The sequence below is a fragment of the Pseudopodoces humilis genome, chromosome 20 (assembly GCF_049639895.1).
Source record: "Pseudopodoces humilis isolate 2021_Gansu_Grassland_sample_001 chromosome 20, ASM4963989v1, whole genome shotgun sequence".
Taxonomy (NCBI): Eukaryota; Metazoa; Chordata; class Aves; order Passeriformes; family Paridae; genus Pseudopodoces; species Pseudopodoces humilis.
The window spans coordinates 4,365,305-4,643,874 of NC_142219.1; the positions used below are offsets into that span (position 1 = coordinate 4,365,305).

At 51.5% G+C, this 278,570-nt stretch overlaps 6 protein-coding genes across 20 annotated transcripts; all 6 read left to right on the plus strand.

Annotated features, from left to right (window-relative positions):
• Nucleotides 1-9,900: 9,900 nt before the first annotated feature.
• On the plus strand, nucleotides 9,901-74,376 carry KIAA1671 (KIAA1671 ortholog). Of its 8 annotated transcripts, XR_001331540.2 has the most exons (15): nucleotides 9,901-10,046; nucleotides 30,321-30,447; nucleotides 30,726-32,352; nucleotides 32,868-32,961; nucleotides 34,340-37,543; nucleotides 38,285-38,407; nucleotides 64,893-65,011; nucleotides 68,801-69,053; nucleotides 70,503-70,677; nucleotides 70,870-70,997; nucleotides 71,206-71,339; nucleotides 71,497-71,579; nucleotides 72,072-72,397; nucleotides 72,524-72,555; nucleotides 73,079-74,376. XR_001331540.2 is itself a non-coding variant. In XM_088065163.1 (14 exons), exons 4-13 carry the CDS (start codon nucleotides 30,779-30,781, stop codon nucleotides 71,573-71,575), a joined length of 5,883 nt encoding a protein of 1,960 aa, XP_087921289.1. In that variant the 5' UTR covers nucleotides 9,901-10,046; nucleotides 22,754-22,885; nucleotides 30,321-30,447; nucleotides 30,726-30,778; the 3' UTR covers nucleotides 71,576-71,579; nucleotides 72,072-74,376. The 8 variants fall into 8 exon arrangements, 5 of the variants coding, with proteins under 5 accessions (XP_087921289.1, XP_014109151.2, XP_014109152.1 ...); XR_001331539.2 differs by having other exon boundaries at nucleotides 72,072-72,555; XR_001331538.2 differs by having other exon boundaries at nucleotides 72,524-74,376.
• A 300-nt stretch (nucleotides 74,377-74,676) lies between these two features.
• Nucleotides 74,677-80,980, plus strand: CRYBB3 (crystallin beta B3). Of its 3 annotated transcripts, XM_088065166.1 has the most exons (7): nucleotides 74,691-75,545; nucleotides 77,367-77,686; nucleotides 78,390-78,469; nucleotides 79,683-79,801; nucleotides 79,880-80,012; nucleotides 80,080-80,222; nucleotides 80,713-80,980. In XM_088065166.1, the coding sequence occupies exons 2-7, from the start codon at nucleotides 77,551-77,553 to the stop codon at nucleotides 80,876-80,878; spliced, it is 777 nt and encodes a 258-aa protein (XP_087921292.1). In that variant the 5' UTR covers nucleotides 74,691-75,545; nucleotides 77,367-77,550; the 3' UTR covers nucleotides 80,879-80,980. The 3 variants fall into 3 exon arrangements, with proteins under 3 accessions (XP_014109159.1, XP_087921292.1, XP_087921293.1); XM_014253684.2 differs by lacking the exon at nucleotides 77,367-77,686 and having other exon boundaries at nucleotides 74,677-74,798; XM_088065167.1 differs by lacking the exon at nucleotides 77,367-77,686.
• A 2,238-nt stretch (nucleotides 80,981-83,218) lies between these two features.
• On the plus strand, nucleotides 83,219-86,765 carry CRYBB2 (crystallin beta B2). 2 transcript variants are annotated; one of them, XM_005524327.2, is made up of 6 exons: nucleotides 83,219-83,288; nucleotides 84,020-84,095; nucleotides 84,781-84,899; nucleotides 85,639-85,813; nucleotides 86,194-86,336; nucleotides 86,450-86,765. In XM_005524327.2, the coding sequence occupies exons 2-6, from the start codon at nucleotides 84,039-84,041 to the stop codon at nucleotides 86,616-86,618; spliced, it is 663 nt and encodes a 220-aa protein (XP_005524384.1). In that variant the 5' UTR covers nucleotides 83,219-83,288; nucleotides 84,020-84,038; the 3' UTR covers nucleotides 86,619-86,765. The 2 variants fall into 2 exon arrangements, with proteins under 2 accessions (XP_005524384.1, XP_005524385.3); XM_005524328.3 differs by having other exon boundaries at nucleotides 85,639-85,771.
• A 12,679-nt stretch (nucleotides 86,766-99,444) lies between these two features.
• GRK3 (G protein-coupled receptor kinase 3) lies at nucleotides 99,445-158,821 on the plus strand. 2 transcript variants are annotated; one of them, XM_088064909.1, is made up of 22 exons: nucleotides 99,445-99,608; nucleotides 112,990-113,066; nucleotides 127,093-127,166; nucleotides 129,625-129,726; nucleotides 130,530-130,604; nucleotides 131,537-131,598; nucleotides 132,657-132,708; nucleotides 133,330-133,421; nucleotides 135,980-136,079; nucleotides 141,483-141,561; nucleotides 141,974-142,104; nucleotides 142,843-142,937; nucleotides 143,753-143,860; nucleotides 145,850-145,916; nucleotides 146,091-146,191; nucleotides 147,443-147,509; nucleotides 147,941-148,036; nucleotides 150,137-150,299; nucleotides 151,023-151,159; nucleotides 151,422-151,457; nucleotides 152,105-152,218; nucleotides 152,727-158,821. In XM_088064909.1, the coding sequence occupies exons 1-22, from the start codon at nucleotides 99,496-99,498 to the stop codon at nucleotides 152,886-152,888; spliced, it is 2,103 nt and encodes a 700-aa protein (XP_087921035.1). In that variant the 5' UTR covers nucleotides 99,445-99,495; the 3' UTR covers nucleotides 152,889-158,821. The 2 variants fall into 2 exon arrangements, with proteins under 2 accessions (XP_087921035.1, XP_005524386.1); XM_005524329.3 differs by lacking the exon at nucleotides 151,422-151,457.
• Nucleotides 158,822-159,868: 1,047 nt separating this feature from the next.
• MYO18B (myosin XVIIIB) lies at nucleotides 159,869-214,371 on the plus strand. 3 transcript variants are annotated; one of them, XM_088064885.1, is made up of 44 exons: nucleotides 159,869-159,978; nucleotides 161,016-161,075; nucleotides 161,689-161,846; nucleotides 161,940-163,115; nucleotides 163,350-163,416; nucleotides 163,574-163,686; nucleotides 163,830-164,006; nucleotides 164,713-164,911; nucleotides 165,737-165,879; nucleotides 166,770-166,870; nucleotides 167,283-167,346; nucleotides 168,590-168,734; nucleotides 172,250-172,414; nucleotides 173,255-173,345; nucleotides 173,573-173,765; nucleotides 174,404-174,484; nucleotides 174,830-174,977; nucleotides 175,111-175,264; nucleotides 175,930-176,113; nucleotides 178,171-178,363; nucleotides 178,842-178,951; nucleotides 180,560-180,625; nucleotides 182,400-182,528; nucleotides 182,784-182,927; nucleotides 184,077-184,166; nucleotides 185,363-185,482; nucleotides 185,594-185,702; nucleotides 186,365-186,489; nucleotides 187,474-187,628; nucleotides 187,937-188,060; nucleotides 188,646-188,840; nucleotides 188,943-189,053; nucleotides 189,744-189,848; nucleotides 191,834-191,980; nucleotides 195,132-195,245; nucleotides 195,642-195,758; nucleotides 196,460-196,543; nucleotides 197,368-197,505; nucleotides 197,684-197,869; nucleotides 204,706-204,839; nucleotides 205,471-205,512; nucleotides 206,257-206,418; nucleotides 211,682-212,946; nucleotides 213,681-214,371. In XM_088064885.1, the coding sequence occupies exons 2-43, from the start codon at nucleotides 161,039-161,041 to the stop codon at nucleotides 212,943-212,945; spliced, it is 7,560 nt and encodes a 2,519-aa protein (XP_087921011.1). In that variant the 5' UTR covers nucleotides 159,869-159,978; nucleotides 161,016-161,038; the 3' UTR covers nucleotide 212,946; nucleotides 213,681-214,371. The 3 variants fall into 3 exon arrangements, with proteins under 3 accessions (XP_087921011.1, XP_087921012.1, XP_087921013.1); XM_088064886.1 differs by having other exon boundaries at nucleotides 213,720-214,371; XM_088064887.1 differs by lacking the exon at nucleotides 213,681-214,371 and having other exon boundaries at nucleotides 211,682-212,947.
• Nucleotides 214,372-239,287: 24,916 nt separating this feature from the next.
• SEZ6L (seizure related 6 homolog like) lies at nucleotides 239,288-275,264 on the plus strand. 2 transcript variants are annotated; one of them, XM_088064901.1, is made up of 17 exons: nucleotides 239,288-239,429; nucleotides 260,398-261,132; nucleotides 261,764-261,897; nucleotides 265,152-265,344; nucleotides 265,804-265,989; nucleotides 266,354-266,519; nucleotides 267,131-267,297; nucleotides 268,095-268,289; nucleotides 268,375-268,513; nucleotides 270,117-270,313; nucleotides 271,406-271,600; nucleotides 271,939-272,130; nucleotides 272,368-272,562; nucleotides 272,886-272,918; nucleotides 273,043-273,154; nucleotides 273,350-273,452; nucleotides 273,735-275,264. In XM_088064901.1, the coding sequence occupies exons 1-17, from the start codon at nucleotides 239,360-239,362 to the stop codon at nucleotides 273,762-273,764; spliced, it is 3,042 nt and encodes a 1,013-aa protein (XP_087921027.1). In that variant the 5' UTR covers nucleotides 239,288-239,359; the 3' UTR covers nucleotides 273,765-275,264. The 2 variants fall into 2 exon arrangements, with proteins under 2 accessions (XP_087921027.1, XP_005524639.2); XM_005524582.2 differs by having other exon boundaries at nucleotides 273,040-273,154; nucleotides 273,735-275,263.
• The last annotated feature ends 3,306 nt before the right edge of the window (nucleotides 275,265-278,570 follow it).

Genomic DNA, 278,570 nt, shown 5'->3' on the forward strand with positions numbered 1-278,570 from the left:
GTTGGTCCCCTGCACTGGGAGCCACTGGAGCCAATCTGACCAGGGACAGAACCAGTTTTTGGGATTCTCATCCCCGAAGTTTGCATTTGAAATTTCTTACAATATCTAAATCACTTTTCTCTAGAGATGCAGTGGGAGCCTCTCAGCCTTTGATTAGCAGGACCAAAATGATGGTCATGTCATCAAAACTTCTTATTTCTCATTCCATTTGGGAATTTCTCTGAGTACTGAGCAGTTCTGGGCTTGTCTTCAGCATTTTACTATCGTGTGAGCACAAATTGATAGAGCACAATGTAAAGATGGAATTCCAGCCCTTCCTAGCACTATGGAAAGGTTGGAACTCACCAGAACCTGTGCCAGAAATTCCTATAAAAGCTTTTTCAGACACTCTGAAAGTAGATCAAATGCCACTGACTGTTCCTGCTTTTCCACTCAAGGTCAGCATCCTCATTGCCCTGAATAAGCAATATTTCACTGATTAAGGCATCTGAACAATTGTGGTCCTCAGTGAAGTCACATTTCTGTCCTCTGGTGGCCACGTGGGCCATGGCTGAGGCCATTTGGTGCCGTAGCCACACGTTCACACAGCTCAGTGTGTGGATTCCTTCCCAACTCTGCCCGAACCCTGAACTTCCCGGAGAACGTACGCGATTGAAATAGCCGTGGAAGTCTTATAGTGTGTCTAATCTAATTTCTGATCTAATTTTAGATTGGTGATAAGCATATTCCACCTTAAATTCCTGTTCAGTAGTTTAATAGCTTCCTTTTATAGGTGGGTTTTGCACATGGAGGCTGAGCAGAGCCCATGGATGGTGCTGCAGGGGGCAGTCCCCTCTCCACGGTGGCTCCTGAGCCATCGGCAGTGGGACATGACCAGGAGCAAGAACACTTTGCAGCACTGCTTTGATGGGGGGGGGGGGAAAGCACCATTTATCCTTTTTTTTAACTTTTTTTTTTTTTTTTAACTAATTAATGCTAAAGATTAAACTATGCACAAGATCTTAAATACGTGGAAGTTTTAGGAATGAGTATGGCTTTGCTGCTAAGGATGATAAAAAATTGAAAATCCATATCCTGGATACTGAGAAACTAAAAATGTCATTGTTATGACTATGTAGGATTGACTTAAATTCTCAGAAATTCATTCTCTCTGGAAAGTAATTCCCAGAAGCCAGGGAAGAAATTGTTTCCCCAAACAGAATTAATGAAAAGCTTTGAAAATGCAACGTGGATGTAACCTCAGACCCATGATTGTCACTTCCCTTGTTCACAGAGTGTTCTGGAGAGCCAGGCAGGGTGACAGGGTGTGACAGCCATCGTGGGGGCTCTGTGGGACAGGGAATTACCCCTCAGCACAGGGATTTGAATGTATCTGGTGTCCTGGCATTATACTTTTCTGTTGCCCTACACAGAATTGCTGCTTTTCTCTGTTGGATGCCATTTTGGTCTCTGGGAGTTGCTCGATCTGAGCTTAATGAGCACTTACAGCTTTTAATCTATTTGTAGAAGTGCTGCTAATGTTCTTAGATTATCTGAATTCCACACTGTGGTATAATAATCTGTTTTATATTATTTTATTCATGCTTTTGTTGTTTTTTTTTAAATGTAAACTGTTCCTTATTGTTGTTGAGAAAGAAAAATTAAAGCTCTATTCTCTATGGTTAATGTATTTTCAAATCAATCAGATCCTGGTGGTTCTTTCCGGCTGCGCGGTCCCCGGGGAGGCAGTGAACGGGGATACCCTGAGCAGGGAGTGCCCAAAATGCTCTGTATTTCCACACTTCTCCCAGATTCCAGAGCCCCCTTTGCTCGTGGCGAGTGTCCCCTGTGCTGGGGGCCCTGCTGTCACCTGGGCTTCTTTTTGCACCCCACTTGCCCTCATGGTCCTCGCTTTCCCCTATTCCCATCCCTTGGCCAGCTCAGTCCAGCTTTGCTGACCCTGTCCCTTGGGGCAGATGTGTGGCAGTGACACCTCCTTGGCTCTGCTGGCACTGTCACCCGTGTCCTTCCTCTTGCTGTACCCCCCTATAATGTGGAGAATTTAAAATGATGGCGAAACAGAGCAACTGAAGAGGAGGAAAAGCACTGGGCCAGGTCCTTGGTGCTGCTGCCCCAGACAGAGCAGATGGGGAGGTGGCAGAGGTGCCAGCCCAGAGCTGGGGGCTGGTGGTGATGGTTTATACCTGTGTGTGATCCTGTGCTGCCAGGTGAGCTGTGCAGGAGGTCAGGGAGTGCATTCTGCAACGGTGCCCAAAACGACCTTGGACTTGATCTCATTCCCTCGCCTCAGTATTTCCTGGATCAGTCTCCAGACCTTTAAACTGGCAGTGATAGGATGGGCTGCAGTGCCTTTCTTGCAGGGCACAGGAGGGACAAGTTTTTCATCAAAAATGTGAGGAGGACAAGCTGCCTGTGGTCCCTGTCCCTGCTCAGGGCTGAAACTTGTCACCCCTCTGGACTCCACAAGATCCTTGGGTGCTTGTGCATCTTCCAGCTGTTCCAGGGGGGGGATGCCATGTGTGGGAAGAGGGAAGAGGTGTCCCCAACCTCCTTTCTCCACCTGCACTCCTGTTGGAGGCAGGAGGGGTCCACATCACCCCAGTGTTGTGTTTTAAGCAGCACAGAATTTAACTGCATTTCTAAAAATGGGAATGCAAGGAAGGCTGGATGCTCTCTCCAGATTTCTACCTCTACCTACTTATGAGAAGAGGCTTAATTAAATAAATCCTGGTATTTAATTAATCCTTAATATGTTTGCTTCTTGAGGCATGTTTGCTCTAATGGCCCAGCCCCAGTTTCCAGTGCAGGCTGAGGTTTGCAGGGAGCTCACAGCTCCGAACTTCAAAAGCCGATGAAGCACTCCCCAAAGACGCAGAGTTTGCGAAATGCCAGGGTGGGATTCAACCAGCACTTGCAAATTTGTTAATTACCTGATATTAATTGGCAACCTAACCACCAGAGGCCACATTCCCAAGGTGCCAAAGCAGGAATGCTCTGTGTTTCGGTGCGGAGAGGCTGGCAAAAATCCTGCCATTCGGATGGAGGAGAGTAAATGATCCTAAAAGTGAATTTCATTAATTTTTAACTCGGGATAGTTTCTCACAAAAGCAGCTATCCTGAGGTTGTGCTTTGAAGTGCATGGAAATTTCCATCAGTTGCCATCTCCATGCAGTGCAGGAGACAGCAGCTGGTGGAGCAGCTCCAGAGAGGCCACAGCTCTGTCCTGTGCAGCACGAGAAACCATTCCAATGTCTTGCCAGCAAAAGCTCCTCAGGAGATGTTCACCATCAGCTGGGGTTGGATTATAGGAGCTCCTCCGAGGTCTCTTGGCTAAAAAAACGTGCCCAGGGCTGGGTGTGATGGGGAGCACTGGGGGCTGTGCTGGTGAGCCCAGCTGTGAGGGCTCGTCCTCACACACCCTCCTGCCAGGCTCGGGCACGTGGTGAGAGCCAGGAAGGACCCAGAGTATTTATAGCCCTTGTTAGGATGCATGAATGGACATGCTGAGTCCTGGCACAAACATCTGCCTGGGTGGGTGCTGTCCTGGCAACACCCTGCACTCCCTCTGCTACCTTAAAGTGCTCCAGAACCTATTTCAGAGAGGCCTTTTCCAAAGGAAAATGAAGCTGGAAATGTAAAGACTGATCCACAGTTGTAGCAATCCCTGGGAAAATCCTACAGAGAGGCCCAGTTTGTACAGGTACCTCCACCTGACTGACACAGGGTAGCCTTGGGTCCCTACCCAGCCCAGCAACACTGGGGGCTGGAGGACTCTACAACAGGGATTTTGCTAGCCTGGGATTGGGAGTCTCAGGGCAACACAGAGTGGTTTGGGATGGAAGGGACCTTTAAGTCCATCTCATTCACAGGGACACCTTCCACTATCCCAGGTTGCTCCAAGCCCTGGACACTTCCAGGGATGAGGCAGCCACAGCTTCTCTGGGCTCCCTGTGCCAGGGCCTCAGCACCTTCACAGGGTTTTCTTCCTAAACTCCAATCTAAACCTCCCCTTTGTCAGTTTTAAGTTCTCCTTTTGCTTGCTTTGAGTGCAATGACTCAGGTGAAGCAATCCATGCTCTGGCATTTCCAATGAGCTGTGGATGTACCTCACAGCCATGAAAAACGAGCTCAGATCCAGGAGACAACAGCACAGGGATGTGTTAAGCCAGTCCTTAAGCACAGGGAAGTACGGTGCTTTTTCCTGGAGCATTTCTCAGGAAGGGAAAGCATTTCTGCAAGGCTTTGGCAGCCGTGTTGGAATGACATGTGAGTGCTTAGGAGTTATCAGGGAGCTCTGTGATAGTGCAGCACCAAGATTATCTGTGCTGGTTCAGTGGATTTTCTGAGTAGTTTCCAGGAGTTCAGAGAGTTTGTTGGGGAGGAAGATGCTGCCATCACTGCACACAGCTTGGGGTTCAGTCTCTGGTTTAGTGACTGACCTGGCCCTTGGGTGGATGAGTTTGAGCTTTTTTTAGTTCAGCAAATGGAACACAGATCCTCGGCTTTATCGCCGTGACTAAGGACGTGTTGTTGTTGGCTGAGTTACAGGAGTGCGCTGAAATCTGAGTCACTCTTCTGCTTGGGAAAACAAAAGCAGGCTCCCAGGAAATCTGTATCCCTTTGTTCTCCCCACAGCCCCCCAAGTCCGGCCATGTGCTGCTGGATGATAGCACAGGGATCAGGATGGGGCCATGTGCTCGCTCAAACCAGTGCAGACAAAATCCACCAGGGATTATATAACTGGCAACAATCCCACACCCACTGGTTCTTCCCTCTCTTGCACTGAAACCTCCGTGATGGTGCAATCTAACAGCTCCTTCCTACTGGAGAGGATTATACATACAAATTTGACGCTCAATTATCCTTGTTTTTCAGTCAAGGATTTCTTGGCTACGGTTGCTTTCAGCAGGTGAGGTTTGACAGTCTCTGCCTTCCCAAACTTCTCCTTTCTGGAGGGAGAAATAATGTGTGGACACAGTGTAATCCCACAGGGCACGTGCTCCCTTGGAGGGGAGATGCCCTTTCCAGGGCCTGGCAGAGCTCAGCCTTCACAAGGACATTGGACTGTGTTTTTAACAGACTATTCCATTTAAAACAGGACTCTCTCTCCTGCTTTCCTTCTCCCAGCCCTATTCCTGAGTCAAATTTGAGGATGGGAGAGGCAGCAACGGGGCCCCATGGCCAGTGGAGTTTTTTATTGGGAAGGCAGTGCCAGGGCTGTGCTCTCCCTGTGCTCTGAGCCAGGCATTTGCTCTCTGTGTAGCTCTGCACTTATTTCCATGGTGGATGAGCATGAAGAGGTGGGAAAGGAGCTTTTAAGGACAGCTGCTGTGGTGGTGATGGGGAGTGGGAGGATTTCCTGCTTTCCTTTATGCAGATTATATGTAGTGGGCAGTGGAGCACCTTCCTGCAGTGCTCAGTGCCTGAGGTGTGTGAGGAGGTCCTGCCTGTTTCCTCCTGGGGTTCATCCTGAGCTGTCACCAACAGTTCTGGCTTTTGTGGGAGCAGTTACCTGGTGGAAGGTTGCAAGGCAGGACTCTGAAGTGCTTCCCTGCTGAGGGCCAGAGCATTTCAACACCACGTGGGGCTGGGAAGGCTAGCAGGGGAATACTGGAAGATCGGTGTTCCCCTGACCCAGACAGACTGCTTTTGCATACACCTCCACCTCTTCACATAACAGGAGCAACTGGCTCAGCAGGAAGGGACAGAGACTGTTCCTGGCTGGAACAGAGGAGGGCATCCTGTCGCACGCACCGAAGTCAGGCAGGGGTGAGACAGCAGTGAGACACAGCAGGGGCTGGGGGGTCTGCCTGGGTCCCCTCTGGTGTTTGTCCCTGCCCTCAGGTGTGCAGGTGTGTCATGGGCAGTGTCCATGTGCCATTTGCAATTAACCCATTTCTCCACTGCAGGGCACTGATAGACTGTGTGAGAGGAGCTAAATCACCCGAGCAGCCCCACTGGTGCACGGAACATTCAGTGATATTCCCTGGTTTATGCCATTCTTAGCTCAGTTCTGAAGAGATCCCAGCCTGGAAGTTAATTGTATGGTGGAGAGGAAAAACAGTGGCATTACTCATCTGAGGAGTGGAACCTTTTGTTTGAAAACTCCATCTGAAGAATGGAAACGTCACGGATAAGGAACCTGTCATTCTTTTTTGAGTGCAAGCACTCCTTCACTGTATATTGCTGCTTGTCATCCCACTGACAGCTCCAGGGAAGTCATAAAACAGAGGGTCAAAGCTCAGATGTCTGTGAGATGGGTCTGGCAGTGTCTGTTCACTATTGCCATCCACACCTCAGGGTGGAATTACAGCCCTAATTCATATACATGGGGTGAGAGGCCAGGGCTCTGCATTTAACTCTGCCCCTATTGGGGTCACCTCTGCTCTGCTGAGTGCTGATAAACGCAGTGTGAGAAAGATTCACGCAGGGTCTCAGGTGGGGACAGAGCACAGGGGAAGAACCTTTCCAGGAGCCAGGGCTGTGCCACATGCCAGGTCCTGTCCTTGCCCTCTGCTCACTGCTGGGCACACACTGGAGTGTTGGAGGGTGTCCAGAGAATGGAAAAAAGCTGGGAAAGGGGCTGGAGCACCAGGAGCAGCTGAGGGAGCTGGGAAAGGGGCTCCAGTCTGGAGAAAAGGAGGCACAAGGAGGAGCCTTCTGGCTCTGCACAACTCCCTGACAGGAGGGGACAGCCAGGTGGGGGAACAAGGGACAAAACCAGAGGAAATGGCTTCAGGCTGTGCCAGGGGAGGTTTAGATTGGATACTGTGGAAATTTATTCATAGAAAGGATTGTCAGGCATTGGAACAAACTGCCCAGGGAGGTGGTGGAGTTCCATCCCTGAAGGGATTTAATGGATGTGTCAGTGTGGAGCCTGGGGACATGGGTGGCCTGGGCAGTGCTGGGGTTGGATTCGATGGTTTTAGAGGGCTTTTACAACCCAAATAATGCTATGATTCTAAGGGAGCAGCAGCAGTGGGGTGGCAGTAGGGTGGCAATTCTCCTGCCTGGTGCCAGAGCTGGGGTGCAAGGGCTGGCTGTGATGGCCGGGGGGTTCCCATCTCCTCAGTGTAGCACTGCCAGTCCCACAGGTCCCCGCTCTGTGCTGGCCCCGCACTGCAGCCATTCCCTTCCCCGCAGGTTCAGGGTGTCCCCAGCACAAGAAGGGCTGGGTGAGGGTGAGGATTTGGCCTCTGTGGCCCCATACCCGTCGGGCCCAGGCCTGCTCCGTGCCTGGCACTGCCATCCTGCCGCAGCGGCTCCTGCCCCGGGCCTGCCGCAGCTTGAACCAGCCCCAGTTTCTGTGGCCACTTTGAAGCTCCCAGGTCTCATCTCCCCAGGCATTCTCAAATGCACCCGCTGAGGCTCCTCCTCACACAGTGGGAAACAAGACAGCAGCTCCTTGGGAACACGGCTGCTCTCTTGAAGTGTCCATTTGAATGCAGCTCCCAGGGCTATGGAGCCTCCGGAGCCCGGCGTGCCCAGTTCTCCGGCTCTGTCGCTGTGTGGGTGTTTTTATGGAGGGAGCTGCCATTAAGCGGCTCCTGAATAACTGATCAGTCGCTTTCCTCGTTCCCTATGACTTGCTGAGAGCCCCGTGTGCTGGAGCAGGGGTTCCCAGCCATGGGTGGAACAAGAACCGCTTCAAAGAGGTGCAAGAGGCAGGAAAACCCTCCTTGCAGAGGCACTGATCCAAGCCATGGATCGCCCTCATCTGCGCCGGAGCTGCAGGGTGGTGCTGGCGGGGAAAGGTGGCTGAGGGGATGGGTTATGGCTTGGCTTCTGGAAAAGCAAAGAGGCAAATGAGTCATGGAATTGGGATCCCTTTGTGTGGTGAAGATAAAAGGGTTGCTAAGGTGGGGAAAACACCTATATTATCCTGATTTGGGGGGGAAGCTGTGGGAAAGCGATCTTAATTTAAATGGGATGTGGGTGGGAACAGAGGAGGCGAGGCAAGCTCCATATTCCTGCTGCTGTTACAGGGCTGGATGTTTTTGCTGCTGAAACTTTTCCTCTTTCCCATCCATGCACCTGCTAAGGGGCAGCTACAGTGAATCTGAATGGATCACGGAGAGATCCAGTGGCTCCACTGGGTCAGGACCCCTGTGCCTGCAACAGAGGGAGATTTGGGCTGGTTAAAGACAGATGAATGAGTTCCCCATGGAGGGCAGGGACACAGGATTCTCCTGTGCTGCCTGGTCTTTCCCTGTCCTGCCAAGAGCTGGGATGAGGACATGGAGATGCATTTTCCTTGTGCCATGGCATCACCCTGGTCCGTGGCCAGCCCATCATCCACACTCTCCTTCCTCCTGCTGTGAGTCATGGCCTCGCCTCGGAGCCGACTTTGGACTCCTCAGCAGGGAACCACACCTTTGGTAAGGACAAAAAGCAGCATTTGGAACTTTTGAACTGTGGCAGCTGCGGCATGGTGAGGATGCCAGTGAGAAGATCCCATGACTCTGGTGCCATTCCTGAGGAGGGGACTGAGGAGGAACACTCCCTGGTCTGAGGAGAAATGTTCCTTTTCTGATTCTCTGCTCTGAGGCAATGTCCCTGGACTGGGCTCCACAGCTCTGCTGCCCTGAGGGTGACAGAAGGACACTGGTGGCCAAGGAGCTGCCACCAGTGGCCACAAAATTGAATTTTTTACCTGGTGTGTGACAAGCCAATAATGACACACTTGAGAGAGACATTGATTATTAATTTCAGGGTTGTGCAGCTTGGGTGCTCAGTGTATTCCACAAATCCAGCACACCCCACCAGACTTTCCTGCTATTATTTATACACAGAAAATCAGAGTTAGTAGCTTTCCAAGCACAATCTTTTATTAGGATTTGTCAGTAATTTCCATACAAATTGCTTCTCCAGGGAAGGGTCTTCATCTGAGCAGAATATGTAGGCGTGATTTTTATTATTATAACAAACATAGTTCAGCTATAGAATATACCAGCTTTGAAAGTTACCAATGTTCACACAAACATACATCAACATCTTAATTGAGAATTAATTGAAAATTAATTGAAAATTGTTAGTTTTAGGGTGTCTTTGACTAAGGGATGCAGCTGTTGCCTGTTCCACTGTTTAGAATCATAGAATCCCCAAGCAGTTGTGGTGGGAAGGGTGCTCTGGAGATCATCCAGTCCAACCCCTTGGCCAAGGCAGGGTCACCTGGAGCAGGTGACACCGGATTGCCTCCAGGTGGGTTTGGAAAGTGTCCAGACAGGGAGACTCCACGCCCTCCCTGGGAAGCTTTCCCAGTGCTCGGCCACCTCCATGGAAAGAGCTTCTTCATAATATTGAGGTGGAACTTGTTGTGTTTACTGCTCCTTGTCACTGGGCACCAGGGAACAGAGCCTGGCACCATCCTCTTGGCACACGATTTGAGATGTTTGTATGGTTTGATGAGATTCCCTCCAGCCTTCCTTTCTCCAGGCTGACCAGGCCCAGCTCCTGCAATCTCTCCTGACCACAAAGATGCTCCAGATCCCTCATTATCCTTGTGGCTTCTGCTCTCCTCTCCAGTAGCTCCGTTTTTTATTTGTACTTGTCCAGAACTGAAAACAATAAAATAATCTTGACCCATCCCACATTTTCCAACAGTCCCCAGCCCCTGTCCCGCGGGACGGGCGGGGCCGGGACTCGAACCCGTGTCCCGCGCGGAGCAGGTGGAGCGGGGCGGAGCCAATCGCGGCCGCGCTGCTCGGGGGGGAGCCCCGCCCACGGCCCGCACCGCGCGGTCACTATGGCAACAGCGGCGCTTCCCGCGGGGCCCCGCGGCCGCCGGGGCGAAGGGGCCGGACCGGCACCGGGGCGGGACATTCCCGCCCCCCGCCGCCCTCCCGCCGCCTCCCCGCAGCCCCTCGCTCCGGGGGAGCGCCGAGGGACGGCCCCCTGCCCGCCCCGCCCCCGGCCGTGCCCGGCCGCCGCTCGCCGCCGCCGCGGGGGAAAGGCCGCTGCGCGCTCAACTTCGGTTCAAGCAACTTCCCCGGTGCGGCGGAGCCGGAGCTCGGTTTTGCCGAGAGAGCAGCCGGTGTTTTGGCTGGGTGAGTGCTGCTGGCGGTGAGGGGCGAGGCGGCGGTGGGACAATAGGCGGGCAGTGCTCGCTCACCCTTAGGGCCCGCACGGGAACCCTTTCCCCGCTTCCCCGGGGGTGCTTCGCCCTCCTGGGCGGCTCCGGAGGAGCGGGGGTCCCGTGCCGGGGGGTGCGCCCGCCGCTCCCGCATGGCCCCTGCTGCCGGACCTCCTCTCTGCTTCTTTCTCGCTGCGTCAGAGCCAAGGGCTCGTGTCCTCGTGTGTTGAAAAGAGGGGGAAAGCCCCCCCCTCCAAAAATCCCCGTTCTGTGGTTCTCATCCAGCTGCTGGAGGTGGGCAGGGGTTGTAGGTGGTTTTTTGGTGGATGGCGTTGTTGCTGGTGGTTCTGAGGATTAGAGCGTAATTTTGTAATCCACGAGGGTTTCAATTATCTGTTCCTCGCTGGATTAGGGATGATAATGTGCTTGGAGGTCTTAAATGGACAAATAAAGATGCTCCCCCTTTCTCCCCCCTGGTTTACAGACGGCTCTTTGGGCAGAGCAGGAGGGATTCAGGCATTCCCGAGAGTGGTATTTGACTCCTTAATGCCGTGATTTCGGGAAATAGATTATCTGCTCGTTACAATTACTTTGAAATGCCAGTTTAAAGTCGTCGTGCTGCTTCTTTTTAATTGAAGATGCACATAGCTTTCTTTGCTTGTTGGCATCGTGTGTACGCAGAATCTCAGCATAGCTTGGGTTGGAAAGGATCTTAAAGCTCATCTCATTCCTGCCTCCCTGGCTAGGGGCATATATTTTTGTTTTGGAAGCACTTAGGTGGACAGATTTGTGTTGTTCTGGTGATATGCAGCTCATTTGTTAATTTTTCCTCCAAACTCCAAATCCAAGCGGTTTAAATGTGCACGAAGAGATGTGGAGTTCTGCTTCTGGGTGGAAATAGCTGGTCCAAAAGATCACGTGGAGGTCAGTTCCCTGAATTTGCACGGAGTTCTGCACTCGGATTTGGGAGGGAGCAGCTCTGGGATTCTGGAAGGGTGAAGCTAATCAGTGAAATCCCAGAATTTCCTGTGTGGTGCTGCACGGAGCCGGGTGGAAAGCTTTGCCTTCCTGAGCCTGCCTGCAGCATTGTTGCTGTTCTTGCCTTTCTCCCGTCTGGAGGTGGGAGATTAATCCCGTGGATTCAGGTATTGACTTGACTTCTATTTCTGGGCCGTAATCCGGGTGATTCTGATTTGTGTGTGGGGAATGGGATTAGGGGAAATCACACTTGGCAGATGGCGGAGCTCTTCTGTGCCATTAGGAGATATTGTAACCTTTGATTATACCCGCAGGTCTGGTAATAGAGCTCTTTGGGGTTTGGTAATAGAATCCCATTCCAGATCAAATATTGCTCATGATAAATTACTGGGATCACATTAAAGTAGCTGCAGCAAACAGAAATTGATGTTTTGTCCAAACTGGTGCTTTACTCCAGAATGGTAATTGCAGGCAATTTTCCCTGTCTGCTGAGGGGTAAACTCTGTTTCCAGGGTAACTGGGAAGTTGTTTAGCTGCTTCTGAGGTACTTTTTTGCCAGAGCTGAAGGTTCTTGGCATTTTCTTTTCCTTGTCTCTCTCCTCCACAAACCAGAAGGATTTGCATCTTTCTAACGACCACATGAAAATGGGAGTTTTCTGTGTTTTCCTGTGACGTTGGCAGGGTGTGGTAGGGAAGCAGACAGTTGTGTGGCAGAAATGCTAATAAAGTTGCCTGGCAGCTTAATCCAGGTAAAGACTTTCTCAAAAAAGAAAAAATCTTTCATGAATGTATAAACTTTTCCCCCTCTTTTGTTTTTATGGGGTTTTTTTTGTTTTTTTTTTGGTTAGGATTTTCTTCACAGTATGCTCTGCCTTTTACTGTAGAAATTATCAAGTATATTTATTTGCAAGTAAATCTATAAAGCTTTTGTGCTTCAGAGTAGTTAAGGAGGTTGGAATCCTATTTAAATAGATGTCGTAGCCTGTAATTCCCTTTTGATAGGTGTAGAGTTTATTGAAAATGGGTGTGTAAACTTTTCCTCTGTTTCAGACAATGCCCTGAGCTAATTCTAAGCTAAATGTTGCCTTCCCAATGTATAGAAGACACAGAACCGAGTCACTCTGGAGTGTCACAGTATGGAAAGTCCCTAAAAGGAGGCAAATTCTAGGACTGCTTCCAACTCGAATACTTTGGTTTGTCATTTTTTTGCTGTCTCATTTTATATGTGGCAGTAAAGGACCTGCACAGCCCCAGCCCCAGGGTTGTGCTCACACTGCAGTTCTGGAGCTGCTGCTCTTATGGCAGGAGAAAGGGCACAGTACCCATCTGTGCTCCTCCTCACGCGGCTCTGGCCTGACGAGATAACCAGGGATTCGGAAAATTTCCCTGCCTGATGATGAAGCAGTTTTTCCTTCTGCCATACTGAGGCTTTGTGTAGCTGCAGGATTTTTTTTTTTTTGCTTGGTTTTTTTTTTTTTAATTTTGTTTTCAGCAGCACCATCACCTTGGGTGTTAATTGATCTCCTTGTGTGTGCAGACCCCTCTGGCAGTGGCAATAGGCTTCCCAAATGCTTGATTTCTACCAAAGGGGAAAAAACCCAGTTAAAACTTGAAAATAGGCTTTACTGAAAGCAGGAATTTCAGACTTTGTGTTTCATAAGTTTACCAGCCCTTCCTGCCCCATGTGCTCAAGGTGACATTCAGACCACACGTGAAAGAAGCAAGTCCTGACCAGCAGGTCCCAGGTGGATGGAGAGCTCAGGTATTCCCGCTCCTGGGATTCTTTGCACAGCTCTGTGATTTCCCTTGGGTGTTGCCCTGGACTCTGCTCCACTCAGCACTCATGTTTCTTTGGCTATTAGATAATTTTGAAACCAGTCCTGTCACCTGCCCTCTCTTTTGCACATGTTTGGTTACTGCAGAGTGAAAAAGCAGCTCAGGCTCTGTGGTGAGGAATGTGTTGCTCTTCACTCCCTGGTCCTTTGCCCTGGAGTTACTCCGTGTTTGATTGTTGCTCATGGAGCTTCCTCCCTTCTGGCAGGTTTTCCAAGTAACATGAGAATCAAATTGGTATGATTGTCTGTCCTTGAGTTTGTAAACAGAGATAAGAAAACTTCTCATAATCTTGAAAATTCTGTTGTAGTGTTGCATGTAGGAGTGCTGTGCAGATCAGGGACAGGACTTGGGATCATGTCGGAGAGGATTTCCCTGAATGTGTCACTTGGGGACACCTTACAATTGTGACTTCCTCTCCTGGCTGCTTGTGTGTCTAAAAACAGTGCTGGTTTCTTATTGGGGAGTTTCATAGATCGAGGTATTTCTCTAAGTCATGGTGTGTTTTCTCAAATTGATACTCCACTGAAGTTGGTAATTTGGCACTATTCCCTATCCAGGGGAAGTGCCCTTTGGATGTATTGGTCATGCTGACTTGTGTGCTGGGTAGTTAGTGAAAAATTTGACTAGTAAAAGGGTGTGTCTAAATGCAGACTGGAGTGTTCTGCATCCATTTATGTGTAATGTCGCTGTTCTTTCCTTATTTTCAAGCTGTTTCTTTTATTGAGTTGTTTTCTTGCATGAGGTTTGAAGTCTTTCACTTCCCGAGCTGGGTGAATGTCCACGATGCTGTTGCTCACCTGGAGGTGTGCAGTGCTGCAGCCTTTCTGCTCATTGATTTTGTAATTTTATTTCTTAGGGTAGGTGTAGCTTCTTCAATTCTCAAGTAGCAGGCAGCATTTGGGGAAGAAAGGACCATTCCAGTGAATCCTTTATGGAGCAGGAGATCCTGCTGTGTGCTGTTGGCTGCCTGGCAAAGTGAGACTGAAATAAATGCTCAGTCCTGCAAGCCCAGGCATGAGGCTTGTGGTGATGCTGTGAGCCCAGTCTGTATCACTGGTTTGTGTTTGGTGCACAGAGGTGACTGGAACCTGAGAATGTTGCAATGTTTTTAGGTGTGTTTTTAGTTTTGTGTGTCGGAATTGCCCAAAGGCATCGTAGGGCAAAAGCCACAGATTTTTTGCTTTTGCTTCAGAAATTTCTTTACATGAAGAGTCCCTGGTTGTGGTAGTAGGCTTTGCAGTGTAAACCACTGCGTGGTTGTCTTGAGCTCACAGCCAAAGAGACTGGAATAATAGCATCGGGAGAGCTGTGGAATTCTCTCCACAGCAGCCAGTCTTGAATCCTAATCACAGCCCTTGGAGTGACCACAGGCTTAGTAGGTTTAACAGCTTAACTGGAAGACTTCATGCTTGATAAACTCAAGATGCACCTGTCCTTGGCAACTGAACATGCAGATTTTTCCTAAAAATGTCCAAGAACTGTCTGTTGGGTTGCCTGGATGTGTGCTTCCAGTGAGATGTGGCTGCTGATTCCGAGGAGATGTTCTTCTTGCTGGGTTAGAAGAGGTGAAGTTGGTTCTCTGTTCTCTTGTCCTTCATTGACTCTCAGTGAGATTGAAGGACATACATGAACTTCTGAACTCTCAGACCATTCTTTTTGGGCTGTGTTCCAGGAATAATTAAAAAATTAACAACAAAGCCAGAGCAAGTCAAATCCTTATTGCTTGAGAGGGTTTCTGTTGGTGAAGAAAACTTTCCATGTCTTGGGTTCTGTTAACTGGCAGGAAGACCAAATTCTTCTCAAAACCTGGATATTAAGTGTTGCCAAAACATACTAAATTTAGTGTGGTGACTGTTTTATCTCTTTGCAGCTATTGCTTAAAAAAGACCCTAATGTTTCCCTTTTGTTCTTGTGATTGGTATGACCTGAACATCTGATCACAAAAGGATATTTAAGTCTACTGGGTGATGATTTTCCTCAGGCCTAGGCTTAAAGAATTCACACTCTTAAACTGAAACTGTTTGTGGGAGCATACTTTATCTTTAGATTCTTTTCTCAAATCGAGGAGATTTATTTTCTTCGTTCCTACTGTCTTTGGTTTGTTCTGGAAATATGTCATGCTGGAACTTCTGCAAACAAAGCTTTCAAACAGCTTGGGGATATTTTTCAGTGCATCTGTATAAATAGGAGATCATTAATACATATTTTTGCAGTTCCTGAATGCCTTACATTGAGACAGTGGGAGTTGAATTTTCTTTTTATGCTCTTCATCTCTACAAAACACGCTTGAGGAGAGGAAATGAATGTTTTCTGAAGGTTGTGTGATTGTGGTGATGCAGTTTGAGCAGTCCAGGGCACAGAGGGTTATTATCCAAAACACTGCTTGTTTGTGGTTGAGTCATGTCCAATGAGCACACATTAAACGCTGGGGGTGGGGGGTTCTGGGCTCCTCTAAAGCCACTTACAGAGCTTTTCATTAAAAGTTCTTATCAGAATTAAGTGCCAAAACTTCCAGTTTGGGCTAGAGTAAAACTTCTGCTTGCCTGAAATGAGATAGTGTTGGTCTTGCACCAGTGTGAGAACTGAAAGCTTCTTACTGTTGTAGTAATTACGAGTCAGGATGGTCATTAGGCTGGTGTAACGAGCAGGAAAAGATAACAATTCAGTAGCTGGAGGTTTGGTATCTCCCCAGTTTTCACTTGGAGGGAAGAAGCGTGTGCGTTCCAGCAGCTCCTCCAAAGAGCGATGCCGCAGCATGGGCAGCTTTGGAGTAAGGCTTGTCTTACTGTACACAGATGGGCTTTAATGTGGGGAGGGAGGAGATCTGAGCCTTGTTTCCAGGTCAAAACACCCTTTTCATTTGGTTGGGGGCTGGGAATTGCCAGGAGCCGAGTGGGCTGTTAACTCCAGCTCTGGGCTTGACCCAGTTCCTGTGCCGAGCTCCGGGAAGCGCCTGTGCTCCAAACGGGCAATTCCAGCTCTGCTGCAGGGACAGCGCTTGGGTGCTGAGGAGATGGATGGCAAAGACAGAAGAAAAAGAAGTTATCTGCAATCTGTTGTTTGAATCTAAACTATGTTCTTTCAGTACTTTGGGGAGGAGGTGAAGAAGTGAAGATGCTCGGCCTGTACTTTGTTAGTTTTTCTTTGATTCTGGTAGTTCTGTTTTACCCTTTGTAGTTTCCAGGGGTAAAAGCTGTCAGTGTTTTAGTGAAATGCATGAAAATAGGAGGATTTGTGTGTGCTTTTACTGCTGCAATACTGTTGCCATACACAGCAGCCTCTTCTGTTTATATTTTCATAGTGACTGTTTTTGTAATCACAGTATTGGTTAAATATGTGCTTTCAGTGCCTTTCAACAAGTGATGTTAATAAACGTCAAGTTCTAAAACTGATTATTCCCGCGGTCATAAAATCAGGACTGTCATTATTTTACAGTGTTGGTGAGACTTTGAAAGGCACGAACAGGAGCGGAATTTTAAGTTTGTCTTTATTTTGCTCTTTTAATGAGCTCAGCCTTCAGCCTGAAGTCTCAGTGCAGCCATAGCACCGGTGGCTCCTCGCAGGGAGGGAGTTGTGCCAACATTTAGGAGGGATGTTTATCTGCTGGGAGTATGTTCAACCATACAAGGCTTTCGATGGACAAAGCTGCCTCATCCATAACAAGCCCAGCAAAGCCAGGATGTGTTTTAAACAAAGTTGGAATTTCTGGCCACCATAACTGTTTGATATTTTATGAGAACACTGGGAATTCTTCATTGACCCAAACGAGCACAACAGGCCTTTCTGCTGAAGCTGAGCAGCACGGCTGGCTCGCTCCCTAACTGAGGGACCTTACAGAAATGTCACTGTTGTTATTGTTGTCAAACAGTGTCTTACTGTATTGGCACTATTGAATGTCAAATATTAGTGTAATCTGTCACTAGAATGTTTTCAGCAGCGTGATGGCTGCAGAGTTATCTAAATACCATCCCTGTTCCTGCTGTAAACATGATGCAGTGTGGGTTTTTTTGCATGTTTGAGCAGCAGGAACAGTTATGTCCAAGAGAAGCTGTGGCTGCCCCATCCTTGGAAGGTGTTCAAGTTCAAGGTTGGACAGGAGTTGCAGCAACCTGGTTTGTGGAAGGTGTCCCTGCCCATGGCAGGGGATGGAATGAGATGAGCTTTAAGGTCCCTTCTGACACTTCTGTTCTTCTATAATAGATATATTCATTTATCCAAGTAGTATTTCCAAGTATGTATGAATTTATGTATCATAATTCTTACAAGTCATCATAATGTTCAGTTAATGTTCTTCACAAAATGAATATTTTAAAAAATAATTAAATCACTGCAGCTCTGTGGCTACTGTCTGCGAAGGAGAGATTAAATGAATCACTCTGATTACAGCAGAGTTTCCAGTACAACTTCAGGTCTGTGTTACTCTCCTAAGTACAGTTTTAGTCTCTATTCCTGTGTGAGGCTGCTGGAGAGGATTCCACGTGTCTGACCTGCTCTCACTTGACAGGACAGTGATGTTTCCTTGCCTCCTTCTTCAAGTGGGTGAATCACAGCGCCCATTGGAAACGCTCATCAATAGTTACAGGTCACCATTTCAAGAAGGTCAGGGAGGCTGCTTTCTGCCTCGTGAGCATTATGCTAATTCAGTCGTTAAACATATTGGAATTGTGCTTCCTTTTGCTTCTGCAGTGCTTGCAGACTCCTTTTCCCTGCGCTTGGAGCACAGAGGGTTAGTTTTGGGCAGGGAGAGGCTTTCTTGTAGCCTGTGTTGTAGTCACACCCAGGAAATGTGTCTCTAGATCTCAGTGTGAATCTGTTCTTCATGTGAAATACTTGAATAGTGTCACTGTCATGTTGGTGCTCATGCATGAGGAAATTGAAGGATATGATGGAGGAGCTGAAGCCTTAAGATGAAATACATATTTTCTTCTCCCAAAGACACTTTACTGAAGCACCCGTGTAACTTAGGCCCCAGTACTGACAGTTCTGATGGACAATACTGAGCCCTTCCTCTCTTACTTGTTCTTAAATTCTGGGAATGTATTTTAGTATTGCTTTCAAACCAACACGTGTAGAATCTTCAAATTTGTGCTGTGTGTGATATATGTGTAAAGTAATGAGCGCACAGAGCATTGTCTTTGTTGATATTGGACTGTTGCACACAATGTAGAAGGCAACTAATCTGGAAGCCAGGTTTTTTGTACTGTAGATTTATGGCTGGCTAAGAGTGTTTTCACAAACTTGGCTCTGTAGGGAGCAGGGTAGTATATTTTTCAGATCGCCTCCAAAAGTCTTATTTCAATTCCATTAAGTTAATTTTCTTTTTAATTTAACAGCTTTTCTGCCAGATTTGCACTTCAAAAATGCTGAAAATAGTTACTTTAAGGTTAAAGCTTTTTCCATCTTTGCTCACCTTGTCTATAGAAGTGATTGTACTCTCTTCTCTGGCATGTCTTGTCTAATAGTCCTGGAAAGCTGGACTTGAGCTGAGCTCCCAGAGCCTGGGGTTGGAGCTGCTCACAGATCTAATGGCTCTGCTCCTGCTCACATCTGGAATGAAGGCTGGAGTCAAAAACTTGTTAAGGCAGGAGTGTATATTTTAAAATACATAATTATCAGAAGGTTGTTTATAACTGTTTGGCCAATGTTTACAACTGTTTAACAAAAGACAGTGTTTGTAGTAGGTTGGACTGGCTTTTATTAGACTTCAGAATCGGTGGCATTTATCACTTTGCTAAAGAGCAAACAGGCCACAGACTGCCTGAGCACTGGGCAGGTTTGGTCAGGGAGAGCTCTTCCATTCTGTCTGCCTGCTTTTTGTTAATCCTGATTTTTGAACAGTTTGGCTCTCAGACCTGATGACTTTGGGGAGGAGAGCTCATCAGGCTGACTGGGGCAGTTCCTGGGCAGTGTTTGTGTCCAGTAGTTCACATGGACCTTTTGTCTGTGGTTTGCAGGATTCATATGTGGTGAAACAAGATGAAAAAGTTGCCCAATCCTCTTCACTAAGCAGGTGTCTCCTGTTGACTCATCAAGTCTCAAAGCTGCAGATTACTAGAAAATAAAATTAGATTTTGTGCCTAAGTCACTTCTGAAGCATCCTGCTGCTGTCTCATGGAAGATGTTGGGACGTGTGGATCTTTAATTTCCTTTCCAACTTTGTCACTTCACATTCAGTTTCTTGGATTGGCATGGCTCCTGTTCTGTAACTGATTTGGCTCAGGTGGGATTCCTCCTGCAGAAATTCTGGATGCAGTGCCAGTTTTCTGTTTTTATGACAACTTTCTGCCAGCCTTTGAACTTACAGAACTGTAACAAAAAGGTCAGTAAGGGAGTTGGCTCAGCAGATTTCTCAGTAGCTGCAGGACTTGCTGTGCCTCTTGAGGCTGGTGAATGTCTCATGCCTTCCAGAGGCATCCAGTGATGTTAACAGAGATCACAGTGGGATCAGTGGGTCTTGCTTCCCTGTGGGGCTCTGTGGGGACAGGCATGAACAGAGGTGGGGATCCTAGTTTTGAGTCAGAGTTCAATCTGAGGATCCTTCTTTGTAATAACTTCAGAAAGGTGTTTCTAAATTCACAGTGAGATCATTCTCAGGTTACTAAATCCCTTCCTTGGATATGCCCTGAGATACTGGGATCAGGTGCCAGGGCTGCTGTAGTTGTGGTGTGAGTGTGGCTGGGTGGGGATGATTTGAAGGAAGCTTTTTGGTCTGGCTGTTCATGGGCAAGTGAGTGCTCGTGCTGAGGTGCTCAGGTCTGGATGAACTGGTGAGGACAAACCTGTGATCTTTCATTCCTCCTAATTTTTGTGAGCTGCACAATAGGCCTGTGTCAGCTATTTATTATTACCCTGCCTTAAAATGTAGATGATCTCTATATTGGACCATGAGTTTCAAATCCTTTTGTGACTCTTCTGTCTTCATTTTGATGTTTTAAAGTGCCTCTCTTGTGCTTAGAACTTCCCAGAAAGTTAAAAAGCCCCCAGGGTTCACTTGTGGTTAAGAAAGCCCTTCTCTGCCAAAGCTGGGAGTGTGGATTGAGCAGTCCCTGGGGTCCCTGGGCCTTCCTGTCCTTTTGCTGGATGTGGGGATGTTCCACACGAGTGCTTGTACACATCCAGGTACTCCCAGCTTCCCAGTGCCACCGTTTGGATTTCAGAGCTGGTTTTTCTCATTTCAGCTGTTTATTTTTCTTTCACACATCTCCCCTCCCCAATAAATATGTTAATGTTTTTAGTGGCTGAACTGTTGTCTTTCAATTAATAGGCATTTTTTCCCTTTCTGTGCTTTCTCAAGCATGTAGGGAGGTGGAGAGGATTGTTTAGTACTCATAAAGCTTCCAGATAGTGTACGTGTTATCAATAATTCATTACAAGCCTTGATTTTGCTGAATAATGTTGTGTTTCTGAAGAACAAGGTAGTGTACAATACATGTGCAGGCTTGTTGCTGTCAGAGTTCTTGGCTTAAACATCCTTTTGTTCAGGAACAGGGAGAAGTGCAGTGTCACTGCTCTGGTTCCTCACAGTCACACAGGACCCTCTGTGCTCTGTTCCATTCGTGGGGCTTTGGGGGAAGAGGAAGCTGTTTTGTGGATTGCTGGTAACAATGCCCTGCTCACAGGCAACCAAAGGAACGCTTGTACAAGCTGGCAACACCCAGCCAGTGGTTCTGAGGTGGGCATTTGCATTCAGGTGCAGGGAAAAAAACCTATTTCCTGCATATGTGAAAAGCCAGATGTGCCCACTGAAGGAAAAAGAGGAGCCTTATCATCAAGGCAGCAGCAGTAACTCCTCTGGCACAGCGTCAGACATTGTTGACAGAGCAGGTTTGTTCTGGGTGTGCAGCTCAGGGCAGTTTATTGATGGCTGGCAGGAGGCAGCACCGAATCCTACCTGACTTAATGCCAGGTTCAGTACACAAGGAAAAGATCAAAGAGCTGTTGGAACCCTGGGAATCAACCTAAAAGGCAAAAAGATTTGTGTTTCAGTATGTCAGTGTGTTGTAGAGCAGAGGGTGACATAAGGGATTTTGGCTCAGGGAATGATAAATGTCACCAAGTATTTGGCTTTTATAACATTATTTTATTTGACTCAGAATAATCCACTCATCTCCCCTTAGTCCAATGCTTTTTTCACTTATTTATGAGATGGGATTGGAAATAGTAAATCTGAGGGTCATGTCCATTTGATCTGAATGAGTTTTAATGGCCCCATTGGTATCCTGAAAGGCATAACTGGAGTAAAATTAATCCACTTCAATACTGTTAATAATTTCCCTGGTCAAAGTTGGGTCATCTTTTCTGTGAAGCACTTGAAATGCTGCTGTAGAGCTGGGGATGGAAGTGCTGCTGGGGAGATGGGTTTGTGTTGTTTATTAATACCAGCTCTGCCAGTCTTTTGTCACAGTGCTTGTCTCTTGCAGCAGTACCAGGGAGATCTCCTTATCTCCAGCTCAGTACCGCCGTGCTGTGGCTTTGCAGGCTTCATCTTCAGGGCAGAGGTTGCTACAGCTCAGGAGCAGGCTTTGAAATTGTTCATCTGTTCACAGAACAGAATAATCTGTTCCTGGGAACCACCTTGTCCAACCCCTTGTTTATCAGTGTCTTTCTCCCATGAAGCTGCAGTTCATTTCTAGAGCAGTGCCTGGTACGAGTATTTTGGGCTTGAGTGTATTTGCTTGTAGATTGAACTCGACTACATGCTTATGCTGTGACTAATCAAATATCTGAAAGGTGGAATGATGGGCTGGATGGAGAAATTGCTGTGACACAGTATTGCCTCTGTTTTGACAGAAAGTGTGTCATTAGCAGCCAAACTGAAAGCTGTTGAACACAGAGCTTTTTGCCTATGATTTTTAAAGATCACAAGTGGCAAACCAGCCATCAGAGAAGACATCAGATGGCAGAGCTGTGAGAGCTGAAGTGGTACATAAATATTCGTATCAAGAATGTGCAGTGACAGTTTCCCCCAGATCACCCAGAAAGGTTGTGGAGTCTCCCTCAGTGGAGTTATTCCAGAACTGTGCCATGTGCTCTGGGATGACCCAGCTTGAGCAGGAAGATGGGAGCAGATGACCCTCTGTGGTCCCAGCCTGAGCCAGTCTGTGTTTGTGCAATTTCCTTTTGTCCAGGTGAAAGCTTAGGAGCAGCATAATCTGTTGCAGCATCTCTGCTCTGAGAGTTTTATCAGTAGCTGCCACGTGCTCTTTGTGAATGACTCTTTGCTGGCGACTGCAGCTTCCAAATGTGTCAGTCAGGAAAAGTACAGGTATAAAAATAATGCACTGTAAACCTGCTTTCTTGTTTTTGCAGAAGCAAAGGAATGTTAATTCTTAGCCCTCGGATACACGTTAGTCACCATAGCTATTTATACACATACATAGTTTTTAATGTCATGATTTTGGTCTTCTATCCCATCTCTCTGTTTCCTTTGTCCTCCAGTTTTATGGGTTCAGGTTTTCTCCAGATGGTCAAACTGTTGAAGTGATCTCTCATTGTGTTCAAGGTCATGCTTCAAGGCCAGTAGCCTCAAGTTTTCTGAAAATGTGGATGAAACCACTTTTTTCCTCTCCATATGGCAATACCTTAATTAATTTTTCAGCACTCAGATGAATGTATAAAGGCTCAGTATTTATAAATTTGTCCTGGTGACCCCACGTCAATCACAGGACAGCTTGAGCTGGTTGTACTTTCTGAAGGTGGTTTACTGTGCCAGGCCACAAATGCGTTTTCCAGTGCTGAAAATCCTGTTAGAATTTGAGGAGGCAGATCAGAAGCTTAGGGGCTTTGTCCTTCTGACACAAAAGCACCTGCTGTGCATGAAGGCAAGCAGGAAACGTCTTCTCACCTCATACTATTTCTGTGTTACAGTGACCTTCGGAGGCTGGGTTTGTGTGAAAAGATCCATCCCCTGATTCCTGCCCGGGGGCACAGAGCCATGGGTCAGCTTTATTTCTGAAGGCTTCAAAGCGCTGTGGAGGCACTTGCCTATTTTTGTAACAAGTAGGTGGCTTTTTTCAATAAACCAAAGCCTACAGATCTGCTTCACTCGATCCTTTGACTTGAATTCCTCAGCAGGTCAGCCAAGCCTTGTCTGCCATGGGGGGCTGCACCTCCTGTGATTCCCATGAGCTTTGGTGTCCCCACACTGGTTGCCAGGCTTAGCAAGGTGCTGTGCTGCAGGGCTGTTTTAACTGCGCCTTTGCTCATCAAGGAGTTCCAATGTCAGTGTCCAAGTAGCTGTTTCGAGGGGAAACCATCCCAATTATATCATTGCTGCTTTTAAAGCATTTGCAGCAGGCAGTGGCTCTGAAGGCAGTGAATAAAACAAAATCCAGTGGTGATATCCATGTCCTGTCAGCTCTGAGATCAGACAATTATCCTTTGTCTTCTCTTGTTGCCAAGAGGATGAGAAATATGCACAGTTACAGTAAATATTTCCAGGTGTGGGTGGTCTCTAAGCTCCTTTTACTGCTGAAATATGGTACCGAGCATGGTATTGTGTAGGGGAGTATCAAATGGAAGAATGCCAAAGTTGTTTTTCAATCCCATATTTCTGTCTGTGCTGCAGCTGGCTGATCCATCTCCTTGCACTCCTTCAGCTGTGTCCATGGTGTACCTGCCAAATGAGAGCATTCCCAGCCAAAGCTGGAGCCTCTGGAGAATCACAGCCCTGCCTCAGTTCTGGGGGCTTTGGAAAGCGCTGCCTGCTCGAGGTCAGAGGGATCAGCAGCTGTTTGATGTATTTCTGAAACTATAATGAGCCAAATTTCACCTTTTTAAAGCAAGGTCATGGAGATGATACACTCAAAGGACACATAAATAAATTAGCTTTTGATTAATTCCATCATATTCAGGATGTGTAGCATAAGATATGAAAAAGAGAGTCAGGGATTTAATCTATTCTTTCAGAATCTGTGCAGAAAAACTTAACTCTTGCCAAAATTTGTTTTAAATACAGTTAAAAGTGAAGTTAAACTTCCTTCAGCAAGAAGACCATGTTGCAATTAACCAGCAGGAAGCTTCATGATGATTCTGAAAAGGTTTGAGGAGAAATTTGCCAAGTTGCAAATTCAAGTACCCACCCTCTGCTGTGTCCAGGACGTGACTTTGGGAGCTGCAGATAAAATAAAGTCCTCCCTGAAACAACCAAACATCTTCCTGGAAGAGCCTTAATTTGACTTCTTTTTCGTTTTTTGAGTTCCATAGTCAGTATTTCTTGCTTGAAGCCAAACCTGATCGTTAATATTTTATCTGGCACGCAATGCAGTTGTTTCTGGAATGTCTTTTTTTCCTGCTGAACTGCATGAGGAGGTTATTTGCAGGTCTTGTTTGTGGTTTAAAAGCATTTGCAAGGATGAAACCTAAAAGAACATTAGCAGGAGTTGAAGCTGACCACAAAAGCAAGGGTTTGATGAGAGAAACAAACAGTACAGCACTCTGAGGCCTGCTGGGAGTATTCATCTTCTGCAAAAACACACTTTTAGCCTCACTTCAGCCTTATCCCATAATTCATGTTGTTCTGCAGAATGTCATCCTCAGCTGGCAGAAATCAGGATTTTGCTTTTATTCCCTATTTCAACTGCCAGAAGAATTGGACTTTGTGAAAATACCCACCCACTAATGAACTGGGTGGAATCTCTTGTGTGGAATGCTGGAAGTAAAAGATGATTCACACAGGAGGGTGAGGATATGCAGTTTCTGGTACCAAAAAATGGTGATTCACCAATATTTAATGTAATTTTCCTGTGGTTGGGATTTTTCCTACCTGAGATTCAAGGGACTTTCAAAACAAATCAGGCCTTCTGTGAAACTGGGAAGAGAATTTCCTCTGAAACTGTCAATGGGAGGGTTGGGGAGAAGGAAATTGTGGAAAATTGGGGTGTAATGAGGCAGTTGTGCAGGTCAGAGGAAATGCCGAGCGTGCTCTGTCAGTCCCTGTGCTCTTGAGGGATCTCTTGAGTAGAACATGATGCACAAAGAGGAAAATGTCCAATCAGGACCTGGCTTGGACAAAATTATTCTTGATGGAGAAGGAGTTGGCCTGAATTATTTGTAGAACAGTGGTCATTGTCCCCAAAACCCAAGGCAGAAGTTTTTGGAGCTTAATACTCAAAAAATGGGTACTTAATAATAAATCTGTGGTCGCAAACTGTCTAAAGGGTGATAGTCTGAAGCTGTTTTGTAGAAATAGCTGGAGCAATCTGCCCCTTTTGTACATGAATCCTGTTGGGTTATGTTTTATATATGACACACAGACATTGTTATGAAAATAGCAATGGACTGACAGCTGTGGAAGCAGATTATTCCATATAATTTTTTACCCAAATCATTCTCTCCAGACACATCTGTCTCATAAATTCAAGGAAATTTGGAGGATGACTCCCTGTGCCCCCCAGCCATCATGGTTCATTCTTCCCTGGTTACACACAGTAAAATTTTTCTGTTGAATCCTATTCTACCATAAATTAATCACAGAATCCCAAACTGGTGTGTGTTGGGAGGGACCTTAAAGCTCATCCAGTGCCACCCTTGCTGTGGACAGGGACACGTTCCACTAGCCCAGGTTGCTCCAAGCCCTGTCCAGCCTGGCCTTGGACACTTTCATGGATCCAGGGGCAGTCACAGCTGCTCTGGGCACCCTGTGCCAGGGCCTCCCCACCCTCATGGTGTTTTCCTGAATCCCTGTCCCAGGTGATTGTCCTGCTCCATCAGGAATGTGGTTTTAAATTCATGTTGACCATGCCAGTGTATTTAACATCAGTATTTTGCTTTAATAAATAAATGTTACAGCCTCTGTGGGGCCAGCTTGAATTACTGAAACTGCTGCTCTATAACTTTTTACCATTTTACCTGTCCGATCTTCACAGCGTGGAGATCAAAATACAAGGTGTAAAGTTCTCACCATGGTGCTGAGATGGCAGCACTTAATGGAAAGGATGGTTGAGTGCAGCTGCATGGGGGTGAAGCTCTGGCAGGTGATGATTGTTATGCAATTGTACTGGCAGGAGCAATTAGAGATTTACAAGTGCTTGTAAATGCTGCTATTTATAGGATGGACACTTTATTTAACAAAATGCTAATCTTTTCTGCAGTGGGAGGAAATGTCAGAGTGGAGTCTTTCATCCTTGGGCTGGGACTGGACTGTAATGTCCAAAAGAACAGCACTTAGTTCTTTTTGTAAAAGAAAAGAGCTAGAGATTTTCAAGTGACTTGGACATGAAAAATGGATGAGGGATATTTTGAATTTTGCAATACTTTGGAATTTTAATATTAATGATCTGTGGGGCTTTGCAGATCTGTCTGGCTTGTGAGATTTGTAATATGTAGTTTTCCTTCTCAGCCTTCTAGTTTTCATTATTGAGAAGCAGAACTGAGTTTCTCACTGTGAATCTGGGAAAAGATAATTTAAATGCATTTCATTAGCTGTTTTTACTTAGTGATTAAACTTGTCCTGGCAAATTAAAAATTAGAGCTGTTATGAAAGTATTTTTTATAATCTTTCCCTTTAAGAGACCCTGAATGTCCTCTTAAATACAACTGATGGATCCCACTGCAATGAATAATGATGTGAATCAGGCTTAAACCCAAAAATAGAAAAAGCCTGCTTTTTACTGAATTAGTTTCATGATCTACTAGATTATGAAAGTATCAGAATAGGGTTTTTTTTCTATCTTTGTGTTATTTTTGTTGCGCTGTAGTAAGTCATGTTCTTGTCAGCACTCGCACTCGTACGTGCACAGTAAGTGATAGGAACTGCTTTGTTAATTCTGATTTAATCCAATCAGCACCTCTCCAAGTGCAGGAAGCAGCAGCAGGAGGATTTCTGGGGAGAACCGACAGAGATTGCTGCAGAATGACCCCAGTGTTCGGTCAGTGAGGACAGGAAGGAGAAAGAAGAGAAGAAAAACGTTTGTAAATACTGAATTACTTTAGACAGTGGAGCAACCTTTTGTAGGAGGGATGAAGTAAATCTTGGTTTATGGTCATCTGCACCCAGTAGCTCCTGTGGCTTGTTGGGCCAGGGAAGAGCTGTAGGCCAGGGGAATGTACAGAATTATGGAATCCCAGACTGCTTTGGGTTGGAAGAGTCCTTAGAGATCATCCAGTCCCAACCTCCCAACCAGTCATGGACAAAGCCATGTTTTCAGGAACTGCTAATATATGTTGTTATACAAACTTCTTCCTGTATCTATAGAATATATATACAATAAGGGAGTAATTTTTTTTATACTGGAAGCAGATTTGCTGATAAAGTTGTATATAAAGAAGAAAAACTACATGTTCATGAGGTGATTTTCTATGGAAAATCTATTTTCAGTGGGTATTTGCTGCTGGAGCCAGCTTTCTGCTGGCTTTTCTTTCTGCTTGATCTCTGTGTCATAAATGTGTTTGGTTTTGTTTTTTCTTTGTTTGAGTTTTTTTAATAGCAGAAAGATTTTCTTTGTGGAATTTTTATGCTTTCCACCCTTAGAGAAGACAGATGGACTTGTTTATCTGCTGCGAGGTTCAGGGCCAGATTATAGATGGTTTTGCTTTGTGTCATTTAAAACATTCTTGTTTCTGAGCAAGGAAGTTGGCAATAGTCACGTGATTCACGGTGGAAAAATTATCTGCAGGCTGTTGCTGTTGCCTTAATAGGCTTAAAGGAATTAGCAGTGATGTAAATAATAGTTGTGTGTGTGGTGGGTGGGCAAGTGCCAAAGCAAGGGCGTGTTTGGGGTGAAGTCCTTCCCGAATGATTTTCTGCAAAAATAACCCTGTGAAGTGAAGAATCCATTCTGATTTCTTAGGAGCAACGGGTGGCAATCTTTGTAATGATAGATCTTTAATTAAAAATGCAGGCAACACCTGAGGGCATTAAGATTTGAAGGGGCCTGGAACGGTGTTTGTGCATCTCTGTGACGCCCTGTGGTGGCTCAGCTTGGCCCAGGGAAAAAAAGTCGCAGGTGTTTGGAAGCTGAGGAGGAGGAGCAGCAGGGAAGAGCCAGGCCTTCATGTGCCAGCCTTTTCTGATGAAAACAGGAGGGATTTCAAGAGACACTTCAGTGCCATTTATAATTTCATTTGTTTGCAGAATGTGCCTGCCACAGCTGAGGGGAGTGTGGGCACTGCTTGGGAGGCATGGAGAGAAACAGTGGCCAGAAATGGGGACTGGGTGGCCAGAAATGGGGACTGGGTGGCCAGAAATGGGGACTGGGTGGCCAGAAATGGGGACTGGGTGGCTTTGAGGCTCTCTGCCACATGGGATGGGGACATGCAGGGGCAGCACAGGCAGCTCGGCTGACTGTCCCTGGGCAGAGGAGGTCAGGGAAGGAATAACATGATGTAGCTGATGGTGAGGGATTTACAACTGTAGTAGTACGATTACAGTAGTATTACTAAATATTAATAGCATCTGAAATTCTCCTGCAGTTCAATTTACAGTTGATTTTTATAAATTGCCCCAAATTTTGGATGTTGCCAACTGGACTGAAGATATTTTGTTAAGAAACAGGTTTATCTAAACCAAGATATGTGTTTCAAAACTGAGACACAGTGTCTAGTGTATATTACACTTGGCATTGATAACAAGATTTCTCTTCATCAAGAATACTTGTATCAAGGAGCTGTATCATTTTCAAAGTTGGGTGATTATTTTTTCTCCTAAATATTTTGTTCTTTTTCAAATACTTGTCTGTTTGGGGCCACTTATCTGTTGTAGAGCAGCTGAATTTAGAACACAAAAACTGACTTGGTAGTTTTTGTAGGGTGAAAACGGGGTCCTGTAAAGCTGGAGTGTAATGAAAGTAAGGAAGGTGTAAATTTAGTGTTAGGAATATTGGCTGGAGAAGCAAATTGTGTTCTGTTACCAGGGATTAGGTCCCACATTGTGAATTCACTGCCCTGCGTTCCGTTGAGGATCAAGTTTTAGTCCATTTAAAAAGCTCTGTGCCCCCTTCTTCTCTTCCAGAGAAACAGCAGCTACAGAATGATAGGAGAGAATTTATTCTCAGCTACTGCAAGACCGATGCTGTTTTCACAGCTGAATTTTTCCCTTTGCAAAAGGGAAGTTGCCTGTGAGCATCAGCCTCATTCCAGCAAGTTTCCTTTTAGAGCACCTCCCAAACCTTTGCATCCTTGGAATGTGAGAGCATTTTAATCGGATTTTGATGGTGTGTTTTAGAGGAGGAGTGGGAGAGGGAGGAAGATTTCATGGAGATCTGTGTGATGATGGTGGAAGGGGCAGATTGATGTGGATAAGCTGATTGGGTTAGTGGCTATTTTGGAAAGAGGAGGTCACGGACTTGGGAGGGGGGGAGTGGCATCAGGGATAAGTGGTTGAGACAGAACTCCAAGTGGATTGGAAGATGAAAGGGAACAGACAAGGTGAGTGGAGTTCATTCTCCTGCCTGAGAGAGGGAGCACAAGCGGGGACAAAAATAAATCCCTGCAATTTCGGTGCCAGTGTGGGCTAAGTCTGGTCAAGGGAAGCTGAAGGTGAAATAACCACTTCTCCAGACTGCAGACTCAGGAAGGCAAGATCCTCGTTGTTTTTTTTTTAATAATCACAAGTAGGAAGCTCCATATTCCACAGAATCTACAAATAAGTTTATTTGCGTGGTAAATTCACACCAATATAGGGTCCAGTGAGAGGAGTCCAAAACTGCCCCTTCAAAGGCTGCCCAAAAGAGAATAGAGGGTGGTAACAGAAATTTGGGCCCCTGGTTATGAAGTATAGTGTGAGTTTTCTAAAAGTGAAGAGCTTTTAGAATGACAGCTTTTGGAGGAAAAAATAATCTAACCTTACATAGCTGCCTGCATCTGCTACGAGTTTAAATATACTTCTGTTAGGAAAAATTCAGGTTACTTCTTGTAGCTGAAATTCTAATTACTTCTGGTTTTCCCACTTCTCTGCAGTAAGAATATAATTAAAGCCAAAGCTCTTCTCCTACCTTTGCTAGCAGATACAAAACTGCTTTGTCATGGTAAAAGTCCCATTTTGATGGAAAATCAGCCATTACAGGTCAGCTGCTCAGGTAGCACTTCACAGACTGCTGCCCCAGAAAAGAGCTTTACAATAGAAAGTAAATTACAGTAATTGAGTTACAGTAATGCAGAGCTCTGTGTTTAACCAGTGATTGGCAGCACTTGAATATGCAAACAGTCTTACCTAAATGTGGTTTTAACTGTTCAGATTTGGTGTGTCTGTTGTGCAGTCCAGGTTATTCACCCTTCACCTTTCAGTTACACCTTGAAGTGGTAATTTCTTGTTGATTCTTTAATGGCTGTTTGAAAAATAAACATTCTTCTGCTTTTTACAGTTACATGAGGTCACTTTTGCTTGGAAACCAGCTTTTTCTCCTTAGAATGCTCTGAATTTTTTTCTCACATGGCATTGCCTGTGTAGGTCTGTGTATGTGCCACACCTGAGTCAGAATATTTTGTTTATTTGCAGGTGAGGTCTGGGCAGTGTCTCTATAGTGATCACATTCCCTGTCCTTAAATGTGCCCTTGGTGACCAAGCTCTTGTCGCTATGAGGAAGGATTCAGGCCCTATGGATTGGTTGCAACAGCAAATTATGGTAAGTGGGAGCATGGAAATTTGTAGGATATGTTTATTTCCATTGTATTTAGTTATTGGACCAAGTCAGTAAATAATGGTGTTTCTTGTTGTTTTAGAGAGGGAACACTATGTCTTTCATAGTGCTATAAACTCTGGGATCAGCATATCTGAAAGGCACCTTAATCTGAGTTTGCTTCCTTGTGAATTTATGTGAGAATGATGTTATTTGATGTTCATGCTGACTCTACCTCAATACTTGCATTTTTATCTTTTTTTTTTTTTTTTTTTTTTTTTCAGATTCGTTTTCCTTGCTGGAGTTTTTCAGTTCTGTTGAATGTGTAATTCCAGCTATGGCAACAAGAGTAGAAATTAATTCTACTTTGGCGTCTTTGACGGCTGTCCCTGACCTAGCTGAGCTCAGGGCTGAGGAGAAGGCACAGCGTGTGTATGTCAGTGTGCTTTCAGATGCCAGCAACAAGGCAAAGGAAGCCTCAGCATCACTGACTCTTGAAGAGAACAAGAAATTTGGGAATTCCTTGAGATCTGCAACGATGCCCTCGCTGGGATCAAGGCCGAGACTTTTCCCGAAGCCTTTTTGTAAAGAGAAATCCTCGGATACTTTTGCAAACGTCAAGCCGCCCGTCCCAGCATTCAGATCCAGCAGCATGGTGAGAAAGTCCACTGAGGAAACATCCTCTGTGAAGGTGTTGGGTGGGAATGTCCCTCCCTTAGTGGATCAGAAAGCCATTGACACTGAAAATCAGGCTGACAGCGACATGGTGACAAACGTGACTTTCTACACAGGGCCCAGTGCCAACACGGTCATTCTGTTTGAGCCAGCGGGCCCCGAGCAGGCCAAGGTCAGCCTGGGCCAGGAGCGCAGGGGATTTACTGCTCTGCAAACCAAGGACCTCCAGGGCTCTGTAAAACCAGCAGAGACACCCAGGAATCCTGACGGGTCTCTCCATAGGCAGATGTCGTTTTCCTCCAGTCTCAGACCGGACTCCTGGAACTCCCTCAAAACCGCTGAAAAGAAAGATGCTCGTGAAGTTCATCCAGGGGAGAAAAACAGTAATGATGTAAATAATCTCAGCAATAAAGTTGATTTCTCTGTTGATGTCCAGCAAAGGGCAAAGCATAGACCAGTGTCTGCTATTTTTCTGGAGTCATTACGAGATCAAAAGCATCACGCTGTGGAGGCTTCTGAGGAAAAATCTCCTACAGAGAAATCTGGGGTGAGAAAACCAAGGCCTTTGTCCATGGACCTGACAGCTAAGTTTGAACATAAAGATCTTTCTTCTTGCAAGAAGGCTGGTTCATCCCACGAAAGCAAGGAGAATGTATCCACAATTGCTTTTACTGATGTGGGTAGTCATGATCAGTCTGAAACGGGGCCAAAACATGAAGAAAATGAATTTAATAAAAGCAGTTCTTCTAAAACAAACCTGAAATGCAGTAGTCAGGACATTGGCATCTTAAATAATGGGAAATACACCTGGGAAACGAAACTTAAATCTAAAAGTGAACAAATTGAGGCAAAACCAGAAATAATTATTAACTTGCATGGTCCTGAAAGAAGCCCTGAAACAACCAGTGAAAGCAGAACTAATAAAGGAGGGAAAAGACCAGATCAGAAGGAAACGTACATGTTCCTGGGCAGTGAAAATCCTGCAGCCTCCTCAGAAAAAGAGAATAATATCTTAAGAGGTAGTGTTAAAAAACACATTAGCTTGTTTACTTCAGAAAATCCCAGTGCCACAGCGGATACAGAGCTTCTTCACCCAGCAGCTGCTGAGAAGGAAAGCAGGTGTGTGACCATCCAGCAGAGGATCAAGGAGCTGACAACAGAAAATCCTGACGTTAAGGGAGGAAATCTGCGCCGGTCACTGCAGTCGCGGCCACTCTCTGCAGACTTAACCAAGATGTAGGTTACAGAGAAATTCTGTGTAATCCTCTTGGCTTCATGTTGTTCAGCAGATCTTGCTCTCAGTCCAGTAAAAAAAGCTTGATCATTTTGCTTCCACTTAATGTGATTTTTTATTTTTTTTTTTACTATTATTCTTAAGCACCTTTCCTGCCTTTTTTTGATCCAAAAAGGAGAAAACTAAATATATTCTGACAACAGCTGAAAAAAATAATAAAGCTGTCAATATTGTGACCTTTGCATGTAAATGTAACTGTCAGTGAGAGATATTATAGCTTGTTATGCACCTCTAAATTTTCTATTATCAAATAAGATGCATAATTAACAATTTTTTTTGAAATTTGGAAACCTAGATACAATTTAACCCCAAATACAGCCATTTACTATGAAATAGTGATGTTTCTCCTTCAGGAAATGTAATTTGATGGGTAATTCTGCCAGCCTGCTTTGGTAGGAAGTGACCCTGCTCACTGACCAGCTGGACTAAAGAAGTAACACCAGTCCTTTCATTTTAGGTTTTCAAGTCCAACATCAGGTGGTGAAGCAAAGCCTGAGAAACCTGGGGAGGCTGGAGCTGACTCGATCCATGACCTGCAGGAAAATCCAAAAGTAAGGAAGTGGTGGGCTCCAGCTGGCTCTGCAAGGAGAAGGTCCTGTTGTGTGTAGCTTTATCAATCAGTGACATTTAAATGGGTATGGAGAGTATTAGGGCTGCCACAATCCCTGTGGATTTGCTGGTGTGAGTTTGTCTTTAGGATGTGCAGAGAAAAGTTCAGGAGTGTTGTGTCTGCTGAGTTTGTCAAGCTCGGTGTGCACGCTGTTCAGGGTAGGAGTGGTTGAGAGGGAAGAATGTTTTGTGTACAGTTTTTAAGGGATTTCTGATGCATGAAACCCCAGTGAATTGCCTGTGGCTGTGGTGGGTTTGTGCAGTGATTATTCTTTATTTTCTCCAAGCAGAGAATTAGGATTGTGCTTTCCTGCATCCATGTCCCAGCTCCTGATAAATCCCAGCCTGGACCTTTGTCAGTCTCCTCAGCAACATTTACCTGGGCAGTTTAGACAACTAAGTGTTCCAGGGAAAATGATGATTTGCTGTGGAAGCTTTAGGCTCTCTCTGTTTCTAAGCAACACTTCAGTGTTGCAAAACAGAACTTCTCTGGTGACAGTTCTTAGTAGAGGAGATTTAATGTAGTTTAAGGGTGTTTGTAGTGAGTTCTCATGGCTTTTTTCCTGTCCAAGATAGGAATATGTGGTAAGGAAAAGCTACAGGTGCAAAGTTTCTGTAGTTCAGTGTTATTTTCAAGGAGAGAAATTTGTTGAAAAAAACAAACACCTTTCATTAATGGAAGTGCTGTTTTCAGAATCTGACAGTGAAGTAGGATTAAAGAAATTCCTTGGAGAATAAAGCTCAGACTTACAAATGTTTATTTATAAATACCTGTAGTGTTAATTTTCTGATGTTCTTTAGCTTTTTTTAAAGACAATCTTAAGTCAACTCTGAGTTTTAAATTTTAAAACTTGAATAAAAGATTGGATTCCAGTAAGACCTCTAGTATTCTTTGATTCCCTTTATTATTTGCATGTTGTGCTTGTTCACCAAGTGCTATTAAAAATACCATATTTTAGAATGCTGCTTGTATTTTGTGTGAGTAGATAATAGTGAAGCATTAGTAATAAATATAAATTTCCATCTTTCCTTTTTTCCTTTGGCTCAGCTTAACATTTGTCATAGCTGAGCAGCTCCAGCTGTGATATTTACTCAGTTCATGTTCCTTGCAGTTTGATCATGTAACTGGTTATTAGGGAGATATTTCTATTAAAATCAAGATTCAGGAGCTGGAACTACACATTCCCTTAGGGTTACCTTGGTCTCAGTGGAGTTTGTGTACAGGATCTGTTGTATAAAGTAGGTGCAAATAAGTTTTAAATAAACTTTATTACACATTTTTTTAAATAAACTCAGATAACTTGGATTTTGTTGTTTCAGAGCAAGGAGCTGAAGCTCTCCCATGGCACAGATTTCAATGAGGCATTTGCTCCTGGGAAGTCTTGGAAATCCCGGCAGGTTTTAAAGATAACCAATAAACCTGATCAGCTGGAGAGGAAAGGAAGCTTCCTGGGAGATGGTCAGCATTTCTCACAGCAGAGTGAGAGTTCTGTCTCATTCACAAGCAACTTTGAAAAGAAATTAAACCCAGCACTTCTGGAAAAGCCCTTCATTAAAACTGTCCGGGCCACCCTGTTTGAGCACAATGTCCAGAAGCACAGTGTCGTTGCTGAACATTCTGGGGCTGATCCTGCACCAAAAAGGAACCAGGAGCCTGAGGCAAAGCAGGACCTGGTGGTTTTGGGGCACAGCAGACGCACATGGATGGGAGAAGGGGAGGAAACCACTACTGCAAAGGAGCATCGCAAGCAGCCTGATCCATCAAAACATCCAGCACATGTAGAGAAAAGTCCAAAACCAGCTTGTTCAAGTGAAGACAAGAAAATGAATGTGGGAATTGTCTTAGAAAAATCTTTGGTTGAGAAAAGTGAAAAACCCGCTCCCAAAAATGCAGAAAATTCTCAAACTTACCAAAGAATAGAGCCCAGGTATGAAATCTTTCAGACATGTGGGGAAAGGGCTCTTAGTGAAGCTATCACAATGGCTCCTGAGAAAAAGGCCATGACACTCAGAGCTAGAAAATCATCTGTGAAAGAGAATAAAACTGATGAGGATGTTGTACCCACAGGGCAGCCGGTTAAGGCAAGTAGTCACACTCTTTACTTGAAAGAAGATAATGTTGTTACTTCAGAAGCCAGAGAGACAAAAGTTCTCACAAGCAAGGCTGTGTTGAGAGAACCTGCTGGTTTTGTCTCCAGTGAATGCACTTTACCTGAACAGAAAAGAGACTCTGATAAAACTGATCCTGAGCCACAGTTCATAGCTGAGAAAACACCTTATTCCACAAACAAAAGTAAAGGTTTGGGAACGGGTGAAAAAGTCAACAAGCTCCATGATGAAATTAAGGGTGAAAAAGGTGAAGTCTCTTCTGTAGATAAATCAGAGAGGATTAATGTTGTGAAATGCTCTTCAGAGAAAAGGAGTTTCAGGGCAGGTGGGACAGACATCCATGAATTCCGGACCAACTTGGATCGTGAAGTGATTTCCACAAGTGTCAATAAACACGGGACTCAGGCTTCGGTGCTTGCAAGTGGGCAATATTTTAAATCTTCTAGTAGCCACCCACCTGATACAAAAGGACTGAATGTTACTAAAGAGGAATCTGGGGTCTTTGGGTTGAGGAAAAGTCTGGACTTAAATTGTAAAGAGCGAGACTTCAGCTTGGCTTGTACAGCTCCTGAAAACAGTGAGAAACTCCGAGGAGCAGATCCAGAAGAGAAAGTCAGGAGAAGCAAAAGCAGTGTTTCTGACTTGAAGATTTCTGAAAGGTGGAGGAGAAGGACCTTGCCTCAGGAGTCACTCAAGGTGGAAGAAGTTGTGTGGCTCACTCCCGAAAATATCAAGAAGCTGAGCCGGACCGATTCATTGCAATTGAATGAAAATTCACTTAAAAAGAGAAGCAAAAAAATTAAAGATGGGGTAGAAGGGAGTGAGGCAAACCAAGCTGTTCTTGGCAGTCCTGATGATTACATGAAACATCAGAGTTCTGTCTTTGAGCCAAAAGCAACTTATTTTGCAGTGACTTATCAGGTTCCTGGTATCAAAAAAGAGAAAAGCTTTGTTGGTGCTCCCAGTGCAAGTGAAATTAATACGATTTCTGGTTCAAGCGAGGGAGCAGCAATTAATCTGGACCCTGTTTTTCCTGGAAGGTCCAAACCTTTATTGCAGCAACCAAATAAAAATGTGACAAGTTCAACTTGTAGAGAAGACTCGTGGGAAGCGCATGTTAGCAAGGATTGGGTCAAAGAAGATGAAAAAGATGCCGTTTTCTCCAAAAGTGTTGCATTTGGTAATTTTCCTCTGTCTAAGAAAGATAACCAACAGCATCACGAAAAAGGTCTAGATCACTGTAAAGAGAAAATTATAGATGTTGATGCTTTCCTGTTAAAACATGATCTGGAAAATACAGCTCAAGCTGATCTCAAGAGTGGCAGAAAGAAAGTCTCCTCTTACCATGAACCCCGGTCCCCACCGCGTTCCGCGCAGGTGCGTAAGGACAGCGAGCTGGGCCCCCAGAAAAAGAGTGACAATAATTCTGATTTGCCTGGAAGGAAGGCTGAGGATGGGTACAGGTCCCAAATTCTCGATATTGATGCGCTTATGGCAGAATATAAAGAAGAATCAGCAAAGGCCAGTAAAGTTCAAGAGAAATTCTGTGAAGATCTTGGCTCACTGAGTAGGGAGAAATCAAAGAACAGAAGAAATGTGTCGGATAGAATGAGTCTTACCTACAGCTGGAATGAGTGGAAGAGTGGATCAGACCACTATTCAGTTAATAACAAGCCCAGTGAACGTGCAGAAGAGCAGCCCAGGCCTGAGAAGCTAATCCTAAATGAAAAGAGCAAAGACAAACTGGAATTACGGAGCCCTGAATTTGATAAGCAGAAGTCCAAAGACAGAAAGGTCAGCCCTCCTTACTGGGGAAACCCCAGCAGCATTTTTCCAGAGAAGTTTGTAAATTCACCTGTGGAATTTGCTAGGAAGAAAACTTTCATTGTTGATGAGGATGAGGAAGTGAACTTGACCTCCAGAAATCAGGGTGCAAAATTTGTAATTGAAAAGGTACAGCCCATCAGTGTAGTGAGTACAGAGCAGAGGCTGGAAGTCAATCAGGCCTCCAGGTTGTCCCTAAGGGCTGATGGTGGGCCCTTGCAGAAGAAGTTGGTGACAAAAGAACAGTTCCTGGAGGTGTCTCCAGAGGGTGACTGGAGCAAAAACATAGTGAGGAGCTCCACACTGAGAAGCAAAGACAGCGCAAATAAAATGTGGGAGGGCGACTCTTTCAGAAGTAAGACTGATTGGAAGAGTTACATGTCTGGGTTTGGGACTGTCCCCGCGGATCTCAGGCGATCCTACTCGGAAAAATGCCGCCAAGGAAGGGACAGCCTGCCCCTCATGCAGGAGGTGAGGGCAAGGAAGGACCTGCATCGATCTAGGCCAAGCTTCCCCTTGGAAAGTGTGGATAACTCGTGGAAACACAAGGTGTCAGCTCAGTCAGAACCATTCTTCCATGAAGATAAAAAGGTATTTTCAAATGGTAGCCAAGTGTATCATGTAACTGTATTGAACTTTTTTTGTTAAGGGTTTTATTGTGTCCTTGTGGCACTTTTCAGCACTCCACAGCAAGGCAGCAGATCCATACTTTTCACTGGAGTTCATTTCATTTTGGGTTCTCTTGAGCAATGGCTGTTGCACTAGATGATCTCATTTTTGCTTCAAGTCTAGAAATACTTATTGATGTTTCTGTGGAGAGCTTGAAGAAGCTTTAAAAAGTGTGCTTATTATTTTTGTAATGCTGTGAACCTGGGAAGTTAAATTGTTAACTCTGCAATTTTATATTTACTTGGAAAGAAGTAATTAGGGTTTATTTTACAAGGTGTCAGCACTGATCTTTCTGGACCTCTCTTGTTTTTTGTCTGAAGGAAGCAAAGGGTTCTTTTTATTTTTACTAGGTGAATGGCCTTCATTTGTCTGTGAAACTTCACTGCTTTCCTGACTTTGGTGAGAGGCAAGAGATTCCCTTCACACAGTGACATGTGAATGAAATCCAGAGATTGGATTTGATTGGAAAAGACCTTAATGGTGCTATAATTCTGTGATTAAAGTGTAGGATGTTCATGGCTATCATGTGTTTTTCCATTTTGTGTTTTCAGCTTTGAGTTTCCTCTGGTGTTTTTTTTTTCCAGAAGGCATTTATATATATATAAAATATGTATATATGCATGTGCATGTATATTTAATTACATTCATAACTGTATTTTACAGGCTCCCAGGAAAGAGTGGAGCAAGCAGAGCTCGGACAAAACAGAGGGAACAGACTTTTCCTCAGTGTCTACACAGAGGAGCCACCACAGTTTCTACAAGGAGAGAAGAGCAGATTTTGGGATGGTACGTGACCCTGGAGGAGGGGTTTGGGGTGGGATCAGGGAGCTGCAGCTCTGTTTTCCTCTTTGCAAAGGGCTGTGGTAGAAGGATGTGTCTGCCAAGCAGAAAAGCGTTTGCTGGGGGGTTGAACTGGCGAGGTTGCCCCTCCCTGGGATCCCACCCCACTGTTCCCTGCCAAAGCTTCCAACACGAAGCCTCAGCCTTGCAGCTTGTTCAGTTTGCTTTCTGAGTGAAGAATTTTCATCCTGAACTCAAGATGGCTCTAGAGCATTATGGTGTTTGTTGTTTTCTCCGCTTGTGCAGACAAATAGAGCTGTCCCAGCCTGAGAAATGATGGGTTTAATTTTCTTTCTGTCGGCAACACACAGAGAAGTGTTTCTCTGTGAGGGATCACAGCTGACATTTTGGGTGGTTTGATTTGTCTCTAACATACAAACTGTTGGGGTGAATTCCTGCTTGAAGTTGTTGGGTGGTGTTCTCCTCAGTTGCAGAAGGATGACCTGACTTTAGCCCTCTGAGAAATTTCATGTTGTGAAATAGCATCCAGCTGTTGTACTGAAATAGGAAACAAAGGTCTGGGTGTTCCAAAAGATGTACAATAAATGAAATAATCGTTTTCTGAGGAAAGTAAGGGATTTGGAAGGGCTAATGGCCCTTTTTCTTTCCCATTCTTAGCATGGTTCATCTTAGGGGATTTGGATTATTGACAGAATAGGCATTTATCCAACCCCTAAAAGTAATGTACCATCAGCTTATGGTGCAAATATATAAAGGTGGTGCTGGCCAGGTAGGAAATGTGGACAGAAGGGCTGTTGGAAATAGTGCTGGGATAACTGAACTGTTCAGGTGCTGTGCTCAGGTAAATACAGCTGTTGTTCTCCAACTTCCTTGTTGATTGGGAGGTTACTCAGAAGAATCCTTCAGCTTCACCAAGTGTAGCCTGAGACAGGAAGGGAAGGTGGGGAAGGGAGACTCAGCTCTTTGAAAAGAGAAAACTCAGCTGTGTGGAATTCAGTAGGATTCGAGTGCTTTGCTCCTTTGTGTTGCTTTGGATGGGAACACCTCGGGGTGTGTTTGTTGTGCAGTGCCGTGGGAGCCCAAGGGCAGCCTGGTCCTCCTGGGTGTAAAGTGTGAGTGCACAGAAGGGGCTTTGACTTGCATTTGGGAGGGGGAAAACTCACCACATTGATGTTTTCCAAAGCCCCACGGAGGTACTGCAGAGGATGATGTAAAACCAAACCATTTCTTGTGCGCCAAGGTTGTGCCTTTGTTTTCTTTGGAGAAAAGACAGATTTTGGGTGCGGAGTCGCAGTTCTGTCAGCGCGTTCCAACACTCCCCTCTGCTGGAGACACATCCGAGCTGTGTGAGGTGGACAGACACGAGGGGTCAGGAAAGAGCCACGGGAGTCACAGTTAATTCCCTGTTTCTCTGGAATCTGAACACAGCCTGTATTTCCCTTGGTGCATCTGTAAAGGGGGATTAGTGTAACATAGTGTAAAGATGGAAGTGTAACATTGTGCTGCTGTTTGCTTTGAGCTGTTTCTGGTCTGTTTTTGGGAAGTTACTTATTTTTCCTTGTGGCTTAGTTACAAAACACATCTTCCAGTCCATATTGCTGGTCAGTGAGGGTATTGGTATGGTTCTAGTGAGACTGAGTGCTCAAAGTGACAAGTCTTGCTGTAGAATAAACAATTCCTTTTGATTCACATTCACCAGTGAAGAACTGATATTGTTACCCTTTGTATTGCCAAACAAGTTCACAAGAATATCCATTTGTTGCATTATTCCACATCTGTCTGTAATAATAAACAACTGCTTGAATGCTTTACCAGGACAGCTGATGAGCTAGGTTCTTATGGATAAATACCAATTCCAAATGGAAGCAAGGTGCTTCCAAAGTGGTATAATTTTACCTCTGGAGAAGTAATTTCTTTGTGATTATATTCTTGAGAATCTGCTTGTAATCAGGCTTTTAGAACATTACATAGGATGACTTTGAAATCAACCGTTGCAAAATATAAGTGGCAATATGGGATTGGTGTTTGAAATTGCAAAGGATGATACTTTGGAGATTTAACTCATCAAGATCATATTGTTCAGCTATTTTGAATTTGTATTGATTAAAAAACAAGGCTTTTATAAAATTCCAGCATCACTGCTGGACTGTCATCATCTATGGTTTAACTGTGGCTGGTACTTCCCTCTCTTTTAGCCCTGCTGCAGGACAGAGTAGGTATAAAAATGAAGTTTTGTGCTTTGGACAGCGAGGAGTTTCTCTTACTGCCTCAACTGCAAAGCTCTGCAGTCTGCAGCAGGCTCGGGGCCTTGGGTTCTTGTAGGGATCTTTTCTTCAGACCTGGAATTCAGGTGGAGGGACAGGTGTGGGCCCTGAGCAATCAAACCCTCTCTGGGCTGGTACCTGTGGTTGGATGTGGGGCTGTTCCCACTCACTGCTGTGCCTGCAAATCCAGGGGCAACCACGGAGCTCAGGAGGTGTTTCCATAAATTGTGTGATGCCATCAGAGCTGACGTTGGGTCACAAGCCCGGATTCCTGATTGAGTCATCCAGACTGATAAGAGTTTTGGGAATTAAAACCTGAGGAATGAGTGCTGGGACTCAGCCTCCAAATAAAGGTGCTGTGGGTGTGCTGTGGGGCTGGAGGACTTGCACCTTCAGCTGGAAATGGAGCAGCTTTAGTGCAGCTCTGGGTTCTAACCCAAACTGCTGCTTTGGGGAGTTAGAGCACTGCTACTAGAACTGATGTAGGCAGGAATTATTTTGAAACCTCTCAACATATTATTTATTTATTTTATTTTAAACTCTGGGGGTTTTTTGTCATTTAGGGAGGAAAATCTCTCAAATGGTCTCAATAGAAAGATGCGTTTATATGAGACTGTGATGTGTGGGTGGAGAAGGGTTTGTTGAAGAAAATCATAAGTTGACTCTTAAAATATCTTGGAAATGAAGTGCAAGGGAGAGAAGATAAATATTTTATAAACATGTGCAGATGAATTTATGGTTTGGCTTGTCACAGTTCACCAGTTGTTTTCAGTTCTGCCCATGACAGGTCTGTCTCCTGCCCACTGAAAACCACACCTTCTCTTTTTCTGGACCGTGTAAAGCCTCTGATACTGGAGCTTTGTTCCTTCTGAAACCCATCTTGAGTGGTTCTGTTACCCCAAAAATTGACTCAACCTGGAATAAAATTAAAATACTTTGTCAACTCTACAGGAATTCATAGGTGATGATTAGAGTAGTGAGGGGTAGTTTCCTTGCAGTACCAAAATTTCAAGGAGAGGAGGCTGCTGCATCCTGGAAGCTGATTTTTGTCACCTCAACCTTGTCCCTCCCTGCGAAGGGTGAGAGCTGGAGCAGTGCTGGGAGAGGACAGGCTGTAGGAGCCCTCCCTGGACAGGCTCCTGTCACTTATCTTTCCTTTTCCTATCAAAAAAAGGACGTAAGTAAAAAAAGCAGCGTTACAATTCCCATTTTTGCTCTTCACAAACCACCCACTGCTGATGTCCAGCAACTCCACCACTCTCTATTTTAGACCCAGCCCGAGGAGGACGACCCGGGGGTGGGTAAAGCTCTGCCTGGGCTTTTTTCCTTTTTTGGCAGTTTTCATTCCCTGGGAACATTCCAGGGTTGTATAAAAAGTCACTTGGTTGTATCTATTTCTCCTCGTTCACAGAAGACATTTTTATATTCAAAGAACACAAAAACAGCAGTTCCTCTTGTTACATGTGTGGGTTTTTGTCTTTCCTGTACATCACCCAAAACAAGGTCAGCGAGCGACCCCGCCAGTGTTCACAGCATTTCATAACTGAGGGAGTTTAGAGCTTTCCTTTCCTTCTGGAGGGCCTTGACTACAAAACCCAGAGTCCTGTCAGTAATTCCAGCCTTGACCCACTCCAGATTAGAGTTGGGAGCAGTGGGTTCTCAGGAACAAGTGGTTTGGTCACGTGCTGCCGGTAGCTCAGCGGCTGCTCCTGAGGAGCCCCAGCTCTGACGTGGGGCCAGACACACTCGGTACATTATTCATGGTGCTTTTAATTGCTCCACTCTGCTTTTAACTGGTGCTGGAGGCGGGGAGAGCCAGGAGCTGCCTGGAACAGGGATGGGTTGGCGTTAACTCGGAGCTGTGGAAAATGGAGTATTATTACTGTCCACGTCTGCTGAAGTTCCTGCAGTATCTGTGGGTAAGTGTGTGCTGGAATGTCAGTGTGCTCCCAGAGCTCGCTGTTTCTGCTCTTTCCAGAAATCCTGAGAGTGTTCATATGTGCTGAAGGTTTTCCTCAGCAGTTCCTTTCTGAGTAGTAATGTGAAACTTGGGATTTATTTTGGGTGAGAAAGGCTGTTTTATCTCTAATACTTAAAACTGTAGACTACCCGAATGTGCCTTGGAAAACCCTTTTAGGAGTCAACACTTCTTCCTTGTTTATGAAGAACCATGGGAGTTGTGGTTTGGTTTAGTGTGTGTTAGGAATATTCTTCTCTCTTTGTGTAAAAGCTTTCCCTGGCTCTGGAGCCACTGCTCTGCTGCTGGTACAGCCACTGCCTGCTATTCCAGGAAAACAGCTGTGCTCCTGCCTTTAGGAGTGCGTCATTTTACAGTTCCTTACTTGTTTTTAATTTGACTCTTTATGGGTTTTGATGTCTCGGTGAGCACTTCCTCTTCCAACACTCCTCAGGGCTGTCTGTCATGAAAGGCTCTTTTTAGCAGGCTCTGTGCTGCCCTGCCAGCTTTGCTCGGGGACTGCTGTGTGTCTGAAACTTTCACATTTATAAAACATGCATTTGAGCTGAAAAGCCTTTCTGAATAAATACTGTATTGCTTTGAACTAATTACTTAATGTTCTAATTTCTCCTGGACTCATCAAAGATCAGTTGTCATTTGCTTGTTGTAGTTTGCATTGATCTTCATTTTTTCAGCTGTCAGTTCAGAGTATAATCAGCACCCACACCAAACCTCTCCATGTTGGTTGTTATCTACTGTGTTTTAAAACTGCAGCAGAGTTTCCTCTCCTCATTTTCAGTTTAATTTTGCAATCTTTGCCTGTATGTCCTTTGATCAGTTGTGAGGTGAGATTGCCCACTGTGCATTTCTTGCTGCTGGGAGAGAAAATTGTGCTTGAAAAACGGGATTTTATTAAAACCTTTTCCTGCTGGAGACTGTAGTAGTGTAAAACGTGGACATGCTGGTCATTAATTATTTTTTTTATTTGACCAGCTTTATTTTTAAGAGAAGCTTCCTTTAAATTGCAAACTAAAAAAATTAGTCATTAGTGTGATGAGGGGGTGGAAGTTCTTTGTGGTTTGTCAGTGTGAGAAGTGTGAAAGAGCTCTCTCCCTACTCTTGCTTTGAGATGGGATTTTCCATAAGGCCAGGGGAGAAATCCCAAACCAACCCAAACTTTGGATCAGTCCAGAAGGTGCCTGGGATGGTGGGCTCCAGTATTGTGCACTTCTAGGCTGTAACAGAACAGAGTGTTACATTTTCTGGGTGCAGATTCTCTTTTAGAGACCTTGGAGCATTTCCTAGGCACTTTCATTCATGCACACTTCCTGATTCACTGCAAGAAAATATTAGGATGACAGTACTGATATTCATGATGTTAAAGAAAAGAAATTTAAGAGACATGCACAATTGTGCCTTCTGTCACTTTCTGTGCTGCTGTTGCTGCTGGAGGCTACTAAGGAGATACTTATCTGTTCTCTCTACTTACAGTCAGGAGTAACCAGAGATGTTTGGGTTGGTTGTCAAGTGTTATTTAATCTGTCTTGGGGAGCTAAGATACTTTATTTATTAGGCAGATGTACCTGAAGAAGTTACAACTCTGAATTAAAAAATATTATAAGGAAAATCTGGTTTTACATCTACTCTATGGAGTTACTGTTGGGTTGCATCTCCCCTGCTGTGTATTTGATTTACTCCTAGAGTGGCAGAGTTGTGGGACATCACTGGACCCACTCAGTGCCAGCTCTCTGCTAATTCCTTGCTGATTGCTGTCCTGATCTTTGGGCAGGATGTGTCTGACTGTGACAAACAGCGTTTTCTGAGCACAGCAGGGTTTGTGTGCAGTGGTGTGACCACCACACGTCCTGTGGGAGGGTGACAGCTCTGGGCTTCTGAGCAGTGTCTTTGTGTCCAGTGAAATGCTTTTTCCCACAGCTTGTATATATTTGAGTATTTTCCAGTGTGCATGGGATAATAATACATTATTATATATATGTAATCCATCACCCCTTTTCCATCTGGTGAGGAGCTCTGCTGCAGTTGGGACAAGACATCTTTAGGTCTGGCTAGCACAGGAAGTCCTGTAGGTGCAGCTCCATCAATCCCAGGGTCAGACTGGTTGTGCCAGGTGTGCAGCCACAGCACTGGGCTTTCCTGTTCCAATGCCCTTTGTCCAAGAACCAGTTTTCTTTGGCTTCCTGGTGGACACAGCCTCCACTGGTGGTTCTGTTCCTGCCCTTGGCCTTCTCAGTTGTCAGCAATTCTAGCTCTGGTTCACTGCTCAGTTTTTGCTTTCAAGAATGGATGTGGTGGTGGGTTTCCTGCCCATGCTGGTACCAGTGCAGAGGAGTTATTTTTTTCCCAGTCTGGCACTTGTAATTTTTCAAACAGCAAAGAAATGCTACATCCTGAAAGCACTCAGAGCAAATGGCTTGTTTTGAGTAAAACGTTCCTCTGCAGCACTGCGATGGTTTAAAAACACCTTGTTCTTTATTGATAGTCATGAATTGAACAATTACAAAATCAAAAGAAAATTGGGGTGTTTAAGGAAGAAGATTTAGAGTTTGTTTTGACAAGATTTTGGTTGTTTAAAAGAGTAGTTTGGATTCTTTTGTCTGGTGACTCTAAAGGAAGCGGCAGCTGGTTAATAACCACTGTCCTGACATGTCACTGTGAGAGGAGGTGGGTTGGTGATGGGAGGAAACTGAAATCATTGGTCTGGAGCCACAGGTGATGGTCATCCTGTTCTGAGGGGGGTCATCCTGCTCTGAAGGGGGTTATCCCTGCTCTGAGGGAGGGAGGGGGCTCTGTGCAGCTGTGCTGTGCCTTCCCTCTCCCTGTACTTCTGGAAAGTTCCTGTGGACTGTGCTGCTTTTCCCTTGCAGGATTTGCTTTTGGTGATGGAGGTTTTTCTTCCAAAGAGTTAAAACCCCCTCCCACCCAGCTGTCTGCTCTCCTGGTGTCAGCAGGACCACATAAGCTGGGTTACCTCTTGGATAACCTGGGTAGATGATGCCCTTGCACAGGAAAATCTGGAAAAGCCTTTCCCTAGTTCCCAGCTGTGCTGTAGAAGAGGAATTGTGGTGTCTGTGGCATTGCTGAGGGCAGGCAGACGGGTCAGCCTGGCTGAGAAGCCCCATTCCCAGCGGGAACACGAGGGAGTGCTGTTCCACCACGCAGCGCTGCTGGCCTGCGGCCACATCCCCGCTCCCAGCCCAAGGACACGTGCTCAGTGCAAGGCAGTTTGTTCTAATGAGGTGTGGTATTAAGTTTAATTTACCATAAAATGCTCACATGGAATAGCACATTCTAGGTTAACTTGTCGCAATAAGGGTTTTATTGAGTAAGATGTGATCATTTATAAACCTGGTCATTTTTTTGTAATGACTGTGTCGTTCCAGGCTCAGAGCAGCTGCAAGTGGGGCTGACTGGGCCCGTCCTCCCTCCCCTTCTTTTAAGTCTGGAATTGTGAATATGCTTCTGAAAAAGTTCTTCCCTGTGAGTGGGGTGAGGCCCTGGCACAGGCTGCCCAGAGCAGCTGTGGCTGCCCCATCCCTGGAAGTGTCCCAGGCTAGGTTGGACAGGGCTTGGAGCAGCCTGGGATCATGGAAGGTGTCCCTGCTCATGGCAGGGTTGGAACTGCAAGATCTTTAAGGGTCCTTTCCAACACAAAACATTCTGTGACACGAGGCTAAGGAGGATTGCTAAACCTCATATATACACACAAAGCAGAGGTGACTTCACTGCCTCCCTCCTAATATTTTGATCTAAAGTTGTTTTGACTCAGTTCCTGCTTTCCCAAGCTGTTGTCAGTGTTGCTGATGCTGGGAGACAGCCAAGTTCCCACTATTGTTCCTGTCCTTTCAGCAGTGGTGAGTTGTTCATGCAGCCAGTGTGTGCTTACTGTGCTGAAAGGAAACGGAGTTTTTAGGGAGCTACTTGAGCACAGGGAAAGTTGCTCTTTGTAGAGGGCTTTCCTCAGGATACCACAGTACTTGTACTGCAGGACACAGGTGCTCTTAACATGTAGCTTCAGGTAAATCTGGAGCCTGAATGAAGCTTGGAAAAATGTAGTATTTGGTGTAGTGATTCATGGTAGAGATTAATAAATCCCTGGCACCTAAGGGGTGGCAGGATGGATTGTGTGCTGTCCATGTCCTGGGGAATGTGGGAGCACTGGGCTGTTGTCCTGTGTATGGGAGGAGGAGGCAGTAAGAGTAGAGAGACCTGGAAGTCAAGGAAGGTGTGTGCACTCAGGGTTATACAGCCATCACAAATAAATCCTCTGCTCTCATCATCAAATGGGTTAAAACGGGTGAAGGAATTATTGTAGTAACTTACAAGTGGTGTTTGGTTCATTTACTGCCATCAAGCAGTGCCTGATGTGTGTGGAAGACACGTGGAATGGTGTTTTGTAGGAGAAGATGGAAGAGCAGTGTTCAGGCAGGCCTTGGGCAGTGTGTGATCACACTGGGAACAGCTGGAATGGGTTCAGAAGCAGCTCCTTGTTATTGATCTTTGAAGAAAGAAATCCCTTGCAGGAAAAAAAGCTCTTCCTTCAGAGTGTTCTCTGAATTTTGTGAGTCAGATCTGAGCCCTCAGTAACTGGAGATTTCCTGAGCACCCTTTGTGAGAACAAATGCTCTGACATCTCCTCAGGCACGTGGTGTGGAGCAGGAGCATGTTTCCTGCTTGTTTCTGTGCCCTCCACTCACCCTGCGTGCCCTGGGAGAAAAGTTCAGCAGGTGAAGGTGTTTTAGGCCACGTTCTGTACTCGAAAATTCTGTTTCAAAGGTGTTTTGTGGTTATCTGTGCTTAACATGTCCATTGGGTCAAGTGATGGAGCAGCAGCTGTTGGACTTCCCAGGAGAGCCCTGCCTATGGCATTACTTTGTTTTCCCTCCCTGGTGCAGGGAGATCCATTGCAGACATCTTCATCCTGAATTTTTGTTTGTACAAATTAAAAACAACCTCTAACCATCTATCTTTTGCTTGGTTTGATCCCTTGCACATAAACAAATGTAAAGAAAATTATTTTAGTCCTTTCCAGTGTATTTGTGCTGTAGGAATTTCCTGTTTCTGTTTTTTCAGTTTTTCCTCTTCCATTGAGCTGGAAGGGAAGTGCTGCAGGATTATGGACATGGGCTTGCAAACAACCTCGTATATTTTTAGCTGGTTTCCTCAGCTTTAACATTGATAGCTTTGTTTTAGACTGAAACAATTCAAGGCACAAAAGCTGTGTATGTTCAGGATGTTTAACTGGGCATTGCTTAGGTTCAGGAGAAACGTAATTTGGGGGACAAAAGAACTGGCATTTTCTGAAATACTATTGTGCTTTAGTTGTTGCAGTTATTATTGGTAGTTTTATTTCAATTAAGAACTTAGAGTAAAAATTATATTTCACAGTTACCATTATTTACTGATTTTTGTTAATCTTGATTTAATGACATGCTACTGCAAAAGTGCCCCGAGCAGAGAAAGGATGGCTGACTTTTTGATTACAAATAAAATGGCAAAGTGAAGTTTTTCACTGATCCCATCAAGGATCACCATGGCAGTAGAATGGAAAAATTACTCTGGCAGGTATAAACAAGTATGTGGAGTGTTCATTTAGTCATGAAAATTATTAATGTGCTTTCTTTATCACAAGGGTGCTTCTGTAAGGGAAATGAGAAATGCAGATTTATATATATATGTTTTTGACTTTCTCACCAGCTCAGTTTAAAATAAAGATTTCTAAAGTAGCCATGTAGTCATAGATGGGATCTTTTCTGAAATGCTTTTGCACCTTTCTTTAAGAGCCTCTCCTATCGGTGTGCTTGTGTAAACCTTACCAGTATTGATGCAGAGCCTGTTGCCTCTGCAGCCTCTCCTTTTTCACTGATTTATGAGGCCTCTGGGGGCTTTCAGAATTATCTAATAGAAGAAAAAGGTTTGGAAAATGGAATTTCAGCCTCTTGTAGATGGTGTGTGCAAGGGAGAAACCTTTAATGCCAAGGTCTCTCTGCAAGTTGTCCAAGATTATGAATAACCATTAATTAGAGCTGTAGCCATGAATGTAACTTGCTTATTTTCAGCAAAATGAAAGTAGAAATCAAAACCAAATATTTGGTGTAAATATTGATATACTGGGGCTTCAGGTTACAAAAGAGATTTCTCTTTATGGACAGTGTCCAAAGTCCTTGTGTTAATACACTCCATCCATTACACTCTTTTTCCTCTCTTTTTTCCCCTTTTGACTGTACAGTGCCTGTCTACAGGTGAGGCTGTTTGAGCTTCTCAGTAAATTGCATTATTGTATCACCATGAAAATTCAGAAACCCCCACAAAACAGAACAGACAAAACCACCAAGGCCTTTTGTCTTTAGCTGTGTTAAGCATCATGAGAATTCCTGGATTGGAATGGTGGGCAAGCTGGCTATCTGCCATGGAGCAGATCCTCTGCTCCAGCTGTTGAGCTTTGGTCTCTCTCTGCCAGAGGTGTAGCCATGCATTTCTTTTTTACTTTAAATGAGAATTTGAAGGTGACACAGTAAAATCTTCATGATGGGGTGTGGCATGTGAGAGATTCAGGCTGTAGTTAGGAATGCTACTCCTTCTTGGAATTGTGTTGTGACAATTCAGTTGGCACAACACAGAATACAGAGGCAAAAATAAGGAGCCTATAAAATCATGTTGTTTGTCGTGTCTGAGGAGCCCAAGAATAATTGAGTCTGGAGCCGTGCAACCGAGCCCAGCCCTGCATCTTTAAATAGTCCATCATGTCAAACACAAGAGGTTAAATTAAGTTCTCTTACTAATGAAGCAGAAGGAGAGTTGGTGTGGAATGCAGGGCTGGGACAGCCTTACAAGGGCAGGCTCTGCTGCCGGGGATGTCACAAGGTGGGACTGGAGCTGCCCGTGGTCCTCACAAGTGCTGGGTCCTGCTGTTTGTAGGTTGGATGATAGCTCACAGAAAACCCTTTGGAAATGCCTGAATCAATTCTAATTGGAGTGGAGCGATAGGAGGAACCCATCACAGAGGGAGTTCCTGACTGAGGTTCACACAAGGACTGTTGTCACAGTTAGTCCAGGCTAAGGTTGCCCATCCTTCTGTCCCATCTGCTTTGCTGGCAAAGGATCCTTCAGGGCACCCAGTGAAAACTTATCCCAGGTGTCTTGGTGGGTCCTCAACTGGATTTCCTTCCCAGTTCCATGGTGCTGGGATGGAGCTGGTGGCAAGGGAACCCCATGGGCTGGAAGAGCTCACACCCACAGAGAGGCTGCAAGTCCCACCTGCCCCTCCTGGGCTGTGTGGTCTGTGCTCTGCTGCTTGCAGGCCTTCTTTAAATTGACCTTGCAGTCCCACAGAGTAATTAACATAATTACATGTATTTGAGAGCAGGTGAAGCTGGGAATGAGCTGTAAGAGCCTTTTGGAAAATATAATGTGACCATGGAATTTTGTTTTGTGCTGAAGGAGGGGAGAAACAAGGGTTGTTAGGTCTTTGTGCAGGGTTGTGTTTTTGAGCTGTAGGTGGAATAGAAGTTAATAATGGAAGTATCCAGCAATGTTTGAATAACGAGGTCCCGTTTATACTGAGGTAATTAGTCATGCAGTTTGGGTAGCTGTGTGTGTGTGCTCTGTTTTCTGGGGCTGCAGATCCCTGACAGACCCAGGGTGAGATAATCGCTCGGATTTGTCAAGGGCAGAAGATCATCTTGTGCTGTTCTTGTTCAGGAACAAACCCTTGTTCTGCCAGGACTGCTGGGCTGGGGGCCAGTTAGAGAATTCTTCTTTATGAGGGAGGTGAGGCCCTGGCACAGATTGCCCAGAGAAGCTGTGGCTGCCGCTGGATCCCTGGAAGTGTCCAAAGCTGGGTTGGATGAGGCATGGAACTGGTCTAGTGGAAAGTGCCCGTGGCCTTCAAGGGAAGGGAATTCAAAGTCCATCTTGTTCCACTCCCCTGCAAGTTCAGATGAAGTGCTGGAAAAATCTCCAGCTGTTTGAATTCAATGGTGAAGGTGCATCTGGATTGTTCTCTAAAGTGTTTTGCCCTGATGTTGAGATGTAAATCTAAGCAGTAATTTAGATGCTTCAATACCCAGCAGTGTGTTCACGTGGTACCAGAAGATCCTAAATTTAGTATTGCAGAAAGACTCAAATCAGCACTTTTCCAATCTTCTGAGGACAAAAATGGTATATTTGGTATAACTTTTCTTTTTCAGGGGAGGTATAATAATTCTGTAGAGCATTTTCACATCCTTCAAGTTCCATGCACATGTGAGGAGTCCTTGAAGTGAGCTGTAGGAGCACCTTGCTCTGTGCATCCAGGGTGAAATCTGGCTGTGCCTCTCCCCCTGCTTGCCCCAGGTGATATTCCAGAAGGGGAGTTAAATTTGGATTCTGCTCTGCCCGTCCTGGTGAGGTGAAGGAAGTGCTGACTAACTCACATGGCAGCTCCAGGCAGAGCTCTTGGGCTGCTATTTCAAGGGCTCCCGCATCAGATGGAGCCTGAAACCCTCTGGAATGGCAGAGTGCCCCGTGCAGAATCCCCGCACTGCAGCAGGCACAGAGCTGCACTTGCAAAGGCTCAGATGTTTGAAATATCACACTTAAATTTAACAGCATAAAAATGTGCAGTACGTCTTAAATTCCAGCCTTGGGTGAAGGATCTCCATCGTTCATGGAGCACTATCCATAACTCTGGTAGATAAATTAATTATTTTTCTCGGTTTTTTACAAATCTAAGAAACACCCTGCTCTTGGGGAATCTGGTCAAAACTATCTCTTTCCATTTCCATACAAAAATAACTCTGCAGCTCTTCAAGAGAAGAGCTGGGAGTGGGGGGAGAATTTTCTCTGTTGGCTGGATTGTCTTTAATTACTGAGGGGTTTTATAAGGCTGCAAATTTGTGAATGTTCAAAACAAATACATTCAGAAATGAGACTCAGTTAGGGAATGCTACATAGTTTCCTGGAGATAAGTTACAGGTTGGTGGAGCTGAGCTGCTAAAAACAGAGATTAAAAGGGAAGGCACCCCTGTTTCCTCAGGGCATCTTGGGTTCATGCGTGTCTGCAAGGCACATTTCTGATACAATAAAGCTTGCGCAAGAACCATTGCATCAAACGTTATCTAGAAATTTTTTGTTCCATTGAATCTCTTCCTGGATAGTTCAGAGGAGCAGAGGGTGATGCAAGTTCATGGTACTTTGTATGGCAAATTAAGCAACAGCCACAAACCCCCTTGAACAAACAAGAGAGCGAGCAGCTTCCAACGTGCCTGTCTTGCATCTTTCCCCTTGGTTCTGAACTAGTCACAGCTTGACTTTGGACTTTTAAGTCCAAACTTACATCATGAGCTTAGATTTATTGATTTAAACCCATAGCTTTTATTCTTTCTGTCCTCCCAAGTGGGCTGTTCCCAGGAATTCCATGGTGACACTTGGGGTCCTCATGTTACCCTCAATTATTTTGGGTTTGTGGTACCAAAGGGGAGAACCTTGTTCTCCCAGCAGCTGGGGAGGGAGCAGAGCTGGGGAAGGACACAGAGCCCTTGCTCGCAGCAGGGAACAGTGTAGAAAAGTGGAAAAAAACTTCAAATGGTCAGACCTGTTCAGCTTTGGTTTGGGCTTCTGGCTTAATCATTATCCTGTGCTGATACCACAGTCACTGACTGGGACGTGTTCTCTTTGAGGCCATGAGTGGCACAGTGGGACGTGTTCTCTTTGAGGCCATGAGTGGCACAGTGAAGCAGGTACAGGTGTTGGCACTGCCCAGGTGCCCGCTGAGCAGCAGGAGCAGGGTGTAGGTGTGGCCCCATCCCGGTGGGAATCTTCTGGTGTGGGTGTGAGACATTCCCTGGCAGAGCTGTGTTCCCCAGGAAGGGTTAAAACCACTAAATCCACGTGACATATGCAAACTATGAATCATTCCAATAGATCTGTGCAACTCCTGCCTGCTCCGGAGCCAGCAGATGCTGTTCCCTGCGTTGCCATGGTAACCCTGCCTGTACTATAATAAAGCCCAGCCCAGATCCTTCCTTGGGCAGACCTCTGCGGCTGGTCACCTCCTCATTGTTTCCTCCCCGGAGCACAGGCAAGGCAGGGACGGAGAGGAGGCATCGGCATTCCAGAGGCAGCAGCGTTCTCCTGCTTGTATCCCGGTGTGCCTTAGCCCGGAGCGCTGGGAGCAGGAGCGGCTCCGGACAGCTGTGCATCCCGAGCTGCTCCGGGCCCTGCGAGGAGAGCAGGCGTGGGGACAGTCGCTGCGTTTGTCCCTGGGCTGGGAGCCCCCCTGGAAGCAGAGGAGCTGATGTCATCCAGCAGCACTTTTGGCAGGCTCTGAGCAGGCAGCGAGTCCCGCGGGGAAAGGCTGGACGCGCTTCCCCTCCAGCCTCCCCGGCTTCGCTCCGCAGTTCTGCCGGGAGAGAGCTCCAGGATGGTTCCAAAGGCAGCGAGGATGGTGAGGAGAGGATTCTGCTGCTGACACCCTTCTGCAGAGTTTTTTGAGAAGAATCTGGATTTATTGTTCAGAAGATCTAATTGATTTGCTTGCTAAATGGATTGTATAGGAGCACCAGAACTTTGGTCAATGTACTCTCACCTGACGAGTGGCCGAGCCAGGAGAATAAGATTTGTTTTATCCTTCTGATATTTACAGCAAACCAAAACTTGGCTTAAAAAGGGAGTTGCTTTTCCTGCTCTGAAATGAGAGAGTAAGAGCCTAATTCTCTGCTTGCAAATGGACTCATTTCAAGTGACTGTGTCAGGATTTAAACATTGATTTATCTCTTTAACATGGCTGAATTAAGCATGTTTTGATGGAACTCTGCAAAGCCGATTGTAAGTAGGAAAAGTCTTTTATTTTTTCCTGCTTGACAAATACCAATCTCCCACCTCACATCTTTGGTTGTTTTAATTTTAGGAATATGCTGAGGGTGATAGTGCAATACTGTTAACCTTAGCTGGAAATATTTTATACACGGAATCACTTTTCGCAAAATAAATCAGGGTTTTTAAGGAGAATATATTTTAATTGCTACCGAATATTGATATTTCATCTCAGCTGGAAAAAAAAAAAATGGATTACCTTGGAGACAAACTGACAGTGGCACAAACTCACATGACCCAGTGGATGGGCACAGTGCGGAGATCCTTGCAGGAAGCACTAAATTTAGTCACTACTGCGGTGGCTCATGAGCGGAGTGGAGGGGAAGGTGGCACCAGGACTCCCTTCAAGAGAACCTCTTCCTTCAGGCACTTTGCATCCCGGAGCAGAGAGTCCTTCCGAAGGTTTTCAGTGCGGAGTCAGCAGAGGTTTTCCTCTTTGAGGAAGAGGCAGCCCAGCTCAGAGCCACCCGAGCTTGTAAGCGATGCACCTTTTTGAGACCCTCAAGGGAGACAATTCAATGCAAACCCTTGGGTTTGCTGCAGCATTTTATCTCATAACAAAACCTCCCTCCTGTCTGCTTTTCCACCTAAAAACAGCTCCCAAAACACCTCCAGATAGTGCTGTCTGTCTGTCTACTCCCAGCTGCTTTCTTCCTGCAGCGCAGGTGGATGTTTTCATTTGCCAGGCAGTCAAGGTTTGGGGAATGGGAAAAATGTGGTTGATTTTGAAGCAGGACAGTAAGGTAGGGCACGTATTGGTCTGAAATGAGAAAGTTAAATTGAAACTGGGCTGGTGTTGGTTGTTTCCCCAGCACAGGCCAGCATGGCGTTGAGTGTGCTTCAGTATTTGTGATTTTTCCAGTAAAAAATGCCTGAAGCTAAATTTGTAAGATCAGTGAAGTGCTGTCACTGTGCAAGCAATGTAAATGATCATTATTTCCTTCTTTTATTGAAAAATAGGTGTTTTTCTCTCAGAATGCTTCCTACTTTGTCATGCCATAGAAGCAGTAGGGTCAATGTGACTTGTGAAGGCTGTGGTGTGGCAGAGACAGGGTGCAATTCCTGGGAGCAAAGGAAAGGTGGAGAGCTCTTGGTTCTCCACCACTCTGTGCCAGACAGAGCCCTTTCCCCTCCCTTTTCCATTAGTCTCCAGGAGGAACTGTCTGTATTCCATGGCATGGCAAAGAGGTGGAGGAGAGGCTGATTTCCTGGGAGCTGAGGATGCCGTGATCCTCCTGGCCATTATTGACACCCCCAATTCTAGTTCTGGCACATCCTGCAAAGCAGCAAAGATTTGGGGTGATGGGGAGTTAAAGGGAAGCAAATCTGGTTTATTCTGTTTTATTTCGTGGAGAGGAGCTGAAACCAGTGGTTTTGAGCTGTACCTGAAACTGGTGATTTAAGCCTAGTGTTTGACCAGCGACTGTAGTTGAGTTGTGTGGAGAGGGGCCCCAAGCCTTGGTGCCAACATGTGGATAAATCCAAACTCTCTGAAGTGGCTAAAATGTTTCTGGTTTCTTTTTTTTTATTATTAAACAAAACAGTTACTCATTGTGAAGTGTAAACACAGGCAGCTCTGCCGTGGCCTGGCGGGGTTTGCTCCGGGAATGAGCGCAGGTGACGCTGCATTCCTTGGGCAGGTGTGGTGTTTGAATACAGCTCTTTCCAGTGCTCTCTATCAGCACTGGGTAGAGCATTTCTGTCCCAGCTTGCTATCCATGTCCTGTTTGGACAGACTGGGAAAGAAAATAGTGTCAAGTAAGCACAAAAGAATGAAGAAGAAAATATTTGGTAACCACTGTTACAGTGTTAGCATGGTAAAGTTCTCTTGGCTTTTTTAAGCTGGTGTTTGAGATTTATTGGAATCGTCTGAATGAGCAACTTGTGTAAAAGAAGGCTGAAAAATGGGAATGTGAAACCTGCAGAGGACAAGTGTTCTGCTGTCCTACACAGCACTGCTTACGGAGCAGAAATCAGGAGACACGGGGTGACCTTTTCACTTAAGTCACTGGTGACAGTGCTGGATCTGCTGTTCCTCTGTTTCAGCAGGAATTCTGCTTGTGCTTGGCTTCATGTGTGAATTTGGTTTCACTTGGGCTCAAACTGAGCCCTCCAAGAAGTTTGTTCTTGGTGCCATCGTGTCTGTGGCAAATGACTGGTGAATACAGCTGGTACTTTTTTTACCTGATTGCAACAGGGTCCTGTCTTAGTCCTTGGAACTACTGACATTGTGCTGTAAAAAACTGTGGAATGAGGAAAAAGTGTAATTCATGTAAACTGGCTTCTGCACTGCTTTAGGGCTGTAGTGTAGAGCAGTTACTCGAGGCTGCTGAGTTTTTAAACAAGGAGCAGCCGTGCCCATGAACTCCTGGCTGATAAAGCCACGGGCTTCCAGCTCCCTTCCCTGCTGCCACTGGTGGCTACTGGAGGACTTTGCATCATACCAAGCACAGAAAGCTGTCCTAATTCAGCTCAGGCAGCACAATTTAAGTCAGTATGAGTAAACTTCTCCACCTTCACATGCAAATCCATAGCTGCAGAAGTTTTTACTTTGCAGTGAGACTCCTTTAATAGAAGCTGACTTTTCTTTCAGGTATTTTGATGGAGTTAATTGTCCATTTTCATCTCATGTCATCAGCTTGGTGTCTTTGTAAGAGGAGCAGAGATACATGCATTAAACATGGCCTCTGATTTAATCAGGGTCTGTCGGTCATGGTTCTATTATAGGTGTGAGATCTGGTTTCACAGCCAGCACTGTTCTAGGTCTCGAGGTTTGTTGCCTTACAATAAAACCAGGGCAAGCTGTTTGATTCCCTTGGCTCCACTTACACTGCTAAAAAAAAGTCATGGAAAACCTCAGAGGTGTTTCACACAGAACAGGGAAGATGAATTCTGGGGCTGAGAGCGGTCGATGTGTTTTACCTAAATTGCTCCAATACTTGCTAAAAATAACACCAAAGTGCATTTAATAGTGGTTTGCTTTTGGTGTACCAGGCAGTCAAACAAAATGGTGTTTTCATTCAAAATTCATCTGGCAGCGTCACCGTTTGGATTCAGTTTTTAATTCCAAAATAAAGATGGAAGTGGAGCGATTTGTTTGATGCACGTGTCCCAGGTGTGCTGGGAGGGCAGTTAGTGCTTTTTGAGGGTTTTTTGTTGTATCCTACAGCCCTTTCCCTGCTAGAGGCTGAAATTCCCATCCTAGTTTTTATTAATCTTCCCAGATGTTTCATTCTAAGCTCATACAGCTGATGCTGGGGAAAGCTGGTGGATTCTGCCTTTTCCCATCAAACAAGATCTCTTTCTGGAGCAGGTGAGGGTCCTGGTTTGAGTTCCACACCTACATTCACCTGGGACTGTCTCTGCTTATAAAAGAGCTTTGATCTGCAGTGCCTGTTATGTTGTACCCAAGTCTGTCTGCAAAAAGTTTGTCCTTTGTGGTGAACATCCTTCAACAAATGATTGGTAAAGAGAAATTACTACAAGTTGGCACTTTGATTCTGAACTTGGAATAGGTACAGGCCCTACAGTGAATAGTTGCTGGATTGTTCTGCCCTAATATTCACTGAGAGCATGAGTTACACTCAAAAATAATATTTTGGTATTATCAGTAAATGGAATTTTAATCTTTAAGTTTTATCTTTAAATTCCCAGGGAGCTGTTAGGGTTGGGGGAAGCAAGTTTGCAGCAGGCAGGCTTTAAAAATGAGTTGTTTGTCTTGTTTGGAGCTGGGGGGAGGAGTGAAGCTGTTCAGTTTAATTAATGAAGATACAAGGGCCAGTGCTGAAACAGTTCCTGCTTTTTCATTCTTAATAACTTCTCTTTGGTTTAACAGGCCATGAACGTAGCTGGCAGATAAATCTGGGCCAGAAACTCATAGTGATGGGCATTTGGTAGCTGCCTTGTTGTTCTCCCATTATTTTGACAGGAATAATTATTTAAACTACTTTACTCAGTGATTTCACTTAGACTGACTGCAAGGAGTTGATTTTTACCGTGCTCTTAAACAAGAAGAAAATAGCGTAAATAAATTTAGAGCTGATATTTTGTGCTCATCCACCTTGCTGCCTTTTTGCTTGTTTGTTTGTTTAAAAGCTCTCAATGATAGCTTTCAGGGGAAATAAATTGCATTATACACAAACTTCTCTGAACACAAGCCTTAGAATCATAGAATCCCAGAAGAATTTGGGTTGAAAGGGGGCTTAAAATTATCCAGTCCCACCCTCTGCTGTGGGCTGGGACACCTTGCAGTATCCCAGGCTGTTCCAACCTGGCCTTGGACACTTCCAGGGATGGGGCAGCCTGTGCCAGGGCCTCCCCACTCTCACATCCTCCCTATCCTGGCAATCCATTTTTATTGAAATTGGTAATGTTGTGAAAGTTTTGGGAAGCTCTCCTGGTGTTCACTGGGGGGGTGACTGTGTGTGTGTTTTGACTGCTGTCTCCTAAAACATCTGAGCTGTTCGAGCTGTGTGTTGAAACGAGCATGTTTGTTATTCACTTGTTGTCAGGAAATCCTATCACTTTCTGTACATCTTTATTTCCAGGCTTTAAGTTAACGAGCACTTTTTTCCCAGGAATATTTGTTTGAAGTTTAACTTGTGTCTCATGTGGAGAGACATGAACTGTGCAGAAGAGCTGTGAAATGCAGCATTTCGAGTAGGAGGTGTTGATTTCAACCATGCAGCTTTTCAAAAAAAGCAAATCTATTCCCTCCTTGGCACCCCAGTATGAAATTGCCTTGTTCTGGCTTGTGCCTCCTGCAGTGTTGAAGTCGAGGGATCCTGTTCCACACTCACTGCCAGGTTTTATTAACACTGATGGGAGTTACACGTGCCCTGGGGAGAGCCTGGATTCCCTGGCGCTGCTCAGGATCTTCCTGATGGAACCTCTGGCTCCTTCCTGCTGCCTTGGCTTTCTTAGGGGTTCATTCCTTATCAGCTTGGCTGCCTGAGGCTGAAAAGGAAATTTAATCCAGTGATATAGGAGGGGTTTTAAAGATGTTCCCAGCTAGTTCCTCTGCTGTGCTGTGGTGTTGTGCGTTCCCACCTCTCAGAGGAAGTGCTGGTGTGGCTCCCTCAGCCCAAGCAGGGCTTATATTTAGAATTAGATCCTCATCTGCTTTTTGCACTTGGAGTCAACCTCTGCTTCATCTTCAGCCTTGCCCTGAACCACCTGAGGTGTTTGTGCTGAGTGTTCACAGCGGGGCAGAGCAGCTCGATTTGCAGGGTAGAAAAAACTACAAACTCTCAAATGTCTTCGAAATCCTCTGTGGAACGATGAGGGTAACAGCACCAGGAGTCACTGCAGGAGCAGGGAGCTGATGTCACTGCATGATTGTAACCAGATCCCTGGCAAAACCAACTTCATCTGCATTAATTTGACCACATTCTCTGATGTGGCCAGAATCGATGCAGGGTAGACTTTGGGTCTCTCTTTGGTGCTGCAGCCTGTGCCAGGGCTTCAACCACCCTCACAGGCAAGAATTTCTTCCTAATATCTGATCTAAACCTGCCCTGTGCCAGCTCAAATCCATTCCCCTCCATGTCCTCGTCCAAAGTCCCTCCCTCTCCACTCTCTTGGAGCTCCTTTAGTACATCTGCTGTGCTGAAGTTTTTCCTGTGACTTTCCAGGGGAGAAAGGGTTGGGATTCAGTCCTGTGCAACAATGTGGAAGCAATGGAAAGGTGGAGAATTAGACCAGTCACCCTCTAAAAACAACTCCTGTTTCGTAAGGGAAACGCTGTCAGGCTTTAGCATCAGGAATGTAATTGGTGGTTGGGTATCGTATCCCTGTGGAAGAGGCAGGGAAAACTCATATGGAGAGGCAGCCCAGGGTTGCATAGCAACAGGGAGGCTGTCGGGGCTGATGGCACTTATGAGATGCTTGGTACCGTGGGACTGGAACGTACTCCACTGCCCATGGGAGAGGGAAACATCCATTATTTAAGGGATTTTTGAGCAGAGCAGTGGAGCTCCTTAGGATCTAAGAGAGCTAAATGTGTTGTGAGAGTGCTCACAGTCACATGGGGCACACGTGTGTTTCTCCAGGCGTTGCTTGTGCATTCAGCAGCAGCAGCAGCTCCAGTTCTTCACATAAAACCAGCTTGTCCTGCCCAGCCCAGGATGCGCTGGGGCCAGCAGCATGATGGAATGCTCTGGGTTGGGAGGGACCTTAAAGCTCATCCCATTCCAGCCTCTGCCACAGGCAGGGACACTTTCCACAATCCCAGGTTGCTCCAAGCCCTGTCCAGCCTGGCCTGGGACACTTCCAGGGATGGGGCAGCCACAGCTGCTCTGGGCAGCCTGTGCCAGGGCCTCATCACCATCACAGGGAAGAACTTTTTCAGAAGCATGTTCACAATTCCAGACTTAAAAGAAGGGGAGGGAGGACGGGCCCAGTCAGCCCCACTTGCAGCTGCTCTGAGCCTGGAACGACACAGTCATTACAAAAAAATGACCAGGTTTATAAATGATCACATCTTACTCAATAAAACCCTCCCCAGCTCTCTGGAGCCCCTTTAGACACCAAAAGGCCATAGTAAGGTTTCCCTGGAGCCTTCTCTTCTCCAGGCTGAACAACCCCAGCTTTCCTTATGGGAGAGCTGCTCCATCCCTCTAATCACCTTCCTGGCCTCCTCTGGACTCACACCAACGTCTCCATGTGCTCCCTGTGCTCACAGCCCACAGAGGGATGCTCCACTTGAGCAGACCCCATGGCCACTCACTGCCATCTCCTTACCTGCTGACCACCCTGCAGGTGGCTGTGTCGGGGTGTAGAGCCCTGGAGGTTCTGAGGTGGATTAATTCCATTAATTCTGTCCCTACTCTTGGGGCTGGTCTCCAGGGATTGGGGCAGTGCTGTGCTCTTTGGGGCTGTTGTGCTGGCCAGGGTGTTGGGGAGGGCTGTAACTCATCCCTGAGCTCAGCTGGGCAGTTCCTGGAACTCTTTATCTGGGGCTGCAGCAGGGAGGGTGGGGGCAGAAGGAACGTTCCGCTAGGCACTGACTCCATTCAGCAATTAATTAAAGCACGGAGTTGGCTGATCTCACCAGTCTGAATCCCACCTGATTGCTGGGAATTAAGAGGAGCTGGGGCCATGACTTACTCCTTATGGGCAGCATTCATTGGATGGATAGTAAGTATAGATGGAAATCCTGGGATCCTCTTCCCGCTTGCTGTCTTGGCATTTGGGTACTTCCAAATTAAAGTGGAATTTGTGGTGGGGTTTTCAGTGTTGGTTGGTTTCAATCTGATTTTATGTTCTGATAATTCTGTTAGTGCTTCAAAATGTATAGTTCACCTCTTAGTCCTTAGAATCCTTGGAATAATTGTAGAATAATTGAGGTTATAAAGGACCTCTGGAGCTCATCAAGCCCAGCATCCCATTCCAAGCAGAATCAACTACAAAATAATATCATAAAATATGAATAGGTGGAGGTCTATGTCTGTCTTCATGGCATGCTGCAGGGGAACAGCTGGAACTCTTTTGGGGATTTATAAGGACTTGTGAGCTCTGCTAAAATGGGGTGTCACACTTTAGGGATAATTTGACCACATTTTTTGCTTCTTTAATTAAAGTAAGGAGAGAGGAAAATGAAAAAAAAAAAAAAAAGAAAAAGCAGCCCTCTTCAAGACATCAGCACCATTTTTTCTCGGAGTTGTATATTAACAAGGCAGATGGTCAAAACTTCCTTCCATTGTGCAATTCCTCTTCATACCCAATCCATGCCAATGGAATTTAGCTCTGAACATTCACACTCAAGCTGTGGGCTGTCACTTTGGCTGGCTGATGTCTCGGGCTCCTTGGCAAACAAAGATATTTTTGAAACTGTCTGTGCAGCTTCTGACTCAGGAGATCTCTCGGAGCTGCTGTTCCTCTTTGCCAGGTCTTCATTTCCCATCAGTGCAGGAGGGTTTTGCACATTTGTGTCTGCATTGACCCAGAGTTTGGGGTAATTTTGGGGCTGCTGGGAGACCAAGGTTGTGTATGCATCATTTTCAGGAACGGGAAATTGCAGGAGTAATCAGCCCTGGACTGTAGCCAAGCCCAGCTTAATTCCATGGGAGGACTGAAAGAGGCATAATCATAATGGATCATTTTAGAAGAAGAGCCAGAGGAAAAGCAGGACACAGCTCAGCTGCTTTATTTTATAGAAAAATTAAGTAGATTTTTTTCCTGGCTCCTGGTGTAAGAATTGGGAAGTTAAAGATCAAAGCTTGGAGAATTACAGCATTTGAAACCTGTATCGGGTGTAGGTTTTATTTGATTTAGGGGATTTCTGTGTCATCATAAATTAGAAATGTTCTAATTTGGGTTTATTTTGTGTGCTAAAATGATGCCAGACCCCTCTTTACCTGCTTATTCCTTTGGAATGATTGGTTTTCCAGTTTTCTGAATATTCTGTTTATGGAGGAAATGTCTGTACCTCGCCTGGCTTCATGTATTGAGTGCCTTTGAGTCTTTCAGGAGTGTGATGACAATGATAGAAAAGAGATCTTCAAAAGGAAAGCTAAAACTCTTCATTCTTGCTAATAATCATCTTCTGGCAAGGAGAATCTTCCTGGTTTGTTGTGACTTCCTTCCTCAGCACCCCCTCTCCTCCGAGCTGCTGCACAGGCTATAAATTGCTTTTCTGCACCACCCTCAGTACCCCCAGCCAACACCTCCTCCACCAGCCAAGGAGAGGATCAGCTCCTCTTCCCACTCCTTATTTTTGTGCTTGGTACCTAGAGAACATTTATTTTTTTCCAATTAATCATTTGGCACCTTAAAATGTTGAAAGGGCCTGTCGTGGAAGGACACAATTGTCTTGAAACAAGCGGCTTCCTCCAGAGGCAAAATGAAATAATGATTCTGAGTATAACAAAGTCTTTAGAACATAGAGAACTTTAGATTTCCTAGAATTTGGAGTGTTTTATTCCTGACATTTCAACTTCTTTTGTCATATTGAACTTATCTTCACAATGTCTTCAGAAGCAGTAATTTTATTTCTTTTTCAAGCCTGTTTTGGGTTTAGCACAGAGAAGTAGCTCTGCTGATGGTGTCATTCTGTCCAGCAGTGTAAAACATTGTTAGGTATTACTGAACCTTCACAGGAGTGGTGTCTTTGCATCTAAACTTGACCCCTGTGGCTGCTGAGCCCTTCTTATCTGGGCTGTCCACACCCCTCCTGTACAGCCCCCAGGGCCCCGATAACCCAGCGCTGTGTAAACAAGGGCTCCCCACTGCAACACCACAAAAGCTGCTCCTTTTCCTGCTCCTAAGCTTTCCAGTCTAATTTCTAGTAAATTCTGGTGGTTGCAAATAAAATGGTGCCACATGTAGAGGTAATGGGCTTTAGTCGTAATCAGTGGAAAATACTGTACGGATTGAAGAGTGGGGTAGCTCATGATGTGGGATTGGCATTGAAAAAAATTCATAATAAGCATCAAGATGGAAAAAAAAAAAGGCCTGAATGAGCATGGACAGTTGGGAGGGAAGTGAGACGAGCCATTGGTATTTGTTAGTGCCTTTCCTAGAAGGGCAGCCACCGGCCAAAGGTGCTGTGGCCACTGGGTGAGAGCTGAGCCCAGGAGTTCCTGCAGCAAATTACGGGATTGGGAAGCTGCAGAGGGAATTTGTGGAAGGTAAAACATACAGCCAAGCAGAGCAGGAGGAAATGCCCTGTGGTTTCTAGGAAATACCAGACTATCTCCTGTGTTGGAAGCAGCGTGTGCCTGGCTCGCGTCTGAAATCTTGTACCTGGCATGGGAAATGTAAGAGCTTAACTCGCCTCCAGGCACTCATGTACATTTCCCTATTTAGATATCTATGTAGGATAGGTTGGGCTCCATCTTTCTGAGGTTTTTTTCACAACCTTGAAGATCCTATGATTGTATAAAGTGTAAGAACCAGGGAATTCTGGGCCTGCAGGAACATCTGCAGTATGAAAGGCAGGAAACGTCTGTTCTGTGTAACTCACAAACTGAGCCCTTTTTACTTGAGTGCTGCAAACAGAATTTAACTTGGTCTTTAACTTTGAGGTGCTTGGTGATAGTTGGAGTAAATGGTGGAGCCTTTTGTATTTTTTTTGCATTAAAACACACTTTGTCAGCAGCAATGAGCACAACAGGACTGGAGAGAGGCTGTGGCCACTGGGAAATAAGAACTGGTTATGAGAATACTGGAAGTATTGTGGGACTTCTTCAGTTGCCAGGTGTCAGCACTGCTGAATTATCCTTAATGATTTTATAGTCTTAAGGCAGCATTCTTTAGGTGTACAAAATTAAGGAAATAAATAAACATGCAATTTCTCCTTTTCCCCCCAATAATATGAAGGAATTCTACATATTAAATATGGGATTTCTTTATTATTGTTACTTTGTGTGTGCTGCCTGAAGAGAAGAAGATGTGTTCTAATCCCAGCACCGTGTTCTTTTCAGTGGGTTGGAGGCAGTGGGTACCTACAAAGAGAGAAAAATCCTTGGATTTTTCCAAGGGCAGGTGGAAAACCATGTAATTTGCTATCAGATAAAATCTTGATAAGCAAAACTGATCTGGAGCTGAAAGCCGTGTTTGTATTTGTTCAGGGTAATAAAGGTGAAAGGGACCAACAGTTAATTATCTGCTCCCAATGTGGGATTTCAGGAGCTCTTGAAGCTCCCTGAATAACTCAGCACAACTGCAGGGCTGGGTTGACAGTGCTGCAAAATCTGGGCTGCCAGCACTGACCCACTTCTCTCCCTGGAAAGGGATCCGCTCATTCTTTCTTAGGAAAGCAGCGGATCCATGGAATAAAAATCAGGAGAGGAGAGGTGAGAGTAAAACAAAGCAAACCCACTGTGGTCTGTCCTGCACTGGGCTTGGATGTTACATCAGTTTGTAGGAAGCTTTTTGTGTCTGGCTCTGTGCTTATTTATTTATTTATGCATTTTATTTTGAATGTCTTCCAAAGAATGCTTGGAAAAAAAGAGAAAAAAAAAAAAAGGCTGATTTTATTAAACCCAGGAAAATAGCAGTGGAGTTGATGTTTGCCTGCTGAGCTTGAGGAGATGGAATGTCTTTCCCAGCAGAATTCCTTGTGCTTGCTTAGGTGCTTTGAGAAGTTCTGTGCAACCTGAGATAAGAGCAGTATTAAAGCAGCATGGAGTTCCTGAAACCAGGGAGTCAGCTCCAACCTCTGGAATCCATTATTTGCCCGGGAAAACAATTACTGTAATTATTGTACAGAGAATTATTGTACAGAGAATTGTCGCTCCCAGTTCGCAGCAGCTCTTCGTGTTTAGGTTCATTCCCAGTCAGCCAAGTTTAATTGTCAGATTCCAGGCCACAAGTGCCAATAAAAGCTGTTAATCCCTCAGCCAGGGGCTGCCACTGACTGCAGGTTTTGTTGCAGGACCAGCTGAGGCAATGCTTCTCCAGGCAGCCGCCGGGGGCGAAGGACACGGACACGCTGGTGCAGGAGCCCGACAGCCAGTACGGCACCTGGAACGAGCAGCGGCACAGCAGCGACAGGTGAGGGCTTTCCTCAGCTCAGGGATGAGGGGAAATGCTGGAATCCCACAATCCCAGGATGGTTTCGTGCTGGAAGGGCTTTAAAGATCATCTCATTCCAACCCTCGGCCGTGGGATACCTTCTGCTAGAGGAGGTGGCTCCCAGGTCTGTTCTTGGACATTTCTATTTGTTTTCTTTGTTTTTAAATCTGATTTTCTGGCATTGCAATTCCTTTAGCAATACTACCAGGTGGGCTGAATGGCAAAATCCCTACAGAATACTCTACAGAAACTCTACAGAATAGCAGAGTGGCAAAATCCTTCTGGAGCAGGGACTCTGGGCCTCAGGTGGGGTGACACAGGGTGCATCTTTCCATGCCCACATCTCAGACTCTCAAGTGTTTTATTGGTGGTGAAGTGGAGGATGAAATGGAATATCATTCGAGTGAAACTGATATTGAGTATTGCTGATGCTTTTCTGTTCTTAGAATGATTTAGTGAAATAAACCTAGAGCAGCAAAGTGTGAGGTTTTTTATAGTTCACACCTGTTGTGTAAATTACAGCTTGATCTACCCTGAACTCATGTCCTGTCTGCTCAGTGTGGTATGAAAATAGCATTTTATCTGGTTTTTAATGCTGTACTTGTTGGGATCTTACAGCAGACATTAATGTCAATTACGTTTGGTTTGTTCTGCACTTGAGAACTGTGTGTTATAAATATTTTATTGCTTATGAAATCAGGGTAACAACCAGCTCTAGGTTCAGCAGCCGAGTGAGTGCCAACAGTGACAGCCAGGCTGCTGTAAAATTAACTTGGATTCCAGGATGGTACAGACATTTCTGAGATCAGTTTCTTAACAAAGGTGCTTGTCTCAGCTTCAGAGCAGACAGCACTGGAGTTATTTCAATCCATCCATCCTGATTAGAACAGCTCCACCTAAACATTCCAGTTCACTGAAGGATTGAACTCAATCCTGTGTGCTGGAATTTTGTTTGCACTGCAAGAAATATTTAGGTTTCGCCTTTTCACAGTATAATGGTGACAGTGTGGAGACTGTTCAGCATTTTGCCACCCCATTGCTCTGCTTTATTTTGACTTACAGCTCATTGCAGGGGAATTACTGCTGTATTAATTCAGGCACTTGAAGAGAAATGAGATTAATGTACTTTTAAATAATGTGAGTCTTCCTGGAATATATTGAACGTGCATTTTGTCTGCAGTTTATTTTGGATGCAGTCCCTGCCAGGAGCAGTGCAGACGTTCTCCTCATGTTGCTGAGGGTGCTCTGAGCAGGGCTCTGCCTTTGGTGCCTCCTCCTCGCCCCAGCTGGAGGCAGGAACTCACAGGAGATGTTGATGGTTGAGTTTTCCTGTTTGGCCTGGCTGGCTTCCCTTGGAGCATTTCCACTGCCAGCCCCACGGTGTCACATCCTGTGGGGACCAAACAGTGTCCCAGGCTCCTGCTGTGCTGGGGGAACCTCCAGTCTGGGGCATTTCCCAGTATTGGAGCCATGGAGGGATTATTTTAGGAGTGTTCCATTAGTGCTGCTGTGAATGACCTCATCTTCATGGAATCACAGAATCCTGAAGGTTGGAAAAGCCCTCCAAGATCACCGAGTCCAACCTTCACCTGAATCCCACTGTGGCCATTAAACCAAGCAGTGCCACCTCTGCTTGGCATTTGAACACTTCAGGGATGGGGAGTCCTGGAATTTGAGCCCTTCCTGGATGGTGACTCGCTCCTCTGGGAGAGAAAGGGAATTTTGAAGTGAAAAGCCATAACTTCATGGCAACAGGATGAACACAGTCCTTTTCCTAGATGAGCTTTTGGAAGGTGAAGGAAGGAGTATTTTCCTCTAGAACTGATTCACTGCTGGAATTAGTGTAAGGAGCTGTTCTGGACTGGTTCCAGTGGGCTTTGACCAGTAACTCCTTGGGATGGACAGAGATGAAACCATCTTCTCCATTTTGGAGGCATTAATTGGATTTTTCTTAGTTTATCTAAAAGATTTTATTCTAATTTTTCTCAAGTGCTTTAACAAGCTTTTCCAAGTTGGCACTTTTAAAACTCTTTAAGGTTATAACAGTCTTCATAAGGAAGATTACTGTTTTTTACAGGAAAGGAGTTGGTTCTAAGTGATGTTTCCGTACAGCTCTGACTCCTCATTTCACAGGCTGAAGCAACACCTTCTTTATGGCCTTTATACACTGTCTTGCTAAAACTAATTAAATTTAATTGCAGTTGAAAGTGAGGATTGCTGTCAGTTTATTGCCTATTGTGCTAACCATCCTGCTGGGTTTGTGTGCACCACATGAGGGATGATGTCTCAGAGAAGTGTCTATAAATGCACCTGTGGAACATCAGGGGCATCTCATGGATGTGCTCACAAACCCTGAAATCTTAATGAAGTAATAGAAAGAGGTACATGATGTATCTCAGTAATGAGAACTGAAAATACATTTTCAATTTCATTTTTCTGAGGGGAATTTTCCCCCTAATTTGCTGTTCACTGGAAAGAATCCACTGCATGTAACAAGGTTTGGACTCCAGGCATCCTTCCCATGTTCAGGGACGAGCTGTGCCACAGGGGTTGAGGTATGGGGCTTTAATTTGTGCAGGAACTCCAAAGGAAGATCCATTGGGAAGGTTTGGGAATGAGGAACCACCAACCAATGCTAATTCAGCTGGATTTCTGTCACATCTTGCTCTCAAATATTTCAGTTTTAAAAACCTCAGTGAATTGTATCAGCTGTAGGGAAGGGACTTTTTGGAGACGTGCAAATCCAACAGGATCCTTTCAACTTTAATTTCCATGAAAGGTCCTGCAGATTGTCCCTCTTCCATATGGCAGTGGCTCTAAAGCCTAATGCTGCAGATACAAAATGTCATTTGAAGCAAAAATCCTAGACAAAAACTTTCCCCCAGAGCTCATTAGTGCCATTCTTAATTATCCTGGGGCCCACTGGTGATGGAGGGAAGCAGCATTCCCTCTGCTCGTGTGCTGGAAACCCTCTGGGCAGTGTCTGCTCTGCCAGACTGGACATTGTACCGTGAGCTGCTTCTGCTGGAATGCTGTTATCCAGCAGTAAACTCCTGAGTGTTCTTCTCCTGGGACTGCTGTACCAAATACTAATGTTTATTGCTTAAAAGATGTGCATATATTGATAAATAAATTGGATTTTTAGGTTTAGAACAGTTTTCCTAGATATGTGCTCAAGAAATGATGCTTAGTGACAAAAGTCTTCTCTCAGGTGGAGAAAAAAAATCAGAGCTAAATGGCTTTGGTTTTTTAAAATTGGGAATTAGAAGCAAGACAGCCCAGTTTTTACTGACAGTGGAGTCTTCCTATTTCAAGGAACACTCCAGCCTTTGTGACAAAGGCAGACACAACTGTGTCCAGCTTTCAGTCCTCGCCCTGCAGCTCATTCCTGTCAGTCTAGGCCACGGGAGGAATTTTAGGAATACACTAGGAGCATCCCAGCACTTGGGAGCAGGTGCTGCTGCCCTCCTTCCCGAGGCACAAGGAGCTCTGCCCATGGAGCCCTGCCTTAGGGTGCCACCTGGTGCCCAGCTCTCTTCAGCTCAGCATTCCTGAAGGAAAAAAACCCTCTGGCTGGCTGGAATACACCCCAATCCCCAACACACTGTGAATCCAAGGGGTGAGGGCTGTGATCCACACCCTGCTGCTGGTGCTCAGACTTTCTGTTCCACTTTTATTTAACTCCTGCTGACCACGTGTGATCCAGCCTGGCCTTGCAGGTCTTTGTTTGCCCCGAAGTCTCACAGATTGCATTTGCTCCGTTTGCAGCTTTGTGGGAGAATCCCCTTCCCTGGACAATGAGGTCGTGTCGGGGCGGAAGCAGCCCCCGGGCAGCCACCCGTCCTCGCTGTCCTCGCAGACAGAGCCGCCCTCCCTGCCTGAGCACCATGACTTCTCCAAAGACCAAAGGAGCACCAGCCTGGACCGTTCCAGCACGGACATGGACTCCACTGATGGGGCTGATCTGCCTCCTACAGGGGACACGCTCCCTGAGGACAAGAGTTATTTCTCCTTCATCGATGTAAGTTGCCATCGTGTGTGCCCTCAGTTAATCCCTGCATAGCAGTTCCTTCTGGAAACTTTGCAGCCACTTTTGCCCTGCCTTTCCCACACTGAATTTTCCCAGCTGCTTTCCTGACTGAGAAGTTTGGGATCAAAACTGCAGAGTTCTTCTAAGTCTCTGTGGTGTTTAGGTTCTGAGAGGTTCCATAAAGCTGCTGGCGTTGGATAATCAATCACGGAATCCCAGACTAGAAGGGATCTTAAAGCTCATTCAGTTCCACACTTCCCACTAGACCAGATTTCCCCAAGCCCCATCCAGCCTGGCCTTAGACACTTCCAGGTGTGAATATTGGAAGCATAATTAAGTTACACAAACAGCCAGTGACTGCTGTGCTGTCAGCCATGCAGATTTAAGGCTGTAAAGACCTTCACTAATATTTTTTTTTTATTCACCGTTGGTTTCTTTCCATAGTAGCTCACAGTTGCATTTTAAAGGATTTTTCTATAGTGAAGAATCTTGCAGTTGGTGTTTAAGACCAGGAGTTTCTGGCCATACACAGTTAATGATGTCTAGTGCTGCAAGAACTTGGTTTAGTTTGGAAAAGTCCTGTAAGATCATTGAGTCCAACTGTTCCCCCAGCAATTCCAAGGCCACCATTAACATGTCCCCAAATGCCACATCCACAAGGTGTTTGAGCACTTCCAGAAGGTTCTGTTTTGTCCTGGGCCACTTAAGATATCTCTGTAAAAACATTTTTAGCTCCAAGTGCAGCTGGGAAATGCTGTGTGATGAGTAGTTTATTCCTGACCTGAAATCTTTTGAAAAAAGGAGTAAACCCACATCTGGAGAAGGAGAGACTCAGGGATATTTGGTGGTTACAGGCAAATCTGTAACAGCAAATTGCTTAAAGCAAGTAAATAAATGACAGCTCCTTGCTTTGCTCTGTAAATATGTTACTGCTTATTGGATGTGTTGGAAATGACTGATCACAGAAGTTTTCTGAATGCTGTGACACTAAACTTGGTGTGTCCTTGTTGCTGGTGAGTGGCTTTGAGTGTTTGTGGCTGGCAGGGAAGCTGCAGCTCTGCACTCCAAGAGAATTTTGTGTAGTTGCTCTTTTTAGATCCCAGTGTTGGGATTTGCCCTCAGCTGCTACTGGCTAGCAAGACCTGTATTCATAAAACACTCTAGGAACCAAACTCCTGATTACTGCAGTTATTTTTTATATTAATTTGGTGCAAATTATTCATGCAACTCAGGCATCCACAGCCTAGAGAGATCCAAGGATTACACCCAGTTAGCCACGATGTCCATGTCCTCATCATGCACTCCCTTTAGTATGATTGTAAGTGACTACAATAATAATCATCAGGCAAATGTTTATTTTAATTGATGAATGCAATCAAGTGGGTTGGGATTTAACTGTGGAGGAGGTGGGGCTCATTCCCAGGTCTGTTTTTTCTCCAGCACACGGCTGTCCTGGACTCCAGTGCTCTCAAGACTCGGGTGCAGCTCAGCAAGAAGCGCCGGTGCCGGGCGCCCGCGTCCCACTCGCTGCGCAGGAGCAGAGGGCTGGACCTGGAGAACAGGTTTTCCTTGACAGAAGAACCAGATAATGGCTGGATGTTCAAAGATTCCACAGGTAACCCCTCAGCTACCTGGAATAATTGGTTGTGATGTACCTGGGTGCAAGGGCAGGAGTTTGTAAAAGGCGTTTTTTAAATACTGCCCTTCGTTCCTGTTTGAGTGCGGGAAGAGATCTCAAACAAGAGATGAAAAGCTGGCTCATGGTTTCCCCCTCTGCTTTTCTTTTTTTTTTTAAACAATTAATTAGAAGAGAAGAAAACTATGCAACAGGAAGATTCTGAGGAGGAAGAGAAGATCCAGCACACTCCAAGGTCGTCTTCTGTGCAAGCCCAGAGACTGCCCGTGTTCCCAGGGATGGATCACTCTGTTCTCAAGGTGAGCTCAGGCAGAGCCCAGGAGGTGGGAGATAAACCAGTTCAGTAGCTGCAAGTGCTTTATAAGGAATTCCCTCACTCATTTCAGGGATTTTTTTTTTTGTTTTTATATATCTGGAGTGATCCATTCTTCATTCAAAGAGAAAAAAAAATTAAAAAAAGCCTGGATGCTGGCTTAAAAGAACCCCTTTCTTTATTTTGATATTTAGGCCCAGCTGCGGAAAAGACAGGAGTCTGAGAGCACTGGTGACATCGGCTCTGCTCAGCTCTTCAAATCCCCCAAAGCACAGCTCGGCACTCCCAGCAGCAGAGTGCTGCCCTCCAGTGTGGAAAAGGAGGACAGGTGAGAGAGTCCCAGCGTCAGGAGAAGGCTAATGCTCTTCTTGCTGGAAGGAAAAATAATGCAACAAGCTGTACATTCCTTTTTGTTGTTGTTGTTTCCGTCAGGAGTTTTCATAATGAAAGAATAAAGAGTGTTTTTATTTTTTTTTATATTTTAGGTCAGAAGAAAAGTCTCCTCAGTGGCTGAAGGAGCTGAAATCAAAGAAGAGACAGAGCCATTATGAGAATCAGGTTTGAAAAGGTACTTGGGTAGGAAGGGGGGCTTTGCTGAGTGCAGGAGTGCAGTGACAAACTCACATTTCTTTTGGTGTGTTGGTTCAACTTTAAGCATACAAAGATCACAGAAACCTGTCTTACTGTTTTTAATGTAATGAAATTGTTTCATGAATACCCACAAATCCTTAAAGGAAAAAACATCACTGTGGCCCCACCAACACTGCCCTTACCCTGCCCTGTGCCCCCTGTGCAGGGCAGTGCCCCTCCACTCCCAGTCACAGTTCCACTGATTCTCTGCACATCATTTGATTTTCATAACCCTCACTCTGGTGGGGCTGGGATATCCCAAAGTTTGAAAACTTTATGTGGTTTCAGCACAATTCTGAGTGGTTCTTAAGCATTTAATGCATTAAACAGACAAGACCAAGGTGGCACTGCAACAGAAAACACATTTCAAGGGGGTTCCTGTTCCAGCTGCCTGACCATATCACACACTTCCTTTTGTTTTCCTTTCCAGACAGTGATTCTAACTGGGAGAAGATAAAGAAGTTTAACAGAAGCCTTAACTCATCTGAACCTAAACCCCCATGTCATGTTGCTGCTGTTTGCTTCCTGCCTCAACTGCTCTGTGCATGGTGCCTTCCTGTTTTGTGGAGAAAAGCTGCTTCAATTCATAGTCAAATACAAAGCTGTGTCTGTCAGGTTGGGGGGACAGTGGCACCTCAGATCTGCCTGCAGGAGAACTCCCCTGGGTCACAGTTAGCACCTCAGAAAGGCTTGGAAAACAGAGATATTTGGGAGTGCTGTGATCCAGGGAACTCCCCTCACTGTGGAACAGACTCTGTAGGTGTTCACCTCTGGGAGATGTGTCTGGCTGAGTTTTGTGTTTGTTTATGAAAATAATAATTTTAATCGAATTTATCTTTTTTTTCTTTTTTTTTTCTTTTTTTTTTTTTGGTGAACAAATAGTAAGCTCCTATTTAGAATGAAACTTGTGGAAGGTGAGAGTGGAAGAACAAATCATGTTTACTGCCATATTGAAAAAGGAAACTTGATTATTTTTTGTAAAATGTATTTTTGATTGGCTTGTATTTACATGTGATCTGCTGACCTGGCAGATGGAGATAATTTTTAGACGAACAAAATGTTAATTTTTGTCACTCTTGAAGTGGTATATTCTGTGTTTTGTCAGCATGTGGAATAATTGCTTCATTGGAATGTCTTTCCTAAAAAGGATCAAGCAATAATGTCAACCAGTTCTCTTTAAAAAAAAAAGTAAAAATATGTAAATACTGTTTTTATAACAAAAAAAGGAAGGGAAGAGGGAGGATGTTACACTCATATCAGGGTTCCAGTTAATTGTTGAATGTCACTTTAATAGCAGTTCAGATAGTCCCACTTCATATTTTTATTTGTTAATCTGTAAATACCAGGTTTAAGTTTTTATTTTTATGCTGATTTTGTGGGATAACCTAAATGTGATCTTCAGTTTCTCTGATGATTTCCTGTCTTTCCTTTGGCAAGATGTGCTGATAGCGGAGTAGAGATCTCCTGGACCACGTGGGTGTTTGGGTATCCCTAATTCTCAGATATTCCCTGTCTCTGGACACTGATTCTGAAACACCAACCACCATGGCCATGGAAGACAGACTCGATTCTTGCCCCAGATAAGTGCTCTTTCAGTAACCTTTAAAAGCGTAGCCCAGGTGATTCCAGGTGTTCCTCAGGCTCAACCAGGAAAAGGTGGAAGAGGGAAAAGGGGAGTGGAGAGCTCTCCTCACCTGGCAGAGCTGCTTGGGCTGCACTTCCCACGTCCTGCTGAGGGGCTCCTGTGGGTACAAACCATAAAGCACCAGCACTTCAGCTCCTTCTCCTTTTGTCTTTTTTCCCAATCAGCGTTTCGGGAGCGCAGCTCCCGCGGAGCCTGCCCAGGCTGCTGTCTGTCAGGCTTGGAGCTGCCAAAACCATGTGCCAATTCACCTCAAGGAGGAGTCACAGGGGGGGATTTGCAGTCCCAGTCTGCAGGAAATAGCAGCAGGATGGCAGGAGACGAGTCCCATCTGCACATCTCTGGCTCCCGGGTTTTATTCCTGTGGCAGCTCCCTGTGCTCCCTGGAGATGAGATGGAGATGTCTGTCTGATGTAAAAGTCTTTTCCCTGTTGTTTTGCCCTGTTTCTCATGGGAGCTGTTGCCACTGTTAGTTTGGCAGCCCCTCTGCTCCCCACAGAGCAGCGATCCCCAGGATTCTGACGGAATTTGGGGATGGGCCGTGTCAGTGCAGCCACCGCCACTGACCAGCTCCTTTTAAAACCTTGCACAGATTTCCTTCCCTCTCCTTTAGATGTTGGTGGGAAAGGTGACTCTTGGTGTGGTTTTTGGGGTTTGTTCTGGGGGCGTGTCCCACGTGTGACGCTCACCTGGGCCAGCCTGAGCAGCACTGCAGGTGAGGAGGAGGAGGAGGATGGTTCTTCTCACTCACACCAAGTGGGGCCTCCCACACCCAGAAATCAGGCAAGTCCCTGCTCACAGGAACATCCTCACAGGCTGGGTTTTCCACTTCCACAGGTGACAGTGTTGCATTCCCAGCAGTTGGAGGATTTACTGGTTCTTGGTCTAGGCCAGAAATTCTGTAACTGTGCTGAGGAAGCTGAGGGGATTGACACGAGGTTTCCACAAAGCCCTTGAATGTGTTTGCATTTCCACATCTGCTTGGACAATGCACTGAAATTACTGTATTGAGTAGTTTAACCTACTACTGAGAAATGTTTAATGCTTAAATGTCTAATTAAAGAGCATCTTTAGAATGTTGTTGAATGGAAAAGTGTTTTTTCTGCTCTGTTATTTCTTTATATTGTACATGGATTAAATATCTACTTCCTTCTCTTTGGGTTATTGCTCTGTAATAAAAGATATATAAATATGTTATTACTTCTTAAATGATAGAACAGACTGTAATACACTTTATATAATTCTATTTTAATTCCAAATAATGCTTCTTGGAATTTTTTCTGCTTTCACTTTTGTTGCCATGTGCTTTTTCCTGCTGTTTATTGGAGATGGAAGTGAGCTCTAAGGTTCCTTCAGATGTGCTGCTTCCTTCAGTCCTGGAGCAGGCTCATCTCTTGTCCAAAAAGTGATGCTGAAGGTGATGGAGGCCCTGGAAGTTCCCTTTGTCTCTCCCATCACAGCTCCTCAGCTGTTTCTCCTTGTGTAAAAAAGCTGCATCAGTATTGGGTTTTAAAGGTGGGATGTTGTGCTTTGTGGAATTCAGGAACACTTTCTGACTGCCTTCCTCTCATGATCCCCAGCGATCCCTGCTCCGGGTGGTGTGTCAGGGACTTGCACGGCTGCTCCATTGCTTTTTATTGGAATTCCCACTTGTGGATTTCTTCCTTTTTATTTTTCTGTTTGCAAATTCTCCTTTTTAACATCTCTGAATCTTCAGTTTGGTCCTTATCCACCAGAGCCTTTCACATGCTGCAGAGAAAGAAGCAGTGTTTGGTTTTCCAACCTTTGACATTCCAAGACTTTCCACAGGATTATTCCCAGGGTGAAAGTTTGTTTCACCCTTTTCCTTGTTTGCAAACAAGTTACTTGTAAACTGAAATGCAGGTGGGGCAGCTTTGGGAATGCAAAGTGTGACCTGTAAAAGGTTTGGAACAGCAAATCCCAGATTTCTGCAGGGGTATTGTGTTTCAGGAGGAGATGGGCAATTCTGGGGTGCTGCCACAGGGTGTGGCTCAGCCTCACAAGGTGTATCCAGGTACAAAACCTCTGGGCCAAATTCATCAGCGCTGTCACTGCTGTCCCCAAGCTCTGGGGGTAAAACAAATTATTCCAGTGAAATACAGAGGTGTCACCATAACTGTGCTCCCTGTGGGCCCGAGGTGTCTGCACCTCCACAAAGGACCCTGCTGCAAGAGCAGCTGCAGCCAAGTGAAGGACGTACTGGATCCATCCCTTCAGCCCAGTGCTGAGAAGGAGAAACAGGTATTTGCTTTAATTCCTTTTAAAGATGGACTTCTAGGAGGTGAAGGATTCTGGGGCCAGCTCGGACAAGGCTTGGTCTAGTGGAAGGTTGGGGGAGCAGGGGGGAAGAATGAGATGAGCTTTAAGGTCCCTTCCAACCCAAACCATCCTGTGATTATATGAAAACACCTCCATGGAGCTTTAATGGGATTTGGGGATGTTCTGGCAGGGGCTGCAGAGTCCAGGCCTAGTTCTGCTCACCTTGGGAGTGGAGAGGGTGGAGGGTGGGAATCCTTCCCAAGCTGGTGGTGAGCTCTGTTCCATGGCTGTCCTGTTCTCTCAAGCATAAATGTATTGCAGAAATACAGTCTGAAATAACTTCTGGTCCTTCTGGTGGGATTGGCACAGGAGGAGAGCCAAGGTCTGGTGGTTTATGGGTTTCTCTCATTCCATATTAAACAAAATTAGATCAGATCTGGTTTTGAAGGAGCTCTTGTGGAGATGAAGCTTTTATATCGTTCCACTTAGCCTTATAGAGTCTGTCAGTCTGGGTCACAGTAAGTAACATTGTGTGATAGAAATCCTGTCTTTTGTATTGCACAGTTTCCTGGGGAATGAAGATATTCTGGCCACTGTATTTTTTGTTCTGTACCATTACAGTTCCAGTTTAGCTTTGTCAGGTATTAATAAAAAAGATCTATTTTCTAACAGTCATTTTTCAAAGGGATTTAAGAGGCTGACAGCGAGAGGAAATTGAGGTCTGTTTGGGAGAGGCATCAAGGAGATCCAGTGCCCCTTCTGTCGTGTTTTTGGAATTGCCTTGTTGGTGTGGAGAGCTGGGAGAGGCAGATCCAGGGCCCTGAAGCTGTGACAGAGCTCGGTGAATGAGGATGCTGGAAGGAAGGGACTGGCACAAGAAATTCTGTGTTCCTAATTGGTTGAGGACAGGGGATATTGTATTTGGTAAGACAGAAATTAATCCATTCCTCCTCAGTTTGTGCCTGTCATAGCTGTGGCACCTGTGGGACAGCTCTGGTGGGGACAACAAACCTTCCTCAGGAACCACAGGATGGGCAGAGTGAGGAAGAGTCAGTTGGAGACACCTCCTGGGTCATCCCTGTCACACCAGGCCTGGAGCATCACCCAGCGAGAGCAGGGCTGGGATGGGGCTGGAGACCCTCATTCTAACACGTACAACAGGAGAGGTTTCCATCCCTCTCCCCTTCAGTTTGCCCAGCCTGGCCCAGGGGATTCACTTTTCTGGCAATTTCAGTAAAGGTTTCATGGGTAGTTCTTGGTTTCAAGATGAGCCACGCTCAGAGCAGGTAGAAAAAAACCTGCAAGGGTAGAAAATGGGGATATGTGCAGCTAAATGAAATGTTCCCTGAGGAATCAGGATGGTTTGGGTCTGAAGGGACTCTGACAGGTGAAAAGGGAGTCAGGGCCACTACCAGCAGGTGAAATGCTCCCAGTTTGGTGCCTGGTGTGGAAGGGCTGCGTTCCCCCCCTTACCTCATCCTGTGTCCATGAGGATGGACAAACCCTTGTGCCAGGCTCCAGAAATCCCTCTTCACACACCCCAGGATGTGTTCCCAGCGTGTCCCTGCGAAATGCCGGGGAGGGAGCCAGACTAGGGGGCACAGAAAGAAAAGAGACTTAATGGAGAGAATCTGCCTGGGGCCAAAGTTCAAGTAAGATTGCCAGTCTGGAAACCCTGAGCTGCTCCAGCTTTCTGCCGAGCTCCCGGAGCTGACCCCGGCCCTGTGTCACACCTTGCGCTGGAGCCCACACAAACGGGGACGTTTTGCCTGGTTTTTGCTTCACGCTGCTCTCGGTTTCCAGGCTAAACCCTCCCGTGAACTGCTGATGGCAGAGTTTTCCAGAGAACCTGGCAAGAAGCAGCGTGAACGTGCTGATGCGAATTTCGACGTTAATCTTCTGTAAATCGAGTGGCCCGTGTCCGAGGGACGGCCGCGAGAAATCCGAATGACGTTTCCATAGCTCGCTGCGCGCCCGCGCTATTGAGATGAAATCTCATGGATGGAATTCCGTGGACGCAGCTGCTGTATCAGCGCTCGGGGAATTCTGCTGTTCTGTTCAGAAGCGAGCCATAAATAGCGGGGCCGCCCGCGCCGCCCGGCACAGCGGAACCACACGGAGAGGTAGCGGCGGCACCGCCGGGACTGAAGGGGCTTTCTCAAAGAATTTGCGTTTCTCAGTCGGGGTATCCCCCAGCGGAGGGTTTGGCTCGTGCGTGATGAGAAGTGAAGCTGAAGGGTTTGATTCAGGACGTTGATCAAACTCCTTTGTTGGTCTCCTAAGCCCCTTGTCAGCGTGGCGCGTTCCAGTGTTGGAGCGGAGTTTTGCGGATGTTCCTGGAGAGCGAGGAGGGGGCTCTCACCACCATCCCCCCCCGGCCAAGGCGGCGGCAGCAGCTCCAGCTGCTGGGTTTGGTGTCCTCCAGGATGCTGGAGCGAGGGAGAAGTGTCAGGTTTATGTTGTGGGGAAAGACGTCAGCAGCTGGAAGCTGACAAATTCCTGCTGGGAACAAAGGCTGTGAGATGGGAGTTCAGTGGTAACTGGGTGAGCTGCCCCGGGCAGAGGGCTCTGTGGCACTTGGGACATGGCTCAGTTCAGTCCTGCTGGTGCCTGGGTGAGGATTTGGGGGCCCATGTGCAGGAGGGAGAGGAGGATGGATAACAGAGCTTGCTCCTAGCCTGGACATCCGTGGGATTTACAGCTGCTGCATCAGGGTCTGTGCTAACCCGTGCTGCTGTTCCGTGCCAGCTTCATCCTTTGTGTTTCATTACCGGCTGTAGATCCCAGCACCTCCCGCCTTAACTTCCTGCAATTTGGGTTTTCCAGGCACAATGACCGAGCAGCAAAGTCCCCCCGAGCAGATGGCGACTGGGGAGGGTGCTGGCGAGCGAGGTGGCAACTACAAGGTATACTGGGGTGTACTGGGGACACTGGTTACGGATGGATGCTGGGTGGAGCCGTGGGATGCGGTGCTGGAGTCACTGCCAGCCCTGCAGCTGGTGCTGGGGACAGGAGTGGGTGGTGGCCCCACTCTGGTGTTGAGCCCAGGGGGACTCGGGTTGGGAAGCAGCTGGAGCTGAGGATCTGCTGCTGCTGCTCCCTGGCTGCCAAGGACATTGGCTGGCCAGGCTGGTGTGCAGCTGCCCAGGGATTTCATGCAGGAGATGAAGCATCCTGGCACAGCAGGATCAGCTGTGGGCCCAGGCACTGAAACTCCCCAGGTGCGTTTGTAGGTTTGGATTCAGCTCGTAGGTTGGTTGAAAGTAAATCAGCTTTTAAAGTCAGGAGAGGATGTGGTGGCTTCCCACAAAGCTGCTCCTGGACAGGGAAGGCTGGAGTGGGAAAGAGGGGTGCCAGGAGCTGGGGCTGTTTATTGCTTTGAGGTGCACAGAGGATCCTGAGGAACCTGAGTGTCACCTCTGTCCCCTGAGCCCCCCATTATGTGGCGTGTGCAGGAGGCTCTGCCCTTGGCCCAGGCTCAGGTGTTGCAGCTGTGACCCCTTTGGGACAGTGCCAGGGGGAGCCTGGTCACCCCACTGACCCTCCTGGTCCCTGAATGGTGCTGGGCACCCTGGGCCCTGCTCAGGGCCACACTCTGACCACTGGGACTGGCTCCAACCCGTTCTGCAGCTTGGTCTCGAGGCTCTGCTGAGAGCAGGGCAGCCTGGGGAGGCACTGGGGTCTCTGCACCTGGCAGGGCTTAGAAGAAAACATTGAACAAAGAGCTTGTGCCAGGCCAGGTCAAGGGGATGGTTGGATCTGGAGGATGCAGTGATAAGGGATGGATGGGCAAAGGCCAGGCTGGGAGTAGGAGAGGCAGCCCATGGCTCAGGAATTCTCTTAGCCTAAATTTTCCGTGTTTCCAGCGCTGTGTTTGAACTGGTTTTCAGCCTGTCACGGACAAAATTCCAGTCTGTGCTTTACCAAACACCCTTGGCCGGAGCTTGGCCCAAAGATCTGTCAGAGCAGAGACAATGGCAGGACCTGGCTCTGTCGGGCGAGGAGTGACATCGGCACAGGATGGCCAGGATGGAGGGACACGGCCAGAGCCCTTTGATCCACTGCTGCCCCAATTTCCTGGGGTGTTCCCCTGGCTGACAGCATTTCTCCCCACCTCAGATCACGATCTATGAGCTGGAAAATTTCCAGGGGAAAAGGTGTGAGCTGACAGAGGAGCTCCCCAACATCACCGAGAAGGAGATGGAGAAGGTGGGCTCCATCCAGGTGGAGTCTGGCCCGTAAGTTTGGGGTGGGGAAGATGGAGCAGCCCCAGGGGGTGGCAGGGAGAGCATCCCCCTGACACTGGGGTCCTGCAGGTGGCTGGGCTTCGAGCGCCAGGCCTATGCTGGGGAGCAGTTTGTGCTGGAGAAGGGCGACTACCCCCGCTGGGACTCCTGGTCCAACAGCCACAGCAGCGACAGCCTGATGTCCATCCGGCCCCTCCAGATTGTGAGTAGGGCTGTGCTGGGGTGGCCACCGGGGCTGGGGGCAGCCCCTGACCCGCCCTTTCCCCCAGGACAGCGCCGACCACAAGATCCACCTGTTTGAGAACGCGGGGTACACCGGGCGGAAGATGGAGATCGTGGATGACGACGTCCCCAGCCTCTGGGCCCACGGCTTCCAGGACCGCGTGGCCAGCGTCAAGGCTCTGAATGGAACGTAAGGATCCACACAGGGGACACCCCAACAGGTTCCTGTCCGTGGTTGGTCCCTCCAGGGTGGTGGTGGCGGGGGCGCCTGGCACAGCCACTGCAGTGGGGCCGCTGCTCCCGTGGTGCTGCTCATGCCCATTGTCCCTTGTTCCCTCCCTGCTGCCACCTTTTCCCTGGCCCACAGGGGATAATAGGGACCATGGCAGTGTCCCTGGGGCTGGATGATGGCTCCTTGCCCTAACCCACCACCCGAACAGCGGAGCTGTGGTCCCTTCTCCACGGACTCTACATCCACCCCTGGCACAGCATTTCCCAGCTGCAGCCTGTGAGGTGGCACTTGGTGACACCCCAGTGGCCCCGGGCAGCATCACCTGGCTGTGGCAGACAGAGACAGGGGGATGGGGATGGGGATGGGGATGGGGATGGGGATGGGGACACTGCCCCTGCTCCAGGGGGTGTGGGGTGGGCACTGCTGAGCACCGCCTTGCTCCCCACAGGTGGGTGGGCTACGAGTACCCCGGCTACCGGGGCCGCCAGCACGTCTTCGAGAAGGGCGAGTACCGGCACTGGAACGAGTGGGACGCCAACCAGCCCCTCATCCAGTCCGTGCGCCGCGTGAGGGACCAGCAGTGGCACCAGCGGGGCTGCTTCGAGAACAGCTGAGGGACCCCCAGCCCCCGCCGGGGCCGCTCGCGGGGTCCCCCGGCTGATGCCGTGACCGTGGTGTTTTTTGTGCAAAAACCTCAATAAAGCTCTGAGATGGAGGCTGCTCGTGCCTGGCTGGTCCTGGGCTGGGGGAGGTCGGGGAGGGGGGCAGGGGGATGGGGATGGGGATGGGGATGGGGAGGGGGCCGTGGCCGTGCCCAGCACCCCCCGCACAGGGCAGAGGGGGAAGTGCCAGTGTTTGCAGTGTTACATAAAGGCTGCAGCTTTCCAAAAATCACCCCCAGTGCTGCTGCATCAGCGTTTTCCCAGTGCCTCTGTCCCTTTCCACAACATCTCCTGCCCGCTCCCAGGGCTGGTGGCCAGTCCCAGGGCAGGGAGGGGGCCGGGGGGGATGTGTGGAGCAGCCAGCCCTGGGTCGTGCACTCCAAGCCGGGCTCATCCCGTGGAGGGATGGCTGTGCCCAACCTCAGTGTCCTGCAGGGTCTCCTGCCTGTCCCCAGGGAAGTTTCCCACGGTCCTGGGGTGGTTTCTCCTGGGGGATGAGCTGTGACATGGGGGGGCTGTTCTGGGGGCAGAGGTGGGGGGTTGAGGGGTGCCACAGGGTGCTGGTGGGACACTGAGCTGCCCTGGCACTGCCCTTCCCTTGGGGCACTGTGGCCACTCTTGGGGACCCACCGGGCCGGGGCAGAGATGGGAGATGGGCTTGAGTCCACCTGAGGGTTTTGTGCAGATCCCTGAGCAACCCCTCTGGAGCTTTTCCCTTTGGGGGGGGTTGGTGGCTAGGAAAGGTGAGTGCCTGGCCCCGGGTGGCAAAAGCTGCTTCCAGAACATTCCATGGGGCTGCCACGGCCGGGGAGCTGCAGCACCAGGGCTGGGATGAGTTAAATCCAGCCCAGCAGAGCCAAGGGAGGGAATCACAGGGGCCACGCTGAGCACTGTGGCAGCCCCTTGCTGAGGTGCTGAGGGGACAGGATGGGGCTGCAGTGCCCTGCACTGGGACCTGGGACAGGTCCATGAGGGTCCTGGGCTCAGAACCTGAATTAATTAACCCAGGAGGTGGGGAAGGCAATACTGGCTCCATCTGTGGGGCCGCAGCAGGAGACACAGGCAAGGAAGGGCTGGGAACGCTGGAAACTCCTGCTCACAGCCTGGCCTGCTCACATCCACGGCCTGATGGGTTCCTTGCAGAGCTGCGCTGTCACCTTGGCCCCTCTGGCCCTGGAATCCCCATCCCCTGGAGCCAGGGCAGCCACAGAGCCCGGGACTGACCCCCCCCCCCCCCCACATGTCACTGCCAGGGTGGGCTCTGGTGACAACAGCCTGTGAGTGACGGTGTGCGCAGCCAGCCTGGGGTAGGAGCTGGGGCAGAGGGGACCCTGGGGGGGCTGCAGCCCATCCCCTGTGGGGCCTCGGGAGGTGCTGAACGGGGGAAGGAGCAGGTCTGGGGTCTGTTCATGCTTGGTGACTCTTGCTGGGGTGAATCCAGCTCCTCTGTGGGGTGAAGGGGGCTGTACAGCACCCAGAGAGTCTGACAGTGTCCCCCCTCCGTGAAAGCTCCTTTTCTGCAGCCCCCAGCCCCGTGCAGCCTCCGGGCTCAGCTGCTGGGACGATGCCAGCCAAGGGGCTCTGCTGCTGCCCTCGGCCCCCAGCTCAGCCCTGGCTGTGCTGCCCATCCAGGCACATCCCAGCCGTGGGGACGTGTCCCAGGCTGAGCCCCGGTGACCTCAGCTTTGTCCTGGTGTCACAGAGGGGCCCCTGAGCTGCTGCTGCGCTCCCGTGGGGCTGGGACCCCAAAAAGGCGGAGGAGCCCAACACCCGACACTTGAGTGCCCCACACCCAAACCCCGGGAGCTGCCCCAGCCCCTGCCCATCCCCGAAGCCCCGGGCCGGTGTCGGGAAGGGGCTCCCGCGGTGCCCCCGGCGTGGCCGGGCCGCAGACGGGCAAAGCCAGACGCTCACCGGCGCTTTGAGGCGTTTTATCGCGCATGGGAAGAGCCGAGCTCAGCAGGTCCGGCGGCTGCTGCCCGGCGGGCGGGGGGATCAAGGCTCTGGCCCCGAAACGCCCGAAGCGGGGCTGGCCGGGCTTTGTTGGCCAGGCCCGCCCCGGCTCTTGGCACGCGTTCGGCTGATGCTTGCAAACTCCAAATCTCCTCGCCACCAACCCGACAAAGCGGGTGACTCGAATGTGACAGGTAATGAAATAACTCGGGCTTGGTGCTCGGGCAGACAAAGGCTGCGGCGGATCAGCTGACCCTGGTTTTCATTGGGGTTTAATCCAGCATTCTCGCTTTGAATCAGGCTTTAACTATTTTGTAAATAGTTTTGGCACCTCTTTGCTGCGGCTCGGTATAAATTCCACCTCCCGGCCCCAGCCCGTCACTGGCTCAAGCGGGTACTGGTATAACTGGTAAGACTTTGCTATTTATTGTCCTCTCTTTCGCCGTAGCCTCCTCCCGATCCCCGGGGCCGGGGTCCCTTCCCGGTGCCAGCGGGGTGTGGGCAGCGGCTGAGCCGGGGACAGTCCCGTCCCCGCAGCCCAAAGCAGGATATCACCACCCGGCCACGGCTCCGCTTCTTTTTGTCAGGAATGAGATTTTCACCTGTTTTGGAGCTGCTCAGATACTGAGGGTCCCTCTGGGCTTGAGGATGGAGCTCATTCCAAGGGGTGGCAGTGCCAGGCCGAGTCGGGAGGGCTCGGCACAGGCTCCTCGGGGCTGGGGCTGGCGGGGGGAGCCCCAGAGCTTCTCTCCATCGCCCCTTCAAACACCCGCGTGGGGCTGGGACTCTCAGCTGGACAGGGACAGCAGGAAATCCTCGACCAAAGGGCCTGGGCTCCACTGGGAATGATTTAGGAATTTCCTGGGCTCACAGTTGCCAGTGCTGGTCCCGAGGGCCATTGCCTGTGCTCTGAGCCTGGGGAGGTTTGGGGTGCCAGTTTATCCCTGAGAACCCCATCCTGAACCCATCCTGCTGCCAGCCCTGCTCCCACCACCCTCTTCCCTGGGCAAACTGCAGGGTATGGATGGACACAGGGCTGGGACGCGGGGCAGGGACATGGGGCAGGGACACGGGGCTCTGAGCACGGTCCCCAGTGTGTCCCCAGAGGCAGATTTTAACGTGCTGAGGTTCCCTCCCAAGGCAGCAGACTACCCAGCTGATGATGGCTTCCGAGCACCAAATGCCAGCCTCCAAGCAGCAGCAAGCCAGCTCCAAGGTCAGTGGGAGACTGCCCAGCCCTGCAGGGGGGCCAGGGCACCCTCAGCCTCTCTGGGTGCCCAAACCATACCCGGAGTCGCTGCTGGGAGCAGCTGAGCTCCCCTTGCCAGCACCCCCAGCACTCCCGGCTGGTGCCAAGCGCGGCCGGCTGCGCTGCTGAGCTGTTTGCAGCAGGACGAGGGGACGGGAATGGGATTTTTTTGGCATCCTCGGTGCAGGTGGAGCGGTTGGGAAGAGCTCAAGTGCTGATCTCCCACCACCGCTGCAGACACAGCAGATCTGTCCCCACTGCCCGCTGACCCCCGAGGTCTGCGCTGAGCTGGAGGCCCCGGGGCTGTCCCCGAGCTGTCCCCGGGTGTCTGGGTCGCCGTGTCCCTCCGGTGGCTGCGGTGCTCCAGCCACAACCCGAGTCCCTCAGCTGTTTGATGCCCGCTGTGAGCATCCCTCTGCCAGGAGCAGCGGGGCTCTGGGACAGCGCTGGCACCCGAGAGTGAGACATCCTCAGAGGCACGGCAGCGAGGGCTTGCAGGCTCCTTAAAAGCCTCTGGAGTGCAGTTTTTGGGAGAGTGAGAGGTCTGGACAGCTGCAGATGTGCTGCCCCAGCGGTCGGGGACAGCGTGTGCCCCCAGTAGTGGCGGCAGGGGAGGGGGTGATGCTCTCGCTGAGGTCCTGCTCTCTTCCAGATTGCCATCTTCGAGCAGGAGAACTTCCAGGGCCGCTGCCATGAGCTCAGCGGGGCCTGCCCCAACCTGAAGGAAGCCGGCGTGGACAAAGTGGGCTCCATCCTGGTGCACTCCGGACCGTACGTGAGGGGGGCTGGGGGCCAGGCGGGGCGTGGGAGGGACGGGGCTGGGGAGGAGGGGTCTCCCCGCTGCCACACCCGCGTCGCACCCTGGATTTCGTGTGGCCAACACTGCTGAGCTGCTCGCCCACCTCACCCCACCCCAGGGAGTGCCCGGTGCCAGGGGTTGCCAGCAGGTGAGGGCACAGCGGGTGAACAGGGGGTGACATTGTCACCTGGACAGGCTGAGAAGCCCACTCGGCGGCAGGGAGAGTGGAGGAGTGTGGGCACGGGCACAGATCACAGCGTTACCCCCACTTTGGTTTCCTTCCCTTTGGGTGCACGGCCAGGTGAGAGTGGGACCCTCTTGGTGCCCTCTCCCCACCCGCTGGCCCTGTGCGTGCTCTCCAAGCCACGGGCTCCTGGCAAGGGAGAGCCCCTGGAAAACCCCTGGAGGGTTCCCAGCCTGCAGCCCCGGAACAGCGGGGGCAGCTGCGGAGCGCCAGCCGCGACATTTGGGTGATCCTGTGAGTCCCCAGGGACCAAGGATGGGTCGGAGCATCCCCAGTGGGAAGCCCTGCGGTGCCGCTGCTGTCCGGAGGCAGCGCAGCCCCGCTGGCACCTCCCTGGCACCTCTCCCCTCCTGGCAGGGAGCAGGGGACGCGGCTGGGGCTCAGCCCGGGCGCTCGCCGGGGGCAGTGCCAGGGGCCGAGCCCCGCACCGCCGCCCTCTCTGAAGCGCGTCCCCTGCTCTCTTCCAGCTGGGTGGGCTACGAGCAGGCAAGCTGCAAAGGGGAGCAGTTTGTGTTTGAGAAGGGGGAGTACCCCCGCTGGGACTCCTGGACCAACAGCCGGAGAAGCGACAGCATCACTTCCCTGAGACCCATCAAAGTGGTGAGAGCACCCAGACAGCCACTACCCACCCGCCAGACCAAGGTCTGCAGCCAGAAGTCTTCCCCAGCCTTCCCCCGCCCTCCCCAGCCCCGCGGGCGGAGGGGCACCCCCTCCTGCGCACCCTCGCCCCAGCCCTCGGGGCCCGGGGAGCCGTGGGGGGGTCGGAGGGGGCGCGGGGACGGGGGCGGTGGCAGGTGACCCCAGAGCGGAGGACGTCTGCTGGTAAGTCTGGCAGTGCCCGCGCAGGCAGCGGCTCTCTGAGCTGGATAGAGGGATGCGGAGCACCCCCGGCATCGGTGGGAGCGGCGGCACGAGGTGCCGGCCCTGGCCTCGGTTTCCCCATAGCCCTGGGCTCTGCCCCCCCTGCCCAGCCCCGCGGGGCCGGCAGCCGCTGACCCCCGTCTCTGCTCTCCCGGCTGCAGGACAGCCAGGAGCACAAGATCGTGCTGTACGAAAACCCCAGCTTCACCGGCAAGAAGATCGAAATCATAGACGACGATGTGCCCAGCTTCCATGCACACGGCTACCAGGAGAAGGTCTCATCCGTGCGGGTGCAGAGCGGCACGTGAGTACCGGGAGCATCGGGGCTGGGTCCCGGGCGGTGCCGGAGCATCCCCGCGGGGCTGGGCTCTGCCGGGTGACGCGTGTTGTGTGACCCCTCCCCGCTTGCCTCGGCAGGTGGGTGGGATACCAGTACCCTGGCTACCGGGGCTACCAGTACCTGTTTGAAAAGGGGGACTACAAGGACAGCTCAGACTTCGGCGCTCAGCACCCCCAGATCCAGTCGGTCAGGCGCATCCGGGACATGCAGTGGCACCAGCGCGGTGCCTACCACCCCACCAACTAAAGCCCCCGGCCCGTGCCGGGGCGCGGGGAGCGGAGCAAGCGTTCCCCCGGCCGCCGCTGAGCCCCCGCGGCCTCGCCTCCCGCCTCCCCCCGTGTGATGCACGCGCTGCCGAAGCAACTCAATAAAGCTTGGAGTTTCAAAGTCCCAGCTCGGCCTTTTCATTCGCGGCTGGCAGAGGGACCCCGCTGCCGGGATGCCCGGCCTGCCCTCCGCGCTCCTGGGTGGGGAGGGGGCTCACGGCCGCGCCCCCGGTGCTCTCAGCGCCACCCATAGCCGCTGCCATCGGTGCTGCCGGGCCACCCGAGTGTCCGGGGTCAGGGAGGTGACCTGGGGCTCAGCGGGAAGCTCGGGGGTCGCTCACCCTGTGCGGACCTGGAGGGTCCGGCCCCAGCGCGGTGGGGCTCAGCCCTGTCCTGGGGTGCGCGGCCAAGGCCGTGGGTCACATCCTGCTGTGGGGACAAAGGTGTCCCCTGAGCACCGGGGCAGATGCCACAGATGCTGGCGAGGGGGTATTGCCCTCTCCAAGCCGAATAATGACATTAATTATAAGGCTCTGAAAGCTTTAATTAGTAATAATGCTTTAATTTAGCAGTCACGGTGCTGGAGGATGCTTTTATGATGGTGTCATAAATCGGGCAAAGGAAGTGGAGGAACGCAGCCACACCTGCTTGGCCGGGGGCTCCGTGTGGTGGCAGAGGCGGTGGCGGAGGTGGTGGCGGCTGGGCTCTGTCCCCTCCAGCAGCAGGACGTGGCCGTGGCAGTCGCTCTGTGTCCCTGCGGCTGTGTGGGCACGGGTGAGCGGCACCTGACGGGGCACTCCGGGCACCCCGCGGCTCCTGCTGCCCTCCTCTCCCATGCCTGGCTGCGGTGTTTTGGTGGGAAAACCCGGGAATCTCGGGGAGTCAGGGATGCACAACATCCTCCTCGGCAGCTCCCGCTCCCGGCGGAGCGGGGTTTGCCCCCGAATCCTCCCTGTGCCAGAGGCTTTTCCCTGCGCTGCGGAGGAGCGAGCCCGGCGGGCACAGCCCAGCTCACGGGCGACCAGCCCGATGCATCACTCGCCACACGCCGCTGCGAGGCTCCTCGGCGAGGCGTGCTTTGGCAGCCACAGCGCTGCTTCCCTGCGGAAAGCTGCGCCTTTCCTTTCCTTCCCCGGGATCACCCCAGACCTGAACGTTTTCGTGAAAAATGGGATTTTAGCGGTAGCAGCGGCGGAGCCCGAGGTGCTCTGTGCGCGCCGGGAGAGTCGGTGGGAAACGGCGGCTCCTGGGGGGGCAAACTGCTGAAAGCAGCAGCGGGGTGGGGAACAGAGACCCCCAGATCACGGAATCAGAGATTCCCGGCCGTGGAACCCTGGAACGGTTTGGAACTCGAAAGCTCATCTCCTTCGGTTACCCTGCCATGGGCAGGGCCACCTTCCACCAGCCCAGCTTGCCCCAAGCCCTGTCCAAGCTGAGATTCGGGGGCCAGGGCAGCTCCCGCGGGGACACCGGAGCCCGGCTCTGGGTGGGCTGGGAGGGTTCTGGGGGAAAAAGCACCGAAAGCAGAAGTGGAAAATATGAACGAGCCCAGAGCAGCTCCTGTGGGACCCCTTGGGGGAAATTCCTCATCTGGTGGCCGGGTGCACCCAGGTGGGCGCCTCGGGTCGCCTGGAAGCAGCTTCAGCTCTGCTGAGGAGGGTTTTCCCCTCGCTGGCTCTGGGGAAATGTACTGAGAGAATAATTTGTTTTTTAACATTTTATTCAAAAGCAGAAGATCGCCTCCGTCCCACGCCCGCTGCGGAGCTGCCATCTGGCTCGCCGCTCGGAGCCCCCGGCCACCCCAGCCGTGTCCCTGTCCCCTCCCTCCCGCTGCCGGCGGGGCTGGGGACATGTCAGCGGTCCCACGGCGCTGCGCTGGCCGGGCGGGTGGTTTTGCCGTCGTGCCAACAGCCGGCAGAGCTAAAGCTGTTCTCCAGGCTGGGGAAGGGATTTTTATTTATTTATTTTAATTTTTTTTCCGCTCAGCAGAAAGGATTGGGGGGGATCAGACCCCACCCCGGTCCCTGCGATGCCCAGGGAGGCTGGAGCGTGTTGGGATGGGCGGGGGGACCCCCGGCAGGTGAACCCCACAGGAGAGGGGCTGCCTGCAGGGGAACAGCAGCAATTTGTCACTGAGTAATTAACGGAAGAGTAACAATAATGCAAACCCTGGCTAAATCACATCCGACACTTTTCCTTCGTGTTTTCTTTTCCAGCTGGAGCGGCGGCCGCTGTCTGTCCTTGGGAGGTGCCTCCGTGAGGACCGCGGGTGATGCGGGATGGGCTGGTGAGGAGGAGGAGGAGGAGGCAAAGCGGTGAAGAGAGGAAGATGTGCCGTCGGCTCCCATTGGCTTTGCTTTGCCTTTGCCAGCGGCAGCCCGGTGAATCCCCCCGCGGGACACCCCAGGCTGGGGAATCACGGGTTAAAAAACAACAGTCTTGAAAAATATAAATTGTTTTTTTACTTAGATACAGTGGGGTGAGCTCAATCGCACCTGCTCCAGGGTGCTTTGGGTACTTAATGTGCTTTGCCAGCTGTGAGGGCTTTACTGTGGGTTTCACGGATTTTTATCCTCTGAAAATTATTGTTATGTTTAATTCTCCAGTTTCAGGAGCCACGTGATTACATGAGATTCCTAGCTTCAATTTTGCTCTTCTCCTTCTTTGCAGTAAATTAAACCTCCAGCCTCGTGTTTGTGCCTCCACGCACAGACTCAGCCACAAACAGTGAAGGTTTAAGGAAGGAAGGAAAACCAAGCAGGAACCCAGCATGCATTATTAAAGCCTTGTGGTTTTCAGGGCAGATTTGTGATTTATCAATGCTCAGCTTTGGCATGTGGAAAAGTAATCTCTGCTCTGATTAATGCGAGGGCTGAGGCAGGAGTGAAATATCCCGGAGAGAGGGAGGGAGGAGCTTTGGCTCTGGCTGTCCCCAGGAATGGGCATTCTTGTCCTCAATGCCAGGCTCCCGTTTGCTTTCTGCTCCTTGATTTTGTTCCTGACATCAGTGTGATGAGGCAGAGAAAAGAAGCAATGAAACCTCTACAGCTCCTTACAGCCAGTAAAACCCCTGTCCGGTTGAAGAGCTAATTAAGAAACATCACTTCTTCAGAGGCCAGGATTGGAAGCAGCCTCGTGGAGAGATAATGGGATTACCGGGTACCAGGGGATTGCAGCCGGCCTGCGGCCCCACACGCCCTCCCTCGATGATGAAACACTCAGGACCAACCCAAAACTCTTCACTAGCATGGAGAGCCAAGGGGATGGGCTGGGAAGCTGCGGTGGGAGCGAGGAGCTGGGCAGCCGCAGCCGCCCGGGTGCCGTGGGACGGGGCTCCCTCCTCATCCGACGCCTTTTCCCAAACAAATGGGAAAAAAAGCAAATGTTGCATTTCCCTCCGGGCGAGCGGCCAGGGCAGCCCCGATTGTTGCTGGGTCACCCTCGGGGACAGCCAGCGGCGACACTGGGACCCCTCCACGGTGAGGCACCGGCACAGGAGCAGCCAGCGCTGTTCTATCCTTTGAGGCTGCAAATGCAGCGGCAGGGACTCCTCCAGGGGAGGCAGAGGAACGCTGTCCGAGCTGGAAACCCCTGGGCAGCGCAAGTGCCAATTAGGAAACATCTGTTCCTCCCAGCCCGGGCAGGCTGCGAGAGAGCGCATGGCAACGTAATGGGATTAAAATATATCACCGGATTACGGCAGCGCTGCACAGATCAGCTGCCGTGGATGTTCTTAGGAAATCGGGGGGAAGGGAAAAAAAAAGGAAAAGCAAATTTCTCTCTTCAGCGTGGACATAACCTTTGTTTCTTTTTTATTTGTACCTTATGCACGGTGCAGAGCTGGAGCCAGACCTTCTCTCTGCACGGTTCAGTTCATCTCAAAGGAAACCGGGGCTGAGTTTAGGCAATTTTAGATGAAATGGCCATGTGAGCAGCCAGTCTCTGGTGCTGCCACCACGGCCGTGGCCACAGGCCAGGAGAAGTGGCCTTAGCCGGGTGCCTGGGGTACGACACGGTGCCCTGTCCCCTCTGTCACCTCTGCAGGTGTTGGGAGGTGCGTCATGAGCTGGATTTGGTCCCTTTGGCAGAGCATTGGGTATGTCTGGAGCATCCCTGGAGCTCTTCCCCTCAGGGGAAACGCCCAGCCTGCCGAAAAATCCTGAGCGAAGCATCAGGAGAGAATTTTGAGGCAGGGAGAGAGATGATCGGAGCAAGAGAGGGGTCAGCATTCCTTGTTCCCCATGGCCCCTGCCAGAAAGGTGAAGCCCACTCGTCCCATCCTGGCCACGGGGCCACTCCGGGCTCCCTCAGCTGTCACCCCGGGCACAGCTGGGCTGGTTTTGGGGGTCCCCATCCCTTTGTCCCCAACGCCCACGGCCGGAGGGCCGTGCCAGGCATGGGCACAGCAGCCCCGCAGACAATGGGGACATTCTTCGGCAAACCAAAGCAACAACGCGGAGAGCCGCCCGCTATTTTGGGAGCTCATATGCTCCAAGGCAAATGTCATTTGTGTGTAACATCATTTAGGGAGCCGCGTAATGAAGTCGTGCATCATGAGGAGGGACCAGCTCACTTAGCAACCTTCCCTCGTGTGACGTCTGGTGTTCCTCTGCAGGACGGGATTGCTCCTTCGGCAGCCGCAGAACAAAACGCTGCTCGCAGCTGCCGGGAGAGGCGCTTTGGGCTGCGAGCAGCCCCCAGCAACACCCGGCTCCTGAGGTGGGCTTGTGCCCCTGTGCTGCGGGGTTTGGGTGCTGCGAGCACCTGAGCTGCCCCTCGCCCGAGGAGCCCTCGGCTCTTTTAGGGGTGCAGGGTGCTGAGGCAGGGTGGGGGGACAGAGCCCTTTAGTTGTGGGGGCTGAAAGGGAGAGCTGCCGTCTCATTTCCCAGAGGGAGCTTCCCCCTGGCTGGACGTGCGGGGGCAGGGGGGCACTGGGTGCCCTGATGTCCTGGTTGTACTGGGCATACTGGGCATGTCCTGGTTGTACTGGGGGCTCTGGGCACAGGCTGGGCCAGGGTAGGGAGAGGGAGGATGGCTGTCTCACACGGCGGGAATGTCTGTCCCAGGTTTCTCCAGGTTTCCGGATGATGAGCAATTAGGGGAGAGATTTACAGCAGATTAAGTCAGAAGGCAAAGTCCATTATCTGCCCAGATGAGCTCCAAAGGCAGAGGCCGTGTGGAACGGGAAGTGGGGCGCTTTAACCCTCATCCCTCTGCAGGACAGAGGCTCTGCTCCCGTGGGGACAGTGCCCGCTGCTGGCAGGGCAGCACCAGGATGGCGGCAACTCCCTTCCCACAGTAATGGGATTTTGGTGCCCGAATTTCTCTAATTCCCTCATGGAACGCCTGTAGACCTGCTATACCCTCCCGCTGGAGGTGCCTCTTTCCAGCCACAGGGTCAAGCTGAGCTGCAGATGCTGAGGCCATGGGGATGCATTTTAGCAGAAAGATGCTTTTGAGGTCACTGAGGGTTTATTCACTGTGCTCTCTGACGTGTAAATCTCTCTGAGAATAGTCCCTGTTCCCCCGGGGAAGGCTGTGCTGGGGGGACTCCAGCCAGCCGTGTGGATGTGCCCACTGACCCACTCCGGAGAGCCCCTGCGGCCACTCCCGGGGGCAGTGGCCTCGCTGGAACCACGTTCCCTCAGCTGTGAAATGAAGGCAATTTACTGGTCTGCTTTACAAGGGCACCGAGAGGGAAGATAAATTGTTTGGCATATGGGGCTGCAGATAGGATGGGCTATGATCCTGCAAATCCTTCTGTTTTGTTGTTTGCGAGGCACTGCGGGAGCGCGGCTCCGCTGGGATCGTGGGCTCCTTTTCCGCAGCCTCGCTCCGGACCAGGTGGCCACGGATTTGGGTGCTGGCACAGATCCAGCAGCCTGGGGACAGCACAGCCGGTGGCTCTGGTGACCTCAGGCCCAACATGCAAAGGGCAGCTCAGTCCCCAGCACCTGCGTGCGGGGCGATGACGCAGCTGGAGGCACCGGCTGCGACACGGACCTTCGGTGTCGGGATTAACCCTGACACTTAGAGCCCGAAAATCTGCTTAAGGGAAAGCTGACACAAACCCCAGGGCTGCCAGGACGCTGAGGAGCAGGGTCAGAACCCTCCCTGCACTCTGGCTGATCCGTGGTGGTGCCCCAGTGGGTGTTACCCACAGCTGGGATAGCGGCGTGTCCCACACATCCCACAAGTGAAAAATCCTGGTGTGGGGTGACATCAGGGGCCCGCAGCAGATGTCCCTGCCATGCCAGCACATCTACAGCTCCTGGTCCTTCCCCACAGCAGGGGTGTCCCAGTGGCTTTGCCTCCTCGCTCCCTGGGTTTGCAGGATTGGAGCCCCATCCCACAGCCCTGCTCCCTGCTGGCTCCTTCCCAGCGCAGCAAATTCCCAAACATCCCAGTGCCCTCTCATCAGCACCACTCTCTTGGCATTTATGCAGGAAGCTGTGGCTCCCCTTTGCTGGCCCTTCAGCTTGCTGGGGTGCTCCTTCCACACGTTCTGTGCCAGTCTATGAGATTTTTGCTGCAGCATCAGGAATTCTGTGGGAGAGGCAGCACTCAGCACCTTTGCCCATGCTTTGGGGCACAGCACAGCTCCTCTGGGACCTGGGTGCTACTGATACCAAAGTGAGTTGTCACTGTCATCTCCCACCGAGCTGCAGAAGGCAGTAATGAAGGCTGCTGAGCACGCACTTCTTCCTAAATTACCTCATTTATTCAGGGAATCAGATGCCGCAGTCTTTCATGGCTTCTTGCGAGGCTGGGATCTTGTGGGATGCAAGGCTATTAATAGGACCCAATCTTTCCCCTTCTTCTTCTCCAGGCTAAAGGCAGAAGAATTCAAACAAGGGCCCCTTTGATGTGACAGAAGTACAAATAAACCCCGTGCCATTTCGCTCCCAAGCAGGCAGTGCATTCCCATGTTTCTGCTGGGTTTGCCTGTGTGAGGGCTGGAGCAGCAGCTCCTGGGTGCTCCGGGGCCAGGCAGCCAAGGTGGAGGAGCAGCCTGTGGTGCCCCTTTCAGCTGTCACTGCCCCTGACTGCGGTGACATCAGGTGCCCAGGGCCAGTGCTGAGACCAGACGGGTGAGATGGGATCCGGGTGAATGATCAGCCAGGGCAGCAAATGCCAATTTGTGTGTAAACAGACTTGGAGCACAAAGAGACAGGGAAAAGAAATAACTAGAAAGCATTTCCCACACAACCAGACTTGTTTCCAGGGAGCAGAGACAGCCTCTCCGCTGCTCCAGGGGGATTTCAGCCTCGCACCCTTCGGCTGCTGACCCCCTCCCACTGTGCCTGGTCCGGCATCACTGTGGCTGGAGTGAGCTCTGAGCCCTCCCAGCACCTCCAGCACTGACCCTGTCCTGATCCACCGGTGTTGGGCAGCAGAAGCTCCCAGGAGAAGAAAGCTCTCATTTCCAGCACTGCACAATTTACCTTCCATAGATGCCGTGACAGAATCTGAATTACCTTCTACCATTTCAATATCTGCACAGTTGTTGGTTTTTCTCCTTCTGTCCCTCAGAATTTATAGCTAAATTAGGCAATTATTGATTTTTTTTTTTTCCCTTTTATCAAGTTACATTCAAGCCAGCTTGTGGAACAGCAAATGCTCAATGGGTCCCTCTTGACATCTGTTTGTCTGATCAATTGGTGCAGGGAAAATGCTCCTGCAGTGGTGATCCCACCAAGTGCTGAATGGGGACACTTTGACTCTTTGTGGGGCTTTGAGACATTTGCTGTTCCAGCTTTTATTTGGTTTATTTGCTTTAGCTTGTAACAACACACTCTACTGTTTTTAAATCGGGGAATTCTTGAAGATGTGTCAGTTCTGAGCTGGGCATGGGATGTCACAGGCTGGGGGACACAGGGAAGGTGCCCTGTGACCCAGGAGGGGGGGGGGTCTGTGAGGGTCAGTACCCCACTGCCCTGCCTCTCAGGCCCTTCCAGCCCCCATGGGCAAGGCTGGAATGAGCCCCATCAGTAAGGACCAAGATGCCATGTCCATGTCATGACTGAGCTGTAGGAACAACCACAGGTGGAGATTTATAAGTGAAAATGGCTCAAACTTCCCTGCACCTCCTGCCTGGTGAGAATTCCTGCAGAGGAGCCCAGTGTGGGGGCAGAAGGGATGTTCCAGGTGATGCTGCTTAGGGAACAGAACCAGGGCTGGGTGTTAGTGCAGATCCCTGGCTCTCCCTTCTGCAGTGGCTGTTTCATCTCTCCAGTGTCACCCCTGTGCCTCCACCATCACCCGGGATGGTTTTGGTGAGCTGTGTGACCCAGCTCTGTCCTGATGCTGTTCTTGTGCTTTTGAAGCTTGCCCTGGCCAGGTGAGGGGGTGATGCTTCTTTATTTATCTGTGTGCACGGAGGGAGGGACGAAGCTGTGCCAGCAGCGATGTCCCCGTGTGTGCTGCCAAGGGGTCACAGCGAGGGCTCCGGGCTGCAGCTGGCAAGGCACAGCCAGGGGTGGGAGGTACCACCAGGATATTGCTGTGTGCCATGTCAGGGGAAGAAAATGTGCAGAGGAAAATGTCAGTAAGGTATTTTTATTACATGGTGAGAGGGATGGTGTGATGCAATTGCGAACGGGAGGCCCCGGTCCTCTCATGCCTGTGTTTTCTCATGCAAGACTTTATAGATGTTGCATGGCTTTCAACTCTGCTCTTATCTCTGCCCCCAGAGGACATAATTATTGCTAGTCTGACTATGCCAGTACAAATGTTTGATGGTGAATAATATTTTTGAGAATTGAATTGCCACTTGTTTCCTAATTAAAACCCAACCTCCTCATCATGTCAGCTATTTGCAAAAGGGAACATGATGATGATAAGCTACACTGAGGCTTTACCTGTCTGAGGTGGCTGAGGTGCCTTTGTTAAGAGTATTCAGGAGCCAGCTGGAGGAATCCAGAGAGATGTAGAGGAGCCACCCTGCTTCTGCAGGAGGCCAGAGCCGTGGAGCTGCCCCCACCTCGGGATTTGGGGTGCCGAATGCAATGGCACTGCGAGGGCAGAGGCTGTAAAACTGCTCCTTCTGGAACAATCAGTGAATAAAAGCAGCAGCAGCCGTGGCCATTAATTACTCCATTTGTTTTCCACATTGCCTCTCACCACTTATTAGCGCAGCGCTAAGGAGATGGGATGCAACCCCAGCCTGGGTGCGGATGCTGCAGAGGAATGCCTGTGGGATTGGCATGGATGTGCCACTGGAGGGGGAAGAGGGGCCAAAGCCACCCCAGGGGCTGGCAAAGTGCAGAATCTGACGGGCAGAGGGGATGGAGTGAGGCTGTTTCTTTGGGAAGCTGGGCTAAAGCTGCAGGAGCGGTGAGGCTGTGGGATGGGGAGCGCTGGCATTGTCCTGCTTTTCCCAGGAAGGGTTTGTATTTCTTCCTGTCCTACCGGCCTCCAGGCACTGCAGCACTGCTGCCTGATGAATCCTCACACAATCTCATTAAGCAGGAGCTGCTTCCCCTCCAGGTAGCCCTGTGCTTGGGAGCTCCTTGGGAACACTGAGGTGAGCATGGGGAAAGGGGTTCTGCCCTCTCCCCTTCAGTCAGGCACCCCAAAAGTACAGCCAGAACTGCAGCAAAACCTCACTATAAACAAGCCACAGAGAGTCAGAGTCCCATGGGGACCCATCACCAATAAATTATTCTCCAGCAGCGCTGCCAAGGAGGAGCAAATAATTTTCCCTCTCTCTAGAGAGCAGCAGCCCATGGAGAGAACTGAGCTCCTACTGCTCTGAATCTCCACCTATGTGCACTTCTGGCAGTGTATCAGAAATATTAGTAAAAATAATACTTAAAACAATATTTAATGATCTTTTATGTGAACATTCCCCTCGAGAGATGTTGTTGGCACCAGCATAGGGCAGAGATCTTACGTGATATGGGATTTGGCATAGCTTGGAGTGCAACAGGACAGATGTGGTTCCGTCCTGGGTAATGCGTTGCAGCATTATCTTGATGGGATGGTGTCAGTGTGGGACGCACTAATAAATCTACAACAGCCTCACAGCTCTCTGTAATATCATCTGTCACGCTGTGAAGCAGAGCAGGGCAAAATTAAACATTTAAATCTCACACAGATGGTAGGAGGAACTCGCTCCTCGGAAGGAAGGAGCAGCAGAGGGGAGGTTGGTTTCCTGGCTCTGCAGTGGATGCAGAGTCTGCAGCCCAGCCAGGCCTCGTGACACACTTAAATTGATTGAGCAGTATCCATCACCATCCACAGAAATGTCAGGAGATACTTAAATGCATTCAGAGTGTATCTTGTTTTGACCTCTGCTAACCCTGGCATCGATTAAATCTGGGTTTCCTTTACCTGGGAAAATCCCCAGAGCACTGTTTACAAACATTCACAAACACCAAACCCAATGCACCAGGCATAAAACAACACGGGGACAACGCAAACACTCGGCCTGGTACACAACACAGGCCAAGGAAAGCTGCAGGCTTGCACTTGGGGAATGGAACTTCCCTGAAAATGAGGAGGCTCCACTGCCTGCTCTGCTCGCTTGGGGAAAAAAATCAGGTTTGATTCCACTCTTTTATTAAAAAATACCCGTCCCAGTGACCTTTAAGATATCTGAATATAACACTGAAAAATGCATGTGTTTTACACACTGCTAGAGGTGAGCATGAATAGCCTGACGTGGGCTGCCTCCCCAGGCAGGGCCCGGAGTGGCTGTGGGGACGTGCCACCACCCCTGACTGCACTGCAGCCTCACTTGGGAAATCAGCAGTGCACAAAACACCTTTGCTTACCACCCACCACCACCCTGGTGCCTGCTGCTGCTGCCACACCAGCACCAAAAGCAGAAAGAAGAGGACAAGTTCCTTAACTTGGCCCTCACCAGACCTCACTTCCTAGAAACTGTCGCCAGGAATGTGTTTGACGTCTACACAACAATAATACCCAGCTAATAACGGTGAAAACGTGGCACAGGAATAAACAGGAGAGCATTAGGAATCCTAAGGGACATCTTGGTGGCCACTTTTGCTGTCACCACCACTGTCAAGCCATCCAAATATCTGAGCAAACACAGGGCCCTCCTCGCCCAGGCGATGGTTTCTGTTTGCCTGGGGTGTTTAGCAACACCCTCAGGTCAGAGCAGAGATCCTCCCCGTGTGCTGCTGCTTCAGGAAACTAAACCCGGCTCTTTCTGTGGAAACACCGGTGAGAGCTGGGCAGAGGGGCTGCAGAAGCCAAAACTGGGGAGTCCCCTGGGAAGAGCCAGCACAAGGCACGTGTCCCCAGGCTGAGGATGTGGTGAGAGGAATTTCTCTCCCATCACACCCCTGCAAATGGAGAGCCCACGAGGAGGCTCTGCGAGAAGCTTTGGAGCGGGAGCCACGGGAACCATAGCCAGCCCAGACGATTTCAGGAGATAAAAACACCCCTTTCCATGTTGTACCTTGGACAAGTGAAACCTTGAAACAGGGCTGGTGGGGGACTTCACCCTGAACCTCCAGGAGGAATGTGCCCCACATCTTCCTCTGCTCCCTTCCACGCTTGCTTGGACACCCTGAGCCTCAGCTTTGCTCTGGGGCCACTGGTGGAGGAGAAACCTTCCAGTGGGTCTGTTCCGCTGGAAAGTGTTGGCTTAAATTAACATTTTCAACAAAAAGCAGGTTCTCAGACGGTTCATAATGAGGCACATGGTGAAATCCTCCCAGCTGTATACTCTACCTCGCTTTAATCAGATCATTAACTTTCATAAAGATGTAGGCAGGAGGAGTGGCGGCACTTGAAAAGAGCTCAAAACACGCTGAGTTTCAAACTTCAGACTTGTCATTGACTTAGCCTTTCATTGAGCCAATTATTTATGACATATTTGACGAAATTCAGAAAAGAAAGCACTTGAAATCTGCATATCTGCTTGGCTGCAGTGGAGCTACTACTACTTGAAGGAGGAACACGAGCAGGGAGCTCTGCTCAGAGCCCGAGGACACCTGGGTGCCTTGTTTTGCATCATTATTTCCCAGCAAGTGGTTCAACGAGCAACGCTGGGGTGTCACACAGATGCATTTATTTGTATCCCGTTTTTGTTCTGCACGCGTTTTAATAAATTATGAGGAAATTAATTCCGAATTTATGCGTCCAACTGGGCGCTGAGGCTCGCGGGCAGCTCGGAGCTCCGCGGCTGGAGCTGGCTCTGGCGCTCCCCTTTTGTGGAACCATGCAATCCCACACAAGCGGTTTGGGTCCAAAGAACCTTAAATTCCCATCCCACCCCCTCGCCGAGGGACACCTTCCACTATCCCACGTTGTTGCAAGCCCCGTCCAACCTGCCCTTGGGCACTTCCAGGGATGGCGGCAGCCTGTTCCAGGGCCTCAGGTCAGAGCGGAGCCCCGGCGCTGGCCGGGCCGCCGAACCCCGCGGGTGCGGTCCCCGCTCCGGCCGCCGCCGATCCACGGCCCGGTTTTCGGCGGAGCCGCGGGGCCGCCCCGGCCCCCCGCCCACGGCCGCGCGCGCTGCGAGCGGCGGGCCCGGGGCCGCGGGGGCCGCGCAGGCTGCGAGCGGCGGGGGCGGACCGGCCGCCGCCATGGGCCCGGCGGGGGCGGGCGGGCGCTGAGGGGGCGCGGCGGGGGCTCCCTCCTTCCTTCGCTGCCTGCCTGCCTCCCTCCCTGCGCCGTCCGTCCGGCCGTCTGTCCGTCCCTCCTGCCGCCCGCCCGGGGCGCGGGGCGGGAGGCGGGAGCGGTCCCCGCGCTCCGCACACGCGCACCGGGAGCCGCTCGGCCGCACCGGCGGAGCCGCCGCCGCCCCCCCGCCGCCACCCCCCGCCCCGGGGGCGGCTGCCCCGGCGGAGCCTCCATCTGCAGCCCGGCGGCGGAGCGGGAACATGGCGGACCTGGAGGCGGTGCTGGCCGATGTCAGCTACCTGATGGCGATGGAGAAGAGCAAGAGCACCCCGGCGGCCAGGGCCAGCAAGAAGATCACCCTGCCCGAGCCCAGGTACCGCCCGCCCCGCCGCGGCACCGGCCCGGCCCCCGGCGCCCTCCCCGGGCCGGACATAACGGTCCGGCCGTGCCCCGGCTCCCGCGGCCTCCGCCGGCACCGGCTCCGGCCTTGGCGAGCGCGGGGCCGGGCTGGGTGTGCTGGATGTGTTGGATGTGTTGAATGCGTGTGTTTATTTGGCGCAACTTGTGCGGGGACCCTCGGCGGGTGGAGGGGGGACGCCGGTCCCCGCAGGGACGAACCCCCCGTAGCTCGGGGGTTTGTGGATCCCCAGCCCGGTGCTCCGTCCGGCGGCTGAGGAATTCCGTCCAAAGCAGTCGGTAGCACCGAACCGAGCCGCTCTGGCCGTGCTGCTCTGCAGAGCGGTTTTTTGGTGATGCTTCATGGGGTTTGACAGGGGATGCGGGAGGAGGACGGGGCCGGAGCTCGCCCTTAGCAGGCAGCTCACGGAACGGAGATGCCGGTGCAGGTCTGGGCTCCATCGCCCCGACCTTCCCCGGTCCCACCGTGGGAGTAGACGAGTAGTGCCCTGGTACAGCCGAGGTTGTTTGCTTGGGTCTTAAAAGCAGCTTTTCTTCTGCAGAAACACAGCTTTTTCCTGTGGTTATGTGTTTGTTACAAAATCACCTGAGCATCGCTTATTTATTGCTGAAATTAAAGCTAAGCTTCTTTTTTTCTATGGCTGTGTATGTATGTGTGTATATATATATATATATCTGTATGTAATGAAGATTCAGCCAGCGAACAAAATACTGCAACAGGAAAAATCTAAACCAAATTTTACTGCAGAATGTGTAGGCAGTTTGGAAGCCTGCTGGTGGCCTAGCCTAGCTGTCTGCTGTGAGCCAGGGATCGCTAGAGCCCTCTTCCCACTTCTTCACTCGTTTTCCTGCCTTTCTGCCGGAATGCTGGAAGGCTGCAGAGCAGGGGAAGGTGAAGGATGGCCAGCCCATGTTTATCCCCCTTGCAGAGGCAGTGAGACCTCAGGTGATGAAGTTTGGCTGTTGTGTTTAAGGTCTGGTTGAGGATGATGTTACTGGACAGATAAAGGTGCCTGCTTTGCTCCTGGTATGTGTTTACACTTTAAAACCAGTACAATATCCATGAAATTTCGCCTGTCCTGTTAGCCCGAGGTGCAGCTTTGCTGGTGGCTTCATGTGTCTCAGCGCTCAGGTGATTTCAGTGATGTGCAGCGGTGCTGCTCCCTGTTCCCAGCAGGGACCTGACCTCTGTGGGCAGGTGAAAGGTGGGACGTGGAGGGTTGCAGGGCAGGAGGAGCCCTCCCAAAGCCATGAGAAATATCAGCACAGCTGGTGCTTGTGGAGAGGCTCGAAGCCGCTGTCTGCACCGACATCCCTCGTGCCCGGCGCGGCGGAAGCCTCGTAGCAAGCGCAGCACGAGGCCTGAGGAACCTGCTGTGCTTTGCTCTCCTGCTCCAGGATTGACGTGGTGCCAGGGTTTCCCTGAGCCGGGAGAGATGGTTCACCTGCATTTGGCTCCACAAGGTGGGAAAGGCAGCCAGGTGCCAGAGGAAGTTTCACAGAGTAGAAGGGAAGGGGAAAGGATCGGTGGCCAAAGTGCCTCGCTCCTTGGGCTGCCTGTGGAAGAACCTGTTGGCATGAGATATTAAAGGAGAAGTGTGGCTTTGCCACCCTCCCTGGTCTGTGGTGCTCTGCAGGAGGTGAGAAGCCTTCAGGGAGGGGAGGTTTGGGGCTGTATGTGGCCCTGTGGGACAGGGACGTGCCAGGCCCTCGGCACAGGAACGGAAGGAAGGACGGACATAAGCGAGAGCAGGGACTTACCTCAGCCAGGGACCACAAACGGCTCTAGGGTGCCCGAAATGACTGAACCTCTCAGCTTCTAACTGAAACCAGGGATTTCCTCATACAGTAGGAAATTGTGACCGTTATTCTGGTGTGAGATATCTTTGTGCTGGCTTCTGGCTGGTTTTTTTTGATCCCTCTCATTAGAGCAGACATGATGTGCTGGGTATACTGAAATATTCTGTATCGCTGGCAAAGTGATTCATTTAAAATGACATAAATCGGCTGGTTAAAGGCAGGTTGATATAGTAACAGTAAAAAAATACAACACACAGAGTCCTCTCATGTTTGAAATCAAACAATTTTTCCAGATATTCATTATTTCTACGTGTGTGAGCGGCTCCTTGGAGGAGCAGGAGCTCGGCTCTGTAACGCGGGGTGTGCAGCCATCCCCGCTGTCAGTCCTGGCTGTCACTGGGACAGAGAGCAGGAAGGTCACTGGAATATCACATCCATGCTTGAGAATAAATGTCGCTGCGTTATTTCAGCACTCTGCTCACGGGAATGTGTTGGTTTATCTCTGGCGGGCATCCACAGCCCAGGGACGGGTCCTGTGCGCTGGTGTTATCTCCTCTTGAAATATTACAAAGGTTTTACCCCTTGTCTCCTTGCTGGAGCCCAGTACACCTGTCGGCACCCTTTTATCTTTCCTAGATAAGGCTGAGGCTAAATGAAGCAAATGAGTTTACTGTAATGCAAATTTGAGGGGGCTTCCTGTTTACAAGGAAATAGCTGTAGTGCCGGCAGAATGAATTCCAAGGCTGCAGGCCAAGGCTTAGCAGCAAATAAACTATGAGGGTGAAGAGTTTATTGGCCGTAGGGCTGATTATTGCTGAGTTTTTGTGAATTATCCTCAGGCTGGTTTTGTCCTGAAATCGTTGAATATTGCAGTTTGGGGAGGAAGGACAGAAAACACTAATGAGCCAGGAGTGCCTAAGGAAGAGGATTAGTGTGTTTTTGGTTTTTTTAAACACCAAAACAAAACAACCCTTCTTCCATCCTCTGTCATCTGCTTTTCCTTCCCTTCTGCATTTCCTCCTTTCGTTTCTAAGAGGCTTGCCAAGAGCTGTGGTATCTTTCTGTTGTACATTGTTTCCTAAAAGCCTGTTTTTCAGGGAGATTCGCATGGGTGGGCAGAAAGGCTGTCAGAGGCAGAATATCCTGCTGAAATCAGGCCTGGAATGGGAAGGAAGTCAGCCCTGTGGAAATATGATCAAATATGAAACCTGAGTCTTATTCTGGAGCATTGCTTTCAAATATCTTAAGTTTTGGTGGGAAAGCAGTAAATTAGCTGCACTCTGAATTTTTTTTGGCTATTCAGCAGTCTGCTGAGGTTTTTTACTTTTCCATGTAAATTTTACATTTCCCTTACTTTGGTCAAAGGGACTGGAAGAGCACTATAGAACAGCTGTTTTTATTTGCCAGCAGCTTGTTCTGGTTTGAGTAAAGGATTTGCGTAATGTGAAGCTGAGAAAAATGGTCCAAGAAATCAGGTAACAAATGGGAGAGGGTTCAGGGCTTGCAGAAGCCTCTTGTGTGCACCACTGGAAAGCTGACATTAAACCTTTCTTACTATAAACATCACGTAAGCTTTGGGTGCTTTTGGTATACAAATACCACGGGCATGGTAACAAAACACAGCATCCATCTGTCCAGGCTTCTCTCCCTGAGGCTGTAGATATTTCTCATCTCATCTCATCTTTCCTTTTCTAACCTGCTTTCACTAATTACCTCAGGTTCAAGTTAATTCTGATTTTTGTCCCAGTCTTTTTTCTGGTTTCCTGCATTCCTCTGAATCTTGCTCTGCTGGGGGAAAAGGGAGCATGTTGCAGTCACTTTTTTCTTAAAAATCATGCTTTTAACATGGCATTTTTCCTCAGTTATCATCCCATCTTCACTTGTAGAGGTGAATTCTGGCCCCTGGTACCCAACTGCTTCTTGTAGGGTGGCTGATGTGCCCTTTGCTTTCTTACCCAGTATTCAGACTGGCTTGTTAAAACTCAGATTGAGGGCTGTTGAAAACACAGAGGTTAATTTGCCTTCCCAATTCTATCCTGAGCTGTTTGTGATTTCTTTTCCTCCTCTGTTGGTGCTGAATATTGTTGAAGTCCAAGCAACGTCTCCTGCTCAGGGTTAAGCATCATTGCTCTGTTCTCTCTTGCTTCTGATTTTGTAATTCCGTGCTCTTGGCCTTACTTTGCTCTTTCTGTGGATTTCAGTTCTTTCTTTAAGGTGGCCTTCAGGGAGTTCTTGCACCTTGTGAAACTTCTGTAAATCTCCAGGTTGCAGGCTCACCTTCCCCTGTCTCTGCTGTCAGTCTGGGTGACTTTGGTGGTGTTTTCTCTGGCATCGTTTAACGCCTCCGTGTTGTGTTTATTCATTTACAGCGCTGTCTCTGGGAAAATTTTCTTGACAATTGCTTGTGTAATTTTCATTTTTGCTGCTATTCCGCCTGTGTCAGCCCTCTGTGTCTCTCTAGGTGCTTTTATTTTGCTGCAAGAAAGTTCAGTTTTGGGCACCTTCCTGGGCAGCCCCTTCCAACCAATGCCTGACAACCCTTTCCATGAAGAAATTCTTCCTGAAGTCCAAAATCTGAAGCTTAAATGAGTAAACCAAAGCTTATCTTGCTATCTAGCACTGCTAGTGTGAAAGGGCACATTTGAGGGTTCATTGGGAACTGCTTAAGGAAGGGGAAAGACTTGCATTTTTCTGAACTAAGAGTACAAGAAAGGCTTGAACACTTGTGTTCTTTGGTGGAATAGCTCAGGGTGAGACAGAGGAGTGCAATTTTTCTTGGAAATTCGTCCTCCCTGCTTGCTTTGCTGTCAGCAGAGGTGTGTGGTTGTAAAGGCAGTAAGAAGTGGCTCTCTCAAAATAATTAGGTGTGCATACAGAATTCTGGGGCTGCTGACAACGTGTACTTGCTTTTTATCTCAAATCACCTTTGTACCACAGCACTTTCTTGGGAAGAATGCGTGCCTGGGGATGGATTCTGGCCTGTCAGTATAGCAGGCTGTATCCTGCTTGCTGTGGGTGCTGCTCTTGGCTCTGTTTGGGTGTTCTCTCTCTCTCAGAAATTAAATTTTTACTGTACCTGCAGTGTTCCATACCCTGACAACAGACAGGCCTCTACAGGAGAGCACAGGAGGATGAAAGTCCTTTGCAGAGCTTTAAGAGACAAGGAATGAGAGTCTGGATGAAGGACAGCTTGTAATTATCTGTATTGTCCAGATCAGGAGCCAGTTAGAAAATACCTGATGTACCTTTGTTCACGTGTAGCACCTTGAGCAGGTGCAGGAGTTGAAGCTGAATTTTCTAAGCCTCAGTGGAGGTCCTTGACTGTCTCAGCTCCTGAGCATCCAGTGCTTGGAGCATCTCTGGGCACAGGAAGGAGAGACCTGGCCTTCAGAGAGATGCTCCAATTACTTCTCCCTGGGGATGCTGAAGGATCTCAGCGTATGTTTTGCAGCACAGACCTTCCCTCGGGCGTCATTAATTTAAGTAAGAAAAAAGGTAAATCACAGTGATCTGGGGGGAGATCAGTGTGCAGCCTTCTGTTCCTGTGCTGAAAGCAGAGGGATGATTCTAGATGTGTTTTTGGGGAAAGTGAAGTGTGATGTTGTGTTACAGGTGTGAAGCGCTTGTTTGATCCCGTGCCTGGTGCAGGTGGGCTGCAGGTGCTGTGGGACCTGTCAGATGTTTTTTCAGTAAAATTAATGAACTTTATAGCTCTTACTCCTTTTATAGCTGATGGCTTTTCAGTGCCCAGACCTTCCTGTGTGAAATGGTTTCAGCCAGCTCTGGAGCTATAACATCAGGACATGAGCGTGTGCAGCCCTTGGTTTCTGTTCTGGTGAAATCATGTGGAATGGCCTGGTTTAATCTTCTTATCAATAATAGCTTTATTTTGTTGGTAATTAATAAAATTAGTAGAAAGCCGATCAGGAGCCGTCAGGTCCAGGTGCATAAATCAAATAACAAAATTTAATTGGACTAAATTGGTGCAAAAGCAGCAGTTTCTAGCTTAGAAAATACAGCTGTTTTCCACAGAGCTTCACTCCATTATCCAAAAAAATTACTCCAATACTGACTAAACACCTATTTAAATATGCCTTGCAGAAATAACAATTTTTGAAAGCATTTGAAGGCTCACAGAGCCCCTCAGCCCCCTTCCAGCATGCCAGGAATTTGTTCTGTCAGCATGTGTCCTGTCCTATTGAGGAGGGAGCCGGGGAAAGGGCGGAATTCTGGGGATCTGGTGGAGCTGTGCAGATCAAAGCCATCATTAGGGATCGAGTCTGGGATGTGTGACAGCAGACAGGCACCAGCTGCACTCCCAGCTCCTGCAGCCCCGCTGGGATCTCGGCATGGGAGCTGGGAATTGATGGGTGCTCCGGGGAGTTCTACCTCTGCTCAAGGTGCACATGAGGGAAGAGCTCCCGGCAGATTCTGCATCCTCCCGGGAAATTAAAAAGCTCCGGGGAACCCAGTGGAACACTCAGTGCTTCAGACCTTGGAGAAAGACACCCCTGTCCCGAGGGGCCAGTGCAGAATCCGCGTGACAGCTCCGGGGATGTGGCTTGGCTGCTGCTGTTTGTTGTGTTTCTGCCTCAATTTCAGCAGGGAAAATGAGCTCTGTGAAACTGAGCTTTAGGTGGAGAAAAGGGGTGGTGGGTGCAGGGAACGGGATGAGTCCAGAGGGTGGTGGAGAATGGAGTTAGATCCACTTGACACGCAGGGGAAACAGCATCAAGTTGCATCAGGGGAGGTTTAGGTGGATATTTAGGAAAATTCCTTCATGGAGGGGGCTGTCCAGCCCTGGCACAGCTGCCCAGGGCAGTGCTGGAGTCTCCATCCCTGAAGGGATTTAAAAGCCGTGTGGATGTGGCACATGGGGACAAGGGTCAGTGGTGGCCTTGGCATTTCTGCGGGTTTTGGTGGTCTCTGAGAGCTTTTCCAACCTCAGCAATCCCATCACTCAATTAAAAGAAGGCAAATCGTGTGTGGGTGTTTCGATGTCTCAAGTAGGGATGGCTGGGACAGCCACGGGAGTGGGACACAGCTTTGAGAGCGACATTCCTTTTTGAGCCTCCTCATCATTTGCTGTTGTTTTCCAGTCTCCAGCCTGGCTTCTCCATTTCTTCTCAATCCTCTTCTGTTCATTTTCATGTTTGAAGCAATTCTATGTTGTCCATCAGTCCTCTGATTTTTTTATTAATTGTTTTGATGTTTGTTTTTTTTATCGGAGATTTTCCTAATTACTCAAAAATACAGAAACATTCCCATAGTTTTAACTTGTTGTTTAAAAGAGCTTTGAAAGATCTAATTGTTAGGCCAAATATTTCATCCCGGTTTTCACTTTTGATCAATCTTGCATTGCTGAACCTTTTAAATGCACTTGTACAAAGAGAAAAAAACAACCCGCTTTCGGCTGTGGTGGCTCTGGGCCATTCTGCCACTGCTTTGAATTGTGCTTGTTGACCCTGTCATGCTTTCAGTTCAGAGGCCTTTGGGGCAGGATCTTTGGTCCAATTTTAGCAACTTTATGATGGATTTGGATAGTGGAAATAAACATTTAAAATCTCTGTAAAATTGCATCCTGAGCCTATAAAAGAATAAATAAATCAGAAGCGTTTGTCAGTGTTGGCTGTAGTTCTTGGTCTCTCAGTCAAGGTTTATACTTGCTACTTGCAAAGAAAGTTCTAAACATTTGAGATTGAGAAAGATTAGAAAAAATTGGCACGTCTTCAGTAATTTTGTGGGGTTTTTTTAAAAAAAGTAATTTATGATTGGCGAATGCCTTAATTGCAGTCAGAGCGAGGAGATGTGATTTTGCTCTGATTTCCCTTTCTTATAATTTCTCAGCAGCAGCAATCTGGTGGAAGGGCAAGTCCTTGACACTGCAATTTGGTGTAATTATTCCTGAAAAATTCATGTACTTAGAAGCTTTTATATTAGTTTCAGATTTCAGCACTGATAATGCCTCAAGGATCTCGGGGCTGGTGTTTCATGAAGTTGGAGCTACACAGCTCCTGCTTCTGGCTCCCTCCTTGTAAACTTTCAGCATTAAAATAATTTGAATAAGTGAGGCTGCTGATGCAGGGACGGGAGGGGGTGTGGGCAGGTGTTGCTGAGCTCTAATCCCTTCCATCCCACAGGGCTCTGGGGTGAAATATGTTGTTAATCACCCACGACAGTTCTAAGAGCATTAGTTCACAGCAGTGAAATGACTTCGTGTGAACTTCAGGGGGTGTGAAGGCACAAAATGGGGCAGAAATGGGTGAAGTTGGGCCAGAAAATGGCAGAGTCCCGTGGAGGTGGGGTGTTGTGTTTATGGAGAGAAATCAAAGTTTGGGGTCACTCATTGCTTTGTCAGCCGATGAGGCCGAGCACATGCACTGATTAATAACTGACTCACAGAGGGATTTGCTTTGGGAAAGACCTTCAAGACTGAGTGTGATTCCGTGAGTTTACAAGTCATAGATGAACACATCAGTTTAGATGGTGTAATGATTTTTTTCTGTGCTGGGGATTTTGCCCCACGAGGTGCTGGAACCACAGTGACCATGTGTGAAGCAGCTTTTAGAGCATTGAGAGCCGAGTCATTTGGAGAAGTATTGACTTCTGCTGAACTTTGAGCTGAGTGCAACCTGAGAGGAAGCAGAATTAAATGGGTTCAGTGGTTTGTGAGCGTTCAGTGTTTATTACCCCTGACACAGGAATAAATGAAGGTGGCTGTGATGTGGAGATGTGATGTTGGGAGTGCAGAGAGTGGACAGGCACTCTAAACCGTGGCAGTCAAAGCACTGGCCATGGGATTGATGAATATCTGGCATTTTCTTGAAATAATTATTAATTTGGATGTGCCAGGCGCCATCAGGAACTTAGTGTGCTGTTGGATACAGGAGGCACACGTGGCAGAGGGATGGTACCTGCTCTAATGACAAAGAGGAGGGAAAAAATAAAATCCAGCTTTATTTTAGAGACTGGGGATCTGTGCAGATAAAGTTTATGGCCTGCTTTTGACAATACAGGAAGTGTTGGTGGAGTTAAATCCTGAACTAAGCTCTCCTCAGTCTCTGTGAAGCTGCTGTTTCATTCTTATTTTGTTTTTCTGTTCTCCTGTTTCTGTTTCGGTCTGTTGGAGAATATATTAATGACTGGAACTGCTCATTTTTAATGCAGGTATGGTTCTTTAATGCTGGCCATTGTTTTTCCAAGCTGTGGTGGGCGTGTGTGCACCTGTACACCAGATAATATCCCGTAAATCTGAATTCTTATTGATTTACAAGAAAAAAAAATCATCTGCTCTGATGATAAATAATTCAAAGCTCCTTTAAGGGCCAGTAGTAGGAAGGCCAGTAGTAAGGAGCCTCTTGACCTAGTTTCATTGCCTCGTTCTGTGCCCTTTCCTTTTCTGAGGTGTGAGTTGCTTTCAGAAGAACTTCAGGGACAAAATCTGTGTGAAACAAATAGCACAACTTTTATGGAATTGTGGAGTAATTTAGGTGGAAAGGACCTTAAAGCCCAATTAGTTCCTCTCCCTGCCAAGGGCAGGGACACTTTCCACTATCCCAAGCTGCTCCAAGCCCTGTCCAACCTGGTCTTGGACACTTCCAGGGGTGGGGGAGCCCCAGCTTCTCTGGCAACCTGTGCCAGGGCCTCACCACTCTCACAGGGAAGAAATATTTCCCAATATCTAATTTAAACCTCCTCTTTGCCAGTTTGAAATCATTCCCCCTTGTCCTGTTGCTACATGCTCTTGGAAAAAGTCCCTCTCCATCTTTCTTGGAAGTATCAGAACGAGTGCTGTTTGTTTTCCTCTCCTCTGTAAATCCTGGTTTTGGGCATATTCCCACACCCATTGGGGTTGTGCTCTTTGGTGCCCTGTGGACGTTCCAGTGTCCATCCTTGGGCACACACACTCAGACACTCAGCAGAAGTTTCATTTCTCCTGCTTGGCATGTTCTCCTTGGGGTTGCAGGCTGTCCCTGCTCTGTTCTGGGGGGGCAGCAGGAGTGGCTGTTGTTGTCCAGTGCTGCAGCCAAGGACAGGTCCTGGCTTTGGCTGAGCTCCCTTCCAAGGCTCCTGCAGCGTTGCTGCTCCTGCTGGAACTCGTCTGAGAGAGGGATCATGGATGCTCTTGCCTTACGTGGCCTTTTCTGTGTTAGAAAGGACATAATGTGTTTTCTTCTTAGCTTTTCAGACATGTTTTCGAGTAGACATTTTCTGCCTGTGCCGACCTTGGCACTGCGGCTGCTGCCTGTGCCCTGCCAGGCTGCTCACAGACAGCGAGCTGTTTAATTCCAGAATGGAGTTTAACCTTGAAGGCTGCTTTTCAGCAGGTTTCTTTGATCAAGGCTAACTAGAGCTCCAAGATGCAGCTTGAAGCTCCTTTCAACAGACTGTTCAGCTCATACTTGAAACAAATCCCTTTTCTGGGCAGATGGAGGAGCTGACCAGGTTAGAGCGACCCGTGCTGCTCGCAGAGTTTATGGTTTACTGAGGATGCAGATAAGTCATCTTCTGCCTGCTTGGGGCAGGCAGTGTGCTCCAACCTGCTCTGCAGGCCTGGGGTGTTTGTTCATCTCCTTCTTTGAGGGCAGCTTCACCCAGGGGCTCTCAGAAGTGCAAGAACACCCAGCTGCTCACACCCCAGCACTGCTGGGCATCTCCCCGAGGCCAGTGGCAAAGGGCTGCCCTGTGTCCCCAGTTAAACCAGCAATTACAGAATCCCAGAATCAGTGAGGTTGGAAGAGTCCTCCAGGAGCATCGAGTTCAAGCTGTGCCCAATCCCCACCTTGTCACCCAGCCCAGAGCACTGAGTGCCATGGCCAGATGTTCCTTGGGCACCTTCAGGGATGCAGACTCCACCACCTCCCTGGGCAGCGCCTGCCAGTGCTTGACCACCCTTTCAGTGAAGATACAGATGTCCAGAAAGAGGTACCCAGGGTCCAAGCTGCATTTTTCACCAAATTCTAGGCCTGACTTTGACTTCCCATGAATAATACTTCAGTTGACTTGTGGTATGTGGATAGTAAACGGAGCGTTTCTGAATTTTTTGTGGTTTGCTGTTTTCTTCCTCTTCGAAATGAAAAAAATATATGAAGAAAAGGTTTTGCTGCAGTCCAGTTGGATGTGCTTTTGTTTCTGAGGTCTCCCTGGATTTTGTTTTTAGCCAACTTTTGTTTCTGCTCCCTGTGAGTGCTTCTATTAAGGTGGATCATGCTGTGAACCGGGATGAACTCGTGCAGAAACGGCCACTTCTCGCATTAGTGCGTGGTTTGTGCTGATGGCATCTCTGGCCAGGGAAAGCTTTTCAGAAATGGCTGTGTTTCTGTGAAATGCAGCTTTTAATCCCAGATTGTTTACGTGTAGGGCAACTAATGAGTCAATAGACTGAAGCAGAGAGGGAACGTTTCTTCCTGTTTGTGGAATGTGCTAAGCTCCATTTTAAAATTTTCCATCCTTCTGAAGGATACATGGACTCTGCTTCAATTCTCTGAACTCCAGAGGATTTCTACCTGTAACTTCTATGTGAGAATTAGGAGGTGATTATTCTGGGTAGTCATAATCCACTCCACATAATTTATTCCTATTTATTCATGTGGATAAATGGCAATGATTTTGAAGAAGTGCGAGCGTTGAGGAGCTGGAATGTAGCACGGACTCCTGTAGCCTGTGATCATTTTACAGATTTGTTCAGTTTCTGTGGCTGCAAAAGACATTTTGTTCCTTTGACGTTATCCATCAGACCAGAAGTACGGGATGTTGGCAGAGGAGGAGGCGCTGGAGAGGTTTGCTCCTTACACAATCCCTGTTTTCCTGGGTGCTTCAGTCGCACGTTAAATTTTCATTATCTTCTCCCATTGTCTAGACCGAAGATCTGTTGATGTAATTTCTTGCAGTGCACTCGTTGGAGCAGAGGAAAGCTTTCTTGATGTCATTATTATGAAAAAGGCTTATTCTGTTACTGCTGGTCTGGTGGTCAGTGGGAACGGGATGGTGCCAGGGGGTGATGGCAGCGCCGAGGGGCTCGGGGAGGAGGGGGAGCTGTGGGCTTTGGGAACTCGTGCCAGGCTTGTTCATCTCCAGTGGGTCCTCTGCAAGCACAGAGGGAAAAGGGGAAGGTTTGGTTGGCAAAGTATTTGGGTTGGATTTTGGGAAGAAATTGTTCCCTGTAAGAGTGGTGAGGCCCTGGCACCGACAGGCTGTGGCTGTCCCATCCCTGGAAGTGTCCAGGACCAGGCTGGATGGGGCTTGGAGCGACTTGGGATAGTGGAAGATGTCCCAGCCCATGGTAGGACGTGGAACAAGGTGTTTTTTAAGATCCCTTCCAATCCAAACCATTCTGTGATTCCACGATCTCTTATTTACTGCTCCCTCTTCATTTAAATCAATATTTTGTTTATATTGTTAAAATACACAGAGGGCAGACCCAGTTCTTAATGAACAAATAAACAGCAAGTTCGTCACTGAATAATTTATAACCTCGAACCTGATTAACAGTGTTCAGCCCTCCCAGTTCTTGTCTGACTTGATGTGGTGGTTGGCCTCCAGAGCTCTCGCTTTGGATCACACTGTTCAGAGATCCGTGTTCCATGTGGGACTTGGAGATACACAGAAAACTATTAATAGGATATTTTCCTACATGGGAGTTTAGGGCCTTCCAGCAAAGTCCTTGGCTTTATTATAGACTTTTTTTCTGGCCAAGTCATTCAGACTTCGTGCCTCAGGTCTTCCTCTGAGGAGGAGTGTGGATACTTTCCTCCCTCCCTGGAGGAGATGTTTGTCAGTATTTGGGAGGATTCTCAGAATTTTAATGCTGGGGTCCCTGTGAGCACATGAGAGGGGATATCCCTGAGGTCAGCAAGGCTTAGCTGCTCAGTCTTGCTACTGCAGAAATAAAAGTGATACTTAATGGCCTTGTATAGAGCATAAGTACTTTGTTCAAAGTTATTTTTATAATAAATAGTATAATTATAATAAGAAGTAGTATAATTATAGTAATAAATAGGATGTATGAAAATTATTGATTTTAAAATTGGTAACAGAGAAAGTCTGATGGAATTTTGACTTGATACTGTGACAATAGAGTTGCTTTACCAAGGCCCAGCACTGCTGGCCTGCATTGATTTTAAGATTTATGTACTTGTATTGTTGCCCATATGAAATTTTTATGGGCATTATATTACAATGAATATTGAGGATACTTGATAAATAAAGGAAATCTTTGTTAATGTGGTTTAAGTGAATGATTGTGACATTATAAATTAGGCAAAGTAGATGTTAAGTGCGCTGCAGCCAAGCAGGGCCTAATGGAGCTGCTGCTGTTGGCTCCTTGTGTGGCTGATCCTGGGTAGCTCAGGGCAGCTTGTGACTTATTTTATTGTGCAGGCTAAACCTGAGACAGGAATAAAATGGTGACCAGGATGTCCCCAGGGATCAGCTCACTTGAGGCCAGGCAAGGCTCCACCTGACTTTTCTTCAAAGGTTTAAAAAAAGCAATTTCAAGTAACACCTCTTTTTTTTTTCCCCCCCTCTTTTTCTTTCAGTATCCGCAGTGTTATGCAGAAATACCTCGAAGAAAGGGGTGAATTAACCTTCGACAAGATCTTTCATCAGAGAATTGGTAAGTCATGTCTCAATAAAATGTAACTTGTGTAGATATTTTCAAGATCAGTTTGATTTTTACATTTTTCTGTGGTGCTTGCTGAGAAGTCAGTGTTGTAGATTGTCTGAAGAACACTGGAGGGTGGACAGGACTTAGTGAAACAAAGGTCTTCAAGAAGATGAAACGTTGTGAAAGGGAACAAGACGAAGCGAGGCAATCTGTCAACTTCAGGTTCTGGAAAACTACAGGGAAAATAATTAAATTATTTGGAAACATCGAGGACAAAATTATATTACTTGGTATGGGCTTGTCAACGATGTAATGTGACACATCGGTTAAACTTTTTTTTCTTTGCAGAGGTAATGAGCCTGTTGATAAGGGAGCAGGAGAAAAGATCCCAGATGTGTTGTCTTGGCCCTCTGATGTGGTGTTTTTGCTCACAACATGGGGGGATGTAGCCTGGATGAAACTGCTGTGTGCAGGGGCTGAAACTGCTGGGAAAATGGACTTGTGGAGCAGTAATCAGTATTCCATGGAAGGGTGGATCCAGGGAAGGGGAACATCAGAGATCAGTGTTCAGTTAAGTGATTGCGGCAGCGAGGAGCCTCTGTGTTCTGCTGTGACACAGCGAGGACAAGGACAAAAACTCCATAAACCAGGGGAGGGGGAAAACGCAGCGCTGGCAGGGAAATGCAGCAGTGTTCTTCCTCTCCACCTGTGCCAGAGCAATCACACAGGCACAGCCTGGGGACCCTCGGGCCAGGGACTTGGCTGTGACAGCCAGCCCTGGGCTGTGTTGGCTCAGCTGGATCACACGACTAAATATAAAATCAGTGTTGTAGCCAGTGAGGCATGTGAAATAATCCTCTTCTGGCAGAATGTTGCGTCCATCCTGGCAGTGGATTAAAAAAATATACATGGACCTGCTGGGAAGAGTCCAGGAAAGAGCAGTGGGAATGAGCACAGACCTCACTGAGCAGTCTGTTAAATCTGACCTACAGGGAAGTATTGAAATAGGGTGAGATGTGGGCAGTGGATGGCAGAAGTGAGGTTGAACATGATTCAAAACCAGAAAAGCTGTTGCAGAAATGATGAGGTTAGTCAATTTTCCAGAGCTTTAATGTGTCAATGAAAAAAAAAAAAAATCTGGCTATGAATAAAATTTAGAATGTTTGTGGTAGTTTGGGTAATAAAAGCAGGGAGTGGATTTCATGAGGGGCTCTTGGGATCTTTGTCCAGCAGATTTGAGGAGAGTGAATTGGCTGGGATGGCACAGTTGTTCCTGTCTTGGAAAATGGGGAATGGGCTGGGAAATCTTGAGTTTTTATTCCTGTCTCAAATGAGGCTGTAGGGAACAAAGTACCTGGTTTTGGTGCAATGGGGGCATCTTTGGGCTGGTTGAATTTTCACTGGCCTCCCTTCTGGCTGGAGCAGAAACACCCCGAAACCTTCCTGCTTGCCTGGCAGTGTGCAGCTCACTGGATTGGGAGTTTTAGGTATTGCCAAATTAAAATAATTGGTGTTTCTGTGTCTCAGAGTATCATTAAAGGGTCTCAGAGCCATTGGAAGTCTTGGGCAGCTTTTCAGTTTCAACAATTGGAGTGTGGTCTGTACTTGTGCTTAAAACTATGACTTTTTATTGTGGCCAAAACTTTAGCCTTGTAAATGCACAGATACCTTGTTTGCTTGTACTGACACCTCAATATGTGCTTCAGCTCCAATGCCTGTGCTGAATCATTAATATTTTGCTGTAGCCTGGCAGTTGCAAAATAAGCGGAATTTTAAGCAACCAAACATAGCCTGACTTCAACAGAGTCTCTTTGGGGGCAGTGAAATGAAGAAGTCCTTTTTTATTTTTCCTTTTTTTTTTTTTTTTTTCTCTAAAAAGAGAAGTCAAACAGACCATCTTCTATGTAATGGATATTTCTATTTATGTAATTGAATACTTTTCATTACCTGTTACAGTGAGGACTGTTGCAGTTATTTTGATAAGTTACAGCAATTACAGTTAGGTAACTGGAACCTTGGAAGGATTAGATCTTGCTCTTTTTTCCCCATGTTGGTAGTAGCCATTAAACCTGGAATTTTAGAGCCCAGTTTCATTAACATTTCAGTTTCTATGCACAGAGGAGAGGTTTCCTCCTCTTCTCCCCGGGAACAGGACTTGCCTTGGATTATTACCTGGAAATGAGGAGCAGTTCTGTGACTGCTGTGCAGGGGTTTCAGTTAATTCTGAAGCTGAAATAGGATTTAGAATGGAGTAAAAAAAAAAAAGATTAAAGCTGAACACCACCGTTTTTAACAGCAGACTTTGCATCACGCTGGAAAATACAGTATTTCCTTGCTGTAGTTGTTCATTTAAATTTGATTGCGTTTTCTAGCGTGTTCTTTGCCATTCAATTAGCTCTGTTTCCAGACATTAATTAGCATAATTGCTTGTGGTAAAGTACCTGCAGTTTTAGGCAAGCGTTATGCACAGGGCTGTGAGAAGAAGTATGGGGAGGTAATTAAAACTCTAATCACCTTTTTGTTCTCCTCTTGTCTTTGTCTGGGGGGGATGTGGTGAGACCACAGGTGGGGCAGGTGTGGGGGGACCCACAGGAGGATCCTCCTGCTCCAAGGAGTCTCATGAGCCTGGATCTCCAGTAATTTTGCTGGATCATCCCTGTTTTCTCCTCAACTCAGGAGCCATCCAGCACTCCCTCCTTTATCCTTACACACTGAATATAAAGCCTGCACCAAGCTTCCCAGTTTTTCCTTGGCAACTGCTCTAAGATGAGAACTGTTTTCTTTTTTTTTTTTTTTTTTTTTTTTCCCCCAGACCTAAATTCTTCCTCACAGCTCCAGGTCACTGTTTTTTGGGGTTTTTTTTCTGGTTTTCAGTATCCTTTCAAATGTAAACCCAGGCTTTGATCAGCTGTCTGATCCAAGGGCTCTGATGTCAGTGTGGAGTCGTTCCTGTGGATGTTTCCCTATGAATGTGTCTAATTATGGTGCTGATCTCATCATCTGCAAGTGTTTATTCTTAGTGAGCCCTAAAATCAGCTTTAGGGTCAGTGCTTTCCCGGTTCCACTGCCAAAGGTTGGCCCAAATTCCCTTCCTGCCAGGTGTGCAACTGCAGGGAGTCACAGGGACAGCTCTGGCTTGGAAACCAAAACCTTTAGGATCAGGATAAGAGCAGGAAGCTCATCAGGGATGAAAATGGCCCGGAGGCTCCATCAGATTTGCATAAACGAGTCTGTCCCCTATTTACATCTCTTCCCCCAGGAAGGCAGATAGGCTGCTCTCATGCCTTTGGTGCTGGCACTTCTGTTTGCCCCCTGAGTGATGCTCCAGAACGATCTCCAGCTCTCTAAGAATGTCCTGGTGAGTCAGAGGACATGGAACTCACGGAAGCACCCAGAAGAGTGCTCTGGCAGTGCTGGCAGCCCAGCCCAGCTGGCTGTTCCTTCAGAAGCTGCTTCCTTCACAGCAGAAGCCTCTTGGGGAAGTACAGCCTGTCTCAAAGCCGAGTGCGTAACCACCTTAGCTGGTTTTCTTTTACCACATCCTGTTTGCTACAACACCAGATTATGAGTTTCTTTAGAAAAAGAAACGTTTTGGAAGTGTTCATGGCCAGGTTGTGCAGGGCTAGGAGCAGCCTGAGCTGGTGGGAGATGTCCCTGCCCATGGCAGGGCGTGGAATGAGATGGTCTCATTCTATAAGGTCTCTTCAAGTCAAACCATTCTATGACTCTGGTATCCCAATATCCATCATTTACATGTGGAATCCACTCTGCTTCACAACTGCACGTGGAGTCCTTGTCATGTTCCCTTGCCCTGTGGGGTGGGGACACTCAGAGAGACTCTGCCCTCAGAGCAGATCAGGGGCTGCTGCAGCCAAGGCCTTCAAGGGAATTTATGAGATCATAATATTGCTTTAGAACAGGATTATCCTGGTTATTAAATGCTTTGGAGCAAACTTGCTGCCAGTTACAGTTCAGTGACTCCCGTGTCTGACTCTGGGCTTTCAGACACTGCACTGCAAGGCAGGGAGTGAAGCTGGGTTAGAAATCCTGGGATGTGATGTTAAAGCACCCTACAGCTCCCTGCCTGGCTTAGGTTCAGCTTTGGGTTCTCTGGTGACTGCTTGAGACTCTCGTGAAGGCAAACAGGCTGCTCTCATCTCCTGAGGCTGGTGGGACGTGGCAGTTCCTTCACACCCTTCTCAGTTTCTCATCTCTTGCAGTGCCGTTGGGTCTGGGGGAAGGATGAGAACAGGACGTATTTTAGCTGTTTCAGCAGCTGGTCTTGCTGCAGTGTAAGTTTTCCACCTTGCCTAGGAAGTAACTTGCATTTTTCTCCCCCCCCCAAAGTGTCTCAGTTTTATTTTCGTGAAGCAGACCTAATTAAAACAACTTGTAGTTGACGTAAGAAGTTACAAACCTTTTTTATTTTTCCTTATTTACCATCCACTTTCGCAGAGTGAGGGATGATCTTTCTGAGGTGATTCATTCCACTGTCTTCCATATCCTCCTCAACCAGCTCCAAGCTGGAGGTTTTCCCAGCATGGGGGGGAAGCATTTTGCCATCTGCATCAGTGCTGGTTCCAACCCACGGGGGCTCGTGGGGGCTCTCAGCCCCTTCCCTGCTCCCGTTGTCCTGATCCATGGATCGTGTTCGTTCTGTGGCTCCTCAGCTGAGCTTCCAGAGGGGTTGGTCTGTTTTGCAGCTCATTCTGCACAGGGACTTTTGTGCCTGCCTTCCTCAGTTTGAGGGAAATTCACTCAAACTGACCCCGCTGGCTGTTGTTTCCTCCAGCTTGGTCAGCGACAACTCTGTTAAAAAACCAAAACTAGGGTGAGAAGAGCTGCAGTGGGATTTTTTTGGGGGCAGTGAGTTGTGTTTTCTGTTGATTCCTTCTCTAGTTATGGACTCATATTTCATTATTTCAGAGCTTTGGTGCTAATCATTAGATAGGAGGTAAAAATCTGTTGAGAAAAACATTCTTGCTCTTCCTCTTTCTGCTGGCACCACGCTCCCTGAGCTGCCTAAAAATAACAGGCTGGGAAAAGTGACTCCCTAGAGTATTATTTAAGCTATTGTTTAATTTAAGCAGAAGATCTATGTGCTGTTGGCATTCTGGACTAATTAAATAGTCCTCTGAGGAAATAACAATGAAGGCTATAAAACTTGGTTGGGAGTAAAGAAAAGCACCTGAGTTTTTGGCTGTGAAGTGAGCAGGGATGACTTTTCTGAGCTGTATCATGAGAACTGTGATAATTTTGCTCTGTTCTGGTACCTTGATGACAAATAATGTGCAGTCAAGTAGCAGGGGCATCGTTACTTGGTGGGTTTTCTGTAAAAGCAGGGTCACAGGTTGTTTGTTCAAAGTGGTTTTATTCTGAGGTTCTGGTTCTGACCTGGCAGCCACCACACAGAAGTAGTCACCACCAAAATTAGGAAGTTGCCTTCCAAACAAAAAATGACATTTAAAATGCTGTTTGAAGACTTATCTTCTTCTTCCTCATGGTATTTCTAATTTTCAGTACAGGCTCAGCCTGGGATGTGGGCTGTGGACAGGCTGCAGGAGGTTTTCAGGGGCTGTGGAAGCCCTTCTGTCCTTGTGCAATTCTGTGATCAGTTAAAAACAACACAGAACCCAAACCACAAGGAGACATCGGAAACTGTGTGGCTGTAAACTGAAACAGAAACCGTTAATGTGAGATATTTCACAGGGGATCTGCTCCTCACACAATTCTCTGCTCGTACCAAACGGGGGTGGGGGGGACAGTGAAAGAGAAAATCCGTGCTCTGAGCTTTCTAAAAGTTGGCCTGTTTTCCTGTTTGCAATGTTTTTCACCAAATGAGTGTTAGATTTAAGATGTCTTTATTATGTTATAATTTCAGTGTTACTGGAAGCTACATTTCTTTCAACACCCTCTTATTTTGTGGTAAAATAAAATACTTGGCATGAATTACATTGAAGATCATTTTGAGGGGTATTGCTGAAGCTCCTGCTGTAGATTTTATGTGCACTGGAGTTGTCTATCTTGGTGTCAGGGATAAAGAGTATCCAAAGGGACTTTGAAAATGCATGTATTCATTTTGGATTTTCTTTTGATGATAAATAATTGAGCATTTCTTTGTTGGGCTGCAGCCTGATCCCCCTGCCTGCCTTTGTGGGGGGTTGAAGATGCTGAGTTGTGTGATTTCCCAGGGGAGCTGCAGATTAAATCTGAGCATTAAAAATAGGAAAAATATATACCCTATCATCTGGAACGTCCCATGATGGATAATGTACACATCCTGGTAGATTAGCATTTATATGCACTGCAGTTCTTGAAAGATATAAGGCATGGGGAAAAAGTCTTTTATCTCAGCAGAGCAGTGCAATTATATAGTTTTTAGGTTAAATTATCAAGAATTCAAGAATTCCAGGCAAACTGTGGATTTTGAACTGAAGTAGTATCATAGGAGAGTATAAAAGCTTGTTAAGGAATATCACTCTATAAGAGAGAGAACAAATAAGAAATCATTTGCATGACATTTCCCTTGGATGTTTCCAGGGAAGCTTACAGAGAACAAACACAAACACCTACCCTGATCTCTTGCCAGAGATGTGTTTGGTTTGCCTCTGGAGAATTCTGGAGAATTGCCTGTAGGAGAATTCATTCCTTTTGGATGAGAGGGGGCACTGGGTGGTTGCTTCAGCCCTCTCCAGTCTCTTCTTGAGCTCTCCTTGCTGTGGCTTAAAACTACATGAGGGAGGTTTAGGTTGGATATCAGGGAAAGGTTCTTTCCCCAGAGGGTGCTGGGCACTGCCAGAGCTCCAGGAGTGTTGGGTCAGCGCTCCCAGGGATGCACAGGGTGGGATTGTTGGGATGTCTTGCAAGGCCAGGAGTTGGATGATGACCCTCTGTGTCCCTGTCAGCTCTGGATATTCTGTGGTTAATACTGTGCAAAGTGACTTCCACACCAAAGGTGGTGTTTCCTCTCTGCTTCTCCTCACTTGGGTGTTCTTTGCCTGTTCCTGCTGGAATATTTTCCTTGAGCACTGCCACAGTTCGCACACGATCCTGATTTCCACTTCTTCCCACCCAGCAATTCCCCAGTCAATCCGAAGCTGTTGCACTCCCATGGAGTTTTTATCAATGTGTCTTGAAACAGTTCATGGGCTAATGAAGCCTCTGAACAGCACTGTGAAATAGGGCAGTGTTAGTTTGCCGTGTCTGTAAGGTGGCATAGTAACAGCTTTAATGAGTTTTACCTGCATAGCTGTGTGTGGCTAATAAAGCAGATCCTCTGGGCCTGCCAGTGCTGCTCATTCCCATCAGTGGGATCACTCAGCAGCAGCAGGACAGCTCAGAACCAGCACCAGTCAGTGCAGTATGAATTACTGGAGCTATTAAGTGTCACCACTTTCAGGAGTGCATTTAAGGGATAGAGAGGTCAGAGGTGCAGAACAGAGGAGCTGGAGAGCTCTGACTCTCAATTACCCTATTCCCAGATGCTTTTATTGGTCCATATCAACATCTGTCCTAGAAAAGAAATATCCCTGGCAAACCCCCTTCCCTGACAGTGTCCTGTCCAGCCAGGGCCTCTGTGACATCCTGCTGTCACCTGTGTCCGTGGAGGTTGGATAGATGGGGTCAAAAACATACAGACTAGTTTCTTAATGTGTCTAGGTACTTCTGCCCTTGATTTCTGTGGTTAAAAGAGGAAGAGCAGCAGAACCATTTATTTCTGAGTCTCCAGCTCACAGCAACTTTCTTAGAGTGCCAGAATGAACCAGAGGAAGGCTCAGAAATTCCTGTAGGAGAATCAACTGGGCTCTGTCACTGTTGTTTTAGTGGTTTTGCTGCTCTTTACCTAAGTGCTGTGTGTATTTACTAACTGAATACTGTTGGCTTTGTGTTTTGACTTTGACCACAGCACAACAGTTCCTCGATGCTCTGGCTGAGCAATTTGGCTCTTCACAGTGGTTCAGATACTGAGCAGAACTTGCTGAGGCAAATGCTGGCACCAGGGGCTTGAGAACACCCTTCGTGTCTTCATCATCACTCCATGTCTTCATCAAATGATCTGTCACCTTGCTCCCACTGAAAGCCACACCTGGATCCAGGCCCTTCCTGAGGAGCAGAGCTGCAGCTCCCAATGGAGTTTCTGTTTTCAGTAATTGGTAACAGTGGAGTTCGTATCTTAGAGCAGGGCAGTAGGAAAAGTGTCTTTCTCAGTAATAAAGGGATATTGGCTTGTATTATGTAATTAATTTTAAAATGTTGTATAATGGAAAAATACTGGTCAGGAAAATAACAACTTTCACGTCCTTGGTAGGGCCTGAATTATGATGTGGGGAAAGAACAGAGATAACAAAACCCAATCCACCACCATGAGGTTTTTAAGCTGCTCCTGGTTGTTAGCTTGCTCACAGCTTGCTGGTACCTTCTATTACCAGTTGCAAAGGGGTGGGAGTTTCTTCTGTTTACAAGTGAAGAGAAAAAGAAAACCTCAAGTGCTGTGTATTCCTTGATGGGATTTTGTGAAGGAATTTAATCACATTCTTTGGAATAACTGATTGAAATGAAATACTTCTGTGTTTAGTGGTCCTTATAAAAATTAGAATATTTTTGTGTATTTCTGTTTAGTGTTTTTACTCCTCCGTCTTTCAGAGGAGCTTTTTCTTGTGTAAAACCCTCTTTTTTCTTTCACCTTTGATATGTTGAATGCCTTTGATACTTGACTTCAGTCAGCTGGAATCTGCATGTTAAGTGAAACCAGAATATGAAATATAAGTAGTAAATATGGTTCAGAGCTAAGTTTTCCCCATTATTTTCTCTCCATGGCTTCAAAAAATGATTGATCACACAATCAGTATTCAGAGCTACTATTTCATAAGGATATTCAGAGACTCCCTGAGTGCTTTGGGTTGGAAGGGACTTTAAAGCTCATCCAGTTCCACCTTCCACTATCCCAGGTTGCTCCAAACCCTGTCCAGCCTGGCCTTGGACACTTCCAGCGATGGACCAGCCACACCTTCTCTGGGCAGCCTAAATAAGGATAATTGAATGCTTTCAGTAAGTCTGTATATTCACTGCTTGAGATGCTCTACCTGTGTGAGGCTCAGGCTTTTGAGGTTTGACACAGAATTTGTAAATACCCCTCCACTGTGTCCCCAGTGTCATTGCTGGAGGAACAGCTCAGCTCTCCTGCTCCTCTCCCTGCAGGAATCCCAGGCATCTACAAGTCTGGTGTTTCGAATGAGGGCTGAGCAAGCTTGAAAAATTATTTTCCTGGGTGAAAAGCTATTGGAAAAATACGCCTGGAAATAAAATGTTTTTCTTTGACAACACTTAAAACCTTTTAGCCAAAGCTTATTTTCATATAATGATTTCTAGACGTCATTAAACAAGCTACCTGGCAACTTGCAGCCTAATTTTGAGCTCAGTTTGGTTCTGTTCTAGGGAAATTGTTCTGTGCTCCTCACCATTGGATGCACGTCCTCATGAAATACAGTTTGTTCTTTTCCCCTGCTTTCTATGCACAGGAATATGTTTCAGTCTGTTACAATGTATTATTTTTAATGCAAAGTGAACGAACATTAGGCTCAATTAGGAAAGAATGGATTAGGGAAAGGAAAGTAGTGGAATGTGTGGTGCTTTCTGGGCTGAGAGGATTTTTGTGGCTTTGGACCTTACCAGAGCACAATTCCTGCACAGTTTTGCCTGGTAATCTTTGTTCCTGGAGGGGGAAATTGGTGGTTCTGTCAGTTCTGGAGCTCTGAGGTGGCCTGAATTACTCAGTGCTGTGGCAGCTCTGTGTGGGCACTGCACAGAACAGGAGTCAGAGCCTGGCCTGGTGTTCTGTGACACTTGCAGGCTGGTGGGAATCACAGTTTTTACATGGTTTTGGTTTCAGAGTAGACTTTGTCCCGATGCTGGTGTCTGTGACCCAGATCTGTGTCCTGGTACTGATGGATCTGAGGGTCACTGAGGGCTATTTCAGGAGGTTGAACACAGCCACAGCTGGATTTAAACACAGCTATGCTGTAATGTCACCGTGCTGTGGTGATGAGCTTTGCTGTCCTATGGCAGGGATGGGGAGGAGATGCCCCAGAATCCCAAAATCATTTGGGTCAGGAAATCCCTCCAAGACCATCGAGTCCAAGCTGTGCCTGATCCTCAGCCCAGAGCACTGAGTGCCACATCAGGCCTTCCTTGGACACCTCCAGGGATGGGGACTCCAAACCTCCCCAGGCAGACCCTGCCAAGGCCTGACCACCCTTTCCATGAGGAAATTCCTGCTGATGTCCAACTTAACCCTCCTCTGGCACATCTTGGGGTCATTTCCTCTCATCCTGTCCCCTGGCAGCATTGTCTGTCCCCCACCTCAGTTCAGTGACCTGGGGGGTGCACAGAGCAGGATGTGAGATGTCCCTCTGGCCACGGCTTCTTGCTGTTGTCCGAGTCCACCAAGCACGAAAAATCCTGAGGGACATCTTGGAGCGACTGAGACTGGAGACCTTTAAGTGCCCTAAGCAGGGTCAGACCCTGTGTTGCAGACTTTGCAGAGCACCATCCCACATTCCCAAAGCTTTTCCTGCCCGGGAGCCGTTGGCCGGAGCGCCGGGAAAGGAGCCCGTGTCTGGTGCAGATGTCACTGCTGCTTTGTTTGTCAGGATTCTGTATTTATACACAGCACGTTTCGGGAGGATTTGGAAACAGCTTGATATTTTTGTTCTCTAATTTGCTATTTTGCCTACTAGAAAGAGGCTACATCAGCATTTTGGACCATGTTCAGGCCTGCTGTAAATAGATGCAGCTTCCTTTCAATCAGTGACATTGTGAACGCTTGTATTGGGGCTAAACATGGCTATTTTTAGCTCTGCTCTCTCACCTAGTCACTCCTGTTTGCTTTTATAAGGTTTTTATTTACTCCTGTTAAAAGGTTACTTGTATCAGATGCTCATAAAATTCCAGTTAGAATTAGTTAAGTAATTTTCTCCGAGTGTTTTATGATGGAGTTCCTCGTTGTTGTTCTGGTTTATTTTATTTATTATTCCGTGCTGTCAGCTAATTGACAGGGATGAAGAGGTGGTGCTGTGGCTGCAGGTGACATTTAGACTGCTGGAGGAGGCAGAGGCCGGTGCTGGCCCCTGTGGCTGCTGTCCTAGGGGATGTTGGCAGAGCCACAGCCTGGGAGCAGGGCAGGAAAATGCCACGGAAGTGGAAAATGAGAAGGTGGCTTTAATCCTGATGAGTGGCCCTAGTGAGGCCACATCTGTGTTCAGTTCTGGTCTCCACTGTTCAAGCAGACAAGGAACCCCTGGAGAGGGTCCAGTGGAGGCCACAAATATGATGAGGGGTCTGGAGGGTGTGACTGGTCACCAGCAGCATTTGTGTTCTTTGATTGTGGGAAGGGCTGAATTCTGGAGACAAAAACCAGGGGTGGAGGGGTGCTATTGATTAGAGTCAGGATTTAATGCAAAATTCCTGTGAAAAACATACTTGTTTAAAATAAATACTGAAGTAAACATTCATGTTCTGTTTTAAAGAGATGGGTTAACTTAGCTCCTCTCCTTGTGCCCTCCAAGCTTGTGACAGGGAAGAGCTCTGGGAATATCTGGTTACAGGTGAGCTGTCTGACCTGAATCTGCTCTCCCCATCACCCAATCCCTGCCTGCTTGTCAGCCTCTGGTGAGCACTACAACCCTCAAAGTTTGCCTTCATCCCTCCTTGAAAGCCATTTTGCCATGCTAATTAGAGTCAGTGCAATTCATGGCACTTGGCAAATTTGTCTTAGGATTGTCTACACAAAGCTAAAGGGGAAAATGATTGTCCAGAGACTGGGAAGGAGGAGGCTGGGAGCCCAGAGCAGCTGGGTGCTGCCTCGCACTCTGTGTGTGTATTATTGATATCATCCATCACTTTGGTGTTACCAGAAGAAGCTTTAAAAAAATATTTTTCCTTTCCCTTAACAACCAATGATCTGGTTGTTGCAGAAATTATATAGTTATAACAGAAGGAATCTTTAAAGCCAAAGCTGTCAGCATCTTTATTTCATAAATAATTGCTGGTTCTTTTTAGCTGTTACTTAACGCTATCATTTTATTAATTCCTGCTTTCTGTTCCTGGGCTTATTTTTCTGTGTGCTGTTAACTGTGCTTATTGTGCTCCTCGTCAGCTCTCCCTGAACTTCTTAAAACTCCTGTCACTTACTCAATGCTGCATCTGTCACTTCGTTGTGCCATTATGTGAGAGCTGCAGTTTCTGGCTGATCATTTTTCACTCAATCCAAGAGCAGCAGTAAAGGAGGAGATTTCCTTTGTGTTGCAGGGGAAGTGCAGGGTCTGTTGACAGAATGGGAGGTCGAAACAGAAACAATTTCAGTCTGGGGAACATTAGGCTCTATTTGGATTTGTCTGAATCATAGAATCACAGAATGGTTTGGGTTGGAGGGGAACCTTAAAGATCATCCAGTCCCATGGGTAGGAACACCTTCCACTCTCCCTGGCTGCTCCAAGCCCTGTCCAACCTGGCCTTGGACACTTCCAGGGCTGGGACAGCCCCAGCTTCTCTGGGCACCCTCTGCCAGAGCCTCACTACTCTCACAGGGAATGATTTATTCCATATATCTCACCTAAATTTCCCTTTCCCATCTGAAGCCATTGCCCCTTGTCTTGACTCCAGTTCCTGATGCAGAATCCCTCTCCAGCTTCCTTGTAGCCCCTTCAGATCCTGGAAGGTGCTGTGAGGACTCCACACAACCTTCTCTTCCCCAGGCTGAGCAGCCTCAGCTCTCAGTCTGTATATTTTAGGTATATCTGGGATTTTGCGGTGCAGTGCCAAGGGGCCTCGGGGAGGAGCAACCCCGTGTCCTGTGGCTGCATAAGCCTCTGATTGTTCCCTGTGCCATGGGCTTGGGAACCTCTTCTTTCTCTGCCATAATTAAATTTAAAAAGTTTGGAAAATACTAAGCAGGGCTGGAATGTTTGGCGTGGCCTTGCTGGAAATGTGTGTTGGTATATTTTCACACTCCTCCCACAGTTGTCTTTGTGGTTTATTGTTGTGTTTTTTTGTTGTTTGTGGGTTTTTTTGGGCCCCAGCCAGGAGCTGGGACCAGGCCAGGGATTTTTCTTTCACTGCATTCAGCGCTGTTTGTGCCACTCTTCAGTCTCTTAATTACCCAATCTTCTTTGGTTCATTGTCCTAGAAAAGTTCAGTCCATTCAGCAGGATTCTGCTCCCTGCTGCCGCTGGTTCCGTCATGTGGGAAATAAGGAATTGAAGTCAGCTCCTGAAATTTCACTTTTTGTCCTCAGAAAGCCAGGCTGGCAAGGAGAGGTGGAGGTGCACGGTCTGGCTGGGGAGCTGGGGGACTTTGGGTGGTTTTGGCAGTGATGGGGACATTTGTGACACAGATTCCTGTGTGAAATTCCAGGGTAGCAGGTGCCAGCTCAGAGGCAGGGAAAGACAGTGCTTCCATGGGATGAGGCTTGTGACAGAGCATTAAAATGCTCCTAATGGAAGATTCTCATCTGCAGCCTGCTGGGGTCATGCTCTAAATTACTTGCAAAGGAACTGTAAAGACCCTGATGTAATTTATTGAGCAATAAAACCCATTAGAGGTAACATGAACCGGTAATTCTGAAATGGGAATGCAGAAGAGGTTGTGCTTCATCTGTGAAATGTAGGTAAATCTCTTGCAAAAAACCCCAAAATGGTGAATAGTGTCTAGTTTTTACTGGGGGGGAAAAAAAAGAAGGAAGAAAATGTGGTCTGTGAGAAGGAACAGGATATTTTGGTGCATTATGGAAACGCCTCATAAAATCCTCAGCAGGTGGAAGCAGTAATGGGCTTAATACACCTGTGGGCTGTGAGGCAGGCTTGGCATCCTTTTGTGCTGGGAACGAGGAGCTGGAATCAGAATCCTAAACCTTGGCAATTGGGGATGCTCACACAGGTTTATCCAGCCCGTGGTGGAACTCAGGTGGTTTCATGAGCCCTTTTACTAGACATCAGCGCAATGAGACAAGGTTTTCTGATTTTTCTGGTTTTCTTTCCAGGATTTCTGCTCTTTAAAGACTATTGCATGAATGAGATCGATGAAGCTGTCCCTCAGCTGAAGTTCTATGAAGAGGTAAGTGCTGGTGATGGAGGTTTGGGGTTGTGCAGGGAGTGAGGCTGAGGGAGGCTGTCCAGTTCCTCCATCAGGGAATGCTGAGAGGGACGGAGAGGGTCCATGGTGGGGAGCAGTGTGGATTGCTAGAAAAGGAGCTGGGATGAAGTTGCTGGTGTTGGGGTGACACTGAGACCCTTCAGATCTTTTCCTAGGAGTTTACCTGTAGAAAAGGCAGCAGGGCACAGCTGGAGGGATTGTGGAGGGATGTGGGGTGCGAGCTGCTCAGATGTTCCAGGAGCTGCCGTGGCAGGGCTGCAGAGGGGACACGAGAGGTGGCCTTGGATGAGTTGTGTCCCTTGTCAGGGGATACCCAGTGAAGGAGCTGACAGGCACTGTGCAGGGCATGTCCCAAATGATCCATAATTCCAAGGAATGCCCTGGCCCTCTCCAGCTTCTGCTGCTGCACGGTCTGAGCTCCACGGCTCTATTCATTCGTTCCCTGTTACATCTGTGGCACTGAATAAACCCCCAGTGAATCCTCTGCAGGTGCTGATTTCAGGGCAGACCTGCCCATGCCTGATGCTCAGGGTTAATTAGAGCTGGGATAGCCTTGGCTGCCTCACTCTTGAGCTGAGAATTTAACTTTTTTCTTGCTATCAGCACAAACAGCTGGTATCAATTTGGAGATCAGTCCTCAGCAAGACTCCATTCCCCCACTCAGATCAGATACCTGCTGTCAATAAAGAACCTTTTTCTGTCATTTCTATCTCTTTATACACTTGAAGATATCACTGTCATAAGTAATCCAAAAAGGCCTGTTGTACCAGATTATTTAGCAAGATATTTTTGGCTGCCTCTTTATCTCTGAAACAATTCAAAATTGTATTTTTAGGTTATTAGCAAAGTGTTGCCTCAAAAGAATTTCAGTGCTTTGTCATGTACTTCTGGAAAAATCCCATTAAAGATATTTAAAGAGAGGTTCATTGTGTTTTCCTCTGTGACATACCGGATCCAGGAGCTTTTCCTTTTTTTATATATTTGATTTACTTGCTGCATTTATTACACATAGAATAATCTGAGTACATTGCTACATTAAAAATCGCTTGATGTAGAAGAGCTCCGTACTCCAGGGATTTCATATCACTGCAGCTGGAGTCACGATCAGGCATTTAACAGGATGAGTGATTCATCCTGATCAGTTTCAGAAGGAAAAGAAAAGGAATTAAAAAGAAAAAGTAGAGAAAAAAAAGGAAAAAAAAGGAAAAAAAGCTTCTAAATACTTGAAAACAAATTCACTCTGATCCCAGTTTTTGAGCAGATCCTTTTGATCTCTGGGGGAGCTCTGCTGAGACCCCTCAACACTGGCTGGGGAGTTGAGTCCTTTAACAACCAAACATTGAGGGACAGGAGGTTGTACTCAAATAAAACAATCAGATATCCATCAGGCTTCCCTCCTGTACTGCTAATTATTTTGTGTCATTGCATTAATTAAAAGTGTTTCTTGGGCAAAGACGTTTTGAGTCATTTTAATTATAAATTGGTATCAAGGGGGAAGCAGCACAGATGGCAAATCGGGGTGGGACTGGTGCCTTATCATGTCAGCAAACAAGAGGAGTACAGCTAGAAAGATACTGAGTTTAATTAACGTTCCACCTCCAGAGGTAGGTTGATTCCAGTTTGTCTCTTGATAATTGGATTTGATGATCTTGGAGGATTTTTTCCCAACCTAAGCAATCCTGGCATGCTGTGGCACAGAGCAGATCTGCTCACTGCCAGGTATCTGCGTTCCAGGACTTTGCAGGCTGGGGAAGTCCAGGAAGTCACGGCTGAGTCTTTCCCCTTGCATGTTTTTTTACATTTTGTCATTCCTGGAAGAACTCTTTCCTTTAATACGCTCCAGAGGACCTGTGGACTCGGTGAACTTTTTTTTCTGGAGCTGGTGGTCAGGTTTTGTTCTGTAAATTAATTATCTGGGATTGCTGTTTCAGCTGGAACGTGCTGATCTCTTATAGCACATCTGAGGAGATGTGATGTATTTTGTAAAGCTGTCTTTTAGCCACCTTTAGGGTTCAGATCCACGGTGTAGCTGAGCTGTATGAACATTCTGAAATGTGCTTTATATTTTTTCTTGGACATCTGTGCTCGATGTGCTGTGATCAGGGAATTTTTGGGTTGGAAGAGCCCTCTCAGCCCATCGAGTCCCCCTGTTCACTCAGCACTGCCAAGGCCACCACTGAGCATGTCCCCAAGTGCCACAGTTAAATCCCTGCAGGGATGGGGACTCCACCAGTGCCCTGGGCAGCTGTGCCACGGCTGGAAAATTCCAATATTAAAGGGAAATCCCAGCTGTAATTGTGCTGTTGCAGGTGATTTTTCATCAATAAAGAAAATGATAAAATAAAACTTCAGCCAAAGTCCCGTTTTGAGGGAGAAACCACTAGAAAATGTGTGGTGTGTGCTTGTCCTTGTGCTGCAGATCAAGGAGTACGAGAAGCTGGACTCAGAGGAGGAGCGGCTGTCGCGGAGCCGGCAGATCTACGACACCTACATCATGAAGGAGCTGCTCTCCTGTTCCCACGTGGGTATCCTGCCCTTTCCCCCTGCCTGGCAGCAGGAACACCTGCTCTTCCATCCACAGGGTGCTCTGGATTCGCCTTTGAAATCCAGAATGATGCTTTTTTTAATTTTTTTTTTTTTATTATTATTTTAAAAATTTTTTTTGAGGTGTAAATTGCGTGCTGCAATCTTCATTTAACTTAGTGGCACACAAAGGAAGTATCAGGAGATTTTTTCTGGTTTATGTTTCTTTAGACTAAATGTCTGTTTCCAAAAGGATGAAATAAATGCAAGGTGTGTATATAGAGATGTGGCTAAAGTCACTGAAAAGACACATTTCCTCCAGCTGAGGTTTGGGCCCGTTGATCTGTTCTTAACAGTTTCACATGTTCTTATTTGAAAGAAGGATTTGTTGTACCCTGGTGGTATCATGCTTTGGGTGGAGGGTTTAAGCTTCTAGTTTGTTGTTTTGGTTTTTTTTTTCCCCAAAATGCATTATTTTATTAGTAAAATGTCCATGTCTGCTTCTGGCTCTGGAGCTGTGCCTGTAAATGGGATTTTTCATGGATTTGTTAAAGGAGGATCATCACCCTCTTTGATTTTTACCTTCCTCCTCCTCATCCTCCCCTCTCCTGCCTTTCTGCTTTAGAATAATCCTGTTACCTGGATCATTCTGCACGTTTCACACAATACCTGTGGGAGGCCCTATTGATTCTCCTTGGGGTCGGTGTTTCCATTTGGGGAAAAGAAAAACAGTGCTGTGACCTGAAATGAAACTCCTGACAGTTCCAACTGTTTGAAATCTTCCTTTTTCTTTTCCAAAAGCCTTTCTCAAAGCAAGCTGTAGATCATGTACAAACACATTTAGCCAAGAAACAAGTGCCAGCCAGCCTTTTCCAGGTGAGCTTTCACAGTCTGAACATTCAGCTTCTGTGACAGAAAGTGACTTTCTAGATATTGTTTAAAGAGACAGAATAAATGGGACTGGTACATATTCTGTGCTGTAAGTGGGACTGAAATGCTTTTCCAAGTCAAAATTACAATTTACTCTTCTTATCTATAATATTTTCAAGCACATTTAGAAAAGCAAACTATACCTTGGTGTGTGAACAGAAGAGTTTTTATAGTTGTGTAATTTTAAGCCATTAAATGATTTAGAGTAAATCACTTTCCATCAGGAAGATGCTCATCCTGTCAGGGTGAACTGAGCTGCAACAGTGGAGAAATTGTCTTACCCATCGTGGGGGTGTTTGTAAGCTTAAATGTCTTTTATCCAAATCTGATGTATTTTTATATGCTGAAAAAATGTGGAGGTTGCCCCTGCCTGGTGTCTCTTGTGCTCCTGAGCTGTTCTGGCTGTTGCCATGAGCTGGGAAGTGGTGATTGCAGTTCTGGGTGACGTCTCAGCACTAACTGGGGGAAGGTTGGGCCATCACACACCCAGGGAAGGGATTTCCCTGGAAAAAGTCACCTGTGATTTCAAGGTGCTGATCTCTCAGCAAGGGCAGAGAGGAGAGAAGCACCACAAAGATGAGGGAGCAGCTCTGGGAAGTTTGGGTTCCACAGGGGTGACAATTTATTGTTTAAATACATTTGAAAGAAGAACTTTTTGCTCCCACACCCCTTAAGGTTTTCTAGCTCAGAGAAATATTTTGTGTTTGACTTCAGGGCACCTGCTCGCATTGCAAAAGCCAAATAAAGCTAAAATGCTTTGTTGAGGGTTCTTGAGGACAACCCAGGAGCTGTGTGGGGCCAGCTATATAATGGATGGGACTGAAAAAAGCCATTTATTGTCTGCTTAAATACTAATTGTGTTTCCTCACCCTTTTTAGCCATATATAGAAGAAATTTGTGATAGTCTCCGAGGAAAAATATTTCAAAAATTTATGGAAAGGTATGAACAGGGAATATTACCTGAATTATCTGCCTAGTGTAGTGGGAAGGCAGGTCCTTTCAGTACTGCTGTAAATAAGGCTAAAAATGTGTATTAATGCATGATTAATCAAATGGAGTTTCTCATCAAGCTCTGTAAATACCCAGCTTTGTGGCATATCCTGATCAATGTCGGGATGTGTGAGTGGAACAGCTGGAAAGCTGAGGGATTTCTCAGTCTCAGCAGGGAGAGGTTGGAGTTTGGGCTGTGAAAAGGCAGAACTGGGGTTTTGGGGGTGTTCTATGAGTGCCCATCTCTGGTGGTTTGGGGCTGGGCCCCTCGAAATGAAGGTGTAATAAAGAATTGCAGGCACATGTCTGGCTCTGCAGAGCAGCCCTTTCCTGCTCCTGTGTCTGGCTCTGGAAAGCTCAGCTGCCACCCAGGAACACCCAAATCCATTTTCTAAACTGGTTTGGTGCCATTCTGTGATAATTATAAAAATGCCTCCATAAAACTGTTATTTCTTACTTTGAAAATAAATACTTAATTATTCATGTAGGGATAAGCAACTGTTTTATTCTTTTTTTTTCCCCAAGCCTGTGGTATTGCTGATGTCTTCCCTATTTTAAGATAAAATGAGGTTAAAATGTTCCTTGGAGTATATGGAGGTTCATTAACATAAATCGAGCTGCCTGTGTTTTCTTATAATTATCTTTCTCTTGATGTAATTTAAATGTTTGTTAGCTCCAAATGTAGTTGTTTAAAAATTGAAAACCATCTTTGAACGGTTGAAAACCGTGCAAGAGAGACGTGGGGACACACTGAACACTGCCAGGGATAAGGTTATCTGCTCTCTTTCTCTCCCAAGGATGTAGAACATGGAGTGTGCTCTGCCTAGGAATTGTTTTTCTTGGTGGGGGTAAGATTACAGTTGGTGAAAGGAAGGCTGTCATTTATTAAATACCACCCCACGCCCTAGCTCAGACTAGATTTTAAATATCAGAGTCTTGACATTTCCTGTAATACTCTACACAATAGTCTCAGACAACTTTTAAACTTTTTTTTTTTTTCTTTTGCAGTGACAAGTTTACTAGATTTTGTCAATGGAAAAATGTAGAGCTAAATATTCATGTAAGTACTTACAAGTATATTTATCTTGTCAGAGGCTGATACAGGAAAGAGAATGTTCAGTTTTGAATCCTGCTCTGCAAAGGCCTCATTAAGGAGGGTGGTGGATGTCACTGCTCTGCTATTCTTAGGCACAGCCCTGATGATTCCTGTCTGGACGTCCCCTCTGCCTTCCTCAGTTAATAGAATTTTGATTTTTTAATGGCTGAAAGAGCTGAACTGCCAGAATTGCTGCTCTTTATCAGCCCCAGTCCCTGTCCACGTCCCTTTCCCACTCCAGTCCTGCCGTGACCCCAGCACCCTCTGAGCCCCTTCCCTCGGCCTCTGCTTTTGTCCCTCTGCACTTCTCTGTGACAACTTGGGCTGCAGAAATAGCCCTGAATGAGACTGGCAGTTTTTGGGAGCAGCAGCCTCATTCTCCTTGTTGCTACTTTGTGCTGTAGTGCTTCCAAGTACATGGAAGTATCAACAGTAAGGGGCTCCTTTTCCAACACAACAAATGCTGTTGAATTACAGTTGAGGATCTCAACACATTCATGGATCATTTAGATGTTTTCACAGTAAGTTTTTTTTAATGCTGGAAAAATGAAGGTCTTGTTTTGTTGTTTCTGTTTCCATTTGCAGCTGACTATGAATGATTTTAGTGTACATAGAATAATAGGAAGAGGGGGATTTGGTGAAGTGTACGGCTGCAGAAAAGCAGACACTGGAAAAATGTGAGTACACACTACAGCAGAGGTGATTGTAAACTCTGGACTATTGAGGAAATCCTTCCAATCCTTTCTTAGGAAATCACTGGAAAGCAGCATCACGTTGCTGTAAAGTTCTTTGTAATGAAGTTTCATCCCCAGAGGTTCTGATTCCTGGCTCACTGCAGTTTGCTCTTGGATCCTGTTCCATGCCATGCAGGGGCTCAGTCTCACACAGCTCCTGGGCACATGGAAATATCCCGTCAAAACCAGTGGAAAATGCCCATGTGTTAAAATCAGGTGTGTGCTCCAACAGTTCCTTGGGTCAGAGCCCATTCCCAGTGTGCTGTTCCTGGTTCCAGGCATCAGTGCCATGTGTGGTGAAAGCAGTGATCCCATTTGGAAGGGGATATCCCACTGCTGCACTTGTGCTTCCCAGAGCTCTCTGTGGGAGCACCAGGCTCAGCCCTGGGTGGGTTTTTTATTCTTTTTGTGGTCTTACCATTCACACACCTTCCCTGATCATCAGATTTCCATTCCTAGGCATCATTGTCCCATTGTGTTCTGATCTGAACATCTGGGCATGGATTTAACCAGTTGTTCTCAATGTCAATCCATTTCTTTATTTACACCCCACCCTTCCATCTTGCTTTTCTCCTGACAATTTTAGTCCACAGCCCATCCTTAAGCATTTTCCTTCCAAGTGAGCAGGGCATGTGTGAGGTGCCCTGTGTCTGGTTCCAGCTGGCTCTTGTGTGTGCCTGACATCCTTGTTAATAATAAACTTCTGACTCTTAACAAGTGGAAGACATCTTAATGTTGCTATTATTATATTCAGTATTTCTGCAGTGACTTCAAGTATTTATATTAATACTCTTACTAACAACGCTGGCTTTATTCTTGCTTTGGTACTTTTTGTCCGTGTACAATTCATTCATTTGTCCATGTACAAAAATAAACATTTTATTTAGCTTGAGGCACGCTCAGCAGGCAGTTCTCAGAGTCCCAGCCATCTCCATGTCTGAGCAGGGCTCTGGCAGGAGGTGGATAAACCCTTGGGAAGTGAGAAGGACAGGAAAAGTGAAGCGAAGGACAGGTTTTATCAGATACAAATAGAGCAAAGGGAAGCGAAATGTGGGAAAACCAACCTTCTTTTTCAAATTTGAAGCAAAAATTAAGATGAGGTTCAGCTTCTGGGTAGAGGTTTGGTTTAGTTCTTCTTGATCCAAACCCTGTGTGCCCATCCCTGACCCAGATGCCATCCCCTCTAGATGGCTGCCTCTGCTGCATTGGAGCCTGCCAGCAGCGTGGGAAGCCTCCCCTCCCTCCCAGGTAACACCAGCAGCGTTCACTGAGCACCCACACACCTGAGGCTTCTGCCAACCACCCCTGCCAGCACCTCTAGAGGGGCCAGAAGCAGCATTCCAGGGACAGCAGGACAGCCACAGACTTGATTTGGGACAGGTTCCAAGAGAAACTGTGTCTGCCTCATCTCTGGAAGTGTCCAAGGCCAGGTTGGACAGGACTTGGAGCAACCTGGGATAGTGGAAGGTGTCCTTGCCTATGAATTTAAGGTCTCTTCCCACCCAAACTATTCAGTGATTCTGTGATTTCCATCAGCCTTGAACATCCCCAGTGCCACTCTCCAATCAGGGCAGGGTTAGGGCTCATTTTTACTCACCCTTCACAGACTCCTCAGCAAGAACACATGAATATATTCCCAGCCTGGAAACTTAAAATTCACCCTCACTCCCCCGCTCCCAACACACTGATGTCAGGAATGACGTGGCTGTTTCAGGGAGCTGCAGCCAAGGTGAGGCCCCAGGGCTGGATGGGGATGGGCATTGAAGCACTGCTGGAATTTGGTGTTTTCCTAAAAATCCATGGGTGCCCATGTCTAGGAGTCTTCTGTGGAGGAACACACGTGTCCTTCTCACTGATGTCTATTAATGAACACCCCACAACGTTTTGGAAGAATACCCAGCCTGTATCATATCCTCCTGTGGTTGGTGGTTGTTAGGGTAACATCCTTTGTGAGCAAAATTTTATTAATTTGTGTAGCACAGATGGTAGAAGACTAAAAAAGCTTTCTTGTGTGTATCTGACCTTTTTCTGAGTAGAAAGAAAATTAAGGAAAAAAATAATAAATAAATAAATATATATCTATAAAAGACTCAGTGTGTGTTCAAGATATTGCTTTCCTGGTGGAGCTGAAACTGTTGGAATTAAATTGAACCATAACAGAGTTTCTGTTATTTAATTCCTATGGCAGATCCTTGCTTGTAGGTATGAGAAAATGAATATGTGTTGTGTAATTCCTATCTCACTGTGATGGTTTGGACATGGAATTATTTGTTAAAGCACATTTCTCTGTCAGGAGGCTTCTGCTGGAAATATGTTAATTCTGGGAGATTTCTGGAAGTTTTGTATTTAGCCTGAAATGATGTTTTTAGTCCTGGGTTTAAGACTTTCAGGAGCTTGCTTGCAGGATCCTGTAAATGTGCATGGCCTGACTGCCAGTGAATAGTTCTGATAGAGGAGATTTTTGTTGCTTTTTCTGAGTGGTTGTTTTGTTTTTTTTTCAGGTATGCAATGAAATGTTTAGATAAGAAGAGAATCAAAATGAAGCAAGGAGAAACATTAGCCTTAAATGAAAGAATTATGCTGTCTCTTGTCAGTACAGGAGTAAGTATCACTGTGTTATTCTTTCTTTCTTCCATATAATGTAAAAGCTGTTACATATAATGCATATTCCATCAATTCCGTTGAGTGAGATGCAAAAATTAACCCCCACTGGAGCCCTCCCCCTGATTCTTGCAATGTGTCTGAAATGAGAAGGGAAAACCAAACTTGCTTGATCAGTTTGGGTCCTACAGAATGAGCATCCTTGCTGCAGAGGCTTGAGGGGGTGCCCATTTCTGAGGTAATTCATCCTCCCACCCTCCTGACTTTTTAAATATCCTTTTCTAAGTATTTTTGTTTGAAACTTTTCCAAAACACGATTCTGTCTTGTAAAAAAGATTCTTCTTTTTTTTTCTATATATTTTTAACTATAGTTAGATAGTACTTTGTGGAATCGAAAGTGCTAGTGCAGACAAGACTCCAGTTCATCTTCCCTTTCCTGTTACTCCGATATCCAATTTTTCCCTTTTTGTTTTCTATGTCCTGTAGCTGAGCCAAGTTGTACCAGGCCAGTCTGCCCATCTATTCTATTTATAAACTGGATTAAAACTGGATTAATTAGAATCTAAAGTGGAAACCATCACTGGTGTGTGTAAAAAGCCAGGACCTGCCTGGTGTTGGCTCCCCAGCCCTGGGGCCTCTGGGTGGTGGCTGAGGTGTGTTGGGCTCTGAGAAATTCCAGGCAGGATTGGAGGTGGCTCTGCCCTCATTGCAGTGACACTGTGGTTGCCATGGCTACGGATGATGCTGGCAGGAAGGTTCACTTCCCTCACCTTGCGGTGCATGAATTAAACACTCAGTGTGGGAACACATCCCCCGTTGCCAGCAGACACGGGAGGGATGAGCGGGGATCCTGGGTGGTTTTGTTCCAGGCTTGTGCAAGGAGCAGGATTCCCAGCAGGGAGCAAACAGTGGGCTTTCTTCTGAGGCACCAGGGCCGTGTCCCCAGAGATCAGAGGATCTTTTCTGTGGGACAGATCTTGAAGGTCCTCAAGTCCAGGCATTATCTCTGCACTGCCACGGCCACCATGAGTGGAGCCAAGGCTCCAGGGAGAGCTTAGAGCTCCTTCCAGTGCTTAAAGGAGTTCCAGGAGAGCTGGAAAGGGACTTGGACAAGGGAGAATGGATTCCCACTGCTGGAGGGATATTGGGAAGGAATTCTTCCCAGTGAGGGTGTGAGGCCCTGGCCTGGAGGAGCTGTGGCTGCTCCATCCCTGGAAGTGCCCAAGGGCCAGGTTGGAGGGGCTTGGAGCAACCTGGGATAGTGGAAATTGTCCCTGCCTTGCAGGGGTAGAACTGGATGAACTTTAAGGTCCCTTCCAACCCCAGCCATTCTGGGATGTGTGATTTATCCCTTCAGACTTTGAGAACAAGTTACCTGTTTTCACCAGAGATAGGTTGTGGTTTGTCCACGTGTGTCAGGGTTCTTGAAAACCAGTGGGGAGTAGGAGACTAGACCAGAAATTGAGGCAAATGAGTAATAATTGTCCCATTAACTCTGTGTTTCTGTGGCTCCAGCACTGAATGTGAATTTGCATGTCTAGAGATTCAAAGAGAAAATAGTTCAGGAGCTGCTGGTGGAGGCAGTTTTCTCAGAGGCCAGCACACAGTGAGGCTTTGAGCAGGGGGAGCAGCAGGAGGAACCATTTGTTTCTTTTGTTAAGGATTATCAGCTCATTAGAGTGACATTTCTTTTAGATTCTCAGAAATCTGAAGGACTTTGAAGAGAGGTTTTGTACAAAGTGCTGCTCATTCAGGTCAGGTACACCTGGGCAGGAGAGGCTGGAGCACTTGGAATATGCAGAATGAGACAGGTTTTGAAGGTGATGGAATAAGAGAATTCCTTCAATCCCTGAATAGAAGCTGGGAGGCTGCAGTGGCACATGGTGTGCCCGGGGACAGTTCTGTGCTGCTCGGGGCAGAATGGAACTGGGATGTCCATCACAGTACAATTAGTCATTTAATTGGGAATCCAGATGTCTCTGCAAAATGCATAAGAACAGCTGTGCAGATGACACAGCTGGCTGTGTAATCAGTTCTGTTCATCCACCTCAAGCTCTGGAATTCCTCAGCACTCCTGGAGCAGGGACTCCACGCTGGAGTCGGTCGTGGCTGCGTGCTGAGAGCAGCTTTCCATGGCCCCATTTCCAGTGGGTTCAGGAATACAACAGGCACCTCTGCAGAGCATCTGGAGCCTCTTGGATGGGCCTGGTGGCACCAAACTGGGCTCTGCAGGGCTCAGTCTCCGTTGGTGCCTTTGCTGTGTCACTGTGGTGTAACGGGGACAGACTGTCACTGAGCTTTGGGTTTCCTCTTCTGCAAGACACAGGCCCCATCTTCCCCTCCCACAGAGACCTTCAGGCTGGAAAGGCATTGTGAAATCCTTGGAAGGTCACAGAGTAGGGAAAAGACTTTACTTTCAGTTAAAAGAAAAATATATTAAATTTCTGTAGTAGCCAGTATTTGGCCTGATTTCTGTTCAAAATCTTCAGCATGGAAATCACCAAGGCAGTGATGGACTTTATGAAACCAGCTGGTCCCAAGGTGCTTGTGGAAGGGAGTGGTTATTCCATGAATCCTTTCCTGAGGGTAGGAGGGGATCATTCCATCTGTCTGTTGCAATTCCAAGGGCCATGCAGGGCTGTGACTCCTCTCAGTTGTGGCTCCCAGTTTTCTCTTTCTAAAAAAAACCCAGCAGTTCAGCTTCCTTACCCAGATCTTGAGATAATTTTACTGATGGCTGGATTCAAGATTTCCTCCAAGGGATGATAAATAGAATACCAGAATATCCTCACTTGGAGGGCCCTGTTTTCCAGGGATTCCCACCCATCATGAGCGGGGAGCAATAACCCTCTGAGATCAATAATCTGTTTTTTGGAGCAGAACAGGTACTTGGTTTTAATGTGTTTCAGTCAGTGACTGACACATCTTTGAGTGGCATGTCAGGACAGAGCTGCCCTCCAGTTAAAATGGGACACAGCTGCTCTGAGCACCTTTGTCCCCATTTTGCTGTCACTTTGTGCCCCAAAGCCGAGTGCTTGGCTTTCAGTGAACAGCCAAAACCAAATGTTTCCTCCTAGAGCACTTTTGAATGTGCTAATGTCTTTAAAATATCACATTCCTATTTTTTTTTATGGTTGCTCTAATACTTTTTTTTTTTCCTTCCACATGATTTATTGCCACAAATTTGACTTCAGCAGTTCTCTGGACTAAATCCAGAATTGTTTGGATGTAAGGAACTCTTTCCAAACTGGTCTTAATTCACACATTAATGTCGTAATGTTGCTTATTTTCATTAGAGCAGAAACTTGACTGCAATGAAGAATTGCTCTCCTGGGGAAATAGGTTTTATTGCTTTATGTGTCCTTTAAAAAAATAATTGTATGGTGGTTTCTTTTTTTTTTTTTTTAATGCTGTAAAATACTCTTTTGCTGTGGATTTTGTGTCAGAAAAATACAGAACTGCAGTACAGTTTTTCTCTCTGTTAAGCAGGGATGAAAGGCAGCGATGAAATTAGGAATGCTCGCACAAAAATGAGTTATGCATCACATTTACACTTCCAGATAACTTTCATTTTTAAAATCCATAAAAATATAAGCAAGCTATGTTCTGATGTAGAAAAACCTCTTTATTTGTCTACATGTGGTGTTTAAAAATTCTACCACTAAATCCTTCTGGGTAGTTAGATTGCTCTAAAAATTTAGGAGCCCTGCTTAGGCACACTTCTGAATTACCCAGTCGATGCAGGAAATTAAGTTAATAATTCTGCTAAAGCTGCTGTTGTGAAGTTAAGTGGCAGCTACAAAAGTCCCCAACACAGAGTTCATAACCAGAGGTGGTATCCTGTGTTAAGACACCACATCAGGCTCCTTATTTTTAGGGCCATTTAGGAATTTGGCTTTTTTTCCTGGATGTTGTGCAGGTGTTTCACACCCATCCCTCCCCTCTGCAGGGAGTGTTTGTGGGGAGCAAAACATAAAGTGCAGTGGGGTTGGAGAAGGGAAGGATGTGGCGCTGTGGGGATCCCTGGGGTTACAGTCAGGTCTAGAAACCTTTATATTTCAACCTCATGGAAGGATGAAGGGGCTCTGAAGTGTCCCTGTCCCTCCCTTTCCTCTCTCCGGAGCCGGCCCGCGCTGCCCAAGGCCGCCGTGTTTTGCTGTTTCTAAATTGGGAAGGGAGCGAGTTCCTGTCAGAGATTCCCAGAGCTTTCCCTTGTCCATCCTGCAGCACCAGGAGTCTTCCTCATTGTTGGAGTCACGTGAGGCCACGCTCTGCTTCCTGCGGGGTGGCCTGGGCTCCTCTGGGATCATCTCCCTGCCGGCCTCGGTACTTTGGGATCAGATGTGGAATGGGGCAGCCCAGCCTGGCCTGGAGCCCAGCCATTCCCAAATGGATCTCTGCAGACTCACCAAACAGCCCTGCTTTTGTACCACAGCCTCCCGTCAAGGTGTCCCTGCCCATGGCAGGAGGTTGGAATGAGATGAGCTTTGAGGTCCCTCCCAACCCAAAGCAGTCCATGGTTCCATCCCGTATGGCTTTGGAGAAGTTGATGAGGTGACAGCCACCCCCTGGTCTCTAGGCAGGAGCCTCCTGGCTTGTATCAGCAGTAGTGTGGCCAGCAGGACCAAAGCAGGTCTGTTCTTCATGGAAAGGATTCTCCAGGCCTGGCACAGCTGCCCAGTGTTGGAGTCACATCCCAGGAGGGATTTAACAGCAGTGTGGACGTGGCGCTTGGGGACATGGGTTAGTGGTGGCCTTGGCAGCGCTGGGGGATGGACTCCATCATCTTACAGGGCTTCTCCAACCTCAGCAATTCCACAATTACGAATTAGCCCTTGCGTCCAGCACAGCCCAGTGCAGAGAAAGATCTGCCAGCTGCTGCCTTGGGGTTTTGAACGTGTGTCATGGAGGTGCCAGCACCTGAGCAGACCTTGGAAACAAAGATGTGTTTTTCCAGTGGAATTTTTTATGGCTGCTTAAATATGGAGTGAATTGAGGTTCAGGTGCATCAGGAGGTGGGGTGTAACCCATCCCTGCCCTAGCTGCTCTGCTCTGACCTCCTAAACTTGCTCCCACCACCCTTGTGTTGTGGGTTTTGCATGATCTGGCTGTTGCTGTAGCTGCTTCCTGGACATTGTAACGCTCCAGAATCCCAACTTCCTGCCTGGTGTGTTTACATCCCTCTGTTGGAAATGCTGCTGGGGGGCCAAACACCTTCACTGTCACCTGGGCAGGGCCCTCACAGGGGGACAGGGGTTACCAGGGTAGCTGCATTTCAGGAGTGAGGAGAGAACTTGGGAATACTGGCAAATAGCACAGGAAAAAGAGCAGGTGTATTTTTAGCTTTCCTAAGTCACACTTTGCTTTTTGCCTGAGGTGAACCTCTTTACTCTTCCCTTGCAGGACTGTCCTTTTATAGTCTGTATGACCTATGCCTTCCACACCCCTGACAAGCTCTGCTTCATTCTGGACCTCATGAATGGTGAGCAAGACTTGTTCAGATGATGATGATGATATTACAGAAATTTTGGCAGGATTGCTGAGGTGGTTGGTCCCTCAAGCCTGGGCTGCTCTATGAGCTGATTTATTGAGCTCTCCACAAACCAATGTGTGGTACAGCCTTTGCTTGTGTGGAAATCCTCTTCTGGATTAGTCACTAAATGCAAATGTGTATGAAATAAATGCATTTTAAAATGGAGTTTCAGACTGATCAGATCTCTACATGAACTTTCTCAGCTATTTTGTCACCACACAGATTTGCAGAGGGTGGGGCTGTGTGCTCCACAGGTGATAAGAACCTACAAAAGCTGTGCTGTTCCCCCACAGTGTCACCCTGGGTGCCTGCAGGATAAGATTTTACTGTTCACTTAATTACATCTCAATTCTCATTTCAGGAGGAGATTTGCACTACCACCTCTCCCAGCATGGAGTGTTTTCTGAAAAAGAGATGAGGTTTTATGCTACTGAAATCATCCTGGGGTTAGAGCACATGCACAATCGCTTCGTGGTGTACAGAGACCTGAAGGTAATGGCTGTTGGGTGCCTGCCTTGGATAACTTCCATGGATTACCTTTCCTGAAACCTTTCCTTGGCTGGATTATTTCTTTATCTGCCTGATTTCTGTAATAAGTTTTCAAAGTCGTTCTAATCTGTGCCATTATCCAGTTTAACCAGCCTGGGAGAGGCTTCCTGGGGGTCACAGTAAATCCTGTGAAATGTTACTTCTCTCCCTGATGGGAATAATCTAGAGGATATACTGTATTTCTGGGAGCCCTGAAAGAGGCCTTTGTGTGTGTGATGGGGGACAACAGCAGGAGAGATGCTGAGGGGTTTCACTGACAATTGGGAAATTGAGGACAGGTCCCAGAGAAGAGTCCCTGGACCAAGTGACAGCACAAGGGGATGAAAGTTTGCCCAGAGGCTGGGAATAAAAGGTGTAAGAGCCACACACAGACCCTGCTGTGAAGAAACTCAAAGCAGCTTGAGGCCAGAATGGATTATTCATTTATTACCTGCTTTGTGTTTCAAACCTTGCCTGGTTATTCCCTTCTGTTACTCAGTATTTCATAACCTGGGGAGTTGATGGTAGTGCTCTGTGAGAAGGTAGATTTTTATCTAGGAAGTGCCTGGTACATTGCTATTAAATAAAAGAAGGCAATTACCAATTACCAGGGAGTATTGATGTTTGAGTTGCTGTGCTGTGAGAGTTTGCAGTTGTCAGCTGGGGAATACCAAGCACTCACCTCCCTGTGTTGATTTCCAGCCTGCAAATATCCTGCTGGATGAACACGGGCACGTGAGGATATCAGACCTTGGGCTGGCTTGTGACTTTTCCAAAAAGAAGCCACATGCCAGTGTGTAAGTATTATGTCTGGGAGCTTTGCTGCACATACAGGTAGTACTAAATTCATGCTGAATTTGTCTTTATAACTTGACTTTGCCTGAAGGGGAGGAATGACACTTGTATGGCCCAGGCTTGCTGAGCTGGAGGCTCTAATGAGGTTTTTTGGGCTCCTCTCCCTGTTTTCCTGCACAGTTGTAGCAGCTGATGTGTAGGCATGGCTGGGAGATGACACATTATTTCGTGATGATTCACTGCTCAGAGAAGAACCTGACTGAGTTAAAGTACCAGATTGCTTTAATTGTCCCAACCTGGTAATTAAATATTCCCAAACCGACTAAAATCCTGGATTTATTGTGTCTCTTTTCTGGATCTTCATGGAACTGAAGGCAAATTATGTTCCTTTCTGCCTCTTGCCGTCAGGATTTAACTAGGATCTGAATTCCTGGAGTTGTGTGTGGATTCACATCTTACCTGGCATGTTTTATTCTTGGGTCCTCAATTGCCCTGATTTAGTCTCGAAATTTATGCAAAAAAGGAAACTCCAACCTGTCACACTTAAGACATTTGCAATTCAGTAGCTTCTTGAAAACAGTCCATAGGTTTTGAGCATGTCAAGGTTAAAAGCAATGCCTGGTGGTGCCCAGGGGTGAGTTCAGGAGTGTCCTGTGCTCACCCAAGTGCCACATGAAACCCCTTTGGAAGCCAAATAAAATGGTTAAAATTAATTCTTTCCAAACTGGGCTGTCTTATTGATAGAATACTGTTTTTTAATGATTTTTTTTTTGGCCAGTGATAATGTTGGATGTAATGAATGTTTTGTGCTCTGCAGAGGAACCCACGGGTACATGGCCCCCGAGGTGCTGCAGAAGGGCACAGCCTACGACAGCAGCGCCGACTGGTTCTCCCTGGGCTGCATGCTCTTCAAGCTGCTGAGGGGGTGAGTGGGGCTCCTGCCTTGCCTTCAGGAGCCTCTGTGGGTGTCCCCTGGAATAGCAGGCCATCCTGTGTGACAGATTGTCTGAAGTGATCCCTCAGTGCTGACCCATGTCAGACAGAACCAGGCTTTTTCTTCCAAACCCAACCAAACGCAAGCCCTGGGTGCTGTAGTAGCTACAGGTGTGGGGCATGAGGAAGGCAGGTCCTCCATCTGCTCCTTGAGCTGCTGTTGCAGCAGTTGAGTCCTCTCTTGGCAGCTGGTAGTGTTTTAAGTGCTGTGTTGTTGCTCCTTGGAGTGCTCTAAGCAGCCCTGTTAAATCGTGGGCTTTGTGTTAGGCTGAGACCTGATGGTGTGGAGAAGTTCTTGGCTGCACTGGTCCCTTTTTGTGCTACTCAGCCTTCCCTCCTGCAGGGTTTGGGGCAGGTACAAAGTGTGGATCCTTCCATTTACCTTATCTGTGTCCAAAGGTACACGATAATTACAGCTTTGCCAGCAATTACCTTCTCATTAAACTTACATGTCTAGAATTGATTAATGCCATGGGGTTTATCTGAGCAGTCAACAAGCACTGATGGGCAAATGCTTGTTGAAAATGGCATTTTCACTGTTAATGGCAAACCGGAAGAAATCTGAGGCTTTTCATAGTGCTTCTCTGTAAAGATTGATCATTAGGTCATTCTGTGTCCTCACACATAATTAACTATAAGCTTTTATCTCCATGCAGACACATGACAAAGGAAGGTCAGAGTGTGACTTGTGAATTGAACTCTAGAACTGTATCAATTTAACATTAATTGTGCACAGAGCAGACTATGTAAGGGTGCAAATAAAGAAAGCAGTGGTGTTTAAATTGCCAGTCTTTGGGCTGTGATTCTCCCTGGCAGAGATGTTCAGGGTGGCATCAGTGCTCAGCCAGAAGCCAGAGCATTATTCACGATGAACTCTTATTCCTCATCTGTTCTGAAGCCAATTAAACACATCCCAAAACAAGGGCTGGGCACATGGTGCCATTTCTTGGTATTTGGTAAATTTAGTCTGGCACAGAATCTGCCCATCAGTCGCCAGTGAATCATTTTCTTCCCTGATCTACTCAGAGCATCCTTGTCAAAGTACATGAGGCTGTGTGGGAACCATTTACCTGTCACGCTAAAAAGAGAAAAATTGAAGTCCTGGTCCACCCATTGCATCCATCAATCAGAACATTTTTGAGAATAAAAGGGAAGTAACTTGGGAGTAGCAGGTCTCCAGTTGAAACATGCTGGTACACGCTGCCATGTGGTAAGCCAGAATGCTTTAGAATAGCTAATTAATGGAATTGATAAGTGAAAAACATTTTGATTGTGAAAAACATCATCCCCTCAAGACTTTAAAGAAAAGAAGCAGGGAATATATCCTGAATGTAATCAAAATATCTCTTACTACAATACTGCTTCTTTCTTTCATGAGGGACTGTGTGATAAATCTCTAATGTGCCACGGTCTTCCATAGCTCAGAGGAAAATTCAAATTCAAACCAGAATTATGAAGCAGGAAAGGGATGAAGCTGATAATTTACAAGACACCATCAGATATCTTTCCAGTGGCTGATGCTGTGGGATCTGTGATCTCTTATCTCCTTACTGTCCATGCTGGGGAGTGGCGAGTTCAGTGGGTCATGCTCACCTTCCCTATAGAAATCCTTGGGTTTAAATCCCTGGGGATGATGGCTGCTCAGGGTTTCCTTGTTAGCTGGAAATTGTTGAGGTTTTTGGGAGATAGATGTAATTGGTGAGGCATTTGAAGCACGTCTTTAAGGCCAGATCACTTTTTAAGAACTACCCAACTTCCTACTTGCCTTCCTGTGGATCAGATTGTTCTGCAGGACAGGACTGATGAGGGGGAAGGATGGGACTAATAGGATGCTCCACTCTTTCCTGGCATTGCCACAGCTGAAATACGCTGATGTACTGTGGCTTTACATTTATTAACATCCTTTTTCCTCTTTCCACAGGCACAGCCCTTTCAGGCAGCACAAAACCAAAGATAAGCACGAGATCGACCGGATGACGCTCACCGTGGTAAGGCCTGGCCTCAGTGACATCCCCGTGTTCCCTGAGCTCCCATTTCCCCTAAAACTGGAACTGCACCCCCTGCTCTCCCAGAGAGCTGCTTCCAAACACCGTCAGAGACCAGAAAAGCAGAACAAACCACTTCCATCATGGAATATCTCTTTGTGCTTCCTTTCTCCACAGAATGTGGAGCTCCCGGATTCCTTTTCTCCCGAGCTGAAGTCCCTTCTGGAAGGGCTCCTGCAGCGGGATGTGAGCAAGAGGCTTGGATGCCAAGGAAGAAGGTAGGTGTTGTCTTCTCCTTGGACCTCTGCCTTGAAAAATTTCCACTTCTCTGTCAATGAGTGAATTCATTTCAAGTAAAAATCTGCTTCCTGTTGTGAGGATTTTAATTTTGGAAAGAGAACATTAAAAAGTGCTGCTGCATGGAATTACATTTCAGCTTCCTTCAGTTTGGACATGTTTTTTTGGACATTTTCTGTCCTTAAAGCCTTCCCCTGAGTTCCCTGCTGTCATGCTTGCATTGGGTGGTGTTCCTACTTCTCATCCCTCGGTTGTTGTTCTGGTTTTGCCTGATCTGTTTTGGCATGAAATCATACGACTTGACTCAGACATACTGGTAGGGAAAATTTATTGCTTATATTGTATCTGTAATGATAGGAACATATCACATACCAAAAAGACCAAAACAACAACCCCAATCCCAAAACCACCAAGCAAAAAACTCTGAGTATTGCTGGTGCTGCCTGTGTCACTCCATTATTCTAAGGAAAAGAGCTTTTGTTTTGTTTCTTGACTACAAGACACTCCTTGCTTCTTCAAGCTCACCTTGCTTGCAGCTGTTTATGAAATCGTTATCTCCTGCTTAAAAAGCCAGTGTGAGACTGAGAGAGAAAAGGAGTAAACAACTGTTGAGAAACCATTGGTATGTGTGATAACAGGTAGCTGATGGCCACACCTGAGCCTGGGGCTGGCTCCAGTTCCAGTGGGAAATTCAGAGGGTTTTTGTCTTGGAGGCTCATTGATAATGACCTGAGATTGCTTTTCCCTGAAGCATACCAGGAGTAGTTGATTATTTGCCCATAAAATTTGTATAATGTGAAATGGTGTGGAGTAATCTGGTTATTTACAAGCAGTGGATGGGATCTGCCAAAGGATTGGTGTTTGGGATCTGACACTGATCCATGGTTGGGATCTGACACTGATCCATGTTTGGGATCTGACACTGATCCATGGTTGGGATCTGACACTGATCCATGGTTGGGATCTGGCAAGAGAGGAATGTTGCTGTTGGAAATGATGGAGTACCATCAGGAGTTCTTGCCTGCCAGCCCTAGAGCACTGTTCCAAGTGTTTCCACATGAAAATCTTCTCTCTTGTTGTTTACCCAGGAATTCTTATGTTTTTCTCGCAAAAAAAGAGTGTTTTCCCAATGTTCTCAAGTGATAAAAATGTGACCTTTGAGGGCTTTGTATTCCTTGAATACACTTGAAAAGCCCCTTCATTTGTTGACTTCAGTCACTTCTGTTTTGCAGCGCACAAGAAGTAAAGGAACATCCTTTCTTCAAAGGCATTGATTGGCAGCAAGTCTATTTACAGAAGGTAAAGGATGAAGACAGTAATTTTAGCTGACTTGGTAAAGCAGTTAAAGGAAAATAAACCCAAACAGGTACTGAACAGAAAACCTGTGGGTCACAGTGCCCAGCACGTGTGCTGACTCACACAAATACAGGGAGGGTTGTTGATGAATATTCATTACTACAGATCTTGACCTGATAGAAATGAGTTATTATATTTCCATGGCTTCCTTTCCTCTGCTCTCTAAACTGAGGAGTTTTATCCCCAGATTTTTGAAGGAGCTCTAATTAAAAGAAGTGCCAACAATTTTGCACTGAAATTTAATTCCAGGGGGGGCACTCTAGCACAGTCAGGTGTAATCTGTGCAAAAAAATACAGAGGTTGTGCATGACTACAAAATGGAGTTAAATAATGCCCATTAATTTGTTTTTAATGATGTTGATTTCAATTTCTAGTACCCTCCCCCACTGATTCCTCCCCGGGGAGAAGTCAATGCAGCAGATGCTTTTGATATTGGCTCGTTTGATGAAGAGGACACTAAAGGCATTAAGGTACCCAACTCTCAGTGCTGGAGGGTGGCACTGGGACTGCTGTGCTTGGCTTTCCATGTGTGTGTGGCATTCCTTTGCTTCAGGGCTCTGGATGTGCAAGGAATTCCTTCAGGCTGGGAAAATCAGTCCATGCTGGTACCTTGGGCTGGTTCCCTGTTTGTTGTTGCCTGCCAAGTCCTTACGTTTTTAGGTTAACTGAAATCTGCTTTCTTACCAAAAGTTCTGTGTGATAAAGGAAATTTTCAAGAATACCTTATGGTTTGTGTGTTCAAAAGTTGGGATTAATTTCTGGTAGCTTGGAGAAGTGGAGTTAAACCTTGTTTTAATAGTTGAGAGGTCAGAGAGTGCCAGGGGAAACTCTTAAAAATGACAAACTACGTTAATACTAGCAATGTCATAAGTTAGAAAAGTGGTAAAAGAAATTTTCAGGTTCTGATATTATCCAAAATGTAATGAAAATAATGTAAATTATATTTTAAAAAAGAGAGAAGTTAGAGCTGCTGGCCCCTTTGGGACTCAAAGGAAGGGGGTGACCCCCCTGTGAATTCCTCCACTCTCTGAAGTTTCCCTGGGACTTTGGGACTGCAGGGCTTGGGTCAGTGCCCTTCATTGTTTTCATCACCCATTTCTGCAGTAGAACAGACCTCGTTCTTGTTCTTGCAGAAATGAGTCAGGAGGGAAACTAATTGTTCTAAACTTTATAAGCAAAAAGCCCCATTAAGTACTCACTGAGCCTAACAGGGAGCTCATCTGTCAGTATCACCTGCTGTGGTGACAGAAGTTGGCACAGAAAAGTGCAGAGAGTCTAGGATGTTCTTTATCCCAGAAAATTCCCCATCTTCAGCATCAATGTTAGCCTGGCAGGATTCCAGTCTCCTGTAATTCTGCAATGCCAGAATTCAGAGGAACATTTTGCAAGGAGGAACCAGGCGGTCTTTTTATTCCTTGAGGGGATCAGATATTCTCAATAACATGATTTAGTGAGAAATCCTGTCACAGAATGTGAATCATGAGCAGGTCAGGGCTGTGTCATCTGCAGTTTGATCTGAGAATCTCATAGCTCAGGCTGCCCATGGGATAAATTTACCCTTGGGGGTCAGTCAGGGAGGGATAGCACAGCTCCCCGGGGTGTCACAGGCGTCCAGAGGGGACGGGAGGTTTCCTGCTTGAGTCAGCTGCCAGCGAGGTGCCAGGAGCTCTCTCTGCCCTGGGCACCACAGTTTGAACTCCTCACTCTCCTCCCTGCTCCCTGGGATTGTGTTTATCCTGCAGAGTGTTCTGTGGCCCCAAAAAGGGCATGTGAGCTTTGGGGTTATGAGGGGATGCCTGTGGCTGTTCCCCCTTCCTCAGGTGCTGCAGGGAGTCCCTGCAGTTGCAGAGAGATCTGCTGGGTGTGCATTTTCCTGCTGGGTTATGGCATGGATCTCTGAAAATGAGGAGAATATCTATTCCAGGAGTGTCTGGCCTGACTGCAGTAGGAGAATTAAGCTGCTCCAGCTGTTGGTGCTGCATCCACACACCTTTAAACCCCTCCAGGGATGAGCACTCCACCACTGCCCTGCTCATTGCTGGATAACCCTGTAGGTGAAGGAATTTTTTCCTAATTTTCTTCAGTGCAATTCAATTTAAGTACTCAAAGGATTAATAGAGAAAATAATCTTTATACCAGGAAGATCGAGGTCTGCACTACATGCTGCTGAATTCCAATGGTTAATTATTAAGAATATAAAGCCAAGCTGTGGAATGGAGCTTTTGTGGTGAGGAAGTTTTTGTGCAACAAAGTTAAGAATACTGTTGCTAAACTTTGGAGTAATTACTTAAATGTCTAGAGAGCATCATGGGGCAGTGTTGAGTGAGGATTTTGGAGCTATCAAACCAAACAAGTTTTGAGCAGGTGGCCTGTTCTCTGCACATAAATTAATAATCTTTGCTTAAATTAGTGTCTGTGCTTCTCTTGCTTGCATCTGTTTGTTTTGTGAAGGTTTGAGTTCAATCCATCTTGTAAAATAATACTGTTGCATGGGTAACTATTAACTGTTGGGGATAAGAATAGTGAAAGTTATTAAAATGTTGGGTTTTTTGTTGTTTTTCTCTTGCAAGTTGCTTGATAGTGACCAGGAGTTATATAAGAACTTCCCTCTGGTAATATCGGAGCGTTGGCAGCAAGAAGTAGCAGAAACTGTTTATGATGCAGTAAATGCAGACACAGATAAAATTGAGGCCAGAAAAAGGGCTAAAAATAAGCAGCTTGGCCACGAGGAAGGTAATCTGTCCTTACACTTCTCTCATCTTTTGCTGCTAGGTAGTAATTCCTGGGTTTGGAGTTCCACAGACTCCCATTGCTGTCATTCCCGGGAATTGTTAGGATTCGTTTAATCACTGTCGTGTTGCTTAAGATGTTTCTTAATGTTTTGAAATGCTGAATGATGACATCAAGCTTTGGAAAGAGATTCATGGAATCCCAGAGTCCTGGAATGGTTTGGGTTGGGAAGGACCTCAAAGCCCATCCAGTGCCACTCTCTGCCATGGGCTGGGACACCTTCCACCATCCCAGGTTGCTGCAAACCCTGTCCAACCTGGCCTTGGACACTCCCAGGGATGGGGCAGCCACAGTTTCTCTGGGCACCCTGTGCCAGGGCCTGCCCACCTTCCCAGTCTGGGGGGTTTGATTTCCTGCCAGAGCTGGGAAGGGCCCCAGGAGGTTTTGCACAGCAAACTGCAGCTTGCACAGGGGTGTTGCATCAAACCCCCAAACTTTGGAGAGCAGCATTCAGTGCTTTTAATAACCTCCTCCAGTGAGATTCTTCTCTAAGAGCCAAGTCCTGTCCTTGTTCCTGCTCTGCAGCCACAGCAGCTGTGCAGTTAGGGCAGAACTGGGGCTGTGTGTGTGATCTGAACCTGCTGAGGGCACGGCAGGTCCAGGGCTCACTCAGAATGCTTCCAGCTGCACCTCCTGTCGCTTTGCTAACATCTCCTCTTGGTTTAGATTATGCCCTGGGGAAGGACTGTATCATGCACGGATACATGCTCAAGCTGGGGAACCCCTTCCTGACTCAGTGGCAGCGGCGTTACTTTTACCTCTTCCCCAACCGGCTGGAGTGGCGAGGAGAAGGAGAGTCCCGGGTGAGTGAGGGGACTGGGGAGCTGTGCTGGAAGGCAGGTGGAGGTGAGACACACCTGGAGTGCCCAGGAGTTCTTGTGGGGAAGGAGTTTCCACTTGAGTAAAATCCAGTGGATTTGAGTAACTTCTCTCGAGTCTCACTGTAGTTAATGGGTAGCTTACACTGCACGGAGGAGACGTAAAGTTGACTTGAGAAACCTGTTTGCTCTGTTTTGTTGTGTTTTTAAAGGATTTTGGTAGTTGATGGTGTTGTTTTCCATTTAGGATCTCTGGACTATTTATACAAAAAAACACAAACTGGTAAGGTGACAAATGCTATAGCATTTTATTGCCCAGAAAATGCTATAGTGGCTGTAGTGTAGCCCAGCTGTGCTCACGTGCAGGGCAGATAATTTGTATATTTAAGTTAAGGAAGCGTTTGGAATTTAAGACATTGTGTCCTCTGCAGTCCATAGGGAGAGTTTTCCTGCACACTGCAGTGTATGTTCTCTTTGTAAGTATTCAGTGCTGAAATACTGAAATACTCCCTTTCTGCTCTTTGAAATGGTAGAATTGGCTTTTGTTTTTTGGTTTTTTTTTTGGTAATAACAGTAATGCTTGAAAAATGTATCAAATTATATGCAGCTCTTCAGGGAAAATAGTGAATATTCTATTTGCAGACACACCTATTTGTAGATTCTTATTTCGTGCTGTCATTACTGGCTTTTAGAGCTGATACTTCGTTGTCACTATTGAAGCAACCAAGCCCCTTGTAAACCTGTCTCTTACCTTACTATCTATCTTTAGTTCATGACCCAGCCTTCAGAAATAAATGTTTGTGTAATGACTCTCAATGTTCATCACTTAATTCATGTGGATAGTCCAGGAAAATGGAGATAGTGGCTTCATTTGATGGGCAACAGGGTTTTTTTTTCAATTATTTCTCTGCTCTTTTGCAAATGCTGCAGCAAAACCTGCTGACAATGGAACAAATTGTATCTGTTGAAGAAACACAAATTAAAGATAAGAAATGCATCTTACTGCGAATTAAAGGAGGAAAACAGTTTGTCCTACAGTGTGAGGTAAGACTTGATTTTTGATAGCTTGATCAGATTGTTTTGCATATGATAAACAACTGACAAGTTTTTCAGGTCATCCTGTTGCATGTTAACTAAGGCACTTGGTGAAGCAGAGCTGAAGTGTTTATCACACTCGAGTTTTGAAAGCAGGAAACCTGCAGCTGTGCCAGTTCCCATCATGGATTTCAGTGGTTTTTGGGAGAAAACGAGTTTGGTTTATTAAATAGCTAAAAGCTCCCAAACTTCTCAAGCTCTGTGTGCTCCAAGGGGCTCATTGGCTCTTGTCTCACTGTGGGGAGCTGCTGGAGCTCATGTCTGGAAGGGGGAAGTGCTCAAGTCCTCAAAGCATTGTACCAGCCTTCGTTGGGGTGATGGAGAAGCTAAGGGCAATACCCAAAATTGCTCATTCCTTCGGAACAATTAAAATAACTTCCCTAAAGTGCTGTCTGAGAGAGAAGACGCTGTCGGCCGCGTAGGACGAAGTGCCAAACTGCTTCTGTGTCTCTTGCAGAGCGACCCCGAGTTTGTTCAGTGGAAAAAAGAGCTGACAGAGGCTTTCACCGAGGCCCAGAGGTTGCTGCGCCGGGCTCCAAAGTTCCTCAATAAATCCCGCTCCACAGTCGTAGAGCTCTCGAAGCCCCCGCTCAGCCACAGGAACAGCAACGGGCTGTAGGAGACACCGACCACGTTCCCACAGGGAGAGCTGCTTGGTGAACCTGCAGAGTGTCCCAGAATCCTTGTGAACGAATGACTTTGTGCAGTCCTGGGCGCGGGACGCGCTCGGAAGAGGAGGAATTGGATGTTTACAGCGTGGGGTCGCGTCAGGACTCTGTCTCCGGAGGCTGTGCGGACTGGAAGGGTGGCGGGGGGGTCCCTGCCCCCGGCAGCGCTGGAAGTCACCAAGCGGAGAGGCTGCTCCTTGCTCCCACGCGTCCCCACCCCCGGCGGGGCCCGGCTGAGCTCCGTCCCTCTGGAACTACTGATGGAAGGAAGAGGCTTTTTCACCCCGGGCCGGGGGTGGCGCGGGTGCTGCTGGCCGGGTGACGCTCCCACGGTGACACCGACGGAGCCGGAGCTGCCGCCTGGCCGTGGTGGGTGCCCCTCACTCTGTCGTGTTGCCGTGTCCTTCCCGACCATTACTGCTGACTTCTCTGATAACCTTGCTCCATACTGCTGATGATCAACAGTGTGACTCTGATGCACTTCAAAGTACTGAATTCTAACTGTCCTGTGGTTTAAATGTTATTGCTACTTCATGGGAGCGTTGAACTCGAATTATTCCCTGGGTTTGCTGTACTCACTAATAGTAGCTACCACCGTTTTGCTTCTTCTACGTATATGCAGTACTATAACTGACACAATAGAGTAATAATTGGTGAAGAGGAATTTATGGTAGCTTCATCTAGTGCTCTGTTGTATAAATTGACTATTTTAGCACAGTTTTTAAAGAGCAGATTCCTTTTGACAAGTTTACAGCGAACATAAAAGACAGTTCTTTTCCATTTCAGGTCAACTGCACTTTTTAAAAAATTAAAAAGAAATTATTCAAATCCAGTGCATTCTAGAGCATGTGCTGGGTTCCGGTGTGTGTGGGTACCTCGGTACGTATCCCGGATCACTCCTCAGTCCTGGGACTCGGGATCCTCCTCTGCTGTACACAGGTGTGTTCCCATAGCATAGAAATCCCCAGAAATCCCCAGAAATTCCCAGTTCCCCCTGGAGCCCGGCCCAGGAGGTTCATGCACATATCACAGCTCGGCTTAGGAAAGGATCTCTCATTTTCTGTTCTGAAGAGTTCAAACTGCCCACAGTGAAAGCAGTGTGAGAAAACTGAGCATGGAACTGACAGAACGAGCTGATGAAATGGCAGGTTTATGTTAATTCTACCTGAGGCACCAGGTGTGTTGGGTGGAAAGTCTCACTGAAGGAAAGATCTAATCCTGAGCTGTCCCACAGCTTCAAGCTGGGCCCTGCCCTGGGTGTTGTGCTGGTTTGTAAGAGAGAGGTCAGGGCTGAACTTAAGCTGTTTTTCCAATTCAATGACCAGCTTAGAGAAGATTTTTCTTCCCATCTACAGAGGTACAACTCTCACAGTCCCTGAAGACGGTGGAGTTGTGCCTGTGGAAGTGGGAGTAGAAGTTGTGCGTGGTTTCTCGAGCGTGTGTGGCTGTCAGATCACCACGGAGTTCCTTGGAGAAAAGTAGTACAAGTGGCTCTGCTTCTGCATGAGAGCTGTGTTTGCTGCACAGCTTGTGCAAACCCTGGCTGGCCACCTGGGGCTGCTGCAAAGGGAAAATGCATTCTGGAAAATATCCCCTGAGAAAGTGGTTTCTTTCAATGATTTTTTTTTTTTTCCTCCCCCCATTTATTTTCTAAATTATTCTGTGTAAACAGTACCGACCTCTCTGTCATTCCTGTTGAGCATCTCAGCTCCTCTGTAAGGAGCAATGTCAGAGGTCAGTGGTTGGACTTGATGATCTCGGAGATTTTTCCAACCTAAAATGATTCCATGATTCTGTGTGTGGTATTTAAAAAGTGTTTGGGATAAAAAATGTCTCATCCCGTTGGCTGTGGTTCAGCTTTCCCTACAATACCATGCAATGCTCGTATTTTTCTCCTTGATTTTCTCCTCAGATGGTGTTAAAACCTTCTCACAGTTCTTGTGTAACTTGTTTTTACTTTTTTAGTCCCTGCTCAGTTCCATTCTTCTCCTTCAGTTATTTTCCATGGCTGGATTTCACTCTCACTCCCTGTCAGCAGACTCCGGTGCCGATGTCAGCGAGGGGGGAACAGGTCATCAGCTGGGAAACTGTGCCTCAAACCCAGAGATTTTATGTGAAATGAAGGCTGTGTATTGACTTAGGGAAATACATCTATTTTGGAATGTGATGGAGTTGGGATGGCTGAATATCCTCATTATCCTGGTCCTTGCTTGCCCCATCCAGTCTCCAGTGGGAGAGGCAGGAAAAGATTTGGATTTCTTTAGCCAGCTGATTTATTGACAGTTGAAAATAGCTTTATTTTCATGACTTGTATCTAACTGTGCAGCTAGGGGGGAGGAGAGGTTATCACAGTGACAAACTCCTGAATGAAGATGGGATCCCAATAAGAAATGGGGCTCTGTGTGGAAGTGACTGGATGTGCTGGTGCAGAGGGAGAGCTGGAATTGCACTCTCCAAACCAAAAAAATCCTGGTTACTGCCCCAGACTGCTCCTTCCTGGTGTAGCAACCAGAGTCTCTGAAGTTTTTGTTTTGGACAGAGATTCTTGGTGGTGTTAATTTGCAGGAGGGTCTTTGGCTGTGTGTTCAGGATCCCTATTTATTTGCTAATTATTTTGCAAATTCACTAAACTGTTAAAGGAGCATTTACTGCGGGGTGTTTTTTGTGGGGTTTGTCTTTCAATCCTTCATCCAAGTGTTGGCCATCCACTTCTCCAAGTGTAAATCTTCCTCCTCTTAGTTGTGTTTGAGCCTTTTGTGTTCTTGTCCCCGGTCCAGCAGAGGCTTGGCTGCAGGCTCACGGGTTCTTCCCCAAATGCTGCTGTGAGAGAAGCTGGAGTAATGCTGGAGTGGATCCAGCTGGGATTGACATTCCTGGTATGTTCCCCCACCCCCCCAGCAGGCTTCAAAAAATCTTGGAGCAGGCTAATAATAGCTGGAAGTGTGTCTGGGAAGGGAAGCCTGGCAGGTAGGGAAAGAACTGCTCTGGGGATAGACCTTGGCTTAGTCACATTTGAGTTTTCCTGAATTTCTTGGGGCTGCCCTGAGCAGGTCCAGGAATTGGTCTCTGATGATCCTTGTGGGTCCCTTCCAGTTCAGGATATTCCATGGTTCTGTGATTCAGCACCTCCCCTTTAGAAACCCAGTGGAAGATTTTCCTCTCCCAGTTCTATCAAGGGGGGAAAGCCCTGAATTGTGAGGTTGTGTTTGGCTATGAGATAAATCAGGTGTTTGCAGCCCAGTGTGGAGGTGCTGGAAACACTGGTTTGTGCTAAAAAAGGCTAATTTTGGTCGTGGTCCTGCCCATGGTGGCCAGAGGAGCTCTGGGGCTCGATGTTCCCTGAGCAGGAGCAGCCCTGGGGCTGGGGTGACTCGGCATCGTCATTCCTTGGGTTTACAGTCAGCTCATGAGGAATGAAATCCCTGGAGCTCTGAGCTGCTCTTTCCCTGGCAGCTGGTCAGCTTTAGGACCAGGTTCCTTGATTCCATGTCCATATCCGTGTCCTGCAGCCGTTGGCACGGCGCTGTCACCTCCCAGCACGTGGCAGTGACACGGCCCCTCCGCCTCTGAGGTGTTTGCACCCGAAATATCCCCAGAGGAAGGACTGGTGGAAGTGTACAGTAGACAATAAATAATTCTAGCTGTGTTGATTAATATAAGGAATGAGTCAGTTCTACAAATTAAAGAGGGAAAAAAAAAATCTGAAAAGCGTATTTTGACAAAGCATAGTATTAATTTTAATATTGTAAAAAAAAAAAAATAAGGAAAATATCTAAAATATACAGAGAAAATATGTATATCCAAATGTCTGAGGAGTTTCAAGATAATCTACTTTTGTTTCCTGTTGGTTTCTATTCCATGGTGTACATATTGTGTGGATGGAACATTGGCTGTTTTAATACTATTGTTAAATTGTATTTTTATTTTGTGTTAAACTAATCATCACAGACTCAGCTTTATTTTGTTTATGTAAAGGTTGCTATGCTCTGTAGGTATAAACCCGAGAATTCTATTTTAACAGAAAAAGCATTTTATATTATTTATTAAATACATGTTTCTCCAACTTCTTACATTCCACAGAAGTTCTGCTCCTTGTATGTATGGAAGTGGCAGCTCCTTTCAAGCAGGATCAGCCAGCTTTATTCTGTTTTTCATGACAAAGTAGGGACGGATTCCCTGAGGCTGTGCAGCCCTTCTCTCCCAGCACAGGGACTCCAGACTCTGTCAGGACCATCTCAGGTGGCTCCTGAACGCAGAAACACCTGGAAAACTGCAAATCCACCCCTCGATGGGATATTTCCACATTTCTCCTTTATCCCTCAACATTCCCAGAGCAAGTGTTTATTCACAGGAGTCTGTGCTGAGTTAAAGAGAATTAATGACCTAAATTGGGGCAAGGAGTCAGCGTGGTGTTTGATCCAGCTCAGCCATCAGGGAATTGCAGAGCTGTGAGGGGAAGGAGCGAGTGCAGGGAGAGCCTGGAGCGCTGGACACGGGGCTGGGCTGCAGGAGCCAAAATGTCCTTACTGGAGATGGGTTTGGTGTTTGAGGGGGATCAAAAAAAGCCCTGAGGCAGGAGCAGTGCCTGTCCTAGAGCAAGGACAGGACCCTGCAGGGACTGTCCCTCGGGGCTGTGGGGAGGGTGACACCCAGGCAGGACCCCCCTGGCTGTGGTGTCATCACTCCAGGAGCTGCCTCTGCTGGGCACATCTGGGCACATCTGCAGAGCCAAGCCCAGCACCTCCATCCCCAGTGAGGTACAGAAATAGCCCTAAATTCATCAGGTCACTCAGCTCCCCAAATGAGTTCCAGTTGTGAGGGTGGGCTGTGCAGTTTGAGGAGTACTCAAGGTATAACATTGTGTGCTCAGAGGTCTGTGCTGGTCAGGGCTGATCCCCGTGGCATTTCTGGGTTGAAATGTGGCATTTTCCTGCTGCTGAAGTTCTCACTGAGGGGCTGCCTGGGGCAGGGAGGGATCCTTGTTGTGCTCCCCGGAGCATTCTCTGCCTTCTTTCCCATTTCCCTCTCTGATCCCATGGGATTTTGGGGTGAGCTGTTCCTGGAGGGAGGCGGGATGCTGGTGGTGGGTGGGACTGTGCCGATGGCATTGTGGCTCTCTAGTGTCACCCCTGGAAAGGTGCCCTGGTGGGGACAGTGCTGAGACCCGTGCTGCTGGCCTGGGGTGTGTCCAGGCAGGGATTTGGCAGAGAACCTGGGGACAGGTGCAGGAAGGTGGCCTTGTTCAGGGCCAGGCTGGTCTGGGTTTGTGTGACACGCTGTGTTTCCAGGCTGGAAAAGGAGATGGGCTGAGGTTTGGGCTGGGAAGAAGCTTTCCTGTTGGTAGCAGGCATCTTCTCCTCAGGGAGAAGGGAGAGAGCAGACAGTGGGTGAGATGGCACAAAAAAATCTGTGTGAAAAACAGAATAAAGCAGGAGCATCCTCGGAGAGGGGATTTGTGAGCACTTCCAGTGCCTCACTCGGTCTTTTAAAACAAAAAGGAGCAGATTCACACGAACAGCTACTCGCGATGAAGGAAATGATCGAAAGAGAACCTGTCCAAAATGTGTAATTAATGGCAAGCAAAGCCAGGATCTGTAAATAACTTTAGATATTGTATCGATGAGATCATTCCTTGTTTTATGTACTTGGCTCTTTCCATATTTATTGTGGGGAGGAGGGTCCCGGTGCCTGTGAGCTGTGGCCTCGCTCCTCACGGACTGTCCCGGAGTTTACAGCCCCGTCGTGGCGGGTGTGCCACACTCGGTTCTTGCCGCCAGTATTTTTTTAACGGATTATTTTGGCACAGCTAAGCTGCTTCTGTGTGTTGGTCAGTACAACTGCTCTCCTACGACCAGACCCCAATAAAAACCGTCCTTTGCGTGTGTGCTGGTGTCTCGTTCTTTCCTTGTCCCCTGTCCCCACACTGACCCTGAGGCTGTACTGGGATGTGCAGGATGCTGCCAGGACCCCATGCCCTGCTGCCCCATGCACAGGTAAGTCCCTTCCTTCTCCCCAGCTCTGTGCATCCTGTTTTCTGAGGTTTTTCCTGGTTTTTCCGAGGGACACAGCAGCTGTGTCCTGCAGGTGGGACGGTGCCAGGAGGTGTGTGATAGGTGACCAAGAGTGGCTTTTCACCAGCAGTGGCCAGGCTTCCCCGTGGCTGCAGCACCACCTGGCAAGGACCGTGGAAACTGGGATCCATGAACTGGGATTCATGGAATCCCAGGTGGGATTGGGGTTGGTGAGATGCTCAGCCAGCCCTCGGGCTCCAGACTGACGATCCTGTTTCCTTTTTTTACCACCAGAGCCATTCTGGCTGTAGGTGCCGCTGCCCTGGGTTTGTCCCTGGAGCTTTTGGGTCAGATGCAGACCCAAGAGTGGCTGAGGTGGGGACGTTGCCCCGCTGCAGCTGGCCTTGGGCTGAGCTGCTGGCCTGCACCCTGTCTGGCTCTTGGGGACATGGGACACAGGTCCTGCTGAGCCCCGGGGGTCACCCTTTTCCCCATGTGGTCACCACGTGTCCTCTGCTGCTCCCCTCCCACCTGTCCTGGCCGGGTGCTGACCATGCTGCTGTTGGTGCCAGGGGCTATTTTGAGCTCTGCTCCCAGGTCCTCCAGCTCGGCCCCATCTCAGGGCTGGGGTGCTCTGGGGACCCCCGTGCTGGGCTCCCAGCCCGGGGTGTCCCCTCGGGCAGCGCCAGAGCGCTCTGGGTGGGCTCGCACCCGAGCAGAGCGGTTCCCCCATTTCTTTGGGGTGCAGAGGTGCGCCCCAAGGAGGGCACGGGTGACACACGTGTGCACAGGCCGAGGAGCAGGAGGGCCCCGCGCTGCCACCGCCTCTCCCCAGCCGAGGCCCCGGTGCCACCGCCGCGGGTATTTTTAGCAGTGACATGTGTCACCTCAGCTGCCACCGCGGCGGGGGCGGGGGGAGGCGGCCGCTGACCCTCTGGGCGCTCCCCGCGCTGCCGCCGCCGCTCTCGGCTCGCCGGGGTCCCGCGGAGCCGGTGCTGGTGCGGGACATCAGCCCGCAGCCCCCCAGCAGGTACTCGGGGGGCTCGGGGTGTCCGGGGTGGGGGTCGGGGTCCCCCGGGCCGGGAAGGCTATTTTTAGTTGGGAATGGATGTCGATAGCGGCAGCCCCGGCTCCGTGGGCGGTTTCCAGACGCGGGGCTGTGCCGCGGGAAGGAACGCGGCGGGGCAGCGATGGGGACGGGGACGCTGCTCCCTGCCCTGGGCAGGGTGGCGATGGCTGGGGACCCCGCGGTGGCCACCGGGGTGGCAGCGGGCCCCGGGTGGCGGCAGGAGCGGGTCCCAAGTGAGGAGCGGATCCCCCCACCTGGGGCCGCATCCAGAGCGGAGGGAGCGCGGTGCTGGTGGCCGTGGGGCCGGGCCCCGCCGGGGCCACCCTGGTGCTGGCTCAAGGCACGTCCCCTCCGTGCCTCAGTTTCCCCGTGTGCTGGGCAAGGCGCACGCTCCCTCTCCGGCCGGGGGAGGGGTGACAATGCCCTGTCGCTCGCCCCCTCCGGGCTCTGCGGTGCCACCGGGGCCGGTTCTCCCCGGAGCGCAGAGCCCGGCTGGGGACACGGAGCGGGGGCAGCGCCGGTCCCTGAGGGCACGTGGCGCTCGGGGCAGCCGCCTGGGAAGGCAAGTGGCATTCCCAGCCCGCTCCTGGCCGCTCCTGCCCTTTACTGTACAAGGAGATGCGGCTGCCGGAGGGGCACAGCAGGGCCGGGCGAGCCCCGACGCGCTCGGTGCATGAATGATCCCGACAGGTGAAGCCGGGGTCAGCCCCAAGTGGGGCACGCACGGGCTCCTGCGGCCACCCAGCCTGGGGCCGCGGGGTCCCACCATCGCCCCCGTGCCACCAACCCTCTGTGCCACCACATCCCCACGCTGCCCTGGTGGCCTCGCCCTCCCCTGCGCTGCCACCCGTCCCCTGCCACGCTCCGCGAGCTCAGGTGGGCAGTGCCCGGCGAGGTCACGGTGCTGCCGGCCTGGCACAGCTCCGGGGCCAGCAGCAGCCCCTGGCTAACTCTCTCCTCTCTCTCTGCCCGGCGTGTCCCCACGTGTCTCCGCACAGCACCGTCCAGCCTCGCCGCCACCATGGCCATCTCCTCGCGCCTGGCGCTCTGGGAGCAGAAGGAAAGTCTCGGTCCAGGCTGGCACCGCTGGTGTTTCGGGGCTGGGTGCTGGGAGGTGTCACTGCAGCAGCCCCCGGGGTCGCATCCCCACAGCTCCCCGTGCATTTCCTTGCGCTGTGTCCGGCCCCCTGGCTCCGGGTGTTCCGCTCTGAGTGATTTTTGCCTGCCTGGGTGAGCCTGGCAGGAGGCTGCAGGGTTCGATGGTGCTGCTGCTGCTGCTGGAAAAGCTGCGGGAAGTGGGGCTGGTTTTGCCCTGGGGCCCGGCACGGAGGCACCTGCAGGGCTGCATGTGGCTGCGGTGATGCTGGAGCTGTTTCTCGCCCGGCTGCAGCCGGGACTGTTCCTCCTGTGGCCACGGCAGGGCTGTGGCACAGAGCAGAGCCGGCAGGGCTCCTGCTGGGGGCTGCACCAACCTGGGCGCTTCTCTCTGGGCTTTTCTTCTCGATGCTTCTGCTCCCACAGCATCCCTGACCCAGCCTGGTGCCCGCGGGCGCCCCGTGGTCTCACAGGGGAGCTTGGCCAGTGCCTCAGCCTGAGCAGGGTGCTCAGCCCTGCTGCACTGACAGGCTGTGCTGGCTCCTGTCCCCGTGACCCACCTCTGCTCCCAAACCCAGATTCGTGACGAGGACCGGGGGCCACCCCCGTCTGCCCCCCCCCTGCTGCTGTCGGTCATCCCCGGGGGGTTCATCAAGCAGCTCGTGCGGGAGACCGAGCAGGAGGCCAAGGCGGCGCGGCGCAGGAAGGAGAGCAGGGTGGGCACCAAGGACGAGGTGAGTGCTGGGGGACCTCACCCAGCACCAGGGAGCTGGATGTCCCCAGGTGTCCCCAGGTGTCACAGCAGGCTCCTCTCCTTTGCTTGGCAGCCCGCGGGGAAGGACGGCGAGGCCCGAGGAGGGGCGGCCAGCGAGGGGCCACTGCGGAACGGGCTAAAGGCCGAGGGGCAGGGGGACAAGGGGGTCACAGCCCCGGGGGACAAGGGGGTCACAGCCCCGGGGGACAAGGCGGTCACAGCCCCCCCCCACAAGGAGCTGCCCCCTGAGAAGCCTGTGCTGGGCACCGTGCCCAGCAAAACTCCGGCCCCTGCACCGGGCCCAGCAGTGCCTGCCCCCAAACCAGCAGAGACACCCCCCAAAAAAGCAGAAACATCTCCCAAAACAGCAGCACCTGCCCCCAACCCGGCAGAGACACCCCTAAAAAGAGCAGAGACGCCCTGCAAACCAGCAGAGACATCCTCAAAAACAGCAGAAACATCCTCCAAAACAGCAGAGGCTTCTTCCAAACCATCAGAGACCACCCCCAAGCCAGCAGAGACCCCTCGGCCAGGGGCTCCTAAGGTGGGAAAGCCATTGTGGCCTGGGAAGAGCCCCAAGGACTCTTTCCTGGGGGGCAGCCCCCCAACTCCAGCCCCTGCACCCAGCCAGGGCCCCCAGTGCAGCAGCAAAGTCCCAGTGAAGGAAGGGGACGTGCCCAAGGGGACAGTCCCTGAGAGCACCAAGAAAGAGAAGGGGACAGTCCCTGAGAGCACCAAGAAAGAGAAGGGGACAGTCCCTGAGAGCACCAAGAAAGAGAAGGGGACAGTCCCTGAGAGCACCAAGAAAGAGAAGGGGACAGTCCCTGAGAGCACCAAGAAAGAGAAGGGAACACCTCTGAGGCACGAGGGGCCTCCAGCCAAGGTGAAACCCCAGAGGGAGCTGTTGTCAGCCCAGAAAGAGCCAGAGAAGATGAAGAAAGACGTTGGACATGGCAAGAAGGAGCCAAGGGAAATCAAAAAGCCTGAAAAAAACACAGACGAATCAGAGGGTCTCAAGGGGGAGCCAGGAGGAACCCAAGAGAAGTCCACAGATGTGAAAAAAGAGGTGGGGAAGGTGAAGGAAGATCTGGGAAAGGGTAAAGAGATGCGTAAAGAGAGCAAAGGCACTGGCAAGAGCACAGACAAGGACCAGGCTAAAGAAACATCAGGAAGGAGCAAAGAGACGAGCAAGAGCATGGAAAAGGACCAGGATAAAGAGGCATCGGGCGAGAGCACGGACAAGGACCAGGTAATGTTCGGGTTTATCTGGATTTTGGGGCACTGATGCAGTTTTCTGGTTTCATGCAGCTCCCCCCGTTCCCGTGGGCTGGGCTGGGGCCGGCAGGAAGGCGACCCCGGGCCTGGCTGGGTGGGCAGCAGACGGGCAGGAGTGTGGAAATGTCCCTGTCCGTGGGGCAAAGGCAGTTTGTTCAGCTCACTTTTCCTCCTGCTCCTGCCCAATTGCCCTCTGTCCTCCCCACAGGCTCCGAGGGACGTTTGGTACGAAGCAGAGAAGGTCTGGCTGATCCAGCAGGACGGGTTCACGCTCGGTAACTCTCCCTCCTCTGCCCTGGCTGAGATGTGTCGGGGGCAGAGCAGGCTCCGGGTGGGGCCGGGGTTGGGTTTGGCCCCTTGGCGTCTCCCCACACCTCAGGGCTCTGCCTGGGGCTGCCCAATGCTGGGGACACTCACCAGCCCCTCGTTCAGCCACACAGCTGAAGCCAGACGTGGGGACACCGGAGCTGCCTGCGGGGAGGGTCAGGGTGCGCCGGGACGAGGATGGCACCGTCAGCGAGGTGGACGAGGACAGCGTGCAGAGGGTGAGCCCTTCCCCAGCCCCCGCAGGACAGTGCCCGGGCACAAAGATGCTTCTCCCATCGCCCCGGGCTGGCTGTGCCCAAGGTGACGGGGTGCCAGCGGCTCTGGCATGACAGCAGAGGGGTCTCTGTCTCTCTTCCCGCAGACCAACCCCCCCAGCCTGGACCAGGCCGAGGATCTGGCCGCCCTCATCAGCCTCAACGAATGCAGCGTCATGAACACCCTGCGGCAGCGCTTCCGTGCCCGCCTGCCCTGCACCTACGCGGGGCCCAGCCTGGTGGCCATCGGCACCGGCCCCGCAACCCCCGGCCCCACCGGCAAGGTGAGAGAAGGGACCTGGGACAGCCGCATCTCCCGTGGGGAGCGGCCACCAACCCTCCTGGGGACAGTGGCGGAGAGAGCCGGGCGAGGCAGGGCCGGCAGGTGGCACCGTGGGACCGTCACAGTGCGGGGACAATCGGGACCGGGGATGCTCAGGGGACGTTTGGGACCGGGGATGCTCAGGGGACGTTTGGGACCGGGAAAACTCAGGGGACATTTGGGACCGGGAAAACTCAGGGGACATTTGGGACCAGGGAAGCTCGGGGAACTTTTGGGACTGGGGATGCTCAGGGAACGTTTGGGACTGGGGAGGCTCAAGGGACATTTGGGACCGGGGATGCTCAGGGGACATTTGGGACCAGGGATGCTCAGGGGACAGTCAAGACTGTGGTTGCTCTGGGACGCTCGGGACCGGGGTTGCTCTGGAGACATTTGGGGCTGGGAATACTCTGGAGACATCTGGGACTTGGGATGCTCGGGGGACATTTGGGACCGGGGGTGTTTTAGAGGATGATGCTCCAGTGATTCTGATGGCCAGGAATGCTCTGGGGGTGCTTGGTCTTGGGGCTGGGGGTGCTCTGAGGACTCAGTCACGGGAGGTTCTGCACCCTGGGGAGAAATCTTCACCCTGAGTGTGAATATCTTCAGGATTTTCTCCATGAGAAGCCTGTTTGGGATGTGCTCTGTCACTCTCTCCCTGCCCGCAGGTTCCCAGGGGGAAGCAGGATAACCTTCCCCCGCACATCTGCTCGCTGGCACACAGAGCCTACAGGAATCTGCTGATGCAGCGGCAGGACCAGGCCATTGTCCCCCTGGGGCACAGCGGGGCCGGCAGGACCCGGTGCTGCCAGAGTGCTCTGGAGTACCTGGTGGGCATGGCGGGCAGCCTGGAGGGCCGGGTCTCAGGTAGGGGCAGGGTCTCAGGGATGAGCAGGGTCTCAGGGATGGGCAGGGTCCCAGGGATGGGCAGGGTCTCAGGTAGGGGCAGGGTCTCAGGATGGGCAGGGTCCCAGGATGGGCAGGGTCTCAGGGATGGGCAGGGTCTCAGGTAGAGGCAGGGTCTCAGGGATGGGCAGGGTCTCAGGTAGAGGCAGGGTCTCAGGGATGGGCAGGGTCTCAGGGATGGGCAGGGTCTCAGGATGGGCAGGGTCCCAGGATGGGCAGGGTCCCAGGGATGGGCAGGGTCCCAGGGATGGCAGCAGCTGCTCGGTGCTGGGCAGAGGCAGCACACACAGCCTGTGCAGGCTCGGGGCACACAGACACGCCAATCCTGGTCTGATCTCTGCTCTCTGGGGTGGCTCCTGAGCAGCCAGCGTGGCCGCGAGTGCCATGTCCCCGTCCCAGGCTCAGCAGATTCGCTGCTTTGATAAACAGCGGCAGGGAATTACTGGGAATTACTCGGATGACCCCGGTGCTTGGGGCAGCGCTTTCCCACCCGCTCGGGTTACCGGGCTGCCGCTCGGCCGGCAGCGGCTTCAGAGGGCAGGGCTGGATTTCGGAGCTCTCTTGGGTACACTGTGCTCTTGCAAAGGGTTCAGGGACGGGCTGTGACGGGCTGGGCAGGCTGGCACATCCCTTTCCTGTCAATGTGCACCCGGTGTGGGACACTGACCCAGCCAGCTCCCCAGTGCTGGGACAGACCCCGGGAGGAGCAGGCAGAGGTGAGGCAGGAGGTGACACCTCCTCCAGAGCTGCAGGGCGGCTCAGGGGGCTCTGATGGTGGTTTTGCAGTGGAGAAGATCCAGGCGATGTTCACGGTCCTGGGAGCCTTCGGGTCGGTGACCACCAGCCACAGCAGCAGCTCCACGCGCTTCTCCATGGTCCTGTCGCTGGATTTCAGTGCCACTGGCCAGGTCACTGCCGCTCACCTCCAGGTACCTGTCACCTGGTGAGATGGCAGGGCTGGAAATGCTTGGGGTGGGGATGAGCCACCCCTGTGCTGCCAGGCTGGGAATGAGGAGCGATGCTCGGCTCCCTGCTCTGCTCCCTGCTCCTCCTAAACCCAAACGCTCCCTGAGCAGAAGCTCTGCCAGCAGCGTGGCAGGGTCCCCCAGCCTGTCCCCACGAGCTCGGAGCAGTGCTGGGATGAAATGTTGATGAGGAAATGTATAATTTAACATTTCATTAGCAGCACCTCACGGCTGCCTGGAGCTGAGCCTCAGAGGGCTTTTATCACTGTCAGGGCTCTTATCAAAGGCTCTTTAATCAGAGCTGACCGTGCCCCTGGGCCTTGTCTGAGGAAGGAGAGGGCTGGAGCCTTGTCAGCTCCTGGGGAGCACCAGGGCTTCCCGCTGCTGTCCCTGCTCTGCCCTGGGCACCCACAGGGAGCTGGTGGCCCTGTGCAGCTGTCCTTGTGCAGGAGTGGCACTGTCCCCATTAGTGCCACCAGAACCATCCTGGCATGTCCATGGGATGGGGACCCCCAGCTCTGCAGATTCACTGCTGGCTCCAGTGCTGAACACCTTTGGCAAGGCTGAAGCTGAGCTGGGCTTGTCTTGAGTCCAGGCAATGGGTTATCCCAATCCTGCAGCATCTTTGCTGGGGCCATGGCACTGCCCAGACCTCTGGAAGCTCACAGGGACCGTGGGTGTTGCTTTCACACACTGAAGTGCTGCCCCTTGATGCCTGGATCATGATTCAGCTCTTGCTTGCACAGCCCTGGGTGGGAGGAGCAGCCCCCAAACCCTGCAAGGAGAGATCCAGCCCCTCCTTGGCAGCTCCCAGGAGCATCTCCCCATCTCCCTGACCCCTTTTCCTTCCCCAGACCTTGCTGCTGGAGAGGGCCCGTGTTGCCCAGCAGCCTGAAGGAGAGAGCAGCTTCAACATCTTCCCACTGCTGCTGGCAGGGCTGGATGTGGCAGAGAGGTGGGTGTGAGGATTCCCCATCCTTTATACCCAAATTCCCTCCAGCAATGGGGTTTTGAGACCCCCTGATAAGAGATTGTGAGAGCAATTGCATTAATGGGGCTGCAGAGATCTTTCTGCACATACAGAGATTTTCTATGAAATGAGGCCATTTCCTGGTTTTTGCCCCTCCACTAAAGCTGAAATTGGGGTGATAAATGAGACAGAGATCCCTTTCCCTGTCACTTCTGGTTCCCTCCAGGCTGTGTCCCCAGGAGAAGGCTCTTGGGGCAGCAGCTCATGTCCCTGTGTGGGGCAGTGCTGCGGTGGCCTGTCCCCTCCAGGTCCCTCAGGTGGTGCTGTGAAGGTGGCTGGGGGTGCTGAGGGCAGGCAAGGAGGGAGCCTGACTCTCATTTTTTGTGACTACTCCCAGGACGATGCTGCACCTGCACCAGGTGGCTGAGAGCAATTCCTTTGGGATCAAACCTTTCACAAAGGTAGGGAGAGGGAAATGCTGGAGTCTCGTGCCCACTGAGGATGGCTTGGAGTCCCTGGTTCCTGGGTGACTTGTGATGATGCCACTGCACTGGGAGCCTGGAGGGGAGGGAGGGAATGTTGGGATGTGAAGAAGGATCTGCCCAAACAGCCCTCCCAGCACCCCTCTGACGGCCACAGGGGAGCTGCACAGGGGCTGCCCTGCCTGGGATGTCTGCTTGGGTTTTCCACATGCCACAGGCACCTTGGGACCAGATCCTGCTCACCTACCCTACGCTCCAGCGTCACCTACCCCTGATGTTCCCCTGCAGCAGCAACTCCCAGCAGCAAGAGCATCCTTTGGGTAGCCCAGAATGTGAATTTTAGGGGTTAAAGCTCCACAGCTGATTCCCACCTCCAGCCCCTCATTAGTCTGAGCTGTCTGCAGAGCCCCAGCAGATTGTCCACGAGCCAAAGCACTGGGATGAATTGCAGCAATTTGCAGTTACATCATCTATTGATGAATTCAATATTCCATCTTCATTAGGAAGCTCCTGCTCCACTTCAGCATCCAAAGGAATTGGTTGCTGGAGCAGCAGCTCCGGGGAGGGCACAGAGAGGTCCTCACCTTGCTGGTGCAGCAAACTTGGGTTCAGAGAAGGGGTTTTACCCTCCTGTCAGAGCTCTGATTTCTGGGGCTTTGCCATCCCAGCATGGAGGTTTTCCCCTGGTCCCTGCTGAGGTGGGGTGCTGCCTGCTGGAGCCGGTGGCTCCTGGCCCCACAGAGCAGCCCCAGCTCAGGGACTGCAGGAGGGGGTGTCCGTGGTGGGAGGTGGCAGGTGAAGTCCTGCTGGTGGCCAGGAGCTGCTCAGCTCTGGGCAGGTGTGTTTGGCGAGGAGTGAGGGGACAGGGCTGGACGGGCAACCTGGGCTGTGGAAGGTGTCCCTGCCACGGCAGGGGCTTGGAAGGACACGAGCTTTAAGGTCCCTTCCAACCCAAAGCACCTGATGATTCCATGATATAAAACATCCATCCCCAGCTGCTGCTCTGTAGACACTCATGAAGTGGGAATTGTATGACAAGGTGATGTACCCAGCTTGCTCCTAACACCGGGCACCCGAGGAACCTGCCAGCGGCTTCTCCACTTGGTCCAAATTTTCTGAGGGTGCCTTGCTGTGTTTCCTTGCTGTCCTGATGGTTTCACTCTCCTGTCGGGCACGGTGCCCAGCAGAGGCAGTGACATCCTCTGGCTCTGTCCCCCTGCAGCCCGAGGACAAGCAGAGAGCCGCGGTGGCCTTCTCCCAGCTCCGGGCTGCCATGGGCACGCTGGGCATCACCGCAGAGGAGCAGGCGGCCGTGTGGCGCATCCTGGCTGCAATCTACCACCTGGGAGCTGCTGGAGCCTGCAAAGGTGAGGACAATCCTGCCTCTGCTCCTTGTCTCTGTGCTTGGAGCGGGGAGGGAGAGTGTCCTGGCAGGGGTCAGTGTTTGGGGGTGTGCAGGGATGATGCCCATCCCAAGGCTGCTCTGTTTGTGGTGGCTCCAAGTTCTTCCTTGCTCTTCCTCTGTGGTGGGATGTGGGATGTTGGTGTCCTGCCCCGTGGGGGCTTCTGGAGCAGGTCTGTCCTTGCCACATGTGGCTGGGTGTGCTGGGTGTCACCTCATGCCAGCTCCTCAGGAAGGGGTGGGTGACTCCCATTGTCCCCAGTGACACCATGCAGGGACAGCTTTGGGTAGCACTAATTTCATCATCTCTTGAGTGTCTACCACAGTAACTGAATTATAATAGGCTGAGTCTGGATGAAGATTGTATTTATAGAGACTTTGTTAATATGGACGAGCAGAAATTGCCTTATCCCTTACAAATGATTTTAGGACATACTCTAACCCATTTTAGAGGCAGCTACATTGATTTACACACTTCAATTTGTGAGGGCTGCATAAAGGCTTCCATAAACTAAGCCACAGACATTTATAAATGTCTCTGCAACACGCCATAACACATCTTATGGTAATTTATGCCATTAATCATTCATTAATTATTTTAAAAGGATAGATGCTGTCAGGACTTACAGTGAGTTCTCTTTTCTCCTTCTTTCTGGTGTTCTCTTTCCTCATCTCCATCTACCTTAATGCCCTTCCAGCTTTTATAGATGACCCTGTGCTCTCAGTCTGATGAGTGTCAGAAGGCTCTTGGCCAAAAAATTTGAAAGTCCTTCTGCCCTGTGAGTTTCCAGCAGAGCAGATTTTGGAGACGTGTCTCAGTTTGGGAGTGCCCAGCTCAAGGGCAGGCAGAGGGATGGTCATGGGGAGTTTTGCTTTGCTCAGACTTCCTGCCCATTCTGCCCTGAGCCCTCTGTAAATCAGTCTGGGAGGGAATGGAATGCTGTATCCAACAAATCCTGCTCCATTCTTTGAGCAGGAACGGGAGTAGCGGATCCAGGCAGGGCTGCAGCTCTGAGCACACTCTGGTGTGGGATTAACAAGCAGAGCATGTCTCAGTGTCGCTCACTCTGGTATTGATTCCCCCACCGTGTGTCAACAAAAGGGGAGAAATGAAAGGAAATATGGATAAAAAATGGATCAAAGCCGGGTGGAGCCAAAGTCTCAGTGGGGGCGACGACCCTTTTAATGTGGTTAAACCTGTCTCCCGATAGCCATCTCTTCCCTTCCCCTTTCATGCCCTTTGATGTTGTGTATTCCAAATCCTCTCCTTGAAATCTCGCTGAAGGGAGCCTCGGCACTGCTTTTCCAGGGCATTCAGGAGCTCAGCCGGGTGCCTCCTCCATCCCCATCCACAGCCACGGCCCTGGCACGTGTAAAATGAGCCCCGGTGTGGGCTAAAGGCACCTTCCTCCCTTCTCTCCTCACCCATTCAGTTTGTGCAGGAATAAACCAGGAGGGAACAGCACCACCTCTCCCTGGCTGGGGGTGGAAAATGCATTTACAGCTATAAAAACGCTGAGAAGAAAAGGTTGAATTTCAAAAGCTCGTTCTGCTTTCTCCCGGTGTCAGCCCTTCCCGCTGCCTTTGAAACGTATTAGAGCAGCTCTTTTATTAGGAAAGCAGCCTGGCAGCTGGAGGCCAGCGGGGCACCCTGGGCACCATTCACCTGAGTGCTGCAGTCCCTTTGTGGGCTGCAGAAAATCCCCTGGTTTAATTTATTTGCTGCCCCTGTAAGCAGAAGGGAGGTTTGGGGCGCAGCGGGGCTGGCGTGCGGCTCGCTCCCATGCTGTCCTTTTGCTGGCTGATATCAGAATAAAGCATTGTGGCTCCCAGCTCCCTCTGGGCTTCCCAGCACGCTCCTGTAATGGAGGTGGCTGCCATTCCAACCCTCCTGGTGCTGCCACAGATGTGTCAGGAGTCACTCCAAACCCCCTGGCACAGCGAGGACGCTGCATTCCAGCCTGCTGAACTCCTTTGGATGGAGGAAAACCACAGGGCAGGAGGGCTGGAACCTGCTGCTCAGGTGGAGGACACTGAGCTGCCCCAAACCCTGAAGAGTTCAGGGGCAGCAGGAGGGACAGGAGCACCCAGACAGCCAGGGGGGAATTTTGGGGTCAGTGAGACCACCAGCAATAGCCCAGGGTGAGTGCTTGAGCTGCATGGGGGCTGCTGTGGCCCAGGGGGTCCTGCACAGACCCACCCCTGTGGCATCACCAGGAAATTGGGCACTGAGCAGTTTGGAAATGGGCTGGGGCTGCAGCAAGAGAGCCTGAGCTGTCCCTGTGAGTGCTGACCCAGTGTTTTCCTTCTGCTTCTCTTAAATATTACCTGGGTCGAAGTAATTCCCTTCAGGTGCTAAAGTCAGCGAATTCTCCCTGGTCACATCACACTCGGGAGAGCCATGGGGAGCTGCTGCTGGTTATAGATTATGGAGGGTAAAACGGTGCCTGGGGATGCCAGGGCTGAGAGGACCCTCTTGTTTGTCCCAGGGATGCTGGAGAGGGCAGTGTGGGATGCTGGAATGGGCAGTGTGGGATGCCAGACAGGTCTGTGCAGCCCTGGCCTTCCAGCCCCTCCAACTGCCTGGCAGGCAGAGCTTTTGTGTCTGACAGGAATCAGCCTCTGTCCAGCTAGCTCAGATAGGAACAAGTGAAAACAGAATAAATCAAAGCCTAGAGTGTTGAGGCAATTCCTCTGCCTGCTCTAGCACAGCCCTTGATGTTGGAGTCCTTCAGTCAGCATAGAAAATACTGGGAAAGGATCAAAGGGGAAGGGAGAAGGGGGTTGACTCTCATCGGTGTGCTGTGAAGCACTCCCAGCCCTCCAGCCCTGCTTTGTGCATCCCCTCGGCCAGGAGTGGGTACCCCATGGAGCTTCTCAGGATGTGGCCTCCTCTCACTCTCCATCCCACACCCTCTCCCCTGCCACCAGCCACCAGCTGTGTTTTAAGGGCCCATTTTAGCTGCAAGCTCCTCATCCACCACCCAGAAGTGCCACCCTGAGGTGTCTGGGTGACTTTGGCTGCTCTCATTTGTGTTCACCCTCCGTGTTTCTGAGCTGTGCCGACCTCCTGCCTCCACGGCACCTTTCTGCTCTGGGTTTGGAAAAGGATTAATCCTGCAGATTACTCCCCTATTGATTTTAATCATTAAGCTGGAGTCGTTATCACCAGATGTGAGCGATGTGTGCTGGTGGGGAGGAACTGCTGCTCCCGGCTGGAGGGACAGCAAACCCTGCTGGGACCCTGAAAGGCGATCCCGGATTTCGAGGGATTGCTTCCTAATCCCATCAGCTCCCACCAGCACATCTGCTGCTTTGCTCGGCTGAAGAGCCTGAAACACTGATGCCGTGTGGCTCGCCTGCTCCCCGGCTCGCCTTGGACCATTTTGATTCTGGGGGTGTGCGAGGGAGGGCGCGGGAGCGTTTTGGTGATGCTGAGGCAGGGCTGGCCCTGGCTGAGCCCCCTGTGCCTCTCCCCAGTTGGCAGGAAGCAGTTCCTGAGGTTTGAGAGCGCCAGCCGTGCTGCCGAGGTGCTGGGCTGTGACGTGGAGGAGCTCAGCACCGCCGTCTTCAAGCACCACCTGAGGCACATCCTGGCACAGGTGACAGCCCGGGGCCAGCCCCAAGCAGAGGAGAGCCAGCCAGGTACCGGGATGCCCCATTTTCCCTTTATTCCCAGGGGGAGAGGGAATGGTGAGGGAAATTGTCTTGTTCTTCTTAGGCTGTGAAGCCCAGTTAGGTGTGTTAATATTAATACAATCATTAACTGTGCTCTGTCGCGTCGCTGCCCTCTGCTCTCCTTGCTGCCCCTGCCTGACCCTCCTTAGGGACACGTGAAATCAGGTGAATTCAGATAAGTGATGTGGCTCAAGTGCTGTGAGAGCTCTGCCTGGAAAAACGGGGGAAATCCCCCAACTCCAGAATTGGAGCTGGGCTGGTCTTGTGCTCCGAGCACCTGCAAGGAGATCTGGATCAGGGATTGTGCTGCTGAGCCACCATAAACCTTAAATTATTGTATGGATCTAATTTGTGGAGGCAGATCCAGCATGTGTGAGGTGGGAGGGTGAGATGTTGCCTGGATTTCAGGTCAGCCCTCCCACACTCCTTAAAAGTTGGACTTGATGATCTTGGAGGTCTTTTCCAACCCTGATGATTCCACGATGCTCAGCAGTGGAATTTCAGCTAGGCCCTGTAAGTTATCTTTAAAATAACTAAAATAAATTTAAAAAAATAATAAAATAGTAGAAGCAAGAGCCTGAGGAAGTGGCCTTTGACATGGCAATAAACCCATGTGGGGCAGGAGAGGAGCTGAAGGCAGGAGAGATGTGCAGGAGCGATGCTGTGGAGTCATGTGGGTTCTCCTGAGCCACAATCCAGGGAATCTTGGGTCCCACCTCAGCTCTGAGCAGGCTGAACTTGGCTGGAAAAAACCACATTGCCTGTTCTTTCCTTCCCTGTGTCCTGCTCTCCCCTTCCCCGTGCCAGAGCCGAAGATGACGGGAGCGGAGTGCGTGCAGGGAATGGCCTCGGGGCTCTACGAGGAGCTCTTTGCTGCCGTGGTCTCGCTCATCAACAGGTACCAAAGAGCTGCTGGGCACTGGGGCTGGGGGTGGCAGCCCCTTCTCCAGGGCATGGAGCAGGTGACAGGGAAAACAGGCAGTTGTGTGACAAACTTTATGTGGGGACGGTGCTGGCGCTTGGCACACCCGTGTCCCGCGCCCCTGTGGCACGGGCACCACGAGGGCCGGGCTGGCACTCTGCTGCCCGTGCGTAAATCCTGGTGGTGTGTGCGGCTCTCCCCAGGTCCTTCTCCTCCCAGCACCTCTCCATGGCCTCCATCGCCGTGGTGGACAGCCCTGGCTTCCAGAGCCCGCGGCAGCAGCGGAGCGAGCGGGCGGCCACCTTCGAGGAGCTGTGCCACAACTACATCCAGGAGAGGCTGCAGGGGCTCTTCTACGAGAAAACCTTCCTGAGGGAGATGGAGAGGTACAGAGAGGTGAGGAGCAGGGGCTGGGAGCAGCTCCCAACACCTGGGAGTGGGGTTGCATTTGTCCCCAAGGCTCCCCGTGTCCTGCTCTGGTGTGAGTGAGTACCTCATGGGCTTTACTGGGAGGGCTGCAGCAGAACTGGGGGGGGGGGTCCTGCATGGAGCTGCCTCTCTTGTCACCCCCTGCCTCAGTTCTGAATCCTCTTGGCTATTTCTGATGTGCCAGAGATGTTCTCTTGGCATCTCTGTGGAAGCTGCCATGGCAGGGGGGTTGGGATGAGATGATTTTAAGGTCCCTCCCAACCCAAACCATTCTGGAATTCTATTACATACTTGCTCCAGCTCAGGAGAATTTGTGCCCTTCTGTTGGCACAGCTGACTTTTTCCTCAGGTGATGAATAATAGCAAATAGAAAGGAAAATGATAAATTATTGCAGAAATAAGCTGCTGAGAAACCTACAGGCAGAGATGAACTTATTATAGGCTTGAAGGAGTTACCATAATGCCTCTAGCCTGGGGAAAATAGCTGAATTCCTAGGCTTTAACACACACATCATTGAGTAAAGATAGATGTGCCCTTCCCTAGTGATGAAGACTTCCAGATGCCATCCCATGACTGAAACAAACTTTTAAATGATGTTTTCCAGGAAAATGTTGAGGTGTCTTTTGATCTTCCAGAACACTCTCCACTGGCCACACTGTCCATCATTGACCTGAGCTGCTCCCAGGTACCCTGTCCCCTCTGCATCCTGCTGCTCTGAGCAGTGAGGGCTCCAGAGGCAGAATTTGACCTCATGGAGCATCCCAGAACAATCTGAGCTGTTTCAGGGGTGGGGCACAGCATCCACCAGGACCTTTTTGGCTTTTTAAAATAGAAGGGCCCTCCCTGACCAAGGTCTCCATCACCCCTTCCAGCCTGGGATGATGGGCTCCTCTGGGACACTGTCACTGCTGAGGGTGATGTGGGGAGGGTCTTCTCTGGGGTAGGGGGCACAGCTGGGCAGTGGGAGCAGGCTGGAGGGAGCAGAGCAGGCTGGCGTGGCTGTGGCTGGAGCCCTCGTGTCCCTCGGCAGCCGCAGGTGCTCCCGGGCAGCGCTGGGGCCGCTCGCCGGGGGCTGCTGTGGATCCTGGATGAGGAGGTGCTGATCCCGGGCTCCGGGGATGGCACTGCCTTCGAGCGCCTCTGCTCCTACTTCGCCACCAAGGGACCAGACCAGGAGGGTGAGTTGGGCTCGGCTTGGCTGCCCAGCCTCTGGCAGCACTGTCTGGCTTTGGGAGTTTGGGAGATGCAGATGATTAAACCCCTCACTGGGCTTTTCTCTGGGCTGCTCCTGGGGTGCTGTCACTGCCACAGGGCACCTGCGCAGGTGTGAGCAGACGCTGCACTTCGAGATCTGCCACCAGCTGGGCACGGCCCCCGTGCGCTACGACCTCACGGGCTGGGTCAGCAAGGCCAAGTTCAACCTCTCGGCCCAGAATGCCATCCAGGTGCTGCAGAATTCCACAGTGTAAGTGCCACGAGGTGCCACAGTGCCGCAGGGGACCCCTGTGCCCGTGGGACGGGGTTGAGGATGGCCCAGCTCCAGAGACAGAGGGTGGTGTGGAGCATCCCTCGTGTGAACAAGGGGGAATGGTTTCCCACTGCCAGAGGGCAGCGTTAGGTGGGATTTTGGGGAGAATTTCCTGGCTGTGAGCGTGGTGAGGCCCTGGCACAGAGAAGCTGTGGCTGTCCCATGCCTGGAATTATCCAAGGCCGGGTCAGACAGGGCTTGGAGCAGCCTGGGCTGGTGGAAGGTGACCTTGCCCGCGAGGGTCCAGCACAAGTCAGAGCTGTGAGGCTTCACCAGCAGCTGCCCAGGTTTTCCCACTGCTTTGAGCAGCCTTGCAAACTAAATTGGAATTGAAAGGGAACTGAAGTGCTGCAGGTGTCTGTGCACACAGGGGGATTTTAACCTTCTGCTTGCATACTCCTGGCTCATTTGGTTTGGGCTTCAACCCAGCGAAGCTTTAACAGCAGCCACCAGCTCCAAGCTCAGACCAGAGAGGATGGATTGGGTGAGGGGGGTCCCAGCATCCCGCTCCACTCCACAGAGCGGCACCAGTTTGGAATCTGGGGCTCTGGGTGTGAAGCTGGAAAGCCGAGCGGGCCGTGTGTGTGTGTGTGTCCCGGCAGGGCCGCGGTCCGGGAGCTGCTGAGGCCGCGGGCCGGGGCTCCGCTGTCCTGCCGCGGCCTGGCCGGCCTGGAGGGCCGCTCCCAGGCCGCCCTGCACCGCACCGCCTGCCTCAGGAAAACCTTCGCCAGCAGCTTCGCCGCCCTCAGGAAGAGGTCGGTGTGCGCCCAGATCAAGCTGCAGGCGGTGAGTGCCGGCACCGGGAGGCTGTGGCTGCGGGGCGGGGGGGGGTGTGAGGTTGTGGCACAGAGCACCGGGACCCCAGGCTGGGACCTTGCCTTGGGAACAGTCCCTCAGCCCGGAGATCACACCCAGCACTGACCTGTCCCCACTGTGGCTGTGGCCATCGAGAGTGCTGTGCTGGCCTGGCCAGCCAGGCTGTCACACAGGGAGAGCCACCCTGGCAAGGATATAGGCATGGATCACACATGGATCACACACAGATCACACACGGATCACACATGGATCACACACGGATCACACACGGATCACACATGGATCACACACAGATCACACACGGATCACACACAGATCACACACGGATCACACACAGATCACACACAGATCACACACGGATCACACACAGATCACACACGGATCACACACGGATCACACACGGATCACACACGGATCACACACGGATCACACACGGATCACACACAGATCACACAGATCACACAGATCACACACGGATCACACACAGATCACACACAGATCACACAGATCACACACAGATCACACACAGATCACACACGGATCACACACAGATCACACACAGATCACACACGGATCACACACAGATCACACAGATCACACAGATCACACACGGATCACACACAGATCACACACAGATCACACAGATCACACAGATCACACACGGATCACACACAGATCACACACAGATCACACACAGATCACACACGGATCACACACTGATCACACACAGATCACACACAGATCACACAGATCACACACAGATCACACACTGATCACACACTGATCACACACAGATCACACACAGATCACACACAGATCACACACGGATCACACACGGATCACACAGATCACACACAGATCACACACAGATCACACACGGATCACACACGGATCACACACGGATCACACACGGATCACACACGGATCACACAGATCACACAGATCACACACGGATCACACACGGATCACACAGATCACACACGGATCACACAGATCACACAGATCACACACGGATCACACACAGATCACACACAGATCACACAGATCACACAGATCACACACGGATCACACACAGATCACACACAGATCACACAGATCACACAGATCACACACGGATCACACACGGATCACACACAGATCACACACAGATCACACACAGATCACACACAGATCACACACGGATCACACACGGATCACACACGGATCACACACGGATCACACACGGATCACACACGGATCACACAGATCACACACAGATCACACACAGATCACACACAGATCACACAGATCACACACGGATCACACACGGATCACACATGGATCACACACGGATCACACACGGATCACACACAGATCACACACGGATCACACACGGATCACAGAGATCACACACAGATCACACACAGATCACACACGGATCACACACAGATCACACACAGATCACACACAGATCACACAGATCACACACAGATCACACACAGATCACACACGGATCACACACGGATCACACACAGATCACACACAGATCACACACAGATCACACACAGATTACACAAACACCTCGCTGCTTTAATCCTCTTAAGTGCTCAGACAGTAACTGGCCCTCGGTGCTGGGCACGTGCCAGGCTCCTGCTGCTCTCAGACTAAATTAAGTGTCCAAACTCTCCTGGGGAGATGAGGCTCAGGCTCTGCTGATTCCATGACCAGCCCGTTTTGGGGTCTTCCCTGGCAAACCCCCTCTCCAGCATCCCTCAACCATGTTGATCTTTAATCCTTGCAATCCAAGCCATTCCATGATTATGAATCCTGGTGAATTTTCTGGCCATCACCTGAACACATGGGCCATTAGGGGGAGGGGTCCTGCTCACCACCTGCGTTCACCCCTCTGACTGATGCTGTTCCCAACTTGGGAGCTGACTCCTCCACCTGCCCAGACACCCTGCAGGTGCACAGGGAGCATCTCCCACTGCCAGCACTGTGCTGACCCTTTGTCCCCTCCATCCCCTCTGACCTCTGCTGCCCTCCAGGATGCCCTCACCAACCTTCTCCGACGGTCCCAGCTGCACTTTGTCCACTGCCTCCTGCCAGGGATGGGCCAGGAAGGGCCAGTTCCTCGGCCCCCAGCACCACCGGACGCAGCCCCACAGCTGGATGTGGTGGCCCTGAGGACACAGCTGGAGGGGACCCAGCTCCTGGATGCCCTGCGCCTCCACCGTGTTGGTATGTCCAGACCCTGCCCTGGCCCGTGCCCATCCCACCTGTTGCTCCCTGTCCCTTCCAGCCTTTGCTCATTACCTGTGTCTCACCAGCAGGCAAGGAATCCCCTCCTTCTGAAATTCCCCATTCAGAAATTCTCCTCAATTTTTATTCCTGCTCTTTGCAGGGGTTCTGAGCCCCTCTCGTGCCTGAGCTCTGTGGCCACAACCACAGCCCACGCCATGGGGAGAGGGAGCTGTGCAGGAGTCCCAGGGGCATGTCCTGTGTGACACGAGGTGCTGGGCTGGCATCTGGCCACCTCAAACTCATCTCGGTGCCCTCTCCCTGCCCTCACTGCAGGGCTTTCTCTCTCATGGCAGCTCCCCATGTCCCCTCCACCCCCAGTGGCCTTTGCTGTGCACAGGATGGCCCAGCAGGTCCCTCCCCAGCGTGCCAGTGCCCTGGGGCTGGTGCAGCCCCCAACACCCCTGTGTGCCCCCAGGATACTCGGATCGACTGCTCCTCACCCAGTTCCGCAGGCGCTTCCAGGTGCTGGCTCCGGAGGTGATGAAGAGGCACAGCTCTGCATACGAGGTGCCAGATGAGAGCAAGGTGTGTGCTGGGCAGGGGGGCACGAGCTGAGACCCCCAGTGGGGCTGGGATGATGCCAGAGCTATCCCAGCAGGACAGGGCACCAACTGAGGGCAGGATGTGGGTGTTACTGTTGGCCCAGCAGAACAGTCCCTCTCCCTGGCTCACCCAAAACCTGGGACTGAGGACAAGTCAGGCAACATTCCCAGGGACCCAAAAAAGATTCCACTGTGGAATCTTCTGTTCTCTGGGCATCACCTGCAGCCTGGGCTGACTCTTCACCTCACCTCACCCCATGATGCTGAAAGCCAAAAGAGCTCAGGAAGGAGTCTGGACCTGTGCCAGTTTTATTTGTTTCCTAGTAAATCTGTAGCAAAACCAGTGCAAAGCCATGCCTGGAATAAGGCTATGGATGAGCCACGAAGAGCTGAGAGGAGCTGAATTAAAGCTGGGCATGTGCTGTGTTGTGCAAACTGCAGCCAGCACGGGCAAAGGCAGTTAAGACCTCGGGATTTAATAAGACAAGTCTGACAATTGGGAAAGGTCAATATTGCTATGAAATGCTGTTGGAGGCAGAGGGTGCCTTGTCAGCAGCATGTAAGCAGGGGATTTGGAAAATCCCATCCTCCCCAGAGCTTGCTGCCACGAGGGTTTGTTAGCTGGGAAATGCTTCCCGGGACATGGTGTTAACCCAGAGCAGGTGAGAGGCTCGTCAGCTGTGAGGGGACAGTGCAGCAAGAGCTGGCCCTGTGCTTGTGCTGGGATGGGGCTGTCCTGCACAACCCTACACCAGTCCCAGCAGTGCCACCAGAATAGGCACAGCCACAGCACTGGTGCTTCCTCACCCTGGCACGGTGTTTCAGGCTCTGTGATCCATATCCTCGTTCCCTGCTGTTCTCCATCCCCTCCTTGCACTGGTGAGGCCAGGGGTGCAATTCTGCTGCTCCTGGGTCCATGGTGGAATATTCCTTCTGTGGGTTTGCCCTTCAGGGAGGAGCTGTGTGAGGCTGCTGGATGATGTTGTGTGGAGTGAGATATTAGCAGCGGATTTTGTTACAATTTCTGTAGCCCTGGGGCTGTCAAACCACCCATCCGTCCAGACAGCGTGGCTGCCCCGGGGGAATGGCTGGTGTTGCTGGCTGCTACAAAGCTTGGAGTAATTGAGTTCAGGCTTCTCCTTGCTTGAATCCTCCAGGAGTTCTGTTCTGTGCTGGTGGGCTCAGGGAAGAGCTCAGCCCTTCCCCCTGTTTTTGGCTTCGTGGGATGAGCTGTCAGTGAGGTGGGCATGGAGGATGGTGCTGGGACAGGCACTGTCCCCTGTGTCACCTCCTGCCTGTGCTCCAAGGCTCTGCCAGACCAGGGATGGCAGCAGAAGGAGAAAAGTCCTGCCTGCAGCTGCAGATCTGTACTCTCCATCCTGCTGAAAGCCTCAGGGGAGGAAACTCCTTGCACTGGGCCTTGGCGCTGGGCAGCTGGGCTTTGGCAAGGGGAGGAGGAAAGGAGGGCAGAGCTGGATGAACCCTTACTGGGTGCTCCTGAGGATTGGGGGTCTCTGCACCCGACTTCAGCAGCTCATAGCAGGGTGTGGGTGTTTCCTGAGCAGTCCCATGATGTGCCCCTTCTCCACAGGCTATCGAGGAGCTGTTCCAGGCGCTGGATCTGGAGAAGAAGAGCGTTGCCATAGGACGCACCCAGGTACGATGACCGTGCCCTGCTTCCCCATTGCTCTGGTGTGTGTGGGCACAGCCCCATGCCAGGCTCCCCCACAGCCCAAAGTTCCCCAAACTGGGAAGAAAGGCTCTCCTTCACTGCTGCATGTGGCACCAGATGGGCTGGGAAACTGAGACTCGTTAAATATCAGAGCAAAAGACTCCTAATTCTCATCTGAAAGCAGTACCCAGGGTAAATCCTGTACCTAATTACCAAAATCCAGCCAGGCCCTGGTGGTATTTATGTTCCTAATTACCATTGATGTCTCCTGGGAGTGAAGGGGGCTTGGGCAGCTTGTGGGTTTGCTGCCGAGCAGGAACTGTGGCAGCAACAACATTTGAACTTCAGTGTGATGTATCAAAGAATAAATTAATTTCACGTACACGCTTGCCTTCAGCTCCGGAGTTTGCAAAGAAAGAATTCATGGAACGGTTCTGTGGAGCAAAATGACTTTCTTTTATCCTGCAGTGTGCAGTTTGTAATTATCTCCTCTCTGGAGCCCTCGTTCTTAATCAATAGCACGGTGGCAGCCCCGGTCACATTTCGTTAGGGACGAGTTCGCTTTGCCGTCGCTTTGAGCATTGATTTTGTACCAGCTGTGAAACTCACGGGGCTGGGGAGTTAATTCAGACATTAATGAGGCAATCGAATGGGTGGTGGAGCAATCATGGCATCAGCTCCGGAGAGCCGCTTTCCGTGGGATTGTGCTTTGATTCAATTTGGCATGGTTAAAATGCAGCTCTCTCAGCACAGCCCCAGCCTCGCCCGTGTCGCTCAGGGGTTATTAAAGCTGGGCCATGCCAATGGTTGGGAGCTCCTGATACTGGATTCCAAGAGCTTCTCCCAGGAGTGACCCAGAGACACTTCAGACACTCAGAGATCGATACCGGCCTGGGTTTGACACAGCAAATCTGTGTCATTTCTGAGGTGTTTCTGACCAGTTCAGAGAAAGAAAACAATCTGGTTTATTTTGGTTTTGTTATTGTAACACATTGTTGCTGTTACCTGTGTGTCACCTGTCAGAATCCACTGTCAGTGGAGGTATCCATCCATCCATCCATCCATCCGTCCATCCATCATCCATCCATCATCCATCCATCCATCATCCATCCATCATCCATCCATCATCCATCATCCATCCATCCATCGTCCATCCATCATCCATCCATCCTCCATCCATCCATCCATCCATCCATCCATCATCCATCCATCCCTCCATCCATCCATCCATCCATCCTCCATCCATCCATCCCTCCATCCATCCATCCATCCATCCTCCATCCATCCATCCATCCCTCCATCCATCCGTCCATCCGTCCATCCATCCATCCATCATCCATCCATCCTCCATCCATCCATCCATCCGTCCATCCATCCATCCATCCATCCATCATCCATCTATCCATCATCCATCCATCCATCATCCATCCATCCATCCATCCATCCGTCCATCCATCCATCCATCCATCCATCCATCATCCATCCATCATCCATCCCTCCATCATCCATCCATCATCCATCATCCATCCATCCATCATCCATCCATCCATCCATCCATCCATCCATCCATCCATCATCCATCCATCCATCCATCCATCCATCCATCCATCCATCCATCCCCACAGTGGGGGGAACGGGCAGCATCCCACGGGAAAATTTTGAGGAATTGCACCTTGTGATGGTCGATGCCTCTTCCAAGCAGGAGGAGGGGAAGGTTTCAGCCCCAACCTGGGGGGTGTAACCTGTTCCTTGCTGCCAGGTGTTCCTGAAGCCGGGGGTCATGTCCAGGCTGGAGAAGCAGCGGGACAAGCTGATAGCCCAGAAGATGACTCTGCTCCAAGCTGCTTGCAAGGGCTTCCTCAGCCGACAAAAGTTCAAGAGATTGAAGGTACCCATCCTGTGGGTTGGGGATACCTGAGCCCACCCAGGTCAGTGCTGCTGGGATATGGCCCACAGCACCCAAATAACAGCTCTTCTGAGCTCCTTTGAAGTGTCCCAGCTTTTCCCTGCAGCCATGAGGTGCTTTGCTGTCATCCCTGAGCTCCTCTGCCCGCCTTCCCTCTCCAGCCCGGTGTCCCAGCCCAGCCCTTCCCGGTGGTCCCGGTCCTGGCTGGGTGAGGTCATCGCTGCTGTGTCCCCCCAGATCCAGCGCCTCGCCATCCGCTGCATCCAGAAGAACCTGCTGGTGTTCCAGACAGTCAGGCACTGGCCCTGGTGGCAGCTGCTGAGCCACGTGCGGCCCCTGCTCAGTGTTAACCTCGCCGAGGAGCAGCTCCGTGCTAAGGAAGTGAGTGCCAAGGGCTGGGATGGGATGGGATGGGATGGGTGACGTCCATCCGTCCACCAGGACAGGTCAGGGTGCTTTAGGGCCTCTGCACTGGTGGATTGGTCAATTTGGAAGTCACTTCTGCCCAGGCAAAAATGTTTTTCCTACCATCCAGAAGTTGCCATCTGTTCTTAGCCCAGTGTCACATGTTCTGCTGTGGTAGGACAAATGACTTGTTGCTTAGAGGGACAGTAGCAAACACACCATGTCCCCACAGTGAAACCCCATCCCAGGGTTCCCCCACTGCCCTCCTCGTGCCCTCTGCAAGCTCCAGGGGCTGTCCCCTCTGAGCCAAACCCCTGGGGATGGGCTTGTCAGCCTGTGGTGGAAGATGAGCATTCAAACACGCCTGTGACAGAGAGGACTCCACTCTGTGCTGTCCCCAGTGCTGTTCTGGCATCCACCTGTGTTGCCCTGGGTGATGGGAGATACTAATGGACATTTTTTGTCCGATGAAAGGCTCCTTTCACCCCTCTGCACCTTCTGAGACCCATGCTAAATTCCTACTCTATCTTCCCTGGAGTCCTGCTCCCCCTCTTGCCTTAGCAAGGTTGTAACAAGATGTTTCCAGGCTGGCTCAGATGAAATAAAAGCTGCTCAAGCCTCTGTTTTTGTCTCCAAACCCACTCGGGATCCATCAGGCCCCATCATCTGTTAACCTCTGTTTTTATCACGACTCTGCATGTTCTGCTGCTGCTCAGTGTTGGACATCAAAGCGGGACAAGGCTGCATGGAGCAGCTCCTGCTGCCTGGGAAGGAATCACAGCCAACACTGTGCCTTGGCACTGTGCTCTGATACCTGCCAGGGCCCTGGGACGCTCCCTGGGCATGATCCAGGCCCCTGGCTGTTCATCCCAGGCTTTTGAGGTTTGCTGCTCTCTCATAAAACATGCTCTACACACACCAAAGCTGACATTCCCTCCGATGGAATTCATGTCAGGAGCTGTAGTCCCGGCAATTTGCAGTGAGCAGCCTTCAAAGTTGCCTGGTAAATTTTATTAATAAGGCAGCTATGTCTCTTCCACTTATTTTGAACAGAAAACAAGGTTTTCATAAATAAACCGAGGATGCTGGAACTCTCTGCATGTGTTTTTTTCCAATCTTCCCTAGGAGGAGCTGGCGGCGCTGAGAAGGAAGCTGGAAAAATCCGAGCAGGCGTGCAGCGAGCTCAGACTGACTACAGAGAGTCTGGAGAGCAAGGTACAGACTCAGAGCCTCTGGTACAGCCCCCAGAACATCTGAGACAGACCCCAAAACCTCTGCCACAGCCCAGTTTGGCCAGGCTGGGAAAGGAGCTGATGGGGCAGGAGCACCAGTTCCATCAGAGCAGGAGCAGCCATGGGGAGGGGCAGCTGCCAGGGATGGTTCTCTGGACAGGACTCTGGACAGGCTGCAGTGTCCAGCTGCAGAATTCCAGGCTGGCATCACTCCAGGCTGCCCAGAGCAGCTGTGGCTGCCCCATCCCTGAAAGCATCCAAGGCCAAGTTGGACAGGGCTTGGAGCAGCCTGGGCTGGTGGAAGGTGTCCCTGCCCATGGCAGGGGGTGGGACTGGATGAGCTTTAAGGTCCTTTCCAGCCCAAACCATGCTGGGATTCCATGTTCCCAGCTGGCTGCTGGTCCTCTATGGGTTCTGCTCTCGGATGCACAGCTCCTTGTGATGTGCCTGGGATTTTGCCAAGCATCATGAGGAGAAGGAGCTCCCAAGGTTTCTATAAATACCCTGGGTTTTCCCAGTTCCCTTGGCTGCAGCAGGGCTGAGCTGGGTCTAGGCTGCAGCTCTGCCTGGTGGAGCCAACAGCCCCCAAGGCCAGCACCCTCCTCATTACCGGAGGTAAAGATGATTTAGTTTAAGCTCCTTGGGAATGCTGAGCAAGGCAACTGCCTCAGAGCAGACCTCAGAAAACACCGTCTGCCCAGAGAGAGAAATCCTGTGGGATTTGCTTACTAGCTCCAACCTGTGGGACTCCCTAAGGAGCTGGTGCCTGCACAATGTGAGGTGCCTTAAAATGCTGTCAGACATGGGAAAGGAGTGTTGGAATGCTGTGTTCTCCTGTGGGCCCGCTGCCTCTGCAGCCCCTCGCTGGACCGGCTGAGCAGGAAGCACCACGTGCCCGTCTGCTCTGCGGAAAATGGAATTGATTTTCTGGATTAATAATCCTCCCCTTCATTCACCCGTTCCTGGTTCCAAAGGAAATGTGATGCAATGCAGGAGGGCAATGGAGAGGTGTGATGAGCCCTGCCTGCAGTGCAGGCACAGGCGCTGGGCTCCTGCTGCTGACACTGCCCGGCGCTGGTGTGCGCTCCCAAGAACAGGCAGAGCTGTCAGGACTCTGGATGGATGTGGGATGGCAGAACCGTCCCCAGCCATGCCCACATTGAGCTCCTGCTCCCCCAGATCATCGACCTGACCACGGAGCTGTCGGATGAGCGCTACAAGGGCGATGTCACCTGCCAGGCCCTGGATGGGGAGCGGGCGGAGCGGCTGCGGGGCACCCGCGAGCTGCAGGAGCTGCAGGTACCAGAGCCCTGAGCCCCTGTGCAGTGACAGCGGCCGTGCCACCCCCTGACACAGCCCTCCTGAGTGCCCCAGAGCCGGGTAGAGCTGCCCCCTTCCTCCCTTCCCCAGAGCAAACACGACCAAGTGCAGAAGAAACTGGAGTCGGTGGAGAAGCAGCTGGAAGAGGCCCAGCAGCTGGTGCAGCTGCGTGAGATGAAGATAAGCGGCTCTGGGGGAGGTAGGGATGTCCCTCCAGAGGCAGTGCATGCTCTGGGCATCCAGCCTGACCTGTGGGGCCACAGAGAAGAGGGCAGAGTCTTTGTGTCCCCCCCAGTCAGTGCCACTCTTCAGCCCTTGGCCACTCCAGAGTGTTCTGTCACCCTGCATTGCTCATCCAGTGGGAGCTGGCAGTGACAGCTCGGTCACACAGCTCTGGCTCTGGCATGGGGCTGGTGGTGCTGTGCCCCAGGGTGCTGCTGGCACTGCCTGGCAATGCTGGCACCTCTGTGTGTGTCTGAAATGTGTGGGGTGAAGAGGAGGCTGCTGAGACACAAGTGGGATGGGATGGGATGGGATGGGATGGGATGGGATGGGATGGGATGGGATGGGATGGGATGGGATGGGATGGGATGGGATGGGATGGGATGGGATGGGATGGGATGGGATGGGATGGGATGGGATGGGGTGGGGTGGGGTGGGGTGGGGTGGGATGGGCACACATGCTGTGCCTGAGGCAGGGCACGTGTTCTGTGTGAGTGGGGCAGCCCTGGGCTCACAAAGCAGAGCAGTGCCCCGTGAGCTCTGTGCTGGTGCCGCTGCCTTGTGCATCCCCAGCAGGACCACAGGGGCTGGTCAGGCCCCAGCACCCACCCTGCACCCCTGGGTGTCTCTTGTTGGCAGAGGACGAGTGGCAGGTGAGGTTTGACTGCGCCCAGACCGAGATCGTTTTCCTGCGGAAGCGGCTGGCACAGCTGGAGGAGCGCCTGGAGGCAGAGCTGGGCACCCGGACAGGGCTTGAGCAAAAGGCAAGTGCTGCCAGCCCAGGAGGGGACAGGGACACCCAAGGGAGCAGGGCTATTCTAGGGCTATTCCTCTCCCAGCTCCCAGGAGCTTTGCAGGGCTGAGGCTCAGTGTTGCATCTGGTTCTTGTTGCTGCTCCCACTGACCAGGGAAAACTGGATATTTTCTACTGGTTTGAGCCTCAGAAATCTCTTCTGCATGGCAAAATTCCACCTTGGTCAAGTTTGAGCATGGGCAGGGGGTTTTTAGTGGTGGGTCTTGGTGCTGCTCTGGCTTTAGGAGCTGTACAGGGCTGTGCTCCCCCATCTCTCACACAAAGGGCTGCTGGTGGAAGGAGCTGTCAGCTCCCAAGCTTTGCCCCGAGGAGGGAAGAAGCATCCCTGAGTAGTGCCTGGGAGCCAGGTCACTTCCCATAAGGATAAAACAAAGAAATAAAGATTTCTCATGGTACATTAAATAGTAATAAGAAAGAAGCTGAGTCTTAGGAGCTTGGGTAAAGCGAAGCAGCCCATTTGCTCTCAGTTAGTCTGGAATTACAGGCTTCATTAATGCAAGATTTTGCTTATTTAAAGTCATTCCTTAACGACTCCATTCCATGAGGTGGGAGAGCTCTTCGTGTCTGTCCCAAACACAGTGTGAATCCTTGGGGATTCCAGTCCAGACGCTGCTTTTAGCAGACAAACTGGGGTCAGGCATTGCCCCGGGGCAGCTCTGCTGACTCAGCAGGAGGGGTTGAGGATGCTGCAGGCACTCGGGGGGTGCCTGGAGCTGGAGGGGTCACAGCACCTCAGGTTGTCCTTGTTTAGTGAAAAATCTCTGGGGACTGAAGCGAGGCTGAGTCCTGGAGGGGCTTTTATCCAGGGGGGTGTGTGCTGTGGGGTCTATGAGATTCCTCCTCTATGAGGTGCCCGTGTCCACCTTCTGTGGGGTTCAGGGGGCCCGTGTGTCCCTCCCTGGACATGCCACAGTGTCTGTGCCCCCTCCTGCAGCTGGGTGAGGCACAGGCTGCGTGCCAGGCGGCGCGGGACGGGGCACAGCGGCTGCGGCGGCGCTGCCAGCGCCTGGCCTGCGAGCTGGAGGATGCCCGGGTGCTGGCCGAGAACCAGCAGAGCCGCAGCCACGAGCTGGAGAAGAGGCAGAAGAAGTAAGGCTGGGGTAGGGCTGGAGGTGCTGGAGAAGGTGCCAGGGAATGGGGAATGGGGAGGGTTGGGGTGAGTGAGGAGCTGCTGCAAGGGTGGAGCTGTTTGCATCTGTTTCAGCTGCTGGGAGTTATTTTTCCACCCCGTTGCTGTGTGACTGACATGTGGTCTGATCCCAGACTGGTTTGGGTTGGAAGGGACCTTTAAAGTTCATCCAGTTCCATCCCTTGCCATGGAGGGGGAATATCCTCCTCCCACTATCCCAGGTTGCTCCAAGCCCCGTCCAGCCTGACCTTGCTGTGTTCCCCTCCAGGTTTGACCTGCAGTTAGCCCAGGCCCTGGGACAATCTGCCTTCGAGAAGAGCCTCCGTGAAAAGCTGTCCCAGGAGAACACCAGCATCCGCTGGGAGATGGGCAAACTTCAGCAGAGCCTGGAGGTAAGAGGAGAGCCCACTTTGCTGTGTTGTACCCAGTTTTGGGAGCCTCTCTGGGAGTCAAGCAATTACCTTTGCAATTAGAGCAGAGGCAATCAGGAAACTTGATTCCAATTTCTCTTAGCACAGTTCAGTGTGTTTAAATAACTTTCCCCTTCCAGAAGAAGGGCCGTTGCTACAGTGATCCCCATCCCATGATTCAGCTGATCAGGGCCACCCCCATTTTCACTGGGGTCACTTTTGCTCTTCCTCACATTCCTACCCCCAATTCCCCCTTGGGGAAGGTGCTGGTCTGTGCCCTGTGGGATGGTGCTGCACCGTGGTGGCAGGAGCGTGGCTGCTGGCATGGGGGCAAGCCCCAGGGCTGCTGCCAGCACCCCCAGGCAGTGGGGGCTGCAGGGAACCCAGGGGGGACACCCCAGGGGAGTGGGAAGGTGAGGTCAGGATCAAGAGGGGAAGGTGGGGATGGTGCTCTCGGTGTGGGGCGGGGGCTGCCCAGCCCCAGCTGCTGCTTCAGGGGGTTTGGAAATGCAGCGGGTTCTGAGAGCGGGGTGTGAGTGTCTGGGCTCTGAGCCCCGCTCTGCCCAGCACAAGGAGGCCGAGGTGGCCAGGCTGGAGCAGCAGGTGGCCGTGCTGGCCGGGCGGGTGCAGGAGCTCAGCAGCCCCGGGGCCACGGACACGGTGCCTGCGCTCAAGAAGAAGCTCTGGGACCTGGAGGGCAGTGCTGCTGAGCAGAAGAAGGAGCTGGAGAGGCAAACAGCAGCTGTTGATCACCTGGAGCAGGTAATGTGGGGCTGGGGGAGTCTGTCCCCACTGGGCACATCGAGCCCAGGCCAGCACCATCCTCATTCCCTCGGGGCTGTGCATCACCTCTGGGTGTTTCAGGCCCACGAGAGGCTGGAGCTGGAGATTGAGCGGATGAAGCAGATCCACCAGAAGGAGCTGGAGGACAAGGACGAGGAACTGGAGGACACACAGAAGTCCTGCCAGAAGAGGGTAGGTCCTGCCTGGGTGGGTGTGATGCTGGGTGCTCCCCAAAGCTCCCCACGTCCCTAGGAGCCCTTCCAGGGGTCCATGTTCCCAGGGAAGTGCTGGGGTGCTGCTGTCCCACCATCACCCCAGCATGAGCCTCAGTCACAGCCTGGGGGTGCAGATCAGGCTTTGGGTCAGGGGTGAGCCCCTGGCAAGCTGGAGGGGCTGTTGGGGACTGTGTGTGATGCAGCACATGGGTCCACTGCTCCCAGTAACACCACAGTCACACCAAGGGCACCAGCTCCAGGGCTTCGTGTCTGGGAATGATTTGCAAGATATCCCCTTTCCTCAAGGCTACCAATGAGGTTGATGGGTGCCAACACGAATGCCAGAGCTGCAGGGCATGACTGGGTGTGCTTCAAACAGCCCATCCTGCCCCCAATGTCCTGCAGGTCCCTGGACTGCTCCCTCTCTGCTGCACTGGCACTGCCAGGGGTAGGACATGGCCCATCCATGGTCCCCAGTGCTGGCTGCAGAGACCTCGGTGCACTCCCTCTCCAAATGGAGAAATGGGGTTTGGAAATGGAGAAATGGCATTTGGAAATGGAGAAATGGCATTTGGAATGCCAAACCCCCACTGTGGCAATGGCCCTGCCCTGCTGGGACTTGGAGGGGTGACCGGGCACTGAGCGTGGCTGGGTTTCTCCCCCACAGCTCCGGCAGCTGGAGATGCAGCTGGAGCAGGAGCACGAGCAGAAGCAGATGGTGCTGCACGAGAAGCAGGACCTGGAAGGGCTCATTGGCACCTTGTGTGAGCAGGTAAGGGGCCAGTGCCCTGCCCTAAAACCAGGAGTGGGGATAACAAGGGCAGCCGGAGCAGCATCCTGGTGTTGGTGCACGTGCAGCTGCTCGTGGAGCTCGGTCCCTCATCTCCCCCAGATGCCATCCAGGCACTGGGATCTGGAGGTGCTGGGACTGCAGGGATCACACAGGAGCCACTAAGGACCTGCAGAGGGGAAGTGTTCCCTTATGCACAGGAGAATTATCCAAGCAGGGGGAGGCGTCTGCTTGCTCCTGGTGTTTCATGAGAGTCAGACTAGCCAGGTCTAGCCCTGGAGTGCATCCAGCTGCCTAGAAAAGCAGTTTATCCAATCCTGCTCATCACAGAGGAATTATTTGTTATTTTTTATTATTTATTATTTATTTAATTAATTAATTCTTTTTATAACTTTTTATATTTTAATTTTAAAACCTTAAAAAATTTTACTACTTAGTTTCATGGGTTTTTTTTTTTTTTAATTTAAATTATAAACTCATATTTTTGCTTATGGTTTCTAAATTTGGAAGCTTTTTCTAAGGTTTTAGGTTGAACTTGGTGTTTGTTTTTGTGTTTGGGCTTACATGCATGAGATTTTGAGAAGTTTTTGTGCTTGGAATTCCTACATGGAGGATCTGTCCTGATGCCTCCTGCCCACCCTCAAGCTGCCTTGTCCCAGTGCCACCCACCCTGGCACAGAAACGAAGCCCTGTGTCCTCTGGCTGTTGGCACGAGCTGGATTTCACCATTCCAGCAGCCCTGGCACTCCCATGTGCTCATTAAATGGGATAAATCTGGGATCTTTGCAGCCCTGGAATGAGGGGCATATTTCAAGTAGACACAAAATGTGTCTTATCCAACACAACCCTCCTGTTCCTGCCTTAGAAAATGTTTTGGGAACTGTCACAATAAATAATGCTGTATCAAAGCAGGGGATTATTACAACAATCCAACGTGTGGGTGGAGGGGAGCTGAGATGGATGAGGGGGCAGCAGGAGCTGGGGGGGCTCAGGAGGAAAGGCCCCTTGTCCCTCCAGGAGAGCCCCCAGCCCACCAAGGGCGGTCCTGGCGTAAGGGAAGGGGAGATGGGGCCATGCAAAACCACAGTTTGGCAGCAGCTATTAAATCAAATCCTGCCTTTGTCACTTAAAAATGCTGGGCTGCAGTGGTGGGAAGGGGCAGCTGGTTCCAGCCATGGCACCAAATTTATCCCCTGTGGTTGTGGACAGACCCTGAGTAACAGGAAAATGATGTGAGCAGCATCCAGGTCCAGCTGGAGGGATGGCAGGAGGACAGCAGTGGTGGTGCTGCAAACACCCTCTGGTTTGCAGAGGACAGTTCATTAAAAAATGGGAAGAAAGCAGCCAACCCAGAAAACTAATCAAGGAAATGGAGATGCCAATGATTTCTTGTTCCAGCAAATTCCAGCCAGCTCTAAACCAGGCTACAAGGTCAAATCCACACAGTTGATTTTAGTCAGTGAACGGAAAATAGGAGAAGGAAGGGGTTTGAAACGAGAGCCGTGGAAAACAACCTAAATGGAAAACGTTCTTATACTTCAGTTACGCTGAAATCAAGCACTGAAACAACATCCCTGTTTATTTGGTTGTTTTCTAATTCCTTTATCCCTGTAACCATGGTTGCTCTCTCTCCAGGTTGGGAGCATTGAGGGTGGGTTTTTTTAAGGTACTCCTTGCAGCTGTGGGGCCAGGCTGTCCCTCTGGCCACAGGGGTGGTCACTGGGGAGGATGTGGCCGATGGAGATCAGGGCTGGGCAAATGTTTCCAGAGGAGCAGCTCTTTGGTGGGGACAAATACGGAACACCCTGGATGTGTTCAAGGAACAACTCGCCTCTACACTCAGTGCTCTGGTGCAGCTGACCAAAATATCCCTAAATTGCGTGGGGAGCGCTTTGGGGTGGGTCGGAAGGGCCTGATAGGGGTTCCAGGGAGCAGCAGAGCTCAGACACCCCCTGTCCCCTCCCCAGATCGGCCACCGCGACTTCGACGTGGAGAAGCGGCTGCGGCGGGACCTGCGGAGGACCCGAGCCCTCCTGGCCGATGTTCAGCTGCTGCTGCCGGCCCCGGCACAGCCCGCAGGCAGCGCCCAGGAGCTGGAGCACCTGCACAAACAGGTAGGGAGGGAGCTGCGGGGACCATTCCCATCCCCAGACCATTCCCATCCCCAGACCATTCCCATCCCCAGACCATTCCCATCCCCAGACCATTCCCATCCCCAGACCATTCCCAGCTCCCCCGCTTTGACTGAGCGCTGACACCCGGGCGGGGTCGCCCGGGAAGGAGCATCTCCCTGTAATTAAGCCAGCGCTGGTGAAAGTGGGTTTCCCTTTTATTTTTATTTTTATTCCCTGTTAATTACCTTCTGTTTGGCGCGTTTCTGTGTGTCTCCTACGGCCGGGCTGGGGCGGCGTTGCCATAGGGATGCTGGAAGCGGGAGAGGGATCTGGGGGGGATTTGAGCGCAGGCAGCCCCAGGCTCAGCGGTGTTGAGTGACCTGGGGAGCGGCTCCAGCTCTGTGCCAGCTTGTGTCACCACACTGGGGACATCCCTGGCTTCTTAGTCCCATGGGGTGCCCTGCCACGGGGCTGTCCATCCCCTTGTGGGCCATTCCCAAGTGCCAAGCAGGGGCTCGGCTGAAGATGCTGGTGCTCTGAAACCACTCAGAAATTAATCTGTTCTGCACATTTCCCCTGGAAACAAACGAATCTGGAGGCACGAGCAATTCCAGCAACATCCAAGTGTAATTGGGAGGGTCGTTGTGCATAAATAACAGCTGTGAGAAGCAGCTGTTCCCAGCTGTGCTGAGGGAGAAGGGGAAGGTGAGCTGGGCCTGATGGAGCCAGCGGTGTGTCCGTGCCTGTGTCCATCACCTGGATGTCCAGGGCAGGGGATGGCCATTTTTTGCACTCACTAACTCACTCTTTAACTGTTGTTAAATATTATTGACCCAGTGCTGTAGTGCTGCACTTCATTAATCCCTCAGTGTTGCCCAAATCCCATTTTGCGGCTGGAGAGGTTGCACTGCCCCTGTTTTTTCCCAGTCCCTGGGGGTAGGGAAAAGTGGCAGGGTCCTGCCCTCAGGTCCCTTCCATGTGCTGATCTGAGGGACCTACACCGATGCTGAGGTGCTTCCTCTGCCCATCCTGGATCCATCCCGTAGTGTCCAGCCCCATGCCCAGTTCACCTGGGGAACAGAGCTGGGGAAATAGATCTTTACTCTAGAGAGTAAAGTCATAGGGAGAGCAGCTGAGGGATCTGGGAAAGGGGCTCAGCCTGGAGAAAAGGAGACTCAGGGGGGACCTTCTGGCTCTGCACAGCCCCCTGACAGCAGGGGACAGCTGGGGGGGTCGGGCTCTGCTCCCAGGGAACAGGGACAGGAGGAGAGGGAACAGCATCAAACTGTGCCAGGGGAGGGTCAGGTTGGACATCAGGAGGAATTTCCTCATGGAAAGGGTGATCAGGGCTTGGAAGGGGCTGCCCAAGGAGGTTTGGAGTCCCCATCCCTGGAAGGACTGGACGTGGCACTCAGTGCTGTGGGCTGGGTGACAAGGTGGGAATCGGACACAGGTTGGATTTGATGGACCTTGGAAGTCTTTCCCAACCTTATTGACTCTGGGATTCCTGCTCCCTGCACCCCTCTCTCCCTGTGATTCCATTCAGTGCATCCCTGGCTCCCTCACTCCATGGCCTGTGCTCGGCTCCCTTTGTGTTTGGAGACGAGCGAACAGCCTGGATTTTGGGAATGTGGAGTTTTTGCTGCACCACCAACACTAAGACTCTGCATGTGTTTAAAATGCCACATGGTTACCCTGTCCTTTAAACTGAAACAATTTCTAATGGCATTCATGACGACTTTCTTAAAAGCCAATGCATCCTACCACCAGCCCACAGACCTGCACAAGAAGAAAAACTCTGCTAAAATGCTACATTTCCGTTAATCAAAATCCATATGGCTGGAAGTGCAGCATTGTTTCTTAATAAGGCTGAGGCATCCATTTTATGCAGGTATTTAACAGATGGTGTTCACAGCAAACTAATGTTGTTCCACAGTTCATACATTATGCATTTTTTGGGGGGAATTTCAATTTATTCTTCCCAAGTGGGAAAATTCCATTACACGAAGTGAATTGGAAGCTGATGTTTAATGAGGGGTCCTGGAGATGCTTTTCTGTCTGACTGAACTATCAGGAGTTTGGTGGGAATTGTGGCAGGGAAGAGGCCAGTGCGAGGGCTGATTGTGAATGCTGCAGTTTCTGGAGCAGCTGGACAGGTGGGAAAGTCCTCAGCCATAAAACCAGGAGTTGATCTGAGTGGCATCTTCAACTCAACCCAGCAAAGCACAGAGACTTTTTTTCACCTGATGGAAGAAAGTTCTTCCTCCTCTAGTGAAAGTCTCAATCTCCCCAGGTAGAGGAGGGAAGCGAGCTGAGGATTGCTCCAGTTTTAGTATTCCATGATCCTCCCCACCTTTTTATTTTACTTTTTTTTAAGGGAGAGAGATGAAAAAAGAAAGTAAACCCTGAGAAAACAGCCTAAAATTCTCAAACTCTGACCATGGTACCATGATGTGCAGCTTTTCCCATTGCTCCCAGGAACTCCACAGGGAAACCAGGCACAGGAGCAGTGAGCAGAAAGGTTTAGTTTTCTTTTTCATAGAGAAAAAAAAGAAACCCCAAGGAGCAGGAACTGGATGTTCAGGTACAGCCTACGACAACTCCTCCATCCAGGCAAGGGGGGAAGTTTTCAGGATGATGCTGCAGCTTCCAGATGTTTGCAGCCCATTGAAATCGTTGTGATCTTAATGGCTGAGCTGTAAAACCCGAGAGCAAATTAGCGTTTATAAATGGGATCTTCCACGTATATTTGCAAATGCAATTTACGCCACGTGAAAAGCCCATTTGCAAAGCCCGAATCATGAATTGCTCTAATCAGGAATTACATGTAATTCACATAATTTTGCAAATTAATGATCCCGGCTCTACCTCACCGAGGAAGAGGGAGGATGTGCCATCGAGGCTGCTGGACTCACCAGGGCACTCAGTGGTGCTGGGATCTGTGCTGGGAGGTGCCAAGGAAGATTTGCTTGCCCTGTAAACCAGGAGGAGCAGCACGGGTTTAAAAGGCGGAGATTCTGTGTTCTTTAGCAGGGGAAGAAAAAAATTCCACTGTGGAAGTGGAAATTAACGTGGCTGTGTGGCAGGGGGACAGCGCCATCAGCATGTGGTTCCTGCTCCTTTAATGATGATTCCCTGCAACTTTTCCCAGCTGGAAGAGAGTCAAGCGAAGTGTGCAGAGGTCCAGGGAGCCCAGCAGACAGCAGCCCAGGAGCTGGAGAACCTGCACACCGAGCTGGAGACCCTCAGCAGAAGCAAGACCCTGGTGGGTTCCTGGAGGTGTCACCAGGGCAGGTGGGAGGGCACAGTCCCACCTCGGGAGGGTTTGGCAGCAATCAGCAGCTGCTGTGCTAAATCAGCCACTAGCAGAGTGTTTAATAAATCACCTCAGAGTGTTAATTACACCACGGAAGATATTTACAAAATGTCTGAGCGTATTTACTAAGCCTCCAAGGATATCCACTCAATCACCTGGACTGTTTGGAAACACCAGCCCCCCGGGTGGTTTAACGGGTGGATAGAATTCCTGCAAGGGAGCAGCATCCCGTGGCCTGCTGTGCCTCTCTGATGGGTTGGAGGCTGTTGGCAGCACATCCCAGAGGGGATTTGGTGGCTTCCCTGTGGGATCCAAGAGCCAGTGGTCCTGTGGATCCTCCTGCAGGTGGACGAGCAGCTGGTCCAGCTGCAGCACGAGAGAGCCGACCTGCTGAAACGCATCGATGAGGACCAGGAAGACCTGAACGAGCTCATGGAAAAGCACAAGGCTCTGATCGCCCAGGTAGGAGCTGAGGCAGTGTCTCCACCCCTGGGAGGGCTCTCAGAAAGCCCTGCAGGCTGGCACAGAGCAGGTGGTGGCTCCTGAGGGGGCACAGGTGGGTGGGGATCCCAGGACACTGAAGCTGTGATGAGGAAGGGAAGGCTCACTGCGCCAGCTCCTCTCACCTGCAGCTTTAAGTCTTCTTTCAAGGGATGTTTTGCCCTTAGTTCCAATTCTTGTGGAATTTTACAGCTGCCCCTTTGGGTGGTTTTTATTCTTGCTTTCACCATTCTCTCATGAAGAGGTGAAAAAGTGCTGCCAGACAGCCCTGGGGCTTTCAGTGCTGTACCCAAACTATGTCAGGCTCTCCCAAAGGATTGTCCTGGGAGCTGAGGGACCCCAAAGCTCCCATGGGAGAGGGGCAAGCTGGCCAGGCTGACAATTCACAGTCTGGTGGCCCTTGCAGAGGTGATAGGGATCCAGGACCGGTGTCTGGAAGGGTCCTGAGGACAGAGGTGACAACCTGGTTTCTGTCCTGACCCGCAAATACTTGTTTCAAAAATTAGGGAAGCTGCAGTGAGTTGGGAGAATTAAGCTCCATCTGGGCAGTCCAGGAGCAGCTCACTGTCCCAGTGGCAGGAGGTGCAGGCAGGAACCAGCTCTCTGCTCCGAGCCCTTGTTCTGATCCTGCTGCTCCCACTCCAAATTTTCTGTTTCTGCAGTCGGCCACAGACATCGCTCAGATCCGGGAGCTGCAGACACAGGTGGAGGATGTGAAGAAAGAAAAGCAGGGCCTGCAGGACAAGGTAATTCCTGCCCAGCCTGTGGCACTTCTGCTGAGGAGTGGGACCTCTTTAGGCTGGAGCAATCTTTTCCTGGCAGAGTTCTTGGGATTCACAGCCTGGCTTCTCCCTCCTCCCCTGCTGAGCAGCCGTGGCTGGGATGGGCTGACCCCGGGGCTGCCCTGGGGTGGGCACCAGCAGGGGCTGCACCCCCTCGCCTCTGTGGCTGTGCCAAGCCTCCTGGAGTGGTGGATTTAATTTTAAACACATGAGTAATCCCATTAAGTTAAGTGCTTTATTGGAGCGTGGCTAAGCTGCCGAGGAATCAGAAGCAGGACTTGCTCCCTCCGAGGCGGAGCGGGTGGTGCTTTGGAGATAGGCCGGATAAAAGGAGACAAATTCCCATAGTTCTAGGTCAAATTCAGAATCTGAACCTGAGCTGTACTGGGATCATCACTAAAAGGGCAGTTTCCTTTGGAGGTCTCGGTGTAAGAGCCGAGGAAGCAGCTTGGTCCAGGCAGCTTTCCAGAAAGACTGTGAATTTTTACGCCTGCTGTCCTCAAAGAGTGTGTGAGAAGAGAAAAGCAAAGGAGCCCCAGACACGTGTCCCTGGCCAGCAGGTTCTCCATTCAGAGCCACACATTTCTGTCATTGCTGTCAGGCCTGTGCTGGGAATTCTTTGGGAAGTGAGGGCAGAGCTTGGCCTCATCACCTCAGGGGCCAGGAGAGACCCCCAGTGCGTGGGAGGGGTTCAGCAGAGGGGTTCAGCAGAGGGGTTCAGCAGAGGGGTTCAGCAGAGGGGTTCAGCAGAGGGGCTGGGGGTGCTGACACAGCCCCTGCTCTCCCAGCTGCAGGCAGCTCAGGCCAGGGTGGCACAGCTGGAGCAGTGCCCGGCCGAGCGCTCCATCGTCAGCCGGCAGGAAGCCCGGATCCGGGACCTGGAGAGCCAGCTGGACTTCCAGGCCGTGCAGATGAAGCGCTTCGAGGTACCCCCTCCTCACCTGCGGGGAAAGGAGCACCTGGGAAGGGCTGGGAGGGACAGGTGGGCGGCTGGGGCAGCCCGGCTGGTCGGTGGCACTGCTGTCACCTCCCTGTGGGGCTTTCTGACAGCCAGCAGTGCTCACAGGGAGCTTTCCAGCACCTCACCTTCCCCTCACACCCCAGGTGCTGGTGCTGCGCCTGCGAGACAGCATCATCCAGATGGGAGAGGAGCTGGAGAAGGCGGCCGAGTCGGAGGCTCGGGAGAAGGAGAACACCAGGTACTACCAGAGGAGGATGGAGGAGATGAAGGCTGACATGGACGAGCTGGTGCAGAGGGAGCTGGAGTCCAGCCGCCGGCGCATGGAGCTGGTGAGGGGGTGCTCCTCCTGGGCTTTGGGTGGTCCCATGGCCACGGGGGATTCGCTGCAGCTGGAGGTGGCCCCTCATAACCTCTGGGTTGGTCTGAGGGCCCCAGAAAAGTCGTTTTCTGTGTGGTCCTTTGTGTGCTCTGGGTCTGGGGACAGAGCAGGTGCTCCCTGGGTCCCCGGCTCCTCTGGGAGGGGCAGGGAATTGCTTTGCATCTGTGCAGCCTCAAACCATTGAACCAAAGCTGTCCTTGAGGACCCTCATGATCCCTTTCTCCATGGCTGCTCTGGGAGCCTGGACAGTCGCTCTGCTCCACTGTTTTTTTGTGGGAAGGAGGTGGCTTTGCCTTCCCCACTCACAGAAATACAGTTCACGTGTGGATGTGGCACTTGGGGACATGGTTTAGTGCTGGACTTGGCAGTGCTGGGGTAACTGTTGGGCTGGGTGATCTTGGAGGTATTTCCATCCTAGATGGATCTGTTTTTCCAAGTTACTCAGGTCATTCCTGGAGCCCCTCGTGCTGGTTCTCCTCATGTCAGGCAGAACCAGGGTGGGTGGGAAATGGCCCTGCAGCAGCCCCTGAGAGCTGGTCACAGGGATGGGTGTGCCAGGCTCAGCCCAAGCACCAGATCTTCCTGGAGCTCTGGGCTTTGCCAAACCACCCCCGTGGCTGCAGCTCAGACAGAGCCAACCAGCAGCTAAACCCACTCCGAGCGAGCAGAGCCCCAGCTGGGTTTGGAAAGCAGCAAAAATAGCTTCACCTTCACTTTCCAGCCCTTTCCCAGCATTTCTTTTCATGTTGTTTCTTCCAGTAATCCAAGGGAAAGCCTCGCTCCCGAGCGGTAATTGAAAGATATTGCAGCTCTGCTGGCAGCAGGGCCGAATTAGGAGCAGTTATTTTATCAATAATCTTTTAGTTAGCAATCAAGGAGATTTCAGGATTTATTCTGCCCCGAGGCTGCCAGCCTTCCCGAGGGGAATGGTGTGAATGATTCCCAATCCTCTACCTGCACCACGCTCAGGCTTTGTCCTTGCTGGGCTAGGCTGAGCCCTGCCAGAGCAGCCCCCCCGGGCATGGAATGAGGTCGGATCTCCGAGCCTCTGATGCTCTGCAGAGCCATGGGATGGTGGAGTGAGAGGCTCTGCTGAGGTGCCATGGGCATTCTGGGCTCCCTGATGCTGCTGCTTTCCCTGTGGGATTGAGGGAGCCACGGCTGTGGTTGCTGTGATATTGGGTGCTCGTTGCAGAGTTTGGAACATGGAACTCTGGCTGTTGGGATAGGGGTGGGTTCTTTTTGCTGTGTTTTTGGTGTAGTGCCTATATTTTCAGAAGCTTTTTGAATGTTTCATATGGGGATGTGAACGACGGGTGAAGGAAGGTTCAGGAATATCTTGGCACTTTTGTGCTCTCCAAATAAAGTGTGTAAAGAGGTCTGAAAGGGATTTTAGAGTCTCCTCCCTCAAAAAAGACACAAAGCCCCATAAACAGCTGAACTTGGAAGGCAGAACTGGGGGGGGGTCTGCGTTTATCCAGACCCTCAGATATTTGGGGTTATGTGGCATCTGCAGGAGAAAGGAGTGGGTGGACACCCCTGGCCACACCTCCCCATCCCGGCTGTTGCATGGTGATTGCTCCCTGGGAGCTGCATCCATGTGCGTGGCCACAGCCAGGGACTGCTGTGACATTCCTGGGAGCAGAGGCATCCCCCAGACTGTGTGTCCTCTTAGGAGCACTTAAATAAAACATGGGGCAGATCTGTGATCCAGGAGCCCGGCCGAGCTCGTCGGGAGCCTGATGGGGAGCATCAATAGTTAATAGAAAGCCACTTATGGCTCTGCTCCTGCTAAATCCCCCATCAATTATAAATCCAGCGTGAATTATTCACTTGACATTACTTAAGTCGTGCTCTGCTCCTAACAGTTTTTTTTTAATTTATTTAAATACACGGTGGTGAGGTTGTGGACTTACCACACCCTGTCAAGGTTTAAAGGGGGAGTGTTGAAGGGACAAATTTCTGGCAGAGACTGGGTAGGAAATCCTGTCTTGTTTCAGAGCTGCTGCCTCTACATGTAGATATATATAGCATATATATACAATATAGAAAATAGAAGGTATTTTGTTCTCCCACCTTATATTTATCAGTGGTGGATGCACTGGAAAATCCCATACCACCATCCCCAACCAGGCTTTGGGTGTCTATTCCATATCTCCTTTTCCCACCCAGCTTAGGGCAGTTGGGAGGCAGCCTTGTGCCATTCAGCAGGGAATATCCAGTGAGGAGAAGGGATAAGAGCTGGCTGCCAGGCAGATGGCTCTGCCTTATGAATTTTGTAAGAAGGATGGGTTCTGAACACTTTCCAAGCATGTTTGGTAATGATGGGGGTAGGACTTGGCCCTGCTGGACTCTCTTTGCTCTGGCTGCACATCCTGGGTTTCCTCCCTGGAGCTCCTCTTCCAATAAAATCTGGATCCCAGCCTGCAGCAGCTCCTCATTTCTCAGCTGCTGTGCTGACACCCAGAGCTTGACAGGCCAGCCCCAGCCCCCTGGTGCTCTCAGACCACAGCAGACACTGACTCATGGTGAGGAGTGAGGGATGGATTTCCAGCTTGGAGTTAATCCTGGGGAGCTTAAACCCAAGCCCTGCTCTCTGTGTCCATCGTCTGTGCACTAACGCTCATGCTCGTGTCCCCTGGTGAGGCTGCAGTGCAGGGAAGGGTGGAACAGGAGCTGGGAAGGATGGAGAAGGGCTGGGAGCAGGATGTGGGACAGTGAGTGGCTTGTCACAGCACCTGGGACAAGGCACTGTCTGGGACTTCCCTCCTGAGGCTGCTCTTAGGGAAGGATGGTGCTGGCCGTGCTGCTGCTGTCTGAACTGCCTGCACAGCTTGGATTTCATGGGAGAGATTTCAAGCATCTGGGTGAGGGCTCTGGGATGAAAACTCTGGAACAGGCTCAGCCATGGGCAGGAGCCCCTCAGGTCTCTTCTCCTGGAGAGCCAGGTTTTCTCCTTGATGGAATGCCTAGGGAAAAATGGGGTCTGATCCAGCTGGGATGAAGCCCTGGCTGGCTGAGGCACAATCCAGGGATTCTCTGGGTCTCCTCCTGCCCCCCTGCACCCAGCACAGCCCCACTGACTCCCCCAAGAACACCACAGGGGCTGCTGGGTGCTGTCCTAAAATCAGGTTTCTTTAATGAAGCTGTGAAATTCATCAGCACAATAATTAACTAATTTTACAGAAAACTGAAGTACAGGTGTGAAGATACTCTTCACAAGTTTTTTTTTGTGAGATCCTGAGTGTAAATAACTTTCTTTTTTTTCCTGGTTCTTTTGCTGGCAAATCTTTGTACCCCAGCCCTGCTACGGCCACGTTTGTAACACAACACAGCCTGAACTCCAGGACTTGGGGGTTTTGCTCATTTGCAAACTTTAAAGGGTTTGTTTTTGGGTTTTTTGGTTGGTTGGGATTTTTTTGTTGGGTTTTTTTTTTATTATTTATTTTTGGGTTTTTTTGTTTGTTTTGTTGGGTTTTCTGGGTTTTGTTTTGTTTTGTTTTTTGGCGCTTCCAGTGAACTTGAGAAGCGAAGTGGGAGCTGTTTGTGCCTCCAGCTGGGAATGCCACGCTCCCACCCATGCAAACGCTCAGCTCCCAGCAGGGTCCCAGCAAACCCTCTGATGTCTCCTGGCTCTTGTGTCCCCATCCCCGCCTGCTCCTGGGTCTTTCCAGCTGCTCTTCCCTTCAAGAGCAAATGTCTTTGAGGAAGCGTGACTGACAATTATCATCAAAGGCAGCCGGTCCTTAGAGGTGAGGGTGGGTGATGGAGGAGCCAGGAGTGAAAGCTCGGCTGTACGCGCTAATTAGGGCTGTTGTGATTCTGCTTTGCCATTAAAAGAGTAAATTCCTCAGGAATCCATCAGCGCCGGTAGCTGCTCGCACACCAATTACACGGTGCTCACCCCATCTCACTCGAGCCTTCAAGTGCGCAAATTTTGTCACTTCGAACTTTCCGAAAAGCCGGGAGTTAACGGCTTAATTAAAAATAATAATGATGGATGAATTCCGCAGGTGCACGCTGAGCTATTCGAAGAAAAGTGACCCAAATTGGACTAATTAGATGACACTTCACTTGAGGTGGATGGCAGCGAGCAAAGGTGGTGTTGTCACAGCAGAACCACAAACAAAAATACAAGGTGGTGACAAGGACGTGGTGCTGGATGCTCCGGCCTGGGAATCCTTGGGAGTCCCACGGTTCGTTTCACTGCTGGCTTTGTTTATCTCCTTTTAACTTCTCCTCGAATAATTCTGAGACAAAATTAGCTGAGGGGAAAAAAAAAATGCCTCTTAAGAAAAAGAAGGTTTAGAAATCCCCTTCCATGTGTAGAATCTCTTCCCTAGGAGCCCAGCTGAGAGCAGCTCCCTGTGGGTTTGCTGGGTGCCAGCCATCACTGAGTGAGCTCCTGTCCCCTTGTCTTGGGGAAACCTTTAATCCAGGCTCCTTGTCAGCAGAAATCAACCTCAGCTTCTAAAATCATGCTTTCTGACCCACCAGCAGAGCCAGCCCTTTGCTCTGGGGCAATCTCTCAGTGTGAATGGGAGAATTTGGTTTGGAAATGTATTCAGAACCAGGCAGGATGTATATTTTATTTATTGGTGATAAAATATACATCAGCCAGGGGTTCTGAGCTGGTCAGGCTGGTCCTGCTGTGCATGTCTGACTGGTTTGGTGAAAGCAGCCAGAGATTCTGGTGCCAAGAGGGGTTTAAGAGCAGAGGATGCTCCTTTCAGCCCCTCAGGTCCAACCGTGGTGCAGTTTGCCCAATGAGTTCTCTCAACTGTTTTATTTTTCCCTTTTTCTCCCCTTTTTCTGCTCAGAGGAAACAAAAAGCCAGCTCTGCCCAGTGTGAGGGTGTCAGTTCTCAGCCCAGGGACTTTGTGAAAAGAGAAAAGCTTCTTGCATTTACATTTAGATAGAAACAACGTGTGTCAAAGGTGTCCAACAGCTCCCTGGGTGCCGGGTGCTGGGATGGGCCCTGTCCATTTGTGATATGCAGACAGCGTTTTTCCATCTGAAATTGAATCATATTGGCAAAATTATTCCTTTTCTGGAGACAATTGTAGGGTATGGAGAAAAACACGAGGTGTCTCCCTGGATGAGATTTGGGACAGCTGGGATGTGGGGTTGAGCAGTGTCAGCTCAATTTTCTGCCTCACGTTCAAATTACCCCTCAGGTGACCTGGGGTCACCCACAGTCCCCAGTGTCACCCTGCAGGTGCCCCTCCCGAGGCCACCAGTGTGGGTGCCACCAAATGTGGGTGCCCAGGGATGTCCTGGGGGTGGCAGGTGGAGCCCCAGCTCAGCAGCATCACCTGGGGTGCTCCCTTTCCTCTCAGCATTCCCAGAAGAAGGTAGAATTCCCATGCAGAAGGTAACGAGGTTAGAGGGGACCCCACCAGCCAGGGGGACCCTTCCAGCCCCCAGGACATTCTGTTTGCTGTTCTCACAACCATCCCAGGGGATTTCTGTGTCCAGAGGAAGAGGGTTTTGGGTGCTCGTAGGGGGACACTGCTCTGTGACTCCCTGCCCATCCCTGTCAACAACAGCAGAACAGAGGAGTGGAATTAAATGCAGCCACTGAACTATATTTAATTTGTGCCATAGCCTGCAGATGAAGAGCTGGGTCAATAGAGGCTCTTATCAGGCTGTGGAAGGGCTCAGCTCTTTATCAGGCAGCAGTTTCACTGCCCCAAATAGCTGAACACAGGCACGTAGGCACCCAGAGCTTGGGGCTCTTTTCTCCTCTCAGGGCTTGGTGTTTCACCATGTGCCCTGTTCTGAGCCCTTGAGGTCCTTGATGGAACGCTTCCCTTGATGAAACAGCTCCTTTCCATCTTCTGCCTGAGCCAGGAGGGAAGTGGAGGGCTTGGAAACACCAAGTTTCAGAGAACTTCTCAGCAGCACTGAGGTTTTCAGCAATTCCAGCGCGCTCCCAGGAGCTGCTGTGACACCGTGCGACCCAAACTGGGCTGTTTCTTTTCATGTTTTGATGAACTGAGATGCTCTTCCCCTGGGGCCTGTGTGCCCAGTGATTCCAGGCCTTCCATTATTTACTGTGACAGTGTGCCAGCTCCTGTGCCGTGGCCTGTCGCAAATCATCCCTCACCTTGTCACCGCCGCCGTGGCGATTTCACAGCTGGCAGCTTCAATCACTCTGGATCTGCTTCTCCCTTCTCTCCACCCTGGGATGGCTTAGGAACAGCAGGAAGGGTCCCTTCCCAGCTGGAAGGACTTGGAATGGGATGGTCATGGGTGCAGGGCCAAGTTGGTGTCCTTGATGTGCAAGGTGGGTGATGCTGGGTGCATGGAGCTGTGTGTAAATCCTGGGATGGTTTGGGTTGCAGGGACCTCAAAGCTCATCCTGTTCCACTCCCTGCCATGAGCAGGGACACCTTTCACTGGCCCAGGTTGCTCCAAGCCCTGTCCATCCTGGCCTTGGACATTTCCAGGGATCCAGAGACAGCCAGAGATTCTCTGGGCACCCTGTGCCAGGGTCTCACCACCCTCGCAGGGAAGAATTCCTTCCCGATATCCCATCTATCCCTGTCCTCTGGCAGTGGGCAGTCATTCCTTGTGTCCTGTCACTCCATGCCCTCACCCAAAACTCCTCCCCAGCTCTCTTGGAGCCCCTTTAAGCCCTGGAAGGTGCTGGAAGATGCCGTCCATGCAGGTAACCAGCACCAACAGGCTCTGGGAGCACTGGGGTGAGGGAGGGATGGTTCAGCACTCACCCACTCTCAGCTCAGGTGCAGGTGCAGACCCTCACCTGTGTTCCCCATGCAGGAGCAGCAGCTGGCAGAGCTGGCAGAGGTGAGGCAGGTGCTGCAGGCTGACCTGGGCACCTCCATCCGCCGCATCGCAGACCTGCAGGTGGCCCTGGAGGGGCTGCGTGACAGCGATGACAGCGATGCTGACAGGTGAGGAACAGGGCTGGGGGGATCTGGGGGGGGCTCAGCTGCTCTGTGTGGGGAAGAGGCAGCACTGGGCTGTGCCAGGGTAGTTCCACATCCTCATCCTCACGTGGCTGCACAAAAAACTCTGTGTTAATGGAAGGTTTCATGGAAAACCAAGGTTTTCACCCTTGAAATCATCCTGTGTGGCTCAGCTTAAAGTGAGCAAAAAGGGTGGGAATGGCCTCATTTGTACAGCAGGTCCCTGGCAGCAGTTTGTTGGTGCCTCAGCGCTGGGTTCATGGAGTGAAAAATCCTGCTTTGATCATCCCCAGGAGCCAGAGGAGCCAGTAAAACTGGGTGATTGGGTAGAAGGTTTTACCAGGAAAAAAATGAGGGAAGAATTCCAGTGCATTTTTCAGGTGTTATTTCTAAAGCCCTTCAATTTTACCCCCTCTGCCACACAGCTAAAGGGGCATCATGACAAATGGAGACAAAACAGATACATTAGTTTAAAAAAAAAAAAAGAAAAAAAAAAGAAAAAAAAGGAAAGGAAAGCTTGTCCCAGCCACAAAGGCTCTGCTGAATCAGGCTGGGAAGTTTTGTGGGTTTGGGGTCCCCACGAGCCATGGCTGACCTTCTGCTGTGCTCCTTGCAGCGTGCGGACGGCGCGGGAGTCGCTGTGCTCCAGGAGAGACACGTGAGTGATCCCAGGAGATGGTGCTGCCAAAGGACAGAGCCTGGGCCTGCTTCTGCCACAGCTTGTGGGCCACCAGCTGCTGCACTGAGGGTTCTGAGCCACATCTGGACAGGGCTCACACTGGCATCCAGATGTGCTGGAGTTGTGTGCCCCACGCCCATCGACCCACTCCCATTCCCTGGCAGCTCTGGCTCTTATCCCGAGGGATGCTTCCACTCCTCTGGGCTGTGCTTGGAGATATGATCTGTGGCTTTGAAGGAAAACTGACATCCTGAAGGATTTCATCCACTACATATGGTCTGGGGGCTCCTGGAGGGTGGGCTGGGGTAGCTCTGGCTCTAGGGGAGCCCAGGGATGCACAGTGGGGTACCCAGGGTCCCAGCAGCTCTGTCACTGCAGTCCCAGACCTGGGGAAGCCCTGGGGTGTGAAGGGCTCTGTGGGGTGCCTGGGGTCACACTGGCTCTGTCACTGCAGCCCCAGGCACAGCAGGCAGTGCAGGGTTTTCCTGCCCAAAGTCTACGGGGCACTTGCAAAAGCTTGAGGAAATAATGAATGGCAGCAACAATGCTACAAGGACCAGGCTGCCTGGAAAGGTTCCCACAAACCAGCCTGAGCAGAGCCCAGCAGCTGGAGCTGCAGTGGTGGAGGTGTGAGGACTCCCTGCTCCGTGTCACCATCAGGGTGACCCACGAGCCCTCCTGCCTGCAGCTGCAGAGCTGACAGGTCTTTCCTGTCCCCCTCAGGGATGCCTGCTCCAGCCTTGGCTCCGTGCTCAGCCTGGAGCCCGCGGAGAGCATCAAGTCCTGGCCGAGTTCCTCCGCGGGCTGGACGTCCCTGGCGAGCGCCAGCGTGGCCGGGAGCATTTCAGCACCGTCCCTCGGCAGCCGCAGCACCCAGAGCCTCAGGTAAGGGACCCCCTCAGGTAAGGGACCCCCTCAGGTAAGGGACCCCCTCAGGTAAGGGACCCCCAGCCCATCCTGGGTGTGCTGGGGGGTGCTGAGATGTGGGGGCTTCAGCTGGGCTCTCTTGGGACGTGCAAAACGGAGCACAGCGGGACCTGTGGTGTTTGAGGTCAAAACATCAAATCAAGGAAGGCAGTCACTGCCACGCCAGGATCAGTGAAACACCAGATGAAAGTCACTACATCAAAAACATGCTTCAAGCAGGAAAATATCCCTTGATGTATTCTCTGGAGATAATTTAAAGAGGCAGCGCAGCCTGTTTGAGGATTTGTATGCCATATGCTCGCTGCTGGGGGAGAGGGATGCATTTCTACCCTTCTAATATCAAATATGTTAATTTTTGATGGTGATGCTGACGGGCTGGGAGAGAGCTGGAGAGGGGCCCAAGCACCTGCACAGCCCAAATGTCCCTGCCTTGCTCTGTGGGTGCCCAGCTGCCCATCCTGAACTGGTGCCCATCAGAGCCCAGTGCACAGAAAAACCCCATTTCTGGGTCACAGAGAGACTGGTTCTTTGTGTTTCATGTGTGAAACAATCACAAGGGTTGAGTTTGGAAAAGCTCTGTAAATCAGGGTCTGGGGCTGCACTGTGGAGAGGATGAAGGAGGGTGTCAGATCCCCTTGGAGGTTTGTGAGGGCAGAGATGGAGCAGGGATGGAGTCCTGGGACAGGGAGCAGAGTGGGCTTCAGAGAGCATCATCCCTGTGTAGGGAAGGTGGAAAAGGTCACAACCATCCAAACTCAGGGTGGGCAGGGCTGGCAGTGCCCCAATTTGCAGCCCCTGTGATTGGGGGCCTCCCCACCCCGCTGCTTTCCCAGGGGTGGTGTCTCAGGACATGCATCACTATTTTTGCAGTTTTTCTCTGCATAAACAGAGGGCTGAGGCTGGGCACAGCTCGCTGCAGCTCCCACCTGCTCCCTGCAGGTGTGTAGGTAGATGCTCCAAGGTGACAGAATTTGTCAGGATTGTGGAGCACATTTTCACTGCAGACATTAGTATTAATCTCCATGCTCTGATTCTGGTGAGCTGTCCCCACGGCCCCCACCTGCCTTGTACAGGAGAATCACTGTTGTCAGAACTGATGTTCTGAAGAGCAGTTCCCTGGCAGGAAACACCTTGGGTGAGCTGGAGCAGTTTGGGGAGGTACAAGGCAGAGTTTGAGAGCAGTCAGGCAGGGCAGAGACCTGTGGGGAGATCACAGAATCCTGGAGTGGTTTGGATTGGAAAGGACATTAAAGATCATCTCATTCCAACTCCTTGCCATGGACAGGGACACCCTCCACAGGCCAGTGATGAGTAGGAGCCCTGTGAGCAGCTGGCTGAGCTCACTGGGACCTTGCACAATAAATAAAGTCCTTCCTAAGTGCTGCTGAGGAGGCTTTGGTCCAAATGACCCAACTCTGATCATTAATGAATGACAGAAAAACAGGCATTGTGGATTATATCTTATTTCTGAGCTGAAACACCTTGGATTTATAGTAAAAGACACACAGGCTTTCAGGTTCAACACTGAGAGGAATTTCCTTCTGGAAAGGGTGGTCAGGTCTTGGCAGGGGCTGCCCAGGGAGGTTTGGAGTCCCCATCCCTGGAGGTGTCTAAGGAAGGTGTCACTCAGTGCTCTGGGCTGGGTGACAAGGTGGGGATTGGCCACAGGTTGGACTCGATGGTCCTGGATTCCTTCCCAGCCTCAGGGATTCTGGGGTTTGCCAGACTGCCTGTGGCCCTTGTGAAAAGTGAAGTGTCACAGTGTGACCATCACCCTCTGTCCTGGGGCTTGCGAAGGGGCAAATTGCAGATGCAATTGTGTGGGAGCTGTGTTTGGCTGCAGCTCATCTATGATGGAAATGGAGCGAGGAGGGGATGAAATGCAAACAAACAGGAGACGAGACTGGAGGTAATAAAAATGAGATCAGGGAAACGAGCTCTTCCTTATTAAGATTCCTTTGTCTTACACAAGCTCCCAGTAATGAAAAACGAGACTTGCTCGTGTTGGCTGCTCAGCACCACATCTGGGGTGTTTGCTGAACAAACAGCTGCCAAGAGCCAGAGGAGAGCGAGGAGCTCTTATCACCCGTGTGCTTACAGGAAGGAGAGCTTTGATTAACGTTTCCTTTAATTCTCTGCTATTTAAATGCCTGTACAAAACACTGGCCAGCAGACCTAAGCCTCCATAAATATGACACAGTGCAAGGTTGGGATAAATATGTTGTTTTTTTTATTAAGGAGCCAAGTTAAAAGTTTATGTGTTTATTCTGCCCCTTTCCAGGCAGGTCAGGGTTGTGTTGTGATGGGGGCGTTACCCAGAGGTGCAGTCAGGGAGTGGATCCACAGCCCAAGGTCTGCTTCTCCATCCTGCACCCCACAGGATTGTGGTATCCACAGCCCTGGCATCACCCCGGGATCACCCTGACAGCAATTCCCCTCCCACCTTGGGTCACAAAACCCAGAGCCCTGGTCCCAAGGCTGCTGGAGATCCAACACGTTTATTTTTAAGCACGACTGTGTCAAAAGCAAATCATTCCGTGGGAAACTGGGAGCTCTTGTGTAGATGATGGTGTGACAAGAAAATCCTCTTCTGACAGAAATCAGGCCAGTGTCTCTCTTCCCTCCCTGAAATGGAGCTGTCTTGGCTTTATTTATGAGCTCCCAGGAAAAGCATCCCAGCCACACTTTTGGCCTTGGTCATGTGTTGCAAAGCATGTGTGGATTTTATTGTATAAATGATTTCAACTGGTATAATTGTAATCATGCTAATTGCTATGTAATCTTCACTAATTATTGTTGTATGTCATTTGGTTTGGTGAATGGCAGATTGCAGAGCTCCGCTGGCTTCCATCTTTTGCCTTTTGCTGGGAAAATCATCTTCCCTGAGGATGATGGAGGAGCAGGGCTCTGCTCAGGGCTGGAGGGGCTCATGGTCCTTCCTCCTGTGGCATCACCTTCCTTTGGGGCTGCCTGTGATTTCCTGGGGTCACTCTGAGCCCTGGGAATTCGTGCTGGCACATCAGCCATTTGGCAGGGATTTATGGATGAGTGGAGGATGCTGCAGGATGGGGAGTGACCACTCTTGTGTCCTGCCTTGTGAGGAGGAGGATGAGGAGGATGAGGAAGACTAGCCATGATTTTGGAGGGGATTTTTGTAGGCCTAAGGGAGCAGTTAAAGAAACAAATCATGGAATGGTTGGGGTGGGAAGGAGCCTTCAAAACCATCCATTCCCACCCCCTGCCATGGGCAGGGACATCTTCCACTAGCCCAGGTTGCTCTGAGCTCTGTCCAGACTGTCCTTGGACACTTCCAGGGATCCAGGAGCAGCCACAGCTTCTCTGGGCAGCCTGTGCCAGGGCCTCACACCCTCACAGGGAAGAATTCCTTCCCAGTATCCTGTCTAACCCTGTCCTCTGACATTTTAATGGGTGCAGAAAATGGGACCTGTTGGGAGAGACAAGGATGGATGGGGCAGTCTTGACCTTTGGCTGGAAACCAGGGCATGGAGAGTGTGAGGTCCCTGCTTGGAGTCTGGGGCTGTGTGGTCCTTGCCAGCCATGGAAGCTGGAACAATCCCACCTTTGCAGCTTTCACTCCATTTCAGACTCCAAAGATTTTCATAAAAGCAGTACCTGTCTGTCATGCTGAACAGGACAATAAATACAGCGTCTTCAGTCCTTGTTCACAGCCCATTAGTGGTTCTCACCTCTCCACTCACTTTTATCTCAGCCTTAAAACCCAAATAAAAACCTTGATGCTGGTGTTTAATTTATGAAAGCCATTCATGCAGCACACAGGTTACAATATTATTTGGAAAAGTGCAGAATGAATGGAGCAATTTCTGTACAAAACCTCACCGAAGGATTACACCAGCCATTTAAGTAAGATGCAATTTAGGATCCTAAAATCCAGCATTATTGAAATGTCTCAAACTATTAATCAGCTGTGGTGCTTTGACAGCATCAGCACAGGATGGCCCTGAAGGGGAGATGAAATCTCTGGTTAATTCCTTTTGTGCTGAATAATCAAATGATTTAGACTGGTTTAATGAGTGGGGAAAGGTGTTGGGTACCAGGACAGGGGGACACCTCTGTGCCATGGGCTGTGCCAGCAGGTGCCAGGAAGCTGGAGCTGCTCCATTGCCCCTTCCCTTCTGTACTCATGCATTTCCCAGCTCTGGAGTTTGTCTTCAGCCCATCTCAGCATGTAAATTATTTCACGGGTCAGCAGAGCCTGGTCCGAGCGTCCCACGAGGTGCCGGCATCATCCGCTCCCACCCCATTCCCATGGCAACAGCGGCATTCCCAGGGCAGGAAGCTTCATTACGGCCATGAACAACTCGAGTGCTGCTCCCTCCCAGAGATGGGTTTGTTGTTTGGGTCCTGCTGCTTTGCTTTGCCCCGTTCCCTCTTTTTCCTTCCTTTCTTTCCCAAATTCACATCCCAGCAGACTTCCCAGTCAGGCCAGTCCTGGGTTCCCTCGACTGAGCAGTGATGGGGCACCTGGGAGTGGGGACAGCAAACAAATGTAGGTGCTTGGAGAGGGTCATGAAGTGTCCCATCAGGGCTTTAGTGACACCAGTGACCCCAAGCCCGCTGGTGACCGCAGTCCCCCCATCTCTGCGCACCAGCTGCACGAGGACAGCCTGGCTGGGATCCTGGTGTGGATCCTCAGGGCTGAGCAGAGGTGGATCCCATGTGGTTCCTGCACCAGCCCCTTGTCTGGGATGTGCTCCTGCCTGGCCATCCCCCCTCGCTGTGCTGTTCCAGGTGTTGCAGGGCTCCTGCAGTTCAGAGCTCTTTGAGCAGCAGCCTGGGTGAAACATGCCCAGCCGTAACATTGAGATGTGTCAGGGGTGTGCTGCGAGTTGGTTTCATAAAATTTTAGTGAATAATCTTTGGCTTTGACAGAAATAAAATAAATCCTACATATTGCTGTAATCTGTCAAGAAAAAGGATATTTGGAGGTAAGTGCTGGCTTGGCAGAGCTGAAGCTGGTCACACCACATGCTCTACACCAAGAATTGTCTGGGCTGGCTGACCTGGGCTTATTTAAGATAAAATCCTTGGGCATTGTCCAGCTGCTGGATGCAGCAGTGAGTTTATCCCGAAACTCCCATGGCAATGCCGGCTTTTCACTGCTCAGCCTCGTCCTTGCTGGATGACATCCCGGTCCCCGGGAATCCCGCAGTCTAAACTAACAGCAGTTTCTGTTGTTCAGGGTGAGCAGAGACACCAAGGACCCCGCTCTGACCCCGCTGTCCTCCAGGAGCGCTGCCCGGCCCGGCGAGGCTGCGGATCCGGGGAAGACGGAGAGCCCCCTGCTGAGGGCCAGAAGACGGGAATATGGAAAACCTCTGGCAGAAGAAGAGGAGCTGGAGAGCCCAAAGAAACCGGTGGATAGGACAGGAGAGACGTCCCCATCGGTGCTGCGGCGGGGCGGCTCCCCGGCTCCGGACGGGCGGTTCCCCAGCGCGGTGTCCCCGCCGGTGCCCGGCAGGAGGAGGCTCTCGGTGGCCTCGGGGCCGGTGCCCAGCTCTGCCGCCCTCTCCGAGTACGTGGAGGAGCTGCGGCGGCAGCGGGAGCCGGGGCTGCCGGGGCTGGGGGACACCTCTCCCCTCCCCATTTACCGCACCACCGGAGCCGCGGCCCTGCGGCGCTCCAGGGCTGTCCCGGCGGCCGAGGAGCCCCCGGGGAGGCTGCAGGGGGATCAGGCAGGGGAAGGGGAGGGAGCAGGTGCCAGCCTCACACGCTCCTCCAGCCTGCGGAGCATGGCCTCGGAGCCGGCCGAGACCCCGCGTTCCCCAGCGCTGAAAAAGGCGTCGAAATTCGGCTCCTACGACTCGCTCCTGCCGGCCCTGGACGGCTCCGGCCGCCGGCCCAGCTCCCCGGCTGCCGGCACGGAGGTGCCGCGGCTGGGCTCCTGGAGGAGCTGCCTGGAGCCGGCGCTGGAGGATGCGGAGCCGGGGAAGGAGCCGCAGGGATTTCTGAGCTCCCTGTCCAGCGATGGGCTGGGCGAGGGGAAGGGGAGCGACCCCTTCAGCTGGCGAATACCCACCCTCAACTACGAGAGGAGAACCAAGGTTGACTTCGACGATTTCCTGCCGGCCATCCGCAAGTCATGCTCCGCCAGCAGCCTGGCCAGAGCCCGCAGGGACAGGAGGGACGGCCACCGGCCCCTCACCGTGCGCTTCGAGGATGAGGCCGTAGCGGGCGGTCTGGAGTCCTCTGAGACCAAGGCCAAGTGTGGCTCGGCCTCCCGGGAAGAGCCCGGGGACTTCTCTGACTCCTCCTCATCCTCCGGCTCCCGCCGGTCCTCCCGGAGCGCCGGCAGCGTCAAGCGCCGGCCGCAGCCCCCGAGAGGGGACGGGGAAGGCTCCAGCGGCAGAGCCGGGGCCCAGGGCAGCGCCACGAGCCGAGCCGAGGCCGAAGGGAAGGAGGACGATGTCAGCAGCATCATGAAGAAGTACCTGGGCAAGGACTAAGGTAACTGTGCCGAGGCACCGGCGGCGCGGGCTCGGAGCTGTGCGGGCACCTTTGGGACGCTGGCCCTGAGCTGTTGCTCCTCCTCCGTGTCTGGGCTGGTGCCAGGAGTGTGTAGGGACAGCAGGAGTCCCCATGCTCCTCCTGGCATGTCAGGGTGTCCCTCAGGGTGTGTGGCACTGGGACTGGTCCCCCCTTGCCTTTGCACCTTCAGAGCTGCGATGGGGACACTGCTGGTGCCAGGGACAGCCCCAGAGCCATCCCCAGCACCAGCTCAGAACTCACTGGGGTTTCCCAAAAACAGCATCCCTCAGCTCCCACCCCAGCACCTGGCAGACTCATCCTCCCAAGGCCCTCGAGCGCTCCCTCCTCAGGGGCCCAGGTTTCTTTTGGTGATTAGAAACCCGCTCAGGCTGGATGCTGGGGGTTCTCTCTCTGGAGGATGGGGCTCCCACTGGCCCAGACTTCCTTCCCCCAGTCATCATAGCGTCCAACTTGGATGCCATCTCTGGATTGCAACTGACACTTGAAGAATTAGGATTTATTGCTGCAGTCCCGGTTTGAAAGCAGAGTCCCTAATGAATGCGCCACAACAGTAATTAAGTGTTTAAAATAGATTAGAAAAACATTTTGTAAAACCATTGCCTTTAGAGTAACTTATTGGATGTCAAGCTGTGACCAAATTGACTCAGCCAACACACGAAGGGAGCGCGTGTTAATAAAACATTTCTTTCCAGGAAGAAAATTTGCATAATGCAACGTCCCACTTTCCGCAGGATTTGTTTCCATCAAGAGCAGGAGCTGTCCCCGACCCGCAGTGATGAGGAGCCACATTGGGCACACGGCTTTCCCTGCTCCTGGCAGAACCACCTCACGTGAGCAGAGACCTCAAATGGCTCCACAAAAGTCACAAACTTTTTTTGGTCTTGGACACACCGTGGTTTCCTTGTGCTCCTGCCCCGTTTCCCAGCGCAGCAGCTTTGCTCAGGGCCAGCCGCGGGGACAAGGACTTTCCTGTTCTCCTGCAGTTGTTTGACTTGGGAGTTGGTGCTTTAATTAAAACCCAGCGGCTGCCACAGATGCTGAGGATGTGCCATGGCCCGGGGAAGGCCACTCTGAGAGGAGCTGGAGGGACACCAAACCCCTCCTTTGTAACCCAGAGCTGCAGCCCAGGTGTCTCATCCCACGTTGCGCTGCTCAAAAATCCGCTGATCTTCGAGGATGCTCTTGGGTCTCAGTGTGACACCCAGCAACAGCAGAGCTCTGAAGCTTTTATAATTCCACAGGTATTTGAAGATGGATCCATCTGTGCTTCCATGGCTCCAGCCTGTGGGGGACATCTGTGCACATCCCAGTGGCATGCAAGGCACATGGTGTGGGGGCAATGGGGGCTCTATTTAATGCCTGCTTGGTTTTTACACAATAAAATATTTGCTTCTTTGACACACAGCTCCCCTCTTGTTATTCCTTTCCCCACGCTGGGAGCAGGTCCGTGGTAGTGGCACAGTGCAGAGCTGAGCACGTCCTTCCACAAAAAACTCTTTTCTCAGCCTCAGCCTTCTTTCCTAGAAGAGACCCAAACTTATTCCTTGATCAGAGGTTTGGGGAAAAAGGATGTAGGTCCATGCACAAATCTGTCCTCTCCATCAGGGATTTCCAAGTCATTTGCTTGGCTGGGAAATTTGTACAATTTTCACAACCTCCCGGGACCCCCCGGGACAGCCACAGGGCAATGGCATCTTGAAAGGCCAATTTGGCTCTGTTCAGCATTTTGTTTTTCCCGTTGGATTCTTCACCTTCACTCCTAATTTAAAGCAAAGCCTTGCAGCAAGCAGCATTTTCCTTGTCAGCGATGGATGGGGAGCCTGGGGATGAGGGCTCACATCAGCACTTTGCTCGGCCGCCTGTCAGCAATTCCCGGCGATTCCTCGGTGCCGGCAGCCTGGCAGGAGGCAGCTCTGCTCAGGGTGACATTCCCTGCGCTCCCACGTGTCCCTTTCGCGACGTGTGCCTCATGCAAGAAGGCAGCAGATGAAGAAATTGCCTCTAATTAGTTTTAAATTGGTCTTTTTTTTTTTTTTTTTAATGATTCTGCTGTTTCTAGGAGAAAAAAAAAACCAAGTGGTTTTCTCTTTGCAGAGAGTATTGCTCCCCAGAGGGATTTCACAGAACCAGGGAATCACAGAAGGGTTTGAGTGGGAAGGGACCTTAAAAATCAGCCAGTTTCTCCCCCTGCCATGGTCAGGGATGTCTTCCACTAGCCCAGGTTGCTCCAAGCCCCATCCAGCCTGGTCTTGGACACTTCCAGGGATCCAGGGGCAGCCACAGCTCCTCTGGGCACCCTGTGCCAGGGCCTCACACCTTCCCAGGGAATGATTCCCTCCCAATATTCCATCTAACCCTGTTCTCTGGCAGTGGGAAGCCATTCCCTGTGTCCTGTCCCTCCAAGCCCTTGCTCCAGGTCCCTTTTGAGCTCTCCTGGAGCCCCTTTAGGCCCAGCCTGGCTCCATGGCAGAGGAGCTCCAGCCCTTGGGACTCTGGTCTGCCCCAAGCCAGCTGGTGGCACCTGGAGGAGGGACACCCAGGACCAGGAATCCAGTGCTGCCCCACCTTTGCCCTCTGAAGTCCAACCTACAACTGCTGCCAGCCGAGGTGTGGCTTTGCAGCTCGTTTTTAATCTAATCTCCAAACGTGGTATAAATTGCTCATTATTTGTGGCTGTAGCAAAATGATTCTTTTGACACAAAGCCTTTGATTTGGAATTACTACAGGGCTGGGTTTGCTGGAAATTAAGCTGTTCCTATTTCAACTTGCAGGAGAAAAGCAGATTTGTGTGTAATGCGCTGACTTCTTTCTTTTCCTCTTGCTTTGCAGGACACAAAGGAAATTGCTCTGTCACTTGGAATGGCTGTGCACATCCTTTAATGACAAACCAGGACAAAACGATGCTTGGCCTGGAGCGTTTCAGGCTGAGTCCAGAGAATTGTTTGCCCTTGGAGCAGCCAGAGAGCAAAGCTCATGGATGGTGAGGCTGAGCCATCCATCAGCACTGGCCGGCAGAAAATATGGCACAGGAGAGAAAGCTCTGGTTCCCTGCTCCCCCCGGGATGCTCAGGAGACACAAAACTGATGGCTGAGCCAGCCAGGAGCAGGACCACGGCCATTTATAGCCTGGAGTGGGAGGACAGGAGTTATTCCCTTTGCTCCTGTGTTTTAGCAAGTGTTTCACTGCCCTCAGCACAGGAGCTTTGCCCTGTGCCGCTGGCAGGGATGGAGCCCGTGGGGAGGGAGGTGTGGAGGCTCCATGTCACCCCTGGAGAAGGGAGAGTGCTGCCAGTCAGCTGGGATCCCTCACCTGAGTGCACCTCAGAGCTGGGATCAGCAGGAATGGGAGGGCAATGCTCCTGGAGCCCAGCACTCCTGTGCCCACATCCCTCCCTCTGCAGGAGATGCAGACCCTGGCAAAGGGAAGTGGCTCCACATCACAAGCAAAAGTATCCAGAAATGAGACTTCCAAGTCTCTAATTAGCATAATTAAAGCGTGCTCTTTTCTTCCTCTGGATGTGTCTGTGGAAAGCCTTCCTCAGAGGAGTGATCTCTCTAAGAGCTCCTTCTTTGCATGATGCCCATCACTCAGGATTGAGTGTCCAGAGCCAGCCACTCCTGGAGCTGGGACCAGCTGCTTTCCTGCTGGCAGCACTTCCCGTGGCTCATCACATCCATCTCTCACAGAGAATCCAGAGCAGTGTGGCTGAGCTGGGCTGGTGCAATTCCCAATCCCTGCTGAGGTGGGAACCAGGGCTGGAGACCTCCCTGGTCTCCCCATCACTCCCCTGAACCACAGCACCTTTTGCAGCAGCTAAGCATCAAGGGGATCACAGAATTCCTGAGTTGGGAGGGACCCACAGGGATCATCAATCCAACTCCTGGTCCTGCACACCACCCTGAGGATCCCACCATGTGCCTGAGGTGCTCTGTGGCCTCCTCCAATACTCTCAGAGCAATCAGGGAACTCCATTAACTGCACAGCCAGGGTCTGTGAGCCTCTTTTCCAACAAATAAGCTGCTTTTCCCTGCACCTCTATCTATGAACGCTTGGCTTTGACTCCCAACTCTGCTCAGGGGGCTGGGAAGCACCAAGAGCTGCACATCCTTACCTGGTAGAGAAGTCCTGGTGGGTTGGTGGCTCTGGCAGGAGGATGGGGACTTGGGACCCCCACCTCCCCTGCACTGTGTTCAGCTCCTGCCCGTGCCGACAGGATTCAATTTCACGGCATTTGGATGCAGTGAGTTAATTCCTGACTCCACTAAATGTGTCCCTTCCAAAAGGGAGATAGAATTGGAATTATTCCTCCTTGGGGTGGCTCAGCAGGCATGGCAGCCTCCCCCGGCCCTGCTCACTGTTTGCTGCTGTGGCTGGGCTCCAGCAGTGGCCAAGCCCACCCTCGGTGATTTCCAGATGGGTTCGGAATGGGGAAATGGGTCTGTGAAGAGAGGAGCCAGGTCTTTGGCATGGTGCGGCATTGCAGGGACAGATGGAAAATGAAAATGGACCGGATTTGCCAAAGCAGTGACACCTTGGCCATGCTCCTCATCCCTGTGTGGATGGAGAGCAGGAATTGTGTCCCTGTGTTGTGTTTAGGGTGACCCTAAATCCCCTGTCCCCATGGGAATCAGGATCTTCCCCCGCCCTGTCCCCCCACCGCCCATCCCGGCGTGGGGCCTGTCAGGAGGAAGGCAGGATGTGCTCCCTGCCCAGCTCCTGCCTTTCCCCCTCGCTCAGGGCCATCTGTCAGGCTGGGGCTCGTTTTGATCAGGCTGAGCTTTATCCTTATTGAATTCCCGCTGGGATTGCTGCCTCGGTGGCAGGCAGCCCACACCTCGTGCCGCGCTCCAGCGAGGCTCCGGCAGCCCCGGCAGAGCCCGGAGCATCCCAGATCATCCGGGGAGCATCGAGCACCCCACACACAGCAGCGCCTCACGCTCTCCGAGGGGGAAAAACCCCTCAAGTCGGGATGAGGAGTCAGAGGAAGGAGGCTGAGGCTCGATTTAGGTGGACACTGATCCTGCTGCTCCGGGGGCCTGGGGAAGCTGAGATCCACATGGCAAAGGGGGATGTGGTGGGGCTGCTCAGGGACCCCCCAGGCTGGATCTGCCCAGCAGCACCAGGGACAGGGCTGGCCCTGCTCTGGACTCCCTCATGTCCCTGGGGGGCTCCTGGTCTCTCTCAATCCAAAAGGTTCAGAATATATATTATCTGCATTATAGAATATATTAAATGTATTATTCATTATATATATCTAATTATCTATTTTAATATATCAGTTATATATTTTAATTATCAATTTTCTATAAATAAAATATCTTTCTATTTTATATATTATATAAAATTTATACATATCTAATATATATAATATAAATATATCTAATATTTATCTAATATATATCTAATTATCTCTTTTACTATATTTGTTATATATTTTAATTATCTATTTCATATAAATAAAATATTCTTATAACTTATATAAGATATTCTATAAATTTTATAAATATATATATATTTATAACATATAAATATAAGTAAAATTTTAATATGTTTTATATTTATATTTGAATACGAATATGAATATGAATATTAATATGAATGTGAATATGAATATGAATATGAATATAGATATATATAAATATAAATAAAATATAAATAAAATATATTTTATATACTATATTAGATATATTTTATACAATCTAATTATATATTTTGCATGCATATTATAAAGAAACTATTTGATATAAATATATGGTAGATGCATATTACTGATACATCTTAGAATTACATAGTATATTATATAATACATTATATATTCTGTGTTCAGTGTGATGCATTTTATTGATGCATTCTATACTTATAGAGGAGCTTGCTATGTCATCAAATGACTGATACAGTAGGGAAAAACCACTATAATTATCTTCATTCTATTTTCCACTTTCACTAAGTGTACTTCTGAGCTGTTATAATGGCTATAATTAATTTTTAGTTGTTATTTTGGAGTGCAGGCCCACGCAGGCCTTTCCCACCTATATCCAAGAGATCACTTTTACCACACACCCACAGGAGGCCACCCCGGCCATTAAGGAAAATTACTGCCACATGAACTTAATATAAATTAGATTTAGCTGGACAGGCAGCGAACATTCCCAGTAATTTGGATTGTGCTAAATAATTTATATTTAAGAGAGATGTGCCCTCATTTGCACACCCAGGTGATGAAGAGGGAGCGGTGCCACTGCTGGGCATAAACCTCCACACATTGGCCACGGCTTTGGGGGAAAAGTGTTGTTTTTCCCTCAACTCCCAGTCAAGCTGCTCTTTCTGAGTGATGAATTTCTGTGAATCGAAGTCCTGAAAGAACAGCGAGAGCTTAATTACGGCGCAAGGTCTTTGTGCTCATGTGGCACATTGCAAAGCAGCTGGGGGGAGAGTTCCTGCAGCAGCAACCTCCCAGAGCCTCGTGCTGCCACTGGGGTACCTGGAGCACAGGGAGGGTTGTAAAGGGAATAAATCCCACCCAGCAGAAGCAAATCCCAGATCTGAGGCTCATTTGCATTCCCATTGCAGAGCTCTGGGCTGGCACTGACTCCAACCCACCCAGGCATCACCTACAGCAAAAATCCAAAACTGGGGCAAACCGGTGCCGCTGAAAATGCTTTTCCTAAGGAATATTCATGTTCTCATCTGCTGGCTGGAGCAGCCAGGGCACCATGGCTGTGCCTTGGGAGAAGGGCCCCTCAGAGCCAGCCATGACCTTGTCACGCTGCTGCCACTTTCTGCTGATGTCTCAGAAATAGCTCAAGGTTTCGGGGGTTTTAAGACAAAGGTTTGGTACCTGTCCATTTTAATTACTCTCCAACGGCACAGCCTTTGTCAGCTGCCATCCTGAAGGATAAAGCCATGCTGCTTTGCCAGAGTTTCCCAGCAGTGGTGGGTGGGATTTCACAGGGATTTTGTCTGCCTGGTGCTGTACAAACACACCCAGGAGAGGTTCCAGGGATGGGGAGCAGGGTTGGGCGCTGGGGTGCCCCGGGCAGGCACCGGGACCAGCACCAGGATGTGGAAGCTCAGCCGAGCACAGGGAGCGTGGGCAGGGATCCAGGGAAACAGGATTCTGTGCTGGAAACCTGAACATGTGCTTTCTGGGGAGTGCCAAGAAAGCAACATTTGGAGGTTAAGAAATGGCAGAAAACAGACAGATTTTTCCATGCGAAATTTGGAGAAACGACGACTGCGAGTTTGGCGGAGCCCAAGCTGTGCAGTTTGGGTGATTAATTATTAATATTTGCAGGGGGCTTTGGGCTCCTCAGATGAAAGGTGTCGGTGGCATTGCTGTGAGGGGTGGCCGAGGACAAGGCAGGAGCGATGGGGTGTGGGAAGGGGAGTGTGGGCTCTGCCACAAGCCCCGTTTTCCCCTGGGGGTTACGGGATGGGCTGGAGGTGCAAACCAGGTGTGTGAGGGGGGCACAGCCAGGGCACACCTGGAGGGCTCCGTGCTCAGGTCCCTGATCCCCGCTGGAGCACAGTGAGATGGGCTCCCCTGCCCCAACTCTGCGCCCCCCAATATCTTAGCATTGTGGTTTTGAGCCCAAAACACCCTTCAGATTAAATTATTTATTCCTACGAAATGTGCTTACAACTGCAAAAGGATTTTGCTTAATTGAGAGTGCAGCCAGCGTTTTAATAAAACTATAAAAGGGTGAAACGTGCATAAACAGAAGAAAAGTGTTTAATCTCAGCACAATCACTTGATGTTCGTGAGAGCATTTAGCTTCCAATATAGCAAAGCAAATAATACCAAGATCCCACGAGCAAAGAGATATTTTTATCCTTTTGCACAAGCCCTGGGTTTAAATCTGACATTATAATTGTGAATTATGGTAGTCCATTACCATAGCTACAGGAGGCTCTGACCAGCCAGGGGATCACGTTACTAATGGCTGCCACAGGTTGGCCGTGGTGACAGAAACCCCTTGGGACTGCCGTGCCCTGGGTGACACGGCTGAGGTGACACTGCAGCACGTGGCACCACGGGCACAGCACGGCTGAGGGATCAGCGTGGCAAACTTGTGTTGAAGCCACTCCTACCTGTGCTATAGAGCTGGGACCAGCACCCTCCTGACACTGGATTTGGGACCAGGACTGGGTGAGGGCTGAGGCTCTCAGAGCCCCACGCTGGTCCCCACATCCTCACACCAGTTACAACAGGCAGATCCTCCATTCAGTTAATAGCTGGGAGCAGCTTGTCCGGGCCTTGGGATTTGGGATTGCACAGAGCCCATTGGATCTGCTCCGACTGCATCGCTCAGACACCTCTGCAAAACCAGCAGGAGCCCCTTCCCCACCCCCTCCTGTGCTGAGCATCCTCTCAGCAGCACCAGGTATGAGGCAGGGAGATGGGGAACCTCTCCAGTCTGGGATTCAAACTCTCAGCTCAGCCTGCTCTCCGAAAAAAGCATTTGTGTGGCGTACTGTAACCAAGGAGACTGGAAACTCAGGGAATGGCCAGTCCCACTTATCAGGAGCTTTTCTTCATCTCTGCTGGCGCACAGGATTGTGCCTGGTTTAATAAAGAGGTTGAAACCGCGTCGCCCTTTGCAGGGAGAGACAATCCTTCACCAGGCACGGACATCCCCGCTGGCATCTGCTGATAGGAAAAGATGGACAGCTCAGAAATCAGCTCAGAATCCAGCAGTGGGAATCCTCTGCACTCCTCCAGCCACCAAACTTCCATCCCAACTGCAGGAATTTCCAGGCAGTTTCCAGGCCTCGGCACCGCGCCAAGGAAGGCTCCTGGTGCCAGCTGGGGTGGGGATTTGGGGGGCTGCATCCACAGGCTCTGCCCGAGGGAAGCCTGGGGTGTGGCCAGAAGACATGGAGACAGAAACCACCGGAAAATCCCAGTGGATGCTGCACTGGCGCCTCTGTGGCCCCCAGCAAGGTGCTGCTCCTTCCACCCGTGGGACAGAGCGTTAATGTATTCCTGCCTATCTCAGAGCCTGCTCCTGGGGAGGAAAGCCATTATTTAAACATTAATTCCTCGTGTGGGCTCTCCTGCAATAAAGCAGAAGTACGGAGGTGTTGAAGGAATTACGTTTTTATTTAATCACGGAGTAATTACAGGACCAGAGCTCTGTGGAGCAGCTGTGATTGATTTCCCAGCTCAGCCCCAGCTCACAGGAAGGGCCAAACTGACACCAAACACACAGGGACAACCTCACCCCAGGCATGGCCACTGCAACAGTGCTGCTGCTGGAAGCCCGTCAATGTGCCATAGAAATGTAAATAGACAAATACAAACATATGTATCTGTGCACATGTTTACAATGTCCTGTAAGGAGAGCCCCAGCTCAGACAGGGCTCTGCTTCCAGGGTGGTTTTGCACCAGAGAGTTGCAGCCCCATGACTCAGAGCAGGACCCTGGGGATGCATCCAGACCATTCCCCAAATTCCAAATTTTGCACTCACACCACTCACCAGGAATTGCCCCAAGGGTGAGAAGTGTAAGGGCAGGGCTTGTGGCAGGACCAGCAGTCCTGGCTTCAGTGGGAACAGGAGTATGCTGGGAAACGTCTCTTCTTCCCATTCCAGGGAAATTACTTGAACCTGGGTTTGCCTTAAAAATCCCACCAGTTTTACCAAAAAGCTGATTTTGAGGCCAGAGTGTTCTGCAGGGTCTGGGCTGACGTTTGAGCACAGGCAGTAAATTCCTCCAGTTGTTTTTTGCTGAAGTGAAGCTTTTTCTCAGGAAAAAACATCCCAACATAATTTGAAAACTTCAAGAGACTGAGAAAGCACCACTTCCCCTTGATAATTTGTTCCAGTGGTTAATTACCTCACTATTAGAAATGTGTCTTTTGTTCTAATTTAAATGTGTCTGGCTCCAGCTCCAGTTGTTGGCTCTCTTGTGCTTTCCCTGCTGGATTAAAAAGCCCTTTCAGAGCTTGCTGTATCCCAGGAACATTTTTGCAGAGCGAATTCAAGGCACCTCTGGATCCTCCTTTGGCTAAACCCCAGGGACCTCACTCCCTCCTCGCCTTTCAGTGGTGTTTTTTCAGTCCTCAAAGAATTTTCCTCCCTCTTTTATTCACCCTCTCCTCTTTGCCAAACCCCTCTTTAATGAACCACATTTCCCAGCCCTGCATGGAATATTCCCCTGGATCCCACAGGTGCATCAGGCAACCCCCTAAAGCTCACCAGGGCTGTGCTGGGGCCACTGCCTCCTGCCTTGGAAGGTGTCAGAGCCCTAAGAATGCCTGTGGAGCCGCTTTTGCTCCTCCAGCCTCTAAATTATTTTCACATTTGATGTTTTCTGGGACGCAGCCTCCCCGTTTGTGAGCATGGCCTATATTCCCCGTGTCTAGATCGCAGCACTGCCTTGGATTTGATTAAAATGTGTTTTTTTCTTGGATGGCAGTAGATTTACCGAGGAATCCAGATTCCCCTGCTCCCGTAGGACACTGTCTCGCCAGCAGGCCCAGAAAACAGGGCTTTTTACCCAAACTTTGTGGGCTGGGAACTGTTTCTCAGTCCCAGAGAGCCACCCTCAGCATGGAGCCATCGGCTCCTGGGCTCTGCTGCCGGCACTGACACATTTAGCATCAGCCCCACGGATTAAACCCCTCAGTGGGAGCAGTGCTGGCTGTGTGGGAAGATCAGGGCTCAGGGATCCCCGTTCCCATCCCAGCAGCCTGGGAAGCACTGAGGGAATTCCCTGCCCTGCTCAGCCCTCGTGGCTCTCCCACAGCTGCGGCCACAGCCACACCACCGGCACATCCTGGAGTGTGAGGGGTGGCCAAGGAAAGAAGGGGGTTATCCAGCAGCAAAGGGTCCCAAAGAGGCCACGGGAGAGCTGTTGGCTCCTGGGAATGCAGATGGGAAAGCCGAGGGTGCTGGTGGTGCCCTGCAGGTGGGTGTTCCGAGCAGCCCCATCCCGGGCCGGGCACGCTCCAGGGCTGGCTGCGGAGCCACAGCTGGCACTTGCCCAGCCTTGGCACTGCCCCAGCCCTGCTGGCAGTCACGGGCTGCCATTCTGAGCTGTTCTCAGCAATCAGATGTCACCTCTAACGATGGCTCCAGCGGGAACAGGACAGCTCTGCCCCCAGAGCAGGGGACACCGGGGACACGGCGAGCGCCGCGGGCAGTGCCGCTAATCCATGGTGGTGGCATCACTCAGCCCTAAGGACCCCATCCCAGGGGCATTCCTCTCTCCCAGCACAGCCTTGGAGCCGCTCCCTTCACTCCCACATTGCGTGGGGCTCTGTGTCACCAGCTGGCCCCGGCTCCCTGGCTGCTGGTGGCTTTTTGATCTGTCCCCTCTGGGGACACGGCAGGGAGCTCAGTGGGAATTCACGGATTCCTCCTTGCGGCCCCTCTCCCTGGCCGGGTGACAGACAGAAAGGGACCCCGCGACACGAGAGGAGGAGATGCGGGGGCGTTTCCTCAGCAATAAAAGAAATCTCTGGCAGCTTCTCTGATCGAGGGCCGGTTCCCTCCTCCAACAAGCCCAGCAAGGCAAAAAGAGACCTCTGCCCTGCACGGGAGAGTTCATAAATCATCGGCTGGCTCAGCCCTCCTCTCGGCAGCGCCAGGCTGGAAGCGCTCACGGAGGCTCCTTGTGGACCTGCCCCTCCTCCTCCGAGGTCTTCCACAGCGAAACCATCGAGTAAATAAAGATAAGACTCTTACTCACCGCTGCCCACGTGGATCATCGCTGGGTCCCGTTAGGGCAGCCAAGGAAACACGCTCCGTTTCCCCAGACCCGTGCAAAGCAACAAAAGCGATCCTGGCTGTCCCCTCGCCCTTGCTCCGGGCTGTGCCGGAGGCGCGGAGCTGCCGGAGCCCAGCGCAGGAGCCTTTGCTGCAGCCCGGGCCGTGCTCCCGCAGCCTTCGCTGCTTTTCTGCATCCTCTCCTCCTCTGCCACAGCACCGGCACACGGGGGAACGGCACGAGTGGGGAATGCAGCGAGGAGAGGCTGGCGGAGGGGTGAGAGCAGCAGCGGGGATGGCAGCAGCCCGGGGAGCTGCCAGATCCCCGCTGGTGGCTCCACATCCCAGCCAGAGCCAGCGCCGAGAGGCTGCAGCCTGGACACTGGGGCTGGAATGCTGTGCTGGACCTGTGCTCTGCTCCGGGGGATTCAGGGATCTGCTCCTGGAGTGAAGCACCCAGGACAGCACCCTGCTGCGGAGAACAGGCCACCGTGTTCAGCCGGGCTCTGGTGTGACAGCCGGGCAGGTTTCATGGCTGAACAAATGGATGATTCCCCATCCCTGGAAATGTCCAAGACCAGGCTGGAGCGACGTGCTCTAGTGGAAAACACCTCTGTCCACGGCAGGGGGTGGGACAAGATGGGCTTTAAAAGCCCCTTCCAACCCAAAGCGTTCCAGGATTCCATGAGAACAGGAGCTCCTGGCAGGAGCAGGAGGAGAGGCAGAGCCGGCATCCCCCAGGCCGCTCCCGGCGCAGGGCACACGTGTTGCTGCATGATGGATGTTTGCTCTGTACCAGCCCAGGAACCGAAATAAACTGCAGCTATACAATGAAGAGGCACTTTATTGCTCAGGCATTAGGCAAAGCTAATGTAATCCGAACCGATATTGAATACAAATCCTTGGCTGTGACTCACCCTGCTATTACATTGTGTTCTGCAGAGCAGCCGCGTGCCATCAGAGTCAGGCTTTAGGGAAAAATAAGAAAGGAACAGGCTTTTCTCTCTCCCTGTGAAAGACAGCTGCAATGACGGCCAAATCACCCAATCATTGCCTTAATTAATAATTATTTGGAGCCTCCTGGGATTGATTGGATCATTATGACACCAAGTGAAGCCTGAAGAAGAACTCCGGGGGGAAGATGGTGCCGATTCCATGTTCCCTTTGGCTCTCTCACTTGCAGGAGGAGCATATCAAAGCTTCAGGAGCCCACAGGGGGAGAAAAACCTGCATTTTTCCTGGGATAACTCATTCCTGCAAGCAACACGAGACTTTACAACCATCACCTGCTCTTTCTGCCTGAAGCCCAGCACGAGGCCCTTCCATTTTGCCAGGGCAGAGCTGAAGCAGAAGGATGAGGGGATAGGGGAGTTTTATTCCCCAGCTTTCCTCCATCATCTCCCTCCCCCCCAAGCCTGGAGCTGGGATCCTGCTCAGCACAACGTTTGATTTCAGTGCCACCTTGGTGCCTGACACAGGAGCAGCAGTCAGGGCTGTGGGTTGCACTGCCAGAGCATCCTTCCCCTCTGGGAATGGGGGTGTTGAGGAGACAGTGATGAATCAAGACCCCAAACACTCCTGCAAGGCAGGAGCTATCACTGCCCAGCCCTCTGTGAGGTTTAGAGTTGAGCACAGCCTTGTGCTGAGTTAGGAAATCTCACCATACCTGAGGTCAATACTAATGCAGTCCTTGATCCTGGGGCCAGCACTGCAAATCTTCCCTCTAATACAGCCAGGAACCTTCCCCTGCTCAAGCTCTCCTTCTCCCTTTAGCTGCTCACTTCAAGAGGAAACAAACTTGGGGAAACCAAATTGTGTTCCCCTGGGCCATGAGCCCCAGAGCACCTCAGCATCTTCAGTAGCACTGAAGGGCAGAGTCCATCTCTGCTCAGCCCCTGATCCCCTGCCAAAACTGCACCCAGGCACCCCTGGGGAGAGTCTGTTCATCCTCTTCACCACTGTACAGAACTCCTTGAAGCATGTCAAGAAAATAAACATGATCCCCCAAAGAAAAATCTAAATCCCTCCTGCTCCTGGATCATCCCCCCGTTGGATATCCACGCTGCAAGCACGTGGGGATGAACTAACAATGAGGGGCGAGCATGGAAATGGCTCTCCAGCACACTGAGTTGTCTTCCCTGGCTGCAGGCACATCTCCAGCCCTGTGACTTCCTTGGCTGCTTTGGGTCATCTCACTGGCTCCTTCTGGGCAAGAGAGCTGGAAATGGGTCATTGCTCTGGGCTGCAGCAGGATCAGCACCAGCAAGGAGCACCCCAATCTCTGTCTGGCATCTGCTCCCAGTGCCTCAGGGACCTCCCAGGCCATGTTGCAGTGGTGAACACACCTGCTGCTTCCCTGGCTTTGGGGAAGAGGGAATGAGCCATCCTCACGCTGCCAGCAAAGCCCCCAGTGGAGGCAATAAGACATTTGCTCCCCTCCCGCCCCTGCAGTGCACCCCTGGTTGATGAGATCATCCATCAACACGAGTTTTGGAAGCTGTCAGCTCGGTTCAGGGTGAAAGACTCAGCCACCAGGCACAGGGATCCGTCAGGGTCTGAGGAAGAGGCAGAGGCACCGAGAGCTTCCCAGAGCAGCGCTGCCCTGACCCCCCGAGCCCTGTCCCACCACCAGCACTGCCCATCCCACAAAGGTCCCTCCTGCCATGCCGTGATGCTCGAGGCTTTCTGGGCACAGAGCAGCGATCCAGACACGGGGATGGGCCCCTTTCCTGGCTGTGCCGAGCCTGTGGCACAGGGAAAGCCACGTGCAGCAGTCCTGGGCTGCCGGGGCTGCTCCCTGCAAAGGTCAGGCTGGCAGAGCGCAGTCGCCAGGAAAACGCTCCCAGCCCCCAGCGCTGCCAGCCCTGGGCCATCCCTCAGCTGCTTTATTTGCCCTCTGACAAACACGGGAAGCAGAGCAGAACCAGGGAGGCGCAGGGGCAGTGGGATGAAAGGGGATGAAAGCAGACGGCAAGACTGGGAGGGACCAGAAATACCTGGAAGGTTTGAACTTCAGAGAATCGGTCTAATATGCGAATAAGTGCATTTTCCACAGTGCTGTGCGTGGCAGGAGGACAGGCAGGGGCTGCTGCCGAGTGGCTTCTGCACCATGAAATCAATCCCAGCCAGAACACACAGGCTCCTTCCACCAGGAATCCGTCCCGGCTCTCGCTGGCCCACCTCTGGTTGACACCCACAGCTCGCAAATGGAATTAGAGCAGTGATGAGTAAATGGAGACCTTTTCCCTCAGAGTGGTAAAAAAGCTTATGAAAGTGAGGAAAACACCAGGAATGACAGGGATTTAGGGAGGTGTGGGACAGGGCAGTGTTGAAGTGGCACCCAGGGCGCTCAGAACTGGAGTTTGCAAATGAGAGGCTGAGGATGCCCTGGGCCAGGCAGTCACGTGTTTATTCCCAATTTGAGCCCCTGGATGAATCCTTCCTGCCCAGCCAGTTCCATCACCACCAGGTCTAACCCTGCAGCATCCACCTCCTCTGGGCTCCCACTGGGATAGCCCAGAGCGGTGATGAGCCCACTGTGGCTCACCAGGGGCTGCCATCCTCCCTCCCTCCCCATGTACCAGCACAGTGCCACACTCCCAGCTCTGCTTATCTGCTGCCAGGCTGACCAGCTCTGGCTGTAATTTCATGCTGTTATAGGCAATCACACTTGTAAAGCAAAAATCACGGCTGTGTTTCATGACACAGAATGTGAAGGAGGCTTTTAAGCGCTGGAGAAATCCCAGCTGATGGCTCATCCCTCTATCCCTGTGCTGGCACCGCTTCATCCCGATGCCCGGACATCCCCACAGCCACCCCCTCACCCACAGCTTTCAGAGCAGTCACAGAAAATAATTTATTCCTAATATTTAATCTAAACATACCCTCTTTCAGCTCAAAGCCATTCCCACCCACCCTAGCACTGCACACCCTTGTAAAAGCCCTCCCCATCCTCAGTCTCCTGCACAGCAGCAGCCCTGGAAGGAGAAACCCTGCTTTTACAGGGTAAAAAAAAGGTAACAAGCCCCAGGTAGAAGCAAGAATCTCCAACCTGGCTGTGTCCCACATCTGCCCTCAGCTCCCAAACCTCCTCAGTGCTGCCCTGTGACAAGGAGTGGGTGGCCCAGTGGTGGATGTGGGGTGACAGAGCTCCCCTGTGTCCCCCTGACTCCCTGCTCAGGGATGAGGATGATGCCTGGTTGTGCCTCTCACCGTGTCACACAGCCTGGCACGCACACCTTGTTAGACAGGCAGGGAACGTGTGGTGTGTTTTGGGAAGGAAACAAAACTCCGTATGGCGCTCTCCATCTGGGCTGAAAGGCTGCCTGCAAGGAAGGAAGGACAGCCAAGAGTGCAGACCACTGTCCCAGGGCGACAAAACCTGTCCTGCTCGCAGCCCAGCCCCCCTGCACATGTGCCACCCACCCCACCAGCATCGGGCAGAGGGTCTGGGAGCCCCGGCTGTGCCAGGCGGGTGGCACAGGGAGGGCACAGCGAGGACAGGGAGGGACAGGATGTCAGGCTGCGGTGACGCAGCTCTTTGGCAGAGCAGGAGAGGACTGAGAGCAGCTCGGCTGAGCCCTGGGGCTCCAGGGGAGCTGGGGGAAGAGTTTCTCCGCCCGTGGCTGGCGATTTTCAGCAATGAGCTGGGCCAGGGAGGGCGCAGCCTGTGGCTCTCTGGCAGGGATGGGCTGCAAATGCCGCGGTTTTGCTCCGAGCTGTGAGGTGGCTCTGACACCCTGCCCAGGGACAGCCCCCACACCCCTGATTTCCACTCTTGCATCTCTGGAGAGTCCACAGTGGGGAAATGCAACGGAAAATCTTTCATAAAAGCAACAACTCTCCCCAGTCGTTTCATTTAGATCAACACAAGACGAGTCTGTGAGGAAAAGGCTGTAAAGGGAGGTGAGAAACTCTCAGGGCTGTCAGCATGGCTGGCTCCTGACAGCCCAGAAACCCCCAGATCCAACTGGGCTTAATCCTCCACCCTGCCACCGTCCTCACCTGTCCCCATCCTTCCTCTGCCGCCAGGAGGGACGGGGCTGCCATGGAGCCGCAGCTTTTGGCAGCTTTCTGCCCTCCCAGTCTCCCACCAAAGCCTTCTGCAGATCCCTCCCTCCTCCAGCACCTCCCCAGCCCTGTGAGTTTTCTCCTCCTGCAGTAAAAAATGGAAAACCTGAAGAGTTTTGGGCAGGAGACCGTGTACTTTCCACCCCTGCATGCCCCGTGCTCATGGCCTGGCTCCTGCCAGGACTCCTCCCAATGGTGTTGTGTCCAAAGCTCCAAGTCAACAGCTTGTCCTGGGGCTGTGAGGATCAGGAGGAGCTGGTTGGCACTTCTCTTCTCCCATCTGTCTCTAACAGCAGGGAAACAAAGCTTTGGAGGGTGAGGAAGAGCTGGCGGTGCTCAGGGCCCTCCTGAGCCTGGGTAAGGCTTGGACTCAAAGATCCCAGAGGTCTTACCCAACCGAAATTCTACAATTCTCACCCATGAGCTTTCCATGCCCTCATCCTCCACCTTCCCTGGGCAGCCTGGGCACCCCAGAGCCTGGACACCATCCTGCTGGGTGAGCCCTGTGCTGGCAGGGCCGTGCCATCCAGAGCCAGCCTCGTCTCAGGAGAGGGATTATTGATCTGCATCTGGCAGCAGGGCCAGAGCCTGCTGCAAAGTGTAATTAATTGATCAGTAAGTGCTCCGAGATCCCAGATGAAAGAGCCACATAATTACCAAGTATCATCCAGTGGCCCTGGGAGTAATTGTGATAACGGCTCAGGGTTAGCACTCGGAGAGGCAGAATTACCTCGGTGCTTAATGTCACCCTCCAGGGGCAGAGTGTGTCCTCCCTGTGCCACCTGAAGGGGACTGGAGAGCGTGGCCACGGGAAACAAAACCCCCCTGTGCATTCCCTGGGATGCTGGTCCCTCTGGAGAGGCTGGGGACAGCGGGAGGGTGGTCAGGAAGGTGCAGGGTGAGGGGCTGCTCTCCAGAGTCAGAGCAGAGAAGGGATCTCTGGCTCCCAAAATCACTGGGAGGTTGGACAGGGTCACTGGAGATGTTCATCAGTGAAGATCACCCATCACCAGGTCTGCAGGAGCCCGGTGAGCACCTCGGGGTTTCCAGAGGAAGGCATTGGAGCCTAAAAACTGCGGCTCCAGAATTTCTGATTACGCAAAAATTCACCTCCTTGTGGGGTTCTCTGACAGTTCCCAGCCTTATTTTAGATTTTTACAGTCTGCCATAAAAGCAGTAATAGTAAATTATTAGACCTACGTGTGGGCTGCCAGGAGGCTTCTTCCCTCTGAAATCCCCCACGATGTCGTGTCCTCCCTGCACTCAGCTGGGCTCTGTGTCCCCTCCAGCCCCGGCACAAGCTGGGCTCAAGGCCACCAAGGCTTTGGGGACCTGGGGCTTTCCCAAGGAGCTTTTCCCAGGTGTGTAAAACCCTCCTGGGAATGAAAACCAGTCCTCACTGTGTCATCCTAATGGCCAGGTCAGGGAGAGTGGAGCAGGATTTGCTTCCATTGCCAAGCACAAAACAAAAGCTGATCTCCTGGGTGCTGGGGAGAGATTTACAAATTTCCCTGGTTTAGTCCATTAACCCCGTGGCTGCTCGGGGATCTCAGCAGTGCTGACTGCAATAAAGTGACCTCCTTTAACCTGCAGCCAAGGCTCCTTCCCACTCTCCCAGCTCCCAGCCCCGCCTGAGCAGCTCTGGTGCCATCTCGGGGTGACAGGAGGGGGACAGGGGCATCTCCCCGGGGGTCACAGAGAGCTGAGCTGCCGTGGAACATGCTGGAGTCACTCAGCTGACACACACAGTTACTCCGTGCCTCACACACTCATTGTCTGCAACTGGAAATGTCTCTCACAGGGCTGGAATTGGGGTGGGGTGGGAATCACGGGGGTCAGAACCATCCTGGGGTGCTGCCTCGGTCCGTGCCTGGTGGGACAAGCAGGCAGAGGATGCGTGGCCAGCAGGGTCACACCAAAGCACCAAATAATGAGCAGGGTTTAGAGCTGGCTAAAATCACCAGGGCACTTATTTCTCACTGTGAGATACAGCTTAGGAGAAGGGCAAAACAGGCTTAAAACTGAAAAGGAATAAAGAAACTTTATTAACAGGACTAGAAGAACAAGAAAGATCAGAATCAAACCTCCAGAACACCTTTCCTCCCCCTGCCCAGCTCTTTCCTTTCCCAACTGACCACGTAGAGACAAAACCTGGGATGTTAAAGCAGTACCAACTGTACAATAATCTTTCATCAGCCCTTGTAGGGAGAGGGGTTTTCTCTTGTCATGCCACGGAGATTTCTCCACCAGGAAGAGTTTTCTCTTGGCTCTGTGCCCCATGGAGAGGCAGGACCTGCCCGGGAGGCACAGGCGCTGCTCCCAGCTGCAGGAAACCTCAGCAAAGGCCGCTCCCTGCACACTCAGAACCCCTGCAGGAGGACGGGCAGCAGCAGCCACAGCCCTGGGTGTTCCCTGGGAGCGCTTCCCTGGCGGCAGGCTCGTGTTTGCACTCCCCAAATCTCACGGCAGCTTGTGCCACATCTCCCAGCGCGGAACGCACCCGCTGCCACGCTGGAGCTCTGCCACATGCTGCTCCTCCTCCTCTTCCTCCTCCTCCTCCTCCTCCCCAGCCTCCCTCCCAGCCCTGCCCGGATCCCTGCGCATCCCTTGGGGCTGCTGTGCCACCGTGCCGGGATCTCTGCCCACCCTTCCCAAAACGGAGCGATTCCCTGCGCAGAGCCCCGGCCGGATCCTGCCTGGAGCTGGGAGCCCCAGGGCTGGCATCCAGGGACAATCCCCTGCAGGGAACGCTGCTGGATGCCGTGCCCGGCTGTAGGGAGCGACAGGAGCCGCGTTAGAAGCTTCCATGGCCACAGATCCCGGCTCCAGGCGCTGCGTTATTCCAGGGGCGGCGTTAACCCGGGAGCGCCGGAGCTTTCTCGCCGGCCTCTCATCACGCTGACACACAGCAGGGAGGTCCAGCGAGCTCCCCAACAGCTCTGCACGAGTGAAATGTTGTTATTTTCTTAGGGTTTCTGGGAATTATTATCCCTGTGTCCACAGAGCTGCGGGATGGGCAGTGTGCGTGGGGAGCGCCCCCAGCTCCCCAGCCCAGGGCGGAGTGAGCACCCCAGCCACGCTGTGGGGACCCTGTTTTAGGGGTTTTCTTCTTCAAACAACCCCAAAGCCTCCACCCAAAGTCCCCCGGGAGGCAGAGGGACGAGGCTGGAGGCGGTTAATGGCTTTCCACCTGCGGGAGCTGCGGAAATGCTCCCAGCAAAGCACGGGCTCTGCTCCAAGCTCTTACAAGCTAATCAATGAAACATCACAGCTTGGGAGCCGGGGCAGAGCAAAGCAGCACAGTATGGATTTTATTTTTTCATGCAAAGAGCTTTAGTACAAATCCCCTTTTCTCCCCACAAAGAGAGCAAGCAGCCTCTGCAGAGGAAGCCAAGCCTGGAGCACCAGGGAGGAGCAGGGTGGGCTGGGAGGGGGCTGTCACCTCCCCTGTGAGGCACAGCCACAGTTAGTGCCACTGTCCTGCTCCTTGTGCCACCCAGTTCATGGATTCCGGTCCCTGGGTGGTGCCCAAAGCAGGGGAGGTGCAGGGGGGGTCCTGCTGGCCCAAGGCCACAGACACAACCAGGAGTGGGCTCTGTGGGGCTGCCACTGCCTCTGCAGAGCTGTGGGGGAACAAAGCACTGCTCCCTGCTCCAGCTGCAGAGGTTTTCTGGGACCTGAGCGATGCCACGACCTTCAGTCCCTGGGAGACTCCAACCCCCTGTTTTCACGGCACAGAAAGGGGTTGACGCGAGAGGCTGGACTGCTTTTGGCTGAATAATTGACTGTGTTGTGCTCAGGGCTGTGCTGTGTGGCTGCACGTCCCGGTAACCAGTCACTGATCCCGGCTTGTGCAGCATCTCCAGGGATTTGGTGTTTGCCTGCAGGCCGTGGGAACCGGGAGCGGTGACAGAGCAAACGCCGGGTCTGAGCGGGCTCATTACTAATTCCTCCTTGTGAGGATGATTCTCCTCATCTGTCTGTTCTCGGGATCTGTCAATGAGCCAGTTCATTCCCACTTAGGATGCGCTGTGCTGATACTGCATCACACTGATTCCAGGAGAATGTGCCTGATGCCACATCCAATCCATCACAACAGCCCACGGCAGCCATCGGAGACCTCCCTCCCCCCATCCCTCCCTCCCTCCCTCCCTCCAATGCATCATCCCCTCAAAGATCACAATCAGCTGTTGGACAAAGCCTGGCTTTCACAATGCCATGGTTACTGGTGCCGATTGTAATCTGTGATTTCCTTCTTTTCCCTTATTTCCTGTTCCTTTCCCTTCCCACCCGCTGGTGCTCGCCCCCTCTCTCCAGTGTCTCCAACAACTCAGGGATTATTCCCAATCAGCAGCACCGAGGCGTGATTGCATCAGTTCCTCACAGACTGCTTTTATGATTCTCATGGGGAAATTATTTGAGCCAGACAAATGAAAAATATTTACCTGTGGTTGGTGCTGAGGACCAAGGTCTGCATCCAGCTCATCCCATCCTACAGACACTTCCAGCCTTCCCGGGCATTCCTGCCTGGCTCAGGGTGCTGAGCACCGGTGCTGAGCCCTCCTGCCTGGATCAGGGCACTCTGAAATGCACAGGGGTGTGAGGGAGAAAGCCAGAGCATTTTCCTGAAGACAATTAATGGATTACAGCGAGAGTAGAGTAATGCAGAGGCAAAGAAATCCCTCTCTCCAGAGGCAGTGGGATAGCATTAAAATCGTGCTGCACTCTGCCTCACTTCATAAAAACTTCTTGTTATTCCTCAAGGAGGAATTGCAAGAGAGGACAACAGTTCTGTGCACTCCTGGATTTACAAATGCTGTTTTATGTATCAGTGTAATCTCTCTTGCAATTTATATGGATGCAATGAGTAAACAGCAGCAGTCCTGGCAGGAATATTGACTCTGGAATGGATGCAGAGAATGGAGGACAAGGCAGGAAAGCCTCCCCAGAGCAGGTATTTTCCAGCTGAAAGGCAGATTTGTAGAAGGCAGATTTTGTGGGGATGGTCAGGATGGGGGGACCTTGGCTGCTCTTTGACTGATGCAAATCCTGCTGGAGCAAAGAACTGAAAATCACAACAGAAAAGTCTTGAAAACTTTTGGGATGTCACAGAGCAGCAGTGAGGCATGGATACAGCAACCAGAGCAACACCATTGCCTTGGCAGCCACGGACTGGAGTGGCTGGAAGTGCCTGGAGCTGGTGGGAGCCTCTCCGGGCATTGCCATGAGGAGCTGTAGTTAATTAAGCTCTGAATGATGAATTATGCATAGAGCACAAAACAATGTCCTGATTTCTGGCTGGGGAATTAAGGAGCCTTGGGCTCGGGTAGGTGCTCCCAGGCTTCAGTCCTGCTGCACAAGGAGAGCTTTTGCTCCGTGGGGAGGTGGCTCACTGGGATGTGCCACGGGCACCGTGGGGCTGTGCTGGGGAGCACACGGGGACACTGAGGGGTGCAGAGGTGATGCTGGGGACACAGCACCCTGGGCAGCCTGTCCCTTCCCTCCAGTTCCACAGGGATGCTGCTGCCTGCCTTCCCCACAGCGGGTTTGTTTCCCTCAGCCCCCTCCAACACGCAGTGGGCAACAGGGAGCCTATTTTTGAGCTGTGCAAAGTCTTCTTCTGTCGACAAGGAACAAGGACTTCCCTCCTGAGCGGGCCCCCAGCTGTGCCCGCCGGCACTGGCTCAAAGGGGCTGGATCCCAGCCTGGTCTCCAGCTCAAACCCCCCATTCAGCACCGTGTTTGGAAGGCAAAGCAGGGAATCAGCCCCGTTCCCAAAGCCAAAGGCTGGAGTGGCTCTGCCATCTCGGAGGGACAAAGGCCTTTTCTGCCCCGGGACAATATTGCCACTCACCAGCAGTGCCCCCAGCCAGCGGAGCCTGGGGACGGCTCCTCAGAGCCGCCTTTCAGCTGCACTACAGGGCACCTCTGCTCCCAAGTCTAAAGCTGAGGTTATTTTTCCGCTTCCTTCTGCCATTGAAGCCCCCCTGGGCACTGTGGAGGAGGGGTGAAAGCTTCCCAAGGAAGCTGCAGGGAGGAGGCTGCAGAGGCAGCAGCCTGGCACCCCGTGCCTGCCCTCTGTGCCCACACGGGAGCCCCACGGAGCAGCTGCATCCTCGCAGGATCCCCAGCGTGTTTTGGGACGGCTCACACGGATCTGGAGCCGGGATTCAGGGGTGGTGGGGTCTGTCCTGGTGGGGTCTGTCCCCCCAGACCGGTGTGGGGGACAGGAGCTGCCTGGGAGGTGCTGGGAGGCTCTGGGAGCCGCAAGGTCTGTCCCACCCCGCTGCAGGGCAGCTGCTGCAGCATCCCATGATGTGGATGTGTCCCAGGGTTCCAGAGGCAGTGCCCAGGCTGGATGGAGCCCCTGGCAGCGCTGTCCCAGCCAGTGGGCAGCGATCAATAGGCACAACTGCAGAGCAAACGCGGCGGCACCGGCGGCTGCGGCACCGGCGCAAAAATAAACGAGAGATTGATTTTCCAGGCAGTTCGGATCTCGTGGATCCCAGCTGCTGTGGCAAGCAGAGCCCAGGCACGGCCAGAGCTGTGGGGCTGTCACCTCCCTGCACTCCCCAGTGCTGAGGAGCGTGGGGGGTCAGGCACCCAAAATAAAAGCAACTCTTTGCCAAAAGGCAAAGCGACTCTGAGCGGCTCCAGAGCCTCTCTGCAGTGCAGGGGACAGACCCCAGGCAGGATTTTGGGAAGGATGGGGCAGTGTGTGTCCTGTGCTCCCTGTGGGACCCCCCTCCCCATCATCAGCCCCTTCCCAAACTGCAGTGAGCAGCACCAGAAAGGCACCGTCTGCCTCTAACATCTTATCTCCAAGCTGCTCCTGCTAAGTCACATCTGACTTAATTATGGTAATTAAGATTGACATTAATACAAGATTAAAATGTGAAATTAAAATTAGCTGTGAAACTTATCTGAGTTTTTAGAGCAGTTATTGATTTTCCCCACTGTTAATCAAAGGTCTGAGGTAATGGCCGATGAACACGGTGCTAATTAGAGCAATGCCCATAAAGTGGCCTCGGGAGATGTTTGTCTTATTTCTCAGAATCCCTCAGGTTCCTGACCACACAAACACCTCTGGCCCTGAGCGCTGCTGAAGGAGCTCAGGAGGCCACGTTTTGCTGCTGTTGGTGCTGTTTGTGGCGTGGAGCTGTGCACACCCAGCCATGCAGGGCTTTCAGGGAAAAGGCAGAAGGGCCCTGGTGTTTCGGGGAGCAGCAGGAGCAGGGAGATCCCGGGAGCACCGAGGCTGCTGCTCTCCCTCCACACACATCCCGCTGTTTCTCCGGGTGAGATTTCACAGCCCATTAGGCCTCAGCGCTGGCTGCAGGAGGGAAATGATTCAAATCACAGCAGCTCTGGGGAGTGCATCCTGTGGTTCATCCCAGCCCATCTCCCTACACACGTTCCTGCCTCCCAGCTCATCTGAGTCCCCAGCAAAGCTGTTGGAGGCACAGGAGGAGCCCAGCACTGCTGTGAGACCCCCAGGCAGCACAATTCCCAGCAGCAGGTCCCTTCCCCACGTGTGATGCCCTGGAGTCATGGGGTGAAGTCTCACGGGAGCTGGGCTCACCTGCACCCCCTAAACCTGGCTGAGCAGCCGAGGCTCACCATTCCCCCTCCATCACTAACAACTTTTGCCACTTCATGGGCATTTCTGCATCACAAATACGGTGTTTGGTCTCTTTTCCTGCCTGTTTCCATGGCACTGCTGTTATTATCTGGCTATCTTAGGAGTTTACTACAATGCAGATGAGCGCAATAAAAATCACTCAAGGAGAACTGCTAAATGAGAGACAACTCTTATCTTTAGCACCGGCAGGTCGGGAGGGAAGCAGGGGCTGGAGAGGAGGGGGAGCGATGCACAGGAAGCTTTGTTCAACCAAATTCAACCTCCGAGCGGGCGAGTCCCAGTTGGGTACGAGAGTGGCAGTGTTAAATAACACGCTGCACCTCTCGCTGCTTTCTCTCTCTTTCTTATTTCGTTCTTCTCAAGCCCGCTGCCCAACTGCTCCCAGCTGGCGGCGGCTCGGAGTGACACCGGGAATGCAAATGACCGCTCCCCAGCATCCCCGGGCTGCTGCTCCGCTCCCGGCACCGCAGGGGCAGGAGGGAGCTCAGCAGAGCCCGGCAGGGAAAGCGGCAGCAGGATCAGTCCCTGTGTGTGGACAGTTCCTTGGCTCGGTGTGTTCTGCCTGCTGGCCTCGCTGGTGACACCAGAGTGTGATGCTTGTTGCTGAGGTAACGGGATCAGTGTGATTGCTCCCGCAAAGGTAGCGGGGACTTCTCGGATGGCAGCATCAACAAACCGGCTCTTTTGGGAAGAGGCTGGGCAGCATCTCGTGCTGTTTGACACTGGTGCTGTGCACTCGTGACAGTGCTCTGGCTATTTGACTTGACAGGCAGAGCGGCCGGGAGGAGCAGGCGCTCTCACCGGGGGGGTGATTCACAGTCAACCTTTCAGGGCAGGATCTGGGATTTCAGGAGAACGGAGGCTCTGTTTCTGTTCCTCTCAAAGTCAGTGTGGTTACTCCGTGTGCTCTGTGGGCTCAGGAGGGGCCTGCTGGGAGCCCTGGGCTCACTGCTCCTGCTGGTGGCCTGGGCAGGGGGGTCCTGGGAGCCATCCAGGCCACAGTTCCCCTGCAGGAAAGGAAGGTGAGGAGCTCTGGGGGCAGGTCCTGTGTGCTGCTTCTTTTGCCACAGGACTGAGGCTACCCCAGTGCTCACCCGTGGCCACAGGGCCAGCCCAACCTTATGGGGGGCCCTGAGCAGCACCCACAAACTGTGAGCTTTTGTTTGCCCAGTGCCCCCACCCCACTGAGGTCAGGCGGGTCACGGCTGCAGCTCCCACCAGGCCAGACTTTGCTGGCTCCAGCAGCAGGGCCAAGAGCCCTGGAGCATCCCTGGTCCCAAGGGAGCCGTGGGGCCTGTGCCAGCCTCCCTGTGGCACCTCTGCCTATTCACAGCCTGCTTTGGGGAAGCCAGAAGAGAGGGAAGGAGGGTAGGTTCATCTGGGTGTGAGGAGGGAGTGAGAAGGGCTTGGAGTGCTGAGGGGGTGAGATGCTGAGCAGAGCTGGGATGCTGAGAGGGGCTTCGGGTTCTACAGGGAGCCCGGGGACAAGGAGCAGTGAGATGGGACAAGAGACCGGGCACAGGCTGATGGGGGGCCTGCAGTGGGAGCACTGCCCAGCCTGGGGAGGCACCGGGACTCCCGGAGCGGGAAGAAGCCGAGAAGGACGGAGGAAACCACAGTCAACCGCGTGCCAGGGGCTGCTGCGGGAGCCGTCCCCGGGCTGCTCGGTGGGGCCGGGGCGAGCGGGGGGGAGCTGCGGGCGGGGCCGGAGCTCCGGGCGCTGCGCGGGGGCCGGGGCGGCCGCCGGAGCCCTCCCCCGCCGCTCTCTCCGCTCTCTCCGCGCTCTCCGCTCCGCTCCGGTCCGCCCTCCGCCGCGCCCCCGCTCCGCTCCGCTCCGCCGCCAGCGCCCGCCCCCGCCCGGCCCGGCCCCCCTCGGCGCCGAGCGGCTCGGATCGCATCGGCTCCGCTCCGCTCGGCTCCGCTCGCCCAGCTCGCCCCGCCGCAGGATGCCGGGGCCCCGCGGGCTCTGCCTGCTCGCCCTGCTGCTGCTGGGCACCCCCGCGACCCCGCGCCCAGGTAAGCGGGGAGGAGCGGGGCGGAGCGGGCCGGGGATGCGGGGCTCGCCGTCTCCCAGCTGCGGGGAGGGGGCATCGCCCGGCGCGGGGGGGATGCAGCCGGGACCGGGGAGGGGGCGATCGGAGCGGGAAGGGCTGCTGGAAGCGGCCGTGCCACCCCCGATCGGGGACTCCCCCGCTTGTGCTGCACCCCGGGCCGGGATGAAACTTCTGGCATTGCGGGGAAGCGCAGCGGGGCCCGGCGGAACGCGGAGCTCAGCACCGAGGGGCGGGCAGCTCCCGCCGCCCGGCAGCGCTCCGGGGGCCGCGCCGGCACCGGGAACCCGGCGCCGAGGCGGCCGCGGCCTCCCGGGAGCCGTGCCGGACCCTTCGCCTCCCTCCCGCAGGGAGAGCAGCCCCCTGTGTCCCCAGCCTTCCGTGTGCCCCCAGCCCCCGGTGTCCCCAGCCCCCGGTGTCCCTCCAGCCCCCCACTTCCATGTCCCCACTGGTGTTTCTGAGCCACCGTCTCGGTCAGGGGGTGTCGGTGGGGGGGTGAGTGTTTACCAGGGGCTGCCTGCTCGTTCCACGTGTCCCCCGTTTCCACGCAGACCCGCTCCCTCTCCCACTGCTGCGATGCCAGACCTAAGAATAGGCTCCGGGATGCGCTCGCGGGTGACTTGGCAAAGTCATCGCAAACTCGCGTGAGGCTCGGAGACGACTGAAGCGGCGCCTGTGCCCAGTCCCTCGGCACTGCCGGGGTGGCAGGATGAGGCAGCCGGGCTCCGGTGTGTGTCTGGGTGGGGTTCCCAGCCCGGATTGCTCGGTGGAAGAACGGGAGAGGCCAGTGTGTGCTGGCGCTGCAGTGTGCTCGGGGCCTGAGGCTGCCCTCCGGGGCTGGCAGGGTGTTCATAGCAAACACAACCGGCTCCTGGTGTCAGGAGTGCTGTGCGGTGCTCTCTGCCCACTCCAGTCCCTGCTCTCATGGTCAGATTGCATTAAATGACTTTGACTTTTCGGTCTGAAACCCGGCTCTCCAGACAGGGATTGTATTACGGAATCCATCCTTTCTGGGCAGCAAAACAGCAATGGATGTAGAGGGTGGCATTTCTCCCTCACCTGCATGGGTTTGTGTTCTGTGGACGTGCACGTACGTGTGGAGGAATCAGATGCAGAGTCCCTGCCAGTTCTGGCACCCTGTTCCAGCACAGGGACATGCAGAGAGGCACATTCCTCTGGTGTGTTACACAAACGCTCTGGGGTCCGGGCTGCCGGTGCTCTGTGTGACAGCAGCCACCATCCCGGGCTCCTGGGGGGCCTGGAGGAGCTGGGGAGAAAAGGCAGCAAGCACAGGCCCAGTGAGAGCTGTCAGCTCCCTCAGCGCCTCGTGTGCCGAGGCAGGAGGGCTGCCCCAGTCCCACGGGGAGCATCAGCAGGCAGTCCAGCTCCCGGGAACAGGATTTGGCACAATCTGCCATAAATCTCATGGTGGAAGAACACAGTGTGCTGAACTCCTCTTTTCTTGGCAGAGAGAGGGAGCTGATAAATTGTTGACCCTTTACAAGGTTTGGTGAATTATTGCAGTAAAATCCCAACTCCTGCCTACGCAGCCTGGAGCCGCTGGCTACGTGGCAGCTCTGCCCGTGCCTGGGGGGAGTCTTGTCCATCTGTGTGGAGGGCAACACAGCCAGGGGCCCAGAGCAGCAAAGCCTGCTGTTCTGCAGCTGGGGGGGAGCAGGATCAGACCCCGCAGAGCCAGACTGCTCTGCTCCATCTGCTGCTCTTTCTGTTCGTGTGTTCAAGAAAAAGCCATTTTCACATGACTTGCACCCATCGGGTGCTTGGCTGGTGGCTTTGGGTGCTCGGCACTGGTGAAGCCATTTAGATCACCAGAGAGGAGGTGTGAAAGCCTCTCCTCTGCTCTCGGCATCCGCTCGCACCCACCCACCGGCGCAGAGCAGAGCAGGCAGCAGAGGCACGTCCCTGCACAGGAGGGACCTGTGCCAGGAGGCTCCGGGCAGCCTGTGCCGGAGCAGCGGCATCCCAGGAACGTGGGCACCAACAGGGACATTTATTTGTGCCCTGGAATGGGTGGGCAAACACGGGGGGAGCGGGCAGCTGAGCGCAGAGAGGGCAGAGCTGCCCGTGCTGCCCATGCAGGCTCAGCCCCTGGCGCTGGGGATGGCAGGGGCACAGCTGAACCTCTGGGAGATCCAGGGTTTCTCAATATTTTTGGGGTGTCCAATATAGGCTGTGATGAGACCAGCAAACCCTGCCCCAGGCAGCTGGGGGTGCTGAACTTGGGCTCCTCTTCACCCCCAAGGTCTGCACCCTTCCTTCTCTTCCTCGAGGCACGGGGGCACTCCTGGGGGGGCTGTCACAGCCCAGTAGCGAGGACAGAGTTCCCCCTGGCTCTGTGGCGAGCACAGCACCACGGGAGGCTGTTTCCAGAGGATCAGGTGTGTCCAGCAGGAAGGAAAACCGAGCGTGAACTCAGCGAGGGCTGCAACAAGTGCGTGGTGAGCTCTGGCAGCAGCACCCCGAGCAACAAGATAACAGCACAGAGCCAGGCTGCCAGCACAGATAACGGGAATGGGGCTTGTCTGATGGAGAGCTATCAAAGGCCATGGCAAATGGCTCCTCTTCCTTCTCTCCTCCTTGGCAGAAAGGATGAGGAGAGCCTGGATCAGGAGTAAATGAAATTAGTCTCTCTCAGCCCTCTGCTTCGGTATTTTTTGCCATTATGAATATACAAAGATGCCATTTCAAGCGCAGTTTTGTGGATGTCACAGTGTCACAGACATTCCCTTCTGTACATTTTTAACTTCTCCTTCACTGAGGAATCTGGTAGCAGGATTTAGGGCTGAGGAGCCAGGCTGCGCCGAGTCAGCTGAATGTGCTCCCTTGGCATCCAGAGCGGCAGCAGAGATCTTGGAATAGCAAACCGTGTAAAAAGGGAAGTGTGTGATCCATCCCTTGGAAGTCAGGTGGTGCTGGGTTCGGAAGTTAATGGATAATAAGTGATGCATGAAGCAGAGGAGTGCCAGGGCATTGCTGGACAGGTAACTTGGGCATCAAAATGGGCTGGTGTGAGTGTGGCACATCCTGCCAGCAGGCAGGGATGTTCCCTGGGTATTCCAGGTCAGCGCCGAGCGCTGGGGTGCTTTTTATCCCATTTTGTACAGACAGTTGTTTTTTTAATGAAATGGGCTTTGTCTGATTAAATAACACACAGCTTTTGATGTAGACTACAAGCAGCCTCAGAAATCTGTGTATTTTCCATCCTCTGTCACTGCGATGAGCGCAGCTGCTTCCAGTGGGCTTTGGGAACAAAAAAACCCGAAACCAGAGTAACCTTCTGTGAGCAATCCGAAAGTTATTTACTTGATGCGATTTTATTTTTCGAATATTTGAAAGTGGTTACTGAGCAGCAAAATAGGCTCCAAGGAAATCCTGTTACAAAACACAGGCTCTATTTTAATTAGCATGACGTGAGTGACACGGCTGGAACCGGGGCTGCCACCGAGTGCATCTTTCAGGAGCTCGGACACGTCTGTAGGAAACACGGCATGAGCACCGGCTTTGCAATTTTCCAGTCCATCAGGATGGATTTACACTCTTGTCAGGGGTATGAAATTGCTGGATGTGGTGGTGAGAGCTGTGTGTCTTTAACCACTTGGCTTGCAGGGTGCTCTGCAAGGTGGGGATGTGCCTGTCCCTGTCACGGGAGGGGCAAGGGGACACCGGCACCCCAAGAGCACCCAGACCTCTGTCCTTGCCAGGGCTTCAGCAGGATGAGGAGCGGGATGAGCCACACTGGAGCCTGGGGATGGAGGACAACACCTGCACAGGCCCCTTCTGGCAGGGCAGAGTGTGGGGCCAAAGCCAACGTTGCCAGCAGAAAGCTCGGGGTGCAGCTGGTGCCATCCCCCAGCTGGTGCACCCCAAACCAGGGGGCAAAGGGCAGGGTGAGGAAGGCTGGTGGGGTGAGAGAAGGTTTGGCATCACTGTGGCTCAGGCTGCTGCCCTTCAGCTGCTGCTTGTAGCTCCACGGCTTTCCGGAGCCCTTCCCAAAAGGACCTGCTTCACGAGAGGGCTTTTCCTGCTGCTGCACAAGTGAGTGGTGCTGGATTGATGGGATGCAGGGAGCAGATCCGCCTGGTGCAGGTGCCTCAGCTGCTCTCCCTGCAGCCCCGACGCAGTGGCAGGGAACTCAGCCTGCAGGAGCCAGGAGGAAGGGAAGGAGAAGGGCTCTGCAGCAGGAGCGCTTCCCGCCGAGGTGCTCAGAGAGGGAAGGTGTCCTTCATTCCAGGGGACAGGCTGGCAGCTCCTGGCTGTCTGTCTCCTTTCACAGCTTGTTAACTGACAAGTTGTTAAGGATGTTCTTGCTCTGTCCCATGGGGCCGGTCCCGCTCTATCCGCATCCTGCTCTATCCACATCCTGCTCTATCCACGGATAAAAATACCTGCACAATGGAAACGGCAGCCAGAGAGAGGAGTGAGAATCTGTGAGAGGAGCAGCCCTGCAGACACCAAGGTCAGTGAAGGAGGAGGAGGAGGAGGAGGTGCTGCAGGTGCCCATGGTGCAGCCCAGGGTGAGGCAGCTGTGCCCCTGCAGCCCATGGGGATCCACAGGGAAGCAGAGATCCACGTGCAGTCCATGGAGGAGCCCGTGCTGGAGCAGGGTCCTGGCAGGATTTGTGTATCCATGCACAGAGGAGCCCACACTGGAGCGTGTTTGCTGGCAGGACTCATGATCCTGTGGAAGGGATCCAGGCTGGAGCATCCTATCCCTGACCCTGTGGAGGGGACTCATGCTGGAGAAGTCCATGGAGGAGTGCAGCCTGTGGACAGGACTCGGGATGGGAAGTTCATGGAGGAATGTCTCCTGTAGGAGCAATGGAGCAGCTTTGGTGGGCACCCAGCATCCATCCAGTGTCAACCCAGCACACCCACAGGGTCAGCTGCGCTGCTGGGAAGATGGGAATCAAATGAACAAACAAATGAACCTCTGCTGCTCAGCTCTGTCACGACTCAGATCTCATCCCTAAGGATTTCCAAAATCAGAGGAGAACCATGGAGCTGGGTGGCTGGAGGAGCCAGCGGGAGTCTGGGACCAAAGAGACAAAGCTGGGAGCAGGGGAGGCTCACCTTCCGTACCTGAGAGAGCCATGCTGAGGGTTTCCAGCGGAGCCTGTGGCACTGGCTCAGAACCAAGTGCAGGTGGTGGTTATCTCCAACTTGGATCTGCATCCGTGGACCCTGAGGCTGGGGGATTCTTCAGCAGCCACGATCAATGCATGTGACCTGGGACAGCCCCAGGACCCCCCAAAAATCAGGGGGTGTCAGGGAGGATCTGCCAGGAGCTGTAAAAGTGGAGGCTGTGTCTGGCAGGGAGCAATCCTCTGGCCCTGTGGAGAAGACACAATTCCTGCCCCGGAGTCTTTGTTGGATGTCAGGGACGGGAGATAAGGAGCCCTTTGAAGCGGGAGTTAGTGTCACACTGTCACAGCTGCGGGAGCTGCACGAGCTCTGCTTCAGGGATCCAGCCCAGGCTCCAGAGCAGGAGCACCTGGATCCAGCCCCCGCGGGATGGGGACCCTTTGCTGCACTGCTCTGTCCCGTGGTGGCTCAGGGCTGTCCCCAGGCAGAGGGGATGGCGTTCTCAGGGTGCTGAGGAGCTGATCTCCCCTCTGCTCCATCTTTTTGCTCGCTGGAGCTCCCGGCAGTGGTGCAGCTGGGGCTGGCCCGCTCCCAGGGCACAGCCCCGACTCAGACATCTCTCTTTTATTCCTTTTTCCTCCTTTTCCTTTCTCTGGGAAGAGGCCAGAGCAGCAGCTGACCAGCCCCGAGTGCTGGCTGAGCCTGGAGCTTTCCTGATGCACAGCAAGGAGGCTCTGCCTGGATTCCCAGGTCTGCATCGAGCCGGGGCAAACACGGATTTCTCCAGACCTTTCTCCCTTTCCTTGGCCCCAGGAGCCCCAGGACTGCAGTAGGTGTCCAACCCCCAGAGAGCCCAGGAGGCTGGGCAGGGGCCTGGCTCTGTGCCCGCTCCATGGGGCCGAGGACAAAGCATTGGCACCCCAGGACAGATGGCTGCAGCAGGAAGGTGCAAGGAGAACTCCACGGAAGCACAATCCAAGCTGCTGGCAGTGCAGAGCGATGGGATGAGCAGCCTGGCCACTCAGCCCGGCTCCAGAGGCATCATTCCAAGTGCAAAGCTTTAGTCTAGGAAGGAAATTTGGTGCCAAATGCAAAGGCATCCAAAAACTCGAGCACGACAGAAGGGATAGCTGTGAGATGGATCCCAGAGCGGCGTCATCTGCTCGGCAAGGAGGATTCTCACGTCTCGGCCCGTCTCTCTGTCTTGCACACTGGGGTGGGATGTGCCAAAGTCAGGAGCTGGGGGGCCGGGAGCACCCCAGGGAGGGTGGCTCTGCAGGGGGACCCCCGAGAGGGGACAAGTCCCCAGGGCCTCCAGGGGACACTTGGTGATGTGCTCCAGCCCAAGGGCAGCACGGTGAGGAGCTGGCACTGCGGGCAGGAGCGGCTCGGGAGCAGCAGGGGGGAATGAGGGAATGTTCTGGAAAGCGGTCATTTCGGGGCAATTTCAGAGCTAGTCAGAACGGCTGGAAATATTTAAAATTCAAGAGAGAATCTCCATCTGACGTTTTCGGGTGGATTAATGGAGCATGGCAACATTTTGTGGATGAGATGCTTCATCTCGGGTAGAGTGGTGGCTGGGGGACAATACCGAGGACATCACTGCTGATGTCCCCTCTGCCACCCTGCATCTCTTCCATGGTGATGGGGCTGCACAGGAACGGGGCTTGCATCTCCTGATGCTGATTTAAATGCAATTTCAGTGAAAAAAACAGGCTTTTCCTGACAGTCCCGAACTTCCGTTTGCAAAGATACCAAGTCCCTAAATTGACAGACCACTCTGCAATGAGCCCTAAGAGCTCCCAGCGCTCCCAGTACACCAGCACATCCCTGCCCACCACAGGAGTCCTTGGCAAAGTCCTCTTGGACACATCCAGTGCCATCCTTGGAGAGCTCAGACTATTCCCAGCACTGTTGGGGTTAATCAGTTCTGGTGCAGGGGTCAGATCCTGGAGCAACACGGCCCTAAGCAGCCACCCACGGCAAAGCCACCCCAAAATCTGGGGCCCCAAGGCAAGGAAAAGTTACTTTCCAGGGCACACAGCTCCCACCAATGTGTTTCCCTTCACTCCTTATCCATCCACATTATCCACGCAGCAGTTTTTAAATTGCTTCTGGACACTATATTTACATAAATATGTGAGCCAATGAGGTCTAAAACCCTGGTGAGCCCTAAATGGTGAATTAGGTTTTTGGAAAGAGGATTTTATCAATTTACTGCGAGTGCAAATCAACAGAACAGAATTTACAAACCCATCAAAAAGCGAGGTGACAGTTTGGAATTAATCCTCTGCCCCAGGCACAGGATGTACCTCCACAAACATCTCCCAGCATAAATATATTTGAGAAATAGTGGAGGAAAACGTAACTCCTAATGCCTGAGCACGCTGGCGGCAGCGGGAGATGAATGGAGTTAATGTCATCGGGAAGGTGCTGCCGCCTCCTGCTTTATTTTTATCCAAGACTCAGCGCCCAGCCTGCGCTGAGATATTGCAGTTTGTCTTTGTGCCAGAATTTCCCCCGAAGAAAATCTCCCCGATAATCGCTCTTCCTCATCTATTCCTTTTTAGAGAAAAAAAAAGAAAAAAAGAATAATAATAATAATAATAATAATACTAGAATTCAGTTCCTCGGCACCCCTCGCTGCTTGGAGAGGCCCCGGAAGGCTGCGTGTCCTGGGGGGGTGAGCGCCTGTGTCCCCCCGGGTTGGAGGCGGAGGCTGGGGGCCGGATTTTGGGACAAGAACTGGCACCGCTGGGGCCGTTTGGGCTCTGATGGGTGCAGGGCTCAGGGATGCTCGGGGAGAGGGGGATGCTGCTGGTGCCGAGCTCCTCTCCTGGGGGAAGCCGAGCTCTCCGGGTCGCGAACACAAAGCCGTGTCCAAACCCAGCGCAGCATCCTAAATTCCCAACTCCTGCATCTCCTGGGCTCTCTGCTCGCACAGCGGGATGGGAGCGGTGCCTGCCGAGGGGCTGGGGCTGCTCTCCCGTCCCCCGAGGGCTTCAGAGCTGCGGCGGAGATGGAATCAGCGAGGCAATAACCAGTAAAAGCCAAACTTCTCAAGCTTTCTAATCACAACTAGAAAGGCTCCTTTTCAGCTTTTGTTTCCAGCTCACAGAGGAGCCCGCGGCTGCCAGCGGCGAGATGGCTGGCTTTGTTGTGGAGATGACTGTGAAGGACACAGGCTGTGTTCCCATTTAGGGATGCATTGAGGCTTTCTTGGAATTCATTAGGAAAGGTAGGGAGGGAAGGGTGCGGCAAGACGAGAGTCCCTGCCGCCTCACCCGCTCCCCAGGGGGACAGCTTTTCAGTTTTTCCACTGCTAGGCTGTCGTTTACAAGATCTAAATTCCAAAGTGGTTCCGTTCCTCCAGTGGGGCTCATCTGCAGCCAGCCGGGAAGGGGAAGGTGCCCACCCCAGCATCACCGGGCTCTGGTGCCAGCAGGACCCCACATCTCCCTCGGACCCATCTCTGAACAGCTCTGCTGCAGCTCAGCATGGGATCATGGAATGGTTTGGGTTGGAAGAGCCCTTAAAGCCCATTTTTCTCCACCCCCTGCCATGGCAGGGACACGTTCCACAAGCCCAGGTTCCTCCAAGCCCCGTCCAACCCAGTCTTGGACACTTGCAAGGATCCAGGGGCAGCCACAGCTTCTCTGGGCACCCTGTGCCAGGGCCATTCCCTCTTGTCCTGTCACTCCAACCCTGGTCCAAAGTCCCTCTCCAGCTCTCCTGGAGCCCCTTTAGGCATTGGAAGGAGCTCTGAGGTTTCCCTGGAGCCTTTTCTTCTCCAGGTGAGCACTCCCAGCTCCCCAGCCTGGCTCCGGAGGGGCTCCAGCCCCATCCCCCGTGGGGACGGACAGGGCAATGGTGACTCACTGTCCTCACAGGCATTGTCACCCAAGGGCACCAGCAGAACTGAGTCACACAAACACCATCTCCTTCAGTGGCTCAGCTATCCGCTCAAGCTTCCACGAGGGAGGGCTGGATTTTCCCACATTTCCACTCCACATGCACCAGCCTGGCCTCAGGAGCAAAGTCTTAAATTATACAGCGTTACATCTCTGATCCAAGCAAGAAACCCGAGAGAGCAGCAGGGGCAGGAGCCTGCCCAGAGTCTGTCACCTCAAATGGGGGGTCAGCTCTGAAAATTCCTTCCTCTGTCCCCCAGAACCATCCCCAGCTACAGCCCAAATATTTCTCTTGTGGAAAATCCACGTTACAATCTCACGCTGACCTCCTGCTCCCAGGAAATCAGCTGTTGTGTTTATCCGGAGCCAACAGCCCCAGCCTGGCACCTCCTGCCTCCATCCAGCTGCTGCTCCAGGCTCTGCTGCCCCTCGGGGCTCCTGCTGAGCCCCCGGGGCAGGATGTGAGCATCCCTCGGGGTGGTGGCCAGGGTGCTGCTGAACCACGGGCTGCTTTGCCAGAGCACAGCCCAGGATCCCCGAGCACTGTGTGTCAAAAAGGCAGTGCTTAAACCCAGATTTATGTCTCAGATGTGCCTGTTTTAATCATACTACACTGCTATCAAAAGGACATTAAAAATTACGATTACCCTCTAGGAACATAAACAATGGCAGCAGTGACAAACCCCTCATCCCAGGCGGGTGGCACACGGGTTTGTGTAATTGGCCCATTCATTACCTGCCGGGGAGAAGAGCCAGGTCCTTCCTCACCACATTTCCCCATCCCCAGGGTGGGTCAAAAATAAAATCAGGAGGAAATCTGCCCAGCCAGCAGCGACAGGAGACCAAGGAGCTGCCCACGAGAAAGTGCAAAGCTCTGCAGCAGGCCCAGCTCCCACCCAAAACATCCCCCAAGGAAGATCTGGGGGTACAAACCACCCTCCAGGTGAGGTTTAAGGGCTTTCTGTTAACCCAGCTGTGACTCAGGAACAGCTGGATCCCTTCCATGTGTGGGTTTTTGATGTTGTTGTTTAGGGAATTTTGGGGCGTAGAAGAAAGTGACATTGCCTAGTGCCTTACAAGGGAGATGCTTTTCCATCAGCATCCTTGGAGCTGTTCCCAAGGTAAACACGGTGGCAGCAACACCCCATGGGCACAGGGGAAGGTGACACATCCCCCAGCAGGGCAGGTGACACAGGTGGGACCCTGTCTGCTGGCCACGAAGCCCTCTTTGCTTGTTTATGAGATCCTTTTATCCTTCTATTCCTCAATTTTGGAGAATCCAGGGATTCTGTGGGTGCTGCACTGGGCACAGAGAGGGGTCTGGGTGTCCCACAGCCCGTCAGAATCATTAGCTGGGCACTGCAGCCCTGGGCAAAGCGTTGTCCTCTGTTCCCAGTGTTCTTGCAGCCCCCCACCAAAGCCTGTCATTATCCTTTCTGATGGAATTCAGATCAATCAAACAGAATAATAGAGCAGAGGTCAAGGAAGGCTGTTCCTTCCCCAGGGAACAAGGGGCTGCGCTCGTCACAAGTACCAGGGAGCCAGTTTAATTGTTCTAAATCTGAGAAATTATGAACGTGCCTGCTAATTGTGTGTCCTCCTGTGCTGGAGAGGGAGCAGAGCTTTGGATGGGAGCTCCCAGCATGCGTGGAGCAGCAGGGCTAAATCAGCTTTTAATTCCCCCAAAAAGCCTGGTTTTCAGGGGTTGATGGTGCCACCCATACTGGGCTGGGAGCAAACTCTGCCCTGTGTGGGAGCACATGGGTGTGGAGGGATGGAGAAGGATGTGGAGGGATGCAGGAGGATGAGGAGGGGTGCAGGAGGATGAGGAGGGATGGAGAAGGATGAGGAGGGATGAAGATGGATGTGGAGGGATGAAGATGGATGTGGAGGGATGCAGGAGGATGAGGAGGGATGGAGAAGGATGAGGAGGGATGAAGATGGATGTGGAGGGATGAAGATGGATGTGGAGGGATGCAGGAGGATGAGGAGGGATGGAGAAGGATGAGGAGGGATGAAGATGGATGTGGAGGGATGAAGATGGATGTGGAGGGATGCAGGAGGATGAGGAGGGATGGAGAAGGATGAGGAGGGATGAAGATGGATGTGGAGGGATGAAGATGGATGTGGAGGGATGCAGGAGGATGAGGAAGGATGGAGATGGATGTGGAGGGATGAAGATGGATGTGGAGGGATGCAGGAGGATGAGGAAGGATGGAGATGGATGTGGAGGGATGCAGGAGGATGAGGAGGGGTGCAGGAGGATGAGGAGGTGACTGGAGCAGGGGACCCAGCAGGGCTGGGCACTGCACCCAGCCCCAGGAGTGAAGCTGCTGCTCACCATGGAGGAGGACCCTGCTTCTCTCCTGACATTCTGATGGCTAATGGAAATATATTTGCTATCTGTATTAATTAAAATAAAGCACAGCAGCTCATCATGAGGCTCCGTGGGAGAAGCTGTACATGGGTTATCATCATCCAGCACAGCATTGTGCAGCGATGGAATTAGTTCTGCCAGGCCATCTTTAAAACACAAATCACTGATGGCTGATACAGCTGACAATTAATTATATAAAAACCAGTGTCACTGGGTCCGAGGTGAGGGCTGAGCAGCACCAGCAGCAGCTCAGGGATGGGCCCAGGCTGGGCTGGGTGGTCTCAGGGTCTGGAACACGGAGGGGGGGCAAGGCTGTGCCAGCCTCAAACTGCTGCTCTGCCCCCCAGAACGACTCTGGTTTTAGTGAGAAAAAAAAATTTAAAAGTACAAGATAGAATTTCAGCCATATCTTGTCTGCCAAGGGGTTTGTTCCTGAAGGAGTGAGCCAGGGCAGGGGCACAGCTGAGGGCTGGACACGGGGATGTGCTGGGGGTTGCAGTTCCCATATGGGGCTGCTGGCAGGATGTGCCAGTGGAGCTGCTCTGCTGCCACCCCCCAAACTGGCCTGACATGAAAAGGATCCAGCAACGAAATGCAGGATATTGCTTTTTTTTTTTGAAGGCAAAACCAAGGAATGGAAGGGGTGACAACCTGCAGCAAGGCCAGGCTGGACGGGGCCTGGAGCATCCTGGTCTGTGCAAGGTGCCCATGGCATGGGGAGGAGCTGCATGGATTTAAGGCCCATCCAACCCAAACCTTTCTGGATTCTGTGCTTCTCTGATCACATCTGGCACCGCTCCAGGCTGTGGAAAAGCATTTGGGAGCCCAGTGTGCCTCATCTCTCAGCCATCCCGGGCAGTTCTGAGCTGTGCCAGGCCCGCGGGGCTGGCAGCAGGAACGGGGAGCGCTGGGCTGTGCCCCAGATCCTGCCAGCCTCGGTGCACAGCCCCTGATCGATGGAGCCCAATAAGTGTAATAACCACAGCCATCAGTAACCCTCCCTGTCCCTGCCTTGCCGATTGCCAGCAGCAGGGCCCTTCCCCAGCTGTCAGGAGTCATTAGGCACCCGAGCTGCATCATTTCAGAGCAGGCAGCAGGGTCTTTTCAAGGGCACCAGGCAGCACCAGGGCCTGCACGGTTCCTATGGGGCCTCGGTGAGGGGAGAAAAAGCAAAGAAAATCATTGCCTGGGAAAAAGATTCCCCCTGCAAAGAGGGACACAAGTGATGCCAAAGCCTGCCCTGACACATTGCCCGAGCAGGGACCACGCTTGGTCCCCAGGAGGGAGAACCAGGCCCTGCACAGGGGCTGGGAGCATGGCCTGGGACATGGGGAATGCCCAGGTTGTGCCATTCCCTCATCCTGAGCAGCTCCAGCTCTGCTGCCTCTGCCCTGCGTGATCCCAGCAGCTGCATCCCGTGGTGGGAACAGAAAACTCCGTGTGTGCCCCGTGCCAGATGTCACCTGTGCCACCCTCATTGCTCTGAGGCACCTCTCCACCTTGGCAAGGTGGCCAGGACCTGATGGGCTTCAAATCCTGCCTCGAGATGCCCCAGGACAGCTTTTAAGGCACCCAAAAAAAATACATTTTTGGGGTATCCCTGGACAAACACACAGAGGAGAGCAGCCATGGGCAGCAGTGCTGAGGCCACGGGGGACAAGTGACACCCCCGAGGTGCTGCCAGCCCCTGCTCCTCCCTCGGCAGCCTGGACCGGAGCCACGCTGTGATTCCTGTTACATCCTGTGAAAGAAAAATAAAGAGCTGCCAAGCAGATTGAGCAGAGGCAGCTCAGCTCTCCCCCAGTTGCTGCAGGGGCTGCGCTGGGAGCTCAGGCAGGAGCTGGGAGAGCCGGGCTGTGATGCTGCTCTGCTCACCTGCACCTCCAACGCTGTCACCTCCTGTTTCCAGTGCTGGGCTGGAAATGGAATCAAACCCAGCTGGGAACAGGTGGGACGGCAGAGGAGGTTGGGAATAGCCGTGAATTCCATGGATGTGACTGCCCCGGAGTGAGCCCATCAGGGACTTGTGGCCAGACACAGGAACAGGCAGCGACAGTAATCAGACAACTTTATCCCTCCAGATGTTTCAGGGCTGTGTATCCAGTGTTTCCCAGTGTCCCCAGAGCTGGGAATCTGGCTGAGCCCACTCCTGCATCCCTCCTGGATCCCCTCCATCCCCCGAGAGGCAGTGCCAGGGCACAGCACCCCTGCCAAGCCCTCGGCTCCTGCAGCACTGGCACCAAGAGGTGCTGGCATGGCAGGGGGGGCACAGCTGAGCAGAACCAGCCAGGCAGGACCCCCAGGAGTCCCCGGGAGCTCCCAGGATCTCCCTTGGCATCACAGCAGGAGCTGCTCTCACAGGGCTGACCTGCTCCCAAAGAGTTAATCCCGGCACTCGCTTCTCCAGATCTGCTCCACTGCATCTTAACAGTGATGGGAGATTAATTATTTTAGCTGCAGAGAGCTGACTAGAACGGGGTTTTGTAGCTAAATATACTCTCTCTTTAGGAACCCATTTAATTTTATGCCCTGATGTAGACGGCTGGGCTGGATGATTGGCGAAGAAAGAAGGAGCTTCTCTTCCCCCTCTGCAATTTGTAGCCTGAAAAGCTGCCAAAACACTCGATTTCCTCTCCCCAGGTGGGCCCTGAGGAGTGAACATTCCAGCTGGGGAGCCCAGCAGAGGCACAGGAGGGATCATCTTTCTCTCCTTTATCCCTCTGGCTGTCCCAGCTGGCTGGAAGTGTCCCAGGCCAGGCTGGACAGGGCTTGGAGCAGCCTGGGATAGTGGAAGGTGGCCCTGCCCATGGAACAGGGTGGGACTGGATGATCTTTAAAGTTCTTTCCTAATGAACTTCCAAAACAATGAATTCCCCCTCCAACCCAGCCTGTTAATTCCTTTCAGCCAGATCTGTCTGCCTGCAACAAGCCACAGATGTGCCTTTCTTACACTTGGTACCACAAAACCCTGTGATAAACTCAAATGATCACCTGCATCAAAGTTCCTCTCTCCCTGGTGACTTTGCTCCCCTGCTCCCTGGTCCTGGAATATCAGGATAATTCCTGCCCCCATGAGCTGGGGACACAGAGGGATCCAGCCAGCACAGCACAGGCTGTATCACCTCCATGCTGCAAATCTCCTGATTTCTCCATAACTGGATGAGCCTCTTAAATTCCTCTTCCTCCTTCTCTGCTGCTGCTCCTCCCACATTCCTTCGGGAAGGAGCTGGGCTCATCCCTGGGGATTTAGGCCGTGCTGGGGGTGATGCTGCAGTGCAGGGTGCCAGGGCTGGGGACACACAGACTGTGGAGCCAGGCCACCATGGGCAGGTGGCACAAAGCCACAGGTGCCCGTGCAGAGCTGGCGTGGCCAGAACAGACGCCTGGGAGTCAAAGCCTCACTGATTCCAGCTCCGTGGAGCAGCAGTGGGGAGGAAAATCCATTTTCCTCCTAGCTCGGAGAAGTGTGTAATTTCCCAGCATCTGTCAGGGCTGCGTGGATCGTTAGAGCAGTTACAGCTCCTCCCGAGTGCTGGGAGAGGGGGGAGAGGTTTCTGAGTTTAATTCCCGTATTCCTTGTGGTGTCCTTGCTCCCGAGCCCAGCCAGCCAGGCACAGGCAGTGTGGATTCTCCAGTCAGGCACAAACAGGATCGATTTGCCACTAAAGCAGGTTTCCAGGAGTGTTTTGCTGTTGGAATACTGCCCCCAGCTGCAGCAGTGCCCAAAGCCCCTGCTCCCACCTGGAGCAGGAGCCCCCTCGCCCATAGTCAGTTTGGGGGGATTTCCCCCTGTCTCGTCCCAGGGCTCTGGGTATCTGGTGTCCCCTGGGCCATGTCCCAGCCCTGTGTCCCCTGCCAGCACAGCAGGTCCCTGAGCCCCTCAGCTCAGAGCTGGAGTTGGTGAAACACCTCTCTTCCATCCATCCTGGAAGCGCCCAAGGCCAGGCTGGACTCGGTTTGGAGTGACTCAGTTTAGTGGAAGGCGTCCCTGCCCGTGGCACGGCGTGGGGATGAAGTGATGTTTAAGGTCCATTCCAGCTCAAACCACTCCAGGATTTGGTGATTCCATGGTTCTCTCCTCTCTGCCCTTCCCAGCAGAGATGGGTTTGCCGCTGGGTGTGGGAGCTGGGTGGGCAGTGGGAGCAGAGCCTGGTCCTTCCCGGCCATGGCTCCTCGGGCTGGGCACCACTGCCAGCATCCTCACCCAGTAATGAGGGGTTTCCATGGCAACCTTATTTGAGCATCTCGAGTGACACAGATGTAAATTTTAAAATGAAATATTCAGTCCACAGTCCTGTGAGCATAAATAAACCCCTGCACATGGGCAATTTAACAGCATTTTAAAGCAGATCCGAAACTCCCCAGGGGCCAGCGGAGTCTCTGTGGCACTGGGAAATTCATGGGAATGGAAAGAAAAGAGTCCTGACCCCTTTCTGCCCCAGGAATCCCAGCACACAGCTGCATTCCAGCCTGAGTCCAGAACAGCATCAAATCAGCGAGGTGTTGGTCACAGCCGGCCTGCAGAGGATGTGGCATAAAGGGACAGCCCAGGAGGGACAGCCAGCTGTCCCCTGGCATGGGAGGAAAACAACTCCCAACTTTCTCTGCTGCACTGTCTTCCTGAACAAAAGCTGGGCATCTTTTTTCTTCTGGGTTATCTCCCATTAATTGCTGCATGCAACAGTCCAGGTTTTCCCATTGGAGTCTGGAGGCTCCCAGCAATTCCAGAGTGTCACCCACAGTGGGCAGGACCCAGGGACAGGCACTGCTCCTTCATCCTTGTGCCAGACAGGAGAACAGCTTTCTCTTTTCTGAACATTCGGCTGAAATCCATCCACAGCCCTCCCGTCCCTGTCTCACCTTTGCCAGGAAAGCGGCTCCGAAACTCGCGGTGCCGCGGGCAGCCCCGGATCCGGCTGGAGCTCCCACGGGGATGACTCACCCAGATGGGATTGCTACGGTTTTATTTGCTTAGAGGGGGAGCTGACAGGATGCTCTTGAGGAAAACTTTTTTTTTTCCCTTTCCTGTTGGAAAAACTTAATCTGCTGAAACTGTAACTGCAGAACCTGGGATTCGCATCTCCCGCTTGGAGGCAGGCGGCCTTCGAGGCTGCATCTGCCTGTGGGGGCATTTGGGGAGTGAAAGATTGTTTCAATTAAGGTTTTTCTGCTCCTCAAGATTCAAGGCCAAAAGCTTTGAAAATCTGAAACCAAACCGATCGCAGCCAAGTGTTTTGGTGGACGCAACCCGCTTTTTCTCATCCAAACCCTCTGTTTTCCTCCCTGAGGATGAAATGTGTGTTGCACTCGCTGGAGGTCGGCGTGGGAAGAGGTGGGAGAGCAGGAGGTGCCCAGGGTGCCCCTTCCCACCCCCCAGCCCCCTGGTGATGAAGGATTGCACCAGGACCTGGCCTAGACCTCCCTACTTTATCCAAGATCTGGATCAGCCCTGGCTGAACTCATCCCCAGCAGAAGTGTTCCTATTTCTCCACAGAGGTTCATGGCATTCCTGCATTGACCATGTGGGAATGAGGAACTCCAGGGGCTCAGCCTGTGTGCAGAGGGTGCTGGGCAGTGCAGGATAAATCCCAGCTCTCCACAAGGGCTTGGATATGATGCCAGCAGCAGCTCCAGGCAGGATTAGCCCAGCCCAGCACCCATGAAAGTGCCTGAGCCCTTCACCGGCAGAGCTGAACACCCCCATTAATAGTGCCTGGATCAGCTTTATGCATTTATGCCACAATCAGATCCTAAACCTCTCTGGACATGATTCCTGAGCTGGAGCAATCCAGCTGCCCTCCCTGGAGCGAGTGCTCAGGGCGATACCATCGGCATTAGTAATGGGAGCCGTGATACGGCTACTCCTGCTTTGGCTCTTTCAGGAGCACAGCAGCGAAACGAGGCCTTTGTGATTATTCCAGCATCCTTTTATCAGGCATTTGCAGCTCTCTAATTCCTCTAAGCCCCTCTGGCTGAGGTATCTTGGCAATCAGGTTCTCCCAGTGCCACAGGAGCACCACTCGCGTGTTGGCCACGGCTGCCCACGGGACACGGGCCTGGCTGGGGGTCCCGGGGACCCTCTTGCATGGGGATGAAGCTTTGGGGCTGGGGAGGACGATTTTGGTGCCTCTGTGCCATCTCTGCTCAGGTGGACGGGTGCTTGGTGCCCCCAAACACCCAGCGCCGTGTCTGGGTGAGAGGAGACGCTCCGGGAGCCGCTGCCCTGCCACCCTTCCCATCCTGCTGCCTCTCCAGAGCTCGGTGCCACCACCCCAGCCCTGGGATGGGGCTGTGCCCCTCTGGCAGCTCCCACACACAGCCCAGGCTCGGCACCGGCGCTTCCTCCTCGGCTAAGTATAAACCGCGGGGGCTGAGGCTGGTTGGAGACATCCTCCCCGGAGCCCTGCGCGGTGTTTGCACACAGCCGGTATCCAGGCACAGCCCAGAATAGACCTGCAGACGAGCTGCCGTTCTGTGTTAAGGTCACTTTGTGCTCCGGAGTGCCCCGGCCCTGGCTGGCCCACCCTGCAGGAGCAGCTGCTGTGCCCACGCTGCCCCGCAGAGCCCCCGGTGCCTCGCTGGACTGGCGAGGGCTGCAGGGCCACCACGGAGGTCCCCATGGATTTGGAGAAGCGGAGAGCTCCTGATGGAGATACAAGATAAACCCCTTGTCCATCTCCATAGCGTTTATTTCCTCCAGAGCTGCTGTGGCAGATTAGATCAAGGTCAAACGTGATCATTTCTCTTCCAGCAGCGGGTTGGTGCAGAGCAGGATGGGTTTTGGCAGCTGGGGAGGCTCCTGTGTGACCACTGTCACCCCGTGGGGCCCTTGGAGGTGGCTGCTGGAATTCAGATCAGGGTGGAAGGACCTTACCAAAGCCCACCCTGGCCCTGCAAACACGGAAACCCACTGCAATCCTTCCTCGAGGATGAGGACACTCTGTTCTGCTTCCCAAATGGTCCCTGGGCAGGAGTGAGAGGGCAGGGGCTGCCCGGGGGCTGTGGGGGCTGTGGGGCAGCACCGAGCTCCATGGGGAGGGAGCAGGGTCTGGCAGCCCAGGGAGGTGCTGGAGCACAGCTCGGCTTTGGGGGGTGGTGATCAATCAGGAGCTGAGATCGACGATCAATTCTGTTTCTGATAAGGCAGAAAAAGCCCGTATCGATCCCGGATGCCAGGGCCCTGTTCCTGCCCCTCCCCTGCTCCGTCCTGGCTGTGTTCCGCCCTCTCTTCCCCTGGAATGCGCATTTGCCCTTTACAAACTGCAGCATGTTTAGTGTCTCATTAAGGACTCGCTTTACAGAGTGTTTTATTTCATGCTTTGTTAAGGACAGAATCGAGTAAATGCATCCTGGCAAAGGATCTAATAAGGAATTAGTCAGCTTTCCAAAGGCATAAAAGATGGTTTAAAGGCACAATCCATTAAGAATTAGGGTTCACATGACAAATAACCCCGGGATCCTGGGTTGGTGGTTTTGGGAACGTGTGGACTTTAAGGACTCGGTATCCTTGACTCCTGCTGTGAGCTGGTGTTCCAACACGTCCCAGCATGTCCCAGCATGTCCCAGTGTGTCCCAGCATGTCCCAGCATGTCCCAGTGTGTCCCAGCATGTCCCAGTGTGTCCCAGCATGTCCCAGCATGTCCCAGTGTGTCCCAACATGTCCCAGCATGTCCCAGTGTGTCCCAGCATGTCCCAGTGTGTCCCAGCATGTCCCACTGGCCAGTGAGCCTCCTCCCCTGCCAGGGCTGTGCTTCCTCCCCCCTGTCTGAGAGCCCCATCTTCTCCTGTCATGGAAAAAACCTTTTGCTGCAGAGCCCTGAAAGTGTCACCTGGGCCATGGGAGAGCAACCAGAGACTGCTCCTCCTTGCCTTGGGATGGGAGAGGAAGAGAAGAGCCCATGAGAGCTCTACAAAACTTCTCAGGGAAGGAGAGCTGCCACAGGCACAGCCTTGGGGACATTTCCCCCATCGGCCCAGGCAGGGTGCCCGTGGAGGCCAAGATCAACCCAGGGTGGGATGGAGAGGGAAACAGAGATACCAACAAGCAGAAGGTGTGGAAGCTCCTGCTCTGGCTCTGCAGAAGTGTGGGGACACTGAGGCACCCAAACTTTCCTGGGGGGAGATTATTCAGAGCTGATTGTTGCAGATGATGTGTGTGAAATGTCTCCTAATGCACTCAGGGAATTGGTGATGGTGATGGGTTTGCTGAACCACTTTCTAATTAAGGAATTAATGTTTTAACTTGTGGCAAATGGGAGGAGAGGCCAGGAAGCCCTCGGGGGCCAGGACAGGTTTGCTGGTGCAGCAGGGTGGTGGCAGCAGGGTGCAGTGGCTTGGGGCAGGCACAGCTCTGTCCTCATCTGTCCCAGGGGCAAAGGACCAGCCCAGGGACCTGCAGAGTGTCCAGGACCAAGGAGCAGTGTAGTGGCTGCCAAGAGTTTTGGCAGCTCCATCCTTGAGGCTAATTCACCAGCTTTTGCCTTTCCCTGTTCCTTATCTTTGGTTCTTGCCAGAAACTGCTTCTGTTTTCCAGAAGATGGAGCAAAGTCAGTTTTTTCAGCGCTGCTCAGCCCCTCTGCACAGGCTGCTTGTGCCCTCCCTTGGCCCCCTGGGTGGTGTCACCCAGCAGTGTGTCTGTGCTTCAGGATTCACATACAAAAGCTCCATTTTTCCCCCTTCTTTTCATTCCAGTCTTACTTTAATCAGCAGAATTTGAAACAGGAAACAAGTTAAAATGTAAGCCAAGAGTCGAGCTTTTGTTTAAGGCACCTGCGCTACCGAGGTGAGCCGAGGTTTGTCTGGAGTCTGCTTGGGAAGGGAGCCCTGACTGCTGCTCCAGCCCCCATCCCATGGAGAGCTGGTGCTCTGGTGGCCTGGCTGCCACCACGGGCATGTCACAGCAGCCTGAGTTGGGTTAGGGATTGCTTGATGCCTTCGTGTGCAGCCACCAAGGGCAGCACGAGCCTGGGCAGCCCCAGGCCAGCAGTGGGGCTGGGGGATTGCAGACCCCCTATGCCCCCAGAGGGACAGGGACCCTGCGTTCTGGGGGGCTCCAAACCCTCCCAGGGGACACGAGGGGGCTGGAATTACGGTCTTTAAGTACCCTGCATTAAGTGCTTTCCCTGGCAACTGCTGTTTCCATGGAAAGCGTTGACTCTCGGAGCTCTTTGCGTGTCTCACAGAGCTCACGATGAATTCCAGCCCATGGATCACAGCCCAGTCACCCCACGGTGGTGGATAAATCTGTATTTACGCAGTTACCCCCTGGCCAGAGCGGAGCTGGGTGGCTTTGGTCACTCTCTCCTTCCTGCCCATCCCTGTTCCCAACAGAAGTTGGGTTGGGTTTTCCCAACACGGATTTGCCTGAGGGGGCTCTGCCAAGGCGGGTGTGTTGTGCTGTGGGGGCCGGTGGTTCTTTCTTTGGGAAGTGGTGGGTGTTCCTGCAGCCACAGCTTCCCAGCGGGCTGATTTCACACCACCAGCACAGCTCTAATTTCGTGCCCAGCTTTGCCCAGGCCCCACTTTCCCCTGTTTTTTTGCAGACAGCGGATCGGGGGCAGCGCTGGTGCCGGCCAGCCCGGACCCTCTCGCTGCGGATGAGCCGCTGGGGAAGACGGGCGGTGGAGCTGCGGAGCTCGGGCACGGCACGGCTTTGGCTGGTGGAGCTGAGGATTTTGGGCATGCCCTGGGTTCAGCCCCTGGAGCTGGGCAGCTCGGGCAGGGCACTGCCCTCAACCTCCTGCCGGCCCCGGAGGACGAAGCCGTGCCAGCGGAGGAGACCACACCGCTCCTGCCTACGGCCCCCAGACCTGCTGCCAAACAAACTTCCCCCGTTAAGAAAAAGCCACCGACTCTAAAGCAAGTAAATATGGGAAGGAAGCACCCAAGGCTGAAGCCCACCCTGGCAGGGCCCCCCGGGACTGCCTCCTCAGCCAGCCCACGGAGCTCCAGGCTCCCCACAGCCACCCCAGGGCCGCAGGTGCCAGCAGAGGACATGGAGCGGAGCCCCCCCGAGCTGCCCTGGGGGGACCAGGCCACCACCAGCCGCCCCACGCTGCAGATCTCCCCTTCCACCCTGCCCCCAGCCCTGCCCCAGCCCTTCCCTGGCAGCACCGGGGATGCTGGAGAGGCTCCGACGGCCGCTCCCGCTGGCGCTGCCGTTATCCCAACAAACAGCGCGGAGAGGGACGTGCACGGCTCTGCGGCGGAGGAGAGCCAGGAGACCACCACGACCACCATCGTCACCACCACTGTCACAACCACGGAGCCCACCCCGGGTGAGCTGGGCACGGGCACGGGGCTATGGCACCGGTGGGGAGCACGCCTGTGTTTAGGCAGGGCCCCCCCAAAATCAGGCCACCACCCGGGTTTGGGGGCTGCCTAAAATCTTCTGCTCTTCATGCACTTTATGATTGGAGGGATGAAACACTTGTGCAATGAGGAAAGGCTGGGACAGCTGGGAGAAGGCTCCAGGAAGAGCATAGAGCTCCTTCCAATTCCTAAAGGGGCTTCAAGAGCTGGAGAGGGAATTTAGACAAGGGCTTGGAATGTCAAGGGAAGGAGGAATGACTTCCCACTGCCAGAGGGCAGGGTTAGATGGGATATAGGGAAGAAATTAATCCCTGTAAGGGTGGTGAGGCCCTGGCAGAGGTTGCCCGGAGCAGCTGTGGCTGCCCCTGGATCCCTGGAGGAATCCAAGGCCAGGCTGGATGGGGCTTAGAGCAACCTGGGATAGTGGGAGGTGTCCCTGCCCATGGCAGGGGTTGGGCTTTAATGTCCCTTCCAACCCAAACCACTCTGGGATTCTGTAATTCCATGGGATCACTGATGGGGCAGGGACTGGGCTGCTGGGTTTTGGGGTGTGGGAGGGAATTTCCCTCGGTGTGACCCCGCTGTGTGTCCCCTCAGTGCTCTGCAGCATGAGCTTCCACGACCCCGAGGGCTACATCGACTCCACGGATTACCCCCCGCTGCCCCTGCACGGGTACCTGCAGTGCACCTACAACGTCACCGTCTACACCGGCTACGGCGTCGAGCTCCAGGTGAGCCGTGCCCTGGGGGGCATCCCCACGGCCAGACCCCCCTGGTCACTGCAGCAAAGCCTTGGGCACCTCTGCCCTGGGCACTTTCACTTGATGAAATACCCCTTCCCGGGGAAAAAGTAGATTTTTCTGAGGCTTTGTAATAAATGAATTCTAGGAGGGAGCTGGAACATCCTGAATGTCAGTGATGATCAAGCTCTTTAAATGTCACGCAATTAATTTAAGCAAGAGGAGCTGGCAGCAGGTTGTTAAAAAGGCACTTGATGGGAAGGGGCCACCATCTTCCCTGCCCTCTGCACCACCCATTTTCTGGGAGAGGTTTGGGTGGCTCTGAGGGTGCAGGAAGCCCAGGAGGGTGGCCCTGGTTCCTTCTCTGGCTGTCACAGGTGCCTGGCAAATGCCCACCCATCAGAGCAGGGGGTCTCACCCAAGCTGATGTGCACCACTGCACCACCAGCTCCCCCTGAAATGAGCATCCCTCAGCCTGGTGAGGCTGCAGGCAGGGCAGGCACCTCTGCATGTTCCAAACACTCTCCAGGTCAAACCAGCCCAGGGTCTCCATGTTCCCTGCAAGCCCTTTCTTCTTGTGTTTCCTCCATGCATCCAATTAAAATCCCTTCACTTTGAATTCGCGTAATTAAAAGTGTGCATTAAAAGGAGCAGGAATTCCAGGGGGCTGTCCTCACTGTCCCCTGGGGACACAGGCAGGGGCTGCCCCCAGGCCATGAGGCCACCGTGGCTGCCATGCCTGGTGGGGAGGTTGCCCTGGGAGCAGCAGTGGTGCAGGTTGAGCACCGGAGAGTCTGAGCAGCTCAGCCACTTTTCCATGGCAGTGGAAAAGTATCTGGACACAGCAACTGTCTCCTCGGATCCGCAGGGTGCTAAAGACAGGCTGCTCTGCTGTAAATTCGCCTCTGTCCATAATCCATCAGGTGACACCACTCCTGACCTCACTCCATTGCGAGCTGAGGTTTTAATGGAGCATAAAATTGGCCTCTCCACCCCCCCAAGCTTTGCATTTTGCTTTGCTGATCTTCGGAGTGTTTCAGACAAATTAAATCACAACAGCAGGTCGGTGCTGGTGGAGCGTGGCCTCATCTGCAGCTGGCAGTGCCCCGAGCTGCAGCACCACGGGCTCGGGGCTGGGAGGTGAATTCCAAAGGAAAGGCACTGGAGAACCCGGGCTGTGGGGTATGGGGTCCCCTCGGAGGGGTTTGGATTTGATTCCCAGCCCCTGTAGCGGGGAGGTGCTGCCTCTTACCCTGGGAATCTCATTAAAGGCACCTGCAGGAGGAAAGGGAAGCTCCTGGGACGGGATGCCCTACACGGGCTGTTCCCTCTCCCTGCAGGGGCTGTGGCACAGCCTGGTGGTGGCAGGAATGGCTGTGGCATTCCAGCCCTGCCCAAAACTGCTCCTGCAGGCACTGGGAGCAGGAGGACACAGGGACCCTCCACTTCCTTTGGAGTCAGACCCTCACTGACTGCAGGGAAATCTGCCTTTGGGGAGGAGTGGGCACAAAGCCTGGATGCCAGGCATGGCACTGGGAAAGGCTGGGAGCTGCCCCGGGCTGTGTGAGAGCTCAGGGTCCCTGCTCAGCTCCCTGCCCCTCCCTGCACCCCTCACAGCATTCCAGGGAGAGCTGTGTCCCTGCCTGTGCCAGGGCAGCCCTGGGAGCGGGGAGCAGCCAGCTCTCCCAATGCTTCGTGAAATTATATTTATTTTTAAAATTCCTGAATCTTCTTGGCAGGAAATAGAATTTCCCTAAAGAGGTTTTTCCAGTGGGTGAGCGAGGCTGGCAGGCTGACTTGAGGATCCCTCCTGCCTTCCCAAGGCTCTGGAGGAGCTGCTGTCGGTGCAGGCTGTGATTGAAGCCGGAGCCTGTGCTCCAGCCCCTGGCAGGAGCTCACACATATGGTCCCTCTCGCAGGGCTGACGGTCCCTGGCGCGGCGCCACGGCAGCGTCTGCACTCGCTGGTTCCTCCGGGCTCCTCTGGGAATGCCAGCCTGGTGCTGGCACAGGGAATGGCACCCTGCTCCCCTGGCTTTACCCAGGGGAGGCTGATGGTGGAGCCGAGTGTGTGTGCGTGCGTCCCGTGGCACCCAGCGCTGCTCCCCAGCTTCCTCCCTTCTGCAGAGCTCTGCCCGCTCCAGCTGCTCCCCCGAATCCCCTTCCCAATTTCCTGGAGTGGTTTTGGCTCTGTGTCATGTGCGTGGTGCCACCAACGCTGGAGGGAGCCAGCTGGGGAACAGGTTTGGCTTCAAGCAGAACAAAATCTGTTAGAAACACCTTGGAAAAATCTTTGCAGGGATCCAGACACAGATGGAGAAGCAAAGCTCTGTCCCAGTGGGAGCTGAGGGAAATTGTTGTTGTCGTATGGAGCCCACTTGGATACTTGGACTCCAAATAATTCACCCAAATAACACTCAATTCATCCCCTTTATTAATAATCAGATTTGAGCCATCCCACCAGCCACAGTGCATGCTGGCCATGCTGGGGATGCATTTTTGGGACAATACCTGGAAAAGAAGAAATGACCCAGGGCAGGCTAGGGGTCAGAGCTGCATGTGGCTCTTCCAGAACCCAGCTGGAAAAACAAGGCAGAATCAGCTCCTCTTGGATTGAAACACAGGCTGGGGTGAACCCAGGCATGCTCTGAACCAGCCTGGTGATGTTAATCCAGCTTTGCCGTGAAGAACGGGCTTTTCCAGGGATTTTCCTTGAGGAGCAGGCTCAGGATGCTGAGGGCTGGGGATGGCTCCATGCAGTGCCCTTGGAGCAGGGCACATCCCAGCCCTGTGTGCCAGGGGGAGGTGGGCACGGCGGTGACAACAGCCACAAATCCCTCCAGTCACAACATCGTCGGGAGCGCTCCCAATCACGGCTGGGCTGGTGCTAAATATAGAGCCCCGGGCCTCGCACACTCAGGGAAACAAACGGTCTGATGAGCATCTCTCTGCTGAAATATGAGCCCATTTATTAAGCTAAATGGACGTGAAATGTAAATGTGAGGTTACTGCTCAGCTATTTCCAAATAATAATTAAAGCCTTTTGGAACTACTCATTAGATGCACTCACTGTGTGGCTCCCCGGTGGGGTGAGGGATCCTGGGGAGGTTTCCTGGTGCACGGGGTGATCACCAAACCCTGAGGAGTGCCCTGGTTTTGTTGCAGCGCTGCTCTGGTGCGATGCTCTGCGGGTCTGTGTGACAGACAGACCTGTCCCCGCAGCTCACAGGTCTCTGCTCCCCGCAGGTGAAGAGCGTGAACCTGTCGGACGGGGAGGTGCTGTCCATCCGCGGCGTGGATGGAGATGCCCTGGTGGTCTTGGCCAACCAAACCCTTCTGGTGGAAGGCCAGGTGATCCGCAGCCCCACCAACACCATCTCCGTCTACTTCCGCACCTTCCAGGACGATGTGGTGGGGACGTTCCAGCTCCACTACCAGGGTGAGTGTGTCCCCGACATGGGTACGGGGGTTTGGGGCCAGTCCCAAACCAGTGGGCTCCTGTTTCACCCCCTGCCTGTGCCCACAGCATCGGTGGAGGTGTTGTGCCCAGGGTAGAGGGGTCAGTGTGCCCTGATGTCCCCAGCCCTGTGCTGGCTGTGCTTCTCACACCCGCCTTGCCCCGTTTCTGTCCCCGTGCAGCAGCTCCTCCTGCACACACTCACACTACCAGTCTATTTTTTGCCTCGAAGAGCTTTAAAAAATAAATGAGTTCCAGCAAATTATTTTTAAAATAGAAACTGGGTCTGGGCAAGAGCAGTAACAGGTGGGGAAGCGGCGGCAGTGGGGGGTTGGTGGTGCTCCGCCGCTGGTCTGTGTGACACGTGGGCACATCCAGCACGTCCCCACGGGGAGGCTGGGAGCAGCTGAGCCCCGAGCTCCCAATGTGTGCCTGTCCCAGTGTTTATGCTGAGCTGCAACTTCCCACGGAGACCTGACTTTGGAGACGTGACGGTGATGGATCTGCACTCGGGTGGCATCGCTCACTTCCACTGTCACCTGGGCTACGAGCTGCAGGGCCCCCGCATGCTGACCTGCATCAACGCGTCCCGGCCGCACTGGAGCAGCCCTGAGCCCATCTGCTCAGGTACCTGCACACCCCAGCCCCTGGGGCTGGGAAACATGAGTCCCTTTCTTTGCCCCATGAGATGAATGTGGTCCTGGGAGGGGATGAGAGCATGGCCTGAGGTGCCACAGGTGGTCAGGCGGTGACAGCAGAATCTGTCCCCTCATTAGGCAGCAAAGGGAAAGGAAATGAAGATTTTATGTGTGAGTACAAATATGCATTTGTGAGTATAAATATGTACAGACAGAGCAAAGCAGAGCCAGGCAAGAGGTCTGTGCACTGGGCACTCTGAGAAGCACCAGGCAGTGGGGTCACCCCTGGGCTGGGGGGGACACAAATGCCACTGTCCCCGTGCCCATCCCAGCGGGGCTGTGCTCTGTTGCAGCTCCCTGTGGAGGGACAGTCCACAATGCCACCATCGGCCGCGTGCTGTCCCCCAGCTACAGCGGGAACCAGTCTGGCAGCATGTACTGCGTGTGGGCCATCGGGGCACCCCCGGGCCAGAAGCTGCACCTGCACTTCGAGAAGCTCCTGCTGACCGAGAAGGACAGGTGAGACTCCAGGAGCTGTTTCCCCACAGCCCTGAGACTGCAGAGAGTTTCCAGGGAGCTCCAAGGGGCTTCTTCTGCATGGGGCGAGGAGCAGGGCCTTTTGCTGGGCACTAAATATAGAAAAATGGAATTATTTGGGTTGGGAAAGCCCTCTGAGATTACTGAGTTCAACTGTCCCCCAGCACTGCTGAGGCCACCACTAAACCATGTCTCCACGTTTACATGGCTGTTAAACTCCTCCAAGGATGGGAACCACCACTGCCCCCAGCAGCCTGTTTCAATCTTGTCAGGCCTTTTGGGGAAGAAATTTCCCCTGATATCCAGTCTAAACCTTCCCTGACACATCTGGTCCTGTCTCTTGTTCCCTGGGAGCAGAGCATGACCCCCCTGGCTGTCCCCTCCTGTCAGGGAGCTGTGTAGAGCCAGAAGGACTCCCTGAGCCTCCTTTTCTCCAGGCTGAGCCCCTTCCCCAGCTCTGCTCCCTTCCCTGGACACCCTCCATGTCCATCCTGGAGAGAGGGGCCCAGGATATACCAAAATCTGGATGCTCCCAGCTCGTCCCAGCTGCTGCACCTCACTGGGCGGGGCTGAGGGTCGCTGCTGTCCCGCAGGATGGTGGTGTACAGCGGGGACACCAACCGCTCGGCCGTGCTCTACGACTCGCTGCGCGCCGACAGCGTCCCCTTCGAGGGCGTCATCAGCGATGGCTCCTCCATCAGGATCGACTTCCGCGCCGAGGAGCCCGCGGCCGCCACGGCCTTCAACATCCGCTTCGAAGGTGCTGTGTCCCCGTGGCGGGACCCGAGGGCAGTGCCAGGCTCAGCCGTGGACACTCAGCTGTCCCCTGTCGCTGTTGGACACGATGTAGAAGTGTGGATTCATAGCAGGCACCAGAATGAGTTGCTAGGAAAAGGGGCCTTTTATTCTCTGAACTTTTCAGCTTTTATAGGGTCTTACACTACAGGGTTAACATGGTTGGTCAAAGGAATGCCACCTCTTGTGCCATTGGTGGGACAAGAGATAAACAGGCTATTTACAGTTGTCCAGAACAGTTCTGAGAAAATAAGATAGTTTGCAAATGTTGTCTTTGAGTGTGAGATCTCCCAAGAAACTTTTCCTTGGGAACAGATCAGCTACTGGCAGCGTGTAATATCCTCAGGTTCTGAGAAAATCAGGTCCACAGTCCCCAGCTGTCCTGGTGCCCTTCTGTAGCTCCCGTTGTCATTTAAGTGGATCCTGCTGTAGGATCATTCCCACGGGAGCCCTGTGGCCTGAGCAGGCTCAGTAACACGCAGCAGTCCCAGGGTGGATGGCTCAGCATCCCCAGCTGGGGAGGCACAGTGCCCGGCAGTGCCCATCCCCAGTGCTGATCCCCCATGGGAGCGGGGTTTGGTTCAGAACAGATAAATGGTTGTTAATCCTGATTGCCTGTAAAACACTCGGTGGAAGAGGCCATGGTGGGGATGCAGGGGTCAGGTTCTCATGGGGACAGCAGCGGGGCCTGGGTGTCACCCAGGGAAGCTCAGCGAGACAGGAGAAGCTCCGTGTCCCACAGCTAACAGGGATCTCTTCCAGCCTTTGAGCGGGGCCACTGCTACGAGCCCTACATCCAGAACGGGAACTTCACCACCTCTGACCCCACCTACAACCTGGGCACCACGGTGGAGTTCACCTGTGACCCCGGGCACTCCCTGGAGCAGGGCCCCGCCATCATCGAGTGCATCAACATGCGGGACCCCTACTGGAATGACACGGAGCCGCTGTGCCGAGGTCAGTCCTGCCCGTGGGCACTGCTGGCTCTGGGGTGAGCAGCCCTGGGCCCCCGCTCAGCCCTGCCTACCCCTTGCCCCCACAGCCACGTGTGGAGGGGAGCTGACGGCCGTGGCCGGGGTGATCCTGTCCCCCAACTGGCCGGAGCCCTACACGGAGGGGGAGGATTGCATCTGGAGGATCCATGTGGGTGAGGAGAAGCGGCTCTTCCTGGACATCCAGCTGTGAGTAGCCCAGGAGCTCAGTGTCTGTCCCTGCCCCAGCAGTGCTCAGCCCATTTTGCTGCAATATCCTGTTGCCCTCACCTCCACCATGGAATCACAGAATCCCTGAACAGTTTGGGTGGGAGGGACCTTGAAGCTGATCTCCCATGGGCAGCAGCACCTTCCACTATCCCAGGTTCCTCCAAGGCCCTTCCAACCCGCAATGATGGAGCAGCCACAGCTTCTCTGGGCAACCTGTGCCAGGGCCTCACCTCCCTCACAGGGAAGACTCTTGCTATGTCTTGTTCTCCCCCTCAGAGCTTCCATAATCCTCTTTGACAGCACTTGGCACCCTGGGCAGGCCTGAGTGGCGCTCCCTGAGTTCAAAGCACCATTACACGATCCATAGCAGCAGTTAATTGCTGCTCCAGTGGCTTTGGAATTCTCCACAGGGAGTGGTGCCACAGCAGCATGTGGCCGTGTGCTACTGGGTCGTGCAGGGTTAGGAGAGCCTGGAGGCATCCATGAGATGGAAACAGCTCAATCTTTGGGCTGAATGTGAAATACAGGCTCTAAGGGAGCACAGCCACCCAGTAAGGCCAGGCTGAACATGCTGGGGTCAGAAGGGAATGGGATCTAATGCCAGGCTGAGAGCTTTTGGCATGATAATGCTGCTGCTGCAGCGGGAGCCTCCTTTGATGCTATTTTGGGTTTTCAAGAGGAGGACATGTTTCAAGTAGAGGCTTAGAGTCATAAAGATTTTAAAGCTCCCCATAAAATCCCAAGTGGGAGCTCCCAGCACACCTCTCCCAGCTCTGTGGGTGCTTGGGCTGAGCAGAACTGGAGGCCAAGTGATTTGAAGTCATCAGGCATAAATGTCACTGAGAAAATCGTGTTTGACAGAAAGCAGAGATTTACTACAAATGTCAGCTTGCCATGGGGATTAGCTGGGCTCCCTCCAAGATCATTCCTAATAAAACGTTTGGGGATCAGCTCAGGCATCTCCTGTGTGGCTGGGAGCATCCTGGTGCTCTCCTCTGGCCCTCTTTCCCCCAGGGAAGGGGAGGAGGGCTGTCCCTGCCCCAGTTCCTCCAGGCGCTGGTGCCGGCTGTGCTCCCAGCCCCGGGGTGCCTTGCTGGGCTGGACACGGCAACACAGAGAGCAGAGAAGGGGTGTCTTTGCCCACCCTCGGGATCAGTGTGATCGTTCACCCCCGCAGCCAGCCCCGGGCACCCGGAGAACCCTCCCTGTGTGTCCCCTGGAGTGTGCACCCATCCCCTGCCCTTGGCCTTGGAGCGGGGGGAGAGCAGCGAGACCCCCGCATCCCCTTCGGCTCCAGAGCAGCCGCATTCCTGGGGTGGACGGAGGCTTCAGCCATCCCTGCCCGGTGTCCCCGGCCGTCCCTGCCATCCGCGGGCCGCCACTGCGCTCTGGTGGCCGCGGGGACAAGCGCGATTCCGCCGGGACCGGCGTTCCCAAGCGCGGGGTCCCGGGAGCCGCCGGCACCGCCCGGCCTCGAACCCCCCGGACGGAGGCGACCCGGAGGAAGGTCACCTGGCTGTCCCTGCTGTGTCCTGCCTGGGCTCCCGGCACACGCTGCTCTCTAACCAAACTCTCCTCTCAGCCTGAACATCACCAACAGCGACATCCTCACCATCTACGACGGGGACGAGCTCTCCGCCCGCATCCTGGGGCAGTACGTTGGCAGCAGCGGCCCCCAGAAGCTTTACTCCTCCAGCCCCGACCTCACCATCCAGTTCCACTCGGACCCTGCTGGGCTCATCTTTGGGAAGGGGCAAGGATTCATCATGAACTACATAGGTACGGGGAGCAGGGTGCTGGTGCGAGGATGGGACACACAGCCAGCCCAGACTGTCCAGGTGCAGGGTCTGGAAGCGGGGAGAGTCACTGTGGCACCACACCCCCTTCACATCCCACCCTGAACCTCCTGCCAACCCCCAGCCCAGCTGCAGTCTCTGGGTCAGTCACTTCTGGGGTGTCCCTCTATGTCTCCCCTCCTTCAGGCTGGCAACAAGGTGTTTTTGGTCCCTCTTAGCCCTGGTCTGGCCTAGAGGGAAAGAAATTGCTGAGAACAGGGATGCAGGATCCCCACACACACCCTGTCAGGCAGGAGCTGATGGCAGGGGTGGTCATTGAAGCCAGTCCCTGGGTGGGCTCCTGAGATGGATGTTCCCATCTCTTTGCTCCAGTGCGTCTCAGACTGCACCTGGAGACATCTGTTCCACTGTCCTTTGGGACAGCTGTGCCTGCCCGTGGCAGGGACAAGGACTGGGAAGGGCATTACATGCCCCCTGGCTGCCTCTCCCCCACCCTGCTGCCCGTGCCAGACTCCTTTCCAGGCATGTTTTCTGTGCACTGCTGGAAGCCCTGGCTACGACAGACGGAGGGAGCTGCAGTGCAGAGCACCTGGGAGGCTGCAGGGCCCTCCTCGCTGCTCTGCAGCACACGGGGCTGGGGAGGGCAGGACACAAGCCCTCACCTGAGCAAACCAGCCTGGGGGAAGCAGGGAACAAATCCTCCCGTGAGCAAACCAGTTGTGCTGTGACCATGGTGCTGGCACCTCTCCTGCACCTGCAGCTGGAGCTGAGCCTGGTGTTCCCAGGGTATCCTGACCCCAGCACAGACATTGCTCCATTTTCACCAGCCCAGCCCTCTACCTGCCTGTAGGATCAGGGCTGAGGAGGCTTCAAAGAGCCCCTGTCCCCCATTGCTGCCCTTTCCCTGTGCCCAGGGGATGCTGCCCACAGCCCAGCTGCGCCATTTGTGGAGCATGGGGCTGGAGAGCTGTGGGGAGGGACAGGCCCTTGGGGAGAGCCGTGTGTCCAGCTGGGGTGGCTCTGGGGAGGGCTGTGCCGCTCGGTGGGTGACAACCAGGATCCCTCTTGGCTGCAGAGGTGTCCCGCAACGACTCCTGCTCCGACCTGCCCGAGATCCAGAACGGCTGGAAGACCACGTCACACACGGAGCTGGTGAGAGGGGCCAAGATCACCTACCAGTGTGACCCGGGCTATGACATCGTGGGCAGTGACACCCTCACCTGCCAGTGGGACCTCAGCTGGAGCAGCGACCCCCCCTTCTGTGAAAAGAGTAAGTGCCCCACAGGAAGGGGCTGCTGTCCACATCCCACACCCTGGAACAGCACTGATCCCAGTCCGAGGGGTTCTCAGGTCTGAGGGGTTCCCAGATGAGGAGCTCCCAGTTCCAAGGGGCTCCCAGTTCTGAGGGGCTCCCAGCTCTGAGGGGCTCCCAGTTCTGAGGGGCTCCCAGCTCTGAGGGGCTCCCAGTTCTGAGGGGCTCCCAGCTCTGAGGGGTTCCCAGTTCCGAGGGGCTCCCAGTTCCGAGGGGCTCCCAGCTCTGAGGGGTTCCCAGTTCCGAGGGGCTCCCAGTTCCGAGGGGCTCCCCGCTCAGCCATCCTCTCTCCCCAGTTATGTACTGCACGGACCCGGGGGAGGTGGAGCACTCCACCCGCCTCATCTCGGACCCGGTGCTGCTGGTGGGCACCACCATCCAGTACACCTGCAACCCCGGCTTCGTGCTGGAGGGCAGCTCCCTGCTCACCTGCTACAGCCGTGAGACCGGGACCCCCATCTGGACCTCGCGGCTCCCGCACTGTGTCTGTAAGTCCGGGTGGTCTCTCCTGCTCCCCTGCAGTCCAGCTCCTCTCTGGGGGTCCTGGGTGGAACTTTTCTGCAGCCAGGACCCTGCCCAGCTGTGGGGGGTGGTGCAGATCCTTGAGCTACCTGGAAGCAGAGTGGGGTGAGAGCTTGGGTGCTTCCTCACTCCCCCCAGGCTGCTTCTGTCCCTCGGCAGCCCAAGTCCTGGGCTCACCCTGGATGTGTTTTGTTCCCTTTCAGCTGAGGAGTCGCTGGCCTGTGATAACCCAGGACTGCCAGAAAACGGGTACCAAATTCTTTATAAGCGCCTCTACCTGCCAGGAGAGTCCCTGACCTTCATGTGCTATGAAGGCTTTGAACTCATGGGGGAGGTGACCATCAAATGCATCCTGGGCCAGCCATCCCACTGGAGTGGCCCCCTGCCCATCTGCAAAGGTAACAGGGAAGGGGATGGGGGGCAAGGGGACAGCCAACAACTCTGTCCCCAACCTGGGACAGCCCAGGGACGTTGGTCTGGCTGCAGCCCCGGCTGGGAGCTGAACTCAGCTGAGACCTGGAGCTTCTCTGGATCTGGGCTCTGCTCAGTCATGGCCACATGCTGACAGACACCAAGAGCTTATTAAAAACTGGGAGTTCGCAGCGTGGTTTTGGGACCAAATAGGGCAGGAGATCCCAGGTTTGGGTTTCCCAGCAGGAAACAGCTGCCAGCACCCAGTCAAACCCAGCTACAGACCAGTAACTCTCCGTCTCTCTTCCAGTGAACCAAGACAGCTTTGAACACGCTCTCGAAGGTGAGTGACGTGGATTTCCTGGATGCGCAGGATCCCGGTGGAGCCTGGGAGGAGGGGGAGAGGCAGAGAGGGGATCACACGGTGCCTGCAAATGCCAACATAATAGATCTTGTCCTTTCAGTAGCAGAAGCTGCTGCAGAGACGTCGCTCGAGGGGGGAAATATGGCCCTGGCCATCTTCATCCCGGTGCTGATCATCTCCCTGCTGCTGGGAGGAGCGTACATCTATCTCACCAGGTGGGGCTGCAGGGGGCTGGCACCGAGCTGGGGGGCTCGGCCAGGGCTGGCTCAGCATCGCCCCCGCCAGCCACACGCCCCGGGCATGGTGCTGGGAGCGCTCTGGGGTGCCCGGGGTGCTGGGAGGAGCTGGGATGGGGGGATGTGGTTCTGGAATCAGTCCGTGCAGCCCAGCGACTCCGCCTCTCCCCGCAGGTGTCGGTACTACTCCAGCCTCCGCCTGCCCCTCATGTACTCCCACCCCTACAGCCAGATCACGGTAGAAACGGAGTTTGACAACCCGATTTATGAGACAGGGGTGAGTCTTGCTGTGCCTGTCCTCTCTAGGGACTCTCCTGAGGGGCTGGGCTGGTTGGGCAGCCACGGGATGAGTCCAGCCAGGCTCTGCGGGAACACTGAGCAATGGGCCATGAGTCCATCCGCGTGGGTCGGGAGGTGCAGGGGGCTGAGGGGACCTGGCTGCAAGGGCATCGCTCCCCTGGGAACAAAACAACACCCAGGATCTCTCTTGCTGCCTGGGAATGGGGAGATGATCCTGAAATGCAGCTGCTGCCCTCATCTGGCTTCTCCTTGCTTGCAGGAAACACGAGAATATGAGGTTTCAATATAAGGACAGCGGTAAGAGAGTCTCCAGCAGCGAACTTAATGTGCTCTCATAGAACTTCCTCAGTAACTAATCCAGAGACCACGTGGAGTTTGGTTGGACCCCCGGACCTGCTGTTGTCTTTCCTTTTGCCTCTCTATTGAAGATTTTACTGTTTTCTTCACTGTATTTATTCTATTTAAACTGCGATAGGTGTGCTGCCCAGCCCTGGGCACAGGCAGCAGCGGGAGCCGGGGCAGAGCTGGGTCCTGGTGAGGCCAGGGGGTCACGGGGGGCACTGCTGTGTCCCCCATCCATGGCAGAATGTCCCCCTCCATGGCGGAGCGTCCCTCGGCACTGCCCACGCAGACGCAGGGGGATTTTTGCCGTTCTGATGTTGTCAAAAATTAAAGATGTCTCCATTGCAAGAGCCTGCGGTTGATTGCTGGGAGCTGAGGTAGCGCAGGGTCCCCCCACAGGCTCCCATCCTGCAGCTCCCGGCTCCCAAAGTGGGACCCTTCCCCGGGGGGCTCGGGGGGCAGTGGTGCAGGGACCGTCCTCGCTGCAGAGCCAGGGAGCAGGGACAGCCTGGTGAGGTACGTGCTGCTTTCTTTTCCCACTTTACTTTGGATGTGGAGAGGCAGCGAGCCAGGACTCCGGGGTGATGCTCTGCCGAGAAGCACCAACCAGTGCCACCCAGCCGCCGGCCCGGTGCAGCTGGGAGCCCTGGAAGCCATCCTGGAAGCCACCCTGGAGCGAGCAGAGCTCCCAGCCGGTGCCTCTCTGCTCTCTGCCCGTTGTTCCTCTCCAGCAGCACTTCCCATCACCCTGCCAGGAACACCCGACCCGGCATGGCCGGAGGTCGCTCCTTGTCCCCCGGCAGCATCTCAGGGTAAGCAGGATGGGCTGGGCCCCCTGGCTCCTGCTGCAGGAGGGGCCTGGGGTGGGCTGTGCTGCGCTGCCCACCCTGCACCTCCCAGATCCACACCTGGCTGGGTCCCACGGCCGGGCAGGGGATGAAGGTGGAGGTGTTTGGAAGAAGAGGCAGGTGGGATGTGTGGAGGCTTCAGCACAGGAGCTCTGTGGGGAGCAGAAGAGGCAGAAATTTGCCCCTCAGTCCCACCCTTGCCATCCCCTTCACTGCATCACCCCTGCCAGAGCCACACAGCAGTGGGGACATGGACCCCCAAAAGGCAACTGTTGTCCCCCAGCCAGTCCCTGGGGAGGGCAGCGAAGGCACCGCCACGTCCTTGGCTGCCGGTGTCCTTCCTTTGTCCTTGTAGAACAATCGCAAGCGCGGGAGGCTGGGTGAGCTCGGGGTGGTTGGTGCAGCTCTGCGGTGTACAGCTGGGATTTAGGGGTTTTCCTTTCAAAACAACGAATGTGTGTTTGTAATTTGTAACGGTTAAAAGAAGAAAAAAAAAAAAGGAAAAAAAAAAGAGAAAAAAAAAATGTGCCAAAAAAATGTACGAAGCATTTCATTTCCCTTCATACATGTCTGTTTTTATAAGAACAATGTGAAAATTGCTGGGATTAAATATTTTTGAACATGATAAAGTAGTTCCGTGGGAAGCTCTAGCGTTCAGTATATCCTCGATAACAATTGTTCTGTATTTTTAAATGTCTGAAATCTGTTTGCAGAGACTCTGGCCGCAGGCTGTGGCCACTCAGGGCAGGGTGAGGGCTGGGCACACTGCATGCCCTGCTGTGGGATGGTGGCCCAGTGCCACTGGCTTGGCTCTGAGTGCCAGGTGCTGCCCTGGTGCGGCTCCACAGTGCTCCCTGCTTCCGTGGGATGGAGGCATCTGAGCCCTGCTGGGACACGAGGTGACCTGGGGACATCTCCCCACAGGAGCCAGTGCTGGCCCCCCCTGTACCCTCAGCATTGCCCCTTCCCGTGCCAGCCCAGCCCAGTGATGTCTCACAGAGTGGGTGGGGGTCTGGGTGCTGCCCCGAGGCACTGGGACCCCACTGGAGACCCTTGGCCATGTCATGGAGGACATGCAGAAAGTTTCGGGGAGACCTGGTAGCCCAACCCTATTGGGCAGGGTGTCTGTGGGGACCCATCCTGCTTGTGCCCTGCTCACCTGCCTGTGGCTGTCACCTGGCAGCTCCCCAAAACTACAGGGAGAACACCGTGGGGACAGGAGGGGGCTGCCTCGCCTGCCCCCGTTTTGGCTGCACGCCGGCCGTGTCGCACACAGGGCAGGCAGGCACGGCTTAGGAGGATCCCGGGGCTGGGTGGGAAAAGTCCCTCCCTGCTCCCTGGGAGCCTCTCCGGGCTGAGCTGCTCCGGTGGGGGCAGAAGCGAGCCCCCACGAGGTTTTCCTGCAGCATCGGGTGTGGGCAGGGCAAGGTCCTGCGGGGGAAGCCCTGAGCACGGCCTGGGAGCGTGGTGGCAGCACGGTGACTGTCACCTCGCCAAGGGGTGCCAAGCGCCACCGGGACCCCCTAGCTGGAACAGCATCCCTGGCACCAGCAGTCCCAAGCGTCCCTGGCAGTGGGGAGGGAGGGGATGCTCAGCCCAGTCTGGGAAATGACCGGCCGAGGAAACCTGGGGCTTCCCATCTGTACCTGGCCCTCCACACCCAAAACAATGCAACAGCGCTGCCCTCCCTCCCCAAACGTGCTTTTAACCAAGGTTACGCTGTGACATCCATAATGGCTTTGCTCAGCAGCTGCCAGGCTAATGCACAGGGGGCGAGGGAGCCAAGGCTCTGATGCAGAGGATTCCTGGGGGAGGGAGCTTGGGTTATTTTTGGACAGAGATTGCCAGAGAATTAAGATGAAGGGAAAAAAAAAAAAAAAAAAAAAAAAAAAAGCCCTTGATGCTGCCGTTCCTCCTCGGTGACGTAAAGCCAGAGCCAATCTCTGGCCTCAGGCGTTGTGCTGCGGATGGAGCTTTGTCTGGGCCCAGCAGCCTCGGCCACAGCAGCTCCCCCTGCCTGGGGCCGGGCTGGGGGCACGGTGGGGCCGTGCCACGGCAGTCACACGGCTGAGGGACCCCCGAGGTCAGGGATGGAGCAGCAGGGACCCCTTGATTCCTTGCAAGCTGCATTGGAGGCTGGTGAGGCAACAGCATCCCTGCCCAGCTCAGGTCAGGCACAGCATCCCTGCCCAGCCCAGAAGGCTGGGAAAAGCCCTGGGATGCACTTGGCACAGCTCTGCCAGCGACACCCTGGCAGGAGCCCAGTCTGTGGGCAACCTCCTGGCTCCAGTGGTTCCTTCTCCCTTTTCCCGAGATGTCCTCCTGGGGCAGACACTGCCAGTGTCCTCCCCTCAGCTGCTGCCAAAACTGTGCTTCTGGTCTGCCAGGGCTGGGATTTCCTGGAATGCTTAAGCTGGAGCTGGGACAGTGCTCCTGGAGGGGCCCTCTCTGTGCTGAGGAATCACAGAATCATGGAATCACTTGGTTTGGGTTGGAAAGTGCATCTTGTTCCAACCCCTTGCCATGGGCAGGGACACCTTCCACTATCCCAGGTTGCTCCAAGCTCCACCTGGCCTTGGACACCGCCAGGGATGGAGCAGCCACAGCTCTCTGGTCAACCTGTGCCAGGGCCCCACCACCCTTCCAGGGAAGAATTTCTTTTCAATATGCCATCTGAACTTATTCTCAGTTTCAAGCCAGTCCTCCTTGTCCTGTCACTCCACGGCCTCATCCAAAGTCCCTCTCCAGCTCTCTTGGAGCCCTGCAGGAGAGCCAGGTTGATCTGCAGGGAAGAGATGAGTGGTAGAGCTGAGGACCAGAGGCTGGTCCAGTGTCAGCTCAGAAGGCAGAGGCAGGGGAGAGTGGGGAAAGCCCAGAGCTGCGGAGCCTGCGAGTGCCGATAGAAGGATGCGCTGTCTGCCAGGAGCTGTGGCTGAGGCTGGGGGGTCTGAGAAGGAGCAGGATGGAAAAAACTCCCATTCCGTTCACCCTGCAATACACACTGCTGCCAGGGCCCTGCAGCAGCACACCGGTCTGGGGAATGTGCTGGTGGGAAGCGGCAAGAGCAGGCAGGAGGCAAAAAAAATGCCAGGATGGAAAAGAAGGCACATTTTAGCACTGCCAGGGATGAAGCTGCTCAGAGGAAGCACATACACACCTGAGGGACTGTGCAGGACAGTTCTGCTTCCACTTCCAGAGCCCAGCCTGAGCAGTGCCAGGGGAGGATGCGTGGGCAGCGGATGGCAAAATCTCCAAAACAAGGCAGGGCTTTACTTGTGCCAGGAGCAGTGACACGTGTCCCACACGGCTCCACGTGGCACTGCCACAGGGCAGGGCAGGGCAGGGCAGCACTACCAGGGCTCTGCCTAGACCCGGAATCCCCGGGATCTGCATGCAGGCAGCCCAGCTCAGCCCCTCACCCGGCACCCGGGCAATGGAGAGCGAGGGCCGGAGCACTGGATCCCCTGGGGCTCCCGGAACTGACAGCATTGGCTTAGGGGAACGGGAAATGGGGAGGGAAAAGGCGAGCAAGAAGAGTCACAACAGTTTCTCCACTAGCACTTAAGAGTTGTAAAGGGACGCTCCAAGCTGGGAACAGTCTCCCCCTATCCCTGGTGCCGCAGCACGCCCTCACATCCTCGCTGAGGCATTCCCTGGCTGCCTGCGTCTTGGGCATTGCCTCGCTGGGAGCTCCTGTCTCCTGCACATAATGGGGACATAATGGGGACACATGCCAGATACATTTATTCTTGGAGACAAGCAACCCCTGCAGCCCTAGGGCTGCAGCACAAAGGGCCGGAATCCCCGGAGCCAGTACTCCCTGCTCCCTGAATCCCTGTGCTCCTGTATCCCTGGAGCCAGAATCCTGCACATCCCAACTGCTGCATCCCTAATAGCCTGTGTCC

Coding starts and splice junctions, on each gene's coding strand:
- KIAA1671 (XM_088065163.1), top strand. CDS start 30,779: ATGGCAACAAGAGTAGAAATTAATTCTACTTTGGCGTCTTTGACGGCT. Junction 32,353..32,867: donor TCTGCAGACTTAACCAAGAT/GTAGGTTACAGA, acceptor CTTTCATTTTAG/GTTTTCAAGTCCAACATCAG. Junction 70,678..70,869: donor GATGTTCAAAGATTCCACAG/GTAACCCCTCAG, acceptor ACAATTAATTAG/AAGAGAAGAAAACTATGCAA.
- CRYBB3 (XM_088065166.1), top strand. CDS start 77,551: ATGAAATCTCATGGATGGAATTCCGTGGACGCAGCTGCTGTATCAGCG. Junction 79,802..79,879: donor ATCCAGGTGGAGTCTGGCCC/GTAAGTTTGGGG, acceptor GGGGTCCTGCAG/GTGGCTGGGCTTCGAGCGCC. Junction 80,223..80,712: donor GTCAAGGCTCTGAATGGAAC/GTAAGGATCCAC, acceptor TGCTCCCCACAG/GTGGGTGGGCTACGAGTACC.
- CRYBB2 (XM_005524327.2), top strand. CDS start 84,039: ATGATGGCTTCCGAGCACCAAATGCCAGCCTCCAAGCAGCAGCAAGCC. Junction 84,900..85,638: donor ATCCTGGTGCACTCCGGACC/GTACGTGAGGGG, acceptor GCTCTCTTCCAG/CTGGGTGGGCTACGAGCAGG. Junction 85,814..86,193: donor TACCCACCCGCCAGACCAAG/GTCTGCAGCCAG, acceptor TCCCGGCTGCAG/GACAGCCAGGAGCACAAGAT.
- GRK3 (XM_088064909.1), top strand. CDS start 99,496: ATGGCGGACCTGGAGGCGGTGCTGGCCGATGTCAGCTACCTGATGGCG. Junction 99,609..112,989: donor ATCACCCTGCCCGAGCCCAG/GTACCGCCCGCC, acceptor TTTTTCTTTCAG/TATCCGCAGTGTTATGCAGA. Junction 127,167..129,624: donor AGCTGAAGTTCTATGAAGAG/GTAAGTGCTGGT, acceptor CTTGTGCTGCAG/ATCAAGGAGTACGAGAAGCT.
- MYO18B (XM_088064885.1), top strand. CDS start 161,039: ATGGCCATCTCCTCGCGCCTGGCGCTCTGGGAGCAGA. Junction 173,766..174,403: donor AGATGGAGAGGTACAGAGAG/GTGAGGAGCAGG, acceptor GATGTTTTCCAG/GAAAATGTTGAGGTGTCTTT. Junction 176,114..178,170: donor CCCAGATCAAGCTGCAGGCG/GTGAGTGCCGGC, acceptor GCTGCCCTCCAG/GATGCCCTCACCAACCTTCT.
- SEZ6L (XM_005524582.2), top strand. CDS start 239,360: ATGCCGGGGCCCCGCGGGCTCTGCCTGCTCGCCCTGCTGCTGCTGGGC. Junction 271,601..271,938: donor CCCCCCCTTCTGTGAAAAGA/GTAAGTGCCCCA, acceptor CTCTCTCCCCAG/TTATGTACTGCACGGACCCG. Junction 273,453..273,734: donor ACCCGATTTATGAGACAGGG/GTGAGTCTTGCT, acceptor CCTTGCTTGCAG/GAAACACGAGAATATGAGGT.